The sequence below is a fragment of the Salminus brasiliensis genome, chromosome 16, assembly GCF_030463535.1.
Source record: "Salminus brasiliensis chromosome 16, fSalBra1.hap2, whole genome shotgun sequence".
NCBI lineage: Eukaryota > Metazoa > Chordata > Actinopteri > Characiformes > Bryconidae > Salminus > Salminus brasiliensis.
This window is the reverse complement of record NC_132893.1, coordinates 5306714-5595071: the sequence shown is the minus strand read 5'-3', so window position 1 is coordinate 5595071 and position 288358 is coordinate 5306714. Positions and strand designations below refer to the sequence as shown.

Genomic DNA, 288358 nt, shown 5'->3' with positions numbered 1-288358 from the left:
GCGTAGATGATCGGGTTATAAATGGCTGATGCTTTGGCTATGACCGCAGGCACGGCCTTGGAATAGGGTGTTAAGATGCTGCTGTACCTGAAGCACAGAACACACCCAAATCATTTGTGAACTCTGAGACAAGCTATTTAACTAATCTTGCTTAAAGTGCTCCTACAAATAACGGATAAATAGGGGAATAGTCCACAGCATCCATATGACGTTACACACTGGAAAAGCGATGGCGGTGGAAAAGGATAGCTTGCGGGGTTAGGAGCACAGGCGAACAGTGACGTAGCTGCTTGCTGAGCTTGTTTATGTAGCATGGCAGTGACCCAAAGGTGTTGTGGACCGAGCGGAGCGAATCACATGCTTGATTATCTGCTTCCTCCGTTAGAATGCACCCCATCAGGTCTCATCTGCTCGGCAAGAGGCTCCAGCACCAGCTGCCCTCCTGAATTCCATGAAGCCTCACCAGTCTCTTTCTCTTCTTTTCTCCACCACATTTCCATTAAATGGTGTTTCTTATTCACAGTAGATGTAGCTTCACGATTTCCTTAATTATTATCTGAAGGGCCCACTTTCAGTCCTCAAAGCTGTAGTTCCTTAACTCTTCATGTTTATTTTCATTGAAAATAGACCCTAATTCACTATCTGATGTTGGGTCTGTGGGAAAATGAGAGATAACGTGCAGTCTTGGTCAGCTTCCATACAGATATAGTGTTTTGTAAGTGTCATTTTTACCCAATGCTTGCAGACATGCCCCTGGTTACTGTCCTATGTCAGCTCACATCACATCACCACATGCTGTCTTACTTTCAGTACTTGTGTTGGTGGACAGCTGAATGTATTTAACTGTTGTGGGCGCTCTGTGATTTTCAACAAGAGACCTAAACATCTAACTAAATGAGACACTTGTTCTCAAAATAAGCCACCTGCCCACCATTTTCAGGTCACTTACCTGAGATTACTGTAAAGTTCTACTTTTTACAGTTTTAGCAATATGAAAGGTAACTGAGGTCTGTTCTGATTGGCTGCATGGATTATGTCAAATTCAAAAACGGGGTCAGTCCAGGCGGCTACACATCTTGAAACGATGGATGTGCAAAACGTCCATTCTTGTTTCATCTTCATAAAGTTAGCGGTTTCCGAGGTGCTACCATCTTTCGTCTGGTACCCTATTGTCATGCCTTTTTTGGACGCCAGTCAAATCGCATCCTGTCCTTTGCCCATGATGGTTCCTCATTCTGCTACAACTGACTGGTGTGCTCGCTTTTTTATATGTGCAGAAAACCCTGTCACATGGAACCTGTGATGTCCCGGGCTGGGTTCACTGCAAACCAGGGGTGGTCATAATATTCTCATATGACCGTGATGGTGGGCGGTAGGATCTCAGAAACTGCTGACTTCATGGGATGTTCTAGAGCTGCCATAGTGAAGGTGTACAGAGGATGGACTTTACGCACATTGAGTGCCTCCCAACAACATAACAGTGGCCATTGATGCCAGAAGGAAATGACGACTCTTGCACCACTGTGGGGCAGCTGACCTCTATAATAAACACCTTCCATAATATAATATAAGAGTCAATACAGTCCATAAAACAATGTCCCACTAGTGTCACCCAAGCCGAGGGTGGTTATTGCCACAATTAGGTATGTGATCATAATATTCTGATGATGATTCTGATAAATTATATATTACTGTTATCCTCACAGAATTAGCACCCTCTGGCTGTTGTGTGCTGAACTGCAGGAAAAACCCACCTCAAGAAGTACTTTACAAATAACAAGCAGGTTAGGTAAGCTGTTAAACCTTGAGCGAGTTCACATAGTATTTTTGACAGATTTAACGATTTTGGGAAACACTAGGTAATTAATGAAGATTCTTAACAACATTCTTGAAACTCGCCCAACTTCAAAACTGCTTTTTTGCAGCCTTATATATACAGACGGAATAGACCGCAGAGTGCATGATATTTAACAGTGCTTGTAAAATGGTCTAGTTCAATGGAAGAAAGCACAGAAGGCAGAAAAAGTGCAGTAGTTACCCTGCCCAGGCGATGAGAGTAACAAAGGCATAGGGCGACCAGGAAAGCACATAAACAATGATGACCACAAAGGCAACCTTCGCAAGCTTCCACTCTGTTCTTATGGACTGCTGCTGAATCAGCGTAGTTTTCCTCACGTGGGTTCCCAGCCGCTCCACATCTCTGAAGACACACAGAAAGGAAAATGTATTTATACATTTGCAGCATTTCTGTCTCATTTATCTTTAAAAGATCATGTGATCATTATCCAAGAAATGCTTGGGTTTATATATTACGCTAGGCTCGTTAGCACTACATTAGGCCTCTTACAACATATATTATGTTCGCAGCTGATTTCAGTTCATTTGCGCCATCGCTGTGGCCCTATCATCAGACTATTTCAACTCTGATCCCTGGCAAGCCACAGGTATCCTTGCCAGCAGTCCAAGTAGGAATATCTTGCCTCTCTTTTTCTGGCCTGTAGGATGGTCCTGCCTTCCTCCCTATTGCTCAGTGCGATGCTAGCCAACACAGATATCTGGTCAGTTAGTGATATGATGACTGTGTATAATCAGCTTCATAGCAGTGAGTGTGATTGGGGTACCTAGTGGTTGGAATTGCCTACGACTTAATTAAGGAAAAAGCTAGGTGTACAAATGCTATCTGGGCCAGCCCTAACAGTTACAAACATGTTTCTAATGTATTTTTTTATTTATTTGTTTGTTTGTTTGTTTATTTAGTTGTTGCATTCATCTTGCTCTTTAGGACATTCCTGCATTTTATGGCTGGTGCATGTGAATCTTCACTAATCAAGAATGATGTCCGTCCGTTCCAAGATAACTAGGTGCCTAAGTATTTAGACTTCACTTCACTTTGAAAATCAACCAAATAAGTCATATGGACAGGGGTGTCCAAACTTTTGCACATGACTGTCCAACCACACTGTACTTTTACCTGCTTGTGTTCCGAATAGCCAGGAACATGAAGAAGTAGCAGTAGGATATGATCCCCAAGGGGATGAAGAAGACGAAGCAGCACAGCATGAGGGTGTAGCTCTTATTAGCCGGAGTGGAGGTGACATAGTCCCATGTGCAAGACGTCATGAGGCCCTCTGGGATATAAGAACCTGCCAAAGAGCAAGCGGCAGACGACAACACGCTATCAATGTCAATATCCTGATTCACGTAGACTTGTGTGGTGTTCAAATGACTCAAGCGCAGAATCAGACAGACAGTGGTGTGAATAAAGGGGGAGCGGGTGGTGAGGAGGAAGCACAGGATGGCTGCAGTCACTCACTCCATCCCAGTAAGGGTGCCAGACTCCAGGCTAGAGAGTACAGCCACACTAGCAGGATGCTGAGGAGCGTCCGGCGCTTCGACGTCCACTGGATGGCCTGCAGTGGCTTGGTGATCACTATGTAGCGGTCAATGGATATGGCCAACAGGTTGATCATGGAAGTGATCCCAAACAAAGCCCCACAAAAGGCATACATCTTACACCCTAGACGGCAGTGTAGTAAAGCAGAGATGCAGTGTAAGTATTGGCAAGATATGCTACAGCAAAAACAAACCACCAATTCACACAATTTTCATCTCAACTCCTAATGTTGTCCATCAGCCATGACCTGTGTGGTGTCTGAGGTTTGCTAGTTTTGGTTTACACTGAAGCTACTGGGCTAGCTAACAGGTTATGGACGTGTACCCCACCAGGCTAGCACTTCCAGCCCTTAAAATGACTACTAGTAACTACTTGCTTTGGGCCGATGGCTAAAGCCCCTGCTAAAACTGGACTAGCAATGCCCAGTCTGCTAAGGAAACAAAGAAACTAGGCCAATATATTGTCCCAGAATTAATTGTGATGAATGCTGTTGTCAAATTAAGACCATTGTAGGTCAATGATATAAAGCCTTTTAAAGAGTAATTAGCTTTTCATAATTAGGAATATTAGGAAACAAAGAAACCAGGCCAATAACTCTTCACAGAATTATTGTGATAACTGATATTGTCAATTTTAGGCCATTGTAGGTAAATGATATAATGAGATATGAGATATATATATCATAATTATTTATTTATGTAATTTATTATATAATTATTATATTATATTATTTTATTATAATATTGGCTTTCATTGCATGCTAGCTAATTTAGCCCCGTAGCTCCAGTTAAAACAAAAGAAGCAAACTTTCCCCATCAAACAAGTCCTGACTGACCGACTACATTTGAAGTAAAGGGAAACTGAACAATAGGTTTTTGGTCAGTCAGATCTGAATAAATGTTGTGGGAAGACTCAGGTAGAAGGAGGTGCATTACCCATTTCACCAAACACCCACTCCTTGTACATGCAGTTGACAAAGAAGATGGGTGACTGCGTGATGGCCATGAGGAAGTCACTCACAGCGAGGTTCATGATGAAGTAGTTGGGGGGAGTCCGGAGTTTCTTGTTACTGCAATAAAATATTAAATACGCTGTCATTTACAAACCATTCAGCTGTTAGAAAATGCACCCTACGCTGCTACGCTAACTGGTGAACCAGCTCTTGACCAGAATAGTGCAGAATAGCTGCAATTGGATTTTGGTTGTGCTGGGTCATGCTGGTCAACCAGCTTGGCCATGCTGGTGGTCTAGCTTGGTCAGGTAGAGACTAAACCATCAAACTCAAACAAAAACATACCATATGCTGGTCAGGAGCTAAGATGATCTACTAGCATGGTCATGCTGGTCATCCTGGTCGACCAGCTTGGTCATGCTGATGGTCAGGCTTGGTCAGGTAGATTGTAGACCAGCTAAACCATCAAACTAAAAAAAAACAAAGAACAAAAACATACCAGATGCTGGTCAAGAGCTAAGCTGGTCAGCCAGCATGGTCAAGCTTGGTCATACTGGTTAACCAGCTTGGTCATGCTGGTAATCTAGCTTGGTCAGGTAGCTTAACCATCAAACTTAAACAAAAACAAACCCTATGCTGGTCAAGAGCTAAGATGGTCATCCAGCTTAACCATCTTGACTAGCTTGAGCTAGCCAGGCCAATTAATTTTCTGGTGCCTGAGACACTGTTTTGGCCTGTATTTGTGTTGTAGTCACGTTTGGTTGATGCTTGGTTCCCATCACCACATTTGTTAATAAATCTGAGTTGGTCAGTTAAGTGTTAAGTTAAGTGGCATTACAGACCTCTTGACATTTGTTACATTTCTATTTGCGATATGAAACAGTTGAACAATCCAGTACTGGTCAGTCTTATCATTTTGGATGCATATGAATGCATATCAGTCCTTTCTGTCTATCTGGACACACATTCCTATGAAGCTGCCACTGATTGTTCTCTGGTCATTTAGCATATTGATTTAGGGAATTACAGTGCCGTGGTCCAACACTCACTTTGATTGTACACCTTGATTAAACCCACATAAACTCACCCTACCATTTCCTCTAATTGAAGCTTGACTAGTCATCACCTGCTGAGTCCCATCCTCCACTCATCAAGCATAAGCCCAAAGCCCTCCATTAGTACACCCAGCAGGGGGTCACAACCCACAATCAACACTTCTGCCTGGCTGTCTCGCCCTTTCCCAGAAAGCCCTCAGTGGGCAATCACTGTATAGGGGAAGTAGCTTTTACCTGATAATAATGGGTCAAAGTTTAAGTCAGTCTCTGACAGGATGAAAAAAAAACCATTCAATCTAAAGGGAGTGTATTAATGCCCTTACCTTGTCCACTTGTTTGTGCTAATGAAAAAGCTCTGATTGCACTTTACATTCAGAATTATCTGGAGAGGGGCTCCAGACTGGCGCAAACTAGTGCTGGATCTATGATTGGGAGACTGTCGGTGATGCAACACACAAACATGCATAGCCAGAAATCCCAGAGAGAATAATTGGCCTCACTCTTTCTGGGTGGCCCTCCCTCTCCCCCCAACACTCAGTGTGATGCTAGCTGGTGAGAGTGTCTGTTAGCTTCTGATGTAACAAAACTGGTGGTCAGTGTTCTTTGTGTCCGGTGACGGATCGTTAGCAGCAGATTGAAAAGATACAGTTGGCTGGCCTCATGTGGCTTGGAAGAATCTGAGAGGACTAGCCATCACCTTCCAAGTGCTGGTAGCATCATGTGATGGGAAGTCCTAGCAACTTGTTGGACATTAGAGATGATTCCGCTGAGGAGAAAATTGGTACTGTTGATACTGTAAGGCTCCTCATTGGTGGTGTGGATAGAGGCATGGAACTGTAGAAGTATCAAGCTCAGCTAGAGACTGAAATGAGGACACTTGTAATGGACAAAGCCCTTTTTACTAAATTAAAAATGAAGTACATTTTTTTTTTACCAAAGTAAAAAGGCAATTCAGCTTCATTTTTAGGCCAAAAACTACAAACTGATTTCAAATATTCTGGCCTAAAGCATTTTGGTGTCTCCCCTGATCTTTTGTGATTGGAAATAACTATCAGACAATGTTGCAAAGATGTGAAAGAAACAATAAAGAACAGCAAAAATGAAGATACAATGTTTTTGCATGGCAGCAATTCCAGCTATTTACTAGTAAACGTGGTCGTGATCAGGACTCCAGTATATGAATGATTGGATTTTTACAGTATATTCGGATATCTGGATCAATCCAGAAGCCATGGAAATAATAAGTGGCAGGGCTTTACAGCCTCCATGTTCTTAGCAGCATTTCTAGCCCTGCTCCAGCCCTCGGCACAGAGGGGCCGTTAAAAAGGAGACTATGATTAGCTGCCTTCGATCCTTGGAGGGAAATAATGAATGAGGAGGTCATTTGTCACAAGAAGAGGTTAAATGAGGATGACAGCCTGGCACGTGTCGTCACTGGCACTGACACTATGGATGTGGGTTTTTTTTCCAGGGGCTGCAGGATTTCCAACTCAAATAGGCACCTTTCAGCTGATTTGCTAATTGGACTTGCTGGAGGTCTTCATATATTGCAGTAAGTACTTCCAAGACAAGACGCAGGTCATGAAATCAGGGAAAACAGTGATTTAACACTTGTAGCTGTCAGGATTAATCAAACCTAATTACGCTGTGCTTTATTTGTCTGCCTTTGTTAAATACACTTCCACCAGTAACTGCACTGATTAGGTTTCCTCAGCTTTGTGCAAATGCGTGCCACACAGTTCCCACAAGCCACTACACCACAGTAATTACACTCCAGAAGCAGAAGAGTTATGCGTGTGTTTGCTTAATTAAGGTTAATTATGCACATTGGCCTTGCTTATAGTCAATGTAGTTACATAATGACAGTGGACATGCTTCACAGTAATCAATACTGGTGCAAGCCCCAGTCTAGGCTCCCAGAGTAAATTAGAGGATGGGTGCAACAGTGGGTGCATTGTAGATGTGCAGTGTTTATCCCCATCGTACATTCATTACAGAGAACTACCAAACAACTGGACTGGCTCACTGACTGGTCTTAAGAAGAAAGTCAACTTGTGCAGTTTTCACAAATTCTGATGTTCACCAGTGTTTTCTTATTTGGGATTTGTTCCCAATGGGATCTGTTGTTATAAGAGCAGAGTTGAGGACAATACTACACTGTAAAAACACATAATTTCCTCTCCAATTTTAGATTAGCCAATTACACAACCCACTCGTTAGTACTCTCCCCCTATCAGATGCAATGCTACAAACACTGGAAGAGTGAGGACTGACATATGCCTCCTCCAACACATGCGCAATCAGCCACCGGCTCTTTTTTCAGCGATCCTCAGGTCTTGGTGGCAGTGCCTTAGTGCCTCAGAACCCCTCAAGAACAGATGTGAGCAACTTCTTAGGAAGTCATTGGAAAATGATCAAGTCAGTGTCTTTTTTTGACGTTCCCATTATCTCATCACTTTTCGGAATGAAAATAAGAGACCCTCCTTTTACTTACAGGGACTTCTATGCAAGCTGGTGGGGCTTTTTCTTGGTAATTGAATAGTGTGTAATACAACTTATGGCTGCTGGAGGGCCACTGGCTGTTTAAGTGATCAAACAACCAGTTCTTTATTTTTAACACTTCCAAAGTCCAGTCTTCCAAAGTCCAGTCTTAGACATTTTCACACCTCCAAAGTTCTTTTTTTTTTTGGAGTTTGAGCATTTTCTGCTTCAACCTTCCAAAACATATTTGATGATGTTGAGATGTGAAGTTTTGAGAACAGCAGCAGCCTCAGCAGATAGTTCATCATGATTTTTGACCATCTGTTTTTGAAAGTTCATGCTAAATGACTTACGGTCTAAGGGGAGAGTGCCTTATGTTTCGGTATTTTTGATCATGTTCTGGGATATGTTGGTTACTTGAATGCTACTTGTTAATTTGTTGGGAGGTTTAAAAGTAGCAGATAACTAGCTGTATATACTGTTATTACATAAAAAAGACTCGTCTTCAGGGATGTGACCTTGAAGAGATTAGCACAGCTGACGAGAGGACACAATGCTGCCACAATCTCTGCTGGACAGAATGCAAAAAGCGTGTAGTGGTTCCCCAAGGCCACAGCTTCAGGCCTCATAGGAGCAGCAGTGGGGTACAAATACTAAGAAATTTACTTGAGGTCAGGTTAAAACAATCTGCTCTTAGAGGAACTCAAACTCTTACGGTGTCATAGAATAGAAACTGTGTTTATCTTCTCATAGTTAAATAATGAGAGCTCAATACATGGAAGTGACAAACCTCAAAGCTAAAACACAACAGGCCCAAAAATTCTTCTTATAGTAAGTAAGTACTGTAAGTATTTGTGCTAGGCTAAAAGCTACCCCTAGCCTAGCAACCTTCCATATGAGGACATTCGGCTAGCTAAGTAGTTATTTAAAAAATGACAATGCTAAAGAGAGCTATTGCTTTTCTAATGTTGTAGCTAGACGTGTTGATTAGGTGTGAGCCAGTGCAGTGCCTCGCTGTAAACCAGCCAATCAGAAGAGAACTCATCAAAGTATTCATAAGACCATTGAAAACAGAAAGCGTCTGCTTTCATTCTAGAGCTGGTTCATAGGGCTGGTTCATACCTAGTGCGGACACTTAGTGCCAGATGGAGTGTGTAGCTCAATTTTCATATCTCTTGAGCCAGCGATGCAGGCGACTGTGTACTTTGATGCCAGAGTTGTTCAAACACAAAGCTGGATGCTGCTTTTACACACGGAGTACAAACACAGAGCAAAGGAAACCCCAGCGTTTATATGTATTATAAGGTATAATAAGGTATGTATTATAAGGTATTGCATAGATAACTGGGTGAAGTTACAAGGAGGTCCCCTTGTTTCCAGAGGTCGTATTCTAAATTTGATGTAAGCATAAAATGAAGTGAATTAAATTTTTTTGATGACAAAAACAATGTAGACTCCAATGTAAACAAACACTGATTGAGGTGCATGCCCTCACAGGCAGCCTCTACACACAGCCGTTTCGTCGGCAATTATGTCACTTTGACCTCACGCTCTGTGGCGCGCCCACAGTTGGTATGAACCAGTCTTTGAATAGAATGTGGAGCAGTGGAGCTGTGCTCTCTGGAATGATGGTGGTGCTCCATCCAATACTTTTGGGATGAGTTGGGGAGTTGGGGATGAGGTGGGGGGTAATCATCCAACAGCCTAACCTCACTAGCATGCTTGTATGTCTATCTATCTATCTATCTATCTATCTACAGTGAGGAAAATAAGTATTTGAACACCCTGCTACCTTGCAAGTTCTCCCACTTAGAAATCATGGAGGGGTCTGAAATTTTCATCTTAGGGGCATGTCCACTGTGAGAGACATAATCTAAAAAAAATTTACGTAATGTATGATTACGTTTTTAATCATTTATTTGTGTGTTACTGCTGCAAATAAGTATTTGAACACCCGTGAAAATCAATGTTAATATTTGGTACAGTAGCCTTTGTTTGCAATTACAGAGGTCAAACATTTCCTGTAGTTTTTCACCAGGTTTGCACACACTGCAGCAGGGATTTTGGCCCATTCCTCCACACAGATCTTCTCCAGATCAGCCAGGTTTCTGGGCTGTCGCTGAGAAACATGAAGTTTGAGCTCCCTTTAAAGATTTTCTATAGGGTTTAGGTCTGGAGACTGGCTTGGCCACTCCAGAACTTTGATATGCTTCTTCCGGAGCCACTCCATGGTTATCCTGGCTGTGTGCTTTGGGTCATTGTCATGTTGAAAGACCCAGCCACGACCCATCTTCAGTACTCTAACTGAGGGAAGGAGGTTGTTCCCCAAAATCTTGCAATACATGGCCCCGGTCATCCTCTCCTCAATACAGTGCAGTTGTCCTGTCCCATGTGCAGAAAAACACCCCCAAAGCATGATGCTTCCACCCCCATGCTTCACAGTAGGGATGGTGTTTTTGGGATGGTACTCATCATTCTTCGTCCTCCAAACACGGCGAGTGGAATTAAGACCAAAAAGTTCTATTTTGGTCTCATCTGACCACAGAACTTTCTCCCATGACTCCTCTGGATCATCCAAATGATCATGGGCAAACTTAAGACGGGCCTGGACGTGTGCTGATTTAAGCAGGGGAACCTTCCGTGCCATGCATGACTTTAAACTATGACGTCTTAGTGTATTACCCACAGTAACCTTGGAAACAGTGGTGCCAGCTCTCTTCAGGTCATTGACCAGCTCCTCCCGTGTAGTTCTGGGCTGATTCCTCACCTTTCTTAGGATCATTGATACGCCACGAGGTGAGATCTTGCATGGAGCCCCAGTCCGAGGGAGATTGACAGTCATGTATAGCTTCTTCCATTTTCTAATAATTGCTCCAACAGTTGATCTTTTTTCACCAAGCTGCTTGGCAATTGCCCATAGCCCTTTCCAGCCTTGTGGAGGTCCTTGGACAGCTCTTTGGTCTTAGCCATGTTGGTAGTTGGAGTCTTACTGATTGTGTGGGGTGGACAGGTGTCTGTATGCAGCTAACGACCTCAAACAGGTGCTTCTAATTTAGAACACTAAGTGGAGTGGAGGTGAACTTTTTAGAGGCGGACTAACAGGTCTTTGAGGGCCAGAATTGTTGCTGATTGGCAGGTGTTCAAATACTTATTTGCAGCAGTAACACACGAATAAATGATTAAAAAATCATACATTGTGATTTCCGGATTTTTTTTTTTAGATTACGTCTCTCACAGTGGACATGCACCTAAGATGAAAATTTCAGACCCCTCCATGATTTCTAAGTGGGAGAACTTGCAAAGTAGCAGTGTTTTCAAATACTTATTTTCCTCACTGTATCTATCTATCTATCTGTGTATGTGTGTGAGGCAGTGTTTAGGTCAGGCTACTGGAGGGCTAGAGCGAACTGCTGCTGGTCAGCTGCGTCCGAGGACTGTGCTGAAATGTCCTTTTCTAGATTTGGCCCGATCTAGTAGCCATGTGGATCCATTATCTAGTCAGCTCTGTCAGTATAACCACAGAGAACATGGGTAAGCAGAATAGTGTACTGACTACTGCCTTTACTTATTTTTATATCACACTGTAGCAGAAGGCAACACCTCGGTCAGGATCTGCCACTGGTTCTAAAAAATGGCAACGGAGCACTCCTAGATGAACCAGCACAGGCCAGAGAGTTTTTATGCTGTCACTAGCTATTACCTATCCCACTCTGTCCCTCTCAGCAACAACTAAAATATGTCAGACTGTCAGTACTGTCGGCATACACCACTGTCCAAGTCATTCAAACCAACCAAGACAAGAGTTGGTCTGTAGCTTGGCTAGGGGTGGGGCCATAAAACAGGCCAATCATGTCAACACGCTTCTCTGTAGTGGTGTAAAATTAGTTGTGTATGTGATGCTGATAAGGTAGTTGTACCGTATCTGCAATTCCACACCTGTTCCACACTGGTGTCGCACAAAAACAAACCTTTTTCAACCCCTCAGCCAATTAGGAAGACTTACGTAAATTGGACTGAAAGCATCAGTCCTGTGGAGTTGGGATGTGGCCCAGAATGAACCCAATTTAATGCACCTGCCCTGTTCAGTCTACAGCAGCTTAGTACCACCCTGTTACTGTAACATGGCTGTAACTGCAAACAGTTTTTTGCAGTTATATAGTTGTTATATAGTTGGATCATTAGGTATAAAAGACCCAGATGTCCAAAAGGAGTGACTGAAATGTATGTATTTCAACATTCCTGAGCAAGTTCTTTTCTTGTTCTTGAACTTGGTCTGTGCATTTTAGCCTTCACAGATTTTTGAATTAGGAAGGCCCATCAGAATAGAGGTCGGTTTATTCAGAGAGATGGGAAACGTAAACTTATTCCATGTTTAAGTGAAAAAAAAAGATTCAATGCAGTCCCTGACTTTTGAACCCCACTGTACTTTTAAAAGCAAGACTTTTTTGCCCTGTAACTCGAGAAGAAATATAAATAGAGCATGTCTTGTTTTACCGTGGCTCTGATGTTGAGGATCTGAGGAGACCTACCAGAAAAAGGCATACATGACCAGCGCATTCCCCATGACTCCCACAGCCCCGATGACCGCCACAAAGAAAGCCACGATGTAGTGCGCGTGGTCCGGCACGTCCACCTTCCTGAAGAAGCCTCGGTCCATATCCATCCCCTCCATACCTGTAATAGAGGATACACCAGACTTTCCAATCAGGGAACCATTCTCAGACTCAGTTATTATCTCTGTTGCTTGTCTGGTTTCACTCTCTCTATCACACTCGCAGTGATCCTCCACCCTCCCTTCCAGTTATGTAAGAGTACAGGGAAACGCCAGTCGCATATGACTTTGACTGATGGCGCACAACCAATGCCCAATGGCAGTCGGTTTTATTCGAAATGTACCGACGCATGAAACCGCTGCTCATTACAAGTTCCTTAAAGGAGACTCCTCAAAAGTGATGATGCAAATTTTACACGACTGAAGGCCGAGAATATGTAGGACACTTGCTTAGCATGCAAACAAGACCTTTATGCTCAAGCTGCAATCTGTCATACATCTCAGAGAGTACGGGTACATGCGATGAGGGGAGCTGCAGGGGAATAAACATGCCTCATTTACTTCACTCCTCCAAGTCCAGCTCTCTGCCACGATGCCAACCGACACACTCCCTCCAGCACTAGGACAGAGCAATAACACAAGGCTCAAAGAATTTACAGAGAGGTATTTTCAGCCTCTTGGTGCAACAGAGCAGAAAGAGTACATTCATGCATTTCTAAGCATACCATCGAAGAACCTTAAAGACAAAGAGGTCAGGTTTCCCGGGGAAATGAGATGGCGCAATTATCGGTTGTTCCAATCTGAAAATCAAGAAGTCATTCAAGTTATTCAAGTAGAAAACCTTGAACCATAAAGGCATGGCAGTGACCCCACACATCAGGTGCTCACTCTACATAACTCGCATTGTGTTTTCATAGTCTAACCGAATAATTTAAAGTAGTTATGTAAGCGTTAGAAGTCTCAGTTATTGTCCTCTTGCTTTCTTTAGATAAAAACAATTAAAAACAGATTTAGCTTAGATTCCTAATTAAGCTTAAGTTCAGTTTTTTTTGTTTGGTTTTGAGTTAAAAACATTACATTTGTCCTCATTTCTAAAATAAAAAAAATAGGGGGGAAGTTTCTAATAATCTAATAAGCTCCTCCAACAGACAGTGGAATGCAAATGTCTGGGCACCCCTGGTAAGAATATCTATTACTGTGAATTTTTCTATTTTTTAAGTAAAATTGTTGCTTTTCCATAAAAGTAAATGAGCCTGGAGCAAGGGTTTGGGCACCCTGCATGGTCAGCACTTAGTAACTTGCTAAAGGGGTGTTAAGGATAAAGGATAAAGGATAAAGGTGACGAATACGTGCACCTTTATCCTTTATCCTTTATCCTTAACACCCCTTTAGCAAATATCACAGTTTTATTTTTTTTTTTTTTCCCAGGAACAAATTCCACTGAGATTTAAAATATATACAGAAGGGCCCTGGACGAGATAAGCATCTGCACATACATTGTTCCCACAAACAGACTCATAAATAAGAGATAACATATATAAGAGAGTAATAAGCCTTCTATAGATTCATAAATGAAAGTATACCAATAAGTTAGCCTGAGTGTAGAATGAGTTGTGTAATGTTAATGCTTAATGTCTTTCAATTCTTGTTTGGGCGCCGGTTCTTCCTCGCGGAAGTCTTCTAGTTCTATGAAATTCCTGGGCTGTCTTGCATGCTCTGTAATTTTGTGATGAGGATGAGGGAAAGCTGTTTCCATTAAGGTCGTATTTGTTCAGGTGTTACTGCACAGTAGAATCCCACCCCTCCATAGTTAGTGCGAAATCTTCCTGAAGGTGTTTTTTAGCAATCCCACCAGCAATCAACTCTCTAGTTTCCTTGGTCTTCCTACATTCCTAGACCACCTTAAACTTAACCCCAGCAAGACAGAGCTACTGTACATCCCGGGAACTGCTGGACTTAAAAATGATCCTGCCATCTCCTTTGAGAACTCACTGGTCACTCTTTCTACAGGAGCTCAAAGCCTTGGTGTAGTCATGGATGATCAGTTATCATTCTCAAGCCATGTTGCAAACGTAACTCGGTCCTGCAGATTCCTCCTGGACAACATCCAGAGAATACGACCCTTCCTCTCCAGGTGCTCGTTCAGTCTCTCGTCACTTCCAGACTTGACTACTGCAGCTCTCTTCTGGCTGGTCTTCCTCTGCGCACCATCAGGCCCCTGCAACTCATCCAGAATGCAGCGACACGGGTCATCTTCAACGTTTACCTTCTCTGCTGCATTCTCCTCACTGGCGTCCTGCAGCTGCTGCCTGTATCAGATTCAAAACCTTGCAGCTGGCCTACAAAGCCCAGAATGGACCAGCCCCTCCGTACTTGATAGCAATGGTAAAAAGCCGATCCGCACCAAGAGCCCTTCCAGCTTAAAGTACGGCTCGGCTCGACCCGCCATCCCTCAAAGTCCACGGAAAACAAGCGTCCAGGCTTTTTTCTGTCCTGCACCAAATTGGTGGAACGAACTTCCACTGGGTGTCCGAACAGCAACGCTGAGTCCAACGCTGGCTGTCTTCAAACCCAGACTGAAGACCCTCCTCTTCTGAGAGGACTTGGGCGAATAGTCGTGGTTTCCTTACTGACTTGTGTTGAGTACTGTCTAAGATTAGAGGATCTTTGAATATTTTGCCTATTCAAACTAGCTGAGGTTATTCTTGGGTAAAGAAATAAGGAATCTGAATAAGAGCGTCTGCTAAATGCATTAAATGTAGATGTAAATGTTCCTAGACCTCAACTTGACTGCCACCATTCCTGTTTACTGACATTTCTTAATTGTATTATAGACAGAGAAACTGAAATCTTCTCATGGCCTTTTTTTGGAACACCGTCAAAGGGCTAAAAACAAACATTTAAACTGGGAATCATTCAATGGATTAATGGAATCCATTTTCCATTAAAATTTTACATTTAAACTAATGTTCCCTCCACTAGTTCACTAATCATAGCATTTTAGTCAACTTTAGTCACTCAAAATGTATGTCTTCACTCAATACACTCATACACTTATCTGTCACAACAGAATTGGCAATCTGTTTGTCTTCCCCAAGATGAATGCTGTGTATAGTACAGCCAACCCGGGAAGCCTAAGGGAATAATAAGCCTTTTTTGGTCGGGAAGACAGCTTGCTTGTGAAATTAGGAATGTTTTCCAAGGCTGCAAACAATAGCCTGGCTGACTAGCCAGGTCACAGCACATACCAAAAGATGCGTGACCTGCTTCATAGGCTGCACTCATCTGATCCAAATGACACAGTAGAGTTAATGATACGTGAATCACAATCCCTCCACATATCTCCGCTTAGTTGGCCTCGATGTCCAGCAAATGCTTTTCAGGATGGACAGTGTTTCATCCCCCTGAGCAACAAGGCACATCTGGAAGAAAAATCCACCTATTGACCCCAGTCCATCTAGAAACTTCATGTGAGTGTGTGTGTGTGTGTGTGTGTGTGTGTGTGTGTGTGTGTATGTGTAGCAAGAGACAGACTGACAGCAAGACAGACAGTTATAATGGTAGCACTTTACTTGAACCCTTCTACATAGCACTGACATAAGCATGACAAACATTACATCCAGTAATATTATAGATATAATAAATGCTATAGTGTTTGCTGCCATTTCTTTTAATTAGCATGTGACATAAGCTGATGACATGATATTAAGGACACTAAACATGGCATGGTTATGTTAGTGGAATGTAGCGATGCAGGACATATACCAATCAGCCACATTAAAACCGATGAACTAAATAACATTCATTATTTCAGGACGTTTTTAGGTTTAAGTTTCTTATTTTAATTTTACATTCCACCTTAAATGAGCACCATTTAAGGTGGAATGGAAATTCTTCTAAGAAGTCAACACCTGCCTCATACGTATAGTAGCCTCCAAAATGTGCTCTGCTGCTCACCTCCAACTATCTTTGCTGTTTGCTGTACAGATGATGCAAACCCAGCCTTCCCACCCAGAACCTCACCTAAACGTTTTTTGCAAGTCATGGCACAATTCTGCGTCTCCAAGGTAATGCAGGGTACACCTGTTTTGGGGCGTGTTCAGTTCAGTGAACCTTGTAGGGCTTTAGCACCCCCTGTTGGGTTGGCATGCACAGGTGAGCCTTTTTGGGCCTTTATTGTGTTCTCGTGTGCACAGACTGATGCCAGAAACCACCAGAACTATTTGAGACTTAAAGCAACATTATGTAGCATTGTTACCTTAAAATTACAGCTTTACATTTTATTTGATGCTGCTCTGATAACATAGTAATATGGAGAACAGCGTCTCCATGATTGTTACCCCAGGCTCAGCACGCTGCTACCTGCACTGTGTAACTGTGAAGAAGGGGGCAGGACAATGCTTGGGAGAACTGCATAACGCTGCGTAACCATGCGAGTCATATTTGTGTAAAATCCTGTAATCTTACTCTACCGCCTCAGTGCACATGCTTCTTTCGCTTTCAGCAACGGTTCAGGTTGACTATGGTCAGCTCAATTACAGGAATTACACTTTCTATCTGTAGGGGGAGCCCAGGAGCAAGAAATGCCATTTTTTACATATTGCTGCTTTAACAACTCAACACTAAAAAAATGCTAATTTATGATCATAAGCTTCTTTGCTAGCTCCTACTAGTTTGCCATACATGTGCTGTCTAAAACATCACCCACAAATGTTGTCTAAAAGTACATTAATGCAAATCTAACCTCCCAACCCTATTCAGGTTAATTTCCCAGGCTAATGTCTCCTGTGGCTGTTAGTATTGATCACTTCCACATAAAGCCTGCTGTCTAAGGTGTAGCAAACATGACCCCTCTACCTTACACCAAGGAAATCGATTGATCTCTCTGTGTTTCATAACTGTAATGATTTTAATGCCGCGAATTGTGTTTTATAACCGAACCGTATGAAAAAAAGAAATGTTCATATTAATTTTATATTGAGTTCATATTGAGTCATGCCATACAGTATTGCGCACAGTAAGTCAGAGACCACCTTCATTCATGTCATTGCAAGTCAAAAAAGTTAATTATTTAACTGAAAGTTACCCAGAAGCCTCAACAACACCATATCGTATCAGATGTTCTCACTTTTAGAGACCCACTTTCAGTATTTTCACACCTCCAAAGTGACTTTGAAAGTCGTACTAAGCGTACATAGCATCAGCTGTACCCACAGCCAGTGGAGGTCCGTTCCACCAGCTGCGTTGCCTGAGCAGAGAGGGGTCTTGAATGAAGCTTGTCTGTCATGTCTAGTATTGGTGGGTCAATCTGAGCTGTGGAGCTGGAGGAACTCAGGTGTGGATTGACCTTTGACCATTGTCACCAGGTGGGCGGGAATTTTTTAAGCTTGGTGGGCCAGCATCAGAGTTTTAAATCAGACAAGGGATTGCAGTAGTGCAGTGAGTCATCATATGTCATAGGAAGATTGCTGATGTTCAGTTCAGGGGCGTCTGATGGCCCATAGGAAGATCAATCTGAGGTGCAGAAGTCAGGTCTTGATATGACAAGAGATTTAACAAGCTCCTGGGTTGGCTATCTAGAGAGAGAAAGGACCCAGTTCTGCTGTACTGGAATAGAAGTAGAGATACCCTTGGTAAAATATGACCCCAGTTAAAGAAGTTTAAGTGTTCTGTCTGCATTTGTACATTACAGTACAAAATCAAGTATTAAAGGAAAGGATTAGACCTGTTATGGTGTAAGTAAGGTATAGTACTATAGGTGCTATCTATATGCTTCCTTAATTAAAATGATATATGCCGTTCTTGACTAGACCTCTGCCATAAGCTCCATTAATTAGGGCTTCATATCGTATAGGCCCGATTCCCGTCTCCTGTAAATATCTCTATTTTGTACAATTAACTGAAACCAGGACAAGATTGATTCTTATTTGCTCTATAATATTCCCTCTTAGTTTCTATTGTAAGACAGTAGTGTGAGAAAGTGAGTATTCATAATCTAAAAGGACTGTCATGTTAGTTTAAGGCCATGAACTTTAGTTCAGTGAAATTGTCTTCTTGCCATTCATACTGGCATACTGGGTTATTCTTCATTTCAGGGGATTTTTTCTGTCCACAAGTTATGCATTCATGTTAAAAATACTTAATTACAACATAACATAAACAGCTGAGGTATTAAATGTATTATTCATTACACAATCAAAACATTGTGCATAAAAATAATTGATTTTCTTCTTTAAAGTTTGAAACATCAATACTTTGCTACTTCGGCCTTGTCCCCAACCCAGGCTTTATAACTTCTCTGCTCCAAAAGTCCTACGAATTTTTTTTTTATTATAATTAATCATGTAGTCCTCCTTATCATGGAGTAGATTTGTTCAGCATCAATACCGTGTATACCATTTAAATAAAATATATATATAAATGTTTACATTATTTACATATTTTCAAAAAACATCTAATACTAAGTCGTGATCCTAAAAAAAGTGAAATTATTATTACTTCAACATGTCATTACTGACATAAAACCAGTTGTGATGGTAATGAAAGGTTTTCAGTTTCGCCATCAGTATATTTTAACCCCTTAACACTGTGTACTACTCAGTAACTGGTGGGGCCATAGGCTTTTTAAGATTAAACGGTTAAGAAAGTGCAGTATGCCATAATAATACAACAAATAATATTACATAATAATTTAATTTCTATATAAGTTCAGTTTTGGCCATTACAGGGACTTTTGTACAAACTGTTGGGGCTATTCTCTGGTAATAGAAATTTGCAATAACACTTTTGCCATAGGCTGTTCAGTAGGTTAGTATGTGTTACAACAGCAGATTTTAGTGTTATCTTAAGGCCCGATTCCCGTCTCCTGTAAATATCTCTATTTTGTACAAAATCTATAAAATTCCCTCTTAGTTTCTACTATAAAACAGTAGTCTGAGAACGGACGCAGTGGAGCCCCTTATTGGCCAAGCAAAGCTGTGTGTTTGTCGATTACCCCTGCAACAGCTTGCTCTCAGACTGAGTTGCGCAATATAAATGCAATAATAAAAAGTGGGGCCTGACAGCGACTCTAATGATTAAAGCCAGCGTTTAAGCTGAGAGCACAGTGATTAAAATCTAGCGGCTACGCTGCCCTCGTTGCTGTGGTGCAACCGGGGCCGTTGATTTACATGCCAATCATAAGAGGATTTAATCATGTATGTTAATGTAATCGAATCGAGAACTACACCCATATGGTCATGCATTGCCTAGAAGGGATGCTTCCTGTTTATCGCTGACCCACATCAGCCAAGGAGAGGACATCACTTCACAGAGCGCCCTTGACCCTGAGGGCAGGAGCTGCTGAAAGAGCCTGTTCATACTGCACTCACCTACCGAGACGTTAGATGGGTAACGATTAACACAGTAAAAATGACCGTAAACGTTACGAACTGCGAGTTGCTAAACATGATTGGTAGTTCTCACATGCAAATTTCTTCAGCTTACATTGAACTTACATAAACCACAGAAAGGTACAAAGTCCTAACGAATTTCGATATTGTGGAAAAGGGGCGGAGCCTTCTATAATTCTTAACTGGTTTGTTTGTTTAGTGAATTAGCTCAAATTTTTCATCCGTTGTTTTCATAGAAAGTTTGGTAACACTTCTGTAGGGAGTCGTTCATAAGACTAGACAACACCTAGATACTAGTAAGCCTTTAAAACAACTGACAATAACCTGTATAACTATTTATAAAGGCTTATTCCAGCAAGCGTAAATTGTTGTAACATGCTGAGGTGAGATGACCTCAAAATTCACCAAACCAGCCATCATTAAACTGATGCTTATTAGAAGCTTTTATGTGTCACTGCAATATTGCAAAAGGTGCAGGTGGTAAGAGCACCTGGGAGCCTGATCACACCCTGGTTTCAGATGATAGCCCACCACTAGAGATGGTCTACAGCAACAAGGCAATGTCATTTACTTCACTAAACATTTGAGCTCATTTTGTGATGACTTGCTTGGAATATTGAAGAAATATGTAAGCATTGCTTTATAAATGCATTATTTATTGAAGTAGCTTGAGCACCCAAAGAGATTTGAGCTCTCAGAACGTTAATTGTTAGGGCTATGGCTTGTTCACAATCGTCGTTAGAAAAGGCCAGGGGTCGCAAATTTCAATGCTTTCCTCAAACCTTGCCCAACAATCAGCCATGGGCTCCTTTAAGCAGTTGCTTAGCACTCAGAAAATTGAAATAACTGCTGCCCACAAATCTGGAGGAGGTCTGGAAGCCCAGGAAAATGTTCAGAAAGAACTGCTTGTAGAATTGCTAGACTGCCAAACGCCTTCAGGGAAATTTAGCAGACCCTGGAGTAAAGGTGCACTGTTCTACTGTGCGGTCACCCCAGCACTAATATGACCTTCATGGAAGAGTCGCCAGAAGATAACCTTTCCTGCAACCTCACCACAAAATTCATGATAATTCATGGTAATACTAAGTCGGCTTCACCTGCACCAATCGCTTGCTTTCACCTGTCTTTAAAAGGCCGCTGTTCACACGCCTACTTTGCTGCTATCAGATGCTGACGTTTCGCCACCTACACCAGTTTGGTCCCGCCTGTTGATTTGGGGGTTGGCTCCATCTCTGCCTTTCATGTATGGCAGGATCTGCGAAGGTCCAGATGTTACAAGACCTGGGCTGATGATGTTGTCTACTTTAACTTTCAAATGTGAACAGACTATTTCCGTGATGTCACAAAAACTCATTTACATACATATATCCGCCTATTCAGTCTACAGCGGTTTAGCCCCGCCCACTTAAGATGAAGTTACAAGGACTATTTCGGACCGACTGCTTTTTGAATAAGACACAACACAGGTCTGCAAGTCAGAACAAAGCTCAGGTACATGTATGTCTTAAAGATTATATGTATGTCTTAAAGATACAGCCTGCTTAATTCTCAGGGTTACGGAGAACTAGTCATCGGACTGGATTAAAGCTCACATTCAGTTTAAACAGTCTGAATAAGCACATTTGATTTTAGGGCAGAAAGAAAGAAAAAAATGTTCATGCACGACCTACAGCGGACCACTGAAGAACTATAGTCACCTTTGTTTTATGGAGTGTAACAGCTGATCACACATAGCCAGAAAATTAGAAACAGACAGTAAACAAATCCAGAACTGCATACGCCCCCAAATGACCCGTTCCTATGTCACAAAACCCACAGATGAGGACGTCCTTTACCTCTATCCTCTGCGCTGACCCTGCGTCTCCAGGAAGCGGACGAGCTGCCTGTCCCTGCGCTGCATGTGAGAGAGCAGCATGAGCGAGCGAGGGGCTGGAGGTGGAGATTTGAACACAGCTCAGGCTGCTGCCCCTCTCTAATCCCATCCAGCAGGAAGGCAAAAAGCAGCCCAGACGAGGGCAACTAGGCACGTCCAGCCACCCTCACCGCCACCCCGTGGCCCTCACACCCGCCTGATCCGCGCCGCTCACCCGCAGCATTGATTTCCTATGGGCTGTTGTCATGTCCTATTCTTAACAATCTGTTAACCCTCACAAACCACATGATTGATTGTCCTCTCACTGGGATTTTTTTTTTTTGTTCCTCGCTTGTAAACTACTTTTCACTGCCTTTTAGACTTCTGATCAATAACGTTGGAATGCAATGGGAAGAAACTGGAGGAACATTCAAGAAATGTGGGATTCTGTGATCAGAGCCCATTTTTTTTCCCTCAAATTCTTCAACCTACATGCTAATAAAACACTGATCTGCCTCAAAATTAAAAGAATCATATAAAGGGGTGATTCACCACTCTTATGTTCTTTGGAACAACCACCATGCGTCTTGCATGGTGGTTGTGCTTTTCGGTGCTTCTCCTCACAATGGCACATATTTATTTAGTTGCCATCATGAGACGGCCTCTTTCCGTAGAGGACATTGCCGCCAGACTGTGTGTTTGGTTGTGTAGTAAGTTCTTTGAGTTACTGCATAATGAATCGTTTGCTTCTTGATTCATTAAGTGACTCGTCTGAGGCATTCTAAACTTCTTCACAGTAAAGAGCTTCCGGTTTATAGTCACGTACGTTTCCTGTGTCCTCGACTGCAGTCAACAACGCCACATTGGTGTCAGAAGTGGAATGCCACAGTGATGGACAAGATTGCGAAGAACTGGGTGCAGGTGCACGGTGAAGACAGAGGCATCACTCGTCTGCAGAGTGCTAAGCCTTCCCCTGACCTGACAGCTTCAAGGAAGATGAAAAGAAAGTGCAGGGGCTGGCGGAACAGGGGCTGGCAAGCCAGGAGTGAGTGATGGTGGTGGACCGGACAGCCTTTGAGCCTTGGGCGTGATCAGGCTCCCAGGTGCTCTTACCTTTGTAGCGGAGAGGGTGAACTCCCGCTGCCGCTGCACCTTTGCCGCTACAAAGGTGAGAGCATGCACGGTTTCAGGTGATAGCCCACCACTAGAGATGGTCTACGGCAACAATACTCACCCGGCTGTGGTATGTTGGGATTCCTGAATGTAACCGAGCAAGCGACCTTCCAATGCAGGAGGGTCATGCTGAACTCTTGCCCTTCGCTCTGCTTTGCCAAGCAGCCAGTTAAGTGAGAGGCAGGTGTAGTGGCACCCAGGGGGACTAGCCAGCTCTCAACTCGCAGCTCTGCTTAGAGACACTTGTTTTAAAGAACATGCTTTTCTGGACAAGTTGAGAGATACAAAACTGTCTGTGAGAGTAGGGTGTGCTGGGATAAGCAGTCTATGTCACTATTCAGACACTACTAGGTACATTTTAGTGCTAGTATGTGTCTCCACAAAGTTCACCCATAAAAAGCCTATGTTCCGCCGGCTGCATGGTGATTATAGGGTTCAGCTAAATAGCACGAGCGACTGCAACATAATTCACAAACAAATCCAGCCCTGCACTGCTTATAGTCTGGACCCCTGTGATAGTAAACCTTAGAAACAGAGAAAGGGATCAAATCTGACAGGCATAAGAATCTTCCCTATTCTCAGAGTGAGGATTAAAGAAATGACAGAAACTGCTGCTCTGTGATGCTGGCAGTAAACACTGGCAGAGGCTGGCAGAGGGACACATTTTTTGCATGGCAATAATCTCATCTTTAAAAATTAGCCATTTGTTTCTCTAGTCTGTATCTCTCTTCTGAAAAACGTGTGTTGGTCTGCTTTCCCACTGGACCAAACACAATAGCTTGTGGTGGGAGGCTAATTTTCAGTGTTGTACTCAGGAGTGGGTGGCTAACCAGTTCAGTATGTTATTAATATATTAATATTCTAATAATACTGTACCTCCTCAGTCTGCATGCTTCTTTCACTCTCAACGACAGTTCTGTATCTCTCAGCTCATCCAGAAAAAAATGTCCTTTAGTGATGGCTCAAAGCGCAAATTATACTTCCTGACTATAGGGGGAGCCCCAGAGCAGGAAATGCCAATTTTGCATAGTGTTACTTTGCTTAAGTTTGCATACATTAGCTAGCTAGCCAATGAGAAATGCTTACAGTGGTAACAATGTAATAATTATTACATTAGTAATAATGCTCACATTATTATTTGTTTTGATTTCATGTAGTACAGTCATTACCATCTACATGCCAACATCTAGTTTCATCATTGTTGGTAGGCTATGCTAAACTGTGGCTCTCTGATGACTATGCCATAGCCTATAAGAATCCAGTGTGTAGAAACTTCATGCAAAAAGCATGAGAACAGTCGACACACTGGATTCTTACAGGCTACAAAGATGGTATAGCTGACAGACAGCCACAGCTGAGTGTAGCCTACCAAAAATGATCATGCTGTGGTTAGTTTATAGATGCTTAATTTATGATCCTGTTCAACCACAAAACTAGATTAAACCAAAACAAATACTAATTAAGCCAGTGAGGACATTTATCATTAGCTAGCTAGTGAACTTCCTCAACTTAAGCAAAGTTCCACTATGCCAAATTGGCTTTTTATGCTCCTGGGCTCCCCCTACAGTCAGGAAGCAGAATATACACTTTGAGCCTCATGTTTTTCTGGACAAGCTGAGAGATACAGAACTGTCAGTGAAAGTGAAAGAAGCATGTGGGCTGAGGTGGTCGAGTAGTATTACAGGATTTTGCACAAATATGACTCTGCTACGCAGTGTTAAACAGTTGGCATAGTGCCAAGCCTGAAGTAGCAACCAATAACCAACCAAGCAATAATCTCACCATTACAGGTCAAAGGTCAGGTCAACTACAATTTTACGATTTTAAGATGTTTTGAAATGTTACATAATGCTGCTTTAAGGCTATGGCAAAATGTAAGTTTGTAAGTGCTAATGTCAGCTAGCTGCTAGTTAACAGTTTGATAGTCTTTGCTTTAGCAATCTGAACTAGGCATGTAAAAGCAGGCTAAAGGTAGTGATGGCTAACCTAGTTAGCAGCTTATTAATTGTTCCTTTAAAGTTGTTTTGGGCAGCTGGGTTTGGGTTGTGTGGAAGATGATGACACAAGCAGACGTCAATACAGCTAACTTGCTAGCCAGTGTCCCCTAACACCAAGTCATTTAGAGCATAGACTCCACTTTGTTAGCTTCAGGCAGTCTACCATGTCTAGCTAACATACATGTGGGTTTTGTGTGGGTTTAGTCTGGATAATCATCAAGAGGAGATGGTTGTTGGTCTTTGTTGTATATGAGAATAAATGCCCAAAAAACTAACGTTTGGTTACAGACTGGATAAGTAGAATATAGTGGTTTCAAATTCTCAGCCATTTCGCCGGCAGGCCATTAAACACATTTGTAAAGAGTTTGTAGGTCAGGTTGGAGCCTGAAGATCATCATGAAAAGGTGAAGATGTATCTTCATCTCCCCTGGGCGGGCCGGCAGCCGCAGCAGGGCCACAGAGCAACAGGCCTTTTAAATAAGCAGCCATGTGTGAAAGGACTCCTTGGAGAGCAGAGATCACACAGATAAAAGCCTACCCACTTTTAGCATCTTACACTTCAAAAAAAGCACCACCCGCTCTCCTCCGCTGCCCTCTTACCAAGGCTGTATGTGACTGGTTGTGCCTTGGTGGTTTTTGGGTTGGTTCGATTGTTTAGTGTCTATGCGTTTTACCATATTCTCTAAAATGGTACAAAATAACTAAAACCTACCTTTTTAAAAATGCAATGGGCTGAAGGCAAATTCTTCACTTCTGTATACTGAGCAAAAACTGGTAGTCCGGCTCTGCTGATAGTTCATAAAGAGAGATCTGTCGTTGCCTGATTGTGCCTGAAATTCCTACTGCAGAATGACCCAAATCTCTGAAGCAATGTTAGCTTGAGTAAAAACTGTTGTGCTACAGCAAGTCCTGAAAACATCAACACGTTTCTAAAAAGGCACACTTTAGAAATCCTTCTCGGAGGACAATTGCTGTGAATTGCAGTCCATTTCAGAAAGAACTCCGTCAAACATCGTCGCTGCTGCTTTTACAGTAATTGCATCTCTCTCTCTCTCTCTCTCTCTCTCTCTCTCTCTCTCGTGTTTTCCTAGACCTCAGTTTTGACCGAATGCTGTGAGAAGGCCATGACCACCAGCTGATCTCCGAGGTCTACTCTCCATATAGTCTCCCGCGATAGAGCACATGATTGGTCTAGGTCTCCCGCGATAGAGCACATGATTGCTTCCCCAGAAAAAATGCAGACAATATGCCATTTCAAGAAGAGACAGACATAAAACAATAATGAAAGGAGCGGTTTAAGCTGCCTATTGACAAATATTCAGATGCACAAGTTAAGTCCCCAAAGCGCAGCTTGGTCTGCTGAACTCTTGGTCTTATGGTAAGACTTATGGGTATAAGTCCAAAGCTACTCGCTATACACTTCCCCTTATAGGTTTGAAATCCCCTTTTCTGGTTTGTAAGCAGTAACAGCCTGTCTACAGTTTAAAGCAGAGCTGAGAACAGGCCAATCCCATAACTCACAAAACGTACATGCACTCCGCCAACTAGCAAAAAACCTTTCAACTCTGCTAGCAATTGGGAAAAAGGGTTAATACGCAATCCAGGCCTTGTTACCATCATTTTTCAGATAGCACTGTCTGAAAACAAGCACTTAACCTAAAGTAGCTAAAGCTGGGAAAGCTAGTTGGGATCTGTGCTAGACTAAAAGCTAACCCTAGCTGGGGGAAACACTGTACCTCATGGAAGTACCAATCTGACTAGTGCTGCCAGGGAAAGCGCCCCAGCTACATGCTAACCCTAGCCATCTAGGATTAACATCTGATCATCTCTCATCACACAGAGAGGACAGCAACACTCTCAGGAAGACTCAGAAAGAATGTTTTAGCTGTGGTGCGAAACCAAAGCTATGCTATGGAATGCTATGCTAAGTGACTTTTCTGTCAGCCCCCGTTGCGAGGTTCATTCTGAGGTAAAATAACAGGGTGGTAAATAGGCATGTAAAACTTACTGTTTATACATCAAACAGCACCTTTAATGCAGGTTTAACACTTCGACAACTACAACAACAAACTAGACAACAAGGGGCACATATATTCTCAAATATTTTGGTAACAACAAAGAAGGTAGTCCATAATAAAAATATATGTATTTATCTATTGATTGAATTCATTCTCATCTTCCTAAAGATGTTACTGTCACTTTTGAAATGCAAGGCATTATGTGTCTTAATTTGATCATAACTTCATGCAGTTGGCTTGCAGTCATAACATCTTTGTTCATTTAGTATAAAAAAAACTTATCGAACTCATATTGAGTTTGAAGCTCATAGACTTTATGAATTCTGTTTGCAACATCTAAACCCTTACCCTAAAATAACAGTAGTACAGTGGCAGATCCCTGTATTAGAATAGCTTTAGTATACCAGTCTTGTGTCATGTAACACATTTAGATAATTGACAAATAATGTGTTGGAAGCTATGAATGTAATGTAGCTAAATGAAGAATACATTTCAAAAAAGAAAAGATATAGAATAGAGAAAAAATAGATAATTACAAATAATTACATTATATGACTTATCCTTCAATAACATCTTGTTGTTGTTGCCAAAATGCAAAACTGATTAAATATTTAATATGACACCAAAACGTATTTTGTCATCTAGTTCAGAGTATTTAAACCGGCACTGTTTAAGCTGTTATTGTTGTTTAGTTAAAATACAAAATCAAAAATTAGTAATACTGAAAAATATTGTTCAATCTAATATAAAAAAGATTGCAAACATTTGAACAGTACTGTATATTTGTGTACAATGCACTCTCATTATTTGGAGATTTACGGCTTTTCTAAACATGTTTAATATATAGTCTCTGTTGCACAAAAATACTCCTGTATATTAAGTATTGTGCTAATATTTGAGTCTGACTATATTTGTTTACATTGTCCCTAAATTTCATGACAAAAGGACCGATAGAAATGCTCCAAAATGACTTGGAACCCATTGATACTTCCAAGTTCCAAGATACTTCCGTTCCATTGATACTAGATGTCATTGAATAAAATAAAAATGATCAATTAAAAACTAAGACTAATGCTGAAGGTATTTTTGTGTGTGTGACAGTGATGATATGTCTATTTCAGTCTATTTATGATAACTTGGGATAAATAGATTTGTCATTTCCTTTGTAAGAGCTGACAAACGTCTAACCTGGGAATGACACCTACAAAGCCTACATACTCTATCTGCTTGTTGTGACGTCAGCACTCGAAGCTTACAGGTGTTTAAAACCATCTTCAGGACCTAAAGAATTTCAAGCTGTGCTTTTAATGTATTAACAGTTTAGAAAAGAAAGCTGATAGATCATTATTTAAGGTAAAACCTGCTCTTCATACCAGGGAACATACTTTGATGAACATGAAGCTGAAGGTTGAAAATGTACAGAGAAGATCAGCAAACAGCAGTTTGTTGTTAAAAGAGCATCTGCAGATCTTTTTTCCTCTCTTAACTGAACAGTTAAAATGAACAGTCAAAACAACCATTGCTCTGAATACATGCATCTATGACAGTGTACATACAATACATGCACGAAATGTCACTAACATAATGCTACTTATAAATTCATTTTCTAATATTTCCCTCAATGTGCATATAATGCTAATGCATGTCTATAGACCAGCAAAATCTCTTACCATGAGTGTCACTAATTCCTCAGCTTCAGCTTTCCCTTTTTGTCCTTATTCTCAAACCCGCCTCTCCCTCTGAAGCAGCGTCCTCAGAGCGCTGGCTGTTTGACCACACTCTTGCGTGTGCAGTGCTTATGGTGCCTGTGAGTGGGAATGGCTCATCACTGTTCTCTCTGGAGGACAGATGAGGTGTGAAAGGTGCTGCCGGGTGATCCTGATGCTTCAGCCTCCCTACGTTGCTTGGCCCCCCTAAGACGCCCACTAAGAGCAGAAGAGCATGAACCCCTTTAACACTCCGCCTGCAGCTGCTTACAGCCAGAGCTGCTAAGTGGACTTGGCAGGGCGTTCTGAGAATCGGAGACTTTGGAACTAGTCTTTTCTCAAATGAAGATGGCAACTTCTACCCAGAATTCCACTGGTATTTACACAGAGCATCACACATGGGCATCAGAGATGGTGACGTTTGTTGGATTAACTGTCTCCACTGTCCAGGGAAAAAGGCTTTCCACTAGATTTTGGAAGAGCATTGCTGTGAGGATTTGATTGTATTGTGACAAGAGTGTTAGTAAGGTCAGGATGATGGATGATCACTGCCCACCTCATCATCCCCAACTCCCTATCGCATCCCACAAGTATTAAATGGAGCACCAACCATCATTCTAGACAACACAGTTAGTTCCACTGCTCCACAGCTCAATGCTGGGGGGCTCTGCACCTCTCTAGCCCATGCCTGGCATTAGGCCTGGCATAGTGCCAATAGCTTCATGTTTATCTGCTCCAGCCTCCAGTCCTATTCTATTGCACATATTGCACCTATGCTCATCTGTATCAGCAATAGGTGCAACTTAAAGTAGCCAAATGCATTCATTAGAAGTGGCGTCCACAAATATTTGGACATGGTGTATTTCCACGGCATAGTCTTCTGCAGTTTTGATGGCACAATGTCTTCATGTGTTTGAGCTGTAGTATAGCAGCATTCTGACGCATATAGACAAGTACAGTCTTTAAACATGGTGGAGGCAGTTTTAACACAGTATTACAATTAAGAGTTTTTACACTTGAAAGCTTTGGTTCAATTAAAATGAACCCCGGTGCGAATGCTCTCGAATACAGTTAGTCTGTTTGAGTGGGACATAAAAAATGCAGCATATCTTACTTAAAACACCCAAAAAGGATCGTCAAACTATTTGGGGTAAACTCCAAAGTCTTTAGCCAACTGTTTTTTTTTTTATTTTGGAAATGTTGAACTGAAATGCGGTCAACTTGGGTGTAACATCATCCTCCAACTCCGACTTCTGAAGATAATGACGTCAAAAGTAAATGGACTACAGCATTAATTCTGTTTTCTTGGGTCCCAAAGCCAGAGCTGCCAACCTTTACGCATTTGTCTTGGCTTACGATCATTGAGCTGAATGTAGTCCTTATTGTCTTTGATTTTGTTTTGGTATTGGGATTATATTTTGGTTGTGGAAAGCTTGTTTGATCAAACAGCATAGATTTGTAGCATGGAATTGTGTTGAATTAATTATTTCATGCGCAAACAATGCTAACAGTGCTAAACAGGGACATAAAAAGTGGGACGTATAGTGGTTAGATTTGCCTTAAAACACTAGAGAATTTTTTTTAATTTATTTATTTTTTTTATATATTTTTAGGTCCCTCTGCAACTCCAGTAATGCAGTACTGCAACTGAAAAGCAAAGCATTGACCCACCCTTTTAACTGCCTCCAGGGGGAAAAATTTGGCTTTTACTCACTCGACTTGTCATGAGGCTTTTCAAACCTACTAAGAAATATTACCACACAAAGGTCAGCATTGATTGATCGGACGACTGATTATTGAGTGGCCCATTTTGTTTTTCACAATGATCCAAATGCTTTGTCTAAAGGTTTGACCAGAAGAACATGATAGTGATGTCGAAATTGCCTTGCATGGACAAAGCACATAGTCCTAACCTGGGTCTTACAGGGACAAGATGGACATCTGGTTCATGTACAAACATTATAACATAGGGATGTTCTCAGCTCCTGTTTGAAATATTCCCTGGAAACTCGTGGCCAATTTCAGAAAGAAGCTCTGAAGTGGTTAGAGAATGTCCCTCATCAGCAGCTACGTTAGGTCCAGATTACACCAGGCTGTAAACTCATCTAGTTAGCTAAGTGGTCGTCGTTATCTGTAGTGTTTAGGTAAGTGGTCCTCACAGAACGTCTGTCAGTCTCAGACCTGAAAAACCACTCGCAGCTATTTATTTATTTTTTCTCTCAGTTATACAACATGTACCTGATTTGGGGACAAATATAGTTATTAGCATGAATTAGCATCCGGACAAATTTTAGAAATTCCCAGTTCAAAGTAGGGAATTGCAACTGGAACGCACCCACAGGTCTGATTTGCTACTCTAAAAGTCGGGAGAACCTTACCAACCCAGAGTTCAAAATCCAAGATGGCTGCACCGAAAACAACAGTAATAAAAGCAGGACAATTTATCAGCACTTCTTTCCGTTAGCTGCAACGTCTATGTGTGGACGTGTTTTCATGGTGTTTGGACGGGCACAATATTGAATAATGCATTAATATCAACTGGCATGGTTAATAATGCTAAGTTGGAACAACGCTAAGAATCCTAACCTGGGACATAAAAAGTGGTTCAATTCGGCTTAAAACATCAGTAAAGGATTGTCAAACCATTTGGGGTAAACTCTGAAGTCTTTAGCGAACTGTTTTTTGTTTTTTGTTTTTTTCTACAGTGCAGGTGAGGCAATAGGACTGGGGCCCATAGTGCCGGTGTCTAAGCCTCTTAAGGTTGCCTTGTGACTCGACTGGCTCCATCTTCTACAGTCATTTAAAATACCCTATGACTCAATCCTCAGCCTAAACCAATTGACATAATCTAGTTTGCTCTTTATGTTCATCTGAGCTAAACTTTACTATTCAAATGAACCACACTCTTAGCCATTTACAGGTTTTATATGCTGTCCCCCAGTTCATCTGGGGGATCCCTTCAGGTTCAAAGAAGTAGGAGAGCTCAAGAGCACTGCCGTTTTCATAGGAACACATAGGAACATTTGCTATAGCTTTACATTATGCAGGTCTTGTGCTTGATATTAAAGAACTACTGCAACCCCCCAGCAAACCCCTAAATGGCCAGGACCTGCCAGCAGGTTCAAACATCTATTACACAGTTCTATAGGTTGATTTCTTCACCCTGTAGTCATTGTAATTAGTGAATTATTAGCTTTAAGATGTAGTAAGGCTAGATTTTAAAGGGGTTAAGATCCATCCTGAAAGACCTGGTCCTGGTCCTGGGTCCTGGGTGATATGCTCTCTCTTGCATGTGGCTGTTAATACCCAGGCTACAATCTTCTGGACAAACCACCATTTTGGCAGCCCAGGTCACTTCTAGTGGTCTATAGTATAGAGAAATGCAAACAAATACATCATACATACGTCTCAAGTGAAAGAAGACAGGTTGGTTAAGGTTGTGTCCCTTAAAACGTAATTCAGTATTCAGTAATTCAGTAGCGCAATCACAGCATCCAAATCCATCACCTGGTCCTGTCAGCAATTCAAGCCAAGCCAGCACCAATATACAGTCCTTAAACACACGCCTTTCTATACAAGGGCTGCCGTGTCACTTTTCCCACTGTGGACTAGGACTTACCAAAAGAGAGAGTGAGAGAGAGCAAGTGCCGGTGATTGACTCATGCATTTAATTAGCCTGATGAAACTGTCATTGACAGCTGCTGTGAAGGCCTCCAGGCTGGCCGCTGCAGGGGTGCGAGGCAGGAACGCATTCATAGCTTCAGTCGGCGGTCTTTAGTCCCACAGGCCAGTCTATCACACTATGCTGACTGCTATTTAGGCCGCATGTGTCAGTTTGGAATTTCTCTCCTTGAATAAACGGATTAATGATTCATGTTCAAGGCCAGGAGAGATAGCAGTTAATGCTGGAGCAGGTATTCACCTCCACAATAATCCCAACAGCTTAAATAGCTTCAAATAAATATATTAGATGCTTAAGTCCATAAAAGCATAAATCTGGTGGATAAAGAAGAAAATAGTGTTACGCAACCACGTTGTGATGGACTGTCTATGCAGATTCATTTGGATTTAGGTCAGTGATTTAGGCCCTATGGACGAGCTGAAAGAAGGTTTAAGTATATATATACTTAAATATATATATATATATACTTAAATATATATATATATATATATATATATATATATATATAACATATATGGAGCTATAGGACATAAAAATTTTATGCAAGTTTGAGCTCTTGACCAAATGTGACCAAATCTTTTGTGACACTCTAAATGATTAATGTTGCCTGTGAACACAAGGTATTACGGCTCATTTTTCACAAGTTCTTAGCTTAAACCTTGACTCTCAAAGCTGGCCTGAGGCATGTCGCCAACTGTAATTAGGAAATTGTTAACTGAGTCAAATTTCTCAGCTTTATAAATTCTCTGACCTTTTAACCCCTTAACACTCCAAGGCTTATTACACACTAAGGTGTATTGCTCAGTAACTACAGGGACTTCTGTACAAACTGGTGGGGCTGTTCTCTGTTAAGAGACGTTTATAATTATATTCAGCCTGCTGGTGGGCCATACACTGTTTAAGGGGAGTTAACTAACCCTCATGAAACTTTGGCATCTCTAAGAAACTTGAAACTAAAGTATTCCATGTCCGCAGGTCGGGGAAGGCTATAAGAAAATTCTACAGAGTGAAGTGTTATTAAGAAATAGCAGTTCAGGGGAACTGTGGAGGTCAAGATGAGATCCGGGAGACCAGGGAAAACTGACAACAAGAACTAAACACCCAAATATGACTGCCAACAACCTGCATGAATGTTTAGCCAAGATAACAATACGCCAGAATTTTACCTGAACACACCTCTTTTCGAGTCCACCATAGGTATATTTATTAAACGATGCAGGCGGAAGGCGTGAAAATAGACTGTTGGCGGGGTGTAAGATAGCAATGAGCCTCGCGACTTGTCAGGCCAGTTTTAAGATGTGTCACAAAGTGGGACACAAAATGTGTCGTTTGGCCAAGGGTGCCCAAACTTGCCATACAGCTGTGTGAAAGCCTGTATCCAGGAGAGGAAGACCAGAAGAAGCGTGTCAGAAAGCTGCCCGCGGTAAGGACTTGTCAATGGAGTGACAAGGACCAGAGGGAGCAAGGCGAGTGCATGGTAGAGGAGGTCACGCTCGGAGCGCATGAGGCTGGAGAGGAGCCAGCGTAGTGGAGAGGCAACATCGCCAATCTTGCTGTGGGACAGAGGCCGATCAGGAGTCAGGGGGGAGAAGAGTGATAAGCCAAGGGCCTGATGAACAAAAGCACTCCTATTACTGCAATAGGCTGAGGCAAAGCAGATCAGGGCCTTCGAGAATCCTACAATGTTGCTATTATAAGAGGCCATGCCAGCTAATTGCCCAAGACTCTTATCTCCAGGCTAAATATATCGCACAGTGACCTAAAGCGCAACATGCTCAGCACTGTGACAAAGCAAAATGATCCCATCCACCCCGCCTGGTGACTGTTGCCATATTGACCATAATGAAAAAGCGACAAGTAAGGAAAGGAAGGTGTATATTTATACAGCTTAGGGAGTTCTCCCTATGCTGTGCTGTGGTGTTGCTAGGTGGATGCTATGGCATCCCAGACAGTTGCTATGGTGTTGCTACATGGTTGCTATTGCATTTCTAGGTGGATGGTATAGTATAGTGTTACTGGGTGGTTGCTAGATGGTTTGCTATGGCGTCACATAAGGGGTTTCTAGGATGTTTGCTAGGATGTTGCTGTGGTCTTCCTAGGTGGCTTCCATTATATCCCAGATGATTACCACAGTGTTGCTAAGTGGTTCCTAGTTGAAAGCTATCGTGTTGCTGGGTGGTTGCTAAGGTGTTGTTAAGTGAACATTTTTGGGTAATAAATTTTCTTAGTTGAAAGCCACATCATTCAAAACGGTTTGATGTGAAATTCTCAACTGAAGTTAAATTGAAAAAGCCAGAACTGCCCTTCATTGCTACTCCGCACTTGACACACTGTTAATTGCACTAACTTGAGCGAAGTGTGTGTGTGTGGGGGGGGGGGTTGACTGCATAGCACTGCACACTACACCCTGTAATATTACCCTGCCTCCTCAGTCCACATGCTTCTTTCACTTCCAGATGCCAGTTCTGTATTTCTCTGAGTTTGTAAAATGCATGTGTAAAGCATGTCCTTTAGAGGTGGTTCTGTAGGGCGGAGCCCAAGAGCAAGGAAATGCCAATTCTCACATAAGCTGCTTTAATACATATGCTTGCATTGAGTGTTTAGTATCTTCTTAGGTGTTACATTTCCTCTGTGTTCTATACCTCGCTTGGGACGTTGTTGGCACACTGAGAGTGGCTTGCGAGGGAGAAGAGAAGATAGCATCTATTCTTCACACTGGGCAGAGACCCGACACACCCCCTAGCACACACGGACTGTCTGGACTCATTTGGTTATTGTAACTGATAAGGCTAGAGCAGATTTAGAGTGAGTCATTCATTAGCTGTTTGCTTATGGGCACCCTTAGAATAGAAATGCAGAATGCTGAAACACTAAGAGACGTTCATTAACTCCAGTTAATCTGAGTAGAGTTATATCAGAGTGACAATAACACAGAGCACTGCCTTTGGCCATTGCCATTGGTTGCTACTGGTTGACGTAAACTTACGATACCACCAGGGAGGGAGACTATGATGTAACTGTGGCATAACATTTCTCATGGTCAGTAACCTGTGTGGTGGGCGTTTCTTCGAGACTTGAGTTGCAGTGGAAGCAGTTTTTCACTGGCAAATAGCTGTGGCATTGCTCTGGCACTTGGATTTCTGCTGATTATGCATTTACTGAAATACAAAAGTGTTGCATAACACAAGAGTCACCACAACGTCTGCTTCTTGGATTGGAATACATCTGTTGTGTCACTGGAAACATTTTGAAGCTCTTGTAACTCCAACCACATTGAACAGAGCTATTGGAATGTTGGCCATTACATAGGATGCATCAGTTAAGGCCAGGAATTCTGCCTCATTAAGGAGTCACTCTGAGAAAAATGAAAATCAGAATCATGGCTACATCTGTTGTAAACAGGCCTGGAGCCATTTGGGATTTGAAGGGCAGGCTGTTTTAAAGTTGTTTGAAAGTCTAAATCATGTAAGCTAGGTTGCTAATGCTACAGTGAGGAAGCCGGATATCACGTCTATTCATTAGCCTCTAGATCAGTATTTCCATTGGTTGTTTTTCTATTTGTAGAATGCATGCTGGGTATTGTAGTGAGAGAAGATGATGGCGTTGACAATGATGGACAAAAAACAAAAAACCTTTTTTAGAGATTTTTTATTTGTATTTATGATTTATTTTATTTAGGAATGGAAGTGAAGTGAAGCTCTCCATTCTAGAAGCACATAAGCCCTTTTCGGACAGGACTAGTTTTACATGGGGAGATATATGGGAGGAATGTAATTTTACCTCAGGACGTCTATAAGATTTATGACCGATTCACACGGGATACGAGATCTCGCCATAAGTGACTGATATGGGAGTGGCTACTCAATTTACACACTGCTGCCCCCTCCAAAAAAGCACCCTGTGACCCCTGATAAAACATTACATGAGAATAACCAATCGTAAAACCTACTTAATTGTTCTTATTGATGACATTTTAGCAGCTAGTTTAGCTGTAGTAATTAGCAGCTACATGCATGTAGGCTATATACTCCCAGAAGCTAAAGGACTCTGAGGAGTTGTTTGGCTCATCTTCTGCATTTGAGTGTTGTATCTACGGTTGAATGACCCAAGGTATCTGTGCCCATGTCTCCTTGAGCGCCTCCCTTTTCCACAGGGTATGATGGAACGTTTACCCACATGTCGACATGTTGATTTGTCTGGGATTAATATAACCCAAAGATTTTTTAATGGCTAAAATCCCTGTGAATCTGTGGCAATAACTACATTACCCCACCTCCCTATGGAAGACCAGTCCCATCCTCTGTGGTTATGATGGCAACCAGGGGTCACAAGTGTATGTACACATTACACACATTTGATTTACCATCCAAATCCACAAGTGAACCTTTAGTGTGTACCTGTGTAATGTGTTGATGATGGTAAAATAGTGGCAAATCTGAACATCTGATGTTTTTGTGCCCTACAAAGCCTAAATCAGCTCAAACCTGCCGCAAAACAACAGTATCAAGCAGCCTTTTCATAACTGTTGTGTATAATAAATGAACTAAATGGAGGCATTCAACTCTTCAGGCATCTGGTTACTATCAGCACCACTGTAAACAATCATGACTCTGTAGGTTTCTCAATAACAGGGCAGTTCACGCAACCATGGATGACTCTGAATGACTTTGTTTCCATTTTCACTATTTAATTATGCAGGAATTCTGAAACTGCAGAATTCCCATTGAACATAAAAGCATATCCTCCTGACAGAAGGGTAACCGCAACATTGGTTAATTCATGGCAGCCTTTGCCATAATGATTCCACCTCTCTGAAGGCCTCTTATGTGCTCAAACAAGCATCAAAACAAGCACAGAAACAACGGGACATTATATTCTATTGCTGCTGGAGCTGAGCTGTGCTCTTTACTCCAGTAAATGTCACTAGAAAGGCTTTAGGAAGATTGTGAAGTCGCAGTTCTTCAAGGTTGTATGACCTATCGCAGGTCAGGTCGAGCGCCTCCTCGGCCTGATTACCATCCGAATACACAATGGCTTTGTAGGCATCAGGTGATTGGGGCGGCAGGCCTCACTGGGGACAGGTGTTGACGTTTTTGCCATCAGAAGCATCCTCCATCAGTCCGAGATGGTAGTCAGTGGATAGAGTGAGGTGGGACAGGCAGCCGACCAGGCCTCGCAGATATGCTATATGGATCGAGGCTTCTTTTATTCCACCTACAAGAGAAACAGCATTATCAACATTACAGATTTTTCCTTTTTCTTGATTTCTAAAATTTAGAAACATTGCATGTACGTTTTTAATTTGGAATTGGTCAACATCAATTGGTTGGCTTAAAAATGAACGCATATTTTATTGATGTTATTAAAATCACTTACATTTTAATATCTGCATTAATAATACAATTATTCATTTATGTTTTATGTTAATTTATATTAATAGCAACCTTTTACAAACCAATAATAGCTTTTATTGTTGCGTTTAAACCATCATCATCATTATTATCATCATCATCATCAATAACACAACTCACCAACGTACAAGGCCCCACTGGTGTTGAGCTGTCTCATTCTGCCAGGTGATTTACCCACTCTGGTGGTGGAATTATCCACACTCAGTTTGCCCATCTGTCCATCTCTGAGGAAGACGAGAGCGGGTATTTAAAAGAGCAGAGGCAGCTGATAGTGATGGAGAATATACTTCTCTACTTCTGAGCTCTGAGGCTTTTACCTGACTGCTTTGACCGTGTGCCATCTGCCATCAATGAATGTTCCGTTGACTCTGAGGGTGTTCGTGCCACTACCAAGGTTATAGCTGCAGGGGAGCCACAGTCAGGGGTGGGAGTTATGACGACATGCTATCATTACTGTCATACATGAGGCTGTGATATCCATACGTTTCTGAGTGGTACTTCTAGAACACTGAACAGCTGCATGGATCATAAGGAAGAAATTTCTATCAGAAATTGATAGAAATGCTCTATTCCATTGACTTCCATTGAAAGTTCCCTTTAAACCTTCTCCTGTAAAGTTGATATTTTGAAGACACATTTTTGTATGACGGTGACAATATGCTCTTTAAAAAAGGAGTATATATACATACTAAAACCACTATATATATATATATATATATATATATATATATATATATATATATATATATATATAGTGGTATATATATATATATTTTTTTTTTTTTTGGCACCTTTATGATTATACAAAATTCAATTATTCGTTTTTGTGATGTCACAAAAAAACAACAACATAGATTTAGGCATTTATCTGCTAAAGCTGGAGCTCGGGTGGCGTCTGCATTGTGGTAGGAAACCAGTGCTCCCTTTGATAAGTGAAGCCAGGAATGATGGATGACAGGGTTAAAAGGGAGGTGATGGGGTGGTGAAGGATTGCACAGACACGAGAACAAGGTAGGGATGGCTGCAGGCATGTTTCTCCTCCCAAAACGTAGTTATTTCATAACTACCTGCTGAGTGTAGCACAATACAGGGCAGTCTCTCGTCTTAAAGGCACAGTAACAAAAAAAGGGATGAAGAAAAAAAGGCCCCTAAACCTAAATAGTTTTTTTTAACAGGGGCCCTAACAACCAGCTGATTGGTTGACAGCTCTTATTTTATTCATTGATTTATTTTATTTATTTTATTAATTTTGTTTAATTGATTTTCTGTTGTTCATTTTTTGTGTTTTTGTCTCTTTTGGCAATCATTAAATGCGACTAAAAAAATACTGTTTAAAAAATACTGTGTGTGTGTGTGTGTGTGTGTGTGTGTGGCGCAACAGGTAACACCACTACCAGTCAGTGAGCTACCCCAATAAGAGTCCTTGGGCAGGATTCCTAACACTACACTGACCCACCTCTGTAATACGAGTTACCTTGCTAAATTACATAAATGTAAATGTGTGTGTATCTCTGGGTCCACGAACCTGAAGACAACTGCTCCACCATGTAAAGCCAGAAACATGTAGTCGCTGTTGGGTCGCATGCTGGTGTCACCTATCCACATCAACAGTCCTTCCCGAGCCGTGCTTCTGAAATGCAGCTGTATGTGAGTTCTGGGGCCTGATACTCTGCAGGGAGGAAAGACAACAAGGGTGAATTCCTGTCACTGACGGTTTCAGTGGTTCTCAGCTTTTACGTCTGTCTTAATAACAGTCTAACAGGTCACCTCTTCAGGACATCTTTGCTGTCGTACATGAGATAGCTTCTGCCGGTGAACTGTGGAATCTCAACAGCTCCACTCTCTGCTAGAGGATAAACAGTGTGCTACAGGTGAGTGGCCACTAGGTGGCGTGAAGCTCTTAAAGAACCAAGAGGCAATGAAACAAAGCAAATGTCTGCACACTGTACAGTCAGCAAAACAGTTTGGTGCAGTAATCCCCACCTGCTAATCATCATTAGTGGCCCAGACTACAGGAAGTACAGTTGTAAGTAAGGGCTGTGATTTACCACTCTGGCAGTGTTTTCCCTTATACCCCAGTGGGCAGTTACACTCATAGGCATCATGTTTGGGCTGGCACACTCCAGCATTGGCACACGGGTTGGCTGCACATGGGTGGACTGCGTTGTCCACATTCACCCCCTTTGCTGAAGCAGCTGGCAGATGAATGGCATGGTCATTCACAATCACCTGAAAGGGGAGAACATCAACAAATCTCCACAATAAGGAGAGTCTGAAGACAGAATTTGGTCTTTATGAGTTGTCCACCTCCATGGACCACCAGTACTATATAGCATTCCAGTAAACTATGATAATAAGGCCTGCAGGCCTAGTACAAGTGCCACAAAAAGTAGGTTTGTGGGAATTCGCTGGACATCTTTGGCGTTTGCTCTTCTTCCGTGTCCATGAAGAAGATTCCACATCCAACCACCACCACCCATCTCCTCCCTTTAACTCAGTCACATTTCTCAGTTCTAGCCTTTGGGCTCCAGCCCAACATTTTCAGATCCCTCCCTTTTAGAGTGTAATTCTACATTATCATAAACTAATAGAACTCTTATATTTATGCTATGTTAGCACCAAGCTAACTGTGTTGTATGGTTGTATGATGGGTCTGAAGCTACTTAAGGCAAGTACAGTGTAAACACAGACACAAGCCTCTCTGACTATCCTCACCAGGAAACCTAAGCACAGTTGCTTCCAGACCTGCCTATCGACTTCGGCATCCATGGGTATCAACAGTATGCTAATAAATAAATTGCTAGAATAATAAATAAAAGGCTAGAACTGAGAAATGTGTCCATGCTTTCAAACATGGACACAAGTGAGACTTTTGTTAAAAAAAAAAAGCTAATGCCACAATGTAGCCAATGGCCGTGTGGAAGCTGACATACCTTCTGAATGCTTCCAGTGAAGGACACATGAACTGAGGCACTGTCCTTGGCCAGGTCGTAGTTTGGGACGCCTCCGAAATAAAGTGGAGAGCTGCACTTGATCTGGGTGAAGGCCCCCTGAAAGAGGAGCGCGGAAATCAGAAAGAGACGCCAAAGCTGAGACGTCCCTGCACAACATCAGAGTAGACGTCACTCATAGTGAATCCAGTGACCCTTGCTGTGACCTACCTCAGCCATGCCCTCCACAGGCTTCTGGTTGTCCAGCTGCAGAATGCCCCTTCTGGCTGTGCGAGACAGTCTCAGCTTGTGCCATCTGAACAGACTGACGGGCTCCTCGCTCCTGCACAGGACACAAATGGACAAATATCTTACTACAAACTACAAGCAGATGCATTCAGGCTGGGGGAATTTGCAGGCTGTAAAGTCTGACATTGACATTTTACAGGACTGAAAATACACTGTTGTTGGATGTGATTAAAGACTTTGCTCTTAATGTACACTAGATATCCAAATGGACACCCCTTCTAATGAAAGCATTCAGCTACCTAAAATTGCACCCATTGATGTGCAATGATGTGCAGATGTGCAAATACCCCCCCCCCCCCCCCCCCCACACACACACACACACACACACAGCTTGTCTAGTAGAAAAGTACAGGGATAGAAATAGGACTCTATGGAGCAGAGAAACATGAACCTATTGGTACCATGCCTGATGCCATGTGTGGGCTAGAGGGGTATAAAGCCCCCCATCAGCATTGAGCTGTCGAGCAGTGGGTGAACTGTGCTCTCTGGAATGATGGTGGTGCTCCATCCAAAACTTTTGGGATGTGCTGGGGAGTTGGGGATGTGGTTGGGCTGGTGATCTTTCTTTCAACATCCTGACCTTGTTAGTACTTCTGTCACTGAATGCAATCAGATCCTCACAGCAATGCTCCAAAATGTAGTAGAAAGCCTTCCCTGGACAGTAGAGGCAGTTAGCAGGATAAACTCTTAGTACCCTTTTAGAAGAAACAATGCATGAGCAGGTGTCCCAATACTTTTGTCAGTACAGTGTAAGTCTTTAATCACATACATCTGCATAAACAATTATGATGCCTTATTCCAAGTGTCTATGGCTGTAACTTTTTTTGACCTGATTTGACTTCAGACAGTGTTTCATACGCCTGATGCTTGTTGTTTACATCGTACAAAGCCTGGCCTGAATCCTGTCCAGACTGTTACACTGAAACTGTAATGTCGGGCTTCTGCAGCTAGATGGAGCTTTCTCCAAATTCACCAACCATCCAACTTCAGACTGGTCTTTATGGCTGTGTCCAATACTACTACAAAATTTCTGACCATATTTAGGTTGTTAGAAAAAGGTGGACACTGGGGAAACACTGCATTCTACTGTGGTTAGGATGTAATGGATGAAGGGGGGGCGGGGGGGTTCAAGTAGGCCTAAGTTGTAGGACCATAGCGTAGGACCATTGTGTAGCATAATGTGTGAGAGTACATTAACATATGCTTGTTTACCAAGACCAGTACATAACCTGAATACTCTGTTTGGGATGAGTTGGGGAGTTGGGGGTGATGAGGTGGGGTGGAGATCACCCAATATCCTGACCTCACTAACGTTCTTGTCGCTGAATGCAATCAAATTCTCACAGCAATGCTCCTCCAAAATCTAGTGGAAAGCCTTCCTCCCTGGATAGTAGAAACAGTTACACCAACAAAAGCAGGATCAACTCTTTTTTGAATACCCTTGATTTAATACCAGGCAGAAGCAAGGAATGAGCAGGTGTTCCAATACTTTTGTCAATTTAGCTTAGGTCTTTAGTCACATAAACCTACATAAACAATTACTAATTTATTCCAATGGTATCTATGGCTGCTCGGTCTTGACCTGACTTCACTTCACACAGTGTTACGACACCTGACGCTTGCTGGAATGAGCCTTTATGTGTATATAAATATCTGTATGGGTTTTTACGTCAGCTGGCGTACAAGTTATTCCGAAGTTGCCTTTTCAGTACATAACTCTGACAAACTGAGAACCTCAAACACTGTTGTTCCTCCTTCAAAAGAAAAGCCAGCAGAACCAAAACAGAGCTGTAAAACAGACCGATCCTAATTTTATAGGGTGACCATATTTAGGTTGTCAAAAAAAGAGGACACTGGGGACACACTGGCATCCACCATGGTTAGGAAGTTGTGGCTATTGGGGGGTTTCAAATGGGTCTATGTTGAAGGACCATAGCATTGTGTATGTGTGGGGTGGGAGGGACTTCAAGACCTTTAAAAACATGTAACTACAACTAGTACATTTACATGTAGTGATTTACCAAGACCAGTAAATAATCTGAATAGCCTGTGTGGTCAAAACAGTCTGTTTAAGGCTGTAAAATTCTGTGCACTGAATATGTATATGTGTATATAAATATCTCTATAGGTTTTTATGTCGGCTGCCTGGCCCAAATCCTGTCCAGGCCGTTACACTGAATCTGTAATGTCAGGCTTCTGCAGCTAGATTGAGCTTTTTCCAAATTCACCACGCACCCAACTTCAGACTTGTGGTGAGAGGTTTGCTGGAGCTGTTTTTACGGCGGAATCCAATACTAGAGCATGCTTTGCTGCCCATGCCATCTCATGAGTCAGAACTGAAATAAATGTACAGCCACCAACCACCAACATCTTCACCACCATTGACCATCGAACCCACAACCACTGAGCCACAGTGTTTAAAGTCCTCTAATTAGATAAAAGTAGTTGATCCTGCTCTTGTTGGAGTAACTGTCTCTACTGTCCAGTAAATAAAGCTTTCCACAAGATTTTGGAGAATCGTTGCTATGAGGATTTGATTGCATTCAGTGACAAGAGCATTAGGGATGTCAGGATGTTGGATGATCACCACCCTTATTCGTCCCCAACTCCCTATCTCATTCCAAAAGTATTGGGTGGAGCGCCAACCATAATTCTGAGAATACAGTTCCACTGGCTTTATACCCCACAAGCCCACGGCTAGCATTAGAAGGCATGGTGCCAATAGGTTCATGTTTCTCTACTGAAGAGAGTCCAATTCTATTGGCAATACTTCTCTACAGAGACTACACAAGCTGTGTGTAGGTGCATTTGCACATCTCTGTCAGTAATGTATGCAGCTTTAAGTAGCTGAATGCATTCATTAGAACAGGTGTCCACAAACATTATTAATGGGGAACATAGGATCTTAGTTAAACCACTGGTCATAATGGTACACACCTGATTATGCCGGATCCGGACCCACAGTCAAAGCGGAACTCTACGTATCCTCCCGCCATCGTTACTGACAGGAAGTCTCTGCTGTCCGTGTCCTCGCTGTAGAGCAGAGTGCCATCATAGGCCGCAGACAGGAAGGTCAATTCAAACTCCATAAAGGACAAGTAGTGCTGTGCAGGCCGTGGCCAGGGCGTACTCAGGTAGGACATCAGAGTGGTGTTAAAGTGAGGGAGGTAGAGGGAGATGGCTGTAAGGCAAGCACAACGCTGTCAGTCCAGCGGTAAACCTCAATCCAGAGTGTGTAGCTGTACTGCTATCCTAAAACTGTCAATGGGTTATAGCAAATTGGCACTTACTCTCCTGGCACAGCAGGCCTCTATAGCCAAGTGGGCACAGACAGATGTAGCCATCTGCCCGGTTTGCATAACAAACTCCTCCATTCTCACAATAGACATCTGTACAGACTCCATCACTGCACTCTCCTGCCACCAACAATACATAGTACACTCATATCACTGCACAGTAATGCTGAGAGTTTGCAGTATGAAAATGATTAAAATCATAAGGTAACTGATTAAAAAGCATTTTCTGAGTTGGTCAAACTTGAGATGACTCAAAGACATCAGTAAATGAGCTGCAGCTGAAAATAATATTGTGTAAGATGTTTACTCTGTGGCTCCTCCCCACTGTTTATTGTTGATTCTCACCTGCAGGTTAGAATTCCCTCATTTCCCAATTCCCCCATCACATGATGTCTTCAGACTGGGAGGGTTTTAACCATGGAGTGCTAAAGCCTTGCTTGGATTTGAACTAATGACCTCCTCACACTAGCTGAGCAGCAGTTAGACCGCAGGCCCGGTCTAGAGCTGTGCAATTACACTACATAAAAACAACGTTCTGAGTAAATTTACCTTTCTGTTCTTTCTTGGACATAGAAATGTACAAGGCTTCACAGTTCTAGAGTGGTGCTGCAAGCAACAAAATGTACACTTAACAAGTTTAAGCCTTGGGTTCAAGGAGAAAATGGACTAATTTATCAAAGCAAAATGTACCTAAGTACATGTAATAGCAACAAGCTTTGTACTTATATACTCAAAATAAAATATAAATAGAAGACTGTTCTTAAATAATCACTTAAGCCAAACGACTGATATATGATGTTCTTAAACAGGCTTCTGTCTTATAAGTTACATTGTTTGGGTATAATGCTTCATAACAGTGTTATAAACAAATGTCCAACACTTCAGTTTAAAGGGCTCTTATGTCAACACAAATGTATTATTTATGTTACGTAACATCTCACAGCATCTCGCTAACACCTGGCTTATGCCTGCGCTATGAAGTCTCTATGTAGGTAGTCACCAAAACATATGTGTCCTGACCCAAACTGTGACTTGAACTACAGCAGGCTAAAGAATCAGAGATTTACATGCCTAGCTAACAGCTTTTCTAGGCTGTGATGCCAATAAAGTACCAAAAGATGACTAAAGTCACCAAAAGCAATGCAAGTCTACTGAGGCTGAGGTTTTGACTCTTCTCACAGTCTGAGCTGCTTTAACCTTCTAAATCAGAGCAATATGAGGGAATTAGCCTACAGGAGGCCGAGGTGAAGGTTAAAGGTGACAACACACATTCGTGACTCGCCCCGCTCACCTACGTCTGCCCCACTCAGAGCTCGCCCCAAAGGCCATGGCCTCATGTCAATCATCCTGCCGTTCACAGAGAGGCTCTGGATGCAGCCCTGGAAGTCCCGGTTGGTCCCGGCTGCCTTGGCCAGCCAGTAAACGGCAGGTGAACCGCCAAGGTAAAGCGGAGTGCGAAAGGTGATCTTGGTGAACTCGCCCTGTAGTGTTGGAACAACAAGGCAAGGTGGAACAGTGTCTGGTTTCTGTGCTTCAGAACTCACAAGGCAAACAAGAACTATAGACTATACAGTATGATAGACTCTGTAAATAATGTATATTAACGCTAATGTTGGCTGTATGTTATATAAATATTATATCACTCAAAAAATTAGTTTATTTGATTCAACTTTGCATAATTGCAACAATTAACACTTTTTATATGACCATATAACCTCTCTTAATCCCTTATAATTAAACAGTATAAAATGCTCTTGTTAATAACTGTTAATAATAAGCTGATATATGTAAATGAGCTTAATTCTGACTGGCTGACTTGTATTGTACTTCATTCCAAACGCAGCCTGGCCTTCAAAACTCCTTTAACTTTAAGGTGATGGGTAGGTTGGTAGGTAGGTAGGTAAGTAGGTAGATAGATACAATATTGGATACATACCAGTCAGCCATAACATTAGTACTACAAAACATCAGGCAGGTCTTTTGGGTTTTTTTTAGTATGCATTGGTCAGTACCTACCAGGACCGGCAACAGGGTCATAGTCCCCTAATGCGCAGTGACAAGATCCATGTAGGTCCCCCTCTCACAACTTACAGGACTTAAAGGATGCTAATGTAGACTGCTGCTAATGTATTGATACCAGACGCCAGACCAGAGGTCTTGTGGAATCCATGCCTCGAATGGTCATGAAATTAGTCAGGTGATATTAATGTTATGGCTCAAATGAGTAACCAATGTATTTATTTGACTCACAGATAAAACACAAACATCTCACCTGAGAGCGTCCGGTGACGGGTGAGTTATTGTCCACTCTCAGCCAGCCACTCAAGCCCTCTCTATACACCGTCACTGTGTACCACACTCCCAGCTTCACACGACCCTGAGCTGCTATCTGAGCTGCTCCTGTACCACAGTTATACCTGCAAACACACACAGTGCTTTCGCTCATTCATTAACACTTCCACTTATACTGCATTTCCCACAGAATGGCTCTTCAACTACAGAGAGCAACTACAGGCTAACCTGAAGTGAAGCTTTCCCCTGATGAGGGCAAGAGAGGCAAAGTCTCCTTCTCCCTGGTCGTTCTCCCCACAGTACAGCAGGAGCCCATCTTCACTGTCTGCCTACAGAGGGAAGCAAAATGCAAATACCTCTAGCAGTGAGTGAAAGCTCGCAGAAAGAGTTAGCATCAAATTCTAACCTGACAACCTCAAAAATCACAAATGACAATCCGGCATATGAAGTGTCTTACCCTGAACTCCAGAATCAGTTCAAAGGAGTAGTACGAGTTCTTCAGTGGTTCAAAGGCCACGTGAGAGTATCCGCTGAACTTTGGAAAGCGCACGGCCACGGCTACATCGCGAAAAGAAAGCGTGAATGAGCTTCTCTGAGAGATTGCTCGGCAAGAAATCAAGAAATGATTCCTTTATTTGTCTCTTTCTCCAAATAGTAAACCAGCAAAATGATGCCAGATGACTGCTTTTGTAGATTTGCACTGGAGGAAGAAGGTAGGCTAATGTAGCTAACAAGAAAATGATGGTTGTGACCACCAGTAGCATCAAATCACCACACACCTAGTGCCTAAGGTGTGAAGTCAAGCCGAACGAACTAGCTTATAGGGTTTTTTTTCACACTGTGTGGCACACTGCTATCTATTCAATTAGACACAAATATCAGCATTTAAGCTACAGCTAGTCATGTGTAATTGCTAGCTATTATTTTAGCTACAATAAAAATAACAGAACATTGTCATGATGTCAGAATTAATCATAATCAATTGATAATTTGCCACGCCTGGCATTAGTGCTAAATCCAGAGTGTCTTATTCTATTGTATCCTTCCTTCTCCATAAGGTCCATTTCCCAAAGCAAAGTTATTGGTTCAACATGAAGGTAAAGTCCAGTAGTGATCCTCATTATATGAGGGATTTCATTCTTAAAACATCAGCCAGGTCTTTTGGTGGGTTCTACCAAAAGTGGTCCAGCAATGAACAACCAATGGACCAGAACCAGCTTCTAAAGCTCATGCGATTCATGAAGGCCCAACCCTAAAACTTATAGGACCTAAAGATGCCAGATACCTCAAGACACCCTCACAGGTCTTGTGGGATCCATGCCTCTATGGTGTTTTTATGGTGGAGATTAAATCACTCCACCTTTTCGCCAGCTTTTCATTTGATGTTTGCGTTCCACCTTTAATGATGGCCTCAAAAAAGTGTGAACTCACCCTCAGAGCAGGTATCTCCACCTCGGCCTAGAGCGCAATGGCAGCGCGAGCCTCCATTACTGTAGTCGTCGATGCAGACACTGTTAGGGGGACACGCCGTGTCCTCACAGGGCAGATCATGTAGCTGTCTCCCTGGCCATGTCCAGCGGTTCACTGGAACATAGGCAGTTGGGGATGCAGTGGTGGAGGCAGGCTTTGAGGATGAGGTAGAGGGAGGTGCACTAGCAGTAGGCATTGTTGTAAAGCCATAGCTGAAGCCATAGCTCGAGCTTGCTTGAGATGCTGAATTTCCCAGCGACGTTCTACTGTCTTGATTTTCAGGGATTTTGAGCTGGACAACAATGTAGTATATAGTAAAAAAGCAGTATCTAACCTATAAACTTCATCATCTCTCAAACATCAGCTCTTTGGAAAATTCTCTAACCTCTTCTGTGAAGATCTCAACGTCATAGTCGTAAACATCTGAACTGTCATCATTCAGCTGAGGGTCTGTGAAGGGCTGCTGGCCACTACCAGCTTCTTGCACACCTGGGGGATGACCAAGAGGGATTATAAGCAAGCAGGTAGCAAGCAAGCAGAAATGCTTCTAACTTAGCATGTCATACTAATACCTTAGATATCCACTGGCATATTCCAGAAATACATGTATAATAGAGGTACGCAGGGGCCAAGCACATTGAGACATTGGGCCTACTTCCAGGACTTGGCAAATGATAAAAGTTAGCTAATGACCACCAGATAGCAGTCCCATTAATCTCCCAAAGGCCACAAGTAAAATTCCCTGTCTGGGGTGACATTTAGCCCTTGTATTTGTTAAAAAAAAGGTTATATGTGCATGTTTTTAATACCACAACAGAGTTTCTAGCATAGAATTAGCAAAATAACAAAGTGAAGCTAACTAGCATCCATGCTAATGGCAGGAGGCACTTAGGGCAACAAAATGATGCCTGACAAACCTTTAATATTGAGAACAGCATCTCTATCATTGCTACTCTAGGCCTAGCACACTGTTAACAGCACTAGCTAGCTATGAGTTCACAAGCTTCCAGCACCTGCAGTGATGGTTCTCCATCCGTTACCTCATCTCTTAGAATGCATGTGTAAAGCGCGCCCCTCAGTGGGGGCTCAAACTACAAATTCCACCCCCCGACTGTAGGGGGCAAAATGCTGCTTTAAGAATTTCAGTTTTAGTATTTTAAGTTAAGTCTACCCTGTTACACGAACACCCTCAGACTCACTAAGTGTCCAGATGGGGCCAGTAACCGGGCTTGGATGGCTCTCTCCGTACATGTTCGCAGCTTGCACCATGAGCTGGTATTGTGTATCAGGGCTCATGCCTCTCAGAACCATGAAGCGGGTCTGCGTCGGCACCCTGACAGACGTCCACTCGTTGTCCAGCTCTGGTCTAGACATCAGAGCAAATGTTAGAGGTTAACAAACTGCCCAGGTTTCCAAAAAGTCGCTGCCCTAAGAAAACCTGGAGCGAGAAATGTGCTGAGTCAGAATTGGTCACAGTGGAGGGGAATGGAACCAGATGTCTGAAGAGTTTAATGCATCATAGAAACGTGGTACATGAAATTATTAGAAATGTGGTGCTAATCTGATGCCTGAGATGCTGTTTTCTGATAGATTGGAGATACAGTTTTGGCCTAAAATGGTGTTTCTGAAGCACACTCATGGTGGAATCATGTCTTAGTGACTCAATTCTCAACACTGCGAATAATCTAGACTCTATAGACAATTTTATACAATCAATCTACAAAACTGTGGTATAATTTTATATCCCTTATTTCTCATTGGGAGCTCATTTAAGTACAGGTTCTATTCAAATTTTAAACTTTTACTCATATTTTAGAAGGTTAAGTCACTGTGGATTCACCTGTCAATTCAGAACATGAATATGATTCAGTAAAACTGTTTAAACAAACAAACTCACTTCCACTGAGTAAATTAACACATTTATTTCATTTGAAAAAGAATCTGATCTAATCTAATCTAATCTAATTAGATTCAAATGAGTTCCAAGGTAGTTTTACCAGTTTATTGGATGAAAGTGCTGGACAAAACAATTTTATGAAAAATATAAAGCAAGACAAAAATCATGCTAACTATAAGTAATTAAAAAAAAGGTCAAAAAAAATAAAGGAGATTAAAAATTAATTCAATCACCCCAGTAAAACCTTCCCAGCTTCGTTCTCACTCCCAACTCCTCTCGACAATCAAAATAAGCTTCATAATCTCAATGATATATATATATATATATATATATATATATATATATATATATATATATATATATACCTAATAATGAAATGATTCATGATCTCAAATAGCAATAATAATAATAATAATAATAATAATAATAACAATGATATATCACAAACAGCAATTTACATAGTATAATATATTGCACATTATATATATATATATATATATATATATATATATATATATATATATATATATATATATATATATATAGTAAAAATAATTAATTATGTAAATAAGTTTTTCCTATTGAAGTAAAGGCAACCCAGAGCAAAAGGGGTTAACCCTTTAAAACCTGAACCATCAAATACTTGCCAGAACATTCAAATTCTAAACACTGGAGTGTTTATTTGACCTTCTGACCAATCATTTTAAAACATGTATTTTGTATAATATTTGATATATGCAGAATTTCTGCTGCATTCTCGTGCTAGCTGGAAGAACCTATTCCCCACTTGTGAAGTCAGATGTACGAGTATGTTCACGTTCAAGTGCTTTTACATGAACGGCTAATGGTGGCTAATGTAACGCTAATGTAATGTAATGTCATGATAACTTTAGCGTTCAACAAGTCAGTTTTATGTGCACATTATGCGCCATTTACAGCAGCCACGCCTCTAAAAATAAAGAATTATGTCCCATACAGAACTGATTCTGTCCTCTCCTCCATCTTGACAGGTTGAAGGTCTTCTCGGTCAACTCGGGAACACGGGTATCAAAATTATCTCTGAATTTCCCACCAAAAAGTACGATTTTGAGGGGGGGGCAACTTTCAAGTCTGGGAACTCATATTAGGCATAATTTCTGATGAACACAGCATTATTGCTCACAGCAGGGTTTTTTTTAAACATAAAGTAAAACATACAGAAGGCAAAATTGTGTCACTGTGTGATTAATTCTGTAACTACCCTTAAACACCACAGTAAAATTAGGCTTAAATTGCTATCATTTATTTATTTTTATGTATTTTTGAGCAGTTAGTTATGTAAAGTTACTCAGTAAATTAGTAAGGGCTTCAGTTAGCAGGCCAGCAGCAATCCATTAAAATCCTGTCCAACAGCATCCATTAAAATCCACCGGCCTGCAGTGTCTTCACATGACACTGTTTCCGTTGTTTCTGACTGGGGCTTTGAGGGACAGCATTAGTTGAGGGACAGCACTGTATGGTTAAAGGCCATCTGGTCGCCATGAATAAGACAGACACTATGGGGATAAAAGGCCAGGCTGTGTAGAACTTTTCATTAATGCAGATCTACATAAATAGCCTTGCTCGCTCATGAGCAGCTCCGGCCCACCATCGAGATGCTGTCTGACGTGTGTGTTACGCGGCTCCTCAACAGAAGCTGGTGGCGAGTCTGGCTGACTGAGCTGAATTGACTCGGAATTAAAATGCCCCCGAAAAGCTGCTTTTCAGCTCCCGGTAGTCTTCCAGACAATAGACCAAGTCTCGCCTCTGTTTGATCCGAGTGTGTGTGTGGTCCTGTGATAATGTCAAATTGCATTGGGCTGGGAGGGCTAATGCTAAACTGCTTGTCCTCTTTTCAGGCCTCCTAGTCCAACCGCATGAACAGCAACACTGTTAGAGCTTTATCTGCTTGTAAAGAAAGTGGGAGCGTCTTTGCGGTTACATCATTCGATTCAGCACTCAGTGACTGTTCTGCTGTCGGGCCAGACAGCCTCAGCAGTCGAGCAGCAACATGTTTTCCATTTAGCAGTTTCCCAAACGCTGCTATTAAACTGTCACTACAGACACTCATAAAATGAGCAGGAAAGACACAGTGCAGGGGATGAGACTGATCCATTGATAAGGTGCGTATGTAGGGTATCTGCAAAGCAATAAGTGGGGAGAGATAAGCGGTTTATGAGTTGCTAACTGTAACATGTGCAGCACAGCTGACGCTATTCTGTGCCCGTAAAGAAACAACAGCCCAAGGTTAGTGCATTCTTCTTAATGCATGGCTTAAGGTGGCTTCCATGGTAGTGAGCTGAATTCTGGTCTGCACTATGGGCCAGATTCATAAAACGCACCAGCTGATTTAACATGTCATTAACAGCAAATCGCATTCTCATTCACAGACGAGGATTAACGGCCTGTTTACAGTTTTTATGTGAAATGTGGCACTTGTAGGAGTGGATGAGGAGAAGGGTGACTTTCTTCTGAAGGATTTCAGAGCACATTAATCCAATTAAAACGAATTCAGATGAAGAAAATAGACAGATGAAGATTGAGCACATTTTGCTTGGTTACTGCCATCTTTTTAGATTTTTCTAAATGTCTTTATAACTCAGTGGTTGAGATTAAAGCAGCATTATGTAACATTTTTACCTCAAAATAGCAGCTGCAAAATCATTGTGATGCTCCACTGACTGTGGAATAAGGAGATTGGTGTTTCTGATGTTGTTACTCCGGGCTCTGCACGCTGCTAACTGCACTATGTAACTCTGGTGAAGCGAGCAGATAGAAGATCCAAAGAAGCTTAATGCAACACAAATAGATGTAAGTGCTGATAAACTGTACAATACTTCTGCTTTTACTACTGTTAAGCTGTATGCTAGATTTGCACAGTATTGTGGGAATTGTAATGGATTTATGAGTATTTACACAGCCCAGTGCTGGGGGGATGTATATACCCCTCTAGCCGATGCCGGGCATCATATACGGCAGATTTTACTGCTTGCAGCCTGTTCTTACTTTATTAAAATGAAAGAAACAATGAACTCTCTATCCACCTGCTATTGATTCTGCACCATAACAAGAGCATCGCTGTGTTCGGCGACATCATACCTGATGTAGGACACAAGGAAGTACAAGACAGGTGGGCTACCTTCACCTGTACCAGGTTGCCATGACAATGCGATCTCTGTGTCAGACACTGCCGTTACTCTGGGCTCAGGTGGGGGCACCGGGCGCAAACAGTGATCTATGGATGACAAACAAAAATACAACATAAGACTGCTGAACCTTTCAACTCTTCACCTCTTCATGATACACTCTTAAACATAAAGGTGCGTCAGATGGTTATTTGAGGGATGCCATAGAACCCAGATCTTCAAATTTGGGCGTTAAAACCAGTTTTCAGTTCTGGATTTTGTTCTCATTGGAAGTCAAGGGAACATTCAGTTCATGTAACTGATTGGCCAAGTAGCATCACACCTACCAAGGGTTTACAAAGTCCAGGATTGAAAACTGGATATAAAGACCAGATTTGAAGTTCTATGCTGCAGAAGAAGCATGTTTGGTTCAATAAGGAAGCCTAGTTGCAATACAGATATGTGAGCGGTACTTGATGGCAATGGTCAAAAGCCGATCAGTACCAAGAGCCCTTCAAGCTACAAGCATGGCTTGGCGTAGGGTAAATGATATTGATGTCTGTAAATAAGGTATGTCATATCGATATTAGGATATAGGGTATATGATGTTGTTATTGGGATATAAGGTATATGATATCGATTTTGGGATATAGAATATAGGGTATACAATATCGATATCAGGATATAGGGTATATGATATTGATATTGGGATATAGGGTATATGATATTGATATTGGGATATAGGGTATATGATATCGATATCAAGATATAGGGTATATAATATTGATATCGGGATGTAATGTATATGATATTGCTATCAGGATATAGGATATAGGGTATAGGGTATAGGGTATATGATATTGATATCGAGATATATGGTATATGATATTGATATTAGGACAAAGGGTATAGGGCATATCGATTTTGGGATATAGGGTATATGATATCGATATTGGAATATAGGGTATATGATATTGATATCATGATGTAGGGTATGTGATATCGATTTTGGGATAAGGGTTATAGAATATATGATATTGATATCGGAATATAGGGTATATGATATCAATAACAGGATATAAGGTATATGATATCAATATCAGGATATAGGGTATGGGGTGAATGATATCTATATTGGGATATAGGGTATAAGGTATATGACATCAATATCTGGATATATGGAAAAGGGTATATGATATCAATATCGGGATATAGGGTATATGATATATGATGGGGAAGGATATGATATTGATATCAGGGTATAGTATATAATATAGATTTTTAGATGTATCCCAATGTGGAAGTGGACACTTCTGAATCAGGTCACAAATGGCAAAAATCACTTTTCTTAATGTTAATTAATAACATAATATTGACAGAATGCAAAAGGCATAACTCAAAAATGTGGAAACGCTAAAACTGGCCATTTTTCATTGATGCTGACCAAAGGACCATCAAGCAAGCAAAGTCAAAGCTACCACTCTACGTTGAATGGGCAAAGCCCTTACAAACTCTACACAAACTCACTGTGTCATGGCCACTAGGGAGGGTAAGACGTTAAATCGAATCATGTGGTGCCTAGAGATTCAAACCCCTAATATGATCCATGATATGATTACTTATTTAAATCACTTGTCACAGTCTTGGTTAATTTTTTTAAAAAGCAATTCACTTTCCTCCCTCAGACTGACCGTTATGGCTGGTGCTGACACTTCGAGGCATGCTGGGCCGTCCCTGCCCTGCCCATCCATAAGCCCCCACCGTGACCGAATACTCAGCCGCCACTTTCAGATTCCCAATGAGCGTGCTCTAGTAAACACAAGAGACAAACCCAAAAAACACTGAGTGTTTGGGGTGTGTTCTGCATTACGGGGAAGGGCAGTTATACCTCTTTTTTTAATGGATGCTGACTAAAACCCTTGTAGGTTTCAGTCACTATTAGCAAAAGGCATGTAGCATAAGGAGTTCCATCAATGTGCTTTGTGTGTTAGTATCTGTAAATGGACTTACAAATTGTGCATGGCCATTAATCTGCACCTGAAACACACAATACACACAGAAATAACTTTGATTCTTGAAAGGTTCAATGCAAGCATTCTTCTATATGATGGAAGACCTTTAGTACATGGTTCTGTAGTTACATGGCTAAATGGTTCTTTTTTAAATAGTACTTAGATGGATTTTTAAAGATGCAAAGCACCTCTTGGACTTGTTCTTGCAACTCACTCACTCACGTTTGTGCAAGTTTGCCCACAAAGGGGTGCTATTAGTATTCACATGGCTTTTGGTGCTTCACATTAATGACACTGCGCGTCCTTCTGAAGTTTAGGTAAAGTCAGGTTTATTGTTATTCCAATGCTGTGAGCAGTAAGAAAAAACGACCCTTACACTCTTCCACATGTCCAGGCTAATGGGGATGTCCACCACTACTTCATCTCCACCTGACGGGCTGTTCTCAGTGCAGACAACCTATAAAAAGAACAGATTTCTTAAGTTCACATAAGAAGGAATTAATAATGAATTCACTGCTTTGGATATTCTACTATCTGGCCTCTATTTAAGAGTTTTTCAAGCATAGGATCTCTCTTGTAGAAGACCTTTTCCCCCAGACAATTAGGTTATTAATCCTCATTGATCTCAGTATTGACTAACCTACTAACAATGGGTTGAGTCTGGTCTTCAGTTAGTCTGTGTTTTGACTGGATAACTGAAGAAAGCAAGGATGGAAACGGCAGGCGGATGAGCTCATTCCTTAGCAATGTGGCTAAGCCATCATTAAGACAGACGCCCAAGTAAGCATAACAACTTATTGTGCCCAAGTGTTGAACCATAACGGGACAGAGAGCGTAGGCCCTCAAGACAGAACCTCAGTGTGCGATACATAACAGTGGCTTCTTGGTCTGAATTCATGTAAAATGACGCAAATAACAGCAAATTGAAAATGCGAGCTTGTGACCATGGACATAGATAAACCTTCTGAAGCGCGTCGAACTAGATTTTTCAAAGGAATTGCTCAAGTGTACATACACCATCAGCCATAGCATTAAAACATTAAAACCACCCGCCTGCTCTGACCTGTTTAGGCATGAATACCAAAAGACATCTGAAGGCGTCCTGTGGTCTATGGCCCTCCATGAGCATCAATGAGCCTTGAACACCCATGGTGTAGCGGTTGTCCTTCCTTAGAACACTTCTGGTAGATATTGACCACTGCATACCAAAAAAGACCAGCCTGATGTTTTGGAGATGTTCTGACCCAGTTGTCTAATTTCCAAAGTGGCTCAAATGCTTATGCTTGGTCACTGTTCCTGCTTCAACACATCAGCTTCAAGAACTGACTGTTCACTTGCTGCCTAATATGTGGATCCCACTCCTTGACAGATGCCACTGGAACCAGATAATCAGTGTTATTCACTTCATCTCTCAGTGGTTTTAATGTTATGGCTGATGGATGTATAATATACACAGGATGTTCTGGATATTCTGGATGATGTAATGTCAGCACATCGATCAGATTTAACCCTCATTAAGGGTTTGTGAGACACTGTAAGCAAAAAGGATTCCATACAGTACTTAAAAAGGTTCTTCGACCCTTTCTTGTGCTACATAGAACCGTCTATAACACTGACAATAAACTAGACTGGGCTAAGAACACTGATGCCCACTACGCGTCTCTATTTTCTGAGGCACCTGAGGTCCTTCAATATCTGCCAGACTACGCTCAAGTCCTCGATGCTGTTGCATGCTGGGGCAGTAGGCTGAGGGTGGCTGATGCCAACAGACTCAACAAACAGATCAGCAAGGTCAGTGATGTTGTGGGTGTGGAGTTGGACTCGCTGACGGCAGTGTCGGGGAGAAGGATGGTATCTAAGCTGCATGCCATTATGGATAATGGCTCCCACCCACTCTACAACACAGTGGTGCAAGTCCCATTCCACCAAAATGCACCACAGAGCGCCACAGGGGGTCATTCCTACCTGTAGCCATCAAACTCTATACCTCCTCCCTAAGTGTGTGGCTCTACGGTTCATCTGTGCAATACCCAAATTATACTGTTCATATGTGCAAAAATAATAGTACTGTACTTCAATTTAATATGTGTGCAATAACTGAGGTGCAATAATTTTCCATTTTTATTATCACAGTTATTGCCACTTTACTATATTCATATAATTTATATATATGTATATTTTCTCTCAAGTTTCTCAAGTTTTTCTCTCTTTGTTTTTAATTATTTTATTTATGGTGTTCATTCTTACATCAATGGTTGCACCTGTAACAACTGCAATTTCCCTCCTGGGACCCATAAAGTATTTCCGATTCTGATTCTGATCTACAAAAGTTTTCCACCAATCCAAAGGGCGCTTTAACCAGGTAAAGACGATTCAAGCATCCAAAGGGTTATGTAGGCTTTCATGGCCCTATAGAACACTTGTCTTTGCTACACTCTTAAAAATGTGTTCTCCTAAAAATGGTTATTCCTCAGACAATGGCTATATATACAGTAGCACCAGTAGAACTCAAGGAGCAAATGGGTATTTGCCTGGTTAAAGAGCTCTTCACCTTGGTGCAAACCTTTCATTGATGATTCAATATTGCACCAAAAAGGGTTCCTCTATAATCACGAGTCAAAGCACCTTTTTTCAGTACAATACTGCTGAGATGTTGTGAGACCTGTATTAAATCTTAAAACTTGAATTTCCTTTTAATATATTTTTAATCTGCAAAAACATAATATCTGTAAAATCTAATGGATTCTTGGAGATGCCTTGAGGTTCACCTTGTATCCCGTGATGGTGCTCACATGTCGCCAAGGCATTCTCCACCTTACGCTGATGGCAGTGCAGTTTATGCTCTCCGGCTGTACGTCCAGCGGAGGACTGAGATACTCTAGCAAGTGGAAAGCAAATCTGATTGTGACACAATGAATATAATCGATATTTCAAAGCACAAAGTGGTGGGATGGAAACGTGGTGAAGAAAAGGTTACAATCACAGACATTGTAAGACATCCATTCATTTTTTATAGAATTACCAACAGCTCAATTCAGACAAGGCCTTCAGTATACTAAAACCCACACAATACTATAAACAACTATTTTTACTCCCTTTCACTAAAAAAGTCCACGTCCTCCACAGAGACACACTTCCAAAGCATGATACTGTTTAGTACACAGTACATTTGTTGATTTAACACTGGCAAATTTACTGTGTAGCTTAATTTAACTTACAAAACCCCCAAAGTGTTAAATGTGGCATGTGCAAATGTACCATGCACCTTATGAAATGTTGTTTATTTTTCAATATAACGTTTTCATAATTTCACTGTAGTACACATTCACTAGTACACATTCATTAAAGTACACTTTCACTGGAATATACATTCACTACAGTACATACCCTTACTATAATACCCTTTACAATAGTACACCCTCACTATAATACCCTTTACAATAGTACACCCTCACAATAATACCCTTTACAATAGTACACCCTCACAATAATACCCTTTACAATAGTACACCCTCACAATAATACCCTTTGCAATAGTACACTCTCACTATAATACCCTTTGCAATAGTACATCCTCAACATTGTACACATTCACTGTAGTACATATTCACTATAGTACACATGAACTACTATACACATTCACTGTAGCACAGTTTCACTAGTACACATTCACTAATACATTTTCTACAGTGTACTTTCTACTTGGACACAGTCACTATAGTACACATTCATAAGGATACATTCTCTACAGTACACCTTCATTAAAGTACACTTTCTCTAGGACACATTAACTATAGTACACTTCCACTGTAATACACATTGACTCCAGGACCCTTTCCCTATAGTACACATTTACTATAGTACATACATCTGTATGACAACTCCACCATCATGCCCTGACCTGTACCTACCTGCTGTGCCATCACTTTTCCTCCTAACTGCCCCAGCCAGTTTCCCTCCACACATCAGCACGGCGAGAAGACTCACCGCCTTCAGGCTGAGGCGCTCCATGATGCGGAAATGATAAATATGATGGTAAAAGAGGGTCCCGTTCTTCACAGGAGCAACGCAAATCCAGAGAGACCCCAAATTAGTTGTTTCCTTCACTCCCAGAGCCCAGAGCTTCTGACTGGTCCAACAGCATGACAAATAACCCCCCACCCCCATACACACACACACACATGCACACGCTGCCCCCTGGCCAACAGGACGGACTGAAAGAGTCCCTAACTGTAATATAGGCTTTCCTACATCACTGTTGGACAGCGACACACACCGAGCTGAGGTCATGTTGTTAAGCTTGGAGATGCGTAACCACATTAAGAAGATAACAGTAATCCAGGTCTCCAAGGGCTTTTCTCCAACTGAGCGCTTGTTAGACAACAGGAGCGTCTACAACATTAAAAACGGGGGTTGGGTTTCCCCCGCTGGGGCAGTGAAGTTCTGTAAAGTTCTCTAAAATCAGAATAACTACGATTCTGAGCTGTTAGGGTGTTTATTTCCTACATAAAGAGACTCAACCTGGTGATGTTCTGTTTATGGATAAAAGGAAACTTTCCATTGTCTTGTCAGAACAGTTCAAGTCAGTACTCAGATTCATGTTCATTTACCAGTCTACATTCAATTACTCCATTATGATTAATTATATCATTATTCTAACATAAACAAGCTATTTATGTAGCAATTCTGTTAATATACTGCCAGCAGTATGGTGCAAACATTCAGCCTCCTGTGATAAATGGAATAAAAAGAGTCTTATCTGGGCAGTAAGAGTTTACTTGCTCAGTAAAACACATGGTAAAACTTAATAAGTTAAGCAAACTTGGTTTGTTTGAGGAAACTAATAATAATAATAATGCAATGCAAAACTGCAATAATAATAATAATAATAATAATAATAACAATAAACTTGATTGATATAGCACCTTTCATACATCAAATATGCCTATCAATGTGCTTTACAGTACAAAGCTATAAAAGGTAGAGAGACAAAAACATAGCATTAAAAACAATAATAAAACAAGTGAATAAAACAAAAAACAACAATTCAATTAAAAAATCATTGAATTGAATTAAAATGCACAAAATAAAAAAACTACTAGAATAGATGAAGAAAAGAAAGGGTAAAAGGATAAAATTACAAAAGATCTGATCATAAAAATGTTAATTTATAAAAATGTTATTATAATTTATGCTAGCTAAGTCAGTAAAATGGGCATATATATACGTGTGTGTGTGTGTGTGTGTGTGTGTGTTTCAGCAAGTTGATTGGCTTTTGCTATGCGTTCACTTGGGAGAAAAGGTTTTTGCTAAGTGGTTGCTATGGTATTTCAGTAGTCCTGGTGGTTGCTAAAGTGTTGCTTATGAAATAACAAACATTTTGGGAGGAGGAACATGCCCAAAGCCCCTCCTCCCAATCCAAAGTCCTATAAATACCATTTCTACCTTGTTCAGGTGTCCATCACAAGCCTATGCAACCCTCCACCACCCATCATCATAGGCTGATGGTGTGTTCCAAACTAGGTGGTTGCTATGATATGCCAGGTGGTTGCTAAGGTATTATTTGGAGATTGCTAAAATGTTCCCTAGGGTATTTCAGATGGTTGCTGTGTCCGTTGTCCGGAATTCTAATGGGTTGCTAAGGTGCCGCAAGTGGTTGCTAAGGTGTTTTCTGGTGGTTGCTATAATATTTTGAATACTGAAGTGTGCCTGGTGGTTGCTATAGCGGTTGCTATGGTATTTCAAGAGGTTACTATGGTGTTTCAGGTGGGATGGGAAAAAGAAAATGAGCTGGAAATGCAAATATGCAAGACATTGCTGATAATGAAAATAGCTCTGTAGGGGATGTGCTTAAGCTGTGCAGCAGTTAGTGCATGGGTTCGAGCCCCATCTGGGGGTTTGCTCATGTCCATGTCCATAATAATATCAACATATGATATTATTACTGACATTAATAACATACACTACTACTACTACTAATAATAATTGTTATAATAATCTCCATCATAATCAGTGGTATTTGTAATATTATTAGACAAGTAATATTAGTGATATTGTTCCTTATTATTAAAATTTTATAATATGAATTAATATTCATATAAGTAATTTTATTAGGAAAGCAGAGGAATAGAAACAGCTGTGCCCCTCTAAATTCTGTGTGTACCCCAGTACAACAAGTAGTCTAACTACCCCCCCTGAGATGACGTACGGTGTGTATTATATCAAGCAACAAGCTCCTTACAGTCATATTTATTAAATGATGATTAGTATCTAGACATTAATCAAAAACACAAACATCATACAGCGCACACTGTAATCATCCACATCTCTGTGGCATTCCATGTGTACTAAAGTTCAGGAAATGGAAATGTGTCACTCTTCAGAAGAGCTGGAAGCACGCTCTTTCCAGGAAGGCAACCCTGGGACTTGCCCTACTGTCTCTGCCACAGGGGTCACACTGATGCCCATTGGCTCTACTTATCTGGCCTCCTGCTGGTCATCAGTGTGCCTTTACGGAATTCTCAGAACCCCAGGCTGCCATCTGAGACCATACCAACAATGATAATCTCGAAACCCAACAGGATAACGTACTGGATTTACAATCGACCTGATCTCGGTCACACTTGAGCTGAATGCAATCAAATTCTCACAGCAATGCTCCTTGAAATCTAGAAGGAATCCTTCTGCCCTGGACAACAGAGACTTGGAGTTACTCCAACAGACGCAGGATAAACTCTTTTAATACATTTCAGAAGAAAAAAATGAATGTGCAGGTGTCCCAATACTTTTGTCCATATAGTGTATCTTGACTTGACAACCTCATAATTCAAAGGATCCAGTGACATTTAGGAGGAAAATGTGCTGCAAATTGTGGGGCTTAGAACACTTGCTTAGCACAGAGTGAACTAGCAGAAATTTTATTTTTTTAAATCTATTAATTAATATTAATATTAATGAGACCTCCTTTTTGATTTTTCTTCTCTCTGCCTTGTTTTTACAAAATTGGTCTCTCCAGGTCAAAACTCTGCAAGATATGAAGCTCTTTGTAGCTCTTTATTAACCTTATTAAGAGCATTACTGCAACACTGGAAGGTCAAGAGGTCAAATGACAGAAACATGATGAAAAAAATTGATTAAAAATCAATTTATACGCATCATTTTTTTCGATACATTTTTAAAGTGTTTGGTCTTCTCTTTGGAGGTCTAGAAGGCTTTGAGGGTCCCACCTGAGCCCTCTTTCCTCTTCTAACAGTTCATGAAGGCCTTGCTAATTAGCTGATGAGCTGGATCAGGCATATGTACTGAAGCCTTGGGAATCTCTTGGTGGGACTGGAGTCCAACACAGGAGACGTAGCCCAGCGTGTTTTGTTTTTTATTGTGTAAGGGGTGCTGGGGTAGGGGGACCACACTGATGTGTGTAAAAATCCCTGATACACCAGCAGGGGCGCCGTACTGGGCAGGGTTTAAGGACTTAAGGGACTGAGGGCCTGTGAGCGCCGTATGTTGGTAGATAGGACGATTCTAAGGGCCTGTGACTGACAGTAAAAAATTTATTAATTTAGTACAACGAGCAAAACTGTTAGATTTCTGGGGCCCTGGCAGCTCCCCTGCGTACCAGCGCCACACACACTCCCATATCATCATCACTGCTGTGTTGTGAGAATGGATCACCACCCAAATAATAGCTGGACAAGCCCGGCAAGCAGCTATGATTCATACATGTGTACATACAAGCCAAAATCCTGTGGGAGAGAGACATCTAGTGGCCTTGCTATCTCTCGTCTTCTCTTTTCAGGAATTTGTGAATGCTGTATTGTGTGTTTCCCCCTATAGTAGTGTCTGTAAGTGACTCCAGTACTTATGTGTATTTTGAGCTCTCCGAGGCGTTCATGACAGCAGAATTGGAGATGACATTCTCAGATTGCACACACTGGGAGACTATTTCCGAGCGTATGAGTGACATATTTAGGATCTCGGACCTTTGTACTTTTGGCTTGGGGCTGCTCAAACACATTCCACATCTCTTACCCAAACACTGCTCCTCAACACGACCCCCACTGAACCCTGACTTACACATGAACCCAGGGGTCACCAGCATGCTATTTCTATTTCAACAAAACCCCAAGCACACACACACACACACATATACACACACACTCACATTTCCCAGCACATGAATAGATTTCCCCATAACATGACATAATTGCATTACATTATTTTGATACTGCTCTTGCAACAAAGCTCTGCTCAGATGAAAAGACTACAATAGTCCACAATAGCTGTTAACAATGACTCCAACCAGGTTAAAGGAACCACCTCCTACATTCTTCTTGCATTTCAGTTCTTACCTCAGCTCTACACCATGTCCAAAAAGGGTTCTTTGACTCCTAACTGTAGTGGAACCATCTTTGGTGCTATTTAGAACCATATGTTGAAAGGGATCTTTGAAGAACCATATACAACATATATGCTTTCCATCATATCAAAGACACATGTAACCATTTAAGTTTTTAAGGGGTTCTTTAAATTGTCATGACTCTAGAACCCTTGCCTTCACACGAGAACCCTAGTAGAACCCCTTTTAAATGTGCAATGTAAATGTACTTATTTCTGTTTAGCCCTCAGGCTGTTTTGTGGCTGTGCAGTTGTTTGAGGCTGCTATACAGTATGTGACAAAAGTATTGGGACACCTGCTCATTTATTGTTTTTTTCAAAATCAAGGCTATTCAAAAGAGTTGATGCTGCTTTTGTTGGAGTAACTGTCTCTACTGTCCAGGGAAGAAGGCTTTTGACTAGATTTTGGAGTGAGCATTGCTGTGAGGATTTGATTGCGTTCAGACAAGTGTGTTAGTGAGGTCAGGATGTTGAATGGTCACCACCCTACCTAATCCTCAACACCCCAACTTATCCTAAAAGTATTGGAGGACCACCAACCATCATTCCAGAGAACACAGTGCCCCCACTGATCCACAGCTCAATGCTGCTGAGGGGCTTTATACCGCTCTAGCCCACGCCTGGCATTAGGCCATATTATATATATTCTACATTTGTGTTGTAGTCATGGTGACCCCCTGGTTCTGTTCACCACTGCAGGCCACCGATGCTAATATTGTTGCCTCAGGCTGCTAGCACATCCTCTGTATCATCGCCAGCACCATCTATTGAGACATGCGTTACCCTCTGCATGTCACTGCCATCCTGTGGACACACAGGAAAAGCACTGCGACCGGAAACGCGCTACAGAGAAGGAGCTTGCCTTGGTGGTCTAGCGTACGGTGCTCCACAGCTGCAAATGATATTACAGGATGTGTGTTAGTGTGTGTGCATGTGTGTGGGAGAGATTTTTGTGTCTCTGACAAGCCTCCTCGGACCAGTGTGCATTTCCACCTGGACTGGAGCAGGCCTTGATCACTGGCCCTCTTAAACATTACAACCTTCATTAAAGCCTCCTGCGCTAAGCTAAGCTGTTGGCCACGGCGACACCGAGCCGTTATCCGGCCAAACACTGACATAAAAAACAGATCGAGTTGCTTCCACAGTTTATTTTAGACACTTCGCCTTAATATATCCCATGATATTAATAACTGAGGAGTGGTGTTGTTTAAGGAAATGTGATATTATGTATGAACCACATGTTTATTAAAGTGGTTCATAAAAAAGTGGTTTATAAAAAAAGTTTTTTTATTTTCCTAATACAAAACATATTGTGTCTCACATACATACTCACTATGACTATGGTTTCAATACACAAGAAAATTTCAGACAAAGTCCAAAAATGTCAGTGATCGTCCAATCATACATATATTCAGGCATTTCCAAAGTCTTTGATATCCGAAGCTAAGGAGGTCCACTTCAAAATAATGAATAGTATTTAATCATCTAAGAGGCTCTAGAGACAGTGGCTTGGTCTGACAATGTTTCTATATTGTATAATATGTTCATGATATATATTTAAATTATAATATACTAAATTATATATATACTTACATACAGATAGATTAGTAATTATTAGATATTAGATAGATATTAGATAGATAGTTTCAGTAATTATTATATATTGTATATATAAGATTTGGTCCAAAAAAACATTTATTTTATTAATCAGAAGATCTTTCATTCACAAAGTAAGATATCTAAAAACAATACCTTTATTCACACCTTTCATTAAGAGCAAGTAAACAAATTAAGTAAAACAAAGCAGTACTACAGCACCTTCACGCCCTGGATATTGTTGTAGACCTAATGCCTCCTTTCATACCATTCACGCCAACAGATTCTATTATTTATTTATTATATTTCATATATTTCATTCATTCACCCTGTTACTGTTTCTTTTATTACTTATATATATATTTACAGGTGTTCAGTCTTTGTTAAATAGAAAAAAAAACATCTACAAACACATATAAATATATATATATATATATATATTATAATGTATTTATCAGAGATTTGTTATGAAAGTGTAGTGAAATCTATGTTATTTTTTACAACATTTGTTATATAAAATTGTCATGAACTTAATTGTTATTGACCCACCAGTATGCAAAGTTCACTATGTTAGTTCAACATAATACAGTAAATAATACAGATTAAGGACTAGCTTATCATAATGTGAACACTGTTTGTTTGTATGTTGATATGTATTTATATAAATCAGTAAAAATTTTAAAAGGAATAAAAAACAACTTCATTTTTTTGGATTTTATTCTGCCGCAATTCTGGTCCATTCATCACATTCACATCATGAATTTCTGACATAAAGAACAACAGTCTGATTCCAAAAAGGGGGGAAACAGTGAGAATACATATGTGTATACAGAATTCCTTATTTCTATTAACTTTACAACCTAATGCATGACTGTTCAGGGCAAAGAGAAAGATATGAACTGCCTACAGCTTTATCAGTCCTACACTGTCAGCAAGTCTACAGTCAATTACTGTTTAACTGCAGACTTCCTTATATATAGAAACCGGCTTGGTGCCATTTGATAAGCTTTATCTTTCTTTATTCCCAAAATATCCATCAAAAAGAACCTGCCATTCCAGACTATCCATGCTTCCCTCTATTCTACCCATGATTTTGCCATTATCTTTCATCCCCTTTGCCCACATGCAGTACAATGCGGTACAATACCGTCAAGGAGCTGTCGCCCCCTCACAGGCTCTGAAATCGGATGACACACCAAAGGCCGGCTGAGCAAAAGCGGCCCAGCTGGGACATGTGTCCCGATCCGGCCCACCTCCACCTTCTTGCGGTCTCCCGCCTCTTTTTTGTGTGTTGCCCTCCGGCCACGGCGTGAAAGTCCCATCTGCCTTTTTTTTTCTCCTCCAGAGGCTTTTTCGGGCCTTTCTCTTGGCATAATGATCCCTTTAAGCCAATTCCCCTTTGTGGAGCACAAGGGATCCCATTTCTCTTTTGAAATCTTTTTTCTCCTTTCCTCCCCTCCTGCTTCTTCTTTATGCGCCAGTGAAAAGGAGCTTCTTCAGTTGTTCAAATGATGTGTAGAAAATAATCAAACTCCTCGTCGGCTTCACCACAAAAGTCCTACAGCCGTCCATCTTCACCACGTCCGCCTCAGGTGACGCTGACACCGATCCTCTGCCGAGTGGAAGCGAGAAAAAGCAAGAAGCCGTGAAAGAAAGAGGATAAAGGAATGCTAAAATATGTTGCAGGCGTCTGAGGGACAGATAATTGACCCCACTGTTGACCCACACTTAAATTTGTGAAGGTACAGTAAGAAAATATTGGCCGTCTCATCTTCTCCGGCTGGTTCTGGCGGCTAGGAATAGATGAACCCTGTTCTTAACGTTCCATCAAGTGTGGAAGAGGAAGTCGGAAAGTTAAGTAAACTAAGTTACTAATATTTCACTGCTCCCGTACCCAGCTGTTAGACCTGGCCTTAAAATCAATCTAAGGCCTATGTCTTGACCACAAGTGGGTCACTGTCCCCTCTCGTGGCCAGTTTTCTCAGCTGTCTGAAGATGTTCACAGCAGCTGTGTTTGTAAGACCACATCCCCGCATCTCCAAACGATCTTCGTTATTGGCATGCACAGCGAGATGACAAGCGTCTGTAACATGAGAGGGTGTTTTAAAAGCACGGGTGGATCCACCAGCGCAGGTCAACGGTGCATCAGCCTCGAACAGGTGGATAACGCAGGCCCGGCCACATCCATAATAGTACTGGCAGGCAGGTGAGGCCAAATTTCACACTGTCTGAGCAGACAGGATGAAAAATTGAAGTGTGGCGTTCTGTCTTTCTTGCCACAGCATGGTTTGAATTACTGAAGGGGTTGTATAGAAGCAGTCCTTGCAGATTAAACGTCTACAAGGACTAGGACCTAGGCCTCGGCTATCATAAATTCTGGCGTCTGGATCGGGAGAACTACAACCAAGCAGACATGGGGTCTGTGGATCACAAACACATTATGAAGACAAGCAATATCGTACGTCTTGGCAATTCCTAGATTTGCCAGGGGAAAAAAAGGAAAAGCATGCTTCAGCTATTCCAACTGCTTGCAGAAGTTCCAACGGCACACATGGGGAGTTCTTTGAGAGACATGAAATAATTAAAATATCTAACAAGCCAGCAATAAAAGCTCCCTTTAATCCTTTCTGTCAAAGTGATAATGAGATTCTGCTGTAATCAAGCCACGTGCTAGCAATGCTAACCATATGTGTGGTGTGTAATCCTGCAGTATGTACAGTATGGTATTTGTAAATCTACCAATTCCATTGATCTGGTAGCACTATTAAATACATTATTAAACCCTGAGCAAGTTCAATTACTGTATATTTTGGTTGCAAACAAGGCCAGAAGCCTTTTTTGTAAGAACATCAAGCATGTTAGCAAGCTAACAACTCCACCAATAGCTCAATAGTTTTTAGTGATGATAAGGGATGAAAGTTTTCTCACTGGCCGTTTTCTTTTTCCGGACCCATAAGCGCTAGCTCTGAGAGTTCAGTACTTTTGGTTAATTGAGAAAGCTGTTTTTAGGTTCAGGAGTGGCCCAGAGAACCGATTTCTGGTCCTGCTGAAATCGATTGTCTAAGGTTTGGTTCTAGTAAACTCTGGTGGAAGCTATGCTCTCTTCGCTCAACAAAACAGAATCCCAAAACGTCTGTGGCTTATTCATCTGGCTCTAAGCAGATTGAAGCCGAATGCTCGTGTGCTTTGGGGTCAGTAGAGGAGTTTGGGGATGTAGACTGTGCGAACTGAAGGGTTGTTGACCATCTCAGGAATCTGGTGGCAGCCGGTGATCTCTTCCAGGTAGCATAGCCAGTGTTCCTTTAACTTTGAACCTGTGAACTCTGCTTCCAGCTGGATCTGTAGGAACATCCAGTGCCTTTGCTCTCTGTTTGTCTGTGAAGACAGTGGTCTCTTCTGTACAACTCTCTTGAGCCCATTTCTAACATGCAATCAAACATCACGGCCAACAAACCCCTAGCCAGTCCAGCCAGTTGATGCACACCTGATGTAACTAATGAAGCCCTGTGTTTGCTATCTGATTTGCAAATGTGTGCTAGTATGAGGGCTTCCATTCAGGGGGTTGGATAATTCTGAGACTGCAGTGGTCATTAACAGTGTGTCTTGTGTTAAATGTGGAGAAAGCTCTTGTTCTATTAGCTGGGGTTGAGCTATTTAAATTGGTCTCATTTGAGTTTTTGTGCAAATGGCTGAAAATCTGTGCATTGTGCTGACAAACCTAACTTGTAATTTCGACTGCAGCTGTGCATTTAGTGGGTTAAATGTGGAGGCTAAATTCTATTGCTGAGCAGTGGCTGAACAATGGGTGCAATGAGCAATAGATGCAACTTAAAGTAGGTGAAAGCATTCATTAGAACAGGTGTCCACAAACATTTGTCAAACTTTTCCTTTTTTTTCTCCCTGTTTGATTGCTTTGCCATCAGCGGAGTCTTAATCAGTGTTGGCTGGCACTCTTAGCTCCTCCGAGCGTGTCGGCTGTCTTGCAATGCTACACTGGCGGCAGTTTGAAGAGAGGTGGTGGCTGGCTTTGCATGTATCGGAGGAGACGTGTCGGGAGCTTTTCTAGGGCTGGGGGGGAGCTATGAATGGGTGGGTTAATTGGCAGGAATTGGAATATCTGGCCTAATTCGGGAGCTTAATTAGTATTGTGGTAAACAGCCAACAGCAGGACAGTTAAATTCTACACTGATGTAATCTGCTAGAACCTCAGATTACAGGAGAACAGGTAGGTATCACTCAGACTTCACCATTGTGTTTTGTTGGCCAAAATAGTGCTCCCTGTAGCCTAGCAAGGGACCAGCTTACACTTCCAACTCACCATTGCAGGAACCAATCGCAAATGTAGGTTAGGACACACCTGTTCACACCTGTTCTTCTTATCCTGATAGAGAGCAGAGTGTCAAGGACTCTCAGGTAATTTAGCTGCGATTTACCGTAGCTAAGAGCATCACATGATTTGACACTCTGAAATTGACTCTTAGAAGGTTGCCTTCATGTTCACTCAAGGCCAGTGAACCTTGTGGTTCTACTAGAAGAACAGTAATCGGCATCAAATGTTCAGCTGAGATGTTGTGAAGCTGCTGTAACTGGACGAACCACTGTAAAGAGTGCAAGATTCACTGCAAGATGAACTGTATGGACAAAAGTATTGGGACACCTGCTCATTCATTGTTTTTTTCTAAAATGAAGGGCATTAAAAAGAGTTTATCCTGCTTTTGTTGGAGTTGCTGTCTCTACTGCCCGGGGAAGAAGGGTTTCTACTAGATTTTGAAGGAGCATTGCTGTGAGGATTTGATTGCATTTAGGGAGAAGAGCGTTTGTAGAACACAGTCCTACTGCTCAATGCTAGGGGGCTTTATACCCTTCTAGCCAACGCCAGGCATGGTGCCAACAGGTTCATGTTTATCTGCTTCAGAGAGTCTTATTCTATTGGCAATACTGTGTGTGTGCATTTGCACATCTATGTAAGCAATGAGTGCAACTTAAAGTAGCTGAACACATTCCTTAGAAGGGGTGTCCACAAACGTTTGGACATGTAGTGTTGTTGAAAGATGTTTGTATAAAGCTGGAAGGATCTTGCCTGGGCCTTAATGTGTGCAGCCCACAGTCAAGCATGAGGAAGGCAGTGCATGGTGATGTGGGGTTCGCTTTGCTTGGTAAAGATCATCTGTGAAAAATCTTAACCAGAACACTTGATGGGATGTTCCATCAGGATCGTGGCTGGAAGATGAAGGACCGCTGGAACTGCATTGCACTTCTTTAGATCTTCTCAAAGAAGCTGTTGGAGATGACTTTGACAGCAGAGTTAATGCAAAGCAACACTTAGGTTCCTTGCATTCATTCGAGTGTGTGTTTCATCGTGACAGCGGCTGACTTTTGATCGATCCAAGATTCAGCAAGCTTAATTTCATATAGAACTGTGCTTTTCCATTGGGTGATACAATTTGAAGTATAGCATCAGTATGACAATAATAAGCGATATGATTTATGGTGAATGATTTTGAAGCTGCTATTCTAGGGTAAAAAAAAAAATGCTACATGACATTTCTTTAAAGCAGCATTATCTGAGAATTGGCATTTCTAGCTCCTGGGCTCCCCCTACAGTCAGGAAGTGTAATTCATGATCTGAGCCTCCTCTACAATACACATTGTACACATGCTGAGGGATATAGAACAGTCACTGAAAGTGAAAGAAGCATAAAAATATTACATATAGTTGCTTTAAAGCAGCATCATGTAATAATTAGCATTTCACCTACAGTGGAGAAGTGTCTCCTAAACTCCTAAACGACACGCTTTACACTCCATACATTTCTGGACAAGCTGAGAGATACACAATCATCACTGAAAGTGAAGAAAGCATGTGGATTTTACACACACAGATACGACAGGGTTGAGCAGTGTTACATAGTTCTTGTGAGCCTTCACCAGAGTTACATAGTGCAGTTTGCAGTGTGCCAAGCCAGAAGCAGCAACAATAGAGACATGATTTTTTCCTATTACAGGTCAGTGGATCATCAACATGATTTTATAGCTGTTATTTTATTGTAAAAATGCTACATAATGTTGCTTTAAAGCAATGATTCTTAATCATGATTATCAATCACGAAAACCCCAATTTCCTATGATGTGAGATGGTTTAAGTGGCAGGTATTTAGAGAATCCTCCAAAATGCAACACATTGCTAGTTTGGTATGTACACTATGCGTGCAGTGAATCTGCATCCCATCCATGCATACATTAAAACACAGTAATTAAACACTGCATGTGAAGCAATTCTTCCATAATTAGCACCAGCATATTTCCAGATGCACCATTCATACACACAGACAAAGCCCTGTGCGTTCTTTTTATGTGCTAATACCGCTACGAGGGTGAATCTGCGTAAGAGGATTACGTCTGTTATTCTGGCCAGCGCTGGAAGAAATGTGTGTGTTTGTGCCAAATGTGGCACGCTCGATTTGCCTCGCCTACTCACAAACATGGGCTGGCAGCCAGCCAGGCGTGATTTGTCTTTAATTAGGCCGTGCCCTCTGAAACATTCTGCATGATTCACACCAACTTTGACCATACTCCTGTTGATCCTGTTGGAGTTGTGCCCACTGCAAAAGTTGCTAGGCTCTCCTGACCTTGTCATCTAATTAGCATTATCACACACACTCAGCAGTGAGCCTCAAGGCCACTGATTAGAGTAGGTCCTGTCATTTGTTTATAGGTTATTAGCATCACGAACAAGCCCTATGTGCACATTCGCGTGGGCATGATCGCCTTGTTGTGACTTCTGGAACACTGAAGGAAGATGATGTCAGTAGATGATGAAGGATGGCAGGCAGGATCTTCCCTGCCTTGGTGAAAAACTACTGAACCTCTGTTTGGCACAAGCAAAGCAAAAATGCTTACATTGGAGTGTTTTTAATAACCTGTGAGAACTCCATACGATACAGATTCCATCAAATTATAGAGCTATTTTCACATTACGCAACCTTAATTTCCAGTAATGGTGGTTTATTGGATTTGTAGTGTAGAACAACATTTAACTGACTGGTGCCAGAATACATGTGAGCAAAGGAGAACCAGCTGTAGCAATAAGAAAATTAGTTGGTCTTTATGGGCCCCATTTAAAGTCCCTGTGTTGAGCTGGGCTCTATAACTTTCATGCCGGTTTCCTTGAATGGTGCGTTTGAACTGGCCTTTGTTGTTACCTGTAAGTGATTGATGTGGTGGGACTCAATGCTGAAGTGGATTTGGTTACTCTACCTGAACTTGCAGACACTGATACCCCAATCCATTATTACATAAGTATTACATTGGGTGTCACACTGGGCAGAAGGATCACAGAAGTTAAGGTGCTATAAAGCACGTACAGTAGGTAAGCCAGTAAGTAGCCTTAGGCAAGAGATAGTTTCAGGTGATTTTGTGTTGCAGGGATCAAACGCCGTTACCCAGCGCACCTCTAAAGTCAGCCAGGGACGGTTCAGAGAGCTTCAGTACGGCTGTGACCTTGAGGCCTCGCTAACGTTCCTGTGTTCCTGTGTTCCTGTTCCGTTCCTCCGTTTGAGAAGTCTACCTTATGGCCATACATGATCATTCAGGTCCAGCAGCCCAGCTGCCACGGCTCGCGAGAGAGACATAATATCCTCTGGATATAGAGTGACACGGATCCAGAGAGTGGCTTAGCTGCCTGCTTTCTTTGATCCGCTGGGTTGCAGAGGCAGCATGGCGCTGCCAACTCCCCGTGCACCGCGGCCGGATGGACACCTCACTGCCCCCCTGCCCCTGAACACATGATGGTGGGCGGATTAGATCAGGACTTGGAGGAATGGAGGCCAGAAACAGAATCCCACCCCAGGCTCAGATCACTAGCTAGGCCTGCATGCGCACCCGCTCTGCACCCTCCGTCCCCCCAAACTATCTCCGGCACTTCCTCCTCCAATTAGCATGACCTTGTTACGTGGTGGAGTGAGTCTGCATGGTGAAAGTCAAGACGGAGTCCGTGTAACACCACACTTTTAGCAAGTCGACAAGCTACACTGAATGCTAGAGGTTACCGTCAAAATAGCCCTGTGTGGCTGAGGAAATGGGCAGCGTCTGAGAAGGCTGTCGCAAACCATGTGTGTCATCCTCATCGTCATCATCATCATGACATTGCCTTCATGCCGGAATGAGGACAAGCGATTTCAAAAAAAGAGAAAAGATGAGGTCTGCAGAAAGAGCGCCCTGCAACTCCACTATTACCCCTTTACCCTAAAAGCAGAGCAGGTCAGCACCGTACGTCCTTAGCTAGGGGTCCCATATGCCCCCGGTGGGACAGGGTGTGACTAGCAGGTGGTGGTAATCAGTCCCGAGGCCCCTCATAGGTACAATATCAACACAAAAGCATTCCGAAAGTGGCATCCATCCCCAGCGTGGTGGGCCTCCAAACACAATCAGGCGTGACCACAAAGCATGGCCTGGGCAGCAGGCGAGCTGCTTGGGGCTTACAGAGACTGGGGTCTGTCTGTGGCCTTGCCTGTCCCGTGCGGACCCACTCAGCAATCTATAGCAAGTGACAGGCCCCACCAAATTCCTTGTAGCATTCCTAGTTTGGTTCCACGGCGGGCCGGACACTGCGACTCCTGAAAGAATTTAGCCTCATGGAGATCGACCAAGTCAGCACTGAGGTCTCACACCCATGTGCAAAATGAGGCACATTGACGCAAAACGAGATAATAACCTGTGATCGGTTTGATTGGAACGGTAGGCTGATTTGGCACCAGCGTATCAATTCTGGAAGAAGGTTCTGCCAAAATACACACATCCATCAAATCCAGGGAAGATGGTGTATGTGTCTCTTTGCTGTGTGTCTTGGAAGCTCACTCAGTCTAGACCTCTAACAGAATCTATGTGCGCTCCAGAGGCCAACGGCTCCCTCACCCCTGTGATGAAAGTCCAGAAGTATCTGTGCCCCGAAACATTAATCATCCCTTATCTGCATTTATCACATCTCGCTGCCACGCCCAGGGAGCATTGCTGAGTGGAAATCTCACTCTCCCTTTTCTCCCTGGGGTTGCTCACCGATCTCTGAGCCCTGTCCCCCCTCTGCACTTAACCCACAGCCTACTGCCTTCGCTCTCTGCCTCTAATAATAACCGGACTGTGATTCTGTAACACCACAGCCACTGCCGCCTAGCCCAGATAGCGCTGACAGAGCCGCAGAGGCCCTTCAGCTAACGGAGGAGAGGGGCAAGCAAAGAAGCTTCTACCCTGGACTTCAGGCGCAGTCAGAAGAAGGCAGGAAACCTAAAAATGCACCTGCGTTGCGTGCCACATCTGTACAAACAGCAAAGAGCTGTTTGCGAACCCCAGACTCAAAAGAAGTAGTAGTGTTCAAAAGAACAGTTCCTAATGGCCCAGACCAAATGGTAAACACTCATTGTTGAACTGTTGAACTTCTAAGCACCTTGCTCTATTGCAAGCTAAGGCTGATCCATTGAGGTTTTTTATAGGTTTGATCGACCTGCAATCACCCAACATAGATAATTTGTCTAACACAGCCTGATTAGATTGGATACAAAGATCCAGTCCAGAGGTCTCAACTCCCTGCTGTTATGAGAACAGCTTGGAGATTCTCCCTAGGGGTTGTCAACCTGAGGCGTTATGTATTACGTGTGAACTCTTATGTTCTTGTCAGGAAGATCCTGGTGAAATGCTTGCCTTCTGTAACACTTCACTTATCAAATGGGTGTCTACTGTTCCCAGGCCGACAAAAACGAGGCTACTGCGTTCAGTGAAAACATTTGAATAACCCTCTTTAATAACCCCTGGTGATAGTTGGCCTGCTTGGATAAATAGTGGGAATAGTTCCATCCCAACACCATTGCAACACCATCCCAACGCATTCACATGTCACATGTGTTCATATTAATCATGCTGCGTAATACCCAGTGCTTACTAATTCTTAGTAGTTTATGGTGGTAATAATGGGTCCTCAGTCAAAACAGAGAAGGCCTCTCAGAGGTTCCAACCTGGAAAAAGACAGGATGTTTACCTCATTATTGGGCAAGAGGCCAATGAGACGCAAAGGAAATGGCCAGCCGTGTGAATGGAACCCATGTCGCGTGGCACTCTGATCTTTGGTCACTCTCTTTACACCCGTGGCACATAAAGACTACAATTAAATCATTCTGAATGCCCAAAGTTCTCTGCTTACTCAATCAGAATTTCCATATTGTCGTTTGTTTTTCCTTCCGCACTTGAGAACAACAGTCTCATCCAGTCAGGCCTAAATGTAGGTGACCAGTCTAAATTAGGTTAGCTATTTTTCAATACACCACCATCACAAAGTAGCCTATTTAAACATGGAACTTGTTCAGTACACTGCCAATACTACATTGCTCCAGAACCACTGCAACTATGTATGGTCTATATCTGGACTGCATAGATTCTAAGGCAGAGGTCACCAACCTGGAGATCTACCTCTCTGCAGTTTTGACCTCCAACCCAAATACTCATTCAGCTAACCAAGGACTTCTGAAGGCACTGATTAGATGTGTTGATTAGGGTTGAAAGTAAAATCTGCAGGGATGCAGATCTCCGGGAGCAGTGTTGATGAAGAGATTAAGAGTCATGTAAAAATAAATAAATAAATAAATAAATAAAAAGAACTCATTGACTGGTTTTGGACGTAAACCAATAGAAACATCATAACTCAGCCAGTATGCTCATGTGTGGCTCACCTGGGTGGGTTTCAGGTGGACATGGGCTATGAGTGGGTTTGTATATGTGTACAAACTGGAACCCAGTTGGACTTCCCATCATTACAGCCCACCCTAATCTCCTATCTAGGACTACACTGTGTGCAGTGTATGCAACCCAGATCAGGCCAAGGTTTAACCCCTCCTAGTCCCATCACTGACACTGGTGTGTATCCATACATGGGGCCAACGTGGAACCTGTGGACATAACATTTTGGTTCCTGGTTGGGCTACCCATACAGGACATACATGGACATATTTGCTGGGAAATGGGCCTTGGGGCTGTCTTATATGCTCACATATCTAAATAGATGAACAACTATTTGAACATCTTTATGGAATAAAAAGCTGAAAATGGCAACCAAAAATCAGCCTCAAAGCCTTGTGAAGCTCTAATGACAATTTCTTACAATGTACTAAATGTACTAAAACAATGAATGTGCCTAAACAGCTCTAAATCAACTCATTCTATACCACATTCCCATGTTTCATACCCACATCAGATTAACTGTTTAAGGATTATACACTGCATAAAATGGCAAAAACTAGACCATATCTTCATATCTTCAGTCTGCCGCTGAGTCTCTTCTTCATGCTTTCATCTCCAGCCGTTTTTGGGACTGGTGCAGCTTCCTTCTTGCAGGCCTTAGATCTCCTTTCCTTTTTCACGAGCTACAGATGGTCCAGAACTCTGCTTATCATGTTACACCTTCTCTCCACCTCCTATCTACTGGCTCCCTGAAAAGTATCACATACATTCTGAAAGAACCATAATCATGCAAAACAAAACTTTTTCTGATGTTTTTTTTTCTTAATACATTAGTGTAATACGCATGAATATTAAAGTCGTCAAAACATACACACCTACATAGCAAGATTAGTTTTTCTACCTAAAGTAGTTTTAGAGAAATACAGATGCTGGTTTAGTAACCGTGTCATAACAAGAACCTAGCTGATGGGTCAATTTCCAGATTAGGAGATTAGGAGAGGTAACAGATTAGGAGAGTTAGCAGCATTGCTGTCACTGACTGACAGGAATGGGTAAGTAAGCGACCATAAAATTTACTACTACCTACTAAGTGGAACCAACCATTTAAAGTACATTGTAGTACTGTAGTTTGCTAACATTAGCCTAGCAGCTGATTTACTTAGCTAAGCTAGCTAGTTGACTAAACAAACTTGGTTAGACTAGATTTTACAGCACAGCTCTTCTTTAAGTACTTGGTACATCACTTTGGATGAAATGTTTCTGGCCCAGCTGTGCCGGTCTCGTTTAAGGTTTATCTTGGCACTTGCTCTCTGGGCCGCATGGGGGCCAATTGCAACTTTTCACGTTTTTTGGCCCAAAACTGGCCCAATTGTAGCCAGCCTTGGCTGTGTTCCCATGCCACCATTACATGGTGAATTATGGACAGGATGAAAGTGAAAGTCAGTGAAAGTGTGGGCCAGAACTGGGCCACAACTCATTTGCTACCTGGGATGTTACTTCCAATAAGCAAGTCCACATTAATTCTCACTGACACTGACCCTGACCCTATTTCTATATTTCTAACATTAATCTTAACCTCAACACAATATGTAATTCTGCGCCTGACCCTCATCCTATCCTAACCCTAACCATAAGTCTATAACAGCTTGTTGAGCATGTTCAGATGATGTGCATTATAGCTGTTAGAGGTCTACAGATCTATGTTACAGATCAGATGTTACTGAGAGAATATTATTTAATTTATTAAAAAAAAAAAAAAAAGACCCACAAAGGACCACCCAAAATAAATGTTCTGTCATTGTGATTTCACAAAAACATTATTTTTAATATTACATTTCCATTATCCACTGTTTTCAAGAAAACCTACTGCAGTTTAGCCCCGCCCATTTACGCTAAAGTTATAAGGAGTGTTTAGGCCTGTGCCGGTTTTCGAATGATGCATTTACAGAGCACCCAATCAGACATACAGTAGCAAAAACAACTAATTATAGGTGATGGTTGACAGTTTGGCAATTTCCATACAATAGCAGTCTTGAAGGCCCAGAATCTAAAGCGGAGGTCATCAACCCTCCTCTTGGAAAATCCAACATTCAGCTAATCAAGCACTTCTGAAGGCAGTGATTAGATAGATCAGATGGGGTTGATTAGGGTTGGAGCTCTGAAGTCTGCAGGAGGGTAGACCTCCAGGAGCAAGGCTGATGACCTCTCACTGTTCCAATAGGACAAATAATTATTGCAAAAAGGTCTTGTGAAAATGAATTCTGCCTGGTTTTGGTGCATAAACCCATAAAATATCCTGAGTAAACCTCAGAGAAAAAAATAAATGGATATGGGCCTGTCTCCTGTTCTCCTGGTCATGTAAAAAGCACTTAGCAAGCTTATTGCTTCTTATTATAGTGTTCTTCTCCCTTATATACCCACCTGTACCCTTAGCTTGTCCTCAGCTGGTCTACTAGCCATTCCTTCATCCAGCCTCTACAGTCTTTAAGCACTGATTGAATTGAACATTTCCTAGATTTGGTCCCCGTCTCTGGACCTCTCCTCCCGCATATCAGACACTGTCTAAATATAAATCAAATCTCAAAACCCCATCTCTTTACTGAGCCTACAGCCTACCCCAGATTTAATCTAATTTGTCTATTGTGTCCATGCAATGTCCTCTCTGCATTGTTGTCTACCCTTTCACATGTTCCTTTGCTGCAATTCTATATCTATCTATATGTATAGACATATCTAAATATTCTGATCTCCTTTCTAATAGGATGAATAACTGCCCATGTCATGGCATGGACTGTATTAGGTGATGGAAGATGTCTGTACCACTCGCCAGAGTCGCCGATCCCCTCTGGAATCAATGGCCTGTGGGGCACCACTGTTACGCTGTTGGGAGGCACTCAACGTGAGAGTCCATTCTCTCTACACATTCACTAAGGTGGCTCTAGAACATTCCACCAAGTTAGCTGCTTCTGAGACAGTCACTGTCACAGTCGTATCAGAATATTATGACCACCCCTGGCATGGAATGAACTCAGCCCGGGACGTCACAGATCCCACGCGACCATGAATAAATGTATAAATAAATGCATGTATAAATAAGCGAGCACACCAGTCAGTTGTTGTTGAGTGCAAAATGATTGCCATGGGCAAAGGATGCGATTTGACTGATGTCCAAAAGGGCATTGGGTACCGGGTGCCGGTGAAGGGTGATAGCTTCTCAGAAAATGCTACCTTCATAGGATGTTCAGTGATGAACCATGGCCATTGATGCCAGAGGGGAACAATGACTTTGAGTGAATGAACATCTTCCATCACCACTAATACAGTCCATGCCACAAAATCTGAGCCAAGGCTGGTTATTCCCACTATTAGGTTATTTGGTCATAATGTAAATCTGACCATTTTGTTTACACAGTGTCAGAATGTCAAGATGAATGGACCAATAGAAACGCTCCAAAATGACAAAATTGAGAAGGATTTTCTCTTCTCCTGTAAAGTTCCCTATTGGAAATACAAGGTTTTTGCGTATCTCCAGCGCATATAGAGAACCATGAAAACCATTAGATATGAAAGGGTAAGCTCCTGTACAGGGGAATTAGACAGAACGGTAAATAAACAAATCAGCATTTTCCAGTGCAGTCATTCTTTGTTAAACATGAGCTGAATGACAGCGCACTATTATGGCTTTAGCAGTGAACATAAATATTATGAATGATTGGCATGCCTGTTGTAAGCCCTTGCTGAGGAGAAACGCGCTCCAGGGTGTAGTCCCACCCCCAGTCTGAAAGGGTAAACGAACACACGCATTAGCATGCAGTCCAAGATAAATAGTTCTGAAATATTCACCTTAATACCTATTCAGAGTGAAACAAGCCAGGCCTTGTCATCAAGGATTTGAATGTCAGGAAGAGGATTTCAGTCCATCGCTTGGTCTAATAAACCGTCCCATCCAGCAAACACAATGCAACGAGCTTAGCTCTGGGAATGTTTTTGTTCTGGCTTGAGGTTCATACTGTCTCGTCGGATCCATACAGTCCATATAGCCAGCCGGTAGCACACCAAAACAGTCTCTTCCTCCAGATCAAAAGGCAGTAGGGGTGTACGTTACCATAGAAAATGGCGGACGCTCCTCAGGTGCACAACAGAAGTAACAGGAGCAGCAGGGTTGCCTTTCTGGGCCTTGTCATCCATATAATCCCCAACAGCTATTTGTGACACCGTACACCTTGCAGTTCAGTGTTGAATATCACAGGGGGACGTGTGTTATTCATGTAAGGCTGTTGCATGCATTCATCTGATGGAGCTGCAGTTGATGAGCTGATGTTATTATCCTGTCACTTAATCTCCAAAAATGTGAACTTCACAAGACAAGCACTGCAGTCCAAGTAACTCAGGCTCATTTCTATTGGCCTCTTTTTCACGCAATCTGCATAAAATGTGAAGCGAAGCTTTTGGTGGCTCCAAAGTGGTGCAACCATCTAATCTTTAGGAGGTTGTTAGTTTAATCCCCAGGGATGCTATAACCATCTATGGCTGGGTGTCTAAAAGAGCATAATTGGTCTCACTCGGTCTGGGTGGGTAGCATGGCCCTCCCATAACCCCCCACCCCTTCCCCCACCTTCCAACCCTCTGTGCAGGCATCTTTAAGCTGATTATGGGCAGAATTAGACCATTTAGCCATACCATTTAAATTGTGTAGGTTCCACTCATGCTGCCAAAACAGTGCTGACCCATCAAGGCATGGACTCCCCAAGACCTCTGAAAGTGGCCTGTGGTATCCAAGACATTAGCAGCAGAGGTTGTGAGGCGGGGCCTCCATGGGTTGCATCAATGAACCTTTGGCACCCATGAGCCTGTGGCCAGTTCACCGGTTGTCCTTTCTGACCACTGCATAACAGGAACACCCCACAAGACCAGCCCTGATGTTTTGGAGATGTTCTGACCCAGTCATCACAACTTGGCTCATAATTCTTACGCTTGGCCATTTTTCAAGCTTCCAACACATCAAGAACTTCAGTTGCTGCCTAATATGTAGATTCAGCAGTTTGGGAAGAGAAGATGTGGTGAAGCTTCATGTCTCTTGGAGGAAGCGCATACTAGCCTTGACCCTCCCAGCACTGGTGGCATCATATGATGTGGCCTAATATGCTCTAGATGATTGCTGTGTTGGTCCAAGATCAGAGAGCTTTCAAAAAATGGATCTTCAAGAAGGCTTTTAGGAACTTCCAATGAAATATAGCTCAATGTGAGGTGCTCATAACCTTACCATGAACCTCATTCTGTTCAGCATCAGATCAAACAAGGTGTCCCGTACGGTGAGGCTGACCTACAGTACCAATGGCCAAAGCTACCATAGCGGCTGTTTGCATTCCTGGGCATCTAACAGTGGGCCCGTCTCTGAGCCATCAAAAGCTTTACAGATGACTGATACAGAGAAGCGTGAGGTACAGGCTGCACGGCTTGGTCCAGGAGGCTGATGGGGGTGGTGGTGGTGTTGGTGTTGGTGGAGGGGGGTGTTAGGAGGCGGACTCAAAAGACGTCAGTGCACTCCAGCCCCATAAAAGCCATAAAGACAGGCACATGCGCGTCTGCATGGATAGCAGCGGCCGAGCAGCTCGCCATACAGCTGTGAGAAGGACTGAGAGGAAAGCGCACGGTATTCCAAGCCCCACGACAGGAGTTTTACCTGAGTGCAGGACGCATGGTGGCTCTTCGGGGGAACCAGAGATGATGGAGATGGACAGAAGTCATGTGTGAAGCTCCTGCGTGGCTGATTTGAAGGGAAGGGAAGGGATTGGCGTTGCAGCTCTGCACTCAGCCTGAGTCTTCTACCGTCCGGTCATGGTGCCTTTATTTCCAATGTCCAACGCGGGTCTGCGCGTAAGAGCGCACGCACGGGAGCCCGCCGCGCGCTGAGCGGAGCGCACGGGACGAAGGAAGGGGGGGGTGGGGTGGGGGTCCTCTACAAACACACACACACACACACACACACACACACTCGCATACACACACACTGGACGACACGCTCTGAATGGATGCGGATTATCTGAAGGCTCCCTCTCCCGGACGCCACTCTAATAACGCAGCGTGGATCTTTCAACGTGCCTCGCGCCGCTGGGGATTGTGTTTGTGTCCGGACTGCAGGTCTGCATGGGTCCGAGCTAAGGTGAGTCAGGCTGGGATTTGGGACTAAAGCAATATTCTGCATACAACTCAGACAACGCAGGGGTTAGATGTTGGACCACCATTAGGATCAGATACCAGCACACACACGCACACACACTCACGCACACACACTCACGCATTACCAAAGCACGTTGACAGTGTTTGTGCAGAGAGCAGGACGTGTTCCCTGCTGTTTAGGGATGGTATTTCTTGGAGACCTGGTCTGTAGAAAGTGTGTGCATGTTCTTCTCTCGGTGGAACTTTGGAGGTGTTTGGTGGCTCCAGCGACCTCCTCGTTTACATTAGCGAGCAAAAAAGCCAGACTCACATGGCCCAGCAGCACAAGTGATTATTATTAGATATTAATATACTGGATATGTCCTGTATTGTCCTGTATACTCGCTACTGCTCAAGTACCGTTTGTCGTTTTGCCAATATTAAGCCCTAACCCAGCATGCAGAGTTGGCACGACATGGGTGATAAACATAGGCACGTTGATGTAGAGTGGATACTACACTCGAAGCTAAAAAGGGTTCTCTGACTAATAACAATAGTGGAACCCCTTTAAAAAGGTTCTACCCAGAACCATCTACAAGTGCTTTTCATTCTATATGAAGAACCTTCTTACTGAGAACTATTTAAGCATTGAAATGGGTCTTTGAGTTAGCAGGATTCTCTAGAACTGCTGTGTTTTTACTCTTATATAAGAATGTATAACAGTATATGCATATATATATATATATATATATATATATATATATATATATATATATATATATATATATACTGTGTATACACATACATAGAAAAGGAGGTGATTATATAAATAGATATATAAACATATAGAGATATACAGATTGACAGAGCTAATATGGTTCCTAATACTCATAATACTGGAATACTAACCTTTACAGAACCATCTACGTGAGGCTTTCCTTGTATACAATTTTACCAGTCTATTTAAGCATTGTAATGGGTCTCTATAGTACCATTGTCATTGTCCTTACTAAAGAGCCTTGGTGTTTCCTTTACCATGATTTTTATATATATATATATATATATATATATATATATGTATATATATGAATGTTAGAAAATACAAGCAAGTTAAGGCACATAGCTTGTGTGTAAGCTCTGGCACCGAATGCACATTCTCAGCTTCATTCTTCTATTGACAAAAATCTGTTCAGCATTAACTGAATTTACGCAGGCGGTCTTGCTATTCTGGACGCACGAGCAGAAGACCCATAACCATAGCCTATTTTTACATTTATGCAGTGTTTCAGCTTGTAAAAAGCATGTTTTATTTCTATATTATTTTTATATGTCCAAAACTACTCTTGATTGGATTTTGTGAAATAGGTCAAACCTGTAATTTTCAGTATTTCCTCTCCGCTCATCACAGGGCACATGTTTTATAGGTTAACCGCAGTAAATTCAAAAGTTGTCGGTGGCCTACAAGGAGTGGAGGGGGACAAAAAACACCTCCAGACCTTCCAAATGATAGAATAGGACTTGATCTTCCTCAATCGAACTGGATAAACGGTTTCACCTCTGCATAGTCTCCTTCTCCTCCTGCCTTTATCCTCTTTGCCCTGCGATGAGGAATGCGGCTAGCCGTCTTGTTACTTGGCCATATGTGTTTTGCTCTGATGAACCAGAATAACCTACAGCATGGCCTTGGTTTTCTTTGCAGCTCCTTCCATAGGAACGGAGTCTAAAATGAAGTTATGGGATGTTCTAGCCACGTGTTTGTTGCTCCTGAGCTCTGCGTCCACTCGCCCTCTGTTCCACAAACTGCAGCCGTTGAAGAGAGCTTCCCTGCCGCAGCATTACACTGAGCCCCTCGCTGTGGACCCCATCATAGACTCCCGTCCTGAAGCCGGCGGTCTCAAACAAGCTTTCATGGAAGAACAAAGTAAGTCAGTGTTCAAAGCAAACATTTGGTGCACAGGTTTCTGATACTCTGGCTCTGGAGTACGCCTGCATCTCTAAATGTAGTCTTTTGTAGCCTACTCAAACACACCCACCTCAACTCATGACAGGCTTGATCATTTGCTGACTAGTCGCACCGGGTGTGTTCGATCGTGGAACACCCCTGAAATGTGTAGGCCAGGGGTATTCCAGGGCCAGGATTGGGAATCATGGCTCTGTGGAAGACACAGGCAGTGGAGAACATCGCGATGCAAGTGCACTTTCCTGTGAGATGTTGGTCGCCCACTCCTCTGTGTAAAAATCTAAAAAAAGGCCACCTTACACTGCTTACACTGCTTCCTTGCATAGATCAGGGTCACTCACTTCAGCGCTGAACACAATTGTCTTGTCATTATTTCTGTGTCAAACTTCGTTATTTACTTAAGTAGGGAACGTAAACTATGTTGACCAAACCTTCCTGCACCACGGAGAACCAAGCTAAATTATACCCACATTGGCCGAGCTTCCAACATTGAGATTTCCAGTGCGGCGGCGCTGAAACCAGAGCTTCTTGACCACACGGGTTACCAGCTATTTGGCGCCAACCACTTTGAAAGGGTCCCTCTTAGCGAAGGAATGTAATTATATTTGTATCTGTTTTACAGAGACCATAACTTTGTACACAGTGGTCACGGAAGTCTTGATCTCCATTCGAATGGGTATGCCATTATTATGAAACGGTGTAATGAATCTGAAAGTAAAGGACAGGACAGAAGACTACTAAGGTGCTGGTGTCCTAAACACAGGGATTGAATTGACCTTCTGTCTCTGGGTTTGTTTAGCTTCACTTCTGCTCCTCCCAGCAGACCAGAACGTTTGTTTTCTTCCTCCTAGACATGCAAAAAGAGACTACAATAGCTGTGTCCGTAGCGAGAATCCAGATTCCAGAATCTAGACAAATAATGGCAAGTACGGGAAGGGTTTCGTATGCATGTAGGTAACAGAGAGCCATACTTTTGCTGTGTTTACGTCCATTTCAACAGCAGCGTGGGAGGTTCTCCGTTTGTTTTACCGAAGATGACACTGTCTTGTCTTGATGCGGTAGTAAACCTGTGAATTTCCTAGATAAGGCATGGATTGCTGTGCAAGTCGCGCCAACCAAATGGTCCATCTGAACTGCAAAGGGGCTTTCCGTTAGGCCATGCTTTAGTAGGGTGTGAAACCATGCCCGTCTACGAAATGAGAACATTCAGCGGTCAGATATGTCATTTACACATACGTTTACGTTTGGAAATGGCCCAATCCAAAGCTCTCGTAGCCAGACAATGCAAAGTCTCGTGGCAGCGTAACACCCATTGCAACTGTCACAAGCAAAAAAAAGTAGGTTAAGTGAACACAACCGACACATATTGAATCACTCAGCGGTTTGGTGCATGTTTGTCCACGAGGCAGTGCCTCGGTATTTCTGTCAACATAGCTTCAGTTGGGAACAGCTCAACTTCCATATACTTTAGAGAGAGTCCCTGGTGATCACTGGCCGTCGTATCAACAGGCACAGTGTACATGAGCAGAAGAAACCGCTACAGCCTTGCGAATCAAGTTATCCGTGTCACTCAACCTGCTGGTTGATGGTTCCACACCGAACGGAATTCAGACAACTCCTCCTGTCTGACAGCACAGTCAGTCTGGGCGGTACACAAAGGAAAGGCGTCAGGGATAATGCCATCGTGTTAAGAATGACAGAATTCCCATCACACCCTCCACACAGCACGCTCCTGCTAACACTTACCTCGCTGTACCCTGGCTCACCTGTGGCTCATGGTGCGCTTTCGTGGAATTGTCGGATTGTCGCTTCCTCTGATTTCATTATTTGCTGAGTGGATGCATTATAATATGATTAGTCTTCCCAAAAAGACATTATGGTCTCAAGAGAGCTTTACCAGATGTCATAATGCAGCCCATTACGTTGACTTGTGAGGGAGAGAAACTTGAGGAAGTTCCTGCTTTAATGAAATCACTGTGTATTACACGTAGATCAAAGGACTTTTCATCTTTCTCCTCCGCGTTCAAGAGCAGGACAGAGCGTATGTTTCGAGTTGGCCACTCAACAGATGTATTCTGCTGTGCTTCAATGTCATGATATAAATGCATTTGCTGTGTACTTAGGGGGAACAGAATCAAGAAAATAAAATCAATCAAGACAGGGCCAGCGTATCACCTTCTTTCATTTAAGGAAAGCAGAACACAGGGGAGGACAGGAACGACAGGCACTTGCGAGAGCAAGTTCTGAGAGCAGCTGTTCTCAAGCCTAGTCCTGGAGAACCCCTTTCCCTGCTCTACCACACCCAGTTCTCCTAACAAGGATAGGCTTGATAATGAGCTGATTACTCCGAGGAATATTGGGTAAACATGGTGCAGGGCAGGGCGACTCCAGGACCAGTTCTGGGAACCGCTGGTACAGGGCATGACAGCCGCCTTCCCCGTATGGTTTCTGACGATTCCTGTTGTTTGTTCTGTTGTTCTGTTCAAGATGATATTGACGGCCTCTACCCGGAGCAGTTTGACGACGTGATGGACTTCATCGAGGCGACCATTGGCCGATTGCGGAGGTCTCCCGAGGCGGACAACGGCTTGGCGGGCAGGAAGGACAAGGGGAGACAGAGAGGGGCGGCAAACACCGACAGAGGAGGTCGGGGACGAGGAGAAAAGAAGAGGGCTCGAGGACGGGCCGGAGGCCGAGGGGGCAAAGGGGGTCGGGATGAACTGGTCAAAGGTCAAGGCCGCGGATGCCTTCTCAAAGAAATCCACCTCAACGTGACAGACCTCGGGTTGGGCTACCGGACCAAAGAGGAGTTGATATTCAGGTACTGCAGCGGTCCCTGCCATGATTCGGAGACCAACTACGACAAGATCCTGAACAACCTCACCCACAACAAGAAGCTGGACAAGGACTCGCCCTCGAGAACTTGCTGTCGGCCAATCGCGTTCGACGATGACCTCTCTTTCTTGGACGACGACTTGGAGTACCACACTCTCAAGAAGCATTCCGCCAAGAAGTGTGCCTGTGTCTGACTCGCGAGGTCATGCAAGCGAGAGAATGGGGGAGGGAGGGAGGGAGAGGGTGGAAAAAAAGACACTCGGACAAAACGCAGGAGTCTCGCACTTCACAGGGCTCAAGGCCAGTGCAAAGACTAATGCTGCTTCTCGGAGGGAAAGTGCAGGGCTTGAGTGTGTCATAGCTTATTTTCCCCAGACACTCAAAAAGGCGCAGCCTGAGAAAAGCTAGCGGCACACTCGGTCAGATTGGGCGGAAGGCTTTCGGCGATTGAAGGGGACGAAAGAGCGAAAGCTTCAGGAGGAAAAGTCCTCTAGCTGAGGAGCGACGACTTAAGTATTCGCTTTGTTTCCGAACCAAACCGGAGCGTCTCCTTATAAGTGCAGCTTCAAATGTTTAATGCTATCTGAATAGCAACAATAACATACTTCATCAGTAAGTCACAGACAAATCACATCCTGACAGCTGTATTGTTGAAGTGTACACAAACTCTAATTTAGGTCCTGTGCTAGTAGCCCTTGGGACAGGCGCTTCAGAGTTCGCGCACGGGAGAGCTTGTGGACGGCACCAGTTTAACAATGGATTTTTTTCCATGCGCCGCAGATCGTGGTGGTCTCCCCGACCACAGTGGACCTCAGACACATTCAGAACATTCAGAAAGACCTGAGAGTGCCCCTCTCAAGTTGCGGACTGACCCCACAGCAGTCATGTCGGACTCATCCCAAAAATGTTTAATATTCAGAAAGTTATCTATATAGTATATATGAAAAGTGTATTTATTGAAATCTAATTAACTTATTGTTATTTATTGCAATCCATTGTATTAGAGTGTTGTTTTTTTCTTATTTATTTGTGGAGCTTTTTTTTCCTCCTCCTCCATCTTGGATGGTGCCAAAATGGAGCACGTGTTTGTAAGAAAAAGCAGATGACGTGATAATCTAGCCTCAAGGTTTTAGCTGTAAAGTAATCACTCACTCATTAGAGGAGCCGTTCTTAGAACCCAGTCTCTCACCTCGTTTTGGGCTAAAACAAATGGTACAGTCAGACCTCATTTTAAATAATGATAACCAGATGATATAACTTAAGGATGAGTGGACCAACGATTCTTTGAAAGGAAATAAAACAAAACACATCACAGTTTAGAAATCTGCATATATCTTGCAATATTCCTCAACTTTACTGTATTTTCACACTGGTAAGAAAAAACGAATAATCTAAAGGGGTTAAAAAAAGCGAGGGAGCAGGGGGAAGGGGGAAGGCAAGGCCTGTGGTGGACCAGTCAGTGTTTACGTGAACTGAGCAGTTTAAGCAAAATGTTAACATTGGCTCTCCAACTGCTCTACACCAATTATCTGTTTGCGAGAGAAAATACAGCTCCTGCCCAGTGTGTTTATTTTCAACCAAAATAAACCCACTACTGGGGAGGTTTCTAGCATAGCTACACCGTGCCCCATGGAGACCCACAATCACAAATAGAAAACATCCTCCTAGTCGAGTCGAGTCAAGTCGAGTCGAGTCAAGCAGGGGTTCCAACAAGTGCTCTGCCATGCTAAGTCTTAGTCTCCCACTACCTGCAGCCTTGTGGTCGCTCCTGAGGTCACTAAGGCCACCTCAGCAGCTTGTTGGCCAAGTTTAAGCCCCTCCAGCCCCTGATCTGGGTTTAGAAAACGATCCTCAAACATTTGAAGTTAAGCTGCTCCGGTTGTCATGGCACCCTGGTGGTTAAGACCATTTAAGCAAGATCTGCTTCTGTCTTCCTCAGCTAAACCCGAAGACAAAACAATTGGGCAGGACAGGCATGGTACAACCTCCAGATAGTAAACACACACACACACACACACACACACACACACACACACACACACCGAGAGAAACAGGACTTTCATACAGGACAGCACGCACTTTCAGAAACAGCTGGTGATGCTTACGTCACCGGCGCGTTGAGAGAGCAGATTTTGGTCTCAGCCACACAGAAAGACTCTGGGGAAACGCCTCGATGATTCCATGGATTACGGAGCAAAATCAGGCCTCATACAACAGGCCTGGAGCTAGCTTTACTCTGTAATCCCCCTATATACAGCACACAGCACAGAATCCATGCAGTTCAGACGTGCTGTTGGGTATGTAGGCCAAGTTCCCCTTAAATTGCAAGTTAGCTCCATTGAACATGGCTGTGTCTCCTCCACCTTAGAGCCCCATAGCTCAACCTTCTGGCCCCATGGCCAGAATGCATACACGCATACAAAAGTGGCCATGCCGTGTTCGGTACTCCTACTCATTCTGTCCTGATGATGATGGTTTGCTGAACTGTTAAAGTGTTCTGTTATGACTAAAGTTTGTGGACGCTTTTTAGGTGCTCTTAGAAAGAGGGCTGTGGAACTTTTAGAGAGAAAAAAATTATTAGAATGATATCGGATGAAAAATTATTTCCAGTAAGAATTTGAGGGGAAAGTAGATTGTGACGTTTCCATCCTGCAGTGTATTGTCAAGTCCTGTGAAAAGTTGTCTTGCTTGTTTTGTGTTACTGAACCAAAGCTCTCTACAGACTTTATTTTTGTACAATATTCATTTTATAACTTTTTACAGAATAAAACTTGTTTCTATCACTTTGATGTTTATACAGTGTAAAAAGCAAAAAAATGTGAAAATGGCATATGGAATATTTATAATATTTATAAGTGGGGAATACTCGGGATTCCAGATGACACAGGTTTATGAGGAGTGAGGTAACATTACTGTGCGAAGTCGGCAGTCAAACAGAACAGAAATATATACCTGATGTTCTTCTACATATGTACTTGTACAGCATGTGGACCACCGGTGGGCCTGAAGTGTTCTTCTACTTCTATTAACAAAGAATAGCTCCACAAGTTTGTACAGAAGTCCCTGTAGTTACTGAGTGATACGCCTAAGTGTGTAATAAGCCTTGCTGCGTTATAGGGTTAATATAGCAAACCTCATGCTTTCTGTTTCTTTCAAACACACCGACATGTTAAAAAATCTTTTTACACTGGGGTTAGAACCCTTCCAGATCCCTCTTTTCAGAGCCTGTGTGAGTTTGCTGAGTTAGCTAGCTAGCTAGTTCATTCAGGCCACCTGTGAAACAAGGTTAGCTTCCCAAGGGTGCATCCCAATTGCATACTAACTACTAATACTGACTAGTTTCTGAGTTTAAAGTATGTAGTATAGATAAAAGTGTCAGCGTTGAGTATACTCAAATATTTAAGATGTGTACTCAGAACTGGCCAATTTTTAGCTGCGTTCCAAAGCCTAGGCTGTAGCCGAGGTAGGCCGGGTCCTCGGTAGGACTGTCCAATGAAAACTCTTTTTTAGTAGCCTGTTGGTCACACACGTTTTTAACTAACTCCGCTCCGGATGCTTTGCTTTCTCACATTTTTGTGGTGCTGTTTTTTACATTTTTTCCTGTTTTATGTGCAGAGAACTGTGGGTAACCAAGGGCCAGAAAAAGGATACATTAACGTAGGCTGCATAACCGGGCTGTAAATGACGTAGCAGCCGAGAAATGCGGCCTGTTGTTTGGATCGCAGCTTTTGAGTGTGATTACGATGGACACTATTATCCCACAATGCAATGCAAAACTGCAAGGGAGGAGCTACTTACATCTGGAACAATAATTAGAAAAAACAATGGCGTATGTTGGCATAGCAATGCCTAATTACTTCCTGTTAGAACAAAACTGGTTTACTATATAGTCTATACCTTATAGTATTAGTGTGTAGTGCGCAATTGGGACGCAGCCTTTGGGTTAATGTGCTTTCACACACTAACTAGCTAGCAGTCATTCCAGTTAGCAAACAAAGGTACAGCATCTTTGGACTTTAGGACAGCTTAATTTCGAAGAATTGATGTTTAATAATATTTAAGATATTTTATGGTGTTTGGGAAATTTTATGAAATTTCAGCTAACTATAAACTCAATTTTTTTAACATGGGCAAAAAGCTCATGTTTACTTTAAAAAGGCAGCAGTGAGTAGAAGTTCGGTGGTGGTGGGGATATAACCCTCTCTGGTTAGGGTTTAGTCCGGAGATGAAACCATCCACAAAAACATGGAGAACACAATATAGACCAAATTCAGGCATCAAGATGGCTACTGCTTTTGGTAGCCCGCTACGCTTTTGTCCATGTGATAAAAGGTGTGGGCTCTGGGACGACTCCCAAGGCAGCTTGTTGTTGGCAGTTTCATCAGTTTTCAGGTTTAGGTTAGTGCAGGATTTAGGTGCTCTGGTAGGGTAGAAGCTCCAAAACTGTAGAAGCCAACTTCAGCCATGCATCTTTTTTACTGACCCTCAAATGACATATGTGGCTCTTAGCCTTTTTGTTTTGGTTAATAATCAGATTGTAAAACTGCCTGAGAGTTATTCAGAGTTATCCATGTAGAGATTCAACACTCCTGTAGTACTGAGAACCTCCACAGCAATGCTGGTGGTTCCAGAATCGAATCCGAGACATTCAGGGGTGACTGCACTCATAGAGGTGCCTAACGGAAATGGGGAGGACTCTCGCTCTCCAGATCTCTGGGTTCGAGCTGGACTGAAGTGTGAGGCTGAGGCTGCAAGAACAAACTGAGCAGAAGAAAGCTGTACAGCTCTTCAACTGCTGTTGTGCATTCCTGAACGCAGGCCCAGGATCCAACGGTAAACAAAAGCGGGTTGTAAAGCTACACGGTGCAGTAAATCTGGGCACTTGGAGGAAATGTTTCCACCGAGCAGGGGCTTGGCTCAGAGAGAGAGAAAGACAGTTCTTGGTTCGGTGGGTGGTGTTGGGAGGGGGTGGACAGAGCTGAAGATTCATACTGAGGTTCCTCCAGTCTCGATGTCGCAGCTGACGAGAACAGGACAATCCCAGATTTACAATGTGAACATTCGGTCCCAGCGGTGCCAGTGCAGCGAGAACGTGGCACTTGGAAAAATCTGGAAGTGCTTCACTAAGAACAATGATCAGGCCGAAGAAGCTCTGAGCGTGGCAAATTCACTCAATTCGCCCGATGCATCTGTGGGTGGGAAAGGTTCTTCATGCTCACAGGGAACCAAAAGGGTGTGTGATCTGTTTGCCTGATTGATCATTATAGTTGATGAACTACTTCCAGAAGAGCACCTTTACTTTTAAGAGTGTGAAGAAATTCGTCAGAAACTCAATAAATGCAAACCAGCCGATGCTCATCATCCACCAAAGACCTGGGATCATCTTGACTTCTTTTGATGGGCAGTTTTAAAGGGTTTAAAGGGCTCCTGCCTTTGTGTTTCTGTTATCCAGATTTTTCTTTTAAATGCAACATGACCCACAGCCACTGCTCGCAATTACAAACCGTACCTGTTTTGAGGGTAGACTGAACTATTTCATGTAAATAGAAGGGGGGGGGGCTGTTTACTTTTTGCCAAAAAATACAATATAATATTCTAAGAATGATAATTTAATATTGAAATTAAAAAAATACATTTTTGGGGCCCTTGTCAGTCCCAGGTTATTATAATTGTCCTACCATTACAACCCCCCCCTTCCCCATACAGCGCCCCTGTGCATGGGTTCTGAGATTATTCCTAAGGCAGCACTTGTGTATCTCTCTGCTTCATATGTTAAGTTATAGCAATCCTCCAGAGCAATCCTCCATTTATTGAAAACATCTGGAAAAGCTAGGTCTCCTAAAGCATATGACAGAGCATGCGCATCACTTGGGAGCCACTGAATTTCACCAGTAGCTGCCACTTCTAAAGCTATGTTCACCTCGTAGTAAGCGGTCAGGCAAATACTGCTGCCTGCCATCCGAGCGCAATGTGAAAACAAGCCGAGATCAACTGACAGGTTCCCAGTGACATATAGGGGCCGCAGCAGGCCAGCCGAAGCCGCAACACACCCTTCAGCCCACAACTAAAGTAGTAGGATGAGCGCAGTGGGCATGGATGTGGTGTGTGACATCAGCCAGTGCAGCATTCCCGCATTCCACGGCCAGGAACAGACACTGGAGCAGGGTGGGCAGCTGCTGACGACATCACTCAGAATAGGCTCTGATGGATTAGGCCGCAGGGCAGGCAGGCTAAGCTGCGCTGCTTCTCTACACATCACCGTTTTTTTTGCCAGGACTTAAGCGAACGCTTTCTCCTGTTCCTTCTGGCATTTGGGGGTGGGGAGGAAGAGGGGTTGGGGGGCTGCGAACACAATTCGCTTTCGAGGGTTTTGTGGTTAGAACATTCTTTCGTCAGCATCTCGGGAGATGGCCGCCGCAGCTGGTCCTAATGGCCCCATCTCTGTAGTAATTACAGCGAGAAGGGATTTGGAAGCTGGGGAAATATGTAGCTCAGAGGATTATTTATAGGCCTATATGGTAGTATCCATTGACTAGCTGCAATGGGAAAGGAGGGCGGGAAGGGGGCAGGTTTCATATCCATGTTTTGGCCCCAGGACACAGCTCTGGATGTGCTCAAACAGTAAAACAAAAAAAAAGGAGTAAAACAAGTGCATTTGGAGGGATCTTTGAAATGGATAGCATTTCAAGATCATGTGTCTAGAAAAATCCCCCCCCCCCGAACCTCTGCTAGGTTAGCCAGAGGGTACATTCCATTGGGTTGTAATGAGGAGAAATATGCAATCCATGTATCCCACTAGCCCCACCTTATTACTCGCCCCATCCATCACTTATAGCCTATTATAGGTACTACGTTATGCAACAGGTCTAAAAGGAGGCAGAAAAACATGGCAGCAAACATCTTCCATTTCTTAAGGAGTCAAAATCAGGTAGAGGGGAAGGCCGAACGACCAAAACCACACTCACAAAAAGCTGGGTAAACTTTATAAACAAATAACAACAAAATGTGCACTTACACCCTCAGTACTGTGCAAAGGTCTGTGGACATCTGGCCATTTATTTTTCCCAACCAAACCAAATCATCAAGTGCAAGTTTTTCATTTTCAAAAGATATTTCTGAGGAGATAAGACTGATGACCATCCACTTGCAAAAGAAAAAGTTAGGAAAATTTACTGGTTCAAATCCCAGGTCATGCTGCCTGCCATCAGCAGCTGGAGACCGAGAGAGCACAATTCTCTACATTCCTCCAGTGTCGTTGGCTGGCGCTGACATCTGCTGGCCGATGCATTAGAGCTGGGTGCCCGGCTCTTTCCTCTGAGCGCATTGGTTGCGCATGTTGTCAGTCTTGTTGGGAGCATCATATGTGCTGGGGGTTGGGGGAGAGTACTAACGAGTGTGTTGGGTAATTGGCTGTATAAAAATGGAAAAGAAATTAGTAAAAAAAAAAAAAAACAATTCGACAGACAAAGGGTGCAGAACTATGGACTGACCTCTCCAGAGTCTGGACCTCAACATGGCTTGAATGGTGGGAAGCAGAAAATGCTCCAACTTCTAAGACTGACCATTTTGGAGGTGTGGAAAGATCTCCCTGCAGGAAAACTAAAAGCCAGTCCTGAAAAGAATGGAGCGGTCTTAAAGGGAAGGGATAGATGGACTAAACGCCCAAACATCTGTTTAGAGGCTTCCAATTCATTTTCTGTCGTTTCTGGTGTTGTTTCTGTTGGCAAATTCAAAATCCAAGCCTAAGCGTAGGACTGCTGATCAAGTAGCCGCGCTTGCGGACTGTGTGGAAACCAGTACGACTGTTATAATTTTGTGGCAGATCAATGTCTCAAACATCTCGGCCATCGATTCGCCCTATGAAGAGAATCAATGGCTGACATTTTGCTACTGTAATATCAGTGTCTGCTTCTCTGCATGACTGCCAGCTCTCCGAAAACACTGATGCTTGATGAGAACCGGCCATAAAAAGTGGAGTAGCTAAAAAAATGATTTCTAAATAAATATTTACTGAGTGCTGTGACTCACCAGGAGAAAACCAAACACCTCTGGACTGACGGAGACAGACGACAGACAGTGCGTTCGGTGGAAAAGTCCTGGACTGAAATGAGAGAGGGGGGGGTTGATGGATTGCGACTCTTGAGATTCAGCAGATTGGAATCTGTTATGACACAGCAGCCTCCTGTTTGTGTACAGGCCCAGAGTCGCAGAGCTGGACCCCGGCACAAACATCTGAGCTCACTCTGCTGGCAGGCCACAAAGCAGTCATCGAAACGCTGTGGTGACCGCAGCAAGGCTCTGAGCGTGCCCTGCAGCTCGAGGAGAAAAAATAATAATAATAAAAAGACATACATGACAACATTTTCTTTATTAGAGAAATTCATGCATGGCCACGCATCATTTGGATCTTTTGGAGAAAGCTCATCTATGTGTCATCAGAACCAAAAAAGGTGAACAAATCTGCAGCGTAGGGAGAAAAAAAAAAAAGCAAACACAAGAAAGCAAACATAATTATCGAAGGGTTTCGCCAGAGCCAAAACACGAGAAAAACTCTAACTGACCACACACACTGTCCTTGTTTATTTTTAAGCATGACGGCAAAATTCGAATGGAAAAGAAAAGAAAAACGATATCAAGGCCAAGCTACTAAAAAAAACTATCCAAACCACAGTCTGTACAATCTGGACTTCTGCCCATTATGGAAATCAATTACAAATGGGCTTTGCACAGCGTAGAGGCAGTCTCTCTCCTTCTCGCTCGCTCACTCACTAACTCACACACTCATACAAACTCTAAAACTGGATGAAAAAGTTCAAAAAGTCAGAATTCATTTTTGGGAGGTTTAAAACTCCACCAGAGCTTAAGTCCACATGAACTCTCCACACTGAGGAGGACACCCAAACAAAGCCCTTCTCTTCAGATCTTGCGTTTCTTCCACTCCGGCTCCTTGTCAGCCTCCTCATCCTCCGACTCCTCTTCTGCAAACACAGGTTCCGGCTGAGTTCTGCACAGAAAGAGAGACAAGTACAGTCAGTCAACCCTGTTTGCTGCTGCCGCTCTTGGCTATTATAAACCGTCCTTAGTTGTCCTTCAATCATCATTCCCCCTCCCCTTGCCCCAAAACACACACACTGACAGCAACATTGCCCAGAACAGAACATCACACACTTAGAATAGGAGGAGAACCTGGGATCTTGCAGAATTCCTTGTGAGCAAACGTGACTTTAATAATAACAAGAATACCTAGAAAGTGTATTTCCTGAAGGGAACGCAGAATGGTCGCACAGCTGAAGCTAGCTTGTTGCTATGTGGTCTCTAGGCTGCAACTCTTTTTGCTAGGTGGTTGCTATGGTATTCCAGGTAGTTTCTACAGTGTTGCTAGCTGGTTGCAATTGGTATGCCAGTCCTGCTAAGTGGTTGCTGTATTATTGCTAGGTGGTCTATATGAAGTTGTTCAGTGGTTGCTATGTGATTGCTTTGGTATTCCAGGTAGTTGCTATGGTATAGCTAATAGGCTGTTACAGTTATGCAAAATTGTTGCTGTAGTATAGCTAGGTGGTGTTGCTGATTGACTTCTACAGTGTTTCTACAGTGGTATCTCAAGAAGTTGCTATGATGTTGCAAAGTGTGTGGCTAAGTGGTTGCTACGGTATTGCTAGATGCTTGCTACAGTGTCATTAAAAAAAAAACTGGATCCCAAATAAACAGGGAGACACCAACACCATAGCAATGACCTGGGATACCATAGAAACTGACTAGAAGCATCCTAGCAACCACCGATCAACACCACTGCAACCACTTAGCAGCACTAGCCTCATTATAAAGTAAAAAAACAAAAAGGAAATGTAATAATGCATGTGCACTGGAATGGCAGGTGGTTGCTATGATGTTGCAAAGTGGATGGATAAGTTGTAGCTAATACATTGGTATGGCATCCCAAGTGGTTGCTATGGCACTGTTAAGTGGTTGCTATGTGCAAAAGCCGGCACCCAAATAAAAGTGTGTGGGGGGGGTAAATTAATTTTATTAATCTCAAAATCTAACTGCATAACTGTACATCAAAGTACACACAAAGTATACATCCAGTATGCCCCAGCATGTTCATGTCCTGTACCAACCTACCAACTACTAAACAGTGCCATAGCAACCACCCATCAACACCACAGCAACCACTTAGCTGCACTAATAAGACTAAACACAATAAATAACACATCTAAAGTCTTATTTAATTAGTAGCCTGGATAAATCATTAAGAGTTAAGCATTAAAAGACAACTCGTCACCATTCATTTGTCTTTGTTTATTTATCCGGATTTTCGTAAGATTTATACAACTGGACCTTTACAAAGCATGGTCTCATACCCCTGTTATAACAACGCATGGTACAGTTCAAAAGGCCAGGTATACTCCCACATCTGTTACAGTGCTTTCAGCTCATTGTGAAAACGAGCGGCAACTAATACTGTACAAGTGGATGCCTTGATTTGTGACGGCAAAATGGTCCAACTGAGGTTCTGTGGGAAAGCGAGGGACCTGCCGTTACTCTTTTAGTAAAGAAAGACCTGCCAGAGCTTCTGGGAGAGCCTGAATAAGGCCCTCAGACAGGAGATTAAGACGGGAAGGAGTGGTAGAAAAAGAGATGGAGAGAAAGGGAAAGGGTGAGGGACTGAGTGTGTGTGTGAGAGAGAGAGAGAGAGAGAGAGAGAGAGAGAGAGAATGATAGGGAGGCGAAGGGATTAAGCCATTTCCCTACTTTCATCACTCTATTCAGCACAGTGATTAAAATGCAACATCTGGTGCAGGGTGAGTCACGGCGGGGACGCAATTTGACCAGAGAGAGAAAGAGAGAGCGAGCGAGCAAGCAAGCGAGACGGACGCATATATTCAAGAGACTGCTCTTAGGATTCTTTTCCTGACATCTCAGAGACACCTTCAGCCTTTAAAGGTTTGACAAATAGCACTCCATGCTCCTCTGAAACCCTCGTCCCTCACCTTCACCAAGGTTCTGTAAAGGTTAGTGGTGAGCTCACCACCTGCTCTGCGTAGTTCAAAGAGATTACAACCCTGCATGCTTCGTGGAAACGCTCAATTAACCGCAGCCTAATGCTAGAGCCCGGTCCGGCCAGGTCCAGCTGCCATATGCCACACGCCGCAAGGATCCAGGGACGCGGTATTCTCCGATGAGATCACCCCAGGACCGCCGGTGAGGCGGTAACTACTGAGGAAGTAAGACTGAGGGCACATTAGTGATTAGTAGGACAGACACTGTGTGCAGAAGCAGCGGTGACACAAGAGAAGTTATGTGGTTGACATGCAATCACTATGCAGGCTCTCAAGTGTCTGCTGCCTAGTATCTCCATGTGGGCAGGTCTCCGAGCTTGTGTGTGCGCCTGTGCATCTCACCAGTCTGCTCTCCGACACCTGAGGAAGGCAATTAAAGGTGCACGACAAAAGGAGAAACAGGATCATTGGGCCACGGAACCCTTCCTGTGCCAAAGTGCTACAATAGCTCTTGTTAGTGTCAACAGTGTCATTAGCTGTAGTAATTGAGGGATGTGAGCGCGGGGTGCGCGCTCCTCTAAAAGGCTGCACTCCGTTGTAATGATGTAGATAAGGTTACAAGCTGAAGCTCAGACGTCAGAGTCACCAAACAGTAGCCTATATTTCAAACGCACGTCTGTTGGGGTACAACAGACTATGTAAACGTCTGTCACGAAACTGAATGATAGTACACTTAGGTAATCTCGTGGATTACACAGATGCGCAGCACTTAAATGTCCATTTTCATTCGTCATGACATACAGATTGTCTCCAGCTGAAAAGACCTGCTTTGTGGACAGCAACGACTTACAAAAAAGCACCAAAATTGAAGGACAAGTTCTCTTCAAGACCTGAAATCACAACTTTACCAGCATTCAATTCCGAACAATTCTGGGAGAACTTCTCAGTACAGAAGCAATTATCAGCTTCAGGGCTGGATATTAAAAAATTCCGAACTCTTCTTTTTACAACCGTCCCAAAAGCATCCTGAAACTTTGTCAGCCACCCCAAAACTTTTATAACTGTTGGTTACTCCTGGACATTGGCTTGGACCACTTTTAGCACTCTTATGTTGGTGGGTTTCCTCCCCAACTGCTTGCTTCAGGTCCTTCTACAACATTTCTACTGGATTAAGGGCAGAACTTTGACTGTGTCATTCCAAAACATTAACTTGTGTGCTTAGGGTCATCGTCCTGCTGCATGACCCAGGTTCACCTGAGATTCAGCTCACTGATCTAACAACTCACTGACCTGTCCTGACAATTTCCTTTTGAGTTTCCTGGTAAAATTCAGAATTTATTGTTCAATCAATGATGGCCAGCCATCCTGGCCTGAGATGCAGCAAAACAGGCCCAAACCATGATACTACCACCACCGTGTTTCACAGATAAAGTTTTTACGCTGGAATGCAGCATTTTTTCTCTGCACACTTCTGGACTGCTGCAAGACTGCTATTGTATTCCAGGTGCTTGTCATAGGGTTCCTTAGCAGTTGTTTAGTGGGTGCTATGGTATCCCAGGAGGTTACTACGGTGCCTCAGAAGAGTGCTAGTGTGTTGCCAAGTGGTTGCTGTGGTACCCTATGTGGTTAATTTGGTGTTACCAGTATGTCTGCATCATTGCGACAAGAATATAAATCGGAATTCAATATACACTATATGGACAAAAGTATTGGGACACCAGCTCTTTCATTGTTTCTTCCATAATCAAGAGTATATATAAAAAAAGTTTGCCCAGCTTTTGTCAGAGTCTCTACCCTACTATAGGCTTTCTACTAGATGTTGGAGGAGCCTTGCTGTGAGGATTTAATTGCATTCAGCTACAAGAGCGTTAGTGTGGTCACGATGTTCACCACCTCACCTCATCCAAAATGTATGGGATGGAGAACCATTCATCATTCCAGAGAACACAGTTCCACTGCTCTACAGCTCAATGCTGAGACCCCTCTAGCCCACGCCTGGCATTAGGCGGCATGGTGCCAATGGGTTCATGTTTATCAGCTCCAGGGAGTCCTATTCTAATGGCAATACTTGTCTACAGGGACTACACAAGCTGTATGTGTGTGCATTTATACATCTGTGTCAGCAATGGGTGTGACTTAGCTGAATGCTTTCATTAGAAGGGGGTGTCCAAAAACATTTGGACATATAGTGTAATTGTACACTTCAATTCACACCACTTCACAGCTCAATATGAAATATCTACCATAGTTTTGGTCCAACAGGACCTTTACAAAGGTTAGTTGAACACCTGTTAGAACTCCAACAACCAAACAACCAAACCTGAGCTCAGTAATATACCTCAGAATTGTTTTAACACTAAAAATGAATGAAAGGACCTTTCTAGGCGCATCTCGCTCCTTCAGCTAAATGCAGCACAATGTATTTCTATAGTCCTGCTACCCGCTACGAACTCTCTGCTCCAAATTAATCCAATCTGGACAATTCCACAGGGATCTGGATCCCCCTCAGGAAAAACAAAAAACAAGACAAGAGAATTCATCAACAGAAATAGATGGCTAAACCTCCTCACTAATACTGCTTCCAGAGGGTCCAATCCAGCCATGCTATCCGTTACCAAACAGGCCACGTCAGGGTGGACTCTATCTGGCCAAGCCGGTGGGCGAGCAGACCACCTCTGAAAGCAGCTTCATTCCTTCATCCCAGTCCAGGTAAACATCCTGTGGAGGAATGAGGACGAAAGAGAGGGGGAGAGATGGAGCGATAGCAGGCTGACAGCTTCTTATCAGCCAACACTCCAGTAGAAAGCATTTTTCCCAGTTCTGCAGGGATCTAAAAGCGACCCTCTTTACTGTGATGTATGTGCCAAAGACGCCAATGCAATAACCAAAGCAGGTACCTTCACTTATAGTCTACAATCTCACTACAGTCAACTTTAGTGCTTATCAACAGAGCTAAACATTAGGGCTTTGATACTCAATAAGGTGAATTTTCGGCACAATCTTCTAACTAGGGATGCAGGGATGCACCGATACCGCTTTTTTTGTAACCTCCTTCCAATACCAATACCTAATCCTAAATATTTGTGAGTACTGAGTACTGATAAAAACTCTATTTATCCTTTTTAATCAAGTTTCTATAAATCCTGATGTGTTTATACCATTCAATTTGTTGTGTGTTGTTGTCGTAAAGGAAGAAGAGTTTACTGGTTGAAGAACTTCAAATTTAAATGGTTTCAGAGCCATTAAAATACAAAACTGGCAGTGTAGTAACAAGTACAATTAAAAGTGCACAGGCTTTCTACCTATATGTGCTTAACTCGCACTTGTTTCTACACTCTAACTGAAACATAAACTGCTTATGCAGCAATTTAACATTCAAGTATATGACTGTGTATTGAGGTAGTAAACTTTATTGATTGGCTTTCAACTGGTTCAAACTAAAACTAGCCATAAAGCCATTCAGTCGGTCAGAGTGTGCTGTTTCAGTACAAAAGCTTGCCTAAATAAAATTCTAGCATCAACACTTTGAAGTTCTTAAGAATGTTCTTAAATGCAATTCTCCAAATTCCAAAAATCCAATATTTTCTTAAAATGTTCTATATTGATTTTCTTAGGATACTTTGTGTTCTCTTTTTTATATACCCACAAACAACCAACTAATGATGATAAATAACAATAAAAAACGTAAAACGTAAAAAATTAACCTTGCACTCATGCACTCAAGAGTCACAATTCTAGTGAGACTGAGGAACTCTGTGTAAACCAAAACTGAATAATTGACTTTTTTGCTGCAGTAAACCCAGAGAATATTGTTCTATAATAATTACCTGCTTCACCATCATTTAATAAACAAAGGCCAGGGTTCGGCTCATAAATAAAATGTAACATTTTCATCATTGTAGCGTTTACAAACTTCCAAAAAGTCCAAAAACATGGTATTTACCTTGAACAGAAATGAGGATCACAATTGGCAGGTTTTGGAGGCGAGTGATAAATTACGCTAAATGCAACAGAGCTTTTTATGCATTTTGTAGCTTATTATAAATGGAATGTTTTAATTTTAATGACTAGTGTTTCCATTATTTAGTCAAATCCATGCAGAGTACAGCAAAACGGGGGACAAACAGAATCACACTAAGAGCTTGAAATGACAGTGAAGGAAATAGCTTTGGAAAATATGAGAACTGTGGCGTGACGTTGGAAAGCTATTATTTTCCTTATGTTAAATAAAAAAAAGCTAAAAGTATTTAATAAGAATCTCTACTTTTTTTGTGTTAAATTAGACACTAATTCTAAAAAATGACCTATTTAACTTATGCTTTTAGAGAAAGACCAACTGTAAGGTTGAGAAAATATTTAAGAACATATTTTGAAGAATACAAAATATTCTTTAAAAAATGATTCAAATAAAAGAAAAATTAAGATATTTTATCATATATATATATATATATATATATATATATATATATATATATATATATATATTAAATATAAACTTCTATATATTATTATATATAAACTTATATACTGATATTTTTTTGAAGATTTCTGGTTTATCTTACACCAAGTATGAAGTTACATAAAGAAAGCACACAGAATTTCATCTGCCCCTGGTCTGTACAGATTTTTTCGTTTTAAGCATTATTTTCCACCCCTCAAAGTACTGCCGTTATTTTGCAACTGGCATTTTTGTTATTAACAAAACTAAGAGTGAAATAGGCTGCATCAGGAACTGTTCTTTATTGTATTGATTCCATAATTAAGTGCCAGTATCAGCATCAATATCAGCACCAGATCAATACAATATCGGCACACCAGTAAATTAAACATGTGACTAAAGTTGGGGGGTGTGAAGGAAATCTGTTAGGAATTTGAATTATAGAAAACATTATGGTAAACCCTAACAGTCCTGCTTATCTGAATAATATCTGAATAATAGTTTTTTCCATTTCCCTTTGATGACCTTTGTCTCTTCTGCTGCTCAATCTGCAACATGAGCCACTACAGCTCCAAACCTATACAGCTTTTTAAACATTCATGCGTCTGTCAGCCTAGGTGTGACACCAGGGGTGTGATACGCAGGTGCAACCTGAACTGAGTCACGCACACACAGACACACGCACGCACACACACATACACACACAAACATGCTCCCTTTCACACATTCTGAAATACACAAAGGCCCCTCAGCACACTCTGGTTACAACAGAGCAGCAATACTCGCCTATGTCACTGGCTTCGTCTGCATAAGGGGCTCCACGTTGCCCTTATGCCTGCCAGGTGGCTGTGGGCTTTTCTTTCCCCCCTATTTTCCTTAGACTCTGTGTAATCACAGGCCTGCCTGTCACTCTTTCTTTCCCTCTATCTCTCTGCCCTTTCCCTTTTCCTTCTGAGAGTGATGCGAAAAGACTGCTGGGTTGCTTACTGCGTATAGGCCGGGGCGACCCAGTACGGGTTATCCGCTGCTTCTTTGGCGTGCCGCAGGATGGCCTCCCGGGGATTGCTGTCGTCCGTCTTGTCCAGTGCGATGTTCTTCACAATGTAGGACGACAGGGTGCCGCCGTGGGCCGCCACACGACCTCCCCTGCCTGCTTCGAACAGGAGAAAGGAAGGAAACAAACCACATGACTTACCCCTTCCATACCGTGCAAAAAAAAAAAGTCTTAAATTAATTTCTTCTAAAAGCGAGAAAAAAAGCCTGTCGTAAAGTGATATGGCTCAGTAAAACCTGGGCCTCTTTCCCTTACACATATACACGCCTAAACGTTAAAGAAAACATCCTCCTCCGCATGGCGAAAGTATATTTATGTTGAGATTAAACATGGGATACAGCAAAACCTGCAGGAGGGTGCTGAGTTGCTGTCCCGTGATCTAGGTGCTGAGCCAGTTAAAGTGATAGTTCAGTGAAAAAACAAGTTTTCATATCTTATGAGGCTTAAAATATGTAAGATTTATCACACTTGTATAGACAAGTACTGTCATACAGTGTCAGAAACCATATAAGCACATCTCACTCCATTAACCAACTAAACATGGTTTAATGAAAGCTTTTAGTTCCAGTCCAAAAAACTAACAAAAAAAACCCAACATACACCAAACTAGTCTCCACTGACTGACTCCATTTTATAGAGTTATAGTAAGGGGAGGGAATTACACAAGTTTGATTTTTGGTCAAACTACCGCTTTAAAAAGGGGGCGTTTGGACATACCCAGTGACTGGGACACGGAAAAGGTCGGAGAGTCGGCGGGGAGGGGCGTCCCAGGGCTGAGCTTTACTTTTCTTGTGGTTCTGTTCTGAAGGCTGACTCAAACACAGTAGTAGAAGAGCCAAGCCAGTCCCCGCCTGGTCCGCTGCCAAGTCTTTAATAAAATCTTACAGCCTGTTTACTTGAACCCGCAGTCTCGATCCCACAGAGCCCAGCCACAGCAGCTTAAGATCTGAGGAAACTGCAGCCAGGCAGGGACGAAGCAGGAGGCTGGGACCCGGCGGGACAGACACTCATGTACGAGTTCCATTAGGTTTGGGCTGTGTGCTGATAAGGCAACGTCCCACAGGTTAAAGGAGGGGGAAGGAGGGGGTTACATCACCTGGGCCAGACACTGGTGGCTCGGGCTTGTGGGACTTCATGGGGTCAAGTCGGTCCTTCTCCAGCTGCTTCCTGGTGCTGCGCTGTCTGGCCTCTCGGAACATTGGCAGAGCGTGGGCTGCAGAGAGCGAGAGACACACACGCAGACACATTTACACATTATACAGTGTATATATTTACACATATACATTCACACACATACAGTTCTCTGTCAGAAAACCATTAAACCTGATAAACGTGGTGGAGGGTGCGCCTGCTGTACCAACACTGCATAACCAATGAGAAGTGAAAGCCCAAATCAGCTCTTCTATATAGTAGCCTGTGTGCCACTGCCCTGATCATAACTTGGCTTGTTTGACATGAAGAACTCCTATAGTGTGTAAAGCTCACATTTGGATGGATGAAGTCACAATAATCCAGGGGGTGGGCGTGGGATGGACGCTTCACAAGGCACAAGGCCCTCGCATCCCCTCCTCAAATCAAGCCCTGTATACAGGACTGCACAGACGTCTGCATCAGAGAATGAGAAGCATGATCTCTCTCCAGAGCCTCGTCTAACGGAGAAGGACGTAAAGTGAGTACTACACCCTTGAGCTCCATCGTAGCAACCAGTGAGGGTTGTAAAGCTCGCTGTGTTTTTATTTACCTTTGATTAAGGTCTCCCGATTTCACGGTGTGTCAAACACAACCAAAACACATGACTGTGGGAGCTTGTATGTAAGTGTATGTGTGTGTGTGTCTGGGCTGCACTCCGGGGTCACGGGGAGAAACTAGGAAAGATGAAGCGATTTTCCATTCAGGGGCTCTGTTGTCACTGTGCAGTGTTAATTCTTCTCCTGCATGCTACATTAAGCAAAAAGGTTACTGGTGACACATTCAATCGTTCCTTTTTTTTTTTTTTCCGCCGTTCGTCTCTCCCTCAATGGGCCATCATTCCGCTTCCCCCCTTGAATTTTCCATGGCTATCTGGAGATGCGTCACTCAGCTCGGGCCTATCACCTTACCGCGCGGTGGTTAAATCGTGTGGTAAATATTAAGCACTACTACGAGCACTGGAGATTGTCCTTAATGGTATACAGTGGGATAAGAGCCTTCGATTGCTATGTGAAACTGAAAGGAGTTGCGTTGTGTACAGAAAAAAAAAAAGGGGGGGGGGGTGGTGATAGTGCTGGGGACAAAAGAGTGTGTATGTGTGTGTGTGTGTGTGTGTGTGTGTGTGTATATGTGGCACGCTCTGGCGTGACTGAAGCCCTCATGGCAGGCGCGTGGCTTCTGGAGTGGCGGCCACTAATGGCATCGTGCCCTGCGGGTGAGGGACCGCGTGGGACAGCAATCCGATGGAAAGCACTCACGCACACGCACACGCACGCACGCGCACACACACACACACACACACACACACACACACACACACACACACACACACAGATCTCACTGCAGCACTAATGGGCCTGTGAAAGAAGTGAATAGAGGATAACGCCTCTTAGGGCAGAGGGCAGCACTACTGTTCACCCAAACTCCTCTGGCATTACATATGATGGATACGGTTCATGTTAGTCAGTGCAATGAGTGCAAGCTTGTGTGTGTGTGTGTTTACACGTGTGTGTGTGTTTACACATGTGTGTGTGTGTATATATATATATATAGCCTGCAGTAATTGCATGGCCAGGGGAGGACAGGCAGACTGCATGGGCTATCTCTCAAACAAAACACAAACATTTAGTTACACGCCTATCTTTGATGGCTTTGATCGCTGTCATGCAAAAACCTGGTATCTCCATTTCTGTCATTCTTGTTTCCAAATTTTATGATGAACGGACCAATAGAAAAGCTCCAGGATGTAGCATTGAGTATTACTTATAGTTCTTATCATATCAACACCTGGTTTGGTAAATCAGGGCTTAATGATGGTAAATCAGCTGAACTGCTGCTGCTGATGATGATGGGATTGAACACATCCACGCTGTGCTGGCTGGACTGGGAGGCGTCCAGGAGAAACCCGGAACCAAGCTCTGATTTTCAGACCAGCTCACAAGATCTCACTACTTTCTTCTCGCTACTTTTTACTGGATTTATGTTTGTCTGCATCTAATTTTACAGTAAACTTATTGTTGAGAGAAATCATTTTAAATAATGGTCCCTAAAAACTCAGAGATACTGCAGTCATGCAAAAAAAATTCCAAAACTTCATAGAAGAAGAAAAACTTAACTTTCAACGGAAGTCAGTGTCATTTTTTTCAAGTCACTTCAAAGCATTTCTTTTAGTCCATGCATCATAAGCTCCGAGTGTCAGATTGAAATTTTGTCAAAAAGTGAATGGAGATGGAGAAGGTTTTTGCATGGACCAATAGAAACGCTCCAAGATGACTCCATTATATAAATGTGTTACTGCATGAGTGTATGTGTGTTTTTTAATGCCACCAATTGCATGTGTGGTTTGTGAGAGATAGCCCAGGCCGTCTGGCTGTCCTCCCCTGGCCATGATCAGTGCGGTAAGCGCGAGGTTTTCTGGCCTGGACTGCTGCAGCACTCACGAGTGATGATGTAGTCTTGCGTCAGCGTCTCGGCCTGCTTCTCCTTTCTCTTGTTCTTCACCACACACAGCTTCGCGCCTCTGAAAAACACAGTCCAAAACAATAAAAATCGGAATGAGCCCATCTCAACCCAGCCAATCTGACTTCAACTGAACGTGCAACAATAGGCATTCCTGCCATAGAGTGGCCCTGACGTCCACGCACTCAATTATCATGGGTAATGGACTCAAACTGGACAGTTTAATGAATAGCTTCATTTGACGGCCTCTGCGCTGGAGCTGCCGGACAGTCAGAGGTTAGTTCATCTCTGCTGCTCCATCTGATGCTTCCTGGTGTAATTACTGAGCTATGAGTCACTGAGTGAGCCTGGACATTTACACACACACACACACACCACTATTCCTCTCTCTCTGCAGTAGGGCAGACTGTGGGTTTGGGAAATGTGTGAACTCTGGAAGAATGAGTGTCTGGCCCGGTGGGTGTAGGGGTGGGAGGTAGGGGGACACTTGAGCTCACTGCACCTTTGACTCTTGACTGGGTCGTAGTAGACCTTTGCCAGGCCGTTCCCCGTCCCGACCATGATCTGGTTCAGCTTCGGATGCCAGAGACAGCGAACCACACTCTGGAGAGGAAGAAAAAGACAGAGCATGAGAAAAACAGGAGGGAGGAAGGGGCAGGGGATATAGGGAGACAAAAAATCATTTGGGACAGCAAAGGGAAACACAGGGAATGCAGAGGAAAACAGTGAGTAGAAAATTAAGATAAGGGAGCTCTTTCTGCAGAGAGCTCGGAAGAGCTGTATCTGCCGGTGAGAGTGGACTCTTCTTCTCACTAGGTTCCAGTTGACTATATTTGGGCGTTGGGTAGAGGCCTGGATCTCACAGTCTCTGTGTGACAGATGGGCTACTGCCAAGGGGCATGTGACCGTGTGTGTGTGTGCGTATATGTGTAAGAGAGAGAGAGAGAGACTTTCAGTGAAAGAGAGAGAAGGAGAGAGAGAGAGAGCAATACGAACACACAGACAGTGTAGTGGGTTGGTCGTCAGGAAAAGCTCTGCTGTGCTATGAGCATGATGGACGGAATAAGGGTTGAAATGGAAAGAGAGTACATGGCTACTTGTCTTTGCACACGTCTTGGAACTTCTGCAAACAGTAAACTGTTCACTTTTTATTACTACAAGACTGTGCCTGCCCGCGGAGGAGGAACCGGTACATATACCTAAAACACCAGGCTAAATTTAGGGCATCCCTCAGAGAGTAAGGCTACATTAAGCTGTATAGGAAATCCAGGATGGAAATCGATCATTTTTATACAGTAAACACAAGAACCGGGGACAGATACGAGTCTGAGCAGTTTCCGGAAAACTGAGAATGCAGATGCTCTTCAAGAGGAGCACAGTAAACAGACAAGAACCGAAATGTGAGCTTCCCTCTACACAGCCTAGCGCTGGTGAAGTCAAGTGTGCAAGGTAGATAGATGCCTGAGGATCAACAGAGACCCTGTAGGGGCTGTAGGGGGTCTGCGGCAGGGTGAAAGCTGCTTAGCGTCCAGCTGTTGAGGTCTTCTCCCAGCCCTGGGACAGTCAACCAGAGAGCCGGCTTCCTCTCCGCCTCCAATCCAGCGGCCCGGCTCCGCTAAGCCCGCCTGACCCAGAATGAGGCTTTAGACCCTTTATCGCAGTGCCCCGCAGACCCTTATTTACTTAACTGGATGTAGTGGGGCTTAATCCGTCCCGCTGTGCATGTGGTGGAGTAATTGATTATTTAGAAAGATCCAGAACAAGGACTGAGACTTTTCTTTTTTCCTTTTTGTAGTAACGCCAGTAATCCCTTTGTAGTACTCACCGAGTCGCGGATCGAGTTCGTGGCACTTGCAATCGGCACATCTGCATGCATGATGAGGGGAAATCATGTGGGAGTAACAGCATGCAGAATGCAAACTGTGCAATAACAGATGTCCTACAAGTTTGCTGCATGTCACACTGCATGAACCGATGCCAATAAAATCACAGGCAAAGTTGGCGCAGACTGGGAGAGATACCACATGCCCAAATGTTCTCCATGCTACGCTATATGATAAAGATTGGCTGACGAAAGGTCCACAACGCATTCAAAGAAGACCAAAAATACATAAATAAAAGAAAGAAAAAGAAAACACGTTCGGCCTGTTTCATCCATCAGTGCTATCCACCACTCCGCCCTTTTTTTTTTTTTTAAAGACATACATGACAGCGGCTGTCTCATTCTGAGACTTGGCCCGAAATTCCTGACACTGTCAGAACACTTCCAGTCCACAGTTGAACACATCTGGCTGAGGATTAGCACAACAATGCTGTTGCCCACCAAATGAGTCGCAAATAAACAACATAAAAAAAAAAAAAAAAAACAACGAAAATGTGCTCCATACACACAGGATGTGATCAACAAATGGGAAGGAAGTCTTCAAGGCTCGGATATCCTTTGCTCCTCACCCAATGGACAATTGGGGACAACAAGAACCCCAGGAAGTTTCGAGTAAAGGTCTATTCACACAAAATATTCCAAGTTCTGAAAACAAACACACATATAAACAATGTCTTTTACACAGAGTCTGAAACTGACCGACTAGGACAGTGTGACGAGCAACACACTGACTACAAAATTGCGGAGGTTCAAGAAAATATATGGTGGAGCAGAGTTGAAAGGCTGGAGAATGGCGGTGAGAACTTTTTAAGTTAGTCTAGAGGCATCATCATCTGTTCATGTCTACAAAGAACCACAAACTATAGCTTCCCTCACTAAAGAGAGCTCGTGTGGAGGAGTGGCTCAGAGTGGCTCAGAGATCTATTGTTCAACCACTATGGCTCGGGGGTCAGCCATGCAGCCCTGGCATCAGCATCCAGAGTCCTAGATGGTGCTCTCTCTCCCTTCATCACTCTTAAGCGATGCTGGCCGGCACAGGTGCCGTTAGCTGGTGTGGCAGAGCTGGGGACCCGGTGCTTTCCTCCGAGCGTGTTGGCTGGCTGGCAATGCTGCATTGGTGGCAGTTCGAGAACAGGCAGTGGTTGGCTTTGCATGTAGTGAAGGAGACGTGCGTTGAGTCCTTACCGCCTAGCTAGTGCTAGGGGGAGCTTGTAATGGGTGGGTTTATTGGCAGTACCAAATTGGGGGGGGGGGGGGGGGGGGGTGCACACCTCAGCTTAGATTAAACACACCTAAACTGGAGCAAACATCACTGCTGAAGATCTAAACTTAAAGAATATAGAAGAAGAGAAGCACTGGCTTCTTCACACACTGCGTCACAATTCCCATATTCAAGTTTCTCAAGTTACAAACCTGCTTGTAGGGGTCTGTTGCAGGGTACACCACCTGCCTCGCAAGTGCAGAAGACGTACCCTCCAATACTTTACCAAAAAAAGACACATACATAGACCCTAAACTGTGAGACGAATATCACACAACAGCCTGGAATAGTGTCTGGAACGATGACGAGAGGAGTCCCCAGCAGGATTGCCTGGACTGTCGTGTGAGAATCAAATCCTTTCCAGACCGCACTGCAGTGCTTGTGGGAAGAACATGGGGTACATTCGGGCATCCCCTTTGATCCCAAAGCTTTCCTAAACAGTGAGAGCACTCTAGCTAGCGGGAGGTTTGTGCCAGGCTAAGGGAACGTCACGGGGGGGTGGGTCCATGAAGATACATTGGGGGGGGTGAAGATGAGTCACCATACTGCGGCTAGGTCTGGTTTAAAGCATAACAACAGTGCGGTGCAGCCAGACTACCCTGGAAAAGAGAGAGAAAGAGCGAGAGAGAGAGAGAGAGAGAAAAAAAAAAAAAAAAATCACCTGTGTCTTGACCCCTGCACCACAGATTAAGGCTTCGTCGTATGTCATACTGCCTGCCTTTAGCAGCGGGGTCAGGAATAGAAGGAGAAGCAGGGTTGCAATGGAAGTTGGTCTGAGCTCTGCATGAGCTGTGTGTGTACTTGCGCTCATGCAAACAAGGCCGCATGTGTGACACATGGTGTGAGAATGGTGAATGTGTGGTCTGGATGCCAGCCCTCTGGAGGCCCCCCAAGAAAAAAAAAAAAAGAAAACCTCAGGAATTCATCTACCCGGCTAACCAACAAAAGGAACCAACCAACGGTCCAGATAAGAGCCTGAGGCTGTCAGCAATGTTTGGACGAAAGTTTCAAAATAATACCGCGATGGCGGATGGTAGGAGCGTATTACTACCTCCCTCCATCCTCCCTCCTGGGCTGTGTCAAGCATGGAAGATATGAAGGAGTCAAACCACGGAAACATCAAAGCAAAACACCTGCATCCTGTCTTAACCGAGCAGGATAAGCCTGCAACGGACAAGCTTTTAGCTCAGCACGACTTTATGCGGTTTGATTACATTGGATTGTATATATTTTTAGCATCTGCTAAAGCCTTTCCATCCTGCTGGAGACCGAGACGACCTCGGCTTTATGCTATAATTCCATCCCTTGCTCGCTGGTGTCCTCGTTTATTACACTTGCATTATGGATGACATATGAAAGGTGCCATAGAACGCAGTCGTTTGATGTAATGGGGTGAAAAACGCCTGCACACCTATTTACAACCCTGTTATTTTAGCCGGGATCCAACACGCTGATTTTCCTTTTATGGGAAAGAAAAAAAAAACTAAACAAAACGCTAAGCTAAACACAGTTTTATTGGCCAGTTGACCGTGCCGGATATGGCTCACAGAACCTACACATTATAGCATAGTATTTAACACTGTAACAAAAACACTGTAATTATTCCTGAGTCTTACTGGATAGTGATGCTGTCCTCTCGTTTTGTCCTCTAGCATGATGTAAGCAAGCTAAATAGCCAGGTTAGCTTTTAGCTTTGCCCTCACTCTCTTCCCTGGGGATTAGCTTTCTTGAGTCTTACCAGTCAACAAAATAAGCCAGTGCTTTCCAGTGATGTGTTGAACTCCAGTTTGGTTCAGGTCAGATAGTCCAGTTGAAGAGGGTAAGAGAAGGTAAAAAGTTAGTGTCGGCTTGCATTAGCTTTTAGCCTAGTGTGGATCCTGTTTGCCACTCTGGCCATGACCATGAGGTCTGGTCCACTTAGCAACCCATATTCCTGCAACCCTTGAGGTGATGAGCTGCTCTCCAGTATCAACATCATCAGTGTTTTACCATTTTGCCAGCTCTGCCTAAATGCAATTTTTTGGTGGGAGGGAGGGTGTAAATAACAAGTAAGCCAATTATCCAGCTCTGCTTTGGTTTTACAGTGTTTGATGTTCAAGAAGTTTCATATACTGAACTCCCATTTTTCAAATGTTCCAAGGAAATACAGTTTTCCATTGTAGGACACCTGTAAGTAAAATAAATAAATAAAATGAGAGGCTCTGGTTCACCAGGCTGGTTGGAAATGCTGGTGTCTCACCTGATCTCCCAACCTTGTGAAAAAGAGGGCTAAGACGGGAGCGACCCACAGAGTATTTACTCGAGCCATCCTGGAAATGTGCCCTCTGCCACCCCCCTCCTTGCCCAGAGCGTGACCCCGATTCCAGGGTTATGTCGAATGTTTACACCCACATGATTGGTGGGCCCTTCTCTTTCACAGGACGGCCTGCCGTACCACTTCATAAAAAGACGGCACTTAAATCCTTCGGCCGCCCTGCCGAGAGCCACGTTGGATAAACACGGTAAATAGCGGGCTTGTCAGGGTCGCTCCGGGGCAAGCCACCTATAAATAACTTGGAGAGGGCCTCCGGGAAGCTCCAGAAGCATTTGCACAACTGTAAACCTGATTCTGTAGATACAGAACATAAAGGGACGGACAAATGAGAGCGCACACTTCAGCGCTGGATCTTCTCTGTTGTGGTTAGGGCTGCCGAGATGGGGAGCAGAGCAGAACAGTAGAACAGAACAGAACAGAGCGGCCGCTTGCCTCCGTCAAGTCACGCCGAGCCAGACGGAGGCAGGAGCTATTAAGGGCCACACTGTTATGACTAGAGATGGAGTGACAGGGACGCTGTAAATCCAAAGACCACTCGCATGACAAGTCTGCTCAAGAGCACATTTCATCACAGAAAGCAAGGGGAGCTTTCGATTGTTGTTCAGAGGAGAGGGTTTCAAGTCTCCTGCCCCAATCATCCACTCACTGAGCCCAACAGTCCTGAGAGAGAGGTTTCGCTCGCTTCAAATCGACCCCCTCAAAGAGAGGGATGTTAAGTGCCATCGGGGATGGCTTTCTCTTTTTTTTTGGGAAAGGAACAGAAAGTTTGGTTCCCTCTGTACAAACTGCAGAAGATCTCACCCCTTGCATTAGCCGTTCAACCATAAGACCATATAACCATTATGGGGTATCTGCAAATAGCTAATTGCTTCAGCAAGTGGTCAGATATCTGCTCAGTACTTGGTGGATTCGCTTCACAAATGAGCCGCATATCAAGGCTGCCAGTTCATCTGCATCACTGGCAGCGAGAGCGCACAGTTCCTGTCCTCCGGTATGGCTAATCTTGTAAACAGCTCTTCTAGAGGCCCCAAGAACAGAACATAGGTGTTTTCATCATAGCGGCTACTCCTAGCATTTCGACAAATACTTTTCCCTCTTTTCTTATTCAAACCCGGAGTCCAGTCACCCAGGTGCATGAAAAACTGCCCACATTTCACATTCCTACACATACTTTTTTTCCCCCTCTATAGGCCTGTGCATAATTACAGCTGGCAGCTGTGAAGGGCAATGGGTAATGGGTACGTCTAATCCTCAGAGCTGAATCAGCTCTAGTTAAACAGACAATTAAGAAATTAGCCTAAACCTTTGTCGAAATCTGTTAGCCATGACCTCCCTTACTAAGCACAACAAGGCAGGCTGCAGCGCTCCGGGCAGAAATATCATCTCAGCCTTTCTCTGTTTATGGAAAAGGATGGTCAGAGCTTTGTGTACATGGCTGGCATACTTACTGCACTGGCCACCTCAATCTCGTACACTTTCTTGAAGGACTCTCTGTCGAAGAAGACCAGTTTGCCATTTCCCTCGTCTCGCTTCACTGAAGTACCTGTCACCAAGAGTTTATCATCAGGACTGAAGCAGCAGTCCGTCCTGTGGGCAGAAACACAACAGAAGGAGAAGTGATAGGAATGCACAATGCACAGAAACGAGCAAGGTAACAACAACAAAAACACTATTTGTGGAATTTAGGTCCTAGAATGTCTAACTCCATTTTCATTGCATAGCTAAATAATGGGAGTTCTATAACCTTAACCTTAACCCTGTTGTTCCAGCAGAACCAAAATAGAGCTGACAAACAGACCAATTCCAAAACTGTTAGGTCTTAACTTTTTATATTTACACCCCTAAGACTGACATGAACCAAGCCCACGAGCCCTAGTCAGAGCTGGCTAAATGCTCAAACACAACAATAACTTTGGATGAATGAACGAATTTGCTGCCGTTGATACTGGATAGCAGCTCACCACATGCACACTCTGCTAACTATGAAAATATGGGTGGCTATGGGAACCAGGCCTCCAGACCGCAGTTTTCCTGAGCTTTTCCACAGAAGAGCAGCTCAAACACAGTACGCAACAAAGCAAAAGTTGGGGGGAGCAATCAAGGATCCACGCTAGGCTAAAAGCTAAAGCTAGACACTGTTAACTTTTATCACCTCTCTCCGTTGTCCGGTCCCTCGTAAGCAAACTGGAGCTAAACACACACCAGAACAGCGGACAGCACTGGCTTATTTTATTTACTGGTAATGACTCAAGAAAGACAAACCCAGGGAAATGAGTGGGCAAGGCTAAAAGCTAACAGTCTACAATCTCTTGTAAGCTTGCTAACAGCACATCTCTCTGAGAGGACAGCAATACTATCTGGCAAGACTCTGGAATACTTGGTTTTGTTACAGTGCAAAATCTATGCTATATAACAGAGTTGTAAACAGCATCTGAGCATTTTTTGCCCCAAACAAAGTCACATAGATATTATTTAAGCATAAATAATAAATAAATAACCAACTTAAAACACTCGAGACATGCATTCGATGGCACCTTTAAAGTCTCAACTGCAAAGAATGTGGCCTTACATTGGGAAGTAGGAGGTCAGTCCTGTGGCGACATTGAGGGGCTTCTTGAAGTGGCGAATATCCCAAGTCTTAAGAGTGTCATCCCCTGCAAACACAGCAGAAAATCCCAAGACTAAGGACGGTGATGCATCCTGAGACACTAATTAAATGACTAATCAGAACATCAGGCTCTTTCCTCCTCTCCCCATGTGATAAAACAAGATATGAAAAACTGAATAAGATCAATTGTATGACAGTGTGAATCAGGCTCGCTGTGCACTACAGCGGCCAGGCCGACTGCTCGGAGGTCAGGCTTCTCTCAGATGTGTCACACTAAAGGCTGAGCAACGCCTGCACTGGGGATCTCCGAACGCTGACTAATGAGTGGACTCCACGCCAACGGTGGACAGCAGGCTGAAAAGAACGTCTGTTATGTAAGCCAAAAAGCGAGGCGCATGCTTTTATGTAAATCAATGGACCCTGCTGGACAGTAGCGCTCAGCTAGCTTCTTCCTCTCATGTCACTTTGGTTTCAGACCAAAAGACAAGATCTTTATTCTTCTGGGACAACACATCTTTTGTGCCCAGTCAGAGGCTGCAACCCCCAGGTTCAGCATGGTCATAGATTAAACAGCAGCAACTGCGCCAGAGTCTGGCACGGCAGGGTTGATGACGAAGAAAGAGGAAGAGAGATTCTCTCACCTCCCCGTGAAGCTAGAGTCGTTCCGTCATAGGAGAAGGTGAGGCAGGAGGTGTCGGTGAAAGGAGTGTGGGCCTGGCGGCAGTGAAACTTGGTGTGAACCTAGACGACAAAACAGGGAAAAATTATTAAAAAAATATAATATAAATCGAAAACACTCAAGCAAGGGTCTCAAGATTACTAGAGAGTAGACACTGAGACTGGTGTTCCAGCAGCTTCCAGTTCACAGCAGGCCTGTGCCTTGGTGGTTTTTGGGTTGTTCCTGACCATCTAGACATATTTCCGCTCAGATGAGGGTGAACGTTTATCTTCTTTTTCCAAATCTGGGTAAAGTGGCTACATCTCCTGAAAACTTGCTCTGTAACTGCACGAACTTGGACTGGTTCCAAGAGAGGTCTGCATTGTGATCGCAACCCCAAGTCCCACTACCATATGGCTCTTGCCAGGTCACTTTTGTTCCATGTGAAGAGTGTGCATTTGCCACTCAAGTCACATAAAGCTCTTTCATGTGTGATCACTTCATAGAGGCCATGAGGTTTCCATTTTCTTTGGAGGGGGGTTGACTTCAACCCTGAAAACCACCAGGGTTTTGGAAATCTCTGGATTGAACCATTGCAATTCCACCACCATTCTAATCAGGTGGAATTGGAAAGGTCTGTCCCTGACCTTGGCCATCAGTCCATCACTTCCCAAACATTATCCTTTATTGCTATTCAAAATAACTTTTTTTTGCCGTTTACTGTATTTTACTGCTCTAATCCTTGTAAGTAATTCCTCCAAACCACACAACCCAATTACTTAAAGTCTGCAAGAATGAAAATGCTCTCCTGACAGAAGCTTCTTAGTCTTCTTGGAGAACCCAAACCCACGCCAGAGCGCTCATCCCTCATATCGAAAGTCTCACAGCTGAGCTCTCTCCACTGTTCGCCTGAAGGGAAAGACCCTTCACCAGTGATCACCTCCTCACCGGACTACATTCACATGATGATCAACCTGCAGCTATGCTTTGTTAACAACAGGTCTGCTTTACTACTAAAGGCACGACCAGCGGTCCTGGTCCTGAGTGGCGTCAGCGCTATTCTGTCAAGTCGAGTTTCAGCAATCACTGTGTGTGGTCGTATTCCGCCAATGCACATGGACAACAGTCAACAGTGGAGCCCCATGGAAGGAGAACATAACTGCACTCAAAACAGCTGGATAAAACCTATGTTTATCCGAGTTGGATCAGTGATTTAAAGCGGTCAGTAAAAGCCTCCATTCAGATCTGTCAATAGCTGTGCTTGGGGAAGGCGCCGCAGCGTTACATGTGACAAAAAGGACACGTGCCTTTTGCCACAGAAGCGGAGTGGCATTTCCCCATGGGAGAAAATCCATAAAACTCACCACACGGCCTGCCGGCTTTATGCCCAAGTGAGGTTTTCGTTCACAGGTTAAAAACAGCCAATAACAATGAATTTCGTTTGTGCAGAATGGCACATTTATAGATCTTAGAGCCAGACAGGAATGGCAATTTTGTCTGTGGGGACTACAGTGGTCCAAAGTGTGTTCTGGCTTAACATCTACACTGTCCTCCAAATGACCGAGGCTCTGACACACAAAGCACAAACCACTTTCACATACTAAAAGCTGAACACACCAGCTTATGAACTAAATCATCTGGCAGTTATTAACTCCTGCTGTTCTCAAAAATAACACAGTTCAAAAATATATATATATATGTATTTTTCAGTGCTGTGTGCCCTTTTCAACACTCACTGGAACATTATCTGAGGAGCAAATCTGACCAGGTGTTCTCAAGACGGGCAGAAAAATCCTCTCAGTGCCTTCTCAGCACCTAACGGGTCTGTTTAACATTTGGCTCTTCAGCTCTGGAGTGGAAAAATGTGCCAAGGTCCGCAGATTGAGAGGCTCAAGGGCCCCTTAGGCCTAACCTGATCTAAAGCCACACAATGAACATAACTCTCCTTCATGACCCAACATGATGGATGTTTTGTATTAGGGGTGGAACAATACGCTTAGTCTGAGTCGATTCGAGATTTAAGATATTTAAATAAAAAGTATATATATATCTAAAGGTCTATCCATGCTATTGCATAATGCACTAAGGAGACTAGAGCGAGGAGGCAGGAGAAATGTACTGGGGGGCTGCAGATTGGTGTTAACTCCAGCAATGCTACTTTATTAGAAATCATAACAGTATCCTGGTTTTCCTATGAATTGTTAAACCCCTATATTCCATACATTCATCATAACTGTCTTTCCATCTCTGCATGGAGGCATACAAGTGGTGCAAAGACCATCCATCCGGCCACCCATGCATCCAGCCGCCTATGCAACCGGCCATCTATCCAACCATTCATCCAACCAGGCATCCATCCATCCAATTATGCATCCATACAACCATGCATACAGACATCCAGGCATCCAACAATACATTCAACCATCCATCCATTCAACCATCCAACCATCCATATACATGAATGCAACAAACCATGCATCCATCCAGCCATGTATCCATCCAGCCATGCATCCATCCAGCCATGCATCCATCCAGCCATGCATCCATCCAGCCATGCATCCATCCAGCCATGCATCCATCCAGCCATGCATCCATCCAGCCATGCATCCAACCGTTCGGAATCACTGGGCACAAGGCAGGAATTCTGCCTGAACAAGGCACCAGTCCATCTCAGGGTACCACACACATCCATTCACTCACACATTCACACCTATTGGGATCTTTTAGCATAGTCAATTCACCTACCATGTGTGTTTCTGAAATGCGAGAGCCACGCTTTACTTGTAGCTTTCATCCTTTTCAGAAGACTTGCTTTTAGTTCTTCTACAGAAATCAAATCTGCAAAGAGATTCTTCCACACCTCCAAACTTCAGGCTTAGAAGTAAAAGCATTTTCTGCTTCTCACCATCCCAGTCCTCCCAAACACATCACAACTCTGAACTCACTCCAGCAGCTTCTTTTGTTTGATGTGATCAAGTGTTCTTCTTTCATGTCTGTTTCCTTTTCTCAGGCAGAGCTTCTTGATCAGCTCCACATCCTTTCAAGACCCACAGCGTTAAGAGAGTGGTCTTCTCACAATTGAGGGATGTACAGAAACACCTGTGGACCTTCTCAGATCTGCAGCGAGAGCGGAGCTTGATTTTCTGCTCTCATTCAAAGCCGAAAGCTGTTTATCGGATGGGGACTATTTTAGTTGTTATTTTCTTTTTTTTTTTTGATCTCCAGCTTTGGCAACTTCTCAGATACATCTCCCAAACATGAATAGATTTAATATACAAAGAATGAAGGTCTCTGACCTATGCACAGCACTGTACCCAGCCAAGATAGGAACGACATACTCTACTTGTGCAAAGTCTCCATAAAATGATGCATATTTTGAGTGATGCAGAGATATTTCATCCCAGTTTGTCTCTCCCTGGTGCCTCTATATGGCAGGATACTCTGCATAGCATACCTGCGCTAACTGCAACCAGACTGCATGCATAACACGAGACAGACAAGAAATATCAGAGAGGAAAATGACTTGGCATCGGGTCTTCGCAAATGAATAGACACGTTATGAGACACTGCATATGAAAATCATCAGACCATTTTGCCAGGCCAGAACTAAATTAAGAGTGATAGAAAATAAAGACGGCTTACAGTCAAAGGCACAAGGAGCATGAACACCCGCTGGGGCAGGGAGAGGGCGGACACAGTCGGAAAGAGGGGATGAATCCGTGGTCCACAGAACATTTCTACAATGAGCATGATCTCTATTTTGACCTCATCTAGTCTTTATGAATATGATTTTATGACAAAGATGGTTAAATGCTTGGAGCAGACATAGAGGCAGGCAAGACAAGGCAGTTTGTGTAACACCTTTCATACAGCGGCCCATTCAAAATGCTTGATATAATCAGAATAAACACAGAAAAACAAAGAAAATTTGAGAATAGAAAGACTAAAATAAAATGAAATAAAAATAATACTAATTTAATAAAATAATAATAAAAATAGTCAAAAAAAGTTTTTCACTGGATAGCTGCCGTAACTAAGACCAGCATTTAAGCTGTTAATCAATTCATGGGTTATCTGTGCTAGTATAATATAAAAACTTCTAAGCTAATCATAACCATAATTTTCATCATTTTAAAACCTTCAGGGGTTGATAAAGGTTAGAAGAACTTGAAGTCCTTAAGTCATTTCCTGCACCCTAAGTAAGGAGGAGTAACCATCCTCTAAGCTATGGGGCTATCTATGCTAGCAACATTTTAAGGTATTGATAAAGCTTAGTTAATAATATTTAGATGGCTGGAAAGCAGCCATAACGGACTACAAGTTACAACATCATTCACAGCACCCAAAGTGTGAGGTAATCAAGGTTTCCAGTGTTAAATACAGACATTTCCAGCACCCAAAGTGTGGGAGATATTGAAAACGTATGCTGAACGCTACCAAGCTGGGAGGGTGGAGGTTAGCGTGCGTTTCCGCCACCGCATCTTTTCGAACTGGCGCTAATGTAACATCACTGGACAGTTGAAGATAAGTTGAGACCTACACAGGCTAGCATCAAGCTGAATGACAGGAGAGAGAAAGAGGAAGGACCATCCTACCCACCCAGAGAGAGTGAGGCCAATTATATTCTCTGGGACCCCCAGCCATCCATGGCAGTGGCATCACCTGGGATTGAACTAGCAATGTCCTGATGATAAGGCCAACTTCTGCACCTTGTCCTTAGAGCAAATGGCACAGGCCAGTGTCAAAGACAAAAGCAAAACAGCAGCCTTTCATTAATATATGATGGTTTGCATGAGTCCTGGTGCCCTGGCTCACTCCTGCACAATACAGACAAGTCACTGCATCCCAAACCACACACTCCTATGCTTAACATATCATACTAATGAATGCACCTCCACTGGTGGGCATACTGACGGAGGAAGATGAGGAGAAGGGGGCTTTCGTTCCAGGAGTTGGGTTGTATTTATCTGAGCCTGTGTGAGCAGCTGCAACCGGTGCCTTCGCTCGATGATAGGTGGGAGTGGGGGGAGGGAAACATGCTGTGATATCACTGGTTTAAATTACTGGTCAACGTAGCTGCGCTCGGTTGTGACCGTCCACATCAACCAAACGTCGGAAGTCATTCAGAGACAGGAAAAAAAAAAGGGCACTGCACTTCGAACAGGCAAGAATGTTGCATTTTGAAAGCCCCACAGATTCCAGATACTGCCTGCAAGACAAGCACGTGTCATGGGCACCTAAAGGCCTTGGCATGGACTCGTGAGACAACGCTCAAATGGACAAATAGAACCAGTGTTCTGAGCAGAACAGTCCCTGTCAGGGTGATGGGCAAGGGGAACACAGTGAGCCGGGCAGGGTCGTCAGCACTTTCACAGGAGCTAGGAGGGAAGTCATTAACGTGGAGCACGGAGATAACACTGCGTCACACACCTTAAGCACCAGATTACACTTGCCAGCGCTGTACCCGCGCCCTCTGAGGCCAGACCTTTCTTTGCCAGACCAATTTTCTCCCGCATAATTGGCCCCTGTTTCTCTCTCTCCCTCTGTCGGCGGTCTTTATCTGACTGTCTCCACCTGCTCACAGCATTAATGGAGCGCAGCCGTACTGATTGCTAAAAGCTCACAAGGCCCACTCCAGTTTAATTCATTCGTGACCGTGCCGCGAGAACCGGGCGGTGTGAAATTAAGAAAGTGCAGGTACGTCTGCTTCTTATCTTGACCAAGTCTGGCCAGTCTGGCAGGTTGCCAGTCTGCATCGGAGTGACTCAAACCCGTGGCTCCGCCATCCCACTTAAGGTCTCGCCGCAAGGCGGGCGTTAAAACAACAAGCCGCGTCATATATTACAGAAGACTGACAGGATCTCCAAAAGGCCTTTAATAAATTCTAGCAAAATGAATTCAACAGGCTGAAGACGTGCGGCTTAATGGGCAGGACATCCGGCCTAGCACCTTCTCCGGTTTCAGTTCTTAGCAGAGCAGCACGCAGTACCCCTGCTGCTGCAGCTCTTCTGGGACTGTCGAGCAAGGGGTACATTTTATCAAGCCGAGACATAAGGATTGGTTTGTTGAAGGGGCACTGAGCGAAGCAGGTGGAGATTTGATTAGTGTTGACATGACATATCTAGCCCCCTTCCCTTGGCCCTCTCTTCGGAGTGGAGGGGCAGCCGCCACTGTCCCACTGCTGAGGGAGCAGGTCGGGTTTCGGCTGACCGAGGGCCCCGATTACTGGGTGAGCCGAGGGCGAAACTCCCGCCTCGCTCGGCCTGTCATCGCTGACACCAGGATAGGGATCAGCCACTGGAGATTTTACGCTCCGGCTCTTCTCTTGAAGAAACACGGGGAGACAGCTTTTATCTGACTTTGTAGAACCTTGGTGGAAGGGGAGTTTTACTTAAACCAGTGAAGGCCCAGGTTTGGCCTTTAACTCTGATGCAGACAATACTGCTTCAGTACTGCATTGAAAGATCACGATATAGCAACGTTAAAATATCCTAATGTGCACAGCGGAGATTATTAGCAGGTTATGCCACTGCATTGATAATTAATATTTTCATTTTTGCAAACTTAATTCAAGATATTGTAGGAAATAGCCAATCGTGAACCCAGAATCGTGGGCTGAGAGTATCGTCACACCTGTGGTCCAAATGCTTTATGAAAACTAGCATTGAAATAATAATAATAAAAAAAAAGTTAAAAAATAAAATAAAATAATAATAATAAAAATAATAAAAAGCCAAAACTAACTAATATTCCAGACAGATCCATCCATAAAACAAACCCAGATACCAAAGTGCAGTCTTTGTTTTGTCCTTGTTCTGATTTATGTATGTTTTGGAATAAATGTTCTAAACATAACTCACTGAGAATTTAGGTTACAATCAAGGTAAAAAAAGGAATTATACATAGACTTTTAAATCAATCTTTTACCTTTAATTTACCTGAAATATTTATACAAATATTTATTTTATAAAAAAAAAAACATTTTGCAGACCTGGAAAAACATTACTATTTTGACAGTGAAATAACCGGTCAACTACTGAAATGAATCTTGGTTGTTTTATGCATTTGAAAAACGCCTTATTCAGAAATTCCCTGCTTTAATTAACTTTTCTGCTAATATAAATTATTAATAAATCTTTTTTCCTGTCAGAGTAAAAAATGTAAAAAAAAAAGTAGTAAAAAAAAAAGTATTTTGTGTTACTGCTTCGTTTGTCTAGATCATCGACCAGCCGCTGCTGATTGGATTTTTTTTGTTGAAGGCCAGGACTTTATTTGTAACCACCAAGATGACTGGCTCTGTTTGTCTCTGGGTTGACTGACTTCAAGAAGTCTCCTTTTACACTCAGCCCATGTTCATATGAGACTCCTGCGCCTCGCAGTTATTACTCCACCCTTCATTCACCCACCACAGTGATGTCACTGCAGACGTGTGGCCGGGTTGCTTTATGGCTCCGTAACGGTTCAGTCTGTATGTTTTCACAGCAGCTCTGAGTCCAGATTGAGGGGATTCTCACTATCAGTAGTAACAGCAGCTATACACTGTTATGGTTAAGCTTTGGCTTTTAATCTGAGGTCTGCGTACGTCCAGAACTGTTCTTAGTTAGCACAAGAAACAACGTATGTGAAGACATCACCAACTAACCGATTATTAAATTAGTTGCCAACCAACCTGGCTGTCGATTTTATCCAACTCCGTCGATTAGTCGTAGCCCCCTATTTTCGAGTATCGAGAGGTATGTCAAAATGAATTACAGCCCCATTTTAAATGATCAAGAAGTTCCCTTCACATGTTTTTATTGTAAGTGACAAATAGGCAGGATTGCCCCTGTAATCCTCAGTAGTGAGGGCAGAGGTTTCCTCGGTTCGTATCTCTATGTTAGGAACGCTGAGACATTAAAAGACTGAGCATGACAGTAATTGGAAAGTCAAAAACCAGAGTAAACGCAGGTCGGCCAATTTCAGGCACTGACGCCGAGCTGGAACAGCTCCACCGTTTGTTTTACGATTGTGCCTTGAAGAATCCTTAAGTGTGTGCAAACTTGCCCAGATGTGCCGTTGAATATGAAGCCTGCCTACAGCTAACCCAATAGCCTCGGTCACAGCTGGAAGAAAAAAGGGGGAAAAAAAAGACACATATCATGAAACACAAGATATTTACCACTTGTCGAGGAGCTGTACGTCATTCTATCACGCCCGTCTGGAACAGACTTGCCTGCGATTTATCCCTCCGATTAAAAGAACGGGATCAGCTACTGGTTTGGGAGCTGTCAAGCCGAATGGAGTGCTAAGAACTAGAGGAATGTGTGAAATACGGTGCGAAAGGGACGGACAGCGAAACGTCTGGGTGCCCGATACACACGCACACAGGCAGACGTTCCAGAAACCTCTTAAACGCTTGTGTGTACATAAGCAGTGGCCTGGATCCTTGCGTTCTGATTTGAGTGAAGGCTAACAGCAACTGCTCAGGGCCGCACAATCAGACAACTCGATCCTCCGCAATGCACAGCTTCAGAAGCGTGTGTCGATTTTACAAGGATGTCTGGGTATAATGGACTCTCACTATGTGATGGTAGAGTGGAATCTGTATGGAAAACTCTTACAACAGCAAAACATTGGAGAGAGCAGAACCTCAGGTGGAATTTTAGACGATCAGACGATTCAGACGATTCTATCCACTAGGCATGTGCCCACATTTATAGAAAAAAATGGTTTACAGACAGCATAAAGAAAAAAAAACAATAAAATTAATACGCTTTTAAAAAGTAAACAAACTACGCTCTGAACAGGGTTGCCCAGGAATCCCACCCAGCGCCCGCATTTTGACAGAAATAGACCGAATTCATAGGTCTATAAACAAAGAGCTTTAGGACACTTCCAGCTGGACAACGGTGAGCACCCGTGAGTGGCCCAGAGCACTCAACACTGGGAAATATTAATGACTTGTGTTACAAAATATCTCTCTTCCACTGATGCGCTTGCGTGTACCTTTAAGCATTCATAAAATAAATGAGCAGGTGTCCCAATACTTTTGTCCATATAGTATTTTTTATCTTGTTTGTTTATCTGCTTTTGTTAGAGTAACTGTCTCTACTGTCCAGACAATGCATCATCCCTAGCTCCTCGATTCATCCCAAAGCTATTGGATGGAGAACCACCATCATTCCGGAGAACACGGTTCTTCCACTGCTCCACAGCTCAATGCTGGGGGGCTTTATACCCCTCTAGATGTCAATAGGATCATGTTTATCTGCTCCAGAGAGTCCTATTCTACTGGCAGAGCTTGTCTAGTACAGGGACCGGACAAGCTCTGTGTGTCTGAATTTGCACATCTGTGTCAGCAATGGGTTAAACTTAAAATAGAGTGTGTGTGGGGGGGTCCACAAACATTTGGACATGGTGTATGTCTATTCAAAACACTATTAATACTGTTAATACTCTGCAACACGTCATCTTTATCTAGGTTTAGTGTCTACACACGCTTCCCTACGAACGTGTCGTCTGGCCGGCAATGCCGCATCAGTGGCAGGTCGGAAACAGGCAGCGACTGATACGTGTTACGTCCATCTTACTAGTCTTAGGAGTATTACTAGTGTTGGGGGAGCTATGATTGGGTGGGTTAACTGGCAGCAGCGAACTGGCCAGTGTACCTTGCTGAGAACAGGTCAGCTCTGGAGACCTTGAAATCAGCAGAAGGCCCAGTGGCACATCAGGAGAAGTGTGAAGGATGATGGGCAGTTTCCTCTGAAAGGTAGAGTTTCATCACATGGCACTGAGAAGGAAGCCAAGATTAACAGAGGAAGTGAATCAAAACACTAAGAGTTAGCAACAGGAACCGAATAGCATCATCCCTGTTAGCACGAGATTTAGCATGGACACAAACCTCCCACTCCTTGGTGGAGAGCAAGTCACACGTCTCAAATAGGGCTGCTCACATAAACAACATAGCCTCATATTACACAGTGCAGCATGCCAACTTAGATTAGGAAAACCTGATATGACACAAATAGGAGCGAACTGCTGAGAATATCATGAGGTAGGCCGAGCGGTTTGTACTTTGATGTGCCGAGAAAAATGAGTAATTACACAAATAATGACGTAGAGCTTTTAGGTAATGAAGGGCAAGCAGAGTAAGAGGAGAAACACGTCACCCTCAGGTCGTTGGGGAGTGCAAGCCATTACAGATTGAGAAAGCATTACCTAGCAACCATCAAACCCCCCAAAAAAAAAGCTTGGAAAAAGGAAGCTTGCAGCAGAGGAATGCAGGTCGAGGTGAAAAGTTGTTCCAGGAACAAGCATGCAATCAGCGTTCACGCTGCGCAACACCAAAGGAATCATCTCGATTTCCATCAGAGGATCAATCAGGCTCATCACTCACATTCAGGTAGGACGCCCGTCCTTCCCAACAACTCCACTTTAGCCAACTGCCGAGATCAAGGTCATCCAGTAAATTGATACTGTCTGTCTGCATGTTCGGCTCATGAGTAATGGCTGGAGAAGCAAGCCACTGACTTAAGCAATATGTCCAGTTTGGAGAAGAACATCATCATTCCGATGGGCTTTCGACAGCAAAGGAAGAGGCATCAGATCCGGAAGCTTGATGCCTCTGAAAGACGTCATGAGAACATGCCCATTATGCAGAAAGGGCTGGAATGTGGACTGCACTGTCCAAAGTCCAGTAAATTGCATCATTCTGGATCATGCACAGCTTCCCTACATGAATGAAACTCTTGCGCCTTGATGGTCTTCCAAAAGGCCAGAGAGTGGGCAGAGCTGCTGGACCCAGAAGTGGTCCCAAAAGTGAGGGCACACGGGCTGAAGCCAGGACCTTCAAGAAGCAAGCTGTTATTGTAAGCTCCCGCTGAATGGTGGGTAAATATTTAGTCTGCAAGAACAACCTGTAATAAATTATAGTTTTTTCCCCCTCAATCTCTATGGGTCAGCTGCTACAGACGGAGGAGGCAGCTTGGGGGGGGGGGTGGGGGTTTGGGGTTGTGAGGGGTGGTCCGACTTTGGAGCCTGGCAGCCATGACCGATGCATTTGCTCAATGAATAATGTATTTGCGTTCACACTGGCTTATCTGTTTACACTTTCTTACAGTGTATCATGTGGCCCATTATGTCTCAATCCCAGATGGTGACACATTTGTTCACGCGCTCGGACCTTCGTTCACGTCACGTCAACTCCACACGGTGCCTCGGTACTGTACTTTTTTTTTTTTTTTTTTTTTTTTTTTTTTTAAAGCTTCTACATGTAAGAGGTAAGAGGTAAAAGGTTCTCAGGCTGAAAACAATGAGTCAGTTTTGACAGTCCCTGGCAGCTCCAGACGAGCGGCTACATATACAACTAACACATCGTGTTGCTGAGTTTCCTTGGCCATAAAATGCTGGACTTTGGCCAGGCAGCCAGGAATGCAAGACACCTGGGGACATCGTCTGCTATCTAAATAGAAATAACTTACAGCCATTGACATGGGGATCTGCGGAGTGTTAAAGCTCAGCCCTTAAGTCCTTCTTAAATAAATACACCGCAGGGTGAGACTTTGGCCAAAGGTGATGGAAAGAAGAATTTCTCAGGTGCAACAGAAAACCCTGGGCAGGCTGGTGAAAATCAGACTGAACAAGCTTGTTCCTGGTTGGAGAAGTCAGCACGAAGAATCTACATAACAGCAGGGAGGCACCTTTTATAGTGGCATGTGTGGCAAGTGTGGGAACTCCTGGTCATGAATATGTTACTGTAAATGGTAGAGTAAAAGATGACCTGATCCAAAAAATATTAAGTAAAAAAAAAAAACAACAATAATACAATAAATAAATAAATAAACATATAAGATCAGATTATGATACTCTGATTGGATCGGGGGGCAAAATAATTGATCAGGACATCCCTACTTAATATTATATATTATATATATATTTTTTTTTTTAATATTAAGTAGGGATGTCCTGATCAATTATTTTGCCCCCTGATCCAATCAGAGTACCATAATCTGATCTTTGTGTTCCTATAAGTAATACAGCCCCACAACTAATAAACATTAGTAAACACCAGTAAAAATCACACAGTGTTTTTCTATAAATACAGTGTATTTTTGTGTTTCTATAATCAGACTAATCTAATCTCATTTATTTTGTTTGGTAGCAACTTATATATATATATATATATATATATATATGAATAAATAAACACAATATATAATAAACTAATCAAAGCTATGGTCAATATAACACTGATGTTTTGTGGTGAGGACACAGGGAGTTTTCTTGATCGTCCAGACATTAACCTGACCTCTACTGTTCCTGTCCAAATGTAAACAGGCAATTGTCTTAGGGTCTGAGACCATGGTAAAAATTATCTTTGGAGCTTGGCTCTCAAACTACTGGTGACCCTTTTTTTTTGCACTGCTGAAATGTAAAAAACAAAAAAAACTACACTAATCTTGCATAAAATGTTGAAAAGAGGATCAGTTCATCCTCTACTCACTTAACTATTCACGGTAATAGAAAACAAAACAGCCAAAAACAGGACAAATCGGATTTTCCCCTCTTCCCCCAAACCAGACTATTACTTCTATAGCTGCGGCACCTCCCGCACCTTCACAAAGGTCCTTCGGTTTCGTCTCCCCGAAAGCATATTAGGTTAACGAGGATGAGAAGGTAATGTGATAAAGTCATTTGGTAAGCTGTCTGAGTCCTTTACCTGCCTTGTTCTGCTTGGATGCAAACAAAGAGCCTTGGCTTGTCACTCACTGCCTTTACATTAACCATGCTGGTTACATGCAGGCCCTGATCACACATTCACACTCACTCAACCTTGTACACAGAGAGAGAAAGAGAGAGAGAAAGAGAGAGAGAGAGAGAGAGAGAAAGAGAGAGAGAGAGAGAATTGAGAGGGCTTTAATGGGGATACACAGCAAGGTCCATATGCTCTGCATTAACTCCCAACATTCCTGCTACCAATTAAGCCCACATCCAGACCAACTTTGTCTCTTAATGACAATAATCACTTTTGACATTTCGGCTGAACATCAGCCTGATTTTGTTTTTCGGCAAGTTTGTTTAGATGGGGAAAAACCTTTGGAGAAACTAGAAGGGGTTTAATATGAACGTAAATATTTTTGCCCCACTATGCCTTCACAACTACAGTAGTGAGAAAGTGTAAACCAACCACAGTTGGTGGGAGAAAAAAAAGGAACCGCGGCAAGAACGCCAATGGAAATGGTCATAACAACGTGGGAAGAGATTAACAGTGATCGCTTGGACTGAAAACCACCTACTCAATCTTTCAAAATTGCTTTATGAACAGTTTCCCAGGTCTCCACTCCACCACTCTCATAAACTGAAGACCAAAAAAAAAAGGAAGGAACCCAACATTGGTCAGGTTGCAGCATGACAGCTGTGAATGAGTATATGACGGATTGAGTGCCAAACCCTCCCCTCCTTCCTAACTGATCCCTCTAGAGGATGCATCACCTGGTAATTTCCTCCAGGCTTTGGACGCTAAGCAGAACTCCACAGCTATGAAAGCCTCCGAGGCTGTGGGTTCTCAAAGCCGGGAGGACTGCGGAGCGGCCTAGTCTGCACTGAGGACACTTGCACTTGCATGCAGTCAGATGGAAGACGCGACCCAGTCTGACTCGGTGTCTGGTTCCACTCAGGTCACAGTGGTAACTCATTGCCATGGCTTACAAATGCCACAGTGCAGTGTGGAGAACACATCGTTCTTCACTCGCTGAATCCATGGACACAGACGAGCAAACCCTGTACACACACAGTTAATTATCTGAATCAGACAGAATGTTAATCAGGAGCCAAAGTATACAAACACTTCGATGTCTTACTCAAAGAACTGGAATGCATGGGCTGATTGTGTCTAATTAGCTAAAAGAACAAAGGGGGTTATAATTAGGTCTCCCAGTGACCGCAATATACACCCCGCCTCAATCACGACACTGGCCTGTTACATCAGATGCTATTTTTTTCCACTAGACGGATTCTTTCCATACCTTTCAAATGGACACACGCGCCTGAAAATACAAGAAAGAGTGTACGCTGATCTCCAGCAGCATGAACTGACAGAGGAAATACACCCTTCCCACTCCCCAGCCTCCATCATCTACATCTCCTTAGGAACGGTGGAGTTCACAGAGTGGGACCCTATAACGGCATACCTTCCCTTGCCCTCTGGGACACGCTCTGAACTCTGAACACACACCACGAGTCTGCCCCGAGGCCTGAACAAAAGGCAGGGATTCTCAAACGGCCCCAACATCTGCTCCGAGACCAGCGCACAGCACGCGTCAACTCTGACCGCAGCCTCTATCCATCCATGTCAGGCCTGAGACTAGGCAGGAGGACACCCAGGCAGCTTATTTACAGAGTAGGGCTGCCGTAAACACCATTTTCTCCCACCTTCTCGCTTCGTGAACACTGCAGAGACCTGGTCAGTATCACTGCCCCCCACATTGAACTTTAAGCGTCTTCAGTCTGAGATGGTCAAGCCCTTGCTGACCTCCTGTTTCTTTAATGCCAAGGTTGACCTGACAGTGGCCAGCACCATTCAACTGCTCTTCTCAAAGCCAGACGCTTCCCCGTGGATGGAGAGGGGAAGCCCACCTACGGTAAATACCCAAACCACTTAAACATCCTGCTATAAAGAAGGGCTTCTTGACATCAGCTATGCTTGCTCAGTTTCTGCTGGACGGCGGCAGATACTGAATCGATAAAGCAGAGATGCTCAGCTCTCTGACTGGAGATCTGTTGTCCCAACCTGCAAAGTGCTGAAAGATGTTGGAGATAGTGGAGGACTTACACTCAAGTTTCTGTCCCAGATCTGGATGGTGCCGTCCTGGCAGCCCGCAGCAATGAGCTTGCCATCCCGACTGTAGGTGCAGCAAGTGGGAGTAACTCGCTTGCCCTGCAGGGAGCGAGGTTTGAACACCGACTTGTGCTTCTTCTCACTGTTCAGGTCCCATGTCCGCACGGTTCTGATGGAAACAGAGACAAAAAGGCAATCATGAAATGTGCAAATAACTGCATACACAGTCATATCAGAATATTATGACCACCCCTGGTTTGGAATGAATTCTGCCCATTATACCAGCTCTACATGCCATATAGGAGCACTGTGTAGTTCTTTGCTAGCCTCCTGTCGCCATGTTTATCAATGGTCAGGACCCCACCGCAACGCCACAGAGCAGCTATTATTATTTGGGTGGTGGGTCATGTTTAGCACTGCAGGAGTTAGTGTGCCTAATTCTAAATCTACAGAATTACCAACTAGGTCTGCTTCTAATGTTACTGAACACTTTCTGTAGTCTGCCCTAGTAACAGAAACACTTAAAGCAGCATTATGTGAAAACTGCTCCCCCTACAGTTGCAGAGTGTAATTCACTGTTACACCACTGCTGTAAATACAATCTCTTACTTTTGGTTGTCCCTCATGGACAGCTGTACAAGTGCACTGCTGAAGCTGAGAGATACATAACCCACTGGCTTCGTGCATCACACAAGAATAGCATATCCTGCGATCCACATCAAGCACCAGATTTGGTTTATGGAGAGCCTGGCCGCTTCCCATTTCCCCTGTTAATCAAAAAATGACTGCAAAATGCCTGAGGGAGCCAGTGAGTCCTCAATGGATGGGGGTGGATAGAGATAAACAGCTAAAAACTCCTAGGTAAAAAAAGTATCTACCCACTGGTGCAGGAGCTTCCTTTAATTTTGGAAAGTAGAATAATATATTTCACTAAAAAAAGCAAAGAAAATATACCTGCATGTTTCCATTTTTCTACAGCAAACAGGTTTTGGGCAATAAAGATGTCGGCATTACTGCCATGAGGGTTGACTGGTTGGTCAGCTGACACTAAGGGCGCCAGCCAGTTACGGCATAACTGCTTAGTTTGGTGGTAACTATGGCCAACAGTTAAGTTCCTGCCCAGCTAACGCTACGTGTACATTGTTACAATACAGAGGATACTGTGAAGCAATTCGCACTTACTGACGTCATCTTTACAAATTAGGCCCTTCTACAAAGTCTCAGAAATGGTCTGAACCATTTGACAAGTTTCTGTGTTGAGGACTTTAAACGTATAAACTATGCTATAAAATTTTTTATTATTCTCGTATTATATTATATTATTAATATTATATGGATTAATATTATAAATATTAATCCATTCATTTTGGACTCGCTCCAGAGCGCCCTCTAGTGTCTCACCAACCGGGACAAAATTCTGGAATGGAAAATCTCCTCTCTACAAGTTCTCTGATCAAGCCTTACGATGGACATGCCAAGCTGACACACATTGGTACATTAGAATTAGCAGAAGTGGGAGGAAAAAGAGCCAGAATAGCACTTTCATTTGAAACAAGCCACAAAACAAGCACTCTTGCGTCTCCCCTGGATGCGATTGGGTGCCATATCATAGCACTAGGTATGACGCAACCTTCACAAGCGCTCAAATTCCATATAGCTCAAATATTTCTGCAACAAGGAGGAATCATAAAAGCAAAGAGAGAGTGAGAAAGAGAGAGAGAAAACAGTAGATCAGCATGACAGGCATATTCGAAGGATCCATGAAATTCCAATTTTCTTCTCTACATCTGCTGAACACATTACAGCTGTTGAGGGAGGCCCGAGAAAGAAGAGAGCGAGAAATAAAAACACACACAACAGCCACATGCGCATCTTTGGCACTGGGGAATTAAAAAAGGCAGGAGAACAGCGATGTAATGCGATTCCCAGGCAGCAAACAGTTGCTTTTTAGTGCCGTCCACTGGCATACCTGATGCGTTTGGGATACGGGGCTGCCAAGATGCAAACGAGCAAAAAAAAAAAAAAGCAAAGTCAGTTGTTAAAAAGAGCAGGGCAGCGGCAGTCAGGTTTTATTTAGGTCGGGCCACTCAGAAGAACCCTCAAGTGTAACAGTACCGATGTGATGGACGGGGTACGCGGAGAAAGCAAAGTCAGCTGAAGCAAGGGAACATGGAAGGTTGAATGGGTCACAGCCTTCCTATGGTACCGAAGACAGGCTCTTAACATAGATGTTGAGCAGCCTGATGTCTTCCAGTTGAAGTGGCAAACTTGACACCACTGTGAGGCTGTGGTGAGCTAATAGGCCCAAAGACCTTTTAATGCTTGCTTTCTGAAAGACAACTTGGCTGGTTCCCGTCACCCTTCTCTTAGCGCCGACTTCGCATCACTTGCTAAGTGCAGGAACTGTGACTAAGGCAGAGAAAAGGAGTCAAATGCGAGGAGCAGGGGAAGGCAGAGGTCAGGGCGAGTCAACCTGTTCAAATGTGTGCCGTGCCGAGCATACAAGGGCGTCTGGTGCCTGGGAGTCAGTCCGGCAGGCTAAGCGTGTCCAAGTGCTTCTCTGCCCCACTGTATACTTTAACTAGCTGTGACCCCCAGGGGTCAGAAGGTCCTGAGAGGACTGTAAACATAACGATAGCCCCAATAGCAGCCAGGACTGGATTCCGGCACAGCTACATGCTCATTATGTTTAAAGAATGGCAGGTAATTCATCGTACAACAGACATCCTTGGGAATAGAAGCCTGGGACACAAAGCACAATGTTCTATTGCAGGAATGCTAGACCGTTCATCGACTGGTTGACTTTTCTGAGGGAGCTGCGGGTCTCCAAGGAGGACAGTCAAGGCTGACCGTATGAGGAACAACGTGTGGTGACAAATGGCTCCACCTGTCTGGTTGAAGTTGCCTCAGTGCTGGTTATATAAGACCCTGGTGCTCATAGCAATCGTCCTAACTGGTAACAGTGTCTTAACGGGGGCAAAGAAGCAAAGCCTGAACCCAACTTGTACCCGCCAGTTTGAGACCGGACTCATCAATCTGAAAACTGACTGGAAATCCCAGTAAAGGTAAAGCAGCAGTTTACTTGCACAAGATCTAGTACAACTCCCAGGAATTGTCCAGGAATGCTCAAGTGTAAATGGAAGCAGATACGTTCTGGGAAATACTCTGCTGTTTAAGTTACAACCAACAAAGCCTGAACCTAGCTTGTACCTGTGAGTTCGAGACCGGACTGGTCAGTTTGAAAATGTAGTGGAACGTAAGTTTACCTGAACAAGACCTAGTACAACTCCCAGAGATTGTCAAAGAGGGCTCATGTGTGTGAAGCAGATCCATTACTGGGAAAGAACGTCCCGGTACCAGTTGTAATGCCCAAGTTACAACCCTCAAAGCCCAAACCCAAGAATTTCCCAAGAATTTCCCAAGAGGGCTCACGTGTAAACAGAAGCAAATTTGCTAGAGTGAAATTCCTAAGTTAAGGTTTAGGTTACAAGCTGCAAAAGCCAAACCAAACATGTATCCTTGAGTTTGAGACCTGACTGGTCAGTTTAAATACAAAGTGAAAATTCCAGTAGAGTTGAGTCAGATAACCAGCACAAGACCTAGTACAATTCCTAGAAGCTTACCTAGAATGCTCACATGTGAACAGAAGCAGATACATTACTGGGCAATATGGTAACAGCTAGGTTACAGCCAGCAAAGTGGAAAGAATTTACTGTTTTTAACAGTCCCCCCCCCCCCCCCCCCCACACACACACACATTTAGTTTAGTGCCATCACTGTGTGTTGTATACATGGATATAAACATGGCTCCAAAGAACATCATGCCCTGTTTACGAGGACTTTTAAGGCAAGTAGATGAGTGAGCGACACAAAGCCTGATCACCACCATTACAAGTCTTCCAGGCTTTGTATGTGAAGTCGGTTTTAGAAGGTCACTCCGTGTCCTGTTCCTGGCTCACCGCCATCCCCTATGCCTGGTACAAGCTTCTTCCCTGAGCAGGCAAAGTGCTGGTCTGAGAAGTTCAACGAATCCGGTGTATGTGCTAGCTTGCACATGAAGTGCTTTCGTAATTATGGTCATTGTTCGTGCAACTGAAGCATGTTTAATTGAAAGTGACAGGCAGAACTATGGTGACACGGAAGCTTGTTTTCCCCCTTCGTCCCACGTACCGCGCTAATTCTGCACACACTGAGGGGGGCACGTGATAAAAGACGATAGCCATACAATCCCAGTCATGCGTGGGCAGTTTACGACCTAACACGGTCATTCACACATAAACCCAGGGCCTACAACCCCGAGCCCCCACCACACCTTTTTTCCCCACCTCAGCAGATGCTATCTGCCTCAGGGCTGGTGTTTAGCCCTGCGAGACACAAGTGGCCGGGACAATTCTCCAGATGGATGGATAAGGAGGGCGGTATAAAAGAGTAGCTGATCAAAGCAGAGTGACGGGGCTGAATGGAGCTGAGGGTTGAGGCCCCTGGAGACTGCATGTGTGCGTGTTATCACCCCGCTGATTACGAAGAGAAACTGGCCTTGTTTTAGGGGGCCGCTGGAGATAAGGAGGGGAAAGTGCCAGGAGAACAAATAAGGTTTGGGTGGGCAGAGGGGATTCTCTCTGGAGGGGCCGCTCTAAGGCTCCCTCCAATCAGAGCATTGGATGGTAAAGACTACCACATGATTGTTAAGAACGTAGACAAAAAAAAACAAAAAAACCCTAAAGGATCTGCACCAAGAACTCTGTTATTCAGTGGTCCACCAAAGAATACAAGTGGAGGCTACCTCATCACAATAACAGGAGACAATTGAATGAGGACATCTGGGTAGGGGGGCACGGTTTCTCAGAAACACAATTTCCAAATGGTACGAGCATTCTTGACAGAGACATGGAACGCTTCATCTCTAAAGAGGAGTACAGTTTCAGACTCGCTGGACTGTAGATGAACCTGATGCATCTCCCACCCAATGCCCCAACTTGTTCCTCAGTCCCAAAGGACTTGAATCCCACACCACTTCAACTGCGGAGGTCCAACTTCACGGCTGGATGAGGGGAAGAGTTCCTTGCAGTAAAAGGCCCAAATTAGGTTATCTTCAACTCCATGGCCAGCCGCGAGAGCATAGGGTTACATACAGAAAAACGGGAGACATAGTCTGGCGACAACTGAGGTATGCAAGAAATGAACAAATACGAAATGATCTGGTCTCATCTCAGAGTGGTGAAGAAGGCTTACTACTGGGAACTAACGGCATGTCTGAGAAGAAAAATATGAAGATGCATTTCAACAATTCTCAAAACACATTGAAGACATTGAAGTCTACCACGGGGACGGTTTAGGTCCTGTCCAATCTGCCCTGTCTCTGCACTACACAGGAGCTGGTTGCAGCTCAACACAGTTTCGAGATGACCTTATGACTTACCTTCTCATCTGTCATCTAAACAAGGTACAATTTAAAGTGCTGCAACAGTGAGCACCATCAGAGGGGAAGAGCAGAAAGCGGAATACCTCCAGGAACAGGTGGCAAACCAACCACCCGTGAAGCCTGAGCCAGAGCTTTATCCTGAGCCAGATGCTTACGCTAATGCCCAGCATGGCATTTTGGGAATCTGTGGCATTCATTCTACAGTAGAAAATTCTTCAGGTGGTTTTACAGGAGATATGAGCTGTGGGGCAAAGAGTGGTGGTGTGGAGAGATCTTCCCAGAAGCCATTACACAGTGTCAGAAAAATTTGACTTTACAGCCTGCCCTCGGCAAACCGTGGGCGATGGAATGTCGCCTCATGAAAGGAGGAGGCTGAATAAACTATACCGGCAGCCAAAAAAAAAAAAAGACCCTGCATCAGGGTGAATGTGACTGAAAGCAAATCATCAGGTGAATAGCATTTCTCTCACTGCAACTGAAGCAGAAACGTGCAAGCCAGAATTCGTTTTCGGCACTGCTGAAGTACACAAGAGGGCATAGCCAAACAAAAAAAATCGTAGAAACATCGTTTTTCAAAGTAAATGACATTTTTGAGCACATGCGAGTTCACGGGAGTATGGGAACATGAATTCACACATCATGATTAAAAAACAAAAACACATGTTCTGTAGAATTCCATGTCAAAGAGCACTCTACTCCCAAGATTATAATATACAGCATAACGCTAATCAAATTACTCAACTGGACATTTCTACAGCAAACATTCCTCGAGTACGGAAATCCCCATGCATAAAGCGCTACGTTACTCCAAAATGCTTTTAATGTTATCTCGCATGGCAGGGAAAGCAGTTCTTCACCAAAGAACTTGGCAGGGAAAGCGGCTTGCTAACAGCAGGCTGTGAATAAGCACCTGGGTGGCCAGTGGGACGTCTAGTTTTCCATAGATCTGAATAGGAATGTCTGTTGTGAAGACTAAATGGCCGGGACAGGCAGCAGTGGTCCTGTGGTCAAAAAAAAAAAAAAAGATGAATGGGATAAAGGCTCACAAAACGCATGGCAACAGATGGACTACACTCGATAATTGTACGCTTATATTTTGGAGCAGTAAAGTAGGTGAAAGTAGTACTGTAATAAAGTAGTACTGGGTGCACACAGAATTTAGAGAGTCACAGCTGTACCCAATGCTTGCCTAATCATATTACGAGTTATTATTATTAATAATAATAATAAAAAGAAGAAGAAGTCATCACACATAGATAGAACTCTGTTATATAGGCTATAACACAATGCTCATTAAGAAAGCTTGTGTTATCAACATAGCTAACCTAAACCTTAGTGGCCTAATATGAATGTTTGGTGGCTTATACAGTTATAATTGGCTATAACCAAAAACATACAGCTATGAGCTATCATTATCTTACCTGTTGCTTAACTGACTTGCTTATAAATATTTACAAATGTCAATTACTTTGCCAGGAAAAAAATATATAATAAATTAATAAACAAATAATCTGGCTCTGACTGAAAGCGTTAGCTGGTGATGCTTTTGGAAAGACGTGGATCATTATTGGAAATGTAATGCCTGTAGTAAATTTGCATGGTGAGTGCTATGGTTCCGCTAAGCAATCCAGTAATTTTTACTCCCATGATATTAGCAGGGCACAGCAACAGCTCACCTGGGCGAGTCTAATACTGGGGCCTAATGCCGGCCCTATTCTATAGAACAAATTATGATAAAAAAAAATTTGGTGCTATATGGAATCATCTACAAGAAGTTTTCCTTGTATCTAAAGAACTAACCTAAGCTGAACACAGACTCCACATTAAATTTCCACCTTCAGCTTTTAATTGGTCGGTAGTTAGGTTTCAGAGCACTGCACTACAGGGTGATGGTATTCCAGAGGGTAGCACTGGTTGGGAATTATGTCTCACTGCCAAAACCACCCAGTTTGGTTGTAGCTGATTGTGCAACGACAAAGATATTTTACTCCACCATCTCAATTTGGGAAGATCTAACGCTCCTCCATCCCGTCTTCACTCTTAAATTACACCAGGTTAGAAACATGTGTTTCTAACTATGGTGGAAATGCTCTGTTCTAGCAGCGAGAGAATTATGCTTTTTTCCTTGGTTCTAAACCAGCTCTGAATCGATACATTCAGAACCGAGGAGGAGGCTAATGCTAATGCTAATGCACATGCACCAAGTGATCTGACTGCAGAGTTGTAAAGGAATTGGGAGCTGAATAGTCAGGTAGGTCAGTCAGACTGGACTGTAAGATATTAAACACTATAGAGTTTAAACCAGTCATTTAAAAAGTTGCTCCAAACAAAATAGATCAGATTAAAATCTGATTACTGAAGCTGCTACTAAAAAGAGTGATTTTACAGCTGCTTATTGCTGTGTGTTAGCACATCTTACCCAAGTTGTGGGGCTGTATTATTTATGATTGGCTCGGCTAGGATGGCAATTAGCCCTATAGTCAGAATTAAGAGGCTCAGATCGGATTGGGGTTAAAAAAAAAAAAAAACAAAAAACCTTGATCAGGACATCCCTAAACGCAGACCCCTGTGTTTAATCTACTGTATGAATTTACAGTATTTTTTAAAATGAGCAATATACTGCCAATAGTCCACGCTGATGTGTTTTTTTTCTTTCCAAGTAATCGTTGTGATCTGGCACAGCTAATGTCAGATCCAGTGGTTGGGATCAACGCACAGCTGTTCATCAGAGTCCCCCGAGGCCTGCACTGCAGACCCTATTAGCAAATCAGAGGGACGGCCTCACTCGTACATTTTCATTTGGCTGTCGGCTTAATCTACAGTGACTGGAACATTATCACGCCTATTAGCCAGCTCCTTCCCACCTCTGACCCCCAGCTAATCAGACTGAAGTGCTGTGTCTCACTTGAGCCAAGCAGTAGAGTTAGCCTCCAACTCCCCCTTCCCTGTGTTAACACCCGGCACGATCATTATACTCGCTACGAGACCCTCTCAGCCTGGAAGTTTGATTAAGACAGACAGAGGCAAGTAACGAGAATGGGAGGGGGTCAGTGGTAAAGAAGCCAAACACTGGGGAAGCAGGCCACACGGGCTGATCGCAGAACTTCCACCACCCCCAGTCATCACTTCACAGCCCCCTCTCCCAGCCTCTGGAGGCCGCGGTGCTGAAACGACGTCCGGCCAGGGACAGTGAACATCTGCAGCTGCTCTGGCCTGAAATTGCTCCCTGTTCCCTCCTCTCCAACAGCCGGCAACACCCATGGTAACGTGCCACGGGACGATTTCCAGAAGGTAAATTAAACCGGAATAAAACAGCCCTGCATGTGTAACTGCAGGCCACACTGTAAACATTCGTCAGCACTGTTTTCTGCTGGACGTTTTCAGTAATGATGACAGTGTCGGGTTTCCACGCTGTGGCCCATCCAGAACGTTATGGTAATCAGGGGGTAGATGCTCACACACTGTCTGAACTCGGCTATCGAGTCAGCAGTGTTGGATTAGAGTGTTTACAAAGCAAGTGAGGCAGTAAAAGCAAAAGCCTGCTTTTGTCTATAAGACGTATACAGACTGTGCCGCTGTGATATTACAGCGCAGTTGGATATATTGATATGGTATATAGATTTCATGGTATTTGAAGGCAGTACAGAATGCATGTTTTAAGTATTTTGAGTTATTGTAAATAAATAGCTTAAGTTGATGTACAGATCCTTTTGGGAAAATCTAACGTTCCTCCCATCCTGCCTTTATTCTTCAATCACGTCTGCTGGAAAGGCTTTGTTTTGCCAGAACCACGCTCCAGTGCATTCAGAACCGAGGAGGAGGTGATCAGACTGCAGAGTTGTAAAGGAAATAAAAAACTGAAGTTGATGTATAAATAGTAAGCATATGACTTTGGTTGGAGTGACAGATATCCAGACATGGTTTTACAAGCCTATGTACCACCCTGTTACGTTTGTCTTTTCCTTTTATAAAGGGCGTGGGAAACCTAAAAAAAAAAATAATAATAAAAAAAAATAATAATAAATAAATAAATAAAAAAGAGCTCTGATTTTATTGAATGGTTTATGTAATTGAGACAGCTCACACGATCAACGCTGCATAGCTGTATTTTTAGCATTTCGCCTTTTTTTTGTGTAATTATTTCTTACGTCTAACCGAACAGTGTTGCTGTTCTCTCAGCATGGTAAGAGATATAGAGATGACCCTTCTTTTTATGATGAGACCTCAGTCAGTTTGTCGTTTCTATGTACCGAACTCATTAGTTAACTATGCCAAGGAAAATAAAAGCTCAATTCTAGGGTGAATAAAGTTTCATTGAAGGATTTAAAATGCCAGTTTGGCCAATCAGGGGCAAATTATATTATTTCTTTTGGATCTAAAAAGGTACTAAAACTTCAATGCTTGGCCTTTAAACAAGTTGCTTAAACTCCATATGTAAAACAAAACGTGGTATAAATGTAAAAGTTCCATTAAATCTCTGTTTAATGGCAATCACTATTTACAGCTAGCTTTTAGTGGTTGTGTAAACGTTTGGCTTCATAACAAAGTATGCAAACATATAGGTTCAATGTAAAATTAATAAATAAATAAATAAATAAATGCAGGGCATCAGTAAGCTTCACGGTATCAGTGCTCTCTATTGCCGATGCTGATACTGTGTGTAAATAAATACCAATATCGATACAGTATCGGTGCAACACTATTATTTATACTGCTGATTTGGGTAATTCAAAAACACTACAAAATATGCTAGTGTGTCTCATGTGAGCAATTTAGCCTACAGAGTGAGCTTTGGGTTAAAAAGGCTAACACAAATTGCCTTAAATGCTTTAAACACTTCATGAAAACATGATCAGCACATCCCAATTAAGAGTAATATAATCATAATATGTGAAAACATAAAAGGTGAAAAAAAAGGTGCTAAAAATAAAGGTTCTACAGATGGCTGTTTCAGTGATGAAATGAACCACTATAGGTTCCACTAAGAACCATGTTTGTAAGAGAAAATTGCCCTTTGAAGACCTTAAAACTAGTAAAGAGCCTTTACATAAAGGGAAGATTTCTTAGACCTTCAAAAAGCTCTTCTCACTTCCACATCTCTATTACAAACATGGTTCTTTATGGCAAAAGTGGTACTTCTGTTGCATCGCTCTATTTTTAAGAGCACACTAAAAGCAAATGGTAAAAGAAACAGTAACAGCAAAACTGGATCATTAAAAACACCCCCTGTAGTAGACCCAGAAATCCTGAAGATTATCCAGGATTATCCACTAAACCACAAGAACAAATGGTGTTTTGAGATGAGAAGCCAGGAAAGATACGAGGCACTCTAGATTTGGCTAGCTCCCATGGTACCATGCAAGTTCTGCTTGGGGAACAAACTTACCTTTGGGACCGAGAGCAGGAGAGGATGAGCTAGAAAACCTCCCGCTCACTCAAGCTCTGACTAAACAAGTAAGCATGGTTATATTACTCAAACACTGAGTCACAGAGACCACCGGCGTCAGGCGCAGCTGACCTTTCCCTCCTTAAACAGCTCTATGCATTGGAATTCTATATTGAGCTGGAGGGCTCGCGCTCCTGAAGGGGCCGGCCTCCGTGCTCAGATTTCCGCTCATCTTTTAGGGATTACTCACCCGTCGTTGGAACAGGTGAGGAACTCTTCTTTGATCTTGGGGTGCCAGCAGCCGCTGTTCAGCATGGCAGTGTGTCCCTGTGGAGCAACACAAGACAAACGGCTCCACATCAACTGTCTCTCTCGGGCCTCAAACACACAAAGATTGAATAGAAGGAATGTTAAAATTGAAAAAAGAAAAGCCACAGGGCGCATTTAAGCACTGCTAAATGAATACTTAGCATCTTCTAACAAGCTCTAATGTTTTGTACAAGAAAATACAAATATTTATCGCTGTATTTTATTGCGAAATGACATCACTAAATGTCAAAATACGCTTTTCTGAGCATATCATGGATACATGGAGATCATAATTAGTACCAGTAAAATTCAGAGCTCCCGGACAAAACAACCTTGCGTCTTTAAGGTGGCAGTAACTTCAGCGTGAACGAGCTATAAATACTTGCGGGGTGTGGAGAATATGTTGCAAAGCAGATGTTAATGATTGGCAAAAAGGAGTGATTGGATTTGGGCGTGCCAAAGACCTTAGTGTGAAGGAAGTAGCTAATTTGGCAGGTGTATGGAAGCTTACGGTCATACGGGTCTACCAGCAGTGGCAGAAATCCCAGTTTACAGGATATTCTTGCCAGAATTGTCCCTGTAGCCGAAAGACAAAACTGATGGCCAGGTACCGCTGGCATGTTTCGCAGCTTGTGAATGAAAGGTCCTTCTCCACCAATTTCTGCAAAAACACTCCACAGGGAGCTGCAGACCATCAACATATGGAGCAGAGTGGCAATCCCCTACCCTGCAAATTTCTCATCCATATTCTTAACCAGTTCTTCCTGGTCAGGGCCGTAGTCAGTCCGGAACCTACCTGCAATCACTGGGCACAAGGCAGGAGAACTTCCTGGACAGGGCGCCAGTCCACCACAGGGTACCACACACACACTGATTTCCTCGACCACTCAAACCTAGGGGCAATTTAGCCCAACCAGTTCACCTTCCATGTGTGTTTTTGGGAGATGAGAAGAAACCGGAGCCCCAGAGGAAACCCACAAAGAACAGATCACTCCTCACAGACAGAGACCGGAGCGAGCATCGAACCTACAGCCCCAGGAGCAACCCGGGAGCTGTGCGGCGCACACGCACTACCCGCTGCACCTCCGTGCCTCACCACATCCACATTGTTTTCCTAAGGGGGAAAGGAAAAAAAACGGCCCTCCTCACAGTTTATAGATGAAGTCCATCCTCAATAGTTTCAAGCTGTGTGATCATTTACAACTAACCTCAACATCTGATTTCCTCTGTTCAAACAGTGCGGCAAAATTAGCCATAACAAATAACTTTAGGTCTGAGCGAAGCTCCTCAAACACAGAACGCCGGAGCTCAGCAATCACACAGTGGAGAGACGTTTACTGAGTGCCCCAACAAGCCAATTAACCTGCCTGCACATACACATAGTCATGTGGAAAAAATCAGGACACCCCAAGTCTAACATATGGCCGTTTGATCTTCATTTGAACAATATTGAGAGACGGAGGTAATGTTACTAAACGCATACGACTGAAGAAATGTCTTTTTAAATCATTTGGAAAATGTAATTAATAAGAAATACAATATTAATATGAAATAAAATGTCTGGAATTAGAATCAGGTGCAGCACATCAGCTGCAGATGTTTAGAACATGGTTACAGGGGATTTATTATTTTTTATAGAATTGTCCCCCCTTTTCTCCCATTTTTGTACTGCCAAATAACCACCTGTTCATAACTCCCCGTCTCATCCAATACATGTCAAGCCAGCCAAACAGTGCCGAAAAAAAAAAAAAAAGGTCCCCAGCTCCACCGCACCAGCTAACAGACGCCTGTGCCAGTCAACACTGCTTAGGAGTGATGAGGGGTGAGAACGCCATCTATCCACTCTTGAAAGAGCACAGCCAAATGCACAACTCGGGATTCACAGCTCAGGATTCAAACTCGCGACCTCCCCAATCATAGCGCCAGCCACTCTTATTTAAACCTCAGACATGAAATTTAGTCTCCTCTTGATTGTGGAAATGAGTGGTGAAGATCACTGAGGCCAGATGCTCTATGAGCTCTATGAAGCCCTTAAAAAAGAAGGTTCAGCCGTTCCACTGTCCATTCACACGTGATACAACTGCCAACATGGTCAGATTGTCAGATTCTCCTAGCAAGTTCGGCCAAAGAGCAGACCACAAGATGTGTACAGAAGTCTCCAACAATGCTGAACTGTCATCATGGGACCTACAGATAGCTCTTGTAGCCACAGGTGATGTTAAAGCACAGCTTTGATCTACCATCAGAAAGAGACGGAGGAAGTTTGATTTCATGGGAGTGCAAGGAGGAAACCTTGACTTTGCTTTTAACAAATAAATAAACCACCTGAATTCAATGACTAAACGGTGTGTCCCAATACTTTCGTCCATGTACTGCAGGTTAAGAAAAAAAAAAAAGTTTTTTTATGGGGTGTCCTAATTTGTTTCACATGAATGTACACACGCACACACACACAAACACACACACACACACACACACACACACACACACACACACACACACACACACACACACACCCTCAAACCCAATTTGACCTGTTTTGGAGCAGCAAAGCAGATCAAACGAGACAGGAGGTAGCTCTCTCAAGTGTTCCGCACAAAGCATTCCCAAAGCGGGATAATCACGTCTCTAAATGGTACGACAAAGCTAATTTCTCCCATACGGAAAGAAAACATCGGAATACACAACGTCGGTCAAAGCGCCGGCGATTCAGTGGAATAAGAGGAAGTGCTCTCGCTACGCATGTACGGGCCACTCTTTCAACAGTATGGGAGAGCTAATTGGCAATGACTAAATAGAAGCAGACAGATACTGGTATATATTTACACACATGCAGGAAAACATGCCGAGCACCCCACAAGGAGAAACAGCTAAATTACAACCAGGAGCAGCGAGAAGTGTCACTCCAGATTCTAGGAAAGCCCCTTGCATGTGTGTGTGCATAGGGAGAATGTCTGTGAATGGCATGCGGATACAGCGCATTAGTCCGGGTCACCTTCAGTGGGCCACCGCACAGCTTCACTCCCCAGAAAACTGCCTGCAAATTGGAGGCCAATAGAGCACTGCAGCATTCCCACAAGAGCAGGGGGGGGCTGTGCACACCCATTCACTCGAGTGTGCGAGCGCGTGTGTGTTCATGTGCCTGTGTGGGCCAGAGGGAGAGGAGAGACGACCAGGTGCAGTGTTTAGCGACCCTTCCTCTCACTGATGCAAGAAGCTGAAGCACACTTCATTAGGACTTCAACAAACACCAGCTCCAGATGCAGCAAACAAATGGCAGGACGCACCCATAAACTAAGCAGGTCACCGCTCACTACTTCGGAATTAAAGGGCTCCGATCATGGAAAGCTGAGCTTGCTGAGCTTTTTTGAAATATAGAAATGAGAAGTTCCAAAACGTGCCGTTTAATCCCTCCCCCGTCCGTATCTGTGGAAACTACTGAGCAAAATCAGCTCGTTTTGAATTTACCGTTTCTGTGATGTTACAATCAACTGATTTACATACAGAACATACATACAGACTTCCAATTAACATCCAATAGTGCGCTGGTGTTGGAACTGAACACATCTACGGGCTGGCTGGGGGCGTCCAGAAGAAATCTGGAACCCAAGCGTTGTTCTTCATAAGAAAAAGCTCATACATGGCGGCCAATCAGAACAGAGCTCACTTATCTTATATCTATCTCAAAGACTTATAAAAAAAAAACCTATTTCATTCCAAGGGATAAAAACAGGTTGTGTAAAAGCGAACGAACATTTCTGGAACATAAAGCCACACAAACTTCATAAGAAGATCTCGAGGAAAAATATTAAATACAAAAAAATTTAACCCATGGTCCCTTGGCTTGGAATGGTTTGTAATCAGCTGTAGAGTTTGGAGAAAAAAAGAAAAAAATTAAAAGGCAATTAAAAAAAAAAAAAAAAGAATGTGTGTTGTATTTTTCTAATCAAAAACAAAAAGGTGAAGATGTGATGCTGCTTGTTGACATCTACTGATCAACAAGGTTTTTAAAATAGCCAGAATTTTGATTTGGACCACCGTTATTTACTGGACCATCAATGAACCTGACTGAAGACAACATTAAGTAGCATTTTACCTTAAATTAACAGATAAAAAAAAATCATGTTGATGCTCCACTGACTGTAATTGAGAGATGTGGCTGCGTTGCTCTGCAGCCAAAACACTAGTCTGGTGAGGGGTGAGGTTGGGGTTATGATAATGGTGATGACTTCCTCCTCGTATTACAAACGCCGGCAACTAAAACTGAGCAAAATACCTGTTTCCTTTACTTAAATTTCTGCAAAGAAGGAGGGAGGAAGGAATTTTCTATCCTAGTCCAGCCACTTAGAAAAACGGAGGAGGAAATGCAGACAGGTTTGATGATTTGATACGTCATGTATAGCCACTTCTCACATCAGCGTACGGACAATCCATAATCCATGCTCGTCCAATTGAATTTTTTTAAAAAGTGGAGACAAGGACAAAAATACGATGCTATTCAGGCAGACCAATCACTGTTGTTGCGTTCTGCATCGGCACAATGCGTAGTGACTGTGATTTCTGGGGATGTGCAGGTCAGGCTACAGTGTAGGGTACGCAGCTATGTGTAAGCAACAGTGCAGATTCGACGCAGAAGCAGAAATTGGCCTTTAGGGGTGGCTCTATTGGGGGAGCCTGTAGACTGTAAAAGAACCCAGGAGCAAGAAGTGCACAACCCCAATTTCATGCAAGTATTCTGTTCATGTATAACCAAAATACGAGCTCTTAAACATGCTCTAATATCTTACCTTAGTATTGGCCATGTCCACAATATACTGGTCCCCTTTGACACACTCCAGAACCTGGAAGCCATCGCGATCCAGGACTTTGGCCTGGGCATTTCCTGCTACCACCAGGATCACATCACCAGTCATGCTGTACTGCAAGGACCTGATTTGGTGACTGAAAGACAAAAGCAGAGAATGTTGTTAGTTAGTAAATTACAGCACTTTGTAATGCATGTTCACTAATTCCACAGAAATGTCATGAGTGGGGCGAAATGATCTCAAGATTTTTATGAAATAATAATGAAGTGCAATTAAACCTAGAATTTGATTTAAAGGTGTACAATAAACAAGACATAGCAGCCCATGCTCTGCCTTTAGCACTAATGCAATGCAGTTGAGACTGCTGGTCTACACTGCTAAAAACAATAAGATACCTCAAGGACCTTTTGGAGGTTCTTCAGATTGAGACTGTGGAGGAACCTCTTAAGGTGCTTTGAGGAACTTTCAAGAAAAGGTTTTTTAGAAGAAAAGGGTTCCTTTAAGGTTCCTCAAAGCCCCTTCAGAGGATCCTCCACAGTTTCAAACCTCAAAGCTTCGTACTTCCTCCAAAGTACAAACCTCCAAAAGTTCCTTAAGGATCTTACACTTTTAACAGTGCATGGCTGCAATTGCAGCTGTAGATGCAAATGGAAAGAAAAGCCAAATCCCTTTTCAATCTGTTTGGGGTGACATAAAAACTACCAAAAATACCCCAAAACACCAGACCACATTTGGACTAATTGCGTGATTGGTGCCAGTAAAAACAAGCACATAATTAAGGAAACGACCAGTGGCTTTGAGCTCGGAGCAGCCAAGTCATCCTCAGAATCGGCGCCTCGTACATTTTGTGACGAGAACTGCCATGTTCTGCGTGGTGTGTATAGGAAACTGTGGGAGAGGTCTTCGCTCTACCTCCACGGTCAAGGACATCTGCCTGTTGTGCAAGACTTCCCATCCTTCAGCGTGTTGCATAACGGCTTTTAATTGCGAAGTCGCGTGGACAAAATGCCAGAAGTTGCGTGGACAAAAAAACGGGAAAACATAACATTTACGGTAGTCATAGCGATTTCAAACACAACAATAGCTGAAAGTGGTAGTCTGTCAGATGTTTGGTTCACTTATTTAGTTTGCTCTCAATGCTTTCAGAAAAAAAATAAGAAAAGCAAAGGAAAGGGGAAAAAAAAAAAAAAACAACCCAGGGCATTCCCCATGCGGAGACTCCACACAGTGTTCGCGGAGATCTGAAGATAAGAGAAGATAAGCAATAACCAAACTAAGCCTAAGAGCGTTGTTTTAGAAGTAAGCCAGATAGTTAATAGATATATAGATAATCATGGAACACAAGAGAAAGAAACAGTTGGAAATCTACCACACGCTTCTTTTTCCATTTTCTTCCCTCTGTATTCCCATATTCCCAGTGGATCCAATCATGGCAATCAGACAGATCACCACTCGTTTGGTATTGAGACGACATGAAAGCATCCAGTGACAGCTATTCTGGGGACGGGAAACCTAAAACACACTGGCCGGACGTGGTCACGCCGAAAACACTTCGGAATGAGTTCAAAAGCTTGCCTGTCAAAGCTCGGACACATCTTATGTACAGCAGAGCTGCCCGGTGTGGGTCACTGCCTTTATAGTCTCCACATGGGCAATATTTTCCTTGGCTGTGATTCGAGGAGTTTACTGGGGGAGGAATATCGCCGTTCAGTTAATGAGCTGGGTAATGTGCCGTGGCGTCGCACTTCTCGTATGCGGGAGAGCCTGCTTTAACTCAGCCAATTGGATTCCAATACTTTGAGACACCCGTTTTTTCTAAAGAATTCCTCTATTGTGGATTTTGTATTTCCTTGGAGTAGTTTCAAGACAAACGAGACACGTCGATTTAGACACATTTGGCCAGAAATTTGCTTCTTCATGTTTGTACGTGATGCACAAGGCTAACGTAGCTTACAAGCAAGGTTAAGAAGGTCACACACCACCAATGAGCATCGTAGTACATGAAACTGACAAATCATGAACATCAATCAAACATCAAAATCACAGAAATGAAAATCTGGCCCAACTAAAACAGAGCTGTAAAATGGGACAATATTTCCAAAACCCCAAAACTGTTAGGTAACAGTCTTGGCTAATTTTATTTACGCCCCTAAAATTTAAACACACCCAATCCACAAGGGAAAGTCATTTGAGGCTAAACTACTTCAGGAGAATATGAAACGAGGCTAAAAAAGACAAAAAGCGAACACCAGAATACCCAAAGCCGGATTGCAGGAGCCTCTGGTGTGGCTAAAAGCTAACACTAGGCCGACTGTAGCAAGGACTGATGCACCTATCCGGCTTGCGGGAGCCTCTGGAGCCTCTGGTACAGCTAAAAGGTAACACTAGGCCGACTGAAGCCTGAGCCTCTGGAACTTCTGGAGCGGCTAAAAGTCAATGCTTGGCCGTCTGGCTGTCTGAAATCTCTTTAACTAGCTAACAGCAGATCCTGCCAACAGGACACTGAGAGGACCCAAAGAAAACAGCAACACTATCCGGTAAAATCAGTTGTTGCTGCGGTTCTATGCTATACTAGGCTAAACTAGGCTAGGCAGCTACTGTGAGCTTTCATGGTGGCATAAACCAGCCTTTCTAAGTAGAGCTCATCATTTACTGCCCCTGAGCCATGAAGGAAAATCATTTTTATTCTGAGGTAAAATAACATGGTTGTAAATCCACATCCACACATTTTGCTCATTCCAACCTAGTGGTAACATCCCTCATCCCAGCTAGACTTGTGTGATGTGAATTCTGACACAATGACAAACAGAGTAGACAGAATTAAGCCTTCAAGGCGGCTGTGGAACTGTGGTCGCGGTTTCAGCTGTCCAATGTCTTTTCGCTCCTTTTTTTTCTTTTAACATAATGTTCTTAAAAAAAAAATATATATATATATATATATATATATATATATATATATATATATATATATATATATACATACATATATACACACACATTAAGACACAACCATCCCTGGCTTGGGTGCATCTGGGTACAGTTAGTCGGCTGGGCCGATCCACTTGAGAGAGAAAGAGAGGCCCCATTCCTGAGGGATGAGATCTAACGTACAACAGCGCACACAGGGTCATGCAAGGCCCATGGGTTGAAGCGTGAGGCCAGTGAGGACGGAGACGAGCAGTGCTGCTGACAGAAGTGCGCTGGATCGCTGCACATCCTTACCATTCGCACGGCTGCAGGGACCTGAAGGCATGCAGCGCCGCATCCATGCCGGCAAAGTCCCAGAACTTCACGTCGTAGTCGTAGCCCCCCGTGACCAGTCGAGCGCCGGAGGGGTCAAGGCCGAGTGCAGAGACCTGAGGACCACCAGACAGAAGAATAGAACCATTGTAGCTTAAAAATAAGCAGCACAACACAGATTTCATTCATTTCTCATGAACACGTTCACGGAGTCAATGGGAAACAGGCTCATTAATGGACTCAAACAAACAAACGCACAGTCTGCAAATTACTTCTCACTGGTTTGCCAAGCTAAATTGAGACTTAATGCTACACATTAAGTCTCTGTGAAGAACGGCCACTTTTACAACTCTCTTTAATGAAACTACCAGGCAAGCTGCAGACGGCCTGCACGAACGGTTCATAATCGAGTCGGTTTATTATAGGCAGCATGGACGGGGAAACTCGAGAGCGGTGGGACTTTTTTTTAAAGGGTTGCTCTGATGCTTATGATGGACACAATGCAGTGTGAGACTGAAAGGGAGGAGTTGGCATAGCAACGCTTCATCACTTCCTTTTAGTATGAAACGGGTTAGCACGGTTATATTGTGTGTGACAGTGTACTGTCTGTGCCTTTAACCATGTTAAAATCTATCTGCCACTACTACTAGTACAACCCTTAACTAGCATTACTCTTACCGTCACTACTATGATTATATTAAGTTGTACTACGCCCTGATTATTGAAATTATCATATTACAATATTATGATTATGAGCAGTAGAACAGTCTAATGTGGTGATTCTGTGACTTCTATCAATAATTTATACATAGTTCTGACCAGAGAAGGATGGGTCCCTCTTGTGAGGATTGGTTTCTCCCAAGGTTTCTTCCTCCAGTCTCCATGCCACTGGTGCCTTTGGCTGCTCACTGGGGGTCTTAGGCTTTTATGTCTTCTAATGTTCTCAATCTCTTGTCTTTTTACTGTTTACTAAAAGCTGCTCTGTGACACCAGTTGTAAAAATACAAATAGATTTGATTTAATTGATTACAGTATTAGTGTGTAGTGCGCAATTGGGACCCAGCCGAGACGCAATTGAGCTTTTGTCAGTCAGTTTGTTTGTTTTTTTTTTTATCCCCCTAATACATTCAGAGTGGAACGATCAATGCAGAGCTAGGGTTGGGCGATATGGTAAAAATGTCCTATCAAGATATAAAGAAACCCCAACAATTTCACAATACACAATATTTATAGTGATATTTTGACATGCAGACAAAATGCATCAGTACTAACAGATTCTTTAAAAACGCTGTTCAGGTACTCTACCATCCTTAGTACAGCTCTAAAGTAGGAGCAAATTTGCTATTAGTCTTTTTAATCAGCAAATAAAAATATCATTAGTTGCATGTGTTGCAGACATCAAGACCACTGGTTTCCATCACCACCATTAAAAAGCAGTGTTGGCTCATTGGTTAGAACACTGAGTTACCGATGACAGGGTCGTGGGTTCAATATCCAGGTCCACTAAGCTGCCACCGTTGGGCCCTTGAGCAAGACCCTTAACCCTCCCTGCTCCAGTGGTGCCATAGCATGGCTGACCCTACGCTCTGACCCTGGCCTTCTAAGCTGGGATATGTGAGGAGTGGAATTTCACAGTACTGTAAGTATAAATGACAAGAGCACATTACACTACATTAACTCTGAGCAACTGTGTTTTTCCATCTGAGCGTCTGAATTATTCACCAATGTTTTTGAAAAACATAAACAAACAAGAACTCACCGTCTTTGTACCATGCTGAAGTGTGATCTCGTGGGTGTCTGGAATCTTCTTAACTGGGTTCTGTGTTTGAAAACAAAAAAGCGAGGGATTTAGGAGTTTATTATTAGGAATAAATAAGAAGTAAAATATGTATTTTCTGCAAATGCTGCCTGAAGGTATTTTCAGTCCAACATGACAATGACACAAAACATGATAACAAGGGCACAGAACCCCCCCCCCACCACCACCACCACCACCCCACCCAAAAAAAAAACAAAAAAAACACAACACTGCATTTTCTGCACCTGTGAATATGTTCTCAGTCAGGTGGCTGAGGGCTGTAGGCTAGAACAAGCTGCTCAGGACCGGTGCTATGAACGCAACTGGCAGAAGTCACTGCAACTGTTAACATTTCAACTGCTCTCAACGGGACTACTTATCCTTGGTATTGTTTTAAAGCAACGCACAGTGCTTTCAGGTGATTTGTGGCAGGCTCATACTCCAGTATGTTAAGTAGTTTAGCACAGGGACCCTGGAGTACCCTGAAGCACCTTGGAGCACCCTGGAGCACCTTCCCTGCTCGAACACACTCACTGCAACTCCTGTTAATTGTCCCAACAGTTGGATCAGGTGCGTAAAAACAGGGAAAACACCAAAATGTGTGGGGCAGGGGTGCACCAGGACCAGGGGCTGAGATCCAATGCACACCTGGGTCTGACAGGAAGCATTCTGGTCGGCAAAGTGGGGCTATCGGTGGGGCTGGCCCGTCACCCGTCGCCATCTATCACGCAGGCCCACTGCGCCCATCAGCCACGGCAGCCCTGGGAAACAAGGGTATCTGCACACTGTCAGCCGTGGCGTCAAAAGCAGAGGAGACGCTCAGACCGGCTCAAAGCACCACATAAAAGAGCTGGGGGTGTCGGGGAGGGAAGAGGGAGAGCGCACTTACGTATACGAGTGAGTGTCTATGTGCGAGCCGGTCTGTATATATTAATTTCCCAGCAATAATGGCAATACGGTACAAGGCAATGCACTTAAGCCTAAAGTGTAAGTGCCTGTAACCTTTCACACTAATCCTGCCCCATGAAGCACAACGCTGTGTGTAAGAACAAGAGTATTACTGCTGTAAAAAGCCGGCACCCAGCACCATAACAGATCACACAGACTTAACCTGCTCTTATAAAAACACAGTGCAGGTCTTTCTTTAGAAGATTACATAACAGGAGAGGTTAAACTTAATTTAAACAATGGTTACAGCGTGAGAAAGTTAGCAGGTGCGGCTCGCTGTTAAAAAAAAACAAAAAAAAAAAACAAAGTGAGTGAGTTAATGGTGAAGATTCACAAGTCATGTAAATCTTATTCACTTCATTCATTTCATTCATTTAAAAACTCATTCAATAAAAAGCACTGTGAAAAGGCTCAAATGGAAAAGGCACAAGTACACAATGAAGCACTGCTGCCCCCTAATGGAAAAATCAAGAAATCAAAAATGACCAGGAAGAGGCACACCATTAACCAGGTGTTTTTGTTTGTTTGTTTGATTGTTTTTTAAACAAACAAAAAACATGGGATGGACTGTATTAGATGAAGACTGAAGGTGTTTATTATAGAGGTTAACTGACTGACTTCTTGTTGTACCCCTCTGGCATCCATGGCCCGTGGGCCACCACTGTTATACCATTAGGAGTCAGTATGTGAAAAGTCCATTCTTGGCACACCTTCCCTACGACAGCTATAGGTGCTATTGGCTATAGGACCTCCCAGATAAATAAGCGAGCACACCAGGACGTTCTAGAGCCTCCCAACGGCATAACAGTGGTGCCCCACGGGATGCCAGAGCGGAGAAACGACTACCGAGAGTGATACAGAGCAATCGACGAACCACCTGCCATCACCTAATACAGTCAATGCCATGTCAATGTCTCGCTAGTGCCGTCTAAACCAAGGGTGGTTATTCCCACTATTGGGTAGGTGGTCATAATCTGATCTGACATGACTGCATATATACAACACTGCTAACAAACAATAGACTCAGACTATCACCAATCTCCCCTCTGTAAATACAAATACATAAATATACATTTTTTCACTTTCATAATGCATCAAAAATCTATAATAATATTTAAAAACTGATACTACATCATCATACACACAACTATTAGTCAGCTATGCAGAAAAGTATATATATTTTTTTAAAACAGACCAAAGTCAAACCATGCTCCGAACCAGATCTGCATGACGTTTCAGTGGGCTTTCATGTGTTTCTGGGAGATTTTTCGCTAAGCTACTCCTTTAAGTCTCCAAAGAGAACAGCAAACTTGCAAAGCACGCACATCAACACTTCCCGAGCGTGAAACCCAACAGACTGCTACACTCACGTCATCATCCTCTGTGGTGTCATTATCATTGTCGTCATCATCATCATCATCATCATCATCATCTGCTCTGCTGCCACTGTACCCTGGTGGGAGCGGAGGCCCTATTAACTCATCATCCACTTCGGCCTGAGCAGTGAGGCCCGGAGGGACGGGAGGGCCGATGGGTTCGGAGTCACTGCTGTCGCTGCTGTCATCACTTGCCTGCTGCCTGCTTAGAAAAAGAATCACCATAAGAACCGTCCAGTCCTTTTGTGGGTTTAACTAAGAATAGAGCCTAGCAGTGTGTGTGTGTGTGTGTGTGTATATATATATATATATATATATATATATATATATATATATATATATTTATTATATTTTTAAATATATATATGTTTACCTGAGAATAGAGTAATATATATATATATATATACACACACACACACACACATTTTATTTTATTTTTGGGGGGGCACAAATGACGGGTTTATTAAGGTTATTAAGGTTTTTATTTCTGTTAAAAAAAAACCTACATTAGACATTTCTAAATGATTCACCATGCATTAAGCTTTATTATTCACCATGCATTAAGCTATATTTATGACCTTTCTTAGTACATATCTAAAGGTCTGATATAAAATAAGTAATAAATTAATTAGTAATTGTAATTAGTCACAACATACACTTGGCTACCACTATGTTACGCAAATTATTGAGCCTGGATTACATGTTATTAAGGTGTATCTGGCAGCAATTGTGCTTGTGTGGGTTCCAGATAGTGCCAAATGTATTGCTTTATGTGAATTTACTGAATTATTAGGAGTTTATTATCACTAATACATCAGAAAGGGTTATGTATACTACAGTGAGGTCCTAGTCATCACTAATCAGAGAGTGAAAAGCAATAAATGCATATTTCAATATGTTTCATAGAAGAGTTCATATGATCATAACATAGATCATAATTAATAGTAATAATAATGATAGTAATAATAGGTGAAACTCCAGAAGACAGACCAGGTATGTCTGGCTTATGAAAACACCATGACATCAAAGTTGCTACCTGGAAGTGGACGCTGATGGTTTTTCCCTTTGGCTGGAGGCAGTGCTGGGGCCAGTGCTGGGGCCTCCACTCAGAGTCTCTTTCTGCCTGTCCTCTGTGGGAATACAGCAGTTTTATTGCTAAACAGACCAAATCAATACACTGACTGATCACACGGGACACAGTATCAACACATATGTAATTACAACAATCTTCAAATCCTCCTGAGGTTAAAACTGACCTAAAACTCGCTGACTCCTTTCAATTGCAGTCCTCCGAGTCTGCTCAAAAATGGCTTCTAGGTCAAAGGTTCGAGCCTTTTTTCCTGTAAAACGTAGGAGAAAAACAAAATACAGGAGCAAAAGTTATTTAGAGGTTCTGAGCCTGAAACAAAACAGCCAACATGCACTATATGGACAAAAGTATTGGGACACACATCTTAATCATCAGATTCAGGCTTTTCATTCAGTCCCATTGCCATTCAGGTGTATAAAATCAAGCACAGAGCCATGCAGTCTAGTTGCAGTCGTTCTGAAGAGCTCACTGAATTCCAGTGTGGTTCCGTACTAGGGCGCCACCGTTGGTACGGTCAGTGGGTAAAATTTCTTCCCTCCTACATATATTCCCTCCTATATCCCCTCAACATCAAAAATGGAAGCGCTTAGGAACCACAGCAGCTTAGTGGCAGACCATGTAAAGTTACAGAGCGGGGTCAGGGCCGAGTGCTGAGCTAAGAGCTTCATGCCATGGGTTTCCATGGCTGAGCACCTGCATGCAAGCCTTACATCACCAAGCACAATGCCAAGTGCTGTATGGAGTGGCGTAAGCGCACTGCCACTGGACTCTCAGCCAGAGGAATGTTCTATGGAGTGACGGATCACACTTCTTTATCTGGCAGTCTGATGGACGAGTCCAGATTTGCAGAATGCAGGGAGAATGTTACCTGCCTGACTGCATTGTGCCAACTATAAAGTTTGGCGGAGGAGGGATAATGCTAGGCCCTTGGTTGGGTGAGTTTAGTGTGGAAGATCTTGACTGGAACTTGACCCACACAGAACCCTGACCTCAACCCCAACAAATACCTTTGGGTTGAACTGAATCCAGCATCAGGGTCTTCCAACAGACGCACTCCAAAATCTTGTAGAAAGGCTTTCCAGATTTACATTTTTGGCATTTAGCGGACACTCTTATCCAGATCTTATTGCAGTGGGTCTTATTGGTGGGTCAGTGTAGTGTTAGGAGTCTGGCCCAAGGACTCTTATTGGTGTAGCGCAGCACCACAGTCACCCAGACCGGGAATCGAACCCCAGTCTCCCACATGGTGTAGTAGCTCACTGGCAGGTAGTGGTGTTATCTGTTGCGCCACACCAACCACACACAGAGAAGTGGAAGCCGTTACAGCTGCACATATTAATGCCTATAGATTTAGCCTGGGAGAACATAAAAGCTACTGCAGGTGTAATGTAGGGTGTCCCAATAGTTTTGTCCATACAGTCTAAAGTCTTGCCTATTTAACAGCAAGTTAACTACTCACCAAAGCCAGAGAAACCCATGACTGAGGATATGTCTTCACCACTGTTTTCTGAGGAAATATTAAAAACACACATTTATCACATTTATCCAAAACAGCCACAAATTCGGGCTAAATGTTTAAAAATCAAGTGATTTAGTGAAGCAGCTCCTGGGATAAACACTGTCTGTCAGCTGAGCGCTGAGATACACGACACCAACAATATAATATATACTTCCAGCCAGAAGAGTCATGCAGCTTTTATATACTGTAGATATCAGGTAACCAGCTCGTATCACTGCTTCAATAAACATGGAAACAAAGTTAAACACACCACTGTCGTTCCCGCGGGCCGCCATTTTTCTCGAATGTCAACAGAGGATGTTGTTTCTGGGGAGCAGCAGCGCTTCCGGTCAAAATAAAAGTCCTTCAGCAACGGGAAGCAGCAACGCTGGAGGACTTTTGGGGGGAAAAAATTGGTCATCTATACTTTACTGGAGTAATTATTATTCAACCGACTTTTTACTTCTACTCCTTACATTTTAAAAAGTCTTTTTAAACCCTAGTATCTACACTTCTACCTGAGTAATGAATGTGAATACTTTTCACACCTTTGCTAGTTTGCAAATGTACAAATATACAATACAATAAAAAGAAAACATTATAATCCATGCTGGTTCTGGTATTCTAAGTATTCTAAACAAACTACAATTCTTAGTGGAAATGCTGCATATTGCAGTTATTAATAATTATACTTTTATCATTTGTGTATTTTATAATATTGTATGTATGTAACATTGCCATGCAATACAGAAATTCAGAAAAATAGGAATAGTCTAAAATTGTCTAAATGTGCAGAATAATGTGTAATTTGATCACAGGGTGTGACATAACACTTATTATAACAGTAATTACATAATCAAGACTAGGAGAGCAAATGAGGATAATCTGACTTTTCATTCAGTTGAAAGGCAGACAAAGGCAGACAAAAATACAAGAAATGTATATTTTTATTATTTATTAATACATTTAAATTTTATTAAACTAAATAAAAAAATGAAAACATTTCAAGGCATATCAAACATGACAAATTTTACAGATCACTGTGATCTTTTTGGCTTGTTCAGCCATTATGTGTGAAAATCAGAGGTTAATGCTGAATCTAGGGGAAAATAATTATGTAGTACCAGGTCAGATCAAATAAATATATTTTTATTCAGTATAAAAACAGTACCGAAAGGAAATCTCCATATCCAGCACTTTGTAAAGTACCTGATTTAAAACTTAACTGTTCATGGCCATGGCTACTAATGCATCCCAGCTGTAAGATGTAAAAAACATCCAAACATATCATCAATAACAGAAGAATAACACTCAGACATTAGCCAACGTCTCCTTCTTCAGCCACTATTCTCTCAATGGCTGCCCAGTCCAGTTTACTCAGCATGCTTCCTGTGCTTTCTGAAAGGGTGTCCAGCCTTTCCTGATCATCCATCTTCAGACCCTGGACAGAACAACAGCAAACGGCATGTGAGTACAAAATACACATGAGAGAACTGGAGACACAATAACGACACAATAAAGAAAATGACTCCACTAGAATTAAACAGGCAGCTTTAATGACTGTGCCTTTAAGGCATATGTCAAAGACCCCCTTTCTGATTTGCTGCTCGTAAGCCCAGCAGGTGGATGTAGGTTTTTCATTTTTACATGAAAATTCATTTTCCCATTACTATTATCTTTCTTCATCTCTTAGAATATTTTAAAATTTGAGTTTTTTATTATTACTATTGTGCAATAATAATGTATATGCAAACAACCTTGATTGTGACTGGCTCGTTCAAAAAGCAGTCCAAGCTGAAACACTCTTCATAGCTTCAGTGTAAATGAGTGTAAATGCAGTAGAGACTGGTGAATTAACAGTATTTTTTCAGTTTATTAATCTGAATGTTATCTGTCGCTGTCAGGCAAAAACCTTGTATCTCAATTTTTTAACACTTTTCTCTTTGGCGTAATGTGAATCTGGTAGTTGTTCTGTACATTGCATCCAAATTTCATACTGAATGGGCCAACAATGCATTAAAAAATTAAATCTTTTCACACTGACTTCCATTAAAGTTAAGAATTTGTTTTCCTTCTTCTAGAACTTCTACCTTCTAGAAGAATTTCTACCTGCTCCTTGTCATATCCCTCAAGCCCAAGAATTCTGCAGATCTCAGCGGGTGTATCCCATGGGCTCACCACCTCCCGCTCATCTGTGTCCTCCAGATGGAATGACTCATGCTGTCTCGTAGTCTTCGTTTCTACTGGGGACTTGTTTATGCCAGTATGGGGCCCTATAGGTTACCAACATAAAGAGAGAGAGACATCATCAAAATCACAGTTTCAATTGTACGCTGATCTGTTCAATTATCATAAACATATCTGGAGGAAAGCTTACGTGAAGCTGTCATTTTCACCCTCGGTCGACCTCTCAGGTCAGTCAGCATGCCCCGCCGCGTGACCTGGGACAGGCGATCGCCAGGAAGTGCGCTTGCTATATTGATTGACAAAAAGGGGATAGGAGTATTAGAGGTGTAAATGTACCCTGATTCATTAATATGTTGATTACAATAATATTCAAGAAAGTAAGTAACTTTTTTAAAAATATATATTTTTTCAGGCTATTTTCAAATATAAGATTAAAAATAAAACGTAGAATATTTTAAATTGTCTAGACTCCACTATTGTGTAAAAAGCATTTTTGTATTTAGACTTTTTTACAATGATTCTGTAGCCAAAATAAGCTACAATTGCAATCAAACGCTGTACAATTTAAATAGAAAGATTTATATCTTTGCTATTGAAACTGTTTATAAGACTAATAATGATCAAACCTGCATATTTAACATGTAAACGATGAAAACAATAGGTTAATATCTAGCACAGAAAAGAATAAAAGAACCTGGTCTATGGAGTCCAAGTCTGCTGCTGAGGGTCCCAGGTGGCCCTGATGCACTTCTCCGCTGCAGGACTACAGTCCTCCCAAGAGCTGAGACGGAGCGTGTCCGCCCTCTTTGCCCCTTGGGGCTTTTCTTACTCCTTGCTGTAGACTGGTTCCAGCTCCTGTAACACATTAAACAAATCTCCTCTATAGTTTATATGTCGTTCTTTAGTTCAGTAATAAGTTCAGAAGGAAGTCAACAAAACCGTTTTACGAGACTGGATTAGAATGAGATTGGCTCTTAGGAAGAGTGCACGCTCACCTTGGCCTAGTGTCTTGAGTCTGGTTCATGGTAGTGCTGCTGACTGAGGCGGTGGGGAGGTGGAGTGGCGCAGTAAGCAGGTCTGTGATCAGGCTGCAGGCTTCACGGGCTCTCTGGGAATGGTGCTCCAGCAGAACTATCCTAGAAGATAAACAGCTGACGTTAAGTAGAAACAGCTGACGTTAAGGACAATGTGAGCAAAAAAGTGAATTTCCATAAAAACGTACTTGTCCTTCTCCTCTTTGAGCTTCTTGTTGATTGTTAAGTCTTTGGAGGACGGATTCTGTAAAGGGTTTCAAGAAAAAGATGAAATTGATTAAACAATGGTACAGTTTCTTACATATGTACATCTTGTCATATATCCTGTGTCAATTACAATACAAGACACAGTACTGCTGATCTTTAATTTCCGATTAAAGCAGCATAATGCGAGAATGAGCATTTCCTGCTCCTGGGCTCCCCCTACAGTCAGGAAGTGCAATTCACGCTTTAAGCTACCCCTGAAAGACATACTTTACACCTGCATTTCTGAACAAGCTGAGAGATACAGAACTGTCACTAAAAGTCAAAGAAGTATGTGGACTGAGGCAGTGGAGTAATAGTACAGGATTTTACACATATATGACTGGTATATGGTTACGCAACATCACACAGCTGAGAGTTTTCCTGCCTGATTAACCAGAGTTACATAGTACAGTAAGCAGCATGACAGTAGCAATGGTAGAAACAGAAACCACCCTTAGACTTGTCGAATAAGCCCGGATGTTCGTTTTGTGAAAATAAAACATCAACTACAAATGCTTAGTAAAATAAACAGAAAAGGTCAACATCTACCACTGAGACTGGAGGGGTGAAAGGTTTGCGCTCCCTCTCTCTCTTCTCTTCCCTTTGCTTACGATACTCCACCAGTCTCTCACGCTGCTTCATCCTCATCCAGGTCCTCAACTCACTCCTCTCATCGTCCACCGAAGTTCTCCTCTGCTGCTTCTCAAGCCTGCTGATCACCACAAAAACAACAACATACTAATAATACATGAAATTCAGTTTGAGCTTCAAACTAAATCAAGCTGAAATCAAGCTCACAGCTCAGGATGGACTTTCAACTGAACAGACGACTACAGAGCTAAGCAAGCTCTATGACCACACCTGCTCTGCCTGGCCACTGATGGAGAGGGGTGCAGTGCCGAAGGGGAGAGCGCGCCCTTCTTCATTAAATCTCCCAAGATGTCGGCAACATCACTCAGCCCACTTAGTCCCAAGGTTTCATCAGCTGGCCTGCAAATAAAGATAAATAAAGGTATTTTGTTGTTTATTTACAAAAGCCTGTATAGCAATTATAGAAATGAGACTAAGAACAGCAGAACAAAGGACGGAAATATCTTGTGTGTCCTCTCTCAAAACCTTAGCCCTTGAAAAATGTATTAAATTGAAACCACTGACAAGGGCTTTGGGTCTACTTACATGCCAGAGTTCTCCATCAACGAATCAACCAATTCTGCAATAACATAATCCAAGATATTGGTACAGAACAGAATAACAAGGCAAAAGCACTGTACAATAAAAACCAGGTGTGAGAAATAGAGAGCACTATACAGGCCATTCACCTTGTCTGGCATTCCACAGAGGCTGCTCTGGTTTCACTGAAACAACACCAGGATCAAGTTGACCACTCAGTTTAACTGAAGAACACAGGTAATGTACACCATACACTTGAAGAAAAAAAGAACTCAATAGAGAATACAATAGAGTAAGATATACCAGTAGTGTAATTTAGATGATAAAGTCAGTTATTTAAATGACATACCTGTAGGAGAGGTGTGAACTTGATTGACCAAGCTCTGGGTGGATGTTGCAAGTGGGCGGAGAGACAAGTGACCCCCCAGGCCAGGGGAAACATTATCACTCAGTGCAGAGGACAAAAACCTTCCGTCCATCTGCTCTTCTTTCTCCTCCTCCATGTCCGATTGCTCATCAACTTGACGTACCATGTGACGGAAACTCTTCGCTGTTAGAAGTTTTAGAAGCATATCATAAAGAGATCAGCTCTTTCACCATTACATTACAGCCAGACTAGAAATTCCATCTTTTGATGATGTGTGAAGGTAGAGGGAACCATGCTTTGGGGTGGATGTTGGAGACAGGTTTAAAATGTCTTTTCTAGCTTCTAACCGCAAAGCACTTACGCTCAAGACACCTCATCAGCATCATCGTTGAATAGTCTCAATAATTGTTCACAGTTTAAATACATTCACAATAGTGGAGCGAAAAGTACTTCCAACTAACCTTCCTTTAGGACTCTGAGAGTGCTAGAATAAGGTTCATCCTGCTCACTGGGCATCACCGCAGGACCCAGAGTCTCTATGGTATTCACCAACTAAAAAAACAAAAAACACTGATGAGCACATTGAAGACCATCTAGCTCTTAGCTAGTGAAATTAGCTTTTAGGCTTTTAAACTTGATGGAACCTGCAGTGTTCGCTTCAACGGAGACTCCTAATCGAGTTTCACCTCCACAATACGGTAAGAGCAGACGTATGGACATTTCGGTGGATGATTTTAAATTTAGCGCCTTTAACCACAGACACAGGTCCTCTTTTTGCAACACTCCAGTCTTTTTGTGTTGTGCGGAAACGCTAGTAATCTATGCACTAAACGGCGCTCCTGGAGGCACAGCTTATTAAACAAGCCCTTTCAGAGTAGCAGGGAATCCACTAACATGTGCAGGGCAGTGTGCCTCCAGGACCAGGGTTGGGTTAGCACAGCTAGCCACTTAATGGTGCTTTATGAAATCCGTGTCTACAGAAGTAGCCTGCTTCAGACTGCAAACTCTTGAAAGTGGGCGTGAATGCAACTCAACTCACCAGCCTGGTACTGGCAAATTCTTGGTCCATGTGGTCAGCGATGCTCTGCAGCGCAGCCAACTGAGCATCCATCTCTCTGAGACGGGCTGAGACTTGGTTGCGAGACAGCGGGGCCGGGTCTACTGGCCGTTGTGCAGACAAAGCCTTCCCCGGGGCTTTGAGGTCCATCAATACTCTGAGGGTGACTGGATCTCCATCAGGTTCTGATTCTACACTCACAGCTGCAGGAGGAGAGGGCTCTGTAGAAGGACCTGGAAAATCAAAACAGATAAAAAAATTATAGAAAGAGAAAACAGTAAGAGACACCAAGGATGTGTGCGTCTGTTGTACTGAATGACCTCTTAATAAAACAAACAAAATCACTGATCCAGTAAAAACAGACATACCAGGAAGTTCAACAATCTGCTCTTCTGTATGGGGCTCTGCATTGGTGGGATCAGAGTTGGTCACACAAGCTGCTAGAAGGTGAAGGTGAGCAGATGTAGGTGGAGAAGCTGATGCAGCCTGTGCAAGGATAAGGGAAGGTGGCAGGTCCTGCGGTAGACTGTCGTCCTCCAGATCAATCACACTGATGAACCTCCGGCCAGCTGTGTTCTTAAACAGATGGTTATGGTGTACAATGCTGAGTAATATTTTGGACTACAGAGTATAATTTCCTTTGGTCACATCTGTATATTTATTATCCACCATCTGTCCAAATGTTTGTGGACACCCCTTCTAATGCCAATAGAATAGGATAGAATGGCACCATGCCTAAGGCCAGGCATGGGCTAAAGGGAAATTAAAACCCCCAGCATTGAGCTGTGAAGCAACAGAACAGTGTTCTCTGGAATGATGGATGATGCTCCATCTAATACTTTTGGGATGAGTTAGAGGAGCTGGGAATGATTTCAAATCCTCACAGCAATGCGCCTCCAAAATCTAGAAGAAATTCTACTCTGGACAGTGGAGACAGTTAATCCAACAAAAGCAGGATTCATTAAGTTTGCAAAAACAATGAACAGGTGTCCCTATTCCTTTGTCTATATAGTAAATCTAATAAGTCTGTATCAAAATAATCAAATTAAGAGGTGTCAATTTCCAAATGCACTGTATTATTTCTTAAAGTCACTGTGAGATCCTCCCTGGATTCACATTACAGAATTGACAAAGGTGAAACAACAGATCTTTGCTTACCACGTTGGTCCCTGCAATGCCTAAACACTCTGGTTGCTTGGTAGTTTCTTCTCTAGTGAAGCGCTGGTTGAGGAACACATCGGGAGGAACAACTGGGGCCACATCAATACATCTGTCTTCTGTAGGGGTGGCAGAAATAAAGCTGGAACCAGTTTTCAAACCTGCCACACTGTGTGGAACACCTTCATTTCACAACACAGAAAATACAGACATTGGTTTGATTTCCTATTTGAGGTGTCAGGGTACGGAGCAAGTTCTCTCAGGCTGAATATATGTCACGTATTGATGTAAGACAGAACTTACGAGCAGGTGCCGGGCCAGGAGGCAGAGGAAGCTGGGCCGAAACAGCTTTATCAGTGAGAGTGTGAGGTGAAGCTAGAGGGAACAAAGCCATTAGAAACGTCAGCAAAGTATGATAGTAATAAAAGTACTTGTTTTTGTCTTAGTATCCCACACCTGGGTCAGTGTTAGTGCAAGCGTCCTGGATTTCAGGAGGTTGTTTCTGTGTGGCAGCAAACGCATGAAGCTCTGCTGATGTGGAATAGGCCTCGGTTAGCAGCCTTCGACCAGTCAGCTCAGAGTCAAAGGAACCTATCATGCAATAACGAAAGAGCTTTGTGAACTGAGAGAGAACATTGTGTGTGTATTCAGAACACAAAGAGTAAAACAGTGCACACACTGCCTCTGTGAATGTACTGACCTAAAGGAACGGCATAGCCTGCATCTGGAGTAAGTTCTTCCTCTTCAGGCTGCAAACATAAAACATACTCCATTCAAAATAATGTGTAGAGTAGGGGTGTAAGAAAATATATATAGATATTGTGAAGCATTTAGATATTATCTTGCAAGACTGTATTGATTCTCAAAAACACAGATTTTTAATTAACTCAACGATTGCTGGCAGACAGTAGTTCATTCTGTGTTGTGTTTAAACCCTGGTAGCATTACATTAAGACAGTTTTCCTAAAATATATATATATATTTTTATCGCTATATATCATCTTGCTTATAGTATTGCAATTTATCATAATAAAATTAATCAACTCTTTGTTTTATGATGCATATTGTATTGTGAGGTTTATGCCAAAACACAGCCCTAGTGTGGAGAGCAACAAATTAATTATGTGATAGTGATTTCTTTTTTCATCAGTCCCCAATTATTCAAAATAATACCCAAAAAATCCAGCTCAACTTCCCACTGAAGACCATGTGATGTTCTACTAATGAAGATACAGGTTGCTGTACCTGAGATGGAGGAATTATAGAGTCGTCTGGTCTGAAAGTGACTACCACCTTTTCCTCTCTCCTTTTCTCCTCTCTTCTTTTCTGCTCTCTTCTTTTGAGCCTGCGGACACAAGAAAGGCAATGCAGATACAGTATATCCTATATATTGCATAATTCAGAAACTACAAAACGTCAAGCCCTGACGATCTACCACACTGGAGAGTTGAGTTCCAGTTCTAATCAAGCACAGCTGATCTAGTTCATTAAGGCCTTCAGGAGCACATTAGTAATAAACTCTAACTAAAGCCTCCAGAGTGTTAGTTCACCAGGACCAAACTTGCGTATCCCTCAGACAATGATACAATACATACATGACCTAGAACAGTGTTCTAAAATGTATAAATGCAAACACCAAGCCAAGTGTTCACTTGTGGTACCTCTTGCTGGAGGGTATGGCTGTGCTTTTTCTCGGTGGAAGTATGTCCGCCTTGAGTAGCTGAAGATTAGAGTCCATTCCCTGTTTCCTCCCAGCAGCCCAACGTGTAAGCTCCTCCAGCGGGATCAAACGAGGAACGCGCATAGGAGATGCAGTGTTCGGCAAGCGCTACAGTCAGCACACACAACTGTTTTAGACATATTTACATTTACAAACACACACACTACATATGTATATATATATATATATATATATATATATATATATATATATATATATATATATATATATATACACAAAATACATTTGAATATAACAAATTTGACTGTAAAAAAATTTATAATATGTTTGTAACTTACTAATTCTGTGCAACCTTACAGATTTAGGAGGATAAATTAAGGAATTTCATGTGCCCGGAATAATGAGCAGTGCCTTTATCCCCATATATATCGGCTGAACTGTAGAACATTAATAATAATACCTTTTATTATTGTAGTTATTAAAATCTATAATACAATTTATATCCAGAACGCCTCATGTTTCAAAATGTAAACAATTCTAACTGATAAAAAGGCTGTAAACAGTAGTGTATCATTTAATAACACCTTGTCCTTCTCAATAAAGTTGAAATATCTAAAACGTACCTATAAAGTAACTGCTGGGGTCTAGTTTATAATAATATCTACACATGCCACGTGTGTTAATATAACATTGTTTTATACAGGGAAATGCTTAAACCCTTTTTTAGTTTTTAAGTATTTTGAGGACAACAATATATTAGTAAATAATAACACTGTAATTGTCCATTTACAGTCATTGTTCTTGAAGGTTTATGGTTCAAGATTTCATCACTATTTTCGAAATGCAAGGTATTATTTGTTCATTTTTATTCATTTAAATTAATTATTATATTTAACATTATTGTTGACACTTTGCACAGCTTAAATGTCCCGTAATCATTCAGAAAAGTTGCACAGAAGTAATATATTAAGCTACTTTATACATTTTATATACTATATTATTTCACTGAAAACACTGCAAACATTTTAACAATCGTCAATTTTTCTTGTGGATTGGAAATGCATTTGGTGTGGAGTGTACATAAGCTTACTACATACACTTGGTGGGTCAGGCTCAATGTGCAGCAGTTGAAGTCTAGGGAACTGCCCTACTGCTGTAGGGCCCAACGTAGACTGTTTCACTAGAACAGAGTGGGGTATTTGAGGCAGCTGAACGGGTTGAGTTTGAGAGGCAGGAGGAAACTGCAGTAGCGGGAGCCCTGCGTGGGATGCGGGAGGCAGGCGAAGGGATTCTCCCACTGTCCCCTTCCCTGATGATACTTGAGGATATTGTGGTTGAGCTTGTTGGTTGTACAGGTTAAGGTTTAAATGTGATGGTGGTGCTGTGGGCTCAGCACATCTCCTGCTCCTGTCCTCCTCCACTCTCCTAATCACGCTTGGTTCATGTTGACTACGGCTGAGGTTAAGGGGCTGGGGGCCCCAGGCCTCTCTCACTGAGGCTGGGGGAGGGGGTTGCAGTAGAGATGGTTGGGCAGGGGGCAGCTGGAGAAGCTTCAGCCCCTGCATTAGTGGAGCAGTCCTGTCTGGAAGGTTGAAGATGGAACGGTCATTAGACCTGTCTCTGGAGAGAGCTTGCAGGGGAGCTTGATTCTCCACAGTGGTGAGAAGTCCTTGAGAAGGAGGAATAAAATGTCCTCTTTCTGTCTGCTCGTCCACAGACCAATCTGAGCGAATGGTCAGATGCTGGTTTTCCTACAATCGGCAGAACAAACAGAAGAACATGTTACAGATTATATTACAGAGCTAGATGAGATATGTCTTATTTGTAAGAGTGTGAGAGCATTACCTGTGGGTTGAATTTTGAAATAACAGAACTTCTTTCTGCACAAGGACTCAGTAAAGGTTTTGCTTCCACACTGGATGGCTTCTCGTCAGCAGCTTTGATTTTCCTGTTCTGGGGCTCAGCGGCAGGCTTGTCTGCGTTCCCTTGTCTTATATTTTCAGAGGTTTGAGTGCTCACGGTTTGAAGACCATGTGCAAACTGTGCTACAGTTGGCCTGCTGGCTTGGTCTTGTGGTTGTGCAGGTGCAGTGCCTTGGGAGGCAGGCATACTGAGCTGTGCCAGCAGCGGATTGGATTGGGAAAGGGGCAGGTTCGTAAAGGAGGCTCCCACAACTTGCATAAGACTCATGAAGTTGATCTGCTGCAACTGAAAAAATAAAAAAATAAAAATAAAACATGTAAAAATTGTTTACATACAAAAATGACGAAATAACCAAAAGTATACCATTTACGTTTTCCACTCACCTGCACTAATCTAAAAAGCTCATCCTGGAGTAGCTGTCTGACCGGGTCAGAGTGTGTATTTGCTCCGTTCTGAGGCAGAATTTCACTGGGGGGATGGCTTATAGTTACAGGGGCAGTTGGAGGGTTTGACATGGGTGTACACTGCTGGTCTGTCTGCTGAGGAGATGCTGGTTCTGGGTCCTTACTTATAGGACTAAGTGAATGATAGACATAACACACATAAAACATTTATACTATTATTATAATTATTATTATTGTTATTATAGATGCCAAGAATACATTTTGCTGTATTTATGTTCAATGTTAAAAACTTTAAAACTCTCACAGGTAGCTTTAAGATGGGTGAATGCAAATGAGATACAATGTGGCTTGAGATCTAAATTAGATTGATTTCAGTACTAAACCAAGGGGCTGTACTTGCCTGGAGGCTGTTTTCTCTTCAGGTTCTACAGGTGCACGGTGTAGTGTGCTACCTCCCTCAGAGCTGCAACAGAGACATCAAAGACAAAAAAACTCTCAGTGTGTTTTCAGCTTGCCCAGCCACTGCACCACACAGTCAGGGGAACAGCTTTGTTTACACTCAAACCATGGCAACCTGCACGACAGACACTGCCAAGTGACACCGATAGCTTTGAGTACGGCAGCTACAGCTGAAGCTTTGCCAAGGCTCAGATATGTGGTTTATATAAAGTTGTATTATATAAATGAACAAAACTTTTGTTTAAAAGTGGAGGGCACTCACTCTGAATCGGATTTGGGGTCGTCAGTTCTCCTCGGGCACTCTAAATCTGCCAATGTCAAAGACTGTGGTAGAAAACAATAAACTGTTAAAGTTACAAACTTACCACAGTGTTATATTATTGCCTGGTATGTCAGTTTTACCGGTGTTGCAGTTGTGTTCACCTCTCTAGACCCACTAAGTGTCCTGCTGTGGGTCTGAAATTGAACAGAAATGTCTGGCCCAAATAAACATGCTTCCAAAGTCTCCACCACACTGCTGTTTTCTACAAATGTAAGTTAGAGAAACAGCAACATAAATCGATGAGATATTGATTATTCAGCAGAGCTCAATATATTTAACAGTGTTTCTTTACCCTGGTCTTCAAGGACCACTGCCCCGCACATTGAAACATCCTCAAACTGTGTGCTCTGACCTTTGAAGCTGGCAACTCTCAAAAGATTCTCACCTTCCGATTCAGACATACGAAGCACTTCGCTCTCTCTTGTAGTTTCCTTTTCTTTAATCTCAGCATCAGAGGTCATGTCCTCCTGTCCAGACAAGTGAGAGATGCTCTGGATGTCCTGAATCTTCTCAGGCTCACACATCCTGCAGAATAAAACAGTGCTGTAGATTAATCACTGCAGACAAAAAACAAGAGCCATTTTTCATCTTAAAGAAATATAAAGAGCATTCACCTAGAGCTGCATCCCTGCTGAGGTTCTAGATCAGGCAGGGTGATGGGAGTCCCTGCTGAGGCAGGATAGCCAGTGTCAACGCTGCTCTCTCGCTCTCTCCTCCAGCCAGACTCAGGCTGCAGCACTGGAGTCACAGAGAACTCGCTCTCCAGGACCTGGGCCAGGAGGAAAAACATGTTGCTTCCTTTGCAGTACAAAGTATGTTGTTATGCTGGAATATTCCACATGTCTACAGGTTCTACATAGGTCATCATATCATAGTTACAACAGATCATCTCACCTTCGTCTGGGTACAGTGTTTGTCAATTCCCTGCAGGGCTGCAGTATACCTCTTCTCCAGCAGCCTCAGAGCCAAGAGAACAGCAGGAGCCGAGGCTTTGGCCCTGATGCCCACGGGCTCCAGAGCACCCTCTAGCTTTTTCCTGCTGGTCTGACTGACCAGGACACTTCTGTCTGCCCAGCGGAGCATCCATTCAAGCAGCCTGCCCAGCTGGGGAAACTGGGCCTCCAGCTTGGAATCCAGCTCCAGCTCCACATCAGGGTTTGTAACAGTCTTAAAGGGCAAGCACTCCGTTTGTGGGGCCCATGGGAATAAGGTCTCAACGTGGCTCCTTTCTGGCCTGACCACAGAACTGGCCGATTGCCCACCCCTCTGGAGAAGGCTGAACAATCCTGGTTGTTTGCCACGGAGGGGCTTAACTGCTGTGCTGGTGCGAGCGGTGTTGGTTTCACTGAGCAAAGATGGAGCGATGCTAATTGAGGGGGTTGGCTCAGGAGTTACCGGAAGTATATGAAAGCAACGGCCAGCACGGAACAAGGGGAGCAGCGCATCCCGCTTTCGGCCAGCTTTGCGCCGCTTGAGCGCGGACAGCATGTCGAAGGTGTCGGAGTGAAGCTCCCTCTCGCGCAGCTGTGAAGCAAAGCTGCTCAGCAAAGGCAGCTCTGACTCTTCTGTGTCTAGCCTGTCCTTCTCCAACACATAGCTGAAGAAAAGCTCCAAAAAGCTGAGGTACTCCTCATCCTCAAGCTCAAAAGCCCACGTTCCCACAGTTGGTAAGGAATTTTCGTTATCATCTCGTTGCTCTGTAACTGACACCTGAACTGCTTCTTTTGTCAAAGACTTGGGGTGTCTGTGTGCTTTTCTCTCGTCCTTTGATCTTTCGAGTCTGTCCTGAGTTTTGGGTGACTTGGAGCTGCACACGGAAATATTAAAATAATGCAAGCTTAGGTTTTAGCATTTTCATGGTACCTAACAACTAATACTTCTCAGTAACTGTGTTAAAAGTAATCTTTTACAAACATGCAAGACATTTTGGATCATCTATTAATGAACATTATAAATAACAGTAACAGTAATGGAATTGTTACCTGTAAAGTGGCCTGGCCTGCAGGTCCGGAGACAAAGGCTCTGACAACGTATCAGCCGTGTCCTCCTCGCTTCCCACTAGGGGCCGTTCACAGTCTGTCAATGTGCTGTTACTTAAGCTAGTGCCCAGAGAGAATCTGCTCAATATTGTGGCAGTTTTTCCCTTTTCATCCCCTTCTTCTCTCTCCCAGAGATGTCGCTCCAATGGGGCCAGATTCTTTGCCAAGCGCCGCTCCTCTCGGCAGCGCTGCCTCCGCTGGTCCTGGATCAACAGCATCATTGTCTCTCCCTCTTCCTCCTCCCCACCACTTAGCTGTGTGGCTATACAGAAATAATATTATATTATTAATATATATATATTAAATAATATTGGTACATGTTAGTTACACATGTTTAGAGCACTTTACAGGAAACCTTCAGATACAGCTGTGCTTTACCTTGTTTGGGGGTAGAGGTTTGCACAACACAGGTTCGGAATCGGTGCATCATTGAGCTGTACTTGTCCCGCAGAGGTACCCGGACAGATTCCTCCTCGTCTGGAAACATCCTGACCACAGTTTCTGTCACCTGGCCAAAAGAGCACGAAATGATGCAGAAGTCAACCTGAGCCGCTGGTAGATACAAAGAGCACACTGTATGTGTGAGTTTTTACCACTGGAATAGGAGGCAGTTCAGCCACCAGGCTAAGGGCCAGGTCCTGCAGCGTCTCTTCAGCACAGAGGAAGCGAGAGAAAGGCAGCAGGCGGCAGACCCAGTGCAGGGCCTCCTCACACAGCTCAGACACACCAACATCAGGAACCTGCAACACAAAGCGGTTCATGCTGAAAAACATAGCATATATAATTTTTTTTGAGCGGTAAGTGTTAATTTACTCTAATTCTAATTCTAATATTAGAATAAATTCATATAAAAATAGATATTTTACATTACTGTATTTATTAAAAAAGCTCTCCTCATGGAGTCTAGTATTATTTATAGTTCTCCTCCAATAGCTGGTTTGGTAAATCAGTGCTTAAATGATGTTAAATGAGATCTGAGCTAAAAATTTAACTGATCAAATCCACCTGCTGGCTGGGAATGTCCAGGAGAAAGCTGGAACCAAGCTTTGTTCTCCAAACTAGCTCTCATACTTTCTTCAAAATGAGAAATTCTTGTTACCATTGACTGTTTTTTTTACGTGTGCCTATTCTAATGTGGTATGGAGTTTTCAAAGCAAGAACTCTCTTGTTGCTGAGATAAATGCCTGATGCACTGCAATACGTAATGTGTGTATATACTTGTGTGTGCTCAGAGAGTGCACCTGAGCATCTTGAGACTTCCTCCTAGCAGTCTGGTACTTCCTACAGGAAACTGTGAGCTGGTCACGAACATGTAGCATCCAGCATAAGCCACACAACTCCCTAAAGCACACTGAAAGAAAGACACTTTAGACATTTAGGATTAGAGACTAAAAGTAAAAATAACCAAACACACACACACATCTACAGATCATATGAACTCAATTTGACTCCCTTCACATGAAAACACCAATGGCATGTTATCTAAACCTTTCAAAGCTGGTTAATACTAACAGATTAAGATTTTATAAATATGTCTAAATCCTAAAATCTGTCATTTTCTGGCAGATTTACCCTATCACTTTTTAGAAAGTGGGTCTCAGACAGGATCTCTCAGACAGGCAGGCATCCTATAAAAAACATACACACCTATGGTCTGTTTAGAAACAGCGTCCATGTCTTCATGGCTACGGTGCCCTGAGCGGAAAAATCCACTGCAATTTGTGAACTTCTTCAACCCTTCCGGCAGAATGTCATCTTTAGACTCAACATTTCCCTTTCTGACCTGTTGGCAAAGCACAGATTGAAACAGATTGATAGCTATGTCTGTAAAAATTAATTCAACACACTTCATACACATTTACATTTACATGCCTCACTAAGCCCTGTCTCAATACACATTTAGATATACACACACTTATCAACTCCCTAACCTGCATTTTTCAAATGAGACCCGCCAATATTGAAGGTGCATGTTTCCTTTAACATAAGCCGAGGTGCCCAGATGAGAGCTAAAACACTTACCTTGCGGAAGATCTGGCGGCAGCGTCGTAGGCTGCTTATGTACCACTGAGCAGCGGGTCGGGAGCAGCGGGCAGCTCTGAACAGCAGCAACACTCGCTGCAACACTCCAGCAACATGGCAACGCAACTCCCTCTCCAGAGCCAGCACCCCATCTCCAACTGAGTCCTAAAAAGAACATATGTACACAAGATCTCATGCATCAAAAATTATCAATAGGTGAAAGCTAGTATCCAGTCAATGTGCTTGCACTTGACTCTGTGTCTGTTCTGAAGCCCCTGCTTGGTTCAGTGGCTCAACCTTTCTGAAGGGCTTACAAAGCTAACTGATCGCCTACTGCTTTTATTCATTCTTAGCCACAATTCTGAGCAAGGTACAGCCTACGCTTACTTCATGTACCTGTGTGTTACGAGCAGGCTGTGGACAATACAGAGGAGGTGCAGGAAGGTAGAAGGCAGGAGGCACAAGCGTGGGGAGTGAGTGGGCGTGCTCTTTGGCTGAGTGTAGTAGCTGGGTAAGGGGGTGGGAGACAACATCCACCTCAGCCATGACTGAAGCCTTCAGGATCTCCTGCACAGACGCCTGCAGAACCTCCATATCTTCTACTTCCACTGTATCTGAGGGAGAGCAGGGGAAGCTAAGCATCAATTCAAGTTCACGTGTCCCAGTCAGTATTCTGCTCAGTGAAGATTGAAACCAAGCACAGCACAAACCTGTCTCACTTCCATCAAATCCAGCCATGCAGCCTATTAGTGACTCCAGCTGAGTCTGAAAAATACAGCCAGGCTGCAGTTCCATAGGGAGGTGCAGCTCTTTCCATTTCAGCCTAAAATAAAAAAACACTCTTAAATTTCACCCTGACTCTAATCCAGGACTCCCTGACTTCTAGCTGGAGCAAGCCAAAGCAGACCTGCTGAAGTCGTAGTGCTGCCTGCAGTAAGTGGTGTAGGCCAGGCCAAGGGATGCAGCAGTCTTCCAGTCGCCCAAGCTCTGGGCCAGCCACACAGCTTCGGGCATCAGCCCACCCAGCAGGAGGAGCTCTAGGGCATAGTCCACCGTCCACACCTCCGAGAGGTGCTGTGATCGGACTGCGCCCGCCACCCTGCTCTGAGACAGAGCCACCATGCGCCGCCCTGACACTGACACAGGACAAAAACACGATGTGAATTTGAACAGCTAGCTGCAGTCTGACGTCTGTTTGATATGTTCGTATGTTAGCATATGAGCTCTTACTCACATTGAGGCATATGCAGAGGGGGCAAAATGTCCACGTTGTGTGGTGGGAAGATGGCAAGCGGCTGGTTTGTGAAGTAGGAGGCCATGAACCTGCCCAGAGACTGCACCACTGCGCAGGCCGCTTCTCTATTCACCCGCTGAGGGAGCCAGCCTTCAAAATGAGCTTCATCTACAGAGAAGGACATGAGGACATGGTATGTTCTGAATGTCAGCACACAGGCCGTCAATTAAGGATCACAGATAATATACAGCCACAAACACACACTTAAAGAATGTTGTATTGGATAATTAACGTTTCTTTTAAGCTAGCGACATTCTGTGACTTCTCTGACCCTTACCACTGTTTTCTTGCTTATCTTTTATTACTTGGCCACTTTGCGATTGTAGCCGCCAGGCCAAAGAGTCACACATGGCCTGGGCCTCCTTCAGCCGATACTGGAACAGCTGGCCAAACAGAAGAGCAAGGCAGTAGCGTGTCTCCAGGAAACTCGTCCGTGGACCAACTGCTTGACATGAATGGACAAGTGTCTATGACAGGGGCTTAAGACGATGTAACATAACTCTAGCTAACGGGATCGGAACGTTTATTCACATAAGTCGGCAAGACATGATGAAAAGCCTACCCCTTTCTCTCTCTGCCCACAACTGGACTCGCCAAGCCTGGACACACTTGCTGTATTCACCTAAAATGAAGTGCTGTTCTCCTGTAGACACAATTTATCCGATCAACCCACTGCAAATGCCAAGAATTACTACTGTTAACCAACATTATCATTAATGTCTGACCTGTTACGTTGTGCAGGGCGGGACTTTTCTCCAGGTGGTCTCCACTTCTCTGAAGAGCCTCCTGGATTTGAGAAATAATACTTGACATGTTCTGTAGTTCCTTGCTCTGGCTTGCCAAGTTTGTTTGACTGAATAACTCCGCTTGATACTCCAAAGCCTGCCTGTACAATTTCCTCCATACGGTCACCAATCTGAAAAAGAGTAAACATGTGCATGTAAGGAAAACAGCAACAACAACAGCAGCTTAATTTACTCTTTTAATGGCCTGAAAAAAATCAGGAGAACCTGTTTGAGGGTCTGTTCAGCAGTGGTATCTCTGATGTCACACTTTCAGCCTTTTTGCTTTCCTCTAACAGTGGGACAAAGAACATGTCAGAAGGACAGGGAGGCTGATTCTCCTGTCCCTGACGCACTGCTCTCTGAGGTAAACTATAAGTCTGATCCAAACTGTTAGATGCCTCCTGGAGGACCAGAAGAGCTGCCATGAAGTTCTGAGAAGAATGAACACTGTCCAATGACAAGGGTAAAAAGAAATGTACTAAACGCTGGACAAGGTCCACTACGACCCTAAAGCAGCTGCTGCCTCCTTTGTGGGGGGAATCCCAAGGCAAGAAGCAGAGCAGAGACCTAAGGAGGTCAAATACATGAGAGGTCCAGGTGTCTCGATCCTCCCTGTAAGGTTGCACAACTGGGACAGCGATCCGGAGCATGCCGGCCAGCCGAACAGCACAAGAGATGGTGTATTTCAGGAGACGCTCTCTCTGATCCATGGTGCCACCATGGGACACCCCGAGGGCCCAAGCGGTGAGCAGATTTCGCCGTACTATGGCCAGTTCCTCCAGAAGAGCAGAAGAGCCTTGCTCAGAGTCTTCAGGGTCAGCCAAGTGCTGGGCATGAAGGGTGTCAAACATTGAGGCAAATTCTAGCCTCCCACCATCCTCCATAATTGAGTGCATGTATGGACCAATGTCAGAGTCTTCATCATCTTCTTCAGTCTGGAGAAACACAAAGAGAAAGTGATTTTTTTTATTGATCTGTCTTTATACAGGGAAGTAAAAGGTTTCCAGGAGAACAAACTCATGGTTAAACTTGCCAAGAATAACTTTGAAAGAAAAGAAAGCCTGACCTGCGTTCTCTCAATTGTCAGTTTCAAGCCTCCTGTGTCTCCTCCCTCTTTCAGAAACAGAGGTAGAGTTGATACAGGTGTTTCTTTCTCTTTCAGTGCCAACAGACTTGCTGTGAACTTCAAAGTGGACATAGACTCCAGTCTGGGTCTGACCTGGGGCTGACAAAGCACACATATAAGTGAAACAAGAGTTTTAAGTGCTGAAATAACCTCCCTTATTTCTTTATTGTCTATCCAACTCACCTTCTCTGACCCCAGGACCTTGCGCACTCTCTCCAGCCCCTGGGCCATGTCCAGCAGGAGACTACTCATCAGCGAAGCAGAAGAGGGCCGGCTGGCCATCTTCAGCATGGTCACCATGTAGCCGTCTGACATAACGAGGCAAGGCAGACGTGGGTGCCATGTCACAGAGTATCGCTGTCTCATCGGGTCACGGAGAGACACACTGGAGCTGGAAAGGGCCTCCTCTGGTGGCTGTAAAGGCACTGGAGGTCTGGGAAAGGGGAATTAGCCACATTTAACGTCCAAGTCCAAATCCAAGAGAACGCTGTTTTCATGCTTTTGAGCATGCACAAGGTGGGAAAAGCGCCCACATTTTTGTAATGAAACATGCTGAAAATGGAGAACTGCATCAATGTGCAGTCTCAGACCAGTGCAGCTGTTGAAATTGTGTTTCAGTATCTTTAGTGACAAGAAATTATGACTGCTCTAGTACTTACATGTAACAGAGTACAAAATGACCATGTTGGAAGAGGGAAAAAGAGAGAGCACATGACTAGAGATGTGGGGGAAGAAGAAAGGGAAGCATGATGAAAGAAGACAGGATTCAGAACAAGAAAAGCAAGAAATCTATCAGTAAGAAGAAAATGAGTTTAATGGATTTGGACTAAAAGGAGAGCTGAACCCAGCACACCAATAATGCACTTTGCATAATGAGGGTTATCCATGAATATGACAATAAGACAATGAAGCAGCATCCCAGCGGCCAATCAGCATCTGATATGAAATACAGTTGAAAAATAAATAAGCAGCAAGAGCTCACTCTGTGAACATTATCAAGTCAAAAACAGATTTCATATCCTGCTGCTGTCAAACTATATGAGATGCAGTATCTTCTGAATTCCACTCACCTGTAAGTAACCAATGGGTGAAGAGGCAGAAAGTGTGCTGGGCCAAACTCAATGTCACAGCCGGTGGTGGAAAGAGAGACCAGACCACCCAAGCGAGCCAGCAACAGAAGGGAGCCTCTCTTCAGGACACAAGCAAGGTAGAGCCCTCCTGGGCTCCAACTCACACAGCCCACCCAATACGACCTGAGGACAATGGCACACACTTAAAAAAGTGCCCATGGCTTAAACGTTGTGGTGAGACATTTGAGGATTAACTCTGACAGCTTGTTCACACTTACCTCACATACTTAGGTGGGATACTGAGCTTCTTACTGCCACATCCTCCCAGCGAGCTGGATACCGTCACAAAGTTCTGGACGCTTATGAACAACACCTGAGTAGCCTGTAAGGAATAATGGAAAATATGCAGAAGATGGTAGAAACTATACTGTCGAATGCAAAAGTTTTGGCACCCTGGTCAGATTATAGAGATTGTTCATTTGTCTGAGGGTGGATTTATAATTGTAGTTTTGCTCTGTTGGTCCGAACCAAAGTTAATTATCAATTTATTGCAATTTTTTTTGTTGCATCTGGGAAAAAAATCTAAATTTTTAAACAAAAGTCACACAGGTAAAAAAAAAAGGATTGGTTAGATTTATGATGTACATTTGGCAATAATAACTAGTATAAAACTCTGGTCTTACTGAACTTGTCACAATTATTTATGAAGATATTAATGTACAGGATTATGTTCATTTACTTCGTTCTGAAGAAAAAAAAAAAAAAAAAACTTTGGATAAACTTATGAAAACATACATCTATAATGCATTAAAGACCATGTCTTGTGTACCGTACCCTTGGATCTTTCTGGTTAAGGATTATTGCTAACAGTTGCCCATCTGGTGAGAAAGCTGGTACCAGAGCTCCTCTTGACTTCACAGGTCGACACGGAGGCACAAGGTGCTTGAGTGGATAGGTTTTGGTGACCCACTGCACACTGTATCTTTCCAAGCTGTAATATAGACAGATCTACATTAAGTTCAATTATAAGCTACAACACACTGCTGCATTCCACATGTCTTTGCAATCAGACCTAAGTTTGCTCTCCCAGGTTTGTTCCCACTGTATCTTCAAGAAGGTGACCAACAGATCCTCTCCACTGGTGAACACAAAAGCACTCAGGCAAACGTCACCTACAGTCTGAACAAGAGCACACAACAAGAAAATGCTGTAGACAGCAGACTAACAGCCTGTAGAACAGCCAACAGGAAAACATGACACCTGGCTCTCACCTGGCTCTGGACAAAAACAGAGTGAATAGATGCTTCCTTGTCTTTGGAGGAGGGCAGCTGTGTGTTTTCTGAGGACGCTATCTGACTCCAGCGCCCCCGGATGGTGCTGTCTCTTGGGCTGGTCAGATCTTGAGGTACAAGGCATTCCCAGAGAAACACCTGCCCTGTGACAGCAACCAGGAGAACCCTCTGTCCATTCCCCGAGACCAGCAGAGAAAGGCGCAGTGCTGTACAAGCATGGGATACAGTTGGGTCAGTGAAAGATTTCAACATACAAAAGAAAAGAGCTTACAATTACTGCACTCACCTTTACCAGTAGAGGCCAGCTCATATACAGCAGACACAGCTGTAACCGTCTTTAAGCAGTCTTTGTCTTTGTTCCACAGAAAAAGCTCTCCAGTGACCAATATCCCACTCAGCCACATGCCTTTTCAAAATACAAAGGGGCAAGAACAGAGGAGATGAGACACTTAAATGCATCACAAATGCTGAGGAACACTATTTGGGCTCAGAGCTCACCATTCTGGGACCCGGCCATCGTCACCACTCTTGGCAACAAAGGCTGCAGTTTTGGGGTCTTCTTCTTGGTCTGTCCTGACACCAGATTGATTTCACTGATACGACTGTCATCCAAAAGAAAGACACCTTCCTTCTCCTAAAAAAAACAGCCAAGAGCTGAATTTCTACTGTAATACAAGTCAGAACTATGTTAAAGCATGTGGCTCAAACCAACACCACTTTAAAATTACACTGAAAACAGTCTCACCTTCCCAAGCCAACAGAATCTGGGCCATGGCTTTTTTCGTTTGATGCTGGAGGACAGAAGGACCTCGAACTTTATCTCCATATTTGCAGAATGTGAGTGGACGTTCAGACTCTCTGCTGTCTTCGGTTTTCAAATCAGTGTCATCCATGTTATGAGTAAGGGCATACTGAGCAAATCAGCATGGTAAGCTTGCTGGACAAGTTTTTTTCCTTGTAAGCTATCTGAAATTCAAAATGATGTGCACGTTTAGCTGCATAGTAGACAAAGCTACCTAGATATACGTTAAAAAGTATAAAAATGTAATGCATTAACATAATGCTTTAGAGCCCCAAATGTATCAAGGTAGAAAAAGTTTTTTTAGAGACATAAACCATTACCTCAATTTTTGAAATTGTTCCCTGAATTTAATAATCCATTCTTTTAATGTAATATTTTTTTCTATTTAATTTAATAATTTGTTCTTTTAATTTACTAATTTGTTCTCTCAATTTAATAAATTACATTTACATAATTTAGCAGACGCTTTTATCCAGAGCAACTTACAAAAGTACTTTGCTAATAAATCATTCCCTTAGTTTAACAGTCTGTTCCCTTAATTTAATAAAGTGTGTCCTCTGTTTAACAATCTGTTGTCTCAATTTAATAAATTGTTTCTTAAATTTTACATTTTGTTCCCTCAATTTAGTTTAATTATATTAAATTAATTGTTCCCTTAATTTAATAATAAGTTCCCTTGAGTCAACAATTAATTCCCTCAGTTTAACAATCTGTTCCTTTAACTAAATAAATCAGTCCTTTTATTTAATAAATTGTTTCCTTTGATTTAACAATCAGTTCCCTCTAATTGTTGCCTCAGTTTAATAATTTTGGTTCAGTTTAATTTAATTTGTTCTTTCAATTTAGTAAATTGTCTCCTTAATTTAATAAATCGTTCCCTTAGTTTAATAATCTGTTCCCTCAGTTTAACAACCTATTGTCTTAATTTAATAAACTGTTTCCTGAATTTAACATTTCGTTCCCTCGATTTAATAATTCGTTCCCTCGAGTTAACGATTAATTCCCTCCATTTAACAATCCGTTAATGTTAGAAATCAGAGCCTCCGTTTAATAAATCGTTCCCTTGATTTAAAAGTCAGTTCCCTCTAATTGTTGAACTCAGTTTAGCAAATAATGTAATAAATCGTTCCTCTAAATGCAGAGTTTGTTAAACGGAGAGAAAGACGAGCTACCCTTTACTGCAGGCTGAGGCTGGCGCTGAACAACAGGAGATGGGGACCGTAGCCGCCCACAACTTTAACGCGATGCTTTCTCTGACACTGAAGAGACTAATACTAATACTAGCTCATAAACAGAAGACTTTAGTTCGTAAACTTCGATAGTCGTTTATTTTTGCGCCAGAAATCAGGTTTACCTCGCAGTTTGACCGCAGCGCCGCTCTCCTGTCGGTACCGTTAGCAGTTAGCAGGTTAGCCTGTCAGCGGCTGCGTCGACTCTGATAGAAGCGGAGCAGCAAACGGCCATAATCTTTACTCTCCGCGCAGTAGTTCCTTCACTTCCCTCTCCGCTACACTCCTACTGTTACACTACACCTGTGAGACCACAGTAAGTGAGCTGGCCGGCGCTTCTTTACAGCTCATCCGTGTTTTTCGAATCTCCCTCCGCCTCTGAAGCCACGGAGCAGCTAAACTATAATTCCCATGATTCCCAGCTCGTTGCCATGGAGGGGGACGCATCCAGGAGCACACCCGCACTGTTTACAGACAGTGGCTGCGTCCTAATCCACATACTAGTGCACTTATAATTGTAGTGGTCTTTTTTGGCACACTATTTAGAAGGGTAGTCTGTTGCTATACATTCACAGGTGATCTCCATTTACCAATTGTGAGACTACTCGCACCAATTGTAACGTTAAAGGGCTGAATACTCATAGAGTCACTTAATATCCAAAAAATATTAATATACATGTATAATATATTTATGTTTTTATACATTTTATTACTGACCATGATTCCATTTATAAAAACAATTAAAGGGGGAACCTTTTCATAGGCACTGTAAGTGAAAGCTATGTAACACATCTAATATTGTCATGTTTAATTTGTCATAAATCAGAAATTATGCTCAGAAATTTGCAGGAAAAAAAAATCATTTTGTGATTTGAACTGGGGTGTCCAAACTTTCCAATCCTAGTGTATTATGTAGTCTAGTACTACAGTGACTGCAGCGGCATTTCTGCAGTAATGATCTTTCTTGCACAGGCTGGGTGATTCAGACGAAGTGACGAAGTGAGTGCAGGAAAAGTGTGAACAGTTATAAGGCAGGCTGCTGGTTGGTCGTTGAGCCGTGAGACAATGGAAATAAATCTGCCCAATCTACATTTATGCAAACTGGGAGGAGATCTGAAAGGCTGTCTCCATGGCCACACTGATGAAATTAGTGTCTGGTGATGTCAGTGTCGGCCGTTATAAATCTTAGGCTTAACCTTCTGTGCCACGGACACCCAAATGTGCTGTTTGGAACAACCATGGAACGTGGAATGGACGCCCAGGCCTGGATTAAATCTGTAATAAGAGGCTTTATGTGTGTGTCTGGGATCATAGGCAACCACTGGCTGGGTTTTCGCTCTCTGCCGAAATCCAGAGCTCAGCTCCGAACTAACGACGTCCTGTTCGCCAACTTGGCCCTCTCCAATCTGATCACCAATTACCTGGTGGACCTGCCCGACATGATGGACTTTACATACAACTTCCTGATGGGGAAGATGTACTGCAGTGTCTTCAATTTCTGCTCGGACCTCTCAGAGACCAGCAGCATCTTCACTACCCTGTTCATCACAGTGTTCTGGCACCAGAAGCTTGTGGGTTCTCTGAAGCGTGGAGGAGCTCCTGTGCAGATGGACAACATACGCCTAGTTGCCGCATTGCTGGCAGGGAGCTGGACTGTGGCTGTTGCGTTCAGCCTTCCCCATATATTCCTGGCCTCAAAGAACAGCAGGAACGCCACCTCCTCAGACTGCTTGGAAGAGTTTCCTTCCCTTGAAGCCAAGCAAACCTTCGATCTTATGTACCTCCTTCTTGCGAATATCATCCCGATTCTTGGAATCTTTTTCGCAAGCATCCAGATTACGGTTACACTGCTGCAGAATCAGAAGCGCATCAAGAGCAACATCATGGTGGGTAAAAGAGCCAAGAACAGCAAAACCACTTCGGCAGTTCCTCCAGGACGCCCACAGAGCTCACCAGAAGCCGCTGTCAGGTCCAACGCTGTGGTACCAAACCATGGACAAGGTGTCCAAGCGACCCATGCCAGATCCAGCTCATCTTCAGGGAGTCTGCTGAGGGCTGCCAAGAGCGTGGTTGCAGTGGCCACTATTTTCCTGATCTGCTGGGTCATTCACGTCATCTTCCGCCTAATCAGCACTATCAGGGAGTCGGCTCTAATGATGGAGTTAGCCAGTTACATAGGAGCAGCTTACACGTGCATCATCCCTTACATTTATCTGTATGGTGTGAAGAAGCTGAATTGCTCCTGCTGAGGCTGAAGATCAGCTGGTTAAGTGGTGCTTTCCCTAGTCGGCTGCAAGGAGAGGAAGAAAAGAGAACCAGTAAGCTTTAAATACACAAATGTCACAAATGTAGGTAGGTAAGCTGTAGGTAAGCTGTAGGTGAATTACGTTGATGATTTTTTAAAAACTTCTATTTGATGAGCCATGAAACACGCACAAGTAACCATTTCAGTAACAAATATTATTTCTATGTCGGTTTGACCTGGTTGGAAGATGACTTTAAGGTAACAGTGATTAAATCTGATCTGATAAATTTCAGTTAATCAATGCTGGTATTGTTTAATACACAGGTAGCCTGTTCTGGGTTTTGAGGGCAGATATCCTACTCCACATTTCCATCCTGATGCCATTTAAAGAATGGTAAATTGACCCACCTGCTTAATTACATGTTATTACAAGTAATAACTCTCAACAGAGCAGCAGGAGATAATCCGTGCGTCACTGGGACGGCTGGGACCATCAATTTATTGGCCTGAGGAAAACAATCGATTTTAAATTCATATATAATTCATAAAATCAAATAAAGGTCCTACGCAGAAAGCTTATGGGATCTGTTATAAGGGAATTCCACTGATGTTTAAGCTCAATTCCACACAATTCAATCATTAAGATGTAAACTTAGTCATTTAAGAGGGTTTGATAAGAGACATTTCTGGCATTTCTAGACCACTTGTTGTACTCGGGAACACAGAATGTAGAGGGGCACAGCTGTACTCCTCTACTTGCCTAATAATATTACTAGTAAAATAATAACAATAATAATAAAAAAAAAATCAGATAGGTATTCTTCTTCTTCTTCTTCTTAATAATAATAATAATAATAATGTTAGTAATATCACAAGTGATCATATCATGTATTTTTGGTGGGTTATACAGTTATAAGTGGCTATAACCATCATTATACAGCTGTAATTACATGGATGACTAAATAATATCGAAAATCCATTACTGCAAAAAAATTGACATAAACACTGGCTGAAAGCCCTTAGCTACCTGCTCTAGCTTTTGAAAGGACACTGGGGCATTGTGGGAAATGTAGTTGCTGCCTGTAGTAAATTTGCATGGTGTGCCCTGTAGTTCTGCTCAGCAGTCCAGGATAAAATTGACTTTAGTGATTTAGTAAGTAGTAAACTGGGTGTAAACTGGGTGCTATAACACCCGAGATGAGAAATCTGCTGAGTCAGAATTGGTCACAGTGGTGGTGATGAAAACAGACGTCTGAAGAGTTTAATGCCTCTAAAAGTCATGTCACAGAAGGGTTTTACACCAAATAAAACAAATATATGAAGTGGTACATGCAGGGCATTATGAGGGAAAATAGTTCTGAAATAAAACCTTTTTCAATTCTACCATCAATAACATTGCAAAAATAACCCAGAAGAAACTTGTAGCTTTACTGGAGGGTTTGGATGGTGAATAAAATATCTATATTAATGTTGTAATGATGGCGATACCTGGATTCATTCACCACCACTGTACAGAAAGCCAAGACTTTCACAGCAAACTTCCACTCTGAATTAATAAAACTTATTTTTACTGTTATTATTTAGTTTTTAGTACGGAATTAATGATGCATGCATTACATAAACACTGTCCAATATCCAACATATCAATATTGCAAAGTCAGCAGAGAACTGTGAGGAATTCATGAAATCGATTAAACCAGAGGTGAGCAACTGCAGCCCTGCAGTTTTTTTTATACCAGGTTTAGGTGGTTTGTTAGAGCTGGGGAATTAGCAAACTGTGCCACCTGAATTAAACCATAGAGACTGCTGAAGCCTGTTGGAGGATGTTATTACTGAGTCTTCATGTGATGCAGGTACATTTCTGGAGCATTACAGAAGCTATTTTGGAGGTGCAGCTATTCTTTTAAGCTCTTTATACTGACCTTAGTCAATTACCTTGTTTTTCATTATAAATAATCAAGACGTCGCAGCATATCTGCATTTTATTTCTTTTTTTCAGGAATACAATTAATACAAATAGATTTTAGCTGTGAAGTCTTTTCGAACTCATGACAGAGCGCAGAATACTACATCCATTCATTCATAATTAACATATTTACCTGAAATGTGGGAATTGCACCAGTTAATGTGTTCTTGAGATCTAAATTGAACTAAAGTGTCAAAATTTCCTGGAGATTTTAACATTTTGCTAGCACGGGTATCCCAAGGATCGAAAAACAGGTGTACAATCTTGTTCAATTACAGCTGCTATCCTTTATTCATTTATTTTATTTTGTATTGATGATTTATATATTATTATATTTTGTTTTCTGATTTCATTTTTATTTTAATTTATTTAATACATTTTAATTTATTTTATAATTGTTTGTTAATCATTTTTATTTATTGCTTATTCATTTTTAAAACTATTTTATCCTGTTTTGAATCACCACTGTTTATGAAAGGTGCTGCACAAATAAACTTGCCTTGCCTTTCTTTACTCAAACCAAACATTTACTTTTCAGCATTTCATTCGAAATAATTTTTTCAGGTGAAACTGAGGAATAAAGTACAAAAAATGTGCTAAATATGTACGTTTTTTAATCACTTAAATATTACTTTTAACTTGTGGAAAGTATATTTTCCAATTGATGTTTTTTTTTCATTAAAATTTTACAAAAAATTTAACAAAATAAACTAGCCCTTCTGAACAATAGCTAGTTACAGAGGGTGAAAAGCCAGTGGGAGACATAAGCCACGCTGATGCACAAAAAACAAGCCATCAAGGGAGCAGAACAATTACAGGTAAGGGGAGCTGACTTCTGAAAAAAACACCTCAGTGCAGACAGAGGGAATACAAAAATACTCAATGGAAGGTAGAATGGCTTTTTTGCCAGCACCTTCCTCAGGGATACCAGCTTCAGACTCTGCTGCTAGAGTCCAAGCCACACTGTCAGTAACTGGTAGTAGATCAGACCTAAATAAATAGGGAAGCTCATATTCTACCTGGTGGGAGATGATTTGAGTGTGATTATGCTGTCGTCATCGCCCAAAACTTTAAGAGGCTGCACATGTACTATAGGGTACACTAATTCTGAGTTAGTTGCTACAGGTTTTTAAGTCAGAAGTCATACACCTAAAAGAATGGCTAAAATCCACAGTAAGAGAGTTTTGTGTGTGTGTCTGGGATCAAGGCGAAAACTCACTGGCTGGGTTTTCACTCGCTGCCAAAATCCAGATCTCAGCTCAGAACTAACGACATCCTGTTTGCCTTCACCGATCTGATCAGCAATTACATGGTGGACCTGCCCAACACCTTGGACTTTGTGAAATGTTGACCCACGGGATGGATGTATAGTAGCGCCTTTAATTTCTGCTCAGACCAGCAGCGTCTTCACCACCATGTTCATCACAGTGTTCTGGCACCAGAAGATCAGAACTGCTATTTTACAACACTGGCCCCACTACTGACCCGGGGTTCTTTACGTTGCCTCAGTAATGCCACTGCCACTCATTTTGCGACATAGCATGCCCTCGCAGCTCTGTGAGCTACAGCATGAGATTTTTTGAGCAATTAACTACAGTTAAACGTCATTAATATATAAATGTATATTAAACAGAGCACTGGGAAATGCTTATTCTGTGGCTTATCTTTAGTATTAAAAAATATTTACATATCAAATAGACTAGATAGGGGCTTAAGTCATTATCAAAGAAAGCAAAACCAGGTTTGAGAGAATGTTTTATTCTTATTGTCGTGTATTTTACAAATTTGAACACTCAAACCTACTTTAACAATTCAAAACCACTCAAGTATTTATATAAAAACTTGTTTTAAAAAAAAGGTATCCGATGTAGAATTATCCATTCAGCTCAAACCAGCATGATGTTTTTGTATTAAATATGGTCAGGACACCAGCACAGGTGGCAGATACTGTGAGCACTACACGTGACTGTAGAATTACATCCCATTTCCAGAAGTGCTTGCGATTTCATTTTACCGACCTTTTCCAATTGGACTCTAAGCAGCAATTCCGATCAATGTGGAATTGTCAACAGTGAACTTACCACTGAAAGCACTCTTTGAAATCAGCTCCGTTGTTTAACAGTGAAGCTGTACCAACTCTGCAGTAGTCTCCAGGTATACTAGACAAGAAGTCAACACCTTTGCCTTTTGGTTGTGTTTAAAAATCACTGAACCCAGAAAAAGGCCTTTTCTCTCTCGCTCATATAGCACCTTTGGAAACAGTAGAAACAGTTTGGCAACTTAATCTCTGTATTCTTTAACAGAGCGGTATAACAACTTGCCAGGCACAGAGAGATACATGTATAGACCAGAGCTCTATTAGAACTTTTAAATATTTGAAGTTGCATAAAGGTTGTGAGGGCTTTGACTTAATCCTAATAGCTCGTTTCCCCTTTTGACCACATTTTCTTGCCACCTTTCAATTATCAGACAGAACAATGAGACAAAAATGCAATCCATTCACAGATTCATGTTGTGCCACCGCTCACTGGTGTCAATGCAGTTTCTCTAGTTTGGCTTGCAGAGATTTGAAGTTGCGGATGATTTCCTGCAGGGCAGCATTGGGGCTCAGAGACTGAAGCTCCACCAGATAGCCACATATGTTGTCCAAACATACATTAGTGAACCTCCGTCTGAAGGTAAAGGAAAACAAAGGGTAAGGACTGTGGTGCACAGCTTTATTATACAAATTCATGATTGGAGACACAGTTACTTAGATCATACCTGTCATAAGTGGGCACTCGGCTGGGGTCGTCCACATATCCTGACAGAAGCACATGAATACATTCCACTAGGTGGAGAGGTTTCTTCAGACGCTGCCAACAAGGATCCTGTCGGGGAAGCCAATAAGAAATAATTGAAACTGGTGAAAAGGTCAGAGGGATGAGGTAAAAAAAGTCTTTATAGCGGTCTTCATTTATCTGTAAGGTACTTCTCTCTCAAACACTCCCCTATTAACTTAAGGAGAAACAAAAGGGCTATGTTGGAATACCCAAACATGGGTTTACCCAAAATACAGTACCAATCCTTATAATGATCAAATCCTATGTGTGCAGTTTCAATTGAACTAGGGGGGAGGGGGACAAAACAAAAAAAAACTTTAAGCCTTAGCTGACACAGCATGACTGAGGGTCTCATACCCGACTCTTGAAGAGCTGATCGTAGACTTCCAGCAGACGTGGAAGTTGCACGCCAATCTCCTGCATGGTGAAGGTGACAAAGCCCACATCCCAGTTCATTTTACACACCTCCTGCTCCAGAAACTTCACAAGGAACTCTGAAAAAGTCACAAAGAGAATGAAGTAGATAAACAAAATGTTGCCTTTTCAAGACTAGACTACTAGTCCAATCAAATTCGAAACCCAGTCCTAAAAGGGCAGCAAAGACCCATCTCTTTCCATCATGAGATCAAAAACTTCAAACATCAATGTCCTCAAGTCCTGCGAGGGCACAGATCAAATAGAGGCATGCCTAAACAGGCAAAAAAGCCATCAAGGGACACAATTAAACAAATTATACATGACAGTGTTGACAACAAAAGAGTAACCTCATGAGAATGTGCTCAAAGAGGAAGTAAAATTGTACCTAGTGGAAAGTATCGTGGTGTCCCTGCATACAGCTTCCCCAGGGATACAAGCTTCAGACTCAAGGCCCGCATACGGTCAGCTGGACTCATAGCCACACTGTCATTCAGCTCTGTCATTTAAAATAATAAACAAATAAAAATACAAATTGGTTGAATATCGGTCTAGACAATAGTATCAGCAGTAAGATTAATTTTCGTTCCACCAGTAACTAACCTTTCTCCAATATCTCCTGCCACAGAGAATGGACCAGAATAGGATCCGAATGGCCAGCACAGTGGATAATGGCCAGCTTGCACTCAGACAACCGGAAATGGTCTGCAAACTCCCCATAGAGCTATAAAAACAGATAAAGTAAAAGTCAAGATCCAACAGATTACTTAAGTAAAATACTCCTGGGAAATGTGAATGTTGGTTTTCTAAAACGCTATATTGGATCTTCTATAAGCTATGAACTGAACACTGTTTTGGTTGAACATTCTGAAATGGAGTTATGTTTACCTTGGTAATGTCCATTAGCTCAGAGTCAAGCTGAGATATTGCCCCCTGTACAGAGGGATGTTGAGAGTATTGTCTGCTTAGCGTTTCTTGAATCTGGACCTGAATACGGACCACCTTGTGGGCAAAAAGGCAATACATGTAAACATCATTTCACACACAAACAAAAATCAGCTAGAATTTTTTAAATAAATAACCAAAAAAGACTAACAAAAAACTACTAATACTACAAGTTTCATCCACAGAATCTTTTTTCTGTACCTCCATCTTCTCCTCCAATTCATGCAGGAACTCCCCATCAGCTCCCATTGAGGAAATGCAAGATGAGCTCTTGGCTGAGAGGATAGCCCGGGAGATGTATTCCAGCCTCTGTTTCAGAGAAATCTCTGTGCTGCTGACACACATAAGAGTACCATCAGTCAGTGTGGGACTGCACTTCCAACTTAAGGCTTCGGCTGAAGGACCTCATTAACAAACCTGTGCATGTCAGCTAGCCTGGCCAGGACGTGAGCCGCTTTGCCAAAGCTGCGGCTTTTCTCGTAGTAACGCCAGAGGAGGTCCATGTTGCGCACTTTGCTCTGGTCCTGCTTTATCATGTGCATTAAATGGTCCTCGAGGTAGGGGGAGTTCACCTAAACAGTATTCAAGAAAATATTTTTAAAATAGTACATTTTATTTATAAATCATTTATATTCAGAAAACAGAAAGCTCATGGCAAAGTATGTGCAGTAGGGAGCTCATTTGTGTAGTGTACAGAAATCCCTGGGCACATCAATTTAGAAAATACTTCTCACCTCAAGAAGTTTGTCAGTGAGATCAGCCTGTATTAGCCAGTTATAAAGAGCAATGTGGAACAGTTCGTCTTGTGACCTCTGAGCCAGGCCAAGCATTTGCTCAAACTGCCAGAAAAATGGTAAAATTCAATTTAAAAACACCAGAATATAAAAACTTTTTCAGATTGATATTTGAAATAAAATAAAAAGTGAACTCACATGTGCTGCTGCATCCTCGTTGCTGAGCATATTGGGATCAGATGTCATGACTGGAGGCCCAGGCTGTTTGGGAACACTGGGAGACTGAGGAGCTGCTTTGCTCTGGTTCACCAGCTCCTGCATGGTGTCTGTGATGCACTTATAACACAACAACCTGGACAGAAGCACATTCAGACATCATTAAGAATAATGTTTAGCTTCTGAAAAGATTTGGGGTTAATGTCAAGTTCTATCACAGAGTACACAGAAAACAAAAGTATGTACATTACCTGTCCTGAAAGGCTTGCTGTCCTACAGCATCCTCCTCTGGTTCCCCGTTCTTATAAAAGTGAGGGCCCAATCTCTGGGGGTCTTTCTTATCAGCAGCTGTAAGGCACAGCTCCACAACACCCTCATAGAAGCGAACTAAGGAAAGTATTTAAATGACCCATTACATTTATTATTGCCAACGCATGTAATTATCTGACAGAAATATGTGTACGCATTATATGCAATGTACCTTGTCTGTATTGTGAACAAACAAGTGGCAGGTCTGTGTGGTGGCTGATCTGCTGGTACAGCCGCAACGATTCCTTGAGTGTGCGCTCCTTTTCTGCTTTGTTCTGGATCTGCCTGGAGCTCTGCAGTAGCTCATTGGCCTAAGAAGAGAGTAGCATTGTTAATAAGCACCACAAAAACTGTAAACAGGTTTGAGGCAGGGAAATAACATTACCTTAGAACAGACACTGTCATCACTGCTGTACAAAAGAGGGCAGATATCTCGCAGGTGGCAGCTGATGGCGTCCACAGAGGCGCTGTCTTTGATGTAGACGTTGATCAGGGCAGTGATGAGCGCTCCGGTCAGCTCACGGCCACGGATCACCACATCTTTAAAGGTGATGCCTTTCAGCTGCTCCTGGAAGTCCTGTAACACATTAATACAAGAGACACACAGTACACTGAGAAAGATAAGAGGAGCGTGTCCTTCTGCAATGACAGAAAAAAAACTTGTAGGGTGCAAACCTTAGGCAGTTCAGAGATGATGAGGTTGAACTGATGATCACACAGAAGCTTCCATAGAGCCAGAGTTTGAAAGGAGCGGTGCACCAGCTGTTGAATGGCCTGCAGAGAGGCCTTCTCATAGGCCTGAGCTTCAGCTGTGGAACAGCAAAAATAAAATTTTCAGTTTTGTGTGCCCTCTCTCGCTCCTCACATGCACATACACATACAGACAAAAACAAGGGGAGGGAAGAAAAAAAATAAAAAACAAAACCTACTGTGATATTTCCTTTGAAGCTCTTGTTGAACTTGCTGAGAGCTAGCACCATCTGGACGCATGAACCCAAGAAGTCTTTGCTGTAGGTTGGCAGGAGAGCTGAAACTGTAAGGGTAGACTGGCAGTCAGCATCACTGAAATACTAGCCAGGCCAAGTGTACAAATGCTCATGGAAGCAGCCTCCTTACCCTGCTGCACCTAAAGAGGAGGGGCTGAACTGGGAGTTCTTGTCAAGGAACTCTTTTAGGCCTTGCAGCTCCAGAAGAACTGCCTCAATATCTGATGAACTTGCCGTGCTCTCCATCTGAGAGTCAATTAAAGGATATTAAAGCCAAAAGATCAGTAACCAAATAATGAAAAAACAAAAGTCCAGGTACCAATAAACTGTCAACTGCTAACAAAGGACATGAAATGAACAGCAAGTACCCAATTTATCAAAATGACTAGTCCAACTTTCAAGGTTAAAGCAGAAGTAGTATAGTAACAATGACTAGTACACAAACGCCCACAATTCTGCATTGTCTTTAAACTCACTTCAAAAGAATATGACCCAGATAGAGGTTTAAACCAACAATGCTATGCTAATCTATTTAAGTTATACTAGACCAACATTTCATTGTCCTACTCAAGTCCTACTCAACATCTAAATATACACAACAGCAAAGTATAATAAATGGTTACTCACAATCATAACAGTTTGGCTTCCTTTACTGATTGGCTTCTCCATTGCCAGACTGCCATCCCAGATGTTCCTGTCATCATAAAAATTTATATCAGATCAGCAACAAAGCAAAGAATGAGGCAGAAAGGGGGGAGGCTTTTTAGTACTTTAGCTTACCCGAGTATGCGAGCGAAGTAAACACCAATGCCGTTGTGCTTCCCAGAGAAGAACACTTCAGGGCCAGATGACATGGCAGAAATGGCAGGACCTCCAGGACTCATAGGGGTGGCATGGATGAAGGGAGTAGACACGCTAGGTGGCATCATGCCTAGTATACAGAAAAAATAAGTATGTACCAAATTCAATACTTTACATTAAAATTTACATCCTAAAAAGATTATTAAATACAGACAGAAATGGAATGAAAGACACATAGCTTGTAACCTTTTCCATGCATCAATATATTTTGCATGCTTTCTAGAGGAAAGCTTTGGATCAACGAGTGAAGGGGTAGATAGCAGAGAAAAATACCTGGAGCTGGTGTAGCTAGGAAACTGGGATTGGGAAGAGGACTACCAACAGGCATAGGGGAGCCTACAGTTCCAACAGTAAGACACTATGGGTTAGAAATATGCTGACCACAAATCTATGAGCAGTAAAATCACACTAATAAGCATGTGCTCCAAAATTAGTACAAAATGTAATTGCTAAAGCAGGTTATTGAGTACTAGTGTTGCTAATCACCAGGTACAGGGGAGCCAAGGAGGGGTCCAACATTGCTTGGTGCACTCATAGCAGAGGGAAAACGCATCTGAGCCTCTCCTCCGTACCTGTTCAGAATCCCAAACACATACATAACATCAGATTCAGAAACACTTCTTTTTTATCTAGAAGGTCATTCAGAGCAGTTTAAAGTGAAATTCTGTATTGTAGAGAAACCAATTTAAAAGATTTATTATATATACACTATTTATTTAGTTACTGGAACTAGGCAAAGCAATGTCCACAAAATTTACGTGTGTACTGTGGGCCGATTCGTTCTTTTTTTTTACGATTAATAATAACAGTGAACTGAGCAGTGATCCAGTGTGATGGTTGTATGTGATGTAGCTTTCAGAGACACTGACATTATAATTTCTATTATTTCACCTAAACAGTTTAACAATTCTAATAAAGTGTGTACCTGAAGAAAGCTCGAGTAGCCCACATTGAAACTTCTCTGTCACAGGCAGCACTGGAACAGGCTAAGATTAGAGCAGTCGCACACGCCTGCTCCTCCTGCAATAGGAATAGGAACAGCAGAAATGAGAATGGCAGACAAAAACAACCCTTCCTGAATGTACATGGAAGTAAAACACAAAGAAAACAAATGCTGTAAAGGAGCTTTTTTTTATACCCTGTGGAGCTTGAAGAAGCGCTCAATTTCTTCACTCTCGCCACCACCGCTGCTTACCAGCAGATGGCGCAATTGGTCAACTGGTCTAAGTTTGTGAAAGATGTGACTTCCCTGCAAAGATTTACAAAGGTGAATAAGCTTAAGAATCACAGAATAAACAAGAGGAATGTCTGAGATCTGGAAAGCGAACGCTTTACCTGGGCAGAGAGGAGAACAAACTTCTGAGGTGGAATATTATGTTGCTTAACCACCACTGGCGAATCAGTAAGGGGAATGAAGTCCTTATTTAAAGGAGTGACAATTTTAGGCGCTCTGGTGTCTTCTATGGCACATAGTGCCCAGGAGTGTCCATCTATATTTGAGGTCATCTACAAACAAGAAGCAAAATAATTTATTTACCGCTGCAAGTATAAGCAGAAAACATGGAAGGCTTTTCCGCTATTACCATTATGAATGATGAATCAACGTTATACCTGGGCTTCCATGAGGGGCTTCTTAAAGGGGAAGGAGTCGTGATTAATACACCACAGGATATCACTGTCCTCTGTCTCTGACGCTGCCATCAGTAAAACTCCTAACCACCAAACAAAAATCAAGACAGCCAGTGTTGAGCATTAAAACACTTATTTCAAATGTATCAGTTCAAGTCATGAGCATACCTTTGTTGTAGAGTGCCTTGTGTACTTTGGCAGGCTTCTGCAGGGTGGAGGAGGCCGAGAAGCCTGGGGGCAGCCGAACATGAACCAGAGCAAGCAGGTTGGGCCGGGCTGTGTTCTGCCTGGCGTTAGGTGGCGCAAACTGAGTGGTACTGAAGTACAGACGTACACCTGCACAGTACACAGTGCACCAGAAGTGAAACATAAAACATCAGATATACTATGATGTGCATAAAGCCATTGTACTCCGTAGGATACACATTAACACTAAGAAACTCCATTACTTTTTATGACTTTTTTTTTTTTTCCCTGGGCACTTTCCAAGAGCTCTTACCAGCATGAGTGACAGCCAGGAGCTGGCAATCTGAGGACTCGGACCGATCAATAACAGCTATTTGGACGATGGGTTTGAAGACAGAACGATCAATAGTTCTGAAAGAGACACATAAGCAAGTGATAAAATGGATATCATTGGCTGAGAAGATGCTTTGTGCTCTATACACAATACTGAAAACTAGAATAAATAACCTGAAGTGTGGCCCTACCTGGCAATATTCCCAGCTGCTGAAACAATAGAATTCTGGGACATGGCTGCCACCCGACTCATTCCCTGCCCATCAGCACCCAAATCGTAAACCTATAATAGGCACAATAGACTGTTAGCAACAAAGTTTGTTATTTTAACTTTGGTTTCATGTCTAAAAATAGCAGTAAATAAACCCACGGACCTGCAGCACACCTTTCTCAGACCTTGTATACAGAGTGTTGCGGGAATTATCAATGGCAATCTGAACAACCGGATCTGTAAAAAGAAAAAAAGAAGAAAAAAAAAAAAAAAAACATGAACAAAAATGAGGTGTGATCCAAAGATGCTATGAACAATAAGTAACCACACCCCAATTACAATACACAATGTTCACATATATGTGCTTTGAGGTTCTCACCATCTTCAGAGAAAGAGAACTGCAGCAAAGATGGTATAAGGAAAGACAGGCTGCTCTTAGAGTGGTTGATCTTTCTGCAGCGCTGGCTGAACCAGCCAGCTTCAGCCTGGTAAGCAATCTCATAGAGACAGCCGTCCTTGCCGGCCAGAAAGATGCGGCCCACATCGGTGGAGGTGATAGCCAGCATGTAAGTATTGTCCGTGGGAATGGAGTAGAGCGGGTCAGGCAGTAACTGCATGGCTCCTGACATACTGTCATTTAACCCTGTGGAGTGAACATATGAAGCATTATTTTCCAGAAAGCGCTTTCAGTTTCACAACTGTTTAAGGTTCTGGAGCCTCAGGTGGTAGGGAGTAGGATACGAAAATAATCAGGATGGTACGAGAGAGACTTACCTGTCTGAGCCTTGGGAAAGCTCAAACCCAGGATCACTACATCCACAGGTGTGGCCAACACTAACAGGAAGTGAATGTGAGGCTGAAAAATTCCTGTGAGGGGGGAAAAAATGGTTTCAGCAACAATTGTAGTTTTAAAAGACAGAGAAAGAGGTTTGTTGTGAATGATACTGGACGCCCAGAAGTGTCTTTTCTGATTACCCGCTGGTCATCCACTTACCTTCCTTTGGCTTTACTAGCCCAACTGAAAGGATAGTTTCACTCAGCCCATCAAAATATGCCACATCCCCCCTAAATAACAGGGGGGTAAAAAGAGGACATCAAACTGAGCACTATTAAACCAAGGCCTGTAAATGCTTTTACTTCTTACTGCAATATCAGTACTTACCCATCCTCATAATTCCACATGAAAATGTCGTTATCAATCGTCAGCCATGCCCTGCTGATCTCAGGGAAAACTCCCATCATGCAATTGCACTGCATATCTGTGAAGTGCTGTGATTAAGGTTTGGCAACATTAATGTTATGTAACTACAAACTCACCAGGTTTTCCAAAAGCTTTGCACTTCGTAAGTAATTTGTTAACTAGTCATTACAATGCTGCCACATGATTGGCTGATTAGATACAAGTATGAATGAGAAGGTGTACCAGATTTTAGATTTTAGTGTTTGCACACATTTAAATATTTCTGTACATATTTTTAACAGGTAAGTTTGACTGATTGGAACTGATAGTTCAAGTTTTGACTGGCACTGGTGCAGGGGAGAAGTCAACATTCTCTGGACTCTCGTTAAGGAAACACCCAAAGAACCGTCAAGTCTAACATTCTTTTACCTGTTCATTCATTATTTGCCGAGATTGTTCTAGGAAAACTAGTTCATGTAAAAAGAAAGCAAGCTAAAGAGAAGAAAAATACTGTGAAATAATTTAAAGAAAAGCATTTTATGACACATTAGTTTGCCATACTTCGCATCAACTGAGGATTAGAAATGAAAGGATACGGCTAAACTGCTCCACAAGCTCTGGAGGTAGAGGGACTCTACGCACAGCACTCAGCTCTGGTAAGTGGGGCACACTGATAAGCCCTGGTCCTTGTAGGGGGTAATCCATGTCTGATACCCCAGACAGAGAGGGCATATCTGATGGAAATTGTACAAAAGAAATATCAGCGTTTAATAACAGGAAGAAAAATTCAACCTATAATGAGGTCTGGATAACTTACACAGTTAAAGACAGTCAGTTATGAATATCACTGACAACCAAGTGGGTTCTTACTGTGTGAAGGTACATTGAGCAGCTCTGACAGGTCTGGAAAGCAGCGGTCTTCCTGCAGGTGTCGATCGATGAGCCTACCAGAGTTTTCTAGAGCCTCTTGCAGAGCTGCTGCCATGCTGCTGGGGCCCAGGCTCGACGGCATAGCTGAAATACGCCTACAGAAGAACAAGTAGCACTACGAATGACTTTTCTAATTTTCTACATTTACTGGTCACAAAGGCCCATTTTACATAAGAGCGCCTAAAATAAACAGGCTTGATGCACTCACTCATTCATTTCTTTATTGGTCACTATAAACCACAACATTGAAAACAATTACTGCTTACTGCATATGATTAATTTGTATAGTATTTAATAGTAATTATTAGTACTTTTTAAAGAATCTGACACTACTGACTGTCTGTAATTACATGTATCACAAAAAATGTCTACGTGTCATGCCATTGTATTTTTACCATATTGCCCAGCTCACTATCAGTTATCTAAAGCTTTTCACATCACAGACTTTTAGTCATTAAGGAAAAAAGCTTAACATGGCTTTATGTACAAAAATAAATGCTCAAAAATGAAAACAAAGGGCTATTTACATATGGGTGCCTAAACTCAACAGGCTTGATGCACCGCATTAATTTCTTTATCGGAGAGGTTCTGTAGCCCTAAAGAGCGCTTATGACATGAGATGTATTGAGAGTACCTCTATCTTTGCTTTTACTGACTTTATCCACAAAAAAAATGGTTAATCATTCAGCATGTAATCTACAAATCAACAGAAGAGTGGCTGAAGCATTAGTAGCGGCAGTAGAGCAGCAGCGGCTGAAGCATTAGTAGCGGCAGTAGAGCAGCAGCGGCTGAAGCATTTGTAGCGGCAGTAGAGCAGCAGCGGCTGAAGCATTTGTAGCGGCAGTAGAGCAGCAGCGGCTGAAGCATTTGTAGTGGCTGAAGCATTAGTAGTGGCAGTAGAGCAGCAGCGGCTGAAGCATTAGTAGTGGCAGTAGAGCAGCAGCGGCTGAAGCATTAGTAGTGGCAGTAGAGCAGCAGCGGCTGAAGCATTAGTAGTGGCAGTAGAGCAGCAGCGGCTGAAGCATTAGTAGTGGCAGTAGAGCAGCAGCGGCTGAAGCATTAGTAGTGGCAGTAGAGCAGCAGCGGCTGAAGCATTAGTAGTGGCAGTAGAGCAGCAGCGGCTGAAGCATTTGTAGTGGCAGTAGAGCAGCAGCGGCTGAAGCATTTGTAGTGGCAGTAGAGCAGCAGCGGCTGAAGCATTAGTAGTGGCAGTAGAGCAGCAGCGGCTGAAGCATTTGTAGTGGCAGTAGAGCAGCAGCGGCTGAAGCATTTGTAGTGGCAGTAGAGCAGCAGCGGCTGAAGCATTAGTAGTGGCAGTAGAGCAGCAGCGGCTGAAGCATTAGTAGTGGCAGTAGAGCAGCAGCGGCTGAAGCATTTGTAGTGGCAGTAGAGCAGCAGCGGCTGAAGCATTTGTAGTGGCAGTAGAGCAGCAGCGGCTGAAGCATTAGTAGTGCAGAAGTACTAGTAGAAGTAGTAGCTAGTGGTAATGGTAAAAAATAATAAATGCTAATTAATAACAGTAGCTAGCAGTTTTAGAAGTAGTGCTAGCTAGCTAATAATAGTAGTACTGGCAGGACCCCATTCCGTATTCTGTCTATATCTTTGTATCTCGTTGTGTTTCATGACTGTGTTTACAGCACGTCGCCTGCCCGTAACCTAAGTTAGCTAGCTAATGCTAGCTGCCGTTAGCCAGCTTCAACAGAAATCAATAGACGGTCAAGTAAAAGCCTATTAGCTTAGCTAGTGCTAGCTAGGTTAGCATAATAGCTAGCTTAATGCCAAGCAGCTCTGAAGTCACTTATTTAGATTATAAACTTCAGCTGAATGAAGCTCAGGCTAATCTCGCTTATCGTACCCTTCAGCAAACTGAACGAGCCTCCTCTCGCGCGCGCTGCAACGGTTTAGAATGAACTCACAGTTTAAATCCACTCGCCGCCTCGCGACTCCACACTCTCCCGCCAAGCTCGTGCGCTTCACGGTGCCTTGGCCACTCGGGATTCTATTTCCGGCTCAATTATTTACCCCACAGCTGCTCTTCATAATAAAAGTTTCTCGACGCCGCATCCAAACTAGGGGCTAGCGACGCCACTTATTCTTCTTAGGCGCCTGAAATAGGATGGATTCTGATTTCGTGATTTCTAGCATGAAAACTAGCAGATGTAGAAATTAACAGTTATATTCGTATAGCTACAGTCTTTTCAGCAGTATTCAAAAACCGCCTGATTCCTTCTGAGAGGGAAGAGATTAATAAGAAGTGTATTTACAATTAGCTATACAGATTTATTCTCTTTTTTATATAATCTAATTTACATTCAATTTCATTAAAATATATATGGTTAGCTTACAGACATTACACTAAAAATGTTGGTGTCAGGATCAATACGAAATAAAGAATAATCGGAATTATGTGGCTTTCAGACCAACTTTGTGCGGTGCGTTAAAAGACAAATAGTCAAAAATATTTTAATTATATGGAGCCCCTAAAGTAATAATAATAATAATAATAATAATAATAATTTATTTCATTTATTTAACGATTTATTAAATTGAGGGAAATTGAGGAAACAATTTATGTCTTTAAATGTTATTTAACGTATTTAACTTGGTCATTGTATCATAATAATAATAATAATAATAATAATAATAATAATTAGAGAAACTTTCCCAACAAATCATTTAATCAACGATTTATTAAACTGAGGAAATTGAGGAAACAATTTATGTCTTAATTTTTTTATGTTATTTAACGTATTTAACTTGGTTATTATATAATAATAATAATAATTAGAGAAACTTTCCCAACAAATCATTTAATCAACGATTTATTAAACTGAGGAAATTGAGGAAACAATTTATGTCTTAAATTTTTATGTTATTTAACATATTTAACTTGGTCATTGCATAATAATAATAATAATAATAATAATAATAATACATGATTCCTTCACAGCGCTTTTATAGGAACCCAAAGACATAACTTGAAAAGTGTAACACACTGCTAATGCAGAAAAATATTAATAAACAATAATGTGATGATTATTTTCGGTACAATCTGATGAAAATGTGATAATCTGTAACTCTTTTGGGACAGCAGAATTTCAAGCTCACTGATGATAGTACAGCTAGAATACTAGCTAACTAGTTAGCTTTCTAGCTAACAGGTAAATAATGATTTTTAATTATGTATAATTCATATAAAAATCTGTGGGAATAATTTATTTGTGGGAATAAAATACTTTTATTTTCATTCTTGCAGAACAAGACATTTTTTCCAATGGAAACTAATAGTAGTAGGGTAAGTTAAGTTTAACTTCACTATATTTCTTATTAAAAATGTAGGATGATTTTGATGAAAACTATTATAATAAAATATTAAATATTAAAGATTGGTACTAGCAGATATTTGTTTAGATTTCACCAATACTTTAAATAAATGTTTGATGTACTACATTTGTAACCCCCTTTCTCTGTAATCCAGGAGGGTGTAGTTCAAAATGTTACATTTTATACATGCTTATGTGTCAGCAGTGGTCTCTACATCAGCATATTTGTACATGAAAAAGATATTCAGTTCCTCTCCAGTTCCTGTGCATCCCTTGTAACTGTATTTTCACAGCCATTCAGCTACAGGATCATCAGGATCATCGTACTCTGGCTTTGTACCGTTGCAGTAGCCTATAGTACAACATTTCTAGATTTAAATCATTTATTTCTTATTTAAAGTTAGACACTCATAACCCATTTATGAAAAATGAATTGCCAATTTGACTCCAAGCCCTCCTGCACAGCACAGGACGTGACACAGGCTGTTTTAACAGCTGTACATTCATTTTCTTCTCAATCTGTTCCCATGAACTGTGTTGTGTCTTTAATTCTGGCATTTACTGCAAAATTCACTCTTTAATGTTGAGCACAGTTGAATCTTGTCATCAGTGGTGGCAGGTTACTCAGGTCCTGGTCTACAACGCTCCTGCACCTCCAAGCTCGAAGTGTTGATAGGAACTTTCCATTGCAGTATTTTTAAGTATAACACACTGTGTGTGTGTATATATGTATATATAGTTTATTATTTCACTTAAGAACCTTTGTCGTCATTATACAAATATATACTTGTACAGTAAAACACAATCCTACTCTTCACATGTGCCATTTTAGAAAGCTGAGGAGAGCACAGGGTCAGTCTTGCGGCAGCTAAGCACAGACCCACAACTCCGTGATCAATAAACCAGCACTCTAACCTCAGAACCACCACTGGCACAATTTTAGCAGTGCGGTTAATACACCCTTCCTCTGAAAAGACACCCTAACCTTCAAATCAAACATTCCCTCACTGTTCCCATAATTCAGTTCACCTGGGGGTGCAATTTTAATTTAATGCCCTTACACAGCATTTGTAGACAGCAGCCTTGGCCTTTTTTTTTTCCTGCAATAGACCATATTGACAGTGCCGATCTAGGATCTTTTCTTGTTGGAACGGTCATAGTAAATAAGAGAGTGAGCTGATCCCAGATCAGCAGTCAGGTCTGTTTGGAAACATTTTCTGTATGTTTACTAACCTAGATCCTAGATGTATACATTAAGCCCATCATGCTGTTATTGGTAGTTGTATGAAAGTAAAGACAAATAGTCTATTCTGGAGGTGGTAGCCACAAGATGGCCATAATACAGGTCACAGAAGGAGAAAACGACAGGCCTTTAAAAGTAGGGCTGGAGGTTCAATTATGGCAACCTCTGTCGTGGCTCTCTTCTCTACATACAAACGTAATCCAAACACTTAAAAAGCACCTTCAGACAAAGGGAATGCAAGGAGCAGCGTTTTACTCTTCAAAGTACGATCACTAAAAAAATATATAAAATAATAATGATAATAAAAGTCAAATGCAAACAAGACAAGTAACAAAGAGAAGTAAAAAAATTTATTGCAGTATTTGTTCCGCCAGAAGTGCTGGGGATCCCTTTTTTTCTCTCTAGGGTGACCTAATACATCAAAATCTACATTTACAAAAAAAATCTCCCCCTGCATGTAGGCCACAGATACTGCATGCTCTGCTTTTAACAGAATAAATTATGTCCAGGAGACTCCATTGTACAGCATGAGTAAACAAAAAAGGAGTAAAACATAAAGCAGAGGAAATATTTAAAAGTTTGTTGTTTTTTTTCCCTGGACACTGAGCTAAGCTAAAGAAATCCATCCGGTGCTAGGTTTAACTCCAAGAACACTTTATTAAGAACATCAACAGACTAATTTCCAACATTCACTTTAAGTTTATTTTTTTTTAAACAGATTTTTTTGTCAGAGATATAAACATTTTTGTTTTTCGTTTGTTGTTTTTTCTGTTAAACTATGATACAGTGGGAGTAAAAATCACACAACCGAGTTGCTGCACAACAGCGAAGGAGCTCCCACACAATGTTTTCCAAACATTTCCTTCTGTATGCGTCTGTCCTGTTTAACTTAAAACGTGTCCAGTATCTTCTCCTGCAGGTCCTCGTGAGTTTAAAACGCTTTCCCCTCCCCTCCCCTCCCTCTCTCGTACTTCTCTTCCATTACGACAGTGGATCTCAAGGTTTTTGTGAGTCTGTAGTATTCTTGCCTTCCTGTCTGGGTTTAGAAAATGTTGGATCCCAATAAAGTTTGGCTGCTGAGAGTTCATGTAGGAGTAACTGTAGTTAATTAGCTGGAAGTCCCCTCCTTGGCTGCGTACAGTGAACGTAAAGTCTGCACCATTTTGTTAGTCAGCTTGTGCGCACTTGTCAAGGCGATTTTCTTGTAAATGATGTCCGACTCCTTGATAGTGTCCACCCAAGGCACCAGTTTGCGTCCGTCCCGTTTCTTGGCCTCGGCCCAAGTGCCGGAGTAAGAGCCGGCCATCCAGTGCACGCTGTAACCATTGCTCGTCTTCTGGATGACGCGCGCTATCTGCGGCCGGTCCTTGTACTTGGGGCAGCAGATAGCGATGACGTCCATGGCTTCTACCGTTTCGTTCATGTGACCTGATGCGTCTGCGGAGTCGCCACCTCTTTTGGATCGCCGTGACGACTGGAGGAGAAAAATAGGAAAGAGAATGCATTAAAAAAAATATATATTTTTTGGACAACCAATCATTTGTTTCTTCTTTACAAGGGAATAGTGGGGACTTACTCCAGGCGTCTTCTCATCTCCATCGCTTTCTTCATCATAAGAGTCAGCAGCATTGTTCTTCGGGCTAGAGCCTCCCAGAAGAGCAGTGATGGCTTTGTTTCTGGCGTGGGCGCTAGCCGACGCCTCACCTTCCTCATCCTCCTCATCAGGGTCCAAGTGCTCCATCAGTACCTTAAACTGTGAAGCAAACCCAATTGAAAAAGTATAGTCAGTCAGTCATGAAACTAGTGAAAAGTCAAGTTATGCTACAGGTCAACTTGATCATCAAGCAATATAGTGCAGATACACTCCAGTCACCAAAGTCCTGGAAGGCAGTAGAGAGCATAAAGCACAAAGATCTACTTACGTCCAAGTATTGCTTGACAATCTTCCTCTTGATGTCGTCGGTGAGCTCGGCATTGGAAAGGCCGTTGGTCAAGAAGTCAAGCGTCTGCCGCGGACTGAAATGTACGTTGTTTTTTCTGTTCACAGCCTTGTCATACACTTTCGCTGACTCTGTGGGAGAATACTTCTGGATTTTGCTGTGAAGAATGACATGGGTTGAAACAAAGACATTAGTCCTCCAGTTATCCACTTACAATGAAATAGTTTCACAAGTAGAGATGCAGATGAAACACTTCCGAACTGAATCAAGGAGTGACATTTACCTATCTGAGAAACCATAGAGGTTCTTCAGATGCTGCTTGAGGACCAAAAGAAGCAGGATTCCTTGAGAGGCATTGGCAAAATCCAGCAGAGGGATGGGGTTGTCTGGCAGACGGTCCATAACCTTTTCTATGTCTTCGACATCCAGGTCTGAGTCAGAGTCCGAATTCACTGCAGCCACAGCCCGCTTGGGCTTCTTGGCCCTGTGTACCACTTCATCCTCATCGCTGCTGCTTTCACTGCTGCTTGGCGTCTCTTCATCTTCCTCTGAACTGTATTTCTTTTCTCGCACCTTCTTCTTCTTCTTCTTCTTTTCCCGCTGCCTTGGTTCCTTTAGCAAAGACTAAATTGGCAAAAGGTAGGCGTTACAGCAACAGCATAAGGTTACAACAAGAATGCAACAAAGATAGTCAAAGAGCGACAGTCACCTCTTTGAAGGACTGTAAAAGGTTGCTGCCAGACACAGACAGCGTGATGTCGATGTGGTGCATGATAAAGAGAGGCTCTTCTTGGCTCTGGAAGGGGAAACACGCTAGGTTGTCAGCGATGAACAGCAGCATGTTCACCTCCGTTTTCTACAAGAGAACAAAAAGAGTTGGCAGGGTTTAGCAGACATCACAACCCACTGCGATACTTTAACTCATCCCATATTGACCGAACAACTCACCGCACTGTCATCAAACAGGTTAAGTAAGGAGATGAGGAAGGCGCGCCGGTGCTGTCTGTTTCCCCGCACCATTGTAAAGAGGTGGGAACAAAGGGCTGTGCTGGTCTCATCCTGACGGAAACCTCTGATGATGGTGTCACGAGATCCCATGATGGCCTGTTGGACCTGGTAGGACATCTTCATCCCCGCTACAGCCTTCATCTGATTTCATAAACAAAAGCACAAAGATTAGAAGATGAAATCATGAAGTTCATATAAAATCAGATTCTGAAGGCAGCAAATGCAAATAGGCTCAGGTCACTCACATGAATGAATCCTGTGTACTTCTTATCAATCTCCACCAGTTGCTGGTCTGCTTTATTCCTCATTGTAGGTTCAGGATCTGTCCCCATGGCGATCAAATAGGGTACACACTGGGAAAAGATGCACATAGAAGGCATTCAGACCCAAACACAGAGAAGCACAACGTTAAATACTATAGGGGCTGGCAGATTCCTTCTGGGATTCTGTACCTGTACAGGATGAATGAGACCCTGGTTGAGCGTTAGAGCGATGACGTTGAGGGCAAAGTGTCGCACGCTGGATTGTGTGTGGAAGAAAGCCTCCAGCACCTGCTTCAGGTACAGCTGCATGATGGAGCTACTCATCCCTGAGGAGATGTCCCCCATCTCCTTGAGGTCCTCTTGCTTGGAAAGCTTCTTCCCTGCAGAGGCACAACAGTAGTCAACAATCAGGGGTTAAAATTGGGCAACTCTGCTTACAGTTTAAATGACAAGGTGAACCAAAGCAGTGTAATGGCCACTCACACTCTCTGTCAGCCTCCTGCATGCGCGAGTCCTCCTCCTGCAGGTATGTCTGCAGATTTTTCAGCACCTGGATTTTCAGGTTCACTGACGTCTTCCTGTCTGAGAGAAGGCCATTGTACAGGGTCTTCACGTCAGGGACAAACATCAGTCCAGGGTGCTGGATAAACAGGAACCCTAGAGGAAAACAAAGGAGCAGTTTAGACTTACACACCAAAGAACACATTGTGGCACACACATATTGGCAACTTTACATACTGCTAGATATAAAAGCTTAAGCATACCTAAACCAATGATGGCCTTGGTCTGCACCTCCTCATCCTCATTTTTTGTAAAGTAGAGAAGGAGCTCCAGCACTTTGTCCTTAATGACAACCTGTAAGAAAGACACAAGACCATACAAGACATAAGTGGCTTACAAGGCCAGACCCAAAATCTTGTACGTGACAGAAGTGTCTTTAAGCATACCTTGTTATTGCCTTTGAACTCCTCGCGGTCAAAGTCAAAGTGCCTGCATAGGGCTCCTACAGTGAAGAGGGAACGGAGCAGTGCAGGCTTGTTGGACACTAGGATCGTGCTATTTGGGTCCTCCTGGTGCTGGGTCTTCAGTTTGTTTAGAGCCCCTGTGGAAAGTTGGTTCATTGAATACTTTATTTACATTTACGGCATTTAGCTGACGCTCTTATCCAGAGTGACTTACAAGATTACTCGTATTACAGAGGTGGGCCAATGTAGTGTTAGGAGTCTTGCCCAAGGACTCTTATTGGTGTAGCGCAGCATAGTCACCCAGACCGGGAATCGAACCCCAGTCTGGCACATTCTGTGGTAGCTCACTGGCGTTATCTGTGGTGTTATCTGTTGCGCCACACCAACCACACTGTTTGAGTCCGCACACAAAGCTACAGACAACACAATTAGGAAATGATTTGTGTATAAATTGCAACGCACTTACCATAATATCGATTAAAACAAGCCCAGACAAACTTGTAGTTGTGAGTAACCTTGTTCACTACTGCACCAAGGCAGCTCACACAATGTTGCACAACCTGAGGAGGATGAAGACAGAATACCACAGCGAGGGAAGTGAATGCATGTTCTTGATGCAAGTCAAGTCTCTCACAGCAATGTGTATACATATTCTAACAGTACTGCGCCTGTACTGACCGTCATGCCATATTTGATAATGAGCTTCATGAGGTCTTCCTCGATGGTGGTGAGAAAGGTCTCACTGGGGTGGTCCATCAGGGGAACCACCAGCTCCAAGATTTTAGCCACATTACAGATCACCATAAAATCATTCTGGTTCTGTGATTGTGGAAGACACATGGAAGACAACATACAAGAATATCAACATGAGATATATCCAAAGATAAAAAATACAAAACCCCACAATATGCCTTTAAAGTGCATTTACAATAGTGAACCACTAGATGGCCACACAACTCAAAAGTTAAGAGCTTTGGTCAGCTTAAATTTAAATAGCATAGGAGTTTGGTCCTCACATTGCACTTGGTGGTTAGGTAGGGCTGCATGGTCATGGCATGTTTCACCATCAGCTGTGCTCGGATTTTGCTGAACAAGTATAACGTGGTGATGCAGGCCACCAAGCGATTCGAGTTCCCCCCTTTATTCTCGCAGTCTGATGAACAGAAGAACAAGAGAATAGTCAACAGAATGATGGGTCTCAAATTTAACCATGAAATAAAAGCTTGACTAATACCACGATTTTTGCTGCTGTACTAAAGAAAAAAAAAGGGTCTAGTTGATGAGGTACCATCTGGAGCTTCTTCATATTTGAGAATGTGCTCCACAAGATTGTCCACAAGCTGAGCACAAGCCTTCCTAGCTGGCTTGTAGGAGGCGTCTTCCTCAGTCTTCAGCAGCTGCACCAACATGAACATAGACCACAGTGAGAAAAAGGCAAAAGGACAGAAAGAAAAAATATATATACATATTCCCAAACACATACACAGTACAATTATTGTACATAATCACATTCTGCTTGAAATATAATAGACAGCTTGCTTACATTTTGAAGCAGCTGTTCAAACCAGTCGTAACCAGAATCCCTGCATGCAGATACCTGTCGAAAGAAATAGTCATGGTTCATTATACATGAACTGACAATGTCTATAAAAGCCAACAGGCCTACATCACATTCCAACTTATTTTGTATTAATATTATTTTAATTAGACATTCAATTTGTTGTTTACCACATCAGTGATATTGAGGATCTTCCTGGTCATGGCTTCCTTGTCATGGTTAGGAGTCGGGGTGAACCAGAGCTTCTGGAAGGTCTCATTCACCAGTTTCTGAAGAGCAGAGATCACATCATACCACACGTTATCAAATAGGATAGAGATCAAACCTCTCCATGTTGTGCAATAGACTGTCCTCAAAGCAGGAACACAAACAAGCCTCGTTAATAATCTGACAAAAACTGTGTATATATATAAAAAAAAAAAAAAAAAAAAAAAAAAAAGCCAATGCCAAGAAGGAAATGAAAATAGTAAATAAAAATACATACAATACATCAAAGAGGTGGATATTCACCTTAATGCCTTCTTCATCGTTGACCCTTCGGATCATCTTCACACACATCTCTGTGATCTTGTTGAACGTGGGCTGCTCCAGACAGATGTCTCGCAAGATCTTAATCACTCTCTTCCTCACACTGATGCCCGTATCCTGAATGGATGAGCTCAAGCATTAGCATTCATAACCTGGAACTCTCACAATTTCAACGTCATGCATTTTCCACAGCCTATAGGTGGCAGCAGAGGGTCACTGAGGATTTTACCTAAGGTGAACTTTCATACTCAGAATGAACTTTAATCTGGAAAGGGACAGCGTCGTCAACACAGCGGTAACTCTCATTGTTCAGACTGCAGTAGGAGCTATTCAACATATACGCCCAAGAGGCAGCACATTTTGACATTGGCTGCATCTAATCCTATTTCAGTCCACACTGAAGTTTACAGGCCAACTAAGGCCAGCATGAGAGCACAACAGTCCTACACCTCAGGACCTTTTTTTTTTTTTTTTTTTGAACTGGAGATGTTCAAGCATTTTCACCCAGACAACTGAATGTGTAGGATGAGCAGAGAACCAAGGGTCAAGCAAGTCCCTGTGTAATTGGTCTACACCTAGCAGAGCCCTAAAGTACAGAGACTATTTGTCGGATAGAAAATAAGCACATTTAACTACTTTGTGAACAACTGGGTAAGTCAGATAATAGATTAAAGAATGGTCACATACCAGTATTCTCTCAATGAGCATGTCATAGTACTGCTCGGTCAGCTGGGGACGACTCAGCACAAATCGCCCAAGAAGCTCTACAGCAGCCTCTCGCACGCTGGTGGAGTTATCCATCAGCCGCCCATGGACTCCACGCTGCATGTCCAACTGCAAACGCACACACACGATTAGAATATTAGTCCTTGTTCGGGTGCGCCCAGCAGCAACATTAAAAGCTACACAAATGTGTGAGAACAGAGACCTTTTAAAATGAGGCAAAGATGGCTGCCGTGTCAACAGACTTGCCTATAAGAACTTTGGTCAAAATCAAGGCAGAAGTAACAGCCAAGTCTGTAAAACAGACCTTGTTCTTTCCAACAGGTCTCCTTTCCTTTCACTCACCCTGGCTAGAATGCTGGGGTCCACGGCCACCACCTCAGACAGACACTTCATCGCTTTTGTTCTCACAGCGATCGCGCTCTCTCCAAGCACTCGCAAGATCTGAGCAATGACACAAGGAAGCAGAGAACTTTAACACTACACCTCAGATGTACACAGCACTAGTCTCCATTTCTATATATATTTGTGTTTTTAATAATTAACAAACTTTACTCTCTTCTCAAAGTTCCAGAAGCTGGCAAAAGAGCGCAGTATTACCTGTGTTAAATAAATATCAAAGCTCTGTGCAAACGGCCTCATAGAGGCCAAATATCGCACAACTAAACAGGCATCCTCGTAGTCCACGGTATCAGAGTTCATTCTAAAGAGGAGGAAAAGGTTTTAAGTAGAGTTAGATGATCAGCAAGGCACAGAGCAAGACAGAAAAATGCAACAGCATACACAGATGAACACGCTCTCTGTGACTACAGGGATTGAGTGGCTTACTTTAGTGTGGCGAACTGTGAGGGCGCTGTCTTGATTATGGACCTCAAGAACTTCTTCCGAGCCTCAGCTCTCTGCATAATCTCGCCCGTAGTCTCCACGTCCTTGGCGTGGTGCTGACCCTCCGACGAGTCTTCATCCTTCTGGTTCTGGGACTTCATAGCCTTCTCGGTCTCTGTGGTAGAGTCCCTGAACCACTGTGCGATGTAGAACTTCCTTGAAAACTAGACGGCACAAGACAACCAGACTACTTAGATACTTCCTGAAGCTTAACCAAGAAGGGGACCAAAAAAATATCATATCTGTAGTGTCCTCACCAAAAGAGAGGGGTCAGTCTCTACATTTTCACCCAGGTAGTCCAACAGGGCCTTCTGCAGCTGTTGCGTCTCGTCGTTCCCAGCCGCCTAAACGACAAATGAAAAAATGTAAATGAAACGAACACGAGAAAGAAAGCGTTGTCTAGAGTGATGTGAATAAGCTGTAGATACAACTGGATTGTTATTTGCCTCTTTGAGGATGCGATCTATGGAGCGCTGGTCCATCTTGCTGGTGACTGCATCCTTCCGTAGACGGGCAGCAACTGTGCCCAAGTAGTCCAAGGAAGCTACTCTCAGTGCCATCTCGGTCTGCTTGTTACTGAACTGGTGCACCTGAGGACCAGAAACAAGGATGGCTCTCGGATTGTATTTCAGAAAGCAGCACACTGCGAAACATCTGCCGTTAAGGTACTGAAGCACAGTTAAAGGTAAAGCCACTTACCAGCAACCGGCCCAGGAGACTGAGGAGCAGTTCAGCAGCAGGCCACTCTGGCTTGTTGACTGTCGAGAGGAGGTCCTGCACAAAGTTTTCAAATAGAGGCCGGTAGTCCTCCTCACCTTGTTTGCTACCACACCTGAAAGATATGAGCAGCAGAAGTTAATAATAATAATATTATAAAAAAAATAATAAAAAAAACATTCACAGACTATAAGCAGTGTGTCTAAGACAAAACTCACTTTTTGAGGAAAACTGATAAGAAGTTCTGTGCCGTCCTCATTGCAGTCTCATAGGAGTTTGTAATGAGGACATCTTGGTCCACCTAAAAAAACAGGAAAGATGCATTAGTCAGGCAATTTCTTTACTTTTAAACTGTTTAAAAACATCAAACTTTACAGTTACCTATTATTTATTTTAACAGTTTTATTTTTACCTTTTTGTCATACTCATCATCTGTGTTGTCCTTGTCAGTAGGCAGATGCACCACACACTGAATTAGCTGAAGCACCAGAGCAGTCACCATTTGGATGTACATGGGCTCACCATCAACATCACTGCTGTTCAATCTGAAAGACAAACAAGGTCAGATAGATACAAGTAAATGGAGAGTACTAATTTCCTAACGGTACAAAGTTCCTAGAATGGTTACCAACTACAAACGAGAAGATGATGATGTAGCTGATTACCTGAAGTTTCTTAAGCTCCTCTTGCTGGTGGGCAGCCTTGCGAGAGAGGTAAAGATCTCCTCCAGGATCAGCTGCCTGTGTTTCTCATACCGAGAAAACACCTGAGGATGAAAGTCAAAAGTCAGTCATCTTGAAAAAAGGTAAAAAGGTACTACTGTTCATGTGCGACTTCCTTTCACGCATGTGTAAAAACTCACCGCGGTAACCAGCTTGATGGCACAAAGCTGCAGCTCACTGACATTCTCCACAAAGAACGGAGTGATTCCCATGGAAGAGACCTACAGAGGCAGAGACGGGGATTAGAAATGGGTGATCCTTTTAACGGAGCCACTGCTGAAATTACACCTCCAAACCCTGTTAAAAAGCAGCAACAGCTCACCTGTAGGATTGTAGTGTCAGTCAGGAGCTGGATCTCCAGCAGCTCAGAGATGTTGCTAACGATGTCGCACACTTTATTGTAGAGCATGACGATCACTCTCTGCTTATGCGTGGAGCACTTGGCCCGTTTGGCTTTCGAGCTCAACATCCCACCTGTCATATACAGGGATGGAGTGGGCCAATTAGGGTGAGAACTGATAACCAGTGTGGAAACTATAATGTACTTAAGGCTAGAAATTAGCTCTCTTCCCATTAAAAACCCATCCAAAAGCCAAAAAAAGTGACAAATGCCATGCTATGTTAGGGCCTTATCACTTACCTCCATGAGGGTCCACTCTGTAGACCGGGTCATACTGGGGGTAGAGGGTGTTCTGCAGGTGGAACTTTGTGTACTGTAGCACCCTTTCAATCACATCCTCGATGTAGACCGCTTTGGGCATCCGTGGCGAGGTCATGATGTTCAGAGCAGTCAGACAGGCGTCGGCTGATTTGGTCACCCGTTCCATGATGAGGTCACGCCACAAGCGCTCCTCATCCTCTGCATCATTGTCCTAAGACAGGGAGGGAGAAAGAGCAAGGCTTCAGTCTGACTGCTATTTACATCAGAGTTTGTGTATAGAAGAAAGAGAGCTGTGCTTCTGCAGAGGCTCAGCTGTACTCACATGGTTCATAAGCGTGGAGAGCTTGGATCCATCTTGAATGTTTTTCTCTAATATGCTTAGCACCTTCACAAGCTTGTCGGATGGAATCTGCAGAGCAAAGAAAAAGGTAGAGGTTTTGGTAAACACTTGATTGGATGTCTCACGCCAATCTAGTCATGTTTAAACTCTTCCATGAAGACCTAGGGCCCACCACACAAGTTAGTAACAGCATACCCTGTATGTGATGCCCATGGCTTTGATTTTGGCCGATTCACTGCCCAGCTCGCTCAGCTGGTGTTTCCCAAGAAGCAACTCCTGAGGGAGCTCGTCGTCGTCTGCAGCTAGCATAGAAACATAATAATAACAGAATAATCCATTAATATCTCTGTCTTATGCCATCATTACAGAGGAATTCAAACAGCATACTTGCTGTAATAAAAAAAAAGAAAATGAGAATAATGAAGTGCATAACTACTAAAAGCTACACACCTAACGATAAGTCCACATCCTCCAAGTTTTCTAAAATATTGTCTACACTTGCTGTGAACCTCTTAAACGTTGAGGAGTCCATCATTTCTGGAAGAGAAACAGCAGAATTTCAGAAGCAATGTTAAGAGCAGAATACAAAACAACACTGTAGCAAAAGCTGGACCAGTGACTGAAGTTACCTTCTGGAGTTAGCTTCGGTTCATACGCTTTTCTCCTTTTCTGCTTCTCCTTCATCTTCATCTTTCGGGCAACTAAAAGAAAAAATAAGTATTCTTTAGTTATAAAGATGCAAGCCACAGATGCTTAGGCTGTACGGTCACCCCCTCAAAAAAAATCCATAAAAGTCATTTAAATAAATGTCAGATACTTACTGTCGCTTATGCTGGGAGGGGGCGTGTCTTCCTCAGAGTCGTCTGGACTCTGGTCTCTGTATCGGCTCCCTGAACCTCTCCGGCCGTCATGGTGGCTTCCGCTCCGCCTGCGCTCTCCAGAACCCTTCCGGTCCTTCTCCTCATACTCCCATGCCCTGTCACGGTCCTTTTTTGATCGTTTTGGGGCCGCTGTGAGTCCCAAAAAGAAGAAACACTCAATTCGGACTGTGAAGGTTTTGGTTAGGACGCTATCTGATCAACCACATTTCTGCACGACCAAACATCTAAACATCTACACTACTTCGGGGACTGTGATATAACTAGGGCTGCAGCTATTGAATATATGAACAAGAACACTACTGTCACTGTAGTCATCACTAAACATAGATTAAAAACAACTTCTTCACCTTATTAGTTGAAGGATTTTCTCTCATTATAAATAGGCTCCAAGTCCACAGGACCCTATTGTAATTTTAAGGGGTTTTCTTACTCTTTACTAATAAGCACATTTATTTTTTGTTATTTTGCATAATATGCAAAACCTACTTTTGTGAACTAGTCCTAGGGGTTTTCCCTCATTCCTCAACTGGTGTCAAAATGTAGGAGCCTCAATAATTATTAAAAAACGAGCTGAGATTTGTAAGCAATATGGCTGTTTTTTTTTGTTGTTGTTTTTTTTCCCCCCTTTGTTTATTTTTTTTTAAAAGGTAAGACTCCTGAAGTAGCCTGTCAAAATCAAAAGGCATGCATCACACTGTAAACGCTAAATAACTCAACAATCATACATCCGCTCAAGCTGAAACTTGACATGCAGGATCGTTCCTGTATGCTTCTTTAGCTGAGAAATTACAGACAAACTGATATTGATATTCGTGACTGCCATCAGAATTTATCAGTATAATGAAACTTGAATAATGTGTCTAGGGAGGTACTTTCTAACAACCCGTACAGAAGTTACAAAAGAATTGTCCTTTAGAGGATTTATTTTTTTTTAATCTGGAAATGTCATACAGAAATTTCAACAAAACACTGATTTGACATCATAGTATAGTGTTTGAAACAATTCTGCCATTTCAAGAGTTTTACAACAAATGTATCCTTATTTTACAATTGTTAACTCTTAAGAGGTTAAAAAAAACCTTTTCAAACTATTTTCTGGATTGTAACTATTTTCTGGATAGCTAAAACTCATCAGCAATTGGCCCGATCCTCCCAACATTATAACCTTACATTTGTACTGAATTTGTCAGATGGCGTCTCAACGTAAACTCCCTTTGTAGCTCTAGTTGCCCCACACTGCATAAGGGCTCATTTGTGCTAGTTCGTGCTTGGACCCCAAGATTGCCGCTTGAGCTACATTGATTATTACATTTCTTTAACCAGTCCAATTAATTTTTTAATGTGAATGAAAATTTTCACACCAAGTAGTACACAGTGCTAAACCAGGCTTAATTCCCAACGAATTTCACTGGGCTGAAACTTCCAATAATATTGGCTGATATAAATTTATATTTTTTACTACAATAGTGTAAATGAGTACTACAATTTGAAGCATGTTTAGTTTAAATAGCAGCTTCACAATGACTATGAAGCTCCACTGGCTGTAACAATCTTCTTCATTGCCACTCCAGGCTCAGCACACTGCCAACTGCACAATGCAACTCTCACAATAACTGTATAACCTGGGTCCTATTTTAGTAAAATCTTGTAATGTTACTCTACCGTCTCAGACCACATGCTTCTTTCACTTTCAGTGCGGTATCTGTATCTCTATCTCTCAGACTGTCCACAAAAGCATGTGTAAAGAGTGTCCTGCTTGAAGAGTGGCTCAAAGCACTAATCGCACTTCCCAACTGCAAAGGGAGCACAGGAGCAAGGAACCCCAATTCTCATTTTGTGTTGCTTTAACTGAGTGACTTGATCAGTTGCAAACTATGAAACATTGAGTAGGAAAATTGTGTAATTAATTAATTTTATAAATACAGTGCTCTCAACAATGTTTGAGGCAAAAGCATTTCATAATTTGCCTCAGTCTTAATCTGTTGCAGTTTTACCACTGAGAAGTTACAGCACTTTACACTCTACATTCCAGTACACTTGCCAGGAAGACCAGAAACACTCTACAGGTGTTTGTCAGTTGATACTTTTGCAGTGCAACGTGGAGGTTAACAGGGACTGCACAGGATTCACAGCATACCACCTCGGTGGTGGAAGTGTTCTGGCCTGGCCCTGTATGGTTTCACAGGTACTTGCTCAGACATCTTTATCAATGATGTAACTGCTGATTGTAATAGCAAAATGTCTTTGGTGTATAAAACCATCTTATCAGCACAAGTTCAGGAGAACAGCACTTCATCCTACAGCAAAACCGTGACAAGTTACAAAACAGACAACTGACTGGGACTCCATAGAGTAAGCCTTTCACATGATAGAGAAGAGGGGAAAAAAACATCCAAAACGAGCAGAAGCTGAAGATCACCAAAGATGACGTAGGAACTAACAAGTAACTAAACAAGGAATTAAAACTTGACTAGTTCACTATATATAGCACAGTTATGTCCATTGAATCAAGATGCAACAGATGCTGAAAGCACTCTTAAATATGCACTAATGAAGCAATTAAACACAAATTACACACCTGAGTAATCACAAACACCTGTAAAGCCCTGTGTCCCTAACATTATGGTGCCTTGAAATGGGAAATGGGGGTAGGCCATGTAGTAAGTGCTGTGATTTCTACTTGGGAAAAATACATGAAAATTGTTTGAGTACCAGTTTAAAACTGTTGAGCAAACCGTGCATAACTCACACAGAGGCCTTTGTCCCAAACATTAAGAAGGGTACTACAAAGCCAGGGCAATATTCAGATTTTTCTTAATTTTTCAGTTCTAATCAATCGAATCATTTCTTACAAAAAAGAAAAACATTTACATATGTCTGTTCATTTTACTATTATTTGCATCTGCATCATCATCAGGCATCATATATATGTGTAAACCTGTCTCTATCCTGGATCTCACCTAAATTAGCAACAGGTTGCTGGTGCAGCCTGAACAGGTGTCCGGTAATTGGGACACCCTCCAACCAGGTCACAGTACATTTACACTTCCCCTTATCAAAAGAAGGATCTAAATATTGATGGAATCTCATTTCCCCACACCATGTTGCAATGCCTTAATCAGGGTGGTGGGGTGCAAAAGCAAAGCAGGGGCAGCCTAAGCAGACTACATCACACTTAAATTGTATAAAAAATTTTATAAATCTCAGGGCAGAGCATTCCAGGCTTTTTAAGGAACATAGAAAGAAAGCTGATTATGCACCAGTTTGCCTGGCTACCACAACTTACATTTACTCGAAAGCACACAAGTTAAAGCAAGTTGGGAATGGTGAAAGAACTGCGTAGCGCCCAAAAACAGCAGGAAATTGCTTTCCAACCTTCACACTGCACATACGACAAACAAACAAATAACTAATCAACATAGCATTTTAAACAGCAAGTGTAAACAAGGCTTCTAGGAGCTAGGTTTGAAGCCACCCAAAAACTTTAAAGCAACACTGTGGAAAAATTGGCATTTCTCACTCCCCCTGCAGTCAGGAAATATAATTCGCGCTTTTAGCCATCAGCCAAGAACACTTTTTCTAGATGAGCTGAGAGACACAGAGCAGTCACTAAGAGTGAAAGCAGCAAGTGGACTGACCTGGTAAAGTAATGTTTTACACAGCATTGCATATTTTAAGGTAAAAATTCTACCGCTTTGCTTTAAGACACCCAGCCCTATCAGCGCTCCACCCATTACTTCTGTTAACTAACCAGTAGTAACCAGTAGAAACGGTAGCATGCATGCAAATGTAAGCATGTTAACAGGTTAGTATTCTCAGGCAGTAGTATTCTAAAGAGACCATCACACACATTAAATTAGAGAAATTACCAAAGCATCCTTTTTTATTTGTGCTTTCAAGACAGGCTGAAGCACTGGATATAAAACTATAGTTTTCTCAATAGTTTAATTAATCAAACATTATCAATTACCAAAATGTCTTTTATTTGTTAAAGCCCTAGAACAGGTATCACCAACAGGTGGAGCGCAGTCCAGACCTAAACCGATAAACTGGACCGATAAACTATTGAGAACTATATAATTTGGACAGAGCGTTTTAAAGGCCTAACTTTTCTAGCCTTCGCGGTACAAGGTTTACGGCCCAGGCAAAATCACAGACCAATAGCACTCGTTGTGAATCACACATGCCGCTACTAGGCCAACCAGACCTGTGCATTATGCGGAGCGCTGCAACTTGAGTAAGTGATGCATATACAGTCGAGAAACAGATCAGAAGGTAATTTACATGACTGCTCTAATAAGAAAAAAACAGACACATTCGTATCGCAGGCAGTTCTAAACCAGTATCATATGTTCCGAGACATTAAAGGCAGTAAAGTCAAGCGGAACCGAGACACAAGTTATATTACTGACTTTATTTTAAGATGGACAGATTTGTTACTTATAATTTGTTTAGTTCAATGTAAAAACTACCAATAAATATTGTTGAAATATATTAAATTCATGAAACCTGTAAATTAGAATGTAAAACAGAATATGACACTGAATCATAACGCAAAATTAGACATCACCAATCTCAATTAAATCCCCATGTCCTACACAAAACAAAAGCAGATTTTTACTCACATTCCACGGAGTCGCTGTCTTCACCAGAGCTGACCTCTGCGTACTTGGGCTTCTCGTTTACCGTACTTCGTTTGCGTTTGTTCATCTTTACCCTCTCACACAGAGGCATAGTGGACTCGATTTCTGCAAGCAGATGAGGAGGAAGCTCCTTGAGCACCGACTCATCAATCCCCCCTTGAAACAGGTTAATAAAGGATATTACTCCTTTATTCAAATAATTTACGGATCCACACACAAGTCTCTGCATAAATGCGTCGAGTCAGTGTACATGCACTCTAAGAACAAACTATGAAACTTTAGCAAATGTCCGTCACATGACGGCCTTACCTTTGGAAGACTTCCCAAAAGGTCTGTTTTTGCTGGATTTGGAGCTGCGAGAGTTCCGTTCCTTAATAATCTTCTGCACTTCATCATAGGAGAGCTTCTGTAACACCACCACAGGCTTGGCCCTTTTGGAGATGTCCTCCACCAAACCCAACCTCTCCAGCTTTACTCGTGGCTGATTACAGGTCTCCCCAGACCGCTGGGGTTCTGCTGGCGGAGGCACGTTTCCATCTTTATCACGCTTCAGCTTGGGAATAACAAAATTCTTTAATGCTCCAGATTTGCCACCTAGCAGGTATTCAGGGAATTCTGCGGCTTTGCTCTCGGAGGAGGACTGCTTGGTGCCATCAGAGCGGTGCCTGCTACCATCAGAGCTTCGTTTCTCCTCTTTGCTGTTAGAGGATTTTAGGTCCGGGCGATCAGAGCGCTGTCTGCTCGAGTCAGAGCCTCCACGACTCTCCTGTTTCACCCGTGGACTGTCCGGCCGGGTGCGTTGCTCAGGTGAGCGTTTCTCTTTGTGGTCTTTGGACTCGGGCCGGTGCTTTCGCTCTCGGTTTTCCCGATCTCGGTCTCGGTTCTCTCTGTCCCGGTTCCCTCTGTCTCGGTTTTCCCGGTCCCGCTCCCGGTCTTTGTCACGTCCGTGTCGGTCGTGTTCCGACCTACCTTTTGGTGTGTCTGGCCTACGAACTTTGCCGCCATCGTTGTCACGGTCCTTGTCCTTCTCCTTCTCCTTCTCTTTTTCCTTGTCCTTCTCCTTGTCCTTCTCCTTGTCCCTGTCTTTCTCCTTGTCCTTATCCTTGTCCCTATCCCTATCTCTATCTCTTTCCCGATCTTTGTGTTTTTCCTCTCTGTGACTGTCTCGAGAGAGTTCGGAGCGACTGTCGTGTTTTCGTGGCGTTTCCGTGCCCCGTCCCTCAGACCGAACCTTGTCAGGCTTACCATCATGCCGGTGTTTCGATGATTCTGACCGTTTTTCTGATCCCTGCGTCTTGCTTGTAGAATCCCGCCGGCTGTCGTGTTTGTGTTTAGGCGTCTCAGGGCGGCCACCTGAAGCAGTTTTCTGTGGCGTTTCTGCCCGTTGCTTGATGACCTCAGGCCGACCATCAACCGCTCTCTGCACCTCTCCATCTGTTTTCGATTTGAGCCGCAGAACCCCAGCTGAGTCAGACCCATCTTCGGGCCAGCGCTGTGCCTCCAGGGCAGGTGTGGGACAAGAGTCTAGCTGCCCCTCTGCCCTGCCTGCCTGTTGTAGGTCTATACTGACCATCAGGGCTGGTCTGTTAGTCCCATTGCTTGCAGCACTAGCCTCCTGAGGTGCCAATTTGTTCCCAGCACTGCCCCCGCCACCCACCCCAGGACCACCTGTTGTTCCTGCTGTGCCACCAGCACCAGGCTCCTGAGGGTACGAATCCTGCTTTCGCTTCTTCAGAGGTTTATCTAAAAAAAAATTAAAAAAAAAAAGAGCGCGATAAAAAGTTAGACACATTTTCTAGGCAAGACATCAGTTCAATATTGACGAAGTAAGAATGCTCAAGAAAGTTATAAAAAAATAACTGCCCTTAACTACAAGGCTGAAAACGTAGTCCTTGTTCTATAAGCAGTTAAGTCAAAAGCACCAGCTTAAGCATTATTTAACAGTACTGTTATAATGACTATGTTTGGTTAATAAACAAAATCTGCAGTTAGAAGCAAAGACCAGATACCACTTTCTCGAACCTCAAGGTCAATCAGAGTACTGGCGGATACAGAGATTCAATATTTTTTCTTTACAAATTACTAAGCTTTCAAGTGAGCCACTTTTATTAAAGCACTTCAATTAAGATAATCTCAAAGCAAGAGCATCTCAAAGCAACCCATCATGCCCAAACCACTTATACACTCTACTACCCTACAGACAGAAGAACACTGCTAACATTACATCACTGCATGTGTGCGCCCTTTAAGGCTATGTTTGTTACAAGATGGGAATAATTCATTTCTTTTTACCTCCGATATCCAATCCAGTACTTTCTGCTGCTATCAACTTAATACAGATATCAATTAACAGACACACATCGGTCTCAAAAACCCACTGATTCAGATGCGTTATTATTTTCGCAGGTACACAAAAACCCAACAAAAACAAAGCATGCCGAATAGCAAAGAAAAAAAAAACAACAAAAAAAAAAAACTACCTTTATCCTGAACCTCCTTGGAGCCTCTCTCCCGCTCAATAGCCGACTCCCGTTCTATCCTCTCAATCTCAGCCAGGGCGTCCATCTCGGCCTCGTCGTACGGTGTCCCGCTGACTCCCCCAGGTTGCTTGGCTGTGACAGCCCCTGTGTTCTGCAGCACTGGGACCTGCTGGTATCCTGACTGTTCCGGGACGCATTGGCCAGCAGTCAGCCGTTCCTGGGGGTTTCGAGGGTATGGCAAACTGTTGCAGGGCAGTTCGTTCTCAGCGTCCGAGCCATGCTCCACGCTGGGCACGAGGTCGGCCGACTGGTCCGTCTCAGAAGACTTGACCCGCGACAGCTTCAGCGTGAGCTTCGTAGAGTCCTTGGAGGGAGAGCTGACAATGTCATACATGGCACCCTTGTCTCCTTCCTCCTTGATCATTTTCTTTTGCTTCTTTTTCCGGTCAGGGGAGTCCATGAGAAGGTCAGGAGCAGCATCCCGCGGTGAGGTATACGGGGGTGGAGACTGAAGAATGAGAGGTGGCCGCGATCCAACTGAAAATGAAAGCAACACAAACCTGTTGACTGCTGTATCAGAGATAGACGTGTAGCTGTGTGGGTGAGCATAGCGGAAAACTAATGCAACCATCTCAGCTTGCATTAAGAGGGTAAGGGTTGCAGTACAGCCATTTGTAAGTGGTTTAAACTTACCTTTCGGAGTCCCTTCGATTCCAGCAGGCGAGCATACAGATTGGGGCGATCGGAGAGGGAAGGAGGCGTTTCTAATGGAAGGATCACTCTCCTAGAAAACCCAGGACACAGTGGTTACCAACTCCGCTTCATATGCATCAGATCTCACAACTACCTCTTAACTTGCTGTGACCAACACCTGTTGCTCAACACCTCCACATAATATCTGCTCACCTCGCTTCCCAGCCTGTGGACGATGTTCATGTACTCTTCATTGGAGCAATGCCGTGCGTTGTGGTTGGCTGAATTACTTGACATTTGCCCAGAGACCTTACTGTCGTGGATGTTCCTCATGCCACCAGGCACCATGGGACTAGCAACAGACACTGCAGCGCAAATCACAACATGATTGAACTGATCAACTATGAGGAAATGAAAAATAAGGCATCTACTAACATGTACACAAACAAATGTGTACATTAATATCCTCAGAATAACATTTTTATATGCATCTTAAAATAGGCTAGCAGTTTTTTCTGCCAAAAGACCCACCTTGTTGAATCTGTTGGTGCGGAGAGTAGCTGGGAGGGTGAGGGTACTGCATGTAGCCGGCAGGGCTCTGTGGAGCGTAGGGGCTGGGCACGGGGCTGTTCTGCTGAGGCATGAAACGAGCCCCAGAGCCTGTCTGAGGCTGAACAAAGCGACTGTTGGGGAGAAGGAACTCGTCAGTATACAGACTACTTAAACAGAAGTGTTCTAATACAAGGGAATCTTACACCATGAAAACTGCAAAAGGAGAGATCCCGCAGAATACCTAGGAGGGCTGGGAGTAACAGTGGTTTGCTGGTAATTTGTGGACGCCGGGCTTCCATGCATGGAATTGTGAGACATCTTATATGGTGGCATCATTGGCTGTTGCATTATACCTTTAATGACAAAAACAGAAGATCGAACAATATAACCCATAACTCAATACAGACCACATATGAACCAACCACCCGATTTTCATTAGGTTTACTATAAAACATCTACATTATATCAGGAGACTTGGGTCGCATTGGCCACAATTCTTAAAAGAAATCAATGGTTCAGACAAAAACATAATTGACACACAAACCTTCCCCACAAATGAAGTTAATCAAATTCTTTTTTTACACTGCTGCTGCAAGTGCAGCCAAAAAGCAACACAAGCTCATAGCCAGCAGTCCTGATTAAAGGTTCTCACACTTCACATGGTGAAGAGTTTTACAGACAGCAGTGTGTCTTAAAGAGTCTGCAATCATATAAGCAAGGCTACTGAAGTGTTAATGTGTGATATTAAGTCACCTGCATTATTCTGCATTTTTATTACTTGTTAGTTACTTTAGCCTTGTAATTCTAATGCAAACTAATAACCCAAACGGACTAGCTACATTCAGGGTGTGTTTTGTCCCAATCTTTTCTTTATGATGCAGTTAATGCTTGCCGTGTTACAACACCAAATTTACTAAACACAAGATATAAGTCTAGGGGGGTTCAGGACAAGAACATGAAATATGTTAGAATGTACATCAGAGTACAATTCACACATTGCTTATTGAATCACTGTTGAAAACAACATATGAACACAGGGAGCACAGTGATCGGCTTTTTAGAAATAGAGGCATCTCTCTGGATTAGAATCCCCTCAGGTCTTTGCTCACAGTAACTAGTCAAACTGATTAATATCTAACTAATGGGGATGCACAAATGTTCCAAGTGTCATCAGTTTAGGCCAATAATTTTCGAAACAATTAACTGCATTGGATTGGTATTTCAAATCTCCAGACAATGAGAAGCAAAACATTTAGGCAACAGTTGCTTGAGGTGCTAAATGTTGGCATTTAGTGCATCTTGCAAAAAAAGAAACCCTGACATTTCAATATTCTGTTGTTTTGCAATATGTTTACACAATATTGCCAAAAGTATTGAATCGAATTCAGGTGTTCCTGAATTGGTACCTTGATAGGATTCCACCTGTGCAACAAGTGCAGTCATGAAATGTCCTCGCTACTAAATATTCCACAGTCAGCTGTCAGTGGTTTTATAACAAAGTGGAAGCGATTGGGAACTACAGCAGCGGTAGGCCACGTAAAATGACAGGGCAGGTTCAGCAGATGCCGAGGTCGCCAACTTTCTGCAGTCTCAATCACTACAGACCTCTAAACTTCATGTGGCCTTCAGATTAGTTCAAGAACAGTGCATGGAGAGCTTAATGGAATGGGTTTCGGCCGCCAAGCCTTACATCACCAAGCACAATGCAAAGCATTGGACGCAGTGGTGTAAAGCACATTTGTGGATGGCCCCTTCCTGTTCCACCAGTGCACAAAAAAAAGTCCCTAAAGACAAACAAATGTATCCTCAGCTGCCTTTGGCTAATGTGTCATGCATGCCCTGCGAAGTGACCATTGCACATGTGAACATTACTTTGATAATGCCAAAACAATAGACTGTGCAGTCCGAAAGCTGATGATGCAAAAAATACCACAATACCTAATGCTTAGAAAGCAAAATAATATAAAAATAAAACTACACAAAAATCAATCATGCCGCTCTGTTTACAAAACTAACTATCCCTTCTGATCCAGGAAACACTTCAGGACAGAGAGAATTTTTAAATGGGCATTGTTGCAGAAGCCTGCATTAGGCCTTGCACTGTGCTCCACTGGGTTCTGAGTCAAGGGCAATGTCTCCATGTCTTCTCCTTACCGCCCTGAACCCCGCATCGGGTGGGCATACTTTTCTCCCTGAAGATGTTGGGGTTCCTGGACAGCACCGTCTGCAGCAGCACCGGCATGTCTCCCTCTGGGTCATCACTGCCCAGGTTGTCCTTCAGCTCTCTGAGAAAAACATTATGATTTTTAACAGAGTCAGCTGCAATGTGATTTCTCAAACATTTCTCCCTAATTCCCATTCACTAGTTAGGACGTCCCGTAAACCACAGGGCAACCAGCGCTAGAAGGATTTTCACATGTCACATGAATCTTTTCGAACAGCTGCTAATGTCATGGGATGGCTGAACGCACTTGGAGGAGCGCGGTAACTGCCTGCGCTGACTGACTGGGGAAGGCAGAGAGGTCCTTCCTGGGAAGGGTATCTTTGGGGATTGAACCGGAGATCTTCCAGTAAAGGCGCCAATGCTTGGATGGCTGCACAACTTGGGAATCAGTGTTGATGCATTATTTTAGAGATTTAATCTTTAACAGCTACAGAACTTTATCCACAATTATCCTCATCAATTATCCACGATATCCAAGATATTCTCAAAAATAGGGTAGAAAAATTGGTAATTTTTTTCCTTCACAACAGTCACAGAATATATCCAACCATTACAATTATAAACACGTAGCAGGGGTTGTCAGTAAAGAGATGAGATGAGATACCCACATGTGCTCGGTGGAAACCTGGTTGAGGCTATGGGCCAGCTGGGAGACAAGGTTGTCATCCCTGCGGGCCAAGAGACAGTTGACCTCCTCTGCAATCCTCCCATTGTACAGCAGGCTCTTAGTGGTGGTGGCAGGGAGAGGGGAAGGCAAGGGCAGCTGGTTTAACACTGAAAGAAGGACAAGAACCTCAAGTAAGTTTCTGTAGTGCTCTTCATTCATTAAATCAGTGCACTGTGCCTAATGTGAGGACGATAAATGAGGCTGACAATGAAAGTATGTATGAAGCAATAAGAAATTAACCTTTGCAGTGATAAGTACTAACCACAGCTGGCACGCTTAGTCATTTCAAAGTTGTCACTTCTGAGTTTTTCAAATGATAAGAACGTAAGACATCTGCACAGAGCATCCTGTACTCTTAATGGTAATGAAATGTTCACCAACACAGAGGCAGTGAAATATTAGTGGCAGAGGGAAAACACGATTTTTCCAGCTATAAAGTTTGGTAGATTGGGTTCTAATACCACTCCGTAACACACCACAGGTTTTCTGGAGTATCTCTGAATGCAACAATGCTTCATTATCTTGCACTACGACAAAACCTTGGGCAAAGACAGGTTATGATGGGCAGTGTTTTAAAAGCAGGGGCTATTTCTGTAACTGTGCGTGCCTAGCAACAAAGAAATGAGAAACATCAATTATGCCAAGGTGTAAATGAAACTTCAAACAAAACAGCTCAACGTCTGACAAACTAACAACGCAATCTGTCAGATAGATATCGTTCTCACATCTGCGTTCAAGCCAAACACCACACAGTTAACAGCGCATTCAGGTGCAGAACTGCAAAGTTCCAGGATGAATTACATGTTTGACTTTCATAAAACACCCTGACAACAGCCAAAGACATGAACTTTAAATCACAAACATTATTTACTCCTTCTGTTTGTAAACAAAGAACAAATGCTTCCATTTTCAATTTATACTAAAACAGTAAATAAACAAACAAACCTAGACAACTATTCGCAAGGTCTCTGTGGCATGGCCTAAATTCATAAGCAATTACTTTCTCATATGTTCCATGAGCACCACAATGTGTGAGGTCTGCTGAAGCAGTCTTCATTAAGCCATTTCCAGCAATACTGCCGAGTGTCTCAGCACTCCTGAAAGTGATCACAATCCATTCGACTCAGTTTGTCACTCTGCAAAAAAACAGTGTGTGAACTGTACTGTTAAACCCTGCCAGGGAGCCAGCACTGTCACAGCAATGCCACAGCCAATCTCATTCTATCCTGATTCTCTTGGCACAGGCAGGAGTAGGGCACACCTTCACATCACACAGAGCGTGTATTTTACCAGTACGTCACTGGGGAGCCCATAAAACAAATAGCTTTATAAAAATCACAAAGCCTGGCTGCAAAGCACTAGCGGGAACCTCCTCCTTCCCAGAAGATAGAAGCTGTCATGCAGACCGAATAGTGAAACCACCTAATCTGCTAAGTATCTGGTAAATGATGAAAACAACTCCGTGTTTTGTGCTTCTGACGTGGTCTGATTAGCAGAGGGGGAATAAGGAGGAAGACCACATGTGATAAGAAAACTTGTGTCTGTGTGTATGTGTGCTTTACGTACAGTCAGTGAGGCTAGCAATCCCAGCAAGAGTGGTAATGGGAACATGAGGCATATCCCCATTCATGCTGAAGATGGGGGTGGGGGGTCGTGTCGATGCACAGGATGCTCAATGTCTCTGCTCTCCGACCAGCCTTCACATCTCCCTTCTGCTGCAAGAGTGGAGAGGAAAGAACAGAAGCTGATTAATATCATGACAACAAATTCAATACAGTAACTCATATGTATTGAGATTAATTCTTGCATATAAACTTAACAGAGAAAGTTATTAGAAAGACCTGTACAACTACTGATCCATACAACTGTCTAATTAGCCAACCGTGTGGCAGCAGTGCAATGTATAACAACATCATGCAGATACAGGACAGCTGCATTAGTTAAGTCCACATCACACATCAACCATCAGCACAAGTAACAATTTTGAGCGTTTCATGACTGTGGGTGTCTGACAGGGTGGCTTGAGTATTTCTAGACCTGCTGAAACCTTGTGATTTCCAGCACAACCGAGTACTGTATGTACTGTAACCGAGTACTTGTAATTACACATTACAATGGTGTAATAAAGAAAACACATGAAAGCGAGCGGCAGTTCTGCAGACAAAAACACCTTGTTGCTCAGACTGACTGGTTCAGAGCTGACAGAAAGACTATAGTAACTCCAATAACCACTCTACAACTGCAGTGAGCAGAAAAGCATCTCAGAATGCACAACACATCAAACCACAGGGCCTACATCACGTACAAACACAAAAAAAAGGCAGAAATCAGAATTTTATAATTACACAAACGCATAATGAAAAGCAGCAAGATGTGCAACTATGGCCTACAACCTTCACAGCTCAGAAACAGCTGTGTACTGGCAAGAACCTGTTGATACAATATGCATCACAATACAGGGGTTAAGATTCAATATATACTGATGCTGTAATAATATATTATGATATATAGTGCAACAATATATTGCAATTTTTCCAAACTCAAAGATTGAGAACTGTCAATGTATCTTAAAGTTTACTTTTTAAGCAGTCAGAACAGTGGGATCTGAAGACAGAGCACAACCCTGCTATGTAGCGGTTAGCATTTAAACCAAGCACAAAATGAACCACTGTTTGTCACCAATCGTTGCATATAAACTATTTATTAAACATCAAGAATCTCAGAAGCAGTTTGGGAGGTAAACAGTAAGCATTTAAAAGGTACAAATCATTTAAAAGGAAAATCTATTTCACACAACTGTTCCCTTACACCAACTATGGTCAATTACCCAAAGTAGGCCTGCAGGACACTGGAAAACAACTGACAATGCAATCTTATTCCAGAGGGGTTTATATACGTATTACAACATTAAAAATGTGTCAACATATCACAACACTAATAACACACTGTGCATACAATGCACTACACAGCATACAGAGTATAATAAACAATATTGGGCGGATATAATCAACCTCTGGTAAATATTTCAAAGCAAATAAGAAAAGTGTGAATTTTTATTTTGTATCGAGCAGCAGAAATGCAAACAGCTTAAATCAAATTTGACATTGCACATCCTGCACTGTGACTACAGAGAATGCACACATTGTGATAATGACGCTAAAACGATAAATTGTTCAGCTCCAAACTCCAAGTTAGCATCCTTTTAGTTTTGTACAGAAGCTACAAGGATATTATGTCTTTTTGAATAACACACTTCTGTAATATCAGCCTTGTACCAACAAATAAAGACGCAGACTTTTCCTCCTTTCGGATCAGGTGTCAATGGACAGTGTTGGTGGATGCTAACACCCATTTACCCAACAATCAATCACACTTGTAGGCGGAAGTTTACACTCATCATGAACATGAACATCACAGCAATATCAGGCTTTCCATAACTTATTTGAACTGTTCTGTTTTCAGGGGCAGAATGATTGACACATACACTGTAATAGGAAAAAATAGAGAAAAAATAATTTGGTTCACAATTTTACTTTTTTAGGGTTTGAGATTTTCTGAAATCAGAGTCAAAATTATACATGCCGCATCATATAAACACACGTAGATCACTGGCTCTGCTACTGAAAATTCCAAAAGATTTGACCGCACTAATTGGACTGAACAACACACAGTACAATGGAAAGGTCCAAGGAACTCACAGGAAGGACAAGGATGATCATCAGGGTCAAGTAACTCCAAAGTTATTTGGACGTATAACCACTTTAGTCAAGTCTGAAAGAAGACCCAAATGGTCACTCTCATTATTAGTTTTGTTGGTCAGAAACAAACCACAAACCACCAAAACACAGGTCGGTCTTATTTATTTATTTTTTTAAATATTATTAATATTAACATACAACTGGAAGCTGCGGGGACACCAATGTCAACCGAGTTTTACATTGCTACGGACTGAGCAGCTGCCATCCAAGAAAAAAAGCCAAATGCACCACAACGAACACCTTCAAGCTCAACTCAAGTTTGCAACTAAACACATGGACAAAGAAAAAGCCTTGTTTTATGGTCTAATGAGACACAGACTTGAGTTATTTGGTGCTAGCATCAATGCTTAAGGCCTAAACAAAGCAGATGAAATAACGGAGAAGGACTACATCAATTTCTTAGCACAACCTCAAACCATCACCTAAACGGTTGAAACTTGGACACAATCAGGTATTCTAGCAGGATAATGCCCCCAAACACACATCAGTGAGAACTGTGCAACGGATAAAGCAGGCCAAAATTAACGCCATTGCAAATATGTGGACTGTGGTAAAAACTCAGTGGTCAAATCTCCAACCAGACTTCTGCCAGAAGTGTGTGAATGGCTACTACAAGCAGACGGAAAAGGTGCAACTTGCTACGGGACATTTAACCAAATAGGACAGGTCTAAAGAAACCATCAACAGCCAAATAACGTCATGATATTACGTCCAGGACGAATGTACATACACTTTCAACCACACCTGTACACTGCTGTAAATGAAGGCTATTAATAGCAATAGTTCTTGAAAAGACAGACAGACCTTACCAGCTACAAATATACAACACTCCTGTGATACCAAAAATCAGTGAACGGTCTTATAAGGGCTAAAAAGTTAAGGAGCACCACATATTGTCAACTCCGATAAAAAAAATTGGGAACCAACCATTGCTTAAGATTTAATCCAGGGTTAAATCAATTGCCTTCAACTTTAAGTCCCCATAGAAGAAGACTTCAAGAGCGAGCATCTTCAGATGCCGAGGGTTTCCAGTGATAAACATGCATTTACAACACTATCCCTGCTAACAGTCTGCTAACAGCACATCACACTAAAGCAACCACAAAGTTCCCCTTCAAACAAAAAAGGGCCTTTTCAAGTATGAGGTCTACCCAAAATGAGATCGTTTTATGCAACTGTACTACTATGACTAGGGTTGCTTGCCAACAGGCTTGCCTGACATCCTTCAATGTAAGAAGGCAACTACCACCAATACACCAGCACTGAACAAAATCTGTAGCTCAGTGACTGACTGTTTGTAGACACTAGGCCAATTCTAGAAGGTCTTCTAAACTTAACCAGGTACCTAGCCCAACAAGTCCATGAACTGATGGGACCTGTGATGTAAATGAACATACAAATATGTGCCTGGATAACCTCCACTGAATCAAAGCTGGGCTACAGTGCAATAAAACAATCAAATAGCAAACACATCTGCATGCAACATGGTCCATCCCATTTCAGTGTCAAGCTGCAATTCATTTACTATATAAATGCAGGTAATCAGTTCAATTTGCATGGGGCATGGCATTGTATTATGTCCAACAATCCACTCTAAAACTTATAGCACCTTATAGAGACAGTCTGCACATATATGCTTATTACACATTATAAAACATGCAAAACATGCACGTTTTGCTGGCAAAAAATGTTAAGAAAAAAAAACTAAACAGTGGACTATTAATAGCAGCTAATCTAGGGAATGGGGGTGACTACCTGATCAATAGCAGCACACATTAAAAAAAAATAATAATAAAAAAAGGCCAACTAAGCACAGGTAAGACCCCTGGGGGCTTCAAATCCCTTAAACAAAACAACTGTCAAACCTCACTCATTTGTGAATCTAGTGCTTTAAGGGGTGGGGATCAAATAAATAAACAGAAGATCTCAAATTACAGCTGCCGCCCCCCATCCCAACCTCCGCAGCAGCAGCGTTGCCCATCCTGCTGTATCTGGGCTGGTCAGAGAGGGGCGGGCGAACCGCACAAAGGATTATCAGATGGTGGGGAGAGAGGGAGAGAGAGGGAGAGAGGGAGGAAGGGAGGGAGGCCAGTCCCCGGGCAGCAGCAGGACAGAGCCTATACCTCCTCTCATCAGGCAGCGCCCCCCACCCCCTTCCCCTCATTCACAGACACATTTGCAAACAAGCTGGTCCACATCAGTTTGGCACCAAGATTTAAGGATGCTGTTAATGTGAAACTGTTGGAGAAAATGATGAACATGCCTCATCAGCATGAGCAGAAAGTTAAAATAACCACTGAATATTACCTATTGGTTATGCAGACCGGTGGGAAAAAAAATACATCTACAGGTAAACTGACACAGGGCCAGCTTAACAACAATCAGACCCACTATCAGTGTTAGCTGGATATCTCTGCAGAGAACACAATAGGAATATGTGCTCCTTGGCCTGTGATCTTGAACGGACACAGTGGTTGTGGATTTAGCTCAGCTGCATCTCTGAGAAAGGGCCTCTAACAAGCAACGGGCGAAAGTTTTTATTTTAGGACTTCGCAAATCACTGTTATTACTCATGAGCAGTTTTCCCATTCATTCTCAACGAGCGGCGCTGCTGCAAGTGCAAAGCGGCTCGCAGGAGAGACAGGACAAAACATGGGTCTCGCTTCTAGACTAAATCAGGCACAGAATCAACCCTAAACGTCCCTAAAATCTCAAAACACAAACAGCTTATGAGCAAAATCTTACAATCCCGAGCAAGCAAGCGAATACTGAATGCCGAGCACTCAGTCACTGAACACAATAGCCTGGTGCTATATCAAAACACGAAGCCACCGCTAGCAGCAAAGCTAACCTATTAACAACTACAAATAATCACTAATAACTAGTCAAATAAATGCTCAAATGTGGTTAAATATGCCCTGCTGAGACGTTTCTTAACTGAAGATTTCTATTAGCTAGCTAACCACAACTGATGCTGCAAAACCTAGCCCAGGAGCAAGCTAAGGCTAACGTCCAGAAACTAGCTGGCTAGCGAGCTTAGCTACACTAACCACTAACATTAATTGCAATGCTGGCTAATAGCTGTGGACTGAAACGCTAGCTGTGTGTACGGCACTCTTTTACAGAAAGTAAAATATCACAGAAAATTAATTACTAAAGCTAATTCGTAGATAAAACTGTAGCAGGGCAAATGTGCAAATGTCTGAAACGGTGCACTTCAAGTTAGCTGGCTAGCCTCAACAATGTCAGACTCCAAAGCCTCAGCTATAGCTAGCTAGCTTAGTTATGCAAGGCATTTATCTAGCCATAACTCACTCAGCTGACTGATTTAGTAAAGGTTAATTAGCTGGATAGATATCTCACATAGCTAAATAGATATACACTGCAGATATTAGCTAGACAATTAGCTAGCTAGCTACAAGTCAACTTCAATTAGCTAGATAGATAGCTAGATAGCTAGAGTAGCCGACAATACTGCTGGTTAGCAAACGTTACTGGTTAACGGACGGTCGAAATATGCAGGGGCTAGCTAACGTTAGCTAGCTAGCTATTTACGACAAGCAGAATTAGCTAGCTAACATTATTCTATTAAGGTGTGTGTGTGTGTATATATATATATATATATATATTATATATAGTTAACTAGCTAAATGTAGGATAAACTGAGTGTACAATCTTAGACTGAGCCTGTGTGTGTGTATCTATGTAGCTAGCTAGGTTAGCTAGTTAGTTAGTTAGCTAACGTTAGCCTAACTGCCTCAGTCCTGCTTAATTCCGTATTCAGTGAGATGGGGAAGGCGACCGAAGCTCAGACTGAAACACAACCTCTAATAACACCCCAAACTAGTCAGGGTAAGAGTTCATCTTCGTGTTGTGGAGGTTTCGCTGTGTTGTAGTACGAACTGGAGCTTTTTCGAACCACAACAATCCGAGAGAATGACCAACCTCAGCGCACAGCAGCCCGGGATACCAAGAGTTCGCACGGCTACAAGCTGAGCGGTAGCCTCGCTCCGGCTCCAACCCCGAAACGTCGAGGCTTCAATTAAAAAAAACAACAACTTAATTATTCATTCCCCCTTTTATTCGACTCCCTACGACCTTGTACACACAGACACGAGCTATAGCTGCTCTAATAATAAGCAACCTCCTGCGCCAGCGGTCCCAACGTACACTGTTGTTCAGCTGGCCGGCGGACAAGAAATGCCTCTCACACTGAAAAGCTTCGTGTTGCTTTCAGAGCAGAGCTGGACGAGAGACGAGCCAGGATACTTTCCCATCTTGAACACTATTAGAAGTGCAAACACTAGATAATAATATTACTTACTGAATGTTAAAACAACGAGCGAAAAGCCTGAAATAGTAAGAAACGCCGAAGCACAGAGCTGGTGGTGGTGTAGCTATAGCTAGTTAACTTGCTCACACATTATTAATGTGACTGGATGGTGATGTCTGACCAACACTGTTTACACTGCCTTGCTCTCTCTCTCTCTCACTCTCTCTCTCACACACACACTCTCACACACACTCTCTCAGAAAGAGAAAGAGTGAGCTTTAGCTGGTAAATCGGCTATTCAGTGATAGTTAGCTAGTTATCTAATGTTAGTTGGTTAGCCAGTTAGCTGCTGAGGCCCTTTCTTGTCCTCATACCGATGGCAAGCAGGCAGGCAGGCAGGCAGGCTACGCAGCTAAACTTCATTTGCTCAAAAACACAGGAGGCGAAATCCCTGAGAAGAGCTGAATCCGCTGCCCAATTCCGTTTCAATGACTGCTCTGGCCTTGCAGCCAGGCAGGCTAAGCGAACCGAAGCCGCGGTCTCGCCTGGGGTCACTCACCCGCGGCCCGTCGCCCCATGTCGGCGCACAAGGCAGCGAGCGCCGGCGAAAAGGCAGAGCCGCCGGCTAACGGCTAACAGCTAACGGCTAACCAGGCTAGCTAGCTAGCTAACAGCGATGAATAACACGCAAGTTTGGCCGAGGCTCGGCTGCACCGTCCGGCGGTAATGCTGCTCGGCGCTCGCAGCAGAGATGAACCTAACGAAGCAAACGGGTGTGGTTAATTACCTCAGGACTTGATGGTGTTTTTTTGAAAAAAGAAAAAAGAAAGAAATGGTAGCAAAAAAAAAAAAAAAAAAAAAACGCTTCGGGATTGAGTGTCTCTAGCTCCCCTCTCCGTTCACAGCTCCTCCGAGTAATATAACAACAATAATCCGGGTCGGGAGGGTTCGCTCTTCTTCCTTCTCACTGCAAACATGAAGGCTGGAGGGAGGTAAACATTCCCCGCGATCGCTGCTGCTTTTCGCCGGTGCTGCTCCAGCCAGCGCGGACTGTAGATCGTTGTGTGTCAAAAAAGACGATTTTCAGGGGATATTTGGTGCGGTGGAGGGGGTAAGGAAAAGAGAAAACCCTGAAAGACTATTGACGCGGTGATAAAAGGATCCACTCAGACACTCTCCCCCCTTCTCTGGCAGAACAAAATGCCGACCGGAAGCGCTGCTGCAGGAATGACTCCCTCCACCGGCGCCAAACCAACCAGCAGCGACCCGCTGACTTCCGAGGCCACACCGCCAGGCTGCTAATGCTAGTCCACTGCTTCACAGCTACCAGCCTCGGAGTCCATCTCGACTGAGGCGACTCATTACTAATGATAAAGTCCTCCTGAACTGAAAAAAACACAAAAAGGGGTGAACTTTGCATTTTAAAGGTCCTGTAGTTCTCACCTGCAATTCACACTTTAAAACAAGCTGCATCCAAGACCTTATTTTCAAAACAGGGCATTTTATTTCCCCCCAGAAATGTGCAGTTTTGTCTCATTACTGTACCTGAGGCATCTCATTAGTTCATGATGAACTGGAAAACACAAAACAGGGTCTTTAGGTCAAAGCTTCAGTGGTCCTCACCTGCAATGCGCGCTGACAGCAACCCATACTTAAGACCCTCTTACACAGTTTCATGTTCCTCCACTTCTGCTATAATATCAATTACTAATGAAATCCTTGCTCTTGACCATGTCTAGTTCAGCAGTTTTAAACAGTTTCAAACTTTAAAGTCCAGCTGAACTGCACAGCTTCACGTTCTCCCTGTTATTAAAGCATCTCATTGGTTTTCAATGAAGGCCTGTACTTTAAAAATTCTGCAGGTATCGGCAGCAGCACACATTTTCGAACAGTCCACACTTAACACCCTCTTAACACAGATCTTTCTCTTTTTCCAGTATCAAATCTTGTCCCACCTGAATCACGCAGTTTTATGTTTTCCCACTTCAGTCTTATTACAAGAATATAATAAATTATATACTGATAAAATCCTCTCATTCTTGACCATGTCTAGTTCAACAGTTTCCAGCTCTGAAACCTGATGTCTTCACACCTGTGTATGTTGTCACCATAAAAAAACCCACACACAAAACCTTGTATCTACCCTAGTTGCCAATTTCCAAACCTTGAAGCCCCACCTAAACGGCACTTCATGTTTCATGTTGTCATTGGGTAACAATCAAGTCCTGTTGTCATTGGGTAACATGGCCCCATGTCCAGTTGAACATTTTCCAACCTGATGTCCTTACCTGTACCTGTACCTGCACCTGCACCTGCACCTATTCATCATGGCTACCCATACCCAAGACCCTCTGATCTCTGGTTAATTCAGTGTCTCCCAATCCCGAATCTCAGAATGCTAAATGTACTGCACAGTTTAATAATGGCTCGACTCTTAAGACATAACATTAGATAATTCTCCAAGTGCATCTTGAGCTGGAAAACACAAAAGAGGGACAAAATGGTCAGTGCAAAGGACCTTGCATTTGCTTTTGATCCTGTCTAGTTTGTTGTTTCCCAGCCCTGGTCCTGTATTCTGCATGAATACACATTTCTCTGGACTGACTCATCGTTATGGTCAAGTCCTTCTTGAAGTGGGAAGCACAAGACATAAAAGGCTCATAAAAGGCTCATACACACTCTAGGAAAGTTTGCCCATTCCACTGGTCTACTCTTACTGTTTATTTGTGAGGTTTCGTTCTGTAACACACCTGATTTATATCATAAAGCACTAGCTTATGATATTATTCATGTGTGTGGAACAAATGGTGAAGCATAGACTATAACCTTCTATTACTAACTTATGAATAGGCTTAGTGTTTTTATCTGTACAAGTCCAGAATAATCCAGTTAGCTGCTGTATTTAGAATTCCCACCATGATATTGCAGATATTGTAGTGAAGTTTCACAAAAATAAAAAACAGCCTCAAAAGGAAGCTCATGAAAATATCTACAATAATGCTGCAAATAGCAAAACACACACGACCACATTTTAATAACTAAACAATAAAACTGAACAGAAGTGTGCAAAGGAAGAGGCGTTTTTAAGGGATCAGATTTGCAGCCCAAAAACAGTTAATCGTGTATCTCAATGTCATGTTTGTCAATGTTTATTTTTCTACATAATCTGAAGACAGCAGCTGTCTCTAAAATTGTGTGAGCATATTATAATAAACAGAAAAAGAGAAATACTCCTATAAATACTTTTTTTCTTTTTCTTTTTTTAGCCATTTTGGAGATACATGTTTTTTAAACAGTGGCATTTTGCATGTTGCCGTTAGCCTTGGTTGTAAAATGTAACCCAACTCCAGGAGCAGGTCTAAACATATCAAGAGCTTCAAGGAATTTTATTTTGTATTGAACAATGACAATAAATTGCTATTAAATGATAATTATAAAGCTAGGGCAAACATAATAAAACGACAACTAACTACAAAATAGAGACTAAATCCGTTTGCTACTAAAAATAAACTTATGCTTAAATACAAATAAAAACAAAAGGCAAGTCAGTGTCTTCATGAGATTTCATTTTTCATCATTTCATAGTTTTTCTGCCAATATCATAATTGATACAAAGTATTAAATGAAAAAACACACATGCAGACAATTTCAATTGCTGATAGCAGCAAACAGCCCTGGTCAACTAATCTGGTGCACATTTGCCCAAACCGTCCATCAGATCAATGACTTTGCAACATTCAGATCTCATGTAAACATTGTCTCACACATAAACTCACACAGGTCACTGCGTGGCTTCGTGGATGTAATGAACTATTATATCGTCTTTGAAAGTCAATCCAAGGTGACCATTAGCTGCCCGTACAGCATAAGGCAAAGCCTGCTGCAGTTTTAGTACAGTTCATTTTTCACAGTACAGTTCTTCACTTACTTTTCATAAATCATACATTATATCTTCACTGTCAAAACAAAACCTTCTATCTCCAGAACGAAGGAAAGGATTGTTGATTTTTTTTTTAACTGAGTGACATGATAATAAGTGTGATGAGAAAACTGTGAATACTGTGTTAAATGATACCTAACAAGTGAGCAATTAGCAAAAAAATAATAACTTTCACCAGTTGTTAGCTAATATTAAACAGACCTCAAGATTCCCACAAAAAACACAAATCTGAAGCTAAACTCAGGCAGAAAACCAGTCAGAAATACTGTGAAAAATGATGCCTAACAACGGTCAGTTTGGTCAGTTTGTTGGGTTAGACTGTGTTCTGTAAGTTGGGATAATACATTTCACTGCTAACCCCCTAAAAAACAACCCACCCTGTCCTTTGCCAACATAGGGTGTGCTGGGGTTTGAAGGTTTAGCTAGTCTACCAGCAAGACCAGTCTGACTAAGCTGGGCAACTAGTATAACCAGCCTGATCACGCTAGTTCACCAGTAGGGCCAGTTTGACCAAACTGCTCAACCAGCTTTACCTAACTAGTCAACCGGTATGACCAGCTTGTCAGTCGAAAGAAAAAAAAAAGCCCTAACTATGCTGGTCAGGACATTTGGTTAACTAGCTGGTTTAACAGCTTAGGGTATATTTTCGACCGGAATGACCAGCTTTTCGAACCCTTGACCATGAAAGACTGGCTTAGACCATCTAGAACCAGCTACTTGATCTTAAACTGGAGTTTTTTCAGTGGGGTTAATATTTCCTTCCTTGTCAAATTGGTGAGCACCTGATTAGTGCCTGGGCCCCATGATTGCTGCTTGCTGCGATTCTTATTATGGCTGAATTCTGGTTTTCATAAACAGCTCAACGGCGCCCTCGAGCGGAGCAGCAGCAAAGGTGCAACTCACATAAACTACAAAACATGTCAGGATCAAATCTTATAAAGTTGCACTAACAATGCTCCTCTACAATACTGTTTTTTATTATTAAATAATAAAAGTATTAAAACTAATAATACAGCTTCATTAACAAAGCATCATAATCTCTAAGCATGTAACTACTGCGTAATAATAACTATATTAATTTTATATATATATATATATATATATATATATATATATATATATATATATATATATATATATATATATATATATATACATATAGATAGATAGATAGATAGATATTTTTTCCATGTTAAGTTTTTTCAAATAAGTTATTCTGCATTATAATGCCCCATAAGTATTCAGACCCTTCGTAATGACACCTGGATTTTAGCTCTGAGGGCTTCCCAATTCTCTTAATCATCTTTCTGAGATGTCTCTACACAGTTAAAAGTATAAGGTTCTTCAGTGTGAAACTGTGGAGGAACCTTTTAATGTGCTTTGAGGAACCCTAAAGACCCTAAACCCTAAAGCTGAGAACTGTCTATAGAGCAGTCAGACAGTGGGGAACAAGACTCTCTGGTCTGAATTTTGTCCTGAGTTCTAAGCGCCATGTCTGGAGGAAACCAGGCCCTGCTCATCACCTGCCCAACACCTCCCCTATAGTGAAGCATGGTGATGGCAGCATCATGCCGTGGGGATGTTTTCTCCAGAGTGCTCAAGACCTCGGACTGGGATTCACCTTCCAACAAGACAATGACCCTAAGCACACAGGCTTGAAAGGCCCAGCCAGAGCCCTGACTTGAACCCAACAGAACATCTCTGGAGAGACCTGAAAAAAAGGCTGCAACACAGATACGTGTAAAAATGCTGATTTAAAGGCCATCACAGAAACTCTACTTTCACAACAGTCTTGATTGCTGCTATTAGTCACAAGCGGTGGACGTCTGATCTCTGACAAAACTAGGTTCTGCTGTGTTCTGCTATGTAGGCCAACCAGCAAAAAACAGAACTAATCAGTTTAGGACACTGGCCTGGTCAGTGATCGATCCCTGACCTGGTCAAATGACGTCTTTTGTTGAAGGAGTATTCGGTGTAGGTAGGATTTGGGATAGGTTGAGTAAGTGTTATCATGTCAGTGTGCTGATATTGTCCACAAGAGGACAGCAGAGGTCCACTGACGACGGTTTGTGAGGAAATGACAGGTCTTAATGTGCTTTGACTCTACTATTAGATTGAATTGCTATAATTGCTACTAAAATTGCATAAGTTTGTGCAACCCTTATCCAGTGATGGACCAATATAAACAACAGGACCCGTTTATTAAAGTTATAGTTATAGTTTCCAAGTATCCTTTATTTATTTATTTAATGTTCTGCACAGTTGTCATGTCTTGTCATTTTGGTGTTGTGGGGCTTTTTAATTATTTTTAAATAAATGCAAATAATGCGAAAGGCTATAAACACAAACATAACATGTACATGCTTGAATGCCCCTGTGTGTGGTTATTTGTGGAAGGCTGAAATTCATGCTGTTTATATTTGCAGGTAGCTGGCGTTGTGTTCATTGAGAGACATTTATTTATATGCCTGATTTATTTGTTTATTACATAGAAGTGGACTGTTCCCTGTCTTTGAGCCACCATGGGTCTTTAAGGCAGAAGCCCCTGGGCACTGGTCAGTAATCAAATGACAATTTTCTAAGTGTAAATAAGTTCACATCCTCTGTAGAACACAATTACTGTTTATTCACTGAAAAAAATAGACATAGGCTGTTTTGTTTTTGGACAATATTTTAAATTCATATATTTTTTTACGTAGATATTAAAAAAAAAGAAATTGAGCAGATTTAGAAAACCAACAGAACATCGTATATGCAGAGGATCAGAGGAGTATATGCAATATACAATATATATAATATAATATATTGTAAGTATTATTTGTTTATTTGCATGTATTACAATGTTTGATCTACATTATATATATAATATAATATATACAATGCTTGATCTACATTATATATATATATATGTGCACTTTTATTTCTTCAAATATTGCCAGATTTAAGACTCTTTGTTTCTTGCCTTCCTCTAATGTTCTTTGACTTGGGTTTAGTGAGCTGTAGTGCTTTTATACTGTATATTGTATACAGTATATAGGTACCCATTCTTGCAACACACTCAAATCCTAATGAGGGCATATGATTAGGTAAGAATTCTTGCATTTTACATGATATATTTTTATTCCCACAAAGACGTCTCCCCACTCTCACTGAATTCACACCTTATTCAGCATCTATACTTAAAAGTAATATAAACATTTCAGATTATATATTAAACATGTACATTTTAAATGTATATTATTGATAATATTATAGTAATATATATTTACAGTGTGTGTATAGTATGTGTATAGTGTAAGTTAATGTGTATATATTCTGTATTTCTATTTTGTAAATCTCTGTGTTTCTACTACCGTGAGGGGCGAAGCACCTACTGTTTTTTACTCACCTTCACACCTGTGTAATGTGATATGACAAAAAACATGATTTGATTGAATTTGATATTTTAAGCAAGATGACTTAATGACTTATTGCATATTTCAATTTGAGGAGCTTCTGCTTCCAGAATTTGCAGGTATTTCATTGAAGCCATTCTCACCCATGTCACTGGCTGCAACACAAGCCCAAAGCATGATCGCCCCATCCCCATGCTTAACAGTTGGAGAGGTGTTCTTTTCATGAGTTGTTTCCAAATTGCATCCGGTTTGTTTAGATGTGTCTATAAAAACTGACCCTACACAATTGTGTCCTGCAGTCTGCTGATGACTCTTCTATGAAGGTCATATTTTCTGCAGGTATCACCACCCCAGTCTTGAGTCTTTCGAGGTTGAATGGGGATTGAGTGTGTCTTTGCTAGTACGCCTTGTCATGTACTAAGTCTCCAAATGAATCATGGGTGTGTTTTGGTTGTAACGTTGAAATAAACCAATCACCATGTCACTCGCCATTCCCTTTTAGAGCCAGCTGTGGTCTGACTTTGTGAATTGTTATTTCAGTGGTGTAAAAAGTGTGGGGGGTGTATTAGCGTTGGGCTGCACACGCCTGTGTTGACAATTCACTGCCAAGATAGCAACGAACACTGGACTGTTGACGTCTGCCTAGGTTGTTTCAGTCAGGTGAGCTCCTGTATTTTCTGCTGGCAAGATATCTATACGACAGAAATGTAACTGAACACACCTAATTTCGAGACCACCGCACCCATCGGCGTAGATATATTCGCGAGCAGAGTTGCTATTTAAATGAGGTGTGAGGTGGAAGGTGTGAAAATAGACTATTGGCTGGGGTGAGAGATAGGGCCCTGAGAGTTAGTTAAAAAGATTTTTTCCATATTCCAGTATAAATAAAGTGTAATCTACCCTCTGAGCTCAACAGTAGCGACAATGTTTTAACATTGCTAGCTAAAACTGCTAATACGTCTCTATGCTCTATAAAGAGAAATCCTACAACAAGCAGTTCTCTCTGAATGGTTTCTTGGTTCCGTTCTGAAACCAAGCACTTTATCTACAAACTTCAGTTAATAATCCAGTAAAAAATCCAGAAGACCGGATATCTTTTTACCACTTTTATTCAAAACTATATTTACCATAGCCAAACCTACAGTTGTGTTTATCCCACGTCATTCTCAAACCACACACTGCTTTTCTTTGTGTGAATCTAAGGGCAAATCTCCAGCAAGGTGGGAATCATCCCAAATAACGCCAAACAGAACAAAAATGCAAAATCACAGTTTCCATTTGAGTGAGTTAGTAATCCAGTCAGCATATTTGTGTCTTCTGCAACGTTGGATTCTGAATTCACCCATTTCTCAGAACGACAGAGCGCTCCAGCTGGACGCATTCTCAGGAGACTTCAAGTAAACAGTCGCTCGCAATCTCTACAATTAATAAAAGCATCTACATATATAATCATATTCTCTATTTATGTTAGCAAACGGCAGCAACCCTTCAATGTGTTTTCACATCTGCAACCAAGATGGCCTACAGAACAAGGGAAAAATACAGAAATCAGCATCGTAACCAGCATCGTAATAATATATGTAAATCAAAATGTGAACATTCTGACTGTGAACAACAAATCAAAACACAGGAACTTATAGAAGGATGGAAAAAGAATCCAAATAGGCTAATAAAGCTAGTCCAGGTCAAGAACCAGTGTTGATTACTCCGCTACTGGCTTTAAACAGAGTGGAACAAGAGTTTCTGAGAAATAACCAGACTCCTACATAAGAAGGGAACCACAGATTTGTAAATTAGTGATTAAAAATTAGGGCCCAAATTTCAAATGTAAAAGTGGATGTACATAACTCTTCATCTCAAACATAAAAACTGCCATTTTGACCAGAATCATGCAGGACTGACACTGGCAAAGATGGTGGATATTTCAACTTATATGTCAACCCTGCTCAAAGACCCTGCCTGACCTGCTCTAACTGGTTGCCCAGCATAGAATATGTTCTCGTTTGGGTTTAGTTAGTGGTTTGGGTAGCCTATCAGTCTGACCAATTTGACCAAACTGGTGTACCCACTTAACCAGCTGACCAGCACAGTGGATGTTTCTTTTTAAGTGGGATGGTTTAGCGGGTCTACCAGTCTGACCAGTTTGTCCAAACTGGTGTACCTGGTTAACCAGTTGACCAGTCCAGGGTATAATTCTGTTTAAGTGGGATGGTTTAGTTAGCCTACCAGTCCAACCAGCTTTGAACCATTTGGCTGCTAAATGGTTCTTTGCTTGGTAAAATTGTTCTTTGCATTGGTGGAAAATCTTTTCTAGAAGAATCTAAATAGAACCTTTAAAAATGGCCAAAAGAACCATTCTTAGTACTACTCTTAGTACTTTTGATTAGAGTGTAGCTTGGTTTACCAACTTAGCCAGTTGACTAGCTCAGCATACCACTTCAGTTTGATGGTTTAGCTATGCCACCAGCTTGTCCAAGTGGGGTTAACCACCTTGACTCACAACAAACTACCAACAAACACTGTCTTAGCTGTCTGAGTTTTCACACAGTAATCATAAAACTGACATATCACAGGGCAATAGTTTATGATTATGACCTCTGATGTGGCTCAGACCCTCTGGATTCCATTCAGTGACTTTTACAACGTTTACGAGGCCAAACTTCACTGTTTTAATTATTTGTCCTACTTTGCACCATCTTTCTCCACCCTCCATCTAAACCATCTTCGCTGACACACTTTCAAATTCCAGCATGCATTTAATTACATTCCTATATTGTGCCCAGTCTGGATCAACCTTAAATATTCTCAATTTTTCAATATTTTTAAGATCAGCCATTCGGTGATATGTTGTCTAGCCTTAATGGCCAATACAGGAAAACAGAACACTGACTTAATAACTGAGACTAAACTAACACATAACACAAAAAGGGAATGGCAAAGCACAGTAATTTCACACTGGAAAAAGTGGCACAAAAGTCATCACTGGGAAAAGTCATGCACTGAATTTGGCGTGTGTCCATCATTTTCCACACAAATAAAATACAATAAACAATTTATATCACTATTATTTCCAAATCTTACATTTTATTCATGTGGTAACATGCGAAATTCAATGCATTCCTTTTTACAGTGCATGAGCTCACATACCAATCAGCCATAACATTAAAACCACTGACAGGTGAGGTAAAAGCCATTAATCATCTAGTGACAGTAGCATCTGTCAAGGGGTGGGATATATCAGGCAGCTAGTTAACAGTCAGTTCTTGAAGCTGATGTGATTGAAACTGGGCCACTTTGACCCAGGCCAAATTGTGATGGCTCTCCAAAACATCAGACAGGTCTTGTGTGGTGTTCCTGGTATGCAGTGGTCAGGACCTACCAAAAGTGCTTCAAGTAAAGACAACCAGTGAAGGATACTCAAGGCTCATTGACGTGATCCATGGAGGTCCCACCTCACAACAAACAGGTCTTAAATGATCTGCTGCTAACATCCTGGTGCCAGATACCACAGGACACCATGCCTCCATAAGTCAGAGCTGTTTTAGCAGCACAAAGCGGACCTACACAAGTTTAGGCAGGTGGTTCTAATGTTATGGCTGATCAGCGTATGCCGCCCATACGTACACATGTACGTAAACATGCACACACGTGGAAAGAAAATCCCTGCTTGGGCACGGACTACGAGCGGACTGGGAGTCACTACATCTTGGTTTCGCTGTCTGGAGGTTTCTCGTTCTCGTACTCGTTCTCTTGTGGAATCATCTGGTAAGGCTTCTTCACCTCATTCTCCTCTACTACCGAGTTTCCCATCTCCACATCGGCATTCTGCAGCTCATCTTTCGACAGGAACTCGATGATGCCCGCTCCTATTGAATCTCCCAGCACGTTGGTTGTCGTGCGCAATCGGTCCCTGTAGGCCGGGGCAGTGTGTAGAGAACAGAAGAGAAGAAGACAACATATTAAAAATAAATTTGGACCTCCAATTTTCACCCACTAGCTAGGACTTCCCCATCAATGATACTACCAGCACTGGTAGGGTGAATGTTAGCATGTGTATCACTGGACAGCTGAACACGCTTGGAGGAGAACACCAGCTAACTGCCAGCTAACAAACACTCACCTGCAGAGTGCAGAGGACTTATGGCTACAAATCACAGGGGATCGAACTGCCGCTTAGGCACTAGGAAGAATATCTACACTATCTGGCCACTTTATTAGAAACATCTACCTTGCAAGACCTGGCCAGGACTACTGTACCCCTTAATGCAGAAAGGCCCAGTACACACTAAAGTGTATTATTCAGGAACTACAGGGGCTTCTGTACAAACTGCTGGGGCTATTCTTTGGTAATAGAAGTTTGTAATGACACTTTCGGCCTTGCAGAGCAGTTTGGCTCTTGGATGGACATTTTGGGTGGTTTGCCATCAAAATGGTCAACTGCAATTCTGTGGTAAGAAACTGACCAATGAGCAGCAGGCGGGCTACAGTTTGTAAATGTACACCTATATAGCTCACCTTTAAGAACCACATATGTCAGGGCTGAGCGGTATGGAAAAAAATGTGTATCACAGTATTTTTTACGAATTTGGCAGTTTCATGGTATATCACAGTATTTTATTTTAATCATATTTTAATTTTGCCCATAAAAAATGTACTTTGAAAATATTGACTAATTAAAAAAGAATCCTATTAGAAACAGTAGGCATGTCTGTATAGGTTAACACTGGTTTACTGTACACACAAGTGTATATCAAATATTTTTCAAACTAAATAATACATTGATGTATAAAACTGTCTTAACTGCATTCTTTAAAACATATTTAAAACAAAAAAAAACTATAAAACCAATACAGACAAAGTATTGGGACACCGGCTCATTCATTGTTTTTTTCAAAATCAAGGGTATTTAAAAAGAGCTTATCCTGTTTTTGTTGGAGTATCTGTCTCTGCTGTCCAGGGAAGACAGCTTTCGACTAGAAACTATTTTGGAGCAGTGAGTGCTGTGAGGATTTGACTGCAATTAGCAACAAGAGCGGTACTTAGGTCAGGATACTGGATGATTATCTTAAAAGTATTGGATTGAGCACCATCCATCACTCCAGAGAACACAGTTCCACTGCTCCACAACTCAATGCTGGGAGGCTATACACCCTTCTAGCCCATGCACAGTATTAGGCAGCATGGTGCCAGTAGATTCCAAATGTTCATCTGCTCCAGAAAGTCCTATTCTATTGACAATACTTCTATGCAGGGACTAGACAAGACATGTGTGTGTGTTCATTTGCACATCTGGATCAGTAATGGGTGCAACCTAAAGTAGCTGAAAGCATTCATTAGAAGGGGGGCCCACAAACATTCAGACCTACATAGTGATACAGAGATTGCGTCCAGCAACACAGCAGTGATAACCTGCACTTTCTTTTTAGTTTATCCATCCCAGTTTAGGAGCCAGGATTTTTTCACATCCAATTAGCTGTGTAATTTATGGTAAGGGGGAGTCAGTCTATTTGGAATGATTAATTTGGCTAACCTAATTACGTTTCTATGTTAAAACCAATTGAAACGACATGGAATTTGCCGGAACAAAATGGAGCAAGACCCATGAGCTTATAGAAGTGTGTCACTAGGGTAGATGTAGAAAGGAAAAAGAAAATCAAACATGAGAAAGTAGGAATGTGTAGGAAACACGTTTCATAGGAAAAATCCAAGTTGACAAATAGATTGATGGGTGAATTATGGTGCATGTCAGTTTCCTCCAATACTACAACATATCCAATAGATTACGATCGACTGAAAGGACAGAAATGTAGAAAGGAAAGGCTGAGGACTCACAGGAACCAATCGACTGCAATGATGAGGGTTATATCATCGGTGGGGAGTCCTACGGAGGTCAGCACAATCACCATGGTGACCAGGCCAGCCTGGGGGATTCCTGCTGCTCCGATGCTGGCCGCAGTGGCCGTGATGCTGCAGAATTACAACAGGGAGACTTATTCAGATGATTCAAATCATATCAATGTCATCAAAGTGCAATACCAAATTTTAAATATCCAACATGTCGACTATTTCACACTCTAAACCAGGGTTTCCAAAACTATCTGACTAGGTGGTGGTGCTAAGGTCCAAAAAGACAAATCAGCTATCTAGTAACTTATCCGGTATCATTATCTGGTATGCTTTTCCACGTTGCCAGTACACATGGAGTACAGTGACAATGCATTCAAGGCATCTCTCTGCCACATCTGTGTTATGGTCAGTGACTTTTTCCTCCCAATTTGGTACTGGCAATTAATTCACTCGTTCGTAGCTCCCCCAGCACCAGCAATGCTCCCGACATTAGGAGGGTAAGGCCTTAACACATGGCTCCTCCGACTGCATGCAAAGTCTGCCACCGCCTCTTTACGAACTGCCACCAATGCAGCATTGGCAGGCAGTCGACATGCTTTGGAGAAAAACACTGGGTCCCCAGCTCCGGAGCACCAGCTAACAGCCGAGCCAGTGGGAGCCACTCAGATTTTTAGCCACAAAAGATCGATTCCAGACAGGAAATAAGTCTAGTCCTTGACTACACAGCATTCAGAATGGAGAAAGAAGCTTAGAGTAGTAGAGGGATTGAGCAACTTTCAGGCGGGCCTAAGGTTAAATCCAGGCCACTGTTAGCCTGTTGGATGCCCTTCTATAAAACCTTCTGAACACTCAAATGTCTAGACAATATTCTTTAGTTATGCTGTCCTAAACAACCTTCAGAACTGCCTTATCTCTGTGGCTAAAAGGCTAAATGATATTCTCTCAGATCCTGCCAAGAAACAAAGACGATTTACATTCTTTACAATCAGGAGGTTCCACAAGAAGAGAGTAAAATTCCAGTAGATTATTCCCACCTAATAGTTATGATCTGCCCGAAGTTCATGTCCATGTTGTTAACCTGGGCAATAAAAATAGCTGCTAGCGCCTCATACAGCGCTGTTCCATCCATGTTGATGGTGGCACCCACTGGCAGGACAAACCGGGTCACCCTCTTATCAACTTTGTTGTTCTCCTCCAGGCACTTGAACGTGACGGGCAGAGTGGCTGAACTGGGAAAGACAAAGGAAGATAAGCGTGATGCAAGTCTCGAAATGCAAGCTCCAGAAATGTCCCATCCAGGGAAATGCTCTGGAATCTTACCTGGACGACGTGCCCAGAGCAGTGATGAGGGCCTGCAGTAAACCGGTGATGAAGATGAAGGGGTTCTGCCGTGTGATGACGAAGTAGAGGGTGGGCAGGATTACCATGCCGTGGATGAGGAGGCCTATGATGACCGTTATAGTGTACATGCCTAGCTGGCCACCCATTTCAGTGATGTCATCCATCTCCACAATTTTGCCAGCGATTAAGAAGAGGATACCGATTGGTGCATACCTTCAAAGAGAAGGAAGAGGTGATACACTGAGCATTGGGTCTATCTTCAAGTACATTAAGGACCACATTTGGACCTTAAAGCTTGGAAAGCTTGGAGAGTAAAATACTAGTAAAGTAATACTAGTAAAACTAGTAAATAATACTAAAAATAATAGTACTTGTACTAGGGTTAACATGTGATTGCAAAACAAGCACAGAAACTGCATCCAACTGCTGAAGGAACCTGAACATCCCCTCAGGAATATGAAGGAACAAGGAACAGGACCTGTCAAAGGCACTTTCAGTCTGATGATGCAATGTAGGCCTTTTCAAAGCAACATAAAACCCTAAACATAAAGCCCACTCCCTTTTTGACAGTCTTACACATGATACCACTCACCACATGATGATAGCGACCAGGCGCATGATGGCCTCATTCAGGGAGTTGAAGAATTCCCTGAGGGCTTCACCCTCCTCTTTCATATTTCCAATGATCAGACCAAAGCACATGGAGAACACCACCAGCCCCAAGGCATTGACACCGTTGGTGGTGCCAGATATTGGGATAATCTCTTCACGGGTTATCTCTTGCGTGGCATTGGTCAAGTTAAAAATGCTCTCGTTCACAATCACCTTCACATTAATAACCCTTCTGCCGTATTGTGTCTTGAACTGTGGGAATGAAGAGGAGAAAGACACAATTAGAAATGTGGACTGTCACCATAATGGCCTCAGTAATAGAATCTGGAAATCTAGATCTAGGGTTCTACTGTAGCAATTCTCAGCGCAGTTCCGTAATTTACACCTCAAGTACTTTTTACACTTTACACCTCCAGAACTAAACAAGTTTCAAACTTGTGAACTTCGGGATCTTCATCTTGTAAGCTGGAAACTTGGAAACTGTGTTACTATGAGTAAAGGCCTTCAGCCCAACTGTGACCTTTATCCTGTTCGGGTAAATCTCCATAACCATGAATGAGACAATATTCTTTATTAATGTTTGCAAAGTGCATTCGCTCCGATCCAGCTGGCTCCGATTTTCCCTGGGGAGAATGTCCGGACCACAGCGTCTGTCCCCACTGTCAGTGTCTTCCATATCATTGTGTTGCCCCAGCAGTCCCCCTTTCTTGGTTTCCGTACCCACCGCCCCCCATAACATCCAACCATGGCACCGCCTCTGCCCTGCCAAAGCTCTACCCAAGCAAGTCCAAAGCGCAGCTGTGTCGCTGTGTCTTCTTAAACTTACAACCCAAACCATCAAGCTGCTAAATGGCTCCCACACCTCCCTTCCTTACAGCTGTGAGTTAACCATTTTGGTCCACTATGAAAAATGATGATACTTTGTATTCGGCAGTTATAAATGACTGTCGGTTAAAAAGCCCAGGCCTCCTCACAAACAAAGTGCGTATCCAAGGGTGATAATGTATTCTCTGGCAAGTTCTTTGTGTGGTCTCTGAAAGGCCAGAAAGCATTGCCTCATTAAATCTGATGAGAAACTGGTTTCCTGCACGACGGGGAACCAAAGTACAAAGTCTTTTGGAGAATAATACAGAGTGAAAACACTGTCCTCTGATCAGAGCTTAGCGTTACCCATAGCTGTGGATGCAGAATTGTGACATTTCTGTAAGGATCAACGTAGCAAAGCCCTAAAAGATCAACAAGAGCTTTTGAGAGAAGGTCTAGTGGTGAAGGAATGAATGAAACCAATCTGTTAAGTACATCTACATACCTGCTGTGTGCAAGCTTGTACCAGGTTGGGAGGAAACATGTTTCTGAGGAGAGACCACAAATATGGCATCAGCCGTAGATCTCAGATCACACGCAACAGCTCCACCATGAACTAGTACCCAGCTTCCTCCATGCAATACCTGATAAGGTCCAGGAAGGCATCAGCCGGACTGACTTGCTCAATCTTCTGCTGCTGGGTAAACTCGTCCTTGGAGCCTTTGCCCGGGTGGATGATGAGGACCATGATGATGCCGATAAACACAGCGATGAACGTCGTGGTCATGTAGTATATCACTGCTCGCATGCCCATCTTCCCTGAAGCACGACTGTCAAGTGCTGCCATTCCTACAGATTGAAGAACATTCAAGCTTTAAAATTGTCATGGTTGTAACAGTAGAGGAGATCCTGTTGGAGCTCCCCAGAACCACTTCCTAGAAGGTTCTTCATCATAAAGAACATTATAACTATGCAAATAACAGTTTAAGCATTCAAACTGGTTGCTTAAATCATCACAGTTCTATATATAAGCATTACCTGTACAGAAGAGCTCCTGAAGAACCTTGTAAACATGGGTTTCCTGAAGGGTTCTTCAGTAAAGGTAATACAGGTACAGAATCAAGTGTAGATTAGTGAGGAGTGTTGGTCGTTAGCTATCTAGCAAGTACTCCCTCTTGTTTTCCTGCAGTGCAGTACTATTCGGACTGCCCTCGTGAACTTGAACTGGCACTGGTACTGTTCATGGTTTCGCAAGAATCCAGCTGTGCCTCGAGATCAAGCTGTGTGAGAAACGGAAGCTAAACTTACTTCATGCCAGAGACATTACAAATGAGGAGACCGGCCTCTGGTTGAAATATGAATGAGTATTCTCGTAACCCTCAACATGGCGTCTCTTTACGGTTAAAGTCCCGCCCTTCAGCAAAAAGAGCCAATCAGCTTGCCCCAACATGTGGAGCACCAGCTGTCCGTCTAAATTCAGGTTGACGCCACAGAAGCTAGTATGTACGTAGGAGCTAGTAGCTAATACATATTAGCATATTAGCTACAGGTGTTAGGAGACATCCTACATCATTTGGATACATCTGATGAGGATATCTATGGTAGCTTTCAGTTCAGGCAACATTAAATTATGCTAATAAACAATGTAGCTAGCAACTTTCTGCTGACTCAGCATTAAACAAATTTTGGTTCAATATATGTATTTTTTTACCATTTTTCCATAAAATGTAAACATCTGTGCTAGTTGCCATCCATCTGTGCTAGTTGCCCTGTTTCCAGGGCAGCGTGTTGATTGACAGGCCCCTGTCGTCACGACAGTATTTACCTCGACCCCAGACTGCGCATTAGTTAGCTGTTCCTTGTTTAAGACACAACGTACAGGTCTGTAGTGCAACGTACGGGTTTAGTAAAAGGATAGTCTTAGTAGAGGATAAGGACTAAGTCCTGGTCTTGTATGACTGACAATAATTGCTAAGATGGCAATGTGGCCGCCGTGAACAGAGAAGCCTATAGGGACTTTGTTCATGCTCGTCATCACTGACATATCTATCAGGCAGAACATAAACTGAGCCAAGCTACAGCTGACATAGCCTGGGTGTCAGACAAGACTAAGGGACTAAAAAATGAGCTATTTAAAGGTTTAAGGGGTTCGGGGGCACACAGGCAGAAGAAAAGGCATTGTTAAAAAAAAGAACTTGACCTGACAACACCCCAGGACAGAGTAAGCTTGCCGTTTCCAGTGCTAAAGGCTCACAGGCGTAAAAGAGAAAGCAGCCATTGTGCAAGAGAGATGTATGTGTTCCTTTAATCCTGCGGGGGGCAGCCCCATTAGAAACCTTCTCTTTCAGCTCACTTTGTTTTCTCTCACTCCAACAGGCCGGCCACACCCACTCTCTCTCCCCTCGCATCCTCTTTAACCCTCTCTCTCTCTCGCGATGTGACTGGGCTGGGAAATTCCTCCACCTGCCCGGACCTCTGTGGTAATGCAGCTCTCCGCGTGTCTCCATGGCAACATCGGACACAAACATACTCCCTCAATTTTATTTTTTGTGTGAGAAACTACAAAGACTAGGCTGGACAAAACAGGACCCTCTTATACCTCTCCCTCTAGGCCCCTCTTTGCCCTCTTTAGCCCTTGGTTTAATGAAGGAATTTGGTGATGAGGCCTCCAAAAGTCTGGTTTGGTGAATGCTGAAACACCAAGCAACAACATTTAGGAATGTTTGCCTCCGCAAAGCACATTATTATGCTATATCAATCAAGTAATTAGCAATTAGCTGGCTGCTAACCACTATATTATTAACAAGAGGCTTGGTAATAAGCAGTTTAGGCCTTATAAACCATCATAAGGCCTAATGGGGGCATCATGATGGACAGTTAAAAAGAATATGACACATAATGATGCTAATAATGTAATAATTAGCAGCCAGTTAATTGCAGTGAGTAACCTATGGCACTTCAGTTACCGTGTATAGTGTAGTTAACTGTGACACAGTACTATATTTGACCACCGTTGTAGAAAATGACATCAGTGCGAACAGACCTAGCAGGTCTTTTCCTTAGCCTTCACGCTCCTTACCGAAGGCCTCAAGCAACTAGCTTTATTGAGTGTGGTCATGGATTGCCACATAACAATATGCTCTTGGAGGAAGAGGTGAAGGGCACTTTCTGTCCTTTATACGGGTGAAACGAAGCAGGAGGAAGAAGAAGAAGGAGGAGGTGGGGGGTCCGACAGGAACTTCACACCACTGATTAGCTGCAAGCCCCAGGCCCAGGCTCGACATGACAGCGGGTGGCTTCTCTCCACAACCTCTGCTTCATTCTCCCCTGCCACTTATAATAAAGCCACTACAATGAAGTCACTGTCTCCGTGCCAGAAAAAAAAGAGACCCAAAAAAGACACTGAAAAAAACAGCAGCAGTGAATTTCACACGGCTCGGACATGCGCTACCTGCGCCCTCTGCTTCAGAGCAATTATCTCTCGGATAAAGGCTTAGAGTCTGGTACTGGGCCCAGACTGCTCGGATGAAGTGTGTGTGACTGTGTGCTGTTAATGATTTTTTAATACTTTGCTAAAACTACTGCTATCACACCCCCCCTCCCCAATGAATCCACCCAATTGTGAGTATACAACATACATCTCTTACCATCCTGTCAGTGATCATGATTGACTACAGTGATTTGCTTCAATGTGCTTATACATAAAATTTGACAGAGCATTTACTGGATTGACCAACACACAGTACACTGTGAAGGAACCTTCAAGAAAAGGTTTTTAGAAGAACCTTGAAGGTGAAGTGGTTCCTCTACAGTTTCAAACTGAAGAACCTGCAAATGTTCCTTAAGGATCTTATACTTCTAACAGTGTACAATAGGAAAGTCCAGGGAATGTCTCTTGGAGTCAAATCAGCCTATTCAGCCTACAGCAGTTTAGCTCCGCCCATTTATACTGACGTTTTATGGACTCTTTCACCCTGAACTGAATTATCTCATTCTAACTCTTTACTAAGTCATGGCCATGGCTTATTTATCTCGTTCCCATGCCTTACTATAGCATAGCCATGACTTAATTGTCTCGTTTGCATGCCTTCCTAGGTTGTGGCCACCACTTAATTATCTTGTTCCCACATCTTACTAAGTTGCGGCCACCATTTAATTATCCCGTTCCCATGCCTTACTTAGTTGTAGCCACAGCTTAATTATCTCATTCCCAAGCCTTACTAAGTCATGACCATGACTTAATGATGTTGTGGCCATGGCTTCATTATCTTGTTACCATGCCATACAAAGTTGTGGCCATGACTTAATTATCTTGCTACCGCGCTTACTAAGTCGTGGCCACCACTTAATTATCTTGTTCCCACACCTTACTAATTTGTGGTCACAGCTTAATTCACTCGTTCCCACGTCTTATTAAGTAGTGCCATGACTTAATTACTAGACCTTATTATTTATGTGGGATTTTCCCAGAGAGGCTCGGTACTTTTACATATTGGACCTATTCTATTCTTTTTACAAACTGCTAGTTGTTTCAAAGAAAGGAGCTAAACCTGACTCTTATTTGTAACATATGTTTTGCTTTGAAATGAAATTCCTCTGGAAATCAAGGTAAATGCATTGGTTTTAGTGCTCTCTCTCACACACCTGTAATCAGACTGGACACCAGCAGGGGCAGGACCAGCATCTGCAGCATGCGCATCAGCAGCTCTCCAGGGAAGGAGAAGTACTTCACTTCTCTGTAGGACATCCGGTACGGCCGCAGTGCAAATCCCAAAATGATACCTGTCAAAAACAGAGCTTCATAAACCCTCAACACTTTCCAGAGTTGGCTTTTTAACACTGAACTGATTTGCTTCACTTGTCTTTAAAGAACCTGATGCACATAGAGTTCAAGGAGCTCTTTGCACACTTTGTGCTTCTTTAAACCTACATACGCTATATGGACAAAAGTATTAGGACACCTACTCATTCAAAAGAGTTTATCCTGCTTTTGTTAGAGTAACTGTCTCTACTGTCCAGGGAAGACTTTCTACTAGGTCTACTCTACTCTAGAGCATTGAGGATTTCATCGCATTCAGCAACCAGTTTCTCAGTAAGGTCAGGATGTTGGTTGATCACCACCTGACCTCATCATCCTCAACTCCCCAACTCATCCCAAAGGTACTGGATGGAGCACCAGCCATCATTTCAGAGAACACAGTTCCACCGCTCCACAGGTCATCGTTGGCTTTATTAGCCTCTAGCCCAGGGGTTCTCAATCCTGGTCCTGGAGATCTACCACCCTGCAGAGTTCCACCCTGGATCTAACACACCTGATCCAGATAATGAAGGCCTTCAGGAGCAACCGAACATTAGAGTCAGCTGTGTTGGATCTGAACTCCTCAGGGTGGTAGATCTCCAGGACCAGGATTAGCCCATAGCATAAGGCATGGTGCCAAGAGGTTACTGTTTATCTGCTGCAGAGGGCCCTATTTCACTGGCAATACTTCTCTATAGAGACTAGACAAGCTGTGTCTGTGCATTTGCACACCTGTGTCAGCAATGGGTGCATCTTAACATAGCTGAATACATTCGTTAGAAGGAGTGCCCACACACATTTGGACAAGTAGTATGTTTTTTTAAAGGCTCATAGAGTCATAGCAGTTGTTTCCCTCTAGTGGGTGTATGGAGTGGCCCTTACTGCACTACTCAGAGGGGCCTCAACTGAATATTTTAAAGCTCTAGGCAGAGTTTGGGGTTTAACCCTTTAAATCTTGTGTATGGAGTCTAGGCCCTCACAGTTTAGGAGGTTCTAGTCATAATATCTTCATAGAAGTTACTGGATCATAAGCCCTGATGTGATTTACTGACTAATACGTTTACAGTTAAGGTAGTTAAACTGTTAGCTGAGGTCGGAGGATGCACTTGCCGATAACTACTGCCCCGACGGTGAAGAGCACAAATGCATTCTTCCTCAGGAAAGTCTTTACATCGTCCTTGGTGATGTCCTCCACTTTCTTCTTAGCCTTCAGTGATCGCAACTGGATCCCCTCACGGATCCTCTGCACCCGGCTTCGCGAGCGAGGGTTCTCCCCGTTGCTTTTGGTCATGGCTGCTGTCTTGCAGATGCTGGAGCTACCTTTCGTGTCCTTTATACGAATTGGCGGAGCCCGGCCAGACAGGATGACCCCTGAAGCGTCCTAAACCATGCAAGAGATGAAACAAAGCGTCTGGAAGTAAGTCCAACTTAGTAAAAAAATAAACATTAAAAAGTATTGTTTCATGAAACTTTTTTTTTCATTTTTATTACATTTGAATATGTTTATAAATGTCATAAAATCTTATTTATTCTCAATAACGGTACCTGGACTTTGATATCTATTTCTGCACTGTAAATGATAGCAGTACATTTCCCTTAAATTGCTATTTTTGAACAAAATGCAAATTTCTTGGGAAATTTTAGGGATTAATGTCAGAACTTGGGTTATATATTGCTATTTATATAATAATATAATTTCCCCAAGATGGCATCTAGAATATAGAATATATAAAATGAATATGAAATGAATTTTGGAGCATTTCTATTGGCCTACTCATAATGAAACTGTCAGACTTAAATTATGTCAAAAAGTGAAAACTGGCAAAATGGATATACAAAGTTTTGTTTAACAGGAAAAAAATTCATCACTGTTCAAAACATTATAGCACATATTCATTCTATTTGATTTGACAGAATTAGAATTTGATACGAATTGACTTAAATCCTGCAGACATTTAATAGAAGGTATTTTATTGACATTAAAGTTTTATTGGAGTTGTTTTGGAACATTTAGCAGTTATTATTATAATATATAATATGTGATAATATACTGTAATGACCTAATTTTAATGTCAAGATTTGATCACCCCCTTTCAAATTCACAACTTTAAGCTCTCAATATTTCTATAGATTTCTAATAATGAAAAAAAGGTAAACTCTTTAAAAAGGTAAACATGCCTTGTTGGTTGTTGGCAAATTGACTTGTTTAGATTTTCTTTTAGACTGAAAAAGTCCACAAACTTCACTGTTCACTTCAATATCTAAAAGTAACCATATGCAGGAAGTTCTCCATCATTTATCATTCAAATGGTTCTTTAAATCCATCACCCTGGAAGATTTTTCCATTTTTTAAGGGTGTAGAGGTCAATAACCTGTTCACTGTTTCCACATTTCAAACACTAATGTACAAAGGTGTGCCTGGCTTAGCCAAGCTCTCCAAACATCCCACTAGTGCAGAAGTAAAGAAAAGGATTAAGAAGGTAGTTCAATTAATGAAGACTGTCACAAACTAAAATAACTAAAGCAGTGGAGCTCATTAGGGCGGTTCGGCCTGACAGCCGCAGTGCAACAGCCCTTTCAAGAAGATTAAATAATGGCTTCTGACCCACAGGTGCGCCTCTGATTTCACAATCGGCTGTGGAAGACAGTTACATCTGCCCTCTGTGTCTATTCCACCCAATGCAAATGTACCATGCCACAATTAGCACTACAGAGCTGAAGTACTCTGCTGAAGCAGCTCTGTGGCAAGCTTATGGCTCCTTTTTTTTACGTGCAAGGCTCCAAACATGAGTACATTCATTTCTCATCTCACGACCACTAACAAGACTGAACTGAACTTCATCAAGTTCTTGTGGAGGTTTTTTTTTTTAACACTGAAACAGCAGCATCTTGTTGCACTAAAGTTGAACAGTTTTTAGCATTTAAGGACTTAAGAACAGCACCTCCACAAAGTCCCATTGACCTCTTTAGAGCCGAAGAACAATGTTCTCAAACAGGTATCAGTAGAATGCCTATGCAATATGCAGGCAATCTCAAGTAAGCATGATTTACACACTCACCCTTCTCCACACGCTCGGCCTCTTCCTCCTCTCTGTGCTGATGCTGGAAGTCTGAAGACTGAGCTGGTCTTCAGCGGAGCAGCAGAGCTGAAGATCTCGGCTGAGCTGCTGATAGACTGTGCTGAGTGGTGGAGGTGATGCTGCCTACAGCGGCCAGAAAGGGGAGGAGATTCCAAACCCAGAGCAAGTGAGGGGGTGGTGGGTGGGTAGGTGGGCCTGGCGGGGGCAAACTTAGTAAACAATGAAGATTCAGGGAGGTGCTTGCCCTTCCTTGTGATGTCAGTCTGACTGCAAGATTTGAGAGTGTCAGGGATCATTTTAGCCCCTTAAACTGTAGAGCAATTAGCAGAGGTGGCTAGTTTGTGAGGAGCTACTCTTTGCTCAGCAGTAGTCATTAAATGGAGTCATTAAAACAGCATTTTATAGCATTTTTCATAAAACAAAATGACAGCTTCAACTCCAAAATCATGCTGATGCTCGTAGCTAGGGCTAGCTTACTCAGGATATGGGACTACAGGATAACGCTTGTGTAAACTGCGTAGTGCTGCATAACCCGAGTCATATTCATGTAAAATCCTGTAATATCACTCTACCACCTCAGTCCATGTGCCACTTCACTGCAGTGCATCATTTCCTGCAGGGTCTTAGCAGTGGGTTTGGATTTGCCTTTTTTGCCAGCATATGAGAATGTTCTCTCTGAGAGTGTTTTATTTTAGCTCATCTGGACCTCCACAGTTTCCCTATACTGTCATTTGACATTACCATTACAGACTGTAGAGACTACATGCTAACAACACTTGTATACAGCCTGCTTATAGCATTCCCCTGCTTTGTGGACCTCGATTACTACGGTCTTTAGACAACTGCTCAGGTATGATAAGTGTTAGTACAGGGGTTGAAGAGTTAAACATATATATGAAGCTTGGAAGCACCTGACAGACCCTACTTACAATCACTGACATGCCTGAGGCCTGGTTTAGCTAAAAACTGTCATTCCTGATGACATGAGATGATACAAGCTGCTGTGTGACCCCTGGATTAGTATGCAGAAGAAAAATGTGAGAACAGTCGTAATGTGAGTTTTGATAGCTGCACACAAACATTTTCCCAAGCGTGGAACAACGCCTCCCTCCTCTTGCACGGGGGCTCGGCTTGGCTTGGCCAACCAGCTTGAAGTGCTTCAGATAAGGCTTCTTGATGGAGCCTCGAGTAGACAGAGAAAAGCAGGGCCACTAAATAACCTCTCCCACACACCGAACAAACAGCACTTTCATCCAGACTGTCAAAGTTTCCCAGAGTGCCTGAGGGTTTGGTTAGCTGAACGAGAGGTGCTAGATTTGGGTTAGAGGTCAAACCTGAGGGACTGTGGATTTCTTAACCACAGCCGTTATCTATGTGCCGTTTAGCTGAATTTCTTTTAAAATCTGTGTACATGCATGCTTTTCTTGATATGTATGTGTATAACAATGTGATAAAGTGCAACACAGATTGGGTTTTGATGTTGTAAAGGTGTCTGAAGCTAACATCCTTTTGGCCACATGGCTAACTGCTATTGATGTCCAGTCGCTCTTTTATTTCTTTCTGGGCTGGGTTTCTCAGAACTGTTGTAACCACCTTCAACATCTAATGGATGATACCAGGCAAGCATCACACTGAACACTCTCTTTACCAATTAAAGCAGCATTATGGAAGATTTGGCATTCCTTAAATCCATACTCTAAGCCTCCTCTAAAGGACACACTGTACACTTGCATTTGACTGGTTACGCAGCATTACGCTGTTCTTATGAGCGTTGCCTGCCGGCTTCACCAAAGTTACATAGTGCCGTTTCTGCTGTGCTGAACCTGGAGTAGCAACAATCGAGGTGCTACTCTCCTTATAACAGGTCAGTGGAGCATCAGTATAATTTTAAAGCTGCTGTTTTAGCGGCAAAATGTTTCATAATGTTGCTTTAAGATGATCTTAAGACTATGTTTAATGCTCTGAGCAGGCTTGTAGCATACTGGTTTTTTTGTTTTTGTTCTGAACTACTTGGAAAAGGTCATAATACACCAGATTAGGTTGATCTGATGAAGCCTTTATGAGCTTTTGATTAGGGAGTAAGGGGATATATATCAGATACCTGATTAGATGTCTGATTAGAGCTGTAATTAAACATTAAGCTGGAGAATCAGCCGGAGCTAACACATGAAAAAAGCTGAAAGCATTATTCAAAGCTTTTTGACCTGTGGTGTATTTGCTCCCTTTCTTTCTAAACAGGCCATGGGGAGAAACGAAACTCTGTGTGGGTTACATATACAGGTGTCATGACATCGACTTGGAGAGAGATGACCCCTGAGAATAGCTCCAGAGAGAGTGGTGCTATCCTTTTTTGTAGAGCTTCTAATCAAAAGTGGTATGTGTCATTCCCTGGACGTCTGGAATGTCCTTGGTTTTGTCTCTCCTCTGAGTAATCATAAAACAGAGCCTGCCTTTCATCTGTAATGCAGGGCATGCAATTCCAGCTCTCTCGCTCTTATTCTTTCTGTACTGCTTGCTCCTTCTGCTCAGCAGGCAGAGGAGCTCTGGGAAACAAAAGGGGCTTTCAGTTTCTCTCCCTCTTTACAGTTAGAGGGATATCTTTCGCTGTGGACAAACAGCTTTAGCCGAGCTGAGAAGATGAGGGTGAGCGCCAGGTTCAACCAACCATCACATTCTTAAATGAAGGATTAGTCAGTGCAGGATGGAATAGCCATCCCAGCATGCTATCAAAAATGTGGCACTGCTTGGGAAAGCCATAGGCTCCGCCCATTAACGCAGTCTGTGGTTTCCAGATTGGACACGTGTTCTTAGATCGGGCCTGTTTTCATACCAGCAGCAATGAACCTAACCCACCAAGCCTTCCCTTTTTTTAACTTCCACCGACAACCTGACTGCCGCACTGCAAGCTTGATCCCAGCTGCCAAATACTTTGCACAGATCATAGCAGCTGTAGCTGGGCGTCCAAGAGAGCACAATTGGCCTCGCTTTCTCTGGGTGGGTTAAATGGCCCTCCCTCTCCCCCATCACTTATGGTGCGTGATGCTAGCCAGAGCAAAAAAGCTAGAAGTTAGTGTTCTCTCCCAAGTGTGGTGAGCCCTTCCCTGGGCTGGTGGCATCCTAGCTAATGGTTCATTTTGCTGTAGCTAATTTGCAATGTTCTAGCTAATTGGCACTGACACTAGCTAACTTCGTCCTGGCTAATTGGCAATGACGACTGCTTATTACTCATTCTATCATATGTAGGAAAAGATTTCTAGATCATTAGAAACGACACTATCACTTCCAGTGTTGCACTTTCAACCGTGACATATATGGTAAGCACCCGTCATTGCTCAACATAGCTCTACTACGGTCCTCTAGATGTCTTCCTTTGCATTATATGCCTCATGCACACCCGTGTTCCTGACATCCCTATGGTTTCCCATTCTTACGCCCCTCAAGCCAGCTCAGATCGCTTCCTCTGCTTTGTGCGTTCATCAAGTTAAAGCTGGCTAATGTTTCATTGTGCCATTCTCCTGCAAGCTTGAAGTTAACACTGAGTTGGCTGTCAGGTCCTCATGATTCAGGGGGTTTTCAGGAGGGGGCCCTGAGGGCCCTTCCAGAGCTAAAAGAGGCAACCCAGCGAGGTAAATGCTGCAGGCCGGACTGAATCAATAGCCCAGCTCCCAGCAACCATTCAGCCTATTAGCAGCCTTTCTGGACCTTCACCATCCATTCAGCATGTCCGCAGGGATGCCGCTTTGTGAGCTCTCCCACAAAACAAGGCATCGCACACAATAAAGCATGAGATTATCAAAATAGAAGGAAGAAAGGGAAGGAATAATCCATCTGTGTCCGTGTGTTTGGTTCTTGGTGGTTCTCGTTTCTTGCTGAGTGCAAAACTGTCAGGAAAACAGAGCTCATGGTTTTATTGGGTTCAGCAGAACAGGAATATCATCCATATAGGCCTGAACGTGTCATGTCAAGTTTTTAGAGCTTTAGAGCTTCTTCTGGCTTTTAAGGCTTTGTTCACACTGCAAGGCAAATCAGTGCAGGGCCTAAATAAGCTGTGAGTGGTCACATTTTTTGTTGGATTGCATTAGAGCATAGAGCCTACCCAAAATCATTAGGCACAAGGCACAAGGAATAGCCCCTGGACAGAGTTCCAGTCCATCACAGAGTACGCAGGGATTTCCAATTTACACCTATTAGTTAGGTCTTCCCATTTCACAGTGCTTGGAGCACTAGGAAGGTGAAGGCTAGTAACATCATTTGAAAGCTCAACACGCTAGGAGGACCACTAACTGCCAATTCTGTTAAATCAGCTAGCAGACACCAACACTGGCAAACGCTTGTACTAAGTGATGGCGGGAGCTAGCTAGAAGGCTAATGTAGCTAACAAGTAATAGAAGCTAGCAATGGAGGCATTCAGGTGCTCCTCAGAAGATGTATAAAGCAGAGGATTAGATAGCAGATGGACAAAAGTATTGGGACACCTGCTCATTCATTGTTTCTTCCACAATCACAGGTATTAAAAAGAGTTTATCTGTCTACTAGATCTGGGAGCATTGCTGTAAGGATTTGATTACATTCAGCGACAAAAGCCTTAGTGAAGTCAGGATGTTAGATGAACACCATGGCACTTCATCCCCAAGTCCCCAACTCATCCCAAAAGTATTGGATGGATGATTTTTTTAAAAAGACAAAGCCTCCAAGCCTCCAAGTGTCAGGCTTGGAGAGAATGTCTTAATGGTCAGATGCTAAGCAGGATGTGACACTGTCCTCTCATCCTCAGATCTGCTGTGGCTACACTATGCTAATGTTTCCTCTAAATTTAATAGGATAAAAGCACATCGCTGTAATGCATTTCCTATGCTCTCCAATTAGCCACAGCATGAATGGTGACTAAGCTCTGGACCTCTCATTAGAAATGGCTCTGAATGCTTTGTTTGAGTGGGCTCGTCATAGTCAGTAAGGTGACTAACCCCTTTAAAAAAGCTCTGAGACTCATTCAGCCCTGCATACCTTCACTGTGAGAAAGAGGGCTGCGCGAATAGGTGGAAAAGAGCTCCTTTGTGGGATGGAGTATATTTAGGAATGCCCCCAAAAATAGGCCAGCTGAATTCTGGAAACTGCAGATAGTGTGAGGAATCTATGAATGGAGATGTCTCATTAGCTATTATGTAGAGTTACAGCTATTATCAAAATCCCCACCACCACCATCACCAGAGTGAACTTACTGCAGATATAGATACAGGCCTAATCTGAACTTGGCAGTTGTTGTTTTCAATGTAGCTGCGCTCCAGAGCCTAGGCTGCAGCCGAGGTAGGACACCCGTCGGCAGGACTGTCCTATGAAAACGTTTTTTTAGTAGCCTATTGGTCACACAAATGGAACAGTGTAACCAGGCTGTTTGGTGACATTACTAGAAAGCACAACTGCAGCATCAAATGTGTGCTTTTTCATTTCCTCACAGGAATTAATCATAATTATTAAACCTAACATCTTCTCTGCTTCTCTGGAGGCTTCGATTTCCACCATTTATTTTTTAATATTGTTGATTTTAATGTTCTCCATCTTTTCAGCCAATGTGGCTCTGCCAATTAACCCACCCGTATGTAGCTCCCCCTAGCACTAGCAATGCTTTCAACACTGGGAGGATAAGGACTTCACCCATATCTCCTCTGATACATGTGAAGCCAGCCGTAGAGGTGCCATCCCCAGGCAGCGTTGGTTCCTTAGCTCCACCACACCTGCTAACAGACGCCTGTACCAGCCAACGTCACTTTAAGAGTGATGAGGGGTGAGAGCACATTCTATCCACGGGGAAAGAGCATGGCCAATTGTGCTCTCTCAGACTCAGTTTGGCGTTCCAAAGCCTAGGTAGGCTGCATTTCTCAGCCGCTACGTCAAACAAGGCTGTTCCAAAGTGAAGGACCCTTTGTATACATGATGAATGGACCAATAGAAATGCTCCAAAATGATGCTGACTTCCACTGAAGGTAAAGAAGTTTTTTTTTTTTACATCTATTGTAAAGTTGCCATTTTGAAGTTACTTTCTTAAGAAGCCTTACATTATTAATTAGAACTAAGATATCAGTCTATTGAGGAAATCTAGAAAAGTAAAAGGACAACAAATTGCTTTCATTTTACATTTTACACCAAAACATGGAGTCAGAGTCCGTGGCCTACTTCAACTTCCTATCTGCTCAGATCATTTAGAGATGCTAGCAGGTGCCAGCTTGTCGATAATTACTTTAAAGTCAGCGCTGATGGCCGGAATTACTTGGAGAAGGGTTTCTAGAACATGTCCCAGTTTCCACACAGGAGATTCAGAGTGGAACACGCCGAGCTTCACAAGATAATTCTGCTCAAAACCAATTCCTCTTCACCTAACTCATGCTCCATTACTTCTCATTGAAGGTGGACATAAAAAATTCGCCATGCCTGTTACCATCTCTGCGGCCTCCTTTAGGTCCAGATGTGAACAGAATGGTTCTTTCCCTTCCCCATCACCCACTCCGCCTTCTTTCTGACTCAAGATGACCTCAGCTTGGCCATGAGATGCCCAGCTCCCGCACCCTCCCAGGACTGTTCCATTGGAATACGCTCATTTATAAGGGGTTTTCTGAAGGGCATTAATTAGAGCTGAAAAAAGAGACACAGAAAGAACAGCAAACGCTTCCGGTCTTCAGTGCAAGGCTGGCATCTGCATATGGATGAGTAGACATGAAATGGTTAAAGGCAGAGAACAAAAGCGGCTTGCTTTGGAGAGAACCTCTTAATCAGGCATAATGGTCATAGATGCTGAGCGGGTAGCGACAACATCCTCTAATCTTGAGGGCTGACCTGGTCACCTTATAAAAAAAGCTGTATTATACCCTAGGGCTTATTTTTCCATCACTACAGTGACTTCAACTTGACTTATTGTTAAGGTACAGAAGTGTGTTTAATGAGCCAACATTAATCAAGCTGTTCTTAATACTGAGCCTTAAAGACTGATATATGTAAATTCACCCTGTTCTGATTGGCTGCCCTGTACTGTACCACATTCATTCACCTAACCCTAATTTTACGTAGGGTTAGCCTGTGTTAGTCTGATTTAAACCTGTTACCTACAGTTAGCCAGTGTTAGCCTGAATTAAACCTGTTCCCTATGGCTGTGTTAGCCTGGATAAAACCTTTTACTAATGCCAACCTTATACCAAATGACTTTTCAAATGAATTACTATTGAAAAAAAAGTTGCAGAGAGCTCCCGTCATCTTAATCGTTGGGTGTTAAGTAGTCAGAATAGTCTTAACAGTTGCCACATATTCTGTATGTGATTTCTACAGCTTTAAACAGTATGTTTAAGCCCCACCTTCTCACCAGCACTTTTGGTCTACATGCACCTGCAGCTATGTGCAGGCCTTGGTCAAACTGCTTCCCAACACAGCTGATTGGCCACAGCCTTTAAATACCTAAACACAAATATAAATAAACACAATATTTGAGTTTTTCATTTTATTTAAGTATTTTTAAGTTGAAGTATATTTAAGTATTTATTTAGGATTTGGCCATATAGGCTGTTAAGGCTGTTTATTCATTTTGGTAAATGGGTAAATGCTTATGTATTAATGTTGATTATCATAGTTGCACGATTTTAGATATATTCACACATTATACATATATATATATATATATATATATATATATATATATATATATATATATATATATATATATATACACACACACTGCCATGGTTGTACAACTTAGGCCTACTTGATGCCCCCAGCAAGAACCTCCTAACCACAGCAGATGCTCGTGTGTCCCCAGTGTCTTCTTTTTTTGAACCCAGATAAACAATTATTAACTCTGGTGATCTAATATCTTTATTAGGTTTCATTAAATATGGGAAACACGCAGCAAATGAGGAGTCAGAAAGACTTCACTGTGTCTTATCATCTGCATGGCTCCAGGCTTCATGAAACAAGCTGCCTTTTCTGAAGGGGCCAAATTTGTGATGCCCACGCCAGAGGCATTTTAATCACTCTCTTCTCCCCATACCACCAAGTATGAAGGCTCTATTCTTTCCAGGGTCCCCCATCCCCCCCCAAACCACCCCCCCTTTTCACTCCCAGCCCTCTAGACAAACTCAAAAGTTTAGCTTTGAATATGCTAGCACTGTTAACAATATGCAAAGTGGGCCCGCCAGAACCCAGAGAGACTGCTGATTAGCATTCAGCTCAGACGTCAGGCACTGGCAAGACTGCCTAGAGTCTCCAGTGGTTCATACCGAAACGGGTAATCCTCTTTGTCACCGGCGGTCTCCATGTTAGGAGACGTGTTGATAAAGGGCTATTTTCTTCCAAAGGGATCAATGCCTGGCTCCTGCAAACAGTTTAACAGTTTGCAAAAGGCCGTGAATCCAAAGAGGAGGGACACGCAGTGCCGATCAGTGTGAGAGATTCTGACCAAAAATGGAGCTGCCCACACTTGGCTGTAATGTTGTTATAGAAACACAGCTCGCTCACAAACGTAAGGTGCTCCAAACAGCAGAATAACTCATTGAGTTCTACCTCATTGTGCAAAACGATAAAAGTCCAGAAGGTACTTCAGGATCTGCATGGGAGCACTTCATTACTGAGGAACAATCAGACAATATAAACAAAGCTAGTCATAAGAGCTGGAGGAAAGTGGCTGGCTGGGAAAGGTACTAAACCGTACCATCCAGGGTACAAATCATCACTGTTTAATGAAAAACATGTATCTCCCAAATGGTGACTTTATAGGAGAAGGAGGGGAAAAAACTATCAATGTAAAAAGACTTTTTTTTAAGTTATTTAGAGCATTTCTACTGGTCCGTTCATCCAGAATTAATCATGCAGTGTTCAGAGCAACTACAGGGTTCAAATGATGGGCAAAAATGGGGCACTGGGGTGGGGTTCTCAAAGGTACTTCTTCAAATGCCTTTAGGATGGATAACTGTGTCACATTCTGTTGCAATTATTATTATTATTATTATTATTATTATTATTATTATTATCAAGATGCATCATTAGCATGCAACCAAGTTCAGGCCTTTCTTTATGTGGAGGTAAGTTTCAGGAATGTAAAAAGTTTTATTACCTTTGAGGATATATGTTGAGGATGTATTTTTGGGGACACAGTGTTTGGGGAATATACAGTCTTTGAGCACAAAAGTAGTAAATGCAGCTTCTGTAGCTAATCAAACATGATGCATCATCAGCGAATTCTAATGCTGTTCTGTCTTTCATAACATAAAAATAAAAACCCCAAATTATTAATGTAGCCTTTGCAAAAGTCTAGACAATTAGGAACTATCAGCAAAATGGAAATGACAAGCTTTCTAAACTCTCAGACCCCATTTACACCTGGTCACTTCATGAGTCTTGAGTACACACCACACTAATTCCTGAGCTGTTCCCTTTCTGGGGAATGCATCTCCTAACTAGAACAGACCACATATAGAGGAACTCCACAGCACTGCCAACAGAGGGAGCAGAGGCAACAGTTTACCCCCCTTAAGTCAAGAAGAACATTTCCACATCGCTTCAATTCCTGCCTCTCCTTATTCCTCTCTTTACGATCAAGACCAAGAAGAACTTCACCGAAGCAAAGTCCATCCAAGGACTTGGTGTCTTTATAGCTGATTTCCAGTTTGATCACAGTTAGGACTCTGATGAGGGAATCTGGCAAATGGGATTTGTGCTTTCACAAGCTGGACAGCAGTGCCGCCGTGTGGCAAAGACAGTGAACTGCACAGAACCTGCTCGTGTTTGGTGAACTTCTGATGAACTCAGTTTAGTTTAATGGGGAAAATCCTCCACAGCAAATACATAATGTATTTACACAATAAACATATTTTCTGCACATTTAAACAAGAACAATTAAAACTAACATATGTAAGGGGACATTACTTTTACACACCTCACTTTTCCATTTAAAGGGTGCACGTATTTGTCACTGTACAGTGTACACTATATATAATATATATTTTTAATATTCTATATTTTACATTTTATATTAAATGTCATTTTTTTTCCACTCACCTTATACACCTGTGTTCATGTGACATGACAATAAACCTGATTTCATTTGATTTGATCACCTTCAAGTCACTTGATGCCTCTTATATGCCACCCCAGACACGCACTTGGTGTGGAACTGGACACTGTGGTTAAGGTGGCAGAGAGGAGGACACTGCACACCATCATTATGGACCAAAGGAGCAAAAATAGTGGCAGGCTGTTGTCACAGTGCTGCTCTGCAGAAAGACTCAGGAGATCCTATCCTATTTAGACTCAGGAGAGCTATTTATGCATCCATCCATCCATCCATCCACCTACCTACCTTTCTAATAGCTATTGTATTTTTGTGCTGTATTGTGTAACTGATACTGGCTGCTAAATTTCCTCCTGGATCAATAACGTATCTATCTATCTATCTATCTATCTATCTAACTATCTATCTATCTATCTATCTATCTATCTAACTATCTATCTATCTATCTATCTATCTATCTATCTATCTATCTATCTATCTATCTATATATCTGTCTATCTAACTATCTATCTATCTATCTATCTATCTATCTATCTATCTATCTAACTATCTATCTATCTATCTATCTATCTATCTATCTATCTATCTAACTATCTATCTATCTATCTATCTATCTATCTATCTATCTATCTATCTATCTATCTATCTATATATCTGTCTATCTAACTATCTAACTATCTATCTATCTATCTAACTATCTAACTATCTATCTATCTATCTATCTATCTATTAATTTGAGTCCCGTTTTGAAAAAAGGCCCAGTCATGCACCAAGGACTCTGATTACACGATAAGGCTGAAATATGGTCTGTTTACAACACGTGATCTGTCCCTTCCTTCTCCCTCTCCCTTTCCCTTCTCTCTTTCCATGCTAGCAACCGAGGCTATTCTACTTTTAATGTCCTAACTTCAAAAGAAAATGACCATAAAATTAACAATTACAATTTTACATAGGTTATAATAATAACAATAGTAATAGTAACAATAATAATAGTAATACATAGTAATAATATAAATGCATAATATGCACAATAATGCCAATAAATTATGCTGTCTTGGGTTGCTGGTAGAGGAGCTGTTTAACTACACAGCCTCAGTAATGTAGTATGTGTTAATTAGTTACTAACACTAATTATTACATGTATTAGTTTTAAGAACTAATCAATACATTAATGAGTTATTAGTTCATTCCAAGTTATAAACTACAAACTATTCCTAGTGGTTGCTACAATGCTATCTTGTGGTTACGGGTATCTCAGGTGTTATTAAATGGGTGCCACGGTGTTGCCAAAATGCTCCAAGCTGGTGTTGTGCTATACCAGGTGGTTGATAAGGTATTTCACATGGTGCTTAGGTGTTCTAGGTGTTTGCGAGGCAGCTGCTGTGGCATCCCAGAAGCCACTTTGAAACTAAAATTTGAACTTCTTGGCCTGAATACCAAGCATCACATCTGGAGGAAGCCACCTGGCTTATGCCATCCCTACAGTGAAGCACGGAGGAGGCAGCCTCAGGTTGGGGGGGGAGGTTTTTCAGGGGGATGAATGCAGCTAAGTACACCGACATCCCTGAAGAAGACCTGCTCCAGAGCGCTCTGGACCTCAGACTGGGGTGAAGGTTTACCTTCCAACACAACAGCGACCCGAAGCACACAGCCAAGAGAACAAAGGAGTGGCTTCAGAGAAAGTCTGTGAATGTCTTTGAGTGGCCCAGCCAGAGCCCAGACCTGAATCCAATTCAACATCTGTGGAAGGAGCTGAAAATGGCTGAGTAGCGACGCTTCCCATCCAACATGACGGATCTATCTATCTATCTCTCTCTCTCTATCTCTCTGCAGATACGTAACCTCTAAACAACCCATTTTTGCCAGTAAATATTAAGGCATATTTACAATAAACCTGTTTTCACTTTTGGAGTGTGGATGTTTGAGTAAATGAACTTTTTTCAGACTTAACTGTAGGTTACTATAAGAAGTTCTATGCAGACTATAATACTTTAATAATTAGATAGAATACTAATTGCTCACACTGTTCTTAAGGTGTTGCTAAAGGATCACAACTTCCCCAAACTGAATGATCATTAAGGTTTCACATGATGTAAAGCTGCCATGACGCTTAATGCTCAGTAAATCCGGCTGCCTCAGGAATAACCCGGCCAAGGCCGGCAATAACAGACATATTTATAGCTACAGGCTAACAGGAGCAGAAGTTGAGACTTCGTCCTGACCAGACAGGCTTCCCCACCCGTATTCTGGCAATCCCTACCTCCTGTTTTTAGACTGGATGAATAGATTAGACGGAGATAATCCCTTCTAAAGTTTGATCCTAAAGCAAATGTTAAAAAAACAAGTAAAAACAATATAAAAAATAATATCAAATATGGAACCCCCTTATATCCAACATACATATCCAAATATGACATATATGTATTAGACCATTTTCAAATACATACATAACATATTTTTAACAATGTATGATAAAAGAAATATCCATACAATAATAATAATAATATTAATAATAATAATAATAATAATAATATAGTGTTCATAGTATCATACCATATCATATCATAGATAATACATATGTACTAAAATGAATATTTACTTACTTTTTCATTGCATATATGTACATATGTGTTTATCTACTAATCATATATATATATATATATATATATGAAAAACTAGATGATGAATATGTAAATAAATGTATGATCCATATATTAGGCATATGTGCCAAACATATGATGCTGACATATATGTATATATGTATACAAATATACATTATATATAAAATTCATATTTTGAAATACAAATCCTTTACTGTATATGTGCATATATGGTCACCATGTAGTATAGCACATATATTTAACAATGTATGATAAAAGAAATATCCATACAATAATAATAATAATAATTATAATAATATAGTGCTCATACTACCATACATATAATACATATGCACTAAAATGAATATTTACTTACTTTTTCATATATACTTACTTTGCATATATGTACATATGTGTTTATCTACTAATCTATATATATATATATATATATATATATATATATATATATATATATATATGCATGTATAAAAAAATAGACGATGAATATGTAAATCAATGTATGATCCATATATTAGGCATATGTGCCAAACATATGATGCTGACATATATGTATACAAAATATACTTATCATATATAATAAAAAAATATATATATTTTGAAATACAAATCCTTTACTGTATATGTGCATATATGGCCACTATGTAGTAGTATATCACTTAGTAACTCCTATATTAACTGAAGCTTGTAATGAAATGCTAAAGCTCAGAAGTTACAACTCAGAGATCCCGTTTAGGATCAAAACGTAGTTAAATTAATTAACCTCCAACAAACGTGACTAAAACTGAAAGATAACCTGGAACTGAGTGAATTAAACTAGTTCTTCACCCGCATCTGCGTTTGAGTCTGACCGGAATACGGGTGGGTTAAAGAGCCCTGCTGCTCATCCCCAGTGGAAAATTCCGCACGGTCTCAGTGCGCATGCTCGCTAAACCTGTCCGAGTCCGTTCATTGCGTCATTGTTTGATTACGTGACAGAGCAGAAGCAGCGCAATAACAACCTCAGAGCTTCTTCACTGATATTTACCAGCACACAACTGTGCAGAACAGACAGATTCAGAGCTCAGAGATTAAAAAATAAATACAAATATAAAATAATACAAATATATATGAGTGTAATAATATGTATTATTGAATATAAATATATAAATATAACGTAACAGAATTAAAATTAATTAAATTAAAATTATATAAAATATAGTATCAGAATGTGCAAACAGCACAGATTAAACCGTACACAGAATGCAGAGTTCAAGCACCAACAGCTGAACACGTGATATACTTCTTATTTATATGTGGACAAAAGTATTGGGACACCTGCTCATCCATTGTTTCTTCAGACACAAAGGTAATAAAAAACAATGTATTCTTCCTTGTTTGGAGCAACTGTCTCCACTGTCCAGGGAAGAAGGCTTTCTACTAGATTTTGGGGCATTGCAGTGAAGATTTGATAGCATTCGTCGGTAAGACTGTCAGTGAGGTAGAGATGTTATATATAATATAAGTAATAACTATATATAACATATATATATATAAATAATTAGTACCCTAACTAATACCCAACTCCATAACTCATCCCAAAGAGGGTGGGGGGGTGGGGGGGTGCACTTATTGCTGACACAGGTGTGCACACACACAGCATGCCTAGTTCATGTAGAGAAGTACAGGCAACGAGTATATACATTCACATATTAGTATATACACTTAATTCTATATCATATGTACATTATATGCACAATATTGTTGTTGTTTTCTGTCGTTTCCTAAAATAACTGATATATTGAGTGTAAACATCTACAATCAGTATAGATTTAATATTTATATTTCATAATATATTACATTCCAGTTATATTTCAATTACTGTTGTTTATAATACATTTCACCCCAACCTTTGGTAAGAATCTAATAATAGCACACATCTATTTATATGATATAAATTAATAAATAAATAAAAACGCTGTCCTGCACGCTCCAGGATAGTTTCAGCACGCGTGCCAAACCACACGCTCGCTCTGTCCCCCGCCCACGCCCCGCCCCCTGTTCCCAGCGCCCCGCCCACTAGCTTTCATTCACAGTTCTGTCTGACAGGAGGCAGTTTCAGTTTCAGACAGTTTCAGACTCTGCGAGCTGCTGGATTAATCTCCACTGTAGTTGTAGCTGTAGTTTAACTAGTGTTTCAAACTCCAGAGCGTTTTAATCCACCCTCTGCTCAGTGTGGGGGAATGCTGCTGCTGCTGCTGCTGCTGCTGCTGCTGTAGCTGTAGTGCACACACTGAGTGACTCCTGCCTGCAGAGCTGAGAGCTGCTGCACCGCTGCACTGAGGGGTTATGAGAGGAACGCAGCCTCCTACAGGATCAAATGCAGCGTGTCCCGGGATGATGATGGCTCTGTCTACGGGCTTCCCAGCGTCTTCACCCACCGGTACAGTGCATGGAGCCTCGTTATCAGTGGATGAGCCCCCTGGCTCTCCAGCTGTACGGGGGGGCGTCTATTCCACAGCTCAAGGTAAGCAGGTTTTTTCCATGGTGTTCCAGGTTTACTAAAGTTCTTGCACAACGCAATGCAATGCAATGGTTTATTATAGTGAGTGGCATGCATGTATGTCTGAGTGTATTTACTACTCACAAATTCCCTACGATTGCCCAAATTACAAATAACACCCCTAACCTGATTGACTGCACTATACTCAGTTATTCACAGAGTACTACACACTGCTAAACACGTTTACACAGCTGTAGTGACCTCTGTCCTACTCAGAGTCTGAGTGATGTGTGTACAGTAGGCTAAATATGAGCTTTCTGCTTTTGTGCTTTGAGGTCGGATTGAAACCAGCACTGGCACTATCACTCGTGGGCTCCAATAACCCCAAGACCCTCTCTATGTCTCTTTGTGGCTTTGGTCTGAATATCACCAATGTCAGGCAAATTATCGTTCATTTACTCTATTTTTTCTTATTGCTTCATCCTTACTTAACACCTTAAAAAGTCTATGGCCTGCCGATGGGCCGAGAGTGCTTTTACAAACTTCTGTTCCCAAAGATTTGCCCCTCCAGTTTGTACAGAAGTCCCTGTAGTTACTGAAAAATACACCTTAGTGTGTAATGAGCCATGAAGTGTTACAGGGTTAACCATTCCTTGTTGATTATTATATTATAGGAGCATGACCAGCTAATTAACTGCACCCGTAGATCAATGTGTAAAGGTTGTAATGTAATTTATTCGCGATAATTCGGACAATAAATCTTCTGACAATAAAGTTGGTCCAAGCTTAAGCCTGAGATATTCCATATGATGTATTCTGGGGTACAGTAGAGTCCTTTACCAAGGCTCTGACCACAGAACCATTGATTTTCCTATGATTACTCACTCAGTTTTATGAAATTAGTCAGTGTTGATCAGTGTCAATCATGACGTCTCACTTTTCACCACAATTCGACTATATTATTGTGGTGGGATCATTGTTAGGAGCCACATAAGTGTGACTGATTGATACAGTGGTTCAGTACCAACAATATAAGCAAAACGAGAATGATATCGTGTTAGGGCGAGAATGAGCCTGAGAATTCCTTAGAATTCCTTATTAGAATTACTTCCAACATTACAAAATCTAAAATGCAACTTTCAGATGTATTTTGACCCCTATCACAGCCTATACTTTAAAAAATAAAGGTGCTTCCAAAGGTTCCTTCAGCAATACAATAAAAGACCCAGAAGAGGAACCTGGTAAAGAACCTTTACATCAAGAGGAGGTTCTCTAAATCTGTAAGAGACTGCCACAGTGACACCACCAGCCAAAAGCATCTGTCCAGTGACTTTTTCTGAGTTACTTTTCTCTGAAGGCCCACCCAACACCATCCAGCCCTTAATGGCAGTCCAGCACTCTCAATTACCAGTTGGTGGGGAGTATGACAGGAGAACATGAGCTCAGGAGAAGTCTGCCGAGTCATTCGGGAGGCGATTAGTCTATTAGAAGGGGCAGTTTCACTTACTGGAGGTGTCACAGCCCGCTTACGAAAATGACAACCAGATCAAGGCAGCTTAATCCAGTTCCCTCAGAACAGTGGCAGGAGCCTGCCTGCTCCGGTCTGGACCAGGGCTTGTTTCTCATGTCTGCTGCCCCTCCCTCGGTGGAAAGATCAGGCAGGTGTTGGCTCCCTGATACACCTGAATCGCTTCACACAAGTATGTCACGTTTGTCCTGCGAGACGCTGCCCTTGGGGGGTAACGCAAACCTCTGTGCTTGTGTAAACTGTCAAATTGTCAGTGAGTTTGAAGGAGGTTATGGGTGCAACCATTGAAAAGATTTTGATAGATTTGGTAGACTGCTTCTATTAGTGGCTTTAAATACACAATCACTAAGTCATGGGTTCAGGTCCCTTTAGAGCAAACAAGAAATTGGATTACACAGATCAGCCATAACATTAAAACCCCTGACAGGTGAAGTGAATAGCATTGATTTTTTGGTTATTATAACACCTGTCAGAGGGTGGGATAGGGTGATGGCTAGAGGACTGGGTCAGAGAACTTCCAAAATTGCAGGTCTTATAGAGAGTTCCCAGTATGCAGTGGTTAGAACCTACTAAAAGGAAGGTCAACCACTGAATCGGTGCCCAAAGCTACTTAACAAAATCCATAAAGGTCCCATCTCTTTAAGGAGAGGTTTGGAAATGGTTCAGTTAACACATTGATATAGATTAAGCGTTTGCAGTGTCCTCTGTATCTCTGAGATGATACGTCCATGACTAGAGCATTGGAGAGAACTTTGAAGAACCTCTAAGAATCTGTGCCTTACATGGAAAAATCTACAATCTGTTAAACTGGAGCATTCAAGGAGGTCTGTGGTAGACCAGTGCATTCCATTGGGCTGTAGCGGCCCTTAGAATAGACTGTAAGAGGCCCTTTTTTTGCGTGTACAGTTTCCTCACGTCTCACTCGTTGGTACATGTAGACCAGGCTGAACAGAGGAACCAGGGGTGGTGCCAAACACGCTTATAAAAAAACACTGCAGTTATTTTGAGGTGTTGACTATATCTAAAATCAATGCAATCAAGCCATAACCTTTGCAGGAGCCCTCGACAAACCACTTGTTTGCAGCATGACAGCACGCTGTGCACGTTGCAGTGGATGCCGTTGATAGCTTTTGAAGAGTTTTGCAGCCCCCCTGGACCCCTGGACTGCAGACAAAGAGATCTTGCAGAGCCTTCCTAAGTAAATGCAGCTGCACTGGGCCGGACTCAGTTGTTGTCGTTGTTCTTGTTTGGCCTCAGAAAATGTTAAGGAAACCTCTGGAGCCGCAGCGGGCCGGTGGCCAGGCGCTGTGTGAATGCGGCCTGTTGTCCAGAAGAAAACAAGGCAGTAGGGAGCAATCAGAGCAGGCAGTATTTGGGAGGGGGGGGGTGCTCATTGTTCGGGACACGAGCGATGTGTGTGCGGGCAGCTGCTGCCTTCAGTGCTGTGGAGCAAGATTGCTCCCTCCCTCCTGGGTCCTGATGAGTGAGCTGGTTGAGACCAGAGCAGCCTGGTCTGCGTCAGTGGACGAAGTGTGCCCCTTCTGCACCCCCCCATGCTCCCTGGCGCAGTGGGTAGCAAGCAAAGTGGGTGGAGTTTAAAAGTTTGGAATAGGTTTAGGGATGACCCAATCAGATTTCTTTGCCCCCACCCCACCCCACTCCCCGATCCCATCTGAGTCTCTTAATGCTGAGTATTAGATACTGATCTGATCCGATCTGATCTGATCTTTGTGTTTGTATAATTATTAATTCAGCCACACAGTTTAGATAAGTTAAGATAAAGATATGTGTAGGTTTCATCAACATGATTGCTAGGACCAATTCAGTAGTATCTGGATACTGGTATGGACCCCCCATCTCTACCCAAATCTGCACCTTTGCTTGGAACCATGGAACCAACAGTGGTTCTTGCGTGGCATGGCTTAAAGAAGCCTTTGTATAGTGTAGACTCTTCAGATGGTTAGATGGATCATATAGTAATATTGGACTGAGTTTATCATTCCATTCCTAATGGATCCCTGATCCCTGATCCCCAATATTTTTAACAATATTATTAAGAACATTGTTTCCATTTGTGTACAATATTAATACTCAATGAACCCATTACTGTGCTTTCCATATAGGGATGTAACCAATACAACATATTGCATTACAGTATTATGTAGTGTTACAGCATGTTAGCTTACATTTACAGTGATGGCAGGGCAACATACAGGTATGGAAATATAACATTAGGAGTCTTGCCCAAGGACTCTTATTAGTGTAGTGTGGTGTGCTTGTCTGGCCAGGGAATTGAAGCCTAAGCCTGCCTCAGGAGGGCAGTGTTGTTACCCACTTGACCACAACAGCAGCTTGTGGCTAGTGTGTTAGTTTAGGGCTAACAAATTAGCTTGGGGCTGGAGCGTTAGATAGGTACACTGTGGAGCATAGCTTTGGTTGAAATGCTGTACTTTTATAATGTGGAATATTTGAATACTCAAATAAACTGAAAATAGACATATTAGGTATTAAAATGAGGCGCATGTCAAGGCACTCCTCATTTCTGCTGACTTCTGCTTTGTCCTATAAAACAAACTGTAGTTCAGTTTGACTCTGACTCTGTACTTTTTACACCACTGGTAAAGTCAGGGCAGAGTTTCACGGAGCTCAGCCGCAGCTGGCATCAGACTTTATAGCACATTCAGGGCCTGCCAGAAAGAAGCTCTTTCACTTCTTTATGGGCCAATTACGTTTCTGCCCTGCCAAGGACACAGAGAGCAGAACAAGGCGGAACAAGTGAGAACTGGCTTTGACTGGAGAGTCAGAGGACGGAAAAAAAAATTTTTCTCAGAGACATCGAGCAATCAGCTCCCAAATTACAGAACATACGAGAGCGAGAGAGCTGTTCAGAATCATTAAGGCTCATTCATTAGCATTGACTGTGTTGGTCCTGCTTTTTGTTTTCAGTCCTAAAAGGCAGCTCGGTTCTAGAGTTCATCTTGGTTAACCTCTTAAACACGTATAACTTCTATCACCAAAGAATAGCCCCACCACTTTCTATAGAAGTCCATTCAGTAGTTAGTGAATAATAATAGGCCTTAGTGTGTAATATGCCTTTCTGTGTTGAGGGGTTAAAGGAACATATGTATATATATATATATATATATATATATATATATATATATACAGACACGCACTATTCCATCTGTATATTTTTTTTGCTTCTTATATTTCTATATTTCTATATTTTCATATTTTTATATTTTATTTTTTAACTTAAATTTAACTTAAATGTAACTTTTATTTTATTTATTACATTTTTGTTGTTGTTGTTGCACTTTTGCACTTTATTTCATTAAGTTAAGGTTTAGTTTAAATTTAGATCTTATTGAATAAAATTTGATTTGATTTGATTTGAACAGTTTGGTCAGATTTTTGCATCACTGTTATCATAAGTCAGTGGCAGCCTGATCCAGGAGCTCACATCAGTTTTTCTGCCCATTTCTGGAAGGACATAACATTTAAAAATGTGCAAAATGACGTTTGTCATTGAGATTATAACCCAGGGACTGAAAAGGTGTTTAAAAAATGGAACCAAATGCCTAAACATCGTTAAAGATAAACGAAATTGGTGATTATTACTGCTGACAAAGGTAAATTAAAGGTGCATGTATTTGTCACTGTACAGCAAAATGTGTCTGCTGCATTTAACCCATTTGTGGTAGTGAACACACACGTGAACTAGGGCCAGTGAGTACACACACATACACACACCCAGAGCGGTGGGCAGCCAACTCCAGCGCCTGGGGAGCAGAGAGGGTAAAGGGCCTTGCTCAAGGGCCCAACAGTGGCAGCCTGCCGAGCCCGGGAATCGAACCCGCAATGTTAGCCGTGTAGCTCTAGTGCAAAGCTTACTTTGGGAATTGAACATATCTTGGCTGATTCACTTGATTTGGGTTAGGGAGAACATTGTGTTGACTTTTTGTTGTTGAATTGTTTGCTTTATAAAGAAGCAAATGATGACTGCTTGCTGGTGTAGCTGCCCGGGTGAAGCTGTTTGGCTGTGACAGCAGGCGTCATACTACAGGAATAGAACAAACACTCAGATGCTTTTCCATGCTAATCTCCTCGCAGGCTCTCCCGCTCGCTCATGTGAGGGAATGGCGTGTGACTCAGCTGCCAGTCATTTTCAGCTGGAAGCTCTTGACCTTGGAGTGGCAAAGCCGCCGCTGGCCCACAGCTGATTTGTGGACTTATACAGACACATCATGTCCTGCTCAGTCAGGGCCTGCCGCCGTCACAGGGGTATTATGCCATGCCATGTGACAGCTAAAACTAGAGGCCTTAGCGATACTGTACGTTTGTACAGTATATGCAAGGAATGCAAGGAAGTGAAATGCACTCGTTCTGGCAATGATGGCACTGATGTGTCTGCCACATCACTGTCTCTGTGAACCGTCCAGAAAGCTAGGAAGCGATGAACACTGGGGCTTTTGTCTCATGCTTTCTTGTGCCGTGTTTATTGAATCAACAGGGAAAATGCAGTTGAGCCTCTGTGGTTATAGCTCAATATGAGTTGATACTTGGCTCAGCTTCCAGACTATAAAATCCACTGTCTTTCCAGGAATTCTGCCCTTAAAGGCCCAATCAGTATTTTTACAGAGCGAGATTACATGTATAATCAAAGTCTAATCAAACGTGGTTCCATAAAAGGAACCGGAGATTAAAGTCAGCTAGTGGTTAAAGAGTGACCACACTGAGGTCTGTTTGAAAGAACCAGAAACAGCATTCCCGACTACTCAAACAGCCTTAAAAGAACCAATGAATCAGTTTCTACAATCAGAACTGAAACTTATTGGTGGTCATAATTCATAATCATATGTATAATATGAGTGATTGAACTATATTTTGGTAATATGGTTATATCTTAAAGGGACACTCAACATCCTAAATGGAAACTTTACAATTTAGCCCATGTTTTCGGTGAAAGTTCAGCCCCTCTTTTGCTCATCTTCACTAAAATGGACAGCACTTGTACAGTTCTACTACTGTATGTACAGAGATTAGACCAGAAAAGCATGCCAGTTCAGCTCTGCCGTTAAACAGATCTCCTTTCACATGGAATTACGTAACACACTGCCTTTAAAAACCGCAGGGTGGAGAGTTAAACAGTGCCAAACTGAGACAATGCTCCCTCTCTACTGTCAGCTCCAGTGTGAATGTATCTCTGAACACATGGAGCTCTGCTTTGGAGCATGTGGGCCTGCTCTCTCTCCAAGGACAAGCAGTGTATTTGACATATGTGACGTCAAAACAGAGAAAGGAGCGGTCAAGCTTTAAGCAATGCCAAAAAGAGAGAGTCTCTGTGTGCGTGCATCTGTGTATGTGTGTGTGTGAACAGTCATTGCCCCACTTTGACGAAAATAGCACGTCAGTGGAAGTAGCTTGAAGAACACTCGCTGGACTGTGTGGAATTTGATTATGTAATTCCATGTGAGAAGAAAGACAGTTTGAGTCATTAAAATGTCCGAGCACTGATATTTTTTTTAACTGGTCAGATTGTTCCCTTTTTTCCTGACAGTTTGGTACTGCTAATTAACCCGTCCGGTCGTAGCTCCCCCTAGCACTAGCAGTGCTCTGCATATTACACAGTAATTACTGTTCAATGAAAAAAAAACTGGTGTATGAACAAGTGATCCAGATTCCCATTCCCATTTAGGACGTCCAGGGCCCACCTATAGGGGCTCCAAAGTGTCTGCACTGCACCTAAGTGTCGGGCAGTGATTTGTGGTTAGAATTTCTTCACAAAACAGTGATACATCGTTGCGGAGGGCTAAAACGGTGCAGTGTGTAAACACATCAGCTCTCTGATGGGATGTTCCTCAGCGGGACCTCTCAGATTGTCCACATGGATAATGCGATCTGAAAAGGAGTGTGAAGCCTTGAGCCTTGAGCTTTCTCCAGGAAAGGTCAGAGGCAGGATTATCTAAGTCATCATTATGCAGCATTGGGCGGTCCATGACACATAGTTTGGCCATGTTCACTCAACTCATTGGGGGCGTTTGTCCGGAAGCGAGCAGGCTCATGTCAGTGATTCACTGGGTTTTCATCACTGTTCCAGCTCTGATTAGGGAAGGTAATAAGCTTGCTGTCCTCATCAGTGTTCTCTGGAATGGTGGAGCAGAGAAACCCGGTGGAGATCGGCTTCCTGGTAAAAAATATTCAGTGTGGAAGAGATCTCATTAAAAGGTTCTACATTAACCCATATTTTCGGTGTAAAAGTTCTACTTATTACTGTAAGTATGGAGATCAGTTCAGAAAAGCATACCAGTTCAGAGTAGCTCCCTCATTCACCAGTCAGACCAGTGGCCATCCCTATATAATGCACTTCAACCTCAAGACATCCACCATTCAGCCAAAACCCTTAAACCACCTGCTTAATGCTCTGCAGGTCCCCCTTGTGCTGCCAGAACCCATCGATACATGGACCCGATACATGTCCTGTGATGTCTGGCATCAAGACGTTTGCAGCAGATCCTTTACAAGTCCTGTAAGTTGTGAGGTGGGGCCTCCATGACCCTAAGCCATGCCCATAACCCTGTTGCAAGTGGAGCACTTTTGATAGGTACTGACCACTGCATGCTTGGGACACCCCACAAGACCATGTCTAATGTTTTAGAGATGCTCTGACCCAGGCAGTGGTCTAGCCATCACAGTCTGGCTGTAGTCTAAGTGGCTCAGATTCTTTCCTGCTTCCAACACATTGACTAGAATTGGGATGATGAAAGGTGGACATCTGCAGAGGTCTCGGTGCTTATGACTGAAAAAGGCATAATCAAAGAACAAGCAGATGCCTCGCATTCATGGAGAGAGTGCGGTGATAAAACACTGCCGGTTTATTTTTAGTACGCAGACAGGCCAGAGGCCGGGATTAGCTTGGCTGAGGGCCAAGTGGTGTGTCCTGGCTGGCACCTCCAGGGGCCCGGTCCTCACCTCCGCCACGGTGGGCCGCTCCCCGTGGCGACGTGCTACTGGAAGGGTTGCGTAAAGAGCTCTGCTGGAACTGAAGGCTCTATTCATTCTGCAGACGAGTGGGCCAGGACTTTTCATGGCTCTGAGAACTAACACGCTGCCTCCAGTTCTGCCTTACCCTCCTCCACTGGCTGTGCGAGCCGAGCTGGGCGCCAGTTCGAACTCTCTGCTGCACCACAAAGGGCCTGTTTTATGGAAAACCTATTTTAAATGAATTAGGTGAACATTTTTAATGCATACAATGCACTTGGCAAAAGTATTGGGACACCTGGTCATGTATTGTTTCCTCCAAAAACAAGGATATTTGAAAGAAAATAAGTTTATCCTGCTTTTGTTGGAGTAACTGTCTCTACTATACAGGGAATAAAGCTTTTGAATAGATTTTGGAGAAACACTGGTGCGAGGATTTGATTGCATTCAGCAAAAAGAATGTTATTTAGATCAGGATGTTGGAAGGTGCCAACTGGTTCAGGTTTATCTGCTCCAGAGAGTCCTATTCTATTGGCAGTACTTCTCTACAAGGACTAGACAAGTTGTGTGTGTGTATTTGCACATCTGTGTCACCAGTGAGCGAAATTTAAAGAAGCTGAAGGCATTAATTGGAAGGGATGTCCACAAACATTTGGTTAGTATTGTGTAGACACCAAAAACAGCTGTGAAACCTGTCAAAGCAGGGACTCCACTGGACCTCTGAAGGCATCCCGTGGTATCTGGCACCAAGGTGTTAGCAGCAGATTCTTTAACTCCACTCTGAGCTTTTCTACAGGTCAGCTATCTACCTGGCAGAATGACTGTGAGGTGATACCTGTACATGACATGCTGCTAATGGTCCAGGACATTGTCCTGTCTCTTGTCTGAGCCCACCCTCCTGGTAGCTGTTTGTGAGCTCCACTCTGTTCTTCTGTTTCAGACAAACCAGTACTGGTTCCACCGATGTTCGTCTTTCAGAAGATGGCGGCTCCAGTGAAGGTAAGCCTGTGAGCCAGCAGAAAAAAACAGACACCTGAACAGATAATATGAGCTTCCAGCACTTGCCAGAGAGGCCTGAGCTGACCAGTTCAACACATTCCCTCAGTTTGTCTTAGTGAAGCTCAACCAACCTTCTGTATCTCTGTTCCTCAGAGGAGAGCCGAGGAAGAAGGGAACGGTAAGCCTCACCATGGCTCCTCTACAGTTTCACAACAGGTACTGCAATTCAGTTTGGGCAAGGTTTCAGTTGTGGGCTCTGTCTGCATTTTCAGGAGCTGGTGTGAACAAGCGCGTCAGGTCGATCACCTATCCCTCCTTGCTCAGTCGGACCAGAAAAGGTGGGAATTTGAACGGATCTCTTAAACTGCAGACATATTATTCAGACGTTAATCTTAAGGCGTACACTAAAGTTTAAACCTTTGAAATCAGGGATTTATTCATGTAGAACCAGTCCGGTTACAGACAAATGTAAACATTGAAGCCAGTATGTCAGTCCAATGCCCCTTTACAGGTTTCATATAATTTGTAGGACCCTAAGAAGCTGTAGGTACAGGTGTAGAAGTGTCTAGAATTAAGAATTGACCTGTAGAAGATTCTAAACTTACTGAGAAAAGATGAATGGCTTCAATAACTTCTAATAAAGCTATAATAAAATTACGCTATATGGACAAAATCCAAATACAAGGGCATTAAAACAAATCCAGCGTTGGATTTGTTGGATTACCTGTCCAGGAAAGGCAGAGGTGGGCCTTCCTGGAGTGGTTAATTCCGGCCCTGGAGGGCCAGATTCCTACACAGTTTTGGGCTGTTCCGGCTCAGGCACACCTAAATCAACTCACCAAACTGTGCTGGACTCCAGCCCCCATTGCCCACCCTGTTTTAGAGCATTGCTTTGAGAATTTGATTGAATTTGATTTGATTGACAGTGTTAGTGAAAGATGTTGGATGATCACCAACCCACCTCATCCCCAGCTCCCCGACTCATCCCAAAAGTATTGGATGGAACACCAACCATTCCAGAGAACACAGTTCCACTGTCCTATTCTACTAGTAATATGTCTCTTCAGGGACTAGACTAGCTGTGTGTGTGCTTCTGCACATCTGTGTCAGCAGTGGGTGCAACTTAAAGTAGCTGAATACATTCATCACCTCTTCTAATGTATGCATGCAGATAAACATGAACCTATTATAGCACCGTGCCTAATGCCATGTCGTGGGCTAGAGGCGTTGGGGGAACTGCATTGGGGGAACTGTGTTCTCTGGAATAATGGTTGGTGCTCCATCCAGTACTTTTAGTTAGAGTTGGGGAGTTGGGAAAAGCACTGCTCCTCCAAAATCCACCCTTGATTTTGGAAGAAACAATGAATGGACAAGTGTCCCAATACTTTTCCATATAATGTAATTATAATTTAAGAAAAAAACATTGAAACATTAAAACACTGTGGTATAAAAGAGTGAAAATGTTAATATGACCAGTGATTCCAGTGTTTTTAGTGTATTACTTATGAGATTTCATTACAGTTTTGGCCTTAACCAAAAATGACTGGCCTTTTAAAACAATTATGACAGAGAAATAGAGCTTATAGTCTCCAAATAATCCATTAGTATAATTGTACCATTATTTTCAACTGTGTTTGGACAGTAAATTAAATGGCTATATGTGTTATAGAGAAATCTGAGACTGTAAATGACCACAAAGCATTTCGTTCCAAACCCCTCACTTACTCTAAATGTCTTTGCTTACAACTCAGTGCTTAAATGATGCAGAAATAGTTGTGATAGTTGTGAAAATAAGACCTATTCTTCTAGATCTATTCTATTTTTTTTTTGCCTCCCAGCAGGCCCCTATGACGGCGTCAGACGATTGCGCTCCAGTTCTCTCTCCTTCCCCCCACCTTTACCTGGTAAACAAGCCCTCTCTCTTTCTCACCCCAGTTTAAAAGGAAACGTAAATCCACACCCCAGGCACCTGCACCGCTGAATAGTTTGCCGTCTGTCTGAGGTACTGACAGAGGGACCACACTTATAAGCCTTTATTTAGGTCAGAGCCCCTTAGTAATCCCATCCAGTTCAGTCAGGCTGAGCTCCAAGGCCCTCCAGCGCCGGCTTCTGTTTCAGAAGGCGGAGAAGGCCTCACCTGCTACTCACAAATCACCCCACTGTCCCCTTAGGTCAGCCCTAGAGGGGGGAGCGTGTTGATCGGAGTGGACTTCCAGGGTTGGCACACTTCTATAAAAGTGGGTCAGGGCTGAAGAGTTGGACACGCTATGACAAGCAGTGCCAGCAGATCAGCTTGAACTAACAGTACTGCTTGTTTTGTTTTTTTACATGACCATGACTGCGATTCCCACAGTGCAGCCATACTTTAACTGGGTGGTTGTTTACATCGTGCCCCACCCCTGCAAATTATGATACTGAGAGGGTGTTTGGTGTGTGTTGAGCTAAGATACCTCATCATCAGCCTCAGGTTTTCCAGAGGCAAACAATCTTCGAGAGCAGTGTTTATAGCCCACTTAAAATACGCCTCTCACTATTTGTCCAGGGTTTGAGCGTTTCTGCGCTTGGTTATTAAATGAAAAGTACATGAAATGTAATCATTATTTTTCTGGCTTTAATTTACAGTCTCGAGATCAAATGTGTTCATGCCTTCTTCAAACATGCACAACCCAAACAAGGTCTCCACCTCCACAGGTTAGTAAGCACTCCTTTTGTTTTTCGTAAAGTGCTGATTTCAGCCTTGCACGGATTACTGTGTGTGTAATCCATGTGATTTTATGTGATGCTCCCAAGTGGTTGTTGGTACTTGGCTAGGATGTTTGGACCTAAGAAAAACATCTTGGTTATTTTGATTTTCCTCTATAAAAAGCTTGCAAATGTGGTTCTTCTGTTGCTTTGCTCCGGAGACATTAGAACATAAGAATACAGAAGGTTCTTGGTATTTGTTGTTATATATATATATATATATATATATATATATATATATATATATATAATGGACGAAAGTATTGGGACACCTGCTCATTCTTTTCTAAATTCTGTGTAGATGTTTTAAAGCATTGCTGTCAAGATTTGATTACATTCAGTGATGAGAACATTAGTGAGGTCAGGATGTTGGATGATCACCACCCCACTTCATTATCCACAACTCCTTAACTCATCCCAACATTATCGTATGGAGCACCACCATCATTTCAGAGAACACAGTTGCACTGCTCCACAGCTCAATGCTGCGGGGCTTTACACCCCTCTAGCCCACACCTGGTATTAGGCAGCATGGTGCCAAGAGGCTCAGGTTCATATCTGCCCTGAAGAGTCCTGTTCTATTGGCAATATCTGAACTTTTGGTATATCTGAACTTTCCTGGCCTTTATGTTTAAGTCTAAATGTGAGTGTAATAGATTAAAGCCTTCTGCGTCTGTCTGCAGTGTCTCCTCAAGCTAAGGTGAAGCGAACGCTACTAAGGCCATCTCTCCTGGTAGCTCCAGGCCCGTGGAACAGCCGCAACGTGCCTCATTTCAGACAGGTATTGTGTAATTTCACACACAACAGTTTTACACACAAACCAAGCCCTGGCTGAGTTCCCACAGTTTAGCTTCAGTGTGAGGGGCAGTGTGGGCGGCTTTTGAATGTTTAATTTACTGAAAAGTGAAGACTGCTTTAAGCAAAGCTCTTGTATAGTAATGTCGCTGTTGGCCTGACGAGATATGTTTATTTACATACACATATTCTTTAAATTGCCTGGCTGAACATATTTGTCATTCAGTGTCAGTGTTTTTGACTCTGTAAATGTGGCAGAAAATTCCACAAAAGATACGTCATACAAGCCTTCGTAGACAGCAAAAGCATCTGTCTTCAGCTTCTTCCAGATGCAGTAAATGTAAATGTACTGGTGCTTAATGTTTTTTTTTACTGGTGTACAACTGTCACAGGTTAGGCTAAACACAGATGAGGAGATCTCCAGAGTTGCTTTAGACCTCCCATCCTCAGCTGGTGCACTGGAGCAGCGGACACTTCCTCAGGCCAGCAGGTCAGTCCTCCTACAGTCAGCTCCAACAGTAGGAAAACTATTGTAATATTTTTTGTCCTTCTTATGTAAGGTTGCTATACAAAGACACAGTTGTAGCGTGACAGAACAACTATATATACATATAGTAGGGGTGGGTGATATGGTAAAAGTATTAGATCACTATATTTACAGAAATTCTCACAATACATGATATTTAGCGTGATACACATGATTGCAGACATAATGCATCAGTAGTGATAGATTCTTATCAAAAATGATCATGATACAATAAAATATCATCACATTGTCCATCCCTAATATATTAATAAATGAGGCCTTCTCTCCTGGTACTAGCAAGATGTCATGGCATGGACTGTATTAGGAGACAGAAGGTGTTTATTGTAGAGGTTAGCTGCTCCACAGTGCCGTGTTCATTGCTCTGTACCACTCGCCAGAGTTGCTGTTCCCCTTAGGCATCAATGGCCGCTAAAGGGTGGCACAGAATAACACATTAATAATTGACCCTCTAATAAAAGTGGGGATGCACATGCTCCACTAGCTCCATTGCCCAGACATCTATGAACAGTACCAATACATAAACTGCTATGTAACACACTGACCCTACAGCTGTGTCTGTACTCGTAAGTCAGTGTGAAGAAGAAATGTGTGGGAACGATCTGATCATCTCTCTGGTCTACAGAGGCCTCCTGGAGACGGATTCGTCTATTGCTGGGAGCCTGGAGTTTGTGTTCGGGGAGAACATGAGCGAGAGAGTTCTGGTGAGTTAGGGCTGGATAAAGTTCTTATGAGCTTTAGCTCTGTTCATTTTGTGAGCTTTCCACGATTGGTTCTGCATAACAAGAGTAATGAGCTTTTTCTCTCAGAGTCCGCAGAAAAGGGCATGTAGCGAGGACATGTCTGAAACGGACTGCAGCTCTACTGACTCGGATTCGTCCAGTTCGGAGGCCGCTGATAACAGTAAGTCAACCTTGTAGCTAAATTAAAGAAACATAGGATGACAGATAAGAGGCTGGTGTGTAACTTTATAGGAGTTCAGTGTGTTCTCTTGGTACGTTTGATAAAAGTTAACACGGTACTTTTGTAGCAAGTTCAAATAAATAGGTACTGGTAGGAACTATGCTTGGGAGACAGACTTTTATGTGCCCAAAGTAAGCTGAACATTTCTCCATACAGTTGTTCAGCTTCCATCCCTAAAAAAGGAAGAATGCCATAGAAAAAACACCTTTTGGTTCTATAAAGAACCATGTTTGTATTACAGATACAGATATATATATATATTTTTATATAGTGACGGTTCTTTGGACCTTCACAAAAGGCTCTTCTAGGCCACCCACCCCCACCACAATTTTAGCAGCTTCACTCCAACCAAACGCTACAAGTACAGTTTGCATTGCAAGGATAACATGTGTTTAAGGAACATTACGTAGCCATTTAACATAAAACAGCAGTTTCACAATCATGCTGATGCTCCACTGACTGTAACAGGGAGAATGGCATCTCTGTCATTCCCACTCCAGGCTGGAACGCTGCTACTGCACTGTACCAATGTACCTTTGGTGAAGTTGCATGAGACGTCTTGCCAGAACTGTGTGGCACTGCGTAACACACACACACACATTAAGCAAAAAAACCTTCTCAACTTTTACTGGAAGTCAATGTAAAAAAAATTGTTTTTATAGTCAATTTGGAGTATTTCTATTGGTCCATTCATCATCATATCTTGACACAATGTAAAGAACTTCTGTACTAAAGAACCAATTATATAAAAAAGCAAAAACCAAGACAAATGGGGATGCAAGACACCAGTACAAAATTTTCTTCACATATCCCAGCTTGGAAAGCCAGGGTCAAAGCAAAGGCCACCCTCGCTACAGTACCCGTGGAGTTGAGAGCGTTAAAGGCCTTAAACAAGCAGCAGCTTAACAGACCCAGGTATCGAACCCACAACCTTGTAATCATGCCACACATCTCCATTTCAGACCAGAATGAATAATCAAACCTGGAAGGATGAATATTGCGTCTGCGACTCGTTTACGAAATGTTGCGTTTAAAGTAAAGTTATATTACAACAACAGGAAAGTGGAGCTTTCATGCCTTTTAATTGGTCGCAAGACTGCAACCACTGTCTGATCTGAACTGCTGCTGTACATTGTGTTTTGTCCTGCAGCTGTTAATGGTTAAGTGCGTCAGGAGACAGACAACCACAAGTAATTTGAATACAGATGTTGTATCATTCATGGAAGGACTTTGTTACCAGTAGGTCAGCAGTTTGTGAATGATATCTACTCTCATCAGCAGCCATTAGTGAGTGAAATTAGAAATAAACCACCCCATAACACACTTTTCTTCCGTCTTGAAAAAACATCAGTTTTGGTTTTAGGTGAACTATAAACACCTTTAAAACTTTATTTAGAAAAACTGTTTTTTGCCGTTAGTGTCTGCAGGGAGTACGCTATGGGAGTCTGCCGCAGCTTACACCGCAGCATGCAGAAGGCGCTGTTTACTCAAACAGGTTCGGGTCTTCACCGGAGAGGAGAATGAGAGCAATGTTGTCCAGGTCTGAAGCATGCAGATTTTTACCTTATCGACTTCTCCAACATAACACAGTCAAGCCTCCTGTACAAAGGTCAGGAGAAAAGTCCCTTAAAAAAACACTGCTCAATGTAGGGGTGTTCCCATGTATTACAGATTTTAATAAACATTGCATGCAGTATAGATTGTTAACTGTAAAATGCACTTAACTGTACATCAAATATTAAATATTCGATTGCAAAAGGGACATACATTGTAAAAAAAAAAAGAAAAGAAAAGAAAAAAAAGCTTGTTTCCATATTTTCAGCCTGAGATGTAGTAAAGTGTGAAGTGTTCTGAACTGGCCCTGACCTGAAACACAGCTAAAGAAACGGTCTGTGAAAATGAAACATTTATGTTCTGAATGTTCTCTCTCTCCTAGCTGACGTGTAAGCTGTTTGTTCTGGAGAAGGGAACACAGTCATGGAGCGAGAGGGGGAGAGGAGTGTTACGCCTTAACGACCTGGAAACTGGAACTAAAGGCTGCCTGCAGTCGAGAATGGGTAAGGCAGTAGAGACCATGGCATTGTATGCGTTATATGTACAGTACGTATACAGCATAGATCAGTACAGTATACTGTATACAGTCTATGCATATATAAACTCCAGTATGTACAGTGTGAAAATATATATATATATATATATATATATATTTATATATATATATAGTACAGAATATACACTATATATATAAAATACACATTCAGTATATTGAATACAGTGTGTGTATACTATATAGTGTAAATATATTCAGTATAGTATATAATATGTGGTTAAGCTAGGAACTAACCCGCCTAAAAAAACAAACAAAAAGGGGGGTAAAACATTCTGTCCTGGATTTAGTAGACATTCAACACTCAACAAACATCCCCAGATTCACTGGAAATATACCAGTGAGCTCCATTAGGCACACCTATTAAACATCAACACAGGTTACTAAGCATTAAAGACTTGGGGGGGACTGAGGGTCGGAGTCCAGCACAAAGTGTTGTTTATCTGCTGTAACCCCCCACTGAACCTTGCAATTAACTGATTAGCCAAAGCAGGCATGTTTGAGCAGGCACGTCACCAAACTGCACAGGAATCTAGCCCTCCAGGACCATTACAGATCATTACAGTGAAAGGGTTATGGGTATGGGTATGCTAACAGCACATACAGTATAGTACAAATACTGTACATAATGTGTGTATAAACATGGGCGTAACTGAATGTAGCTGAATGTATTCATTAGAAGGGGTGTCCACAAACATTTCGGCATACAGTGTATATATATATATATATATATATATATATATATATATATATATATATATATATATATATAATGTATAATGTAACACAAATATATAATGTAAAACAAATGTAACAAATGTGTCCTACCATTAATAAAAATATTAACCAGATTGCCTGCCTGATTCTGCTTCTCCACAGTGATGAGGCATCAGGGCAGTCTAAAAGTGATCTTGAACACCAAGCTGTACCCCCACACACACCTGCGGCGGCCGGCACGGAGAAACTTGCAGGTGACCGCCACGGATTTGGAGACCCACAGCATGCGGGTGTTCCTGATCCAGGCCAGCGCCCGGGACATCGCCCGCTTGTATGTGGCCATCCACCACAGACTGGTGGCACTGCGGTGCAGCCCCTGCAGCCTGGCCGGCGAGACCACAGCGTTCAGGGACAGGGAGGGACACTGCAGCAGTGAGGAGGACGAGGATGAAGAGGCAGAGAGGGCGAAGGAAGAGGCCATCATTTACACCCACACGACTTCTGGTAATGCTTTATGTGTAATACTAGGAAACAATGAATAAGAAAATGGTGGTGTCCCATTACTTTTGTCTATAGTGTGTGTACAGTACAGAAGAGTTCAGTATGAACAGTGTGTATGTGTACATATACAGTGGGTTTTGAAGTGCTAGGGTTGCAAGGGACATTGCCTTCGTTTTTTACTTGTGGGGGGATAATGACCCACAGCCACCCCCATAGTTGACGCCTGGACTGGCAAGACTCCTAACCATGCATACTTCAACCTCTACAATATGAGTAAACTGTAATTCTCTCAAGCAATCTGCCTATAAACTGTGATGCCTCTCTACACCCCTAGAAACCTGCCTAATTCAAATGTGTCCTACTTCCAGGGGATTGTAACTGGAGGCGCAGTCATTCCAGGTTCTGTCCTTGACCACCTCACTGACCTGGTGCCTCCCATCCTGCCTCTGCTCTTTGCCATTCCGGAGCACCTGTGAACACCATAACCTTCTGTGTTTAGCCACAGAGCTGAAGACCAGCACAGGGACTTACAATCAGCATGGAGGCAGCTGCATTTGCCAAAGAACTAAAGACTCTATCCTGTATTATTGCTGTGAGGACACCTTT

General features: G+C 42.6%; 10 protein-coding genes across 30 annotated transcripts in view; 3 read left to right on the top strand and 7 right to left on the bottom strand.

Moving 5' to 3' along the window:
• opn4xa (opsin 4xa) overlaps positions 1-12554 on the bottom strand; it is a 15995-nt gene extending 3441 nt beyond the window's left edge. The window contains exons 1-6 of the mRNA XM_072658403.1: positions 12412-12554; positions 4330-4463; positions 3314-3517; positions 2972-3143; positions 2039-2200; positions 1-87 (exon numbers count right to left, since the gene is read on the bottom strand). The exon at positions 1-87 is cut by the window's left edge and continues 21 nt beyond it. Of these exons, the coding sequence (XP_072514504.1) occupies positions 1-87; positions 2039-2200; positions 2972-3143; positions 3314-3517; positions 4330-4463; positions 12412-12554 (902 nt within the window). The remainder of the gene's footprint in view (positions 88-2038; positions 2201-2971; positions 3144-3313; positions 3518-4329; positions 4464-12411) is intronic.
• Positions 12555-37321: 24767 nt separating this feature from the next.
• LOC140536915 (pikachurin-like) lies at positions 37322-59024 on the bottom strand. Its single transcript, XM_072658992.1, has 23 exons — positions 58925-59024; positions 57782-57891; positions 55390-55470; positions 55012-55038; positions 54693-54810; positions 52976-53111; positions 49161-49327; positions 48347-48450; positions 47923-48253; positions 46949-47049; positions 46720-46820; positions 46472-46616; positions 45491-45680; positions 44194-44319; positions 43841-44084; positions 40826-40937; positions 40598-40714; positions 39713-39893; positions 39432-39510; positions 39190-39333; positions 37982-38065; positions 37785-37888; positions 37322-37467 (listed from the first exon to the last, which is right to left on the bottom strand). The coding sequence occupies exons 1-23, from the start codon at positions 59022-59024 to the stop codon at positions 37322-37324; spliced, it is 3048 nt and encodes a 1015-aa protein (XP_072515093.1).
• A 22679-nt stretch (positions 59025-81703) lies between these two features.
• On the top strand, positions 81704-86873 carry gdnfa (glial cell derived neurotrophic factor a). The gene is made up of 3 exons (XM_072659086.1): positions 81704-81888; positions 83584-83805; positions 86332-86873. The coding sequence occupies exons 2-3, from the start codon at positions 83610-83612 to the stop codon at positions 86871-86873; spliced, it is 738 nt and encodes a 245-aa protein (XP_072515187.1). The 5' UTR covers positions 81704-81888; positions 83584-83609.
• Positions 86874-95028: 8155 nt separating this feature from the next.
• On the bottom strand, positions 95029-156534 carry LOC140536669 (WD repeat-containing protein 70). Of its 3 annotated transcripts, none has more exons than XM_072658610.1 (18): positions 156501-156534; positions 156191-156238; positions 154898-154981; positions 154678-154771; positions 153636-153846; positions 151279-151338; positions 149502-149635; positions 146262-146415; positions 141416-141492; positions 130352-130526; positions 115526-115625; positions 114846-114930; positions 113725-113863; positions 107322-107422; positions 106801-106880; positions 104268-104384; positions 103105-103267; positions 95029-95683 (listed from the first exon to the last, which is right to left on the bottom strand). In XM_072658610.1, exons 1-18 carry the CDS (start codon positions 156523-156525, stop codon positions 95596-95598), a joined length of 1935 nt encoding a protein of 644 aa, XP_072514711.1. In that variant the 5' UTR covers positions 156526-156534; the 3' UTR covers positions 95029-95595. The 3 variants fall into 3 exon arrangements, with proteins under 3 accessions (XP_072514711.1, XP_072514712.1, XP_072514713.1); XM_072658611.1 differs by having other exon boundaries at positions 153636-153843; XM_072658612.1 differs by lacking the exons at positions 156191-156238; positions 156501-156534 and adding an exon at positions 155739-155849.
• A 624-nt stretch (positions 156535-157158) lies between these two features.
• cplane1 (ciliogenesis and planar polarity effector 1) lies at positions 157159-180260 on the bottom strand. Of its 9 annotated transcripts, none has more exons than XM_072658465.1 (54): positions 180022-180260; positions 178611-178831; positions 178364-178499; positions 178152-178271; positions 177845-178071; positions 177646-177752; positions 177408-177564; positions 176852-176955; positions 176574-176756; positions 175687-175936; positions 175444-175602; positions 174603-175312; positions 174318-174508; positions 174155-174235; positions 173870-174034; positions 173533-173700; positions 173206-173434; positions 173009-173121; positions 172695-172912; positions 172299-172463; positions 171924-172059; positions 171518-171627; positions 170870-171016; positions 170655-170784; positions 170220-170538; positions 169132-170044; positions 168852-169006; positions 168623-168762; positions 168339-168439; positions 168178-168239; positions 167857-167919; positions 167436-167628; positions 166975-167337; positions 166227-166880; positions 165110-165276; positions 164694-164793; positions 164149-164197; positions 163905-164039; positions 163752-163823; positions 163449-163630; positions 162659-162866; positions 162273-162523; positions 161695-161785; positions 161216-161416; positions 161016-161051; positions 160873-160906; positions 160558-160686; positions 160246-160408; positions 159639-159694; positions 159412-159552; positions 159111-159271; positions 158607-158702; positions 158339-158502; positions 157159-157670 (listed from the first exon to the last, which is right to left on the bottom strand). In XM_072658465.1, exons 2-54 carry the CDS (start codon positions 178689-178691, stop codon positions 157548-157550), a joined length of 9609 nt encoding a protein of 3202 aa, XP_072514566.1. In that variant the 5' UTR covers positions 178692-178831; positions 180022-180260; the 3' UTR covers positions 157159-157547. The 9 variants fall into 9 exon arrangements, with proteins under 9 accessions (XP_072514566.1, XP_072514571.1, XP_072514572.1 ...); XM_072658470.1 differs by having other exon boundaries at positions 158408-158502; XM_072658471.1 differs by having other exon boundaries at positions 158411-158502.
• Positions 180261-181146: 886 nt separating this feature from the next.
• On the top strand, positions 181147-182145 carry ora5 (olfactory receptor class A related 5). Its single transcript, XM_072659118.1, has 2 exons — positions 181147-181776; positions 181888-182145. Exons 1-2 carry the CDS (start codon positions 181147-181149, stop codon positions 182143-182145), a joined length of 888 nt encoding a protein of 295 aa, XP_072515219.1.
• A 3713-nt stretch (positions 182146-185858) lies between these two features.
• On the bottom strand, positions 185859-197840 carry nup155 (nucleoporin 155). 5 transcript variants are annotated; one of them, XM_072659099.1, is made up of 35 exons: positions 197780-197840; positions 195804-195958; positions 195530-195667; positions 194916-195012; positions 194748-194818; positions 194528-194620; positions 194133-194396; positions 193917-193990; positions 193734-193825; positions 193523-193620; positions 193192-193359; positions 193006-193106; positions 192730-192900; positions 192533-192643; positions 192320-192414; positions 191881-191966; positions 191668-191730; positions 191314-191464; positions 191161-191227; positions 190664-190779; positions 190477-190580; positions 190223-190356; positions 189933-190124; positions 189720-189858; positions 189490-189625; positions 189221-189374; positions 189023-189127; positions 188706-188860; positions 188490-188622; positions 188232-188345; positions 187947-188067; positions 187732-187842; positions 187287-187423; positions 186871-186977; positions 185859-186779 (listed from the first exon to the last, which is right to left on the bottom strand). In XM_072659099.1, the coding sequence occupies exons 2-35, from the start codon at positions 195943-195945 to the stop codon at positions 186641-186643; spliced, it is 4179 nt and encodes a 1392-aa protein (XP_072515200.1). In that variant the 5' UTR covers positions 195946-195958; positions 197780-197840; the 3' UTR covers positions 185859-186640. The 5 variants fall into 5 exon arrangements, with proteins under 5 accessions (XP_072515200.1, XP_072515202.1, XP_072515201.1 ...); XM_072659101.1 differs by having other exon boundaries at positions 188490-188619; XM_072659100.1 differs by lacking the exon at positions 197780-197840 and adding an exon at positions 197719-197752.
• Positions 197841-200789: 2949 nt separating this feature from the next.
• Positions 200790-232088, bottom strand: nipblb (NIPBL cohesin loading factor b). 6 transcript variants are annotated; one of them, XM_072658221.1, is made up of 47 exons: positions 231698-232088; positions 224446-224594; positions 222821-222986; positions 222173-222273; positions 220230-220341; positions 219968-220119; positions 219650-219801; positions 219437-219527; positions 218744-219280; positions 216573-218006; positions 216246-216419; positions 211561-211749; positions 211369-211440; positions 211190-211276; positions 210935-211041; positions 210722-210808; positions 210379-210610; positions 210061-210212; positions 209879-209959; positions 209682-209782; positions 209429-209561; positions 209235-209317; positions 208999-209131; positions 208746-208889; positions 208557-208643; positions 208243-208463; positions 208015-208117; positions 207760-207858; positions 207379-207525; positions 206674-206808; positions 206334-206432; positions 206149-206202; positions 205894-206002; positions 205622-205758; positions 205284-205424; positions 205072-205165; positions 204588-204742; positions 204405-204495; positions 204124-204297; positions 203830-204020; positions 203623-203730; positions 203318-203518; positions 203079-203225; positions 202653-202993; positions 202352-202526; positions 202006-202182; positions 200790-201903 (listed from the first exon to the last, which is right to left on the bottom strand). In XM_072658221.1, the coding sequence occupies exons 2-47, from the start codon at positions 224507-224509 to the stop codon at positions 201538-201540; spliced, it is 8136 nt and encodes a 2711-aa protein (XP_072514322.1). In that variant the 5' UTR covers positions 224510-224594; positions 231698-232088; the 3' UTR covers positions 200790-201537. The 6 variants fall into 6 exon arrangements, with proteins under 6 accessions (XP_072514322.1, XP_072514325.1, XP_072514326.1 ...); XM_072658224.1 differs by having other exon boundaries at positions 210935-211035; XM_072658225.1 differs by having other exon boundaries at positions 216246-216368.
• A 7248-nt stretch (positions 232089-239336) lies between these two features.
• slc1a3b (solute carrier family 1 member 3b) lies at positions 239337-254856 on the bottom strand. Its single transcript, XM_072658159.1, has 10 exons — positions 254707-254856; positions 252758-253028; positions 251494-251631; positions 247494-247698; positions 247355-247397; positions 246026-246297; positions 245413-245646; positions 245127-245321; positions 244078-244212; positions 239337-242155 (listed from the first exon to the last, which is right to left on the bottom strand). The coding sequence occupies exons 2-10, from the start codon at positions 252936-252938 to the stop codon at positions 241945-241947; spliced, it is 1614 nt and encodes a 537-aa protein (XP_072514260.1). The 5' UTR covers positions 252939-253028; positions 254707-254856; the 3' UTR covers positions 239337-241944.
• Positions 254857-269556: 14700 nt separating this feature from the next.
• Positions 269557-288358, top strand: part of LOC140536815 (ran-binding protein 3-like) — a 19598-nt gene continuing 796 nt past the window's right edge. Inside the window, exons 1-14 of one of the 2 annotated variants that reach the window (XM_072658847.1) lie at positions 269557-269899; positions 279325-279383; positions 279537-279561; positions 279656-279721; positions 281225-281287; positions 282006-282074; positions 282809-282906; positions 283313-283410; positions 284090-284168; positions 284274-284367; positions 285846-285967; positions 286364-286484; positions 287414-287755; positions 288121-288358. The exon at positions 288121-288358 is cut by the window's right edge and continues 796 nt beyond it. In XM_072658847.1, coding sequence (XP_072514948.1) covers positions 269722-269899; positions 279325-279383; positions 279537-279561; positions 279656-279721; positions 281225-281287; positions 282006-282074; positions 282809-282906; positions 283313-283410; positions 284090-284168; positions 284274-284367; positions 285846-285967; positions 286364-286484; positions 287414-287755; positions 288121-288164 — 1458 coding nt within the window. In that variant the 5' untranslated portion in view covers positions 269557-269721 and the 3' untranslated portion in view covers positions 288165-288358. Of the gene's footprint in view, positions 269900-279324; positions 279384-279536; positions 279562-279655; positions 279722-281221; positions 281288-282005; positions 282075-282808; positions 282907-283312; positions 283411-284089; positions 284169-284273; positions 284368-285845; positions 285968-286363; positions 286485-287413; positions 287756-288120 lie in introns of both variants that reach the window. The other variant, XM_072658846.1, reaches the window with a different exon arrangement.

What these genes read in the sequence shown, in the direction of transcription:
- gdnfa (XM_072659086.1), top strand. Translation starts at nt 83,610, where the DNA reads ATGAAGTTATGGGATGTTCTAGCCACGTGTTTGTTGCTCCTGAGCTCT. An exon ending in AGCTTTCATGGAAGAACAAA is followed by an intron (nt 83,806 to 86,331) that starts GTAAGTCAGTGT and finishes GTTCTGTTCAAG; the next exon opens with ATGATATTGACGGCCTCTAC.
- ora5 (XM_072659118.1), top strand. Translation starts at nt 181,147, where the DNA reads ATGGACGCCCAGGCCTGGATTAAATCTGTAATAAGAGGCTTTATGTGT. An exon ending in AGAAGCGCATCAAGAGCAAC is followed by an intron (nt 181,777 to 181,887) that starts ATCATGGTGGGT and finishes GTGGTACCAAAC; the next exon opens with CATGGACAAGGTGTCCAAGC.
- LOC140536669 (XM_072658610.1), bottom strand. Translation starts at nt 156,525, where the DNA reads ATGGCGGCCCGCGGGAACGACAGTG. An exon ending in TGGACATGGCCAATACTAAG is followed by an intron (nt 141,493 to 146,261) that starts GTAAGATATTAG and finishes GTTGCTCCACAG; the next exon opens with GGACACACTGCCATGCTGAA. An exon ending in AGATTGAGGTGGCCAGTGCA is followed by an intron (nt 107,423 to 113,724) that starts GTAAGTATGCCA and finishes CTTCCTCTCCAG; the next exon opens with AGTGTGGTTCGCTGTCTCTG.
- nipblb (XM_072658221.1), bottom strand. Translation starts at nt 224,509, where the DNA reads ATGAATGGGGATATGCCTCATGTTCCCATTACCACTCTTGCTGGGATT. An exon ending in ACCCCAGCATTCTAGCCAGG is followed by an intron (nt 207,526 to 207,759) that starts GTGAGTGAAAGG and finishes GTGCGTTTGCAG; the next exon opens with TTGGACATGCAGCGTGGAGT. An exon ending in CTCTATGGTTTCTCAGATAG is followed by an intron (nt 202,527 to 202,652) that starts GTAAATGTCACT and finishes CATTCTTCACAG; the next exon opens with CAAAATCCAGAAGTATTCTC.
- nup155 (XM_072659099.1), bottom strand. Translation starts at nt 195,945, where the DNA reads ATGCCGTCGAGCCTGGGCCCCAGCAGCATGGCAGCAGCTCTGCAAGAG. An exon ending in CTGAGAAAGGTGTGCTGCAG is followed by an intron (nt 193,826 to 193,916) that starts GTCCGTGGGTTT and finishes TGCCTATTATAG; the next exon opens with GTTTACGATTTGGGTGCTGA. An exon ending in AATTGGAGGAGAAGATGGAG is followed by an intron (nt 188,346 to 188,489) that starts GTACAGAAAAAA and finishes TTTGCCCACAAG; the next exon opens with GTGGTCCGTATTCAGGTCCA.
- slc1a3b (XM_072658159.1), bottom strand. Translation starts at nt 252,938, where the DNA reads ATGACCAAAAGCAACGGGGAGAACCCTCGCTCGCGAAGCCGGGTGCAG. An exon ending in GGTGTCCAGTCTGATTACAG is followed by an intron (nt 247,699 to 251,493) that starts GTGTGTGAGAGA and finishes TTCAATCTGTAG; the next exon opens with GAATGGCAGCACTTGACAGT. An exon ending in GCCTTCCTGGACCTTATCAG is followed by an intron (nt 247,398 to 247,493) that starts GTATTGCATGGA and finishes GTCTCTCCTCAG; the next exon opens with AAACATGTTTCCTCCCAACC.
- cplane1 (XM_072658465.1), bottom strand. Translation starts at nt 178,691, where the DNA reads ATGGAGATAAAGTTCGAGGTCCTTCTGTCCTCCAGCATCAAACGAAAA. An exon ending in TTTCAAAATTCAACCCACAG is followed by an intron (nt 166,881 to 166,974) that starts GTAATGCTCTCA and finishes TGCCGATTGTAG; the next exon opens with GAAAACCAGCATCTGACCAT. An exon ending in GCATTGCAGGGACCAACGTG is followed by an intron (nt 162,867 to 163,448) that starts GTAAGCAAAGAT and finishes CATCTGTTTAAG; the next exon opens with AACACAGCTGGCCGGAGGTT.
- LOC140536915 (XM_072658992.1), bottom strand. Translation starts at nt 59,024, where the DNA reads ATGGAGCGCCTCAGCCTGAAGGCGGTGAGTCTTCTCGCCGTGCTGATG. An exon ending in CCGTCACCGGACGCTCTCAG is followed by an intron (nt 45,681 to 46,471) that starts GTGAGATGTTTG and finishes CCAACACTACAG; the next exon opens with GGCGAGTTCACCAAGATCAC. An exon ending in AGCAAAGATGTCCTGAAGAG is followed by an intron (nt 39,334 to 39,431) that starts GTGACCTGTTAG and finishes TCCTCCCTGCAG; the next exon opens with AGTATCAGGCCCCAGAACTC.